This window comes from Budorcas taxicolor, chromosome 11 (genome assembly GCF_023091745.1).
Source record: "Budorcas taxicolor isolate Tak-1 chromosome 11, Takin1.1, whole genome shotgun sequence".
Taxonomy (NCBI): domain Eukaryota; kingdom Metazoa; phylum Chordata; class Mammalia; order Artiodactyla; family Bovidae; genus Budorcas; species Budorcas taxicolor.
In genome coordinates, this window is record NC_068920.1 from 160,795,689 (window position 1) to 161,081,734 (window position 286,046).

Sequence of the window (286,046 nt, forward strand, 5' to 3'; positions counted from 1 at the left end):
GAATTGGACATGACTGAGTGACTGAACTGAACTGAACTGGGGTCTTAGACATAGAGGCACTAGAAGGCAAGGGGGAGACTCTTGATCACAAGAGCATGTGTTTGCTGGTGAACAGGCTGCTATCTAGGGTGTGCGGGTGTGTGAAGGGGCTCGAGTCAATTTGAGGTCTCTCCAGGCAGTTGGCCACAGTGGATACCAGGCAGCAGAACGATGGAGTATGTTAGCGAACTCTCAACAGGGAAATCCCACAGTGAGGCTGCCTTGCTCAAGGCACACAGAGGGCCTGGCATAAGGCCCGGCTCTGAGGAGGTGCCTGTTCTGCCTGCGTCGCTGCATTTGCCTGTTTGGCATCTGCTCCTCCCAGGGCCAGTGATATTAACTAGATCGTTTGTATGTGCACACGTGCTCAGCCGTGTCCGACTCTTTGCGACCCCGTGGACTGTAGCCCACCAGGCTCCCCTGTCCGTGGCATTTTCCAGGCAAGAATACTGAAGTGGGTTGCCATTTCCTCCTGCAGGAGATCTTCCCTACCCAGGGATCAAACCCATGTCTCCTGCATTGGCAGGCGGATTTTGACTGCTAGTGCCACCTGGGAAGCCTATTTTGTGTGTGTATATTTATACATATTTAATACTGACACTTTTTGAGGGAGGGGGGCATGCTGTACATGTTGTAGGATCTTGGTTCCCTGACCAGGGATTGAACCCTGGCCCTTGGCTGTGAAAGTGCAGAATCCCAACCACTGGCCTGCCAGGGAATTTCCGTTATTTTTTTGTTTTATTCTTTTTTAAAAAAATTACTATTATTATCTTTTGGCCATGCTGCATGGCACGTGGGATCCTAGTTCCCCTACCAGGGGTCAAAGCTGCAACCCCTGTGTTGGCTGCTCAGAGTTGGAACCACTGGAAGTCCCTTCTTTTTTTAATATTTATTTATTTGGCTGTGCCAGTCTTAGTTGTGGCACTCAGGATCTTTGATCTTTTTTGTGGCATGTGGGATCTAGTTCCCTGACCAGGGATCGAACCTGGGCCCCCCTGCACTGAGAATTCAAGAGTCTTAGCCACTGGACCACCAGGAAGTCCTCCTTTTTGGTATTCTTGTTGCTCCAGCACAAGGCTAGCCACTAGTGAGGGACAGCAAAGGGAGCCCCTCTTTCACAAGCAAACCAGCCCACCCCCAACCACGTCTCATCTAACCCTACATGCTCCCACCAAGCCCCAGGCCCACATGCCCTCCCAGACCTCCCACCCCGCCCTCTGCTCGGCTGACTCTTCCCAGCATGCCCTGGTCCTCTCCCACAGCTGGACCAGGCCAGCTCCTCAATGCTCTCCGTGGAAAGCATGGACCACAACTACAACTATGGAGCAGGTTTTGCAATCACCTGCTTGGTGTTTGTCTCTAGAGCTGAGCCCCAAGCCCAGGGAGGGCAGGGCTGTGGCTGCTTGTTGGGCCGACTCTGCCATGTGCAGGAAGCATCTGTCGCTGCTGAATGAGTAGTGGGGCTGAGACTCAGCCTTGGTTTTCTCAGAACCAGGTGAGGCAGAACTCTGGGATTCTTGCCCCCATCTTCACCATTGCCCCACCGGGTCAAGTTCACAGGAACACAGGAAACCTAGCTTTCCAACATGGCCCTCCTCCCCGATCCCCTTAGCCAGCCCCACCGCCTGCAAAAGTTGTCAGTTCATCCCCCTCAGGTCTTTAAGCTTTTCTTGAACAGAAGTTGATGCTCAGCACTTGGGCTGACCAGGTGCCTGACATTTTAAGAGTATTGCTAGTTTCCCAACCCCAGGTGTAACTCATGCTCATTGCAGAAAATACATACACACAAACCTGCACACAAACTAAAATCAACCCTGACCCCTCACCCGAGAAAACCCATGGTGTTGTGTTCTGGTGTTTGCTCTTCCGGTCTGATACGGCTGTGGCTAGACAGTGCAAAGATAAAGTTCTGGTTATATATCTTGAATAGGGGTAAAGCCTTACACAACCTGTCAAAACTGCAGAAATAGCAGGAATAAACCCACGAATCATTACACGTGTATGTGTGTGTGTGCACGCGCTCAGTGTGTCCAACTCTTCACGACCCCATGGACTGTAGCCCTCCAGGCTCCTCTGTCCATGGGATTTCCCAGGCAAGAATACTGGAGTGGGTTGCCATTTCCTGCTCCAGGGAATCTTCCTGACCCAGGGATCAAACTTGTGTCTCTTGGGTCTCCTGCATTGGTAGGTGGATTCTTTACCATTGCGTCACCTGGGAGCCCATGAATAGTCGAAGTGGTAACTGTTAATAGTAAAAGTTGATTGTGCAAAAGACAGTTCTTGAACAGAGAGCTTTCAAAGCAAAACACAGAATAAGGCTCAGGGTACGTTATTATAAAGCAGCTCAGACAGTGAGAGGCTGTTGACTGTAATCTTCGCCGTGATTGGTTATGTTAATAATGCTGGGATTTTCTTAAGTGATAGAGAATTGGTTCCCTCACACCAATTCTGGGAAACAGTTTCAGCTGTGCTTGTGATTTCCAGAGGCAGAAGGAAGGAATGACCCCAGGCAAGTTACTCTTGCAAAATAAGCTACATTAAATTTTGTTTGTATGGCTGAACTGTCAGGAAACCAAACTTGAGTCTGTTTGTCTGAACGTAACAAAGCCAATCTACCCACACCAGGTTGTGGTGAAGGAAAATGGAGTGTTTATTGCAGGCACCAAGCAAGAAGTCCAGGACAAGCAGTGCTTAAAAGTCCTGACCTCCCGAAAGGCTTTCAGGGAAGGTTTTTAAAGACAGGGTGAGGGAGGGGGCCTTGTGATGCGTGATAGCACTCCGACATTCTTCTGATTGGTTGGTAGTGAGGTAATCAGGAATCAACATCATCAACCTGCTAGTTCTAACTGGCCTGGAGTCTGTGTGCTTGTGGGCAGCAGGCAGTTAACTTCTTCCACCTGGTGGGATTTGGGTATCTGCAGAACAGCTCAGAGGACACAGCTCAGAATATTAACTATAGGCCTGGAGGAGGAACTAAAGGTCCTTGACTTTAATAGCTAAACTATTATTATTTTGTCTTGCTTGACTGTTTTTCTTTCTGCATTTTCTCACTTCTCTGATTTAATGTACTCTTTAGAACTTGGGCTTTCCTGGTGGCTCAGATGGTAAAGAATCCGCCTGCAGTTGGGAGACCTGGGTTTGCTTCCTGGGTTGGGAAGATCCCCTGGAGAAGGGAAAGGCTACCTACTCCAGTATTCTGGCCTGGAGAATTCCATGGGTTTTACAGTCCATGGGGTAGCAAAGAGTCGGACACAACTGAGTGACTTTCACTCACACAGGACTTGGGGAAGGCCTAGGAAGCTAGTAGTTTTTCTACAGACAAGAGGCAGGTGGAGGATATGGCAGGGGTTGGAGTCTGTTCTAGGAAGGCCCCATAGGGTCCTGCTTGGTTACAAAACTGTTTTTGTGCACCCAGGGAATGTTCAAGGCTGGTCTTCGTTTGTTTTTATTTTAACAAACCCATTTTCCTGATGGGGAAATTGAGAAGCAGAGCGATTACGTGGTTCACCCAAGGCTTGTGGCTGCAAATGGACCTCCAGTCACGAGAGCCATGCCGGCACGCTAGCACACGTACATGCTCCAGACGTGGAGGAGGGCGTCGTCCGCCCAAGACGAGAAAGGGAAATACAGTATCCAGGCCTTGAGAGAAGGCTCGCGTTGCCAGTGGTTGAAGCCGAGTTGCCCATGATGGGGCCAGAACCCGACTGTGCCTTGGGGGCTGAGAGTCAGAGTCACAGTCCCATGCACAGTAGCAGGTTCTAGAACGGGCCCTCTGCATATGGCTGGAGACTGAAAGGGACTGTGCTTTTATGAGACTGAAGCAAGCCACTATCCCAGTGGCTCCGGGCAGAGTCCTCCCACAGAAAGTGGAATGGGCCCTCCACGTGGTGCAGAAATGCCAAGTGAGAAACACAAGATGGTTCACCAGAGGAGCCACCCAACTCGCGTTGCAGGCGCACATGTGGCTCACGCAGGGCACCTTTAGAAGTTTACTTCTGGCCGTGAACTCACGATGATGCCGAAGCCCGCCAAGACACCTGCCTTGTGTGCAACAGCAGGCGCAGCAAATGGGCAGATTCATATCTGAGAACCTGGACGCATTGCAGCAATTTGAAAGGAATTTAAAACCAGGTCTATACAAGTGTTTGCAAACATGGCAAGCAAATGCTACATGTAATCTTGGCCTAGATTCTGTCCTGGCCAAAAAAACACACTAGAGAAGACAAGGAAGTCTGGCGTGCTGCAGCCCATGGGGTCTCTGAGTTTGAAATTACTTTTCAATAAAAAGTTTTAAAGACCATTTGAAGAGAAAACACATGGACTAGAGTGGTGTTCAGTCGCTCAGTCGGGTCCAACTTCGCGACCCATGGACTGCAGCACACCAGGCTTCTCTGTCCTTCACTGTCTCCCAGAGTGTGCTCAAATTCATGTCCGCTGAGTCGTGGACATGGTGATACTAGCTAACCATCTCATCTTTTGCGGACCCCTTCTTTTGCCTTCAGTCTTTCCCTGCATCAGGGTCTTTCCCAGTGAGTCGACTCTTCACATCAGGTGGCCAAAGTATTGGAGCTTCAGCATCAACCCTTCCAATGTATATTCAGGGTTGATTTACTTTAGGATTGACTGGTTTGATTTTACAGTCCAAGGGACTCTCAAGAGTCTTCTCTAGCACCACAATTCGAAAGCATCAGTTCTTCAGTGCTCAGCCTTCTTTATGGTCCAACTCTCACATCCGTATATGACTGCTGGAAAAACCATAGCTTTAACTATAGGGACCTTTGTCAGCAAAGTGATGTCTCTATTTTTTTTTTTTTTTTGCATCACCACAGAAAAGACATTATGAAAAACATACAGATTTTAAAAGGACTAGATGAAAATTCTAACCACGAAAAGTAAAGACTGACACGTTTTGCAGGGACTGCCCTGGTGATCCTGCGGTGAAGACTCCACACTGCCAACGCAGGGAGTACATCTGTGTGTAAAACTCAAGCCCTAGACCACTTCCCCGGTAGTTCAGCTGGTAAAGAATCCGCCTGCAATGCAGGAGACCCCGGTTCAATTCCTGGGTTGGGAAGGTCCCCTGGAGGAGGGATAGGCTACCCACTCCAGTATTCTTGGGCTTCCCTTGTGGCTCAGCTGGTAAAGAATCTGCCTGTAATGCAGGAGACCTGGGTTTGAACCTGGGCTGGGAAGATCCCCTGGAGAAGGCAACGACTACCATTCCAGTATTCTGGCCTGGAGAATTCCATGGACTGTATAGTCCACGGGGTCACAAAGAGTCAGACACGACTGAGCGGCTTTCACTAATAATGCCAGACCACTGAGACCACTAGTCTACTACAGGGCACAGACAGAACCACCCCCCCCCCCCCAAAAAAAAAACCCCGAGTCCCCTCCTCCAGGGTTTGCCTCCTTTTCGTCGGTCCCAAGGATCTCTCTTCCCATCTTGGGAGCTCAGCTATGAATTGAAATTGCTGTCTGGCTTGTGGGTGTAGTTTATCTAGCATTTCTGGATGTTTGGAATAGACCTGCTTTGAGTTCTCCAATCTGGCAAGTCTCAGGGAACAAAAGTGTCACACACATTGTTTTAAACCCCAGGAGATTTCATATGAAAATCTGCACTGCTGGCTTCCCTTGCTGGGAGACACAGAAGGGAGACTGGGCGCTCTTCGGATCCGCAAGGCCCTTGTTGGCCACCAATGCATCCAGCTGGGCTCTCCGGCTGGCCGGTCTCCCGCACTCCTTCCCCGCCGCCCCCTCCGCCCGTTCCCCGCTGGGCCTGGGTTGCGCCCCTCCGACTCGGCCCCCTTCCTCGGGGCCGGCCGGGCGCGGGTCCTGCGGAGGCGGCCGGGCCGCACGGGTTCGGGCCCCAGCGGCCGGGGCGCGCGAGGAGCCACCTGTTGACCCAGCCGCGGGCAGTCCTGCGGTCAATGATTAACCGGCCGCGCTGCGCGCACCAGGAAACCCGAGCTGTCCGCGAGAGCGGAGCCCGGCCCGACGGCGGCGGGAGGCGTGCAGCCTGGCTGGTCGCGCCATGGACGCAGGTAAGGGCGGTGGGCCCGGTGCGCGCCCCCACCCCGGCCCGGCTCCCCGGGAAGGCAGGGGCGACCCCCACCCCGGGCCCCGAGGCTGGCTCCGCGGGGTCCCAACCTGGCCCTGCCCTGGGACGCCTCTCCCTGCCGCCCGGGACTGGGGGAACCGGCGGCTGCCGCAGGAAGTTTCGGGGACCTTGGCCGTGCCCCTCTCCGCAGGGCGGACGCCCCCGCCGGGAGAGCTGGCGAGGGGGGGCAACCCTCGGCTCGGCCCCCGGGCGGGCAGCAGGTGCCCCTGCAGTGGCGATCTGGGGGGCCGTGTCCCCCGCATCCCACGCCCCGTCCTTCCCCTAGTAACTTTCTTCGCCCCTCTGGTCAGGCTGAAGTCCTTGGAGCGGGGGAGGGGCGACCCTGGCGGGGTTGTGGGGCAGAGACGGGGAGAGATGGGGAGAGCCCTCGCGGACTGAAACAGGGACCGAAGGAAGTGGGACGCGGGCGCGAGCTAGAGAGCTGGACGGACTGGGTAGGGGGCGCGGGAAGGCCCCGCAACTTTGGCGTCCGCGGCGCAGCCAGCACTGGGGGCGCGGGCGCGCTGATCCGAGAATCCCCTGGCCCCGGTCCTAACCTCGGGAGTCGCAAGCAGGCGGGCCAGGGGCTGCTGGTGACGGCGCGGGGACCGGAGACGCGGACGGTGCGGTCTGCCTAACAACCCCCGCCTCCACCACCAACCTGGGGCCGGGGCGCCCCTAGGTCTCTTCTGCAAGGGGCTTCCAGGGGGTTGCTGCTGCCAAGAGGGACCGGGCCCCGCCTGGCTTTATCTGCCGCCGCCACCCCAGACCTCCAGGAAGCGCCCCCACTTCCCCACCCTCGAGCACCTCCCACCCGGCTCCTGGCCCCCCTTTTCCTGCTGGAATGTCCCGGCGAGGCTCGGGTGTCAAGAACTCGAGAACCCGAGGCCGCAGCGCGGCAGCCCCGCCAGCAAATGTATTTACTCTGCGGCCCTATCTCCGCGCCATCGGGCCAGGTATTTGTCCAGGCCGCCCGGGACAGCTGCGGTTTTTGTTATGATAACTGGGGCAGGGGCTGGCGTCTCCACGGGGCGCTCGGTGCCCGAATTGGGGGGTGGGTGGGGAGGTTCAGGTTACAGTTGTGAACCTCAGCAAATAAGGCCCACCTGGGGCTCTCCTGGGACACTCCTGTAGGAGGCTCTCAAAACAGAGCCTGGCGGTGTGTCCACTAGTGTTATCTTTAAACGATCCTTTTACTGTTCTTGTCCCCATTTACACGTGAGGGAAGGGAGGATGGGGAGTTTAAATCTCTTAAATTCGCACAGATGACAAAGCTGGCTCTGTTTTTTTTTTTTTAAAGATAACTGAGACACTCAACTTTAAAAGAATTTTTTGGCTGCGCTGGGTCTTCCTTGGGCTGGGGCTTTTCCTGGCAGGCGCCTGGGCTCTCTTGTTGTGGCTGGTGGAGGAGGGGGTCCTTCGCCTTTCTAGTTGTGGGGTGCCAGCTCTCTCTAGCTGTGGCAGGCTCAGTTAGTTGCCCTGCGGTGGCATGCGGGATCTAGTTCCCTGACCAGGGATTGAACGTGCAAGCCCTGCATTGCAAGGCAGATTCTTAACCCCTGGGTCACCCTGGCTCAGGGTCACTGCAGACATAATTATTCCCACAGCCTGGCACCTGATAAATGCTTCAAAACAGTAGCTGCTCACTTGAACATCTTCGTGGCAAAGCTTCATCCACTTAGCAGCCGTACAGGCACCTAACCTTGCTGAAATGATGGTATTTTGGTAGGATTTCTTGTACAGAATTGTATTTTTTGTGAAGTATGGTGGATTTCCTGTGTTGTGTTAGTTTCAGGCGTGATTCAGGTATATATCCGCTCTTTTTCAGATTCTTTTCCATTATGGGTTATTACAAGATACTGACTTTAGTTCCCTGTACTATAGGTCCTTGTTGTTTATCTGTTCTATATATTGGTAGTTTGTATGTTAATCCCAAGCTCCTAATTTATCCCTCCCCCCAGTTCCCCTTTGGGAACCGTAAGTTTGTTTTCTAAGTCTGTGAGTCCATTTCTGTTTGTTGTCTGTTTTTGTAAACAAGTCCATTGTATCATTTCTTAGATTCCACATGTAACTGATATGTGATATTTGTCTCTGTCTGACTTACCCACTGAGCGTGATCATCTCTCCATCCATCCTGAATTGTATTTCTGAGCCTAGAACACTAGTCTGTTGGAGTTACCCAATGTGTGGGACTGAATGGCTGGCTGGCTGCGTGCCTCCACCTGGTTGCATATTCAGAGGGTGATTTGGGGGCTTTGTGTATCAGGGGAGGTGGATTTTGGCTGAGAGCTTCATGAATCAGCCAGCCAGTGACCCCTCTGGCATAGATAGTGAAGGCAGCTTCTCATCTTCCGCACAGTGGCCCTTTTGTTGTTGTTGCCTTGAATATTTAAAACCTCCAGCCCTTGGCTGGGTGTGTGAGGTTGGTAGCTGCCTTGGTGCCTCCCCCAGGAATAATTAGGCCAGCCTATGCCTCCAATAGATCAACAACCCTGAAGCACCTCCCCTCACCCCCAGATCCTTCTGGAAGAGCCCAGCTCTCTGGGTCAAGCTTAGAAGTCACAGGTCTTGCTAATGTTGCTACTGCTAAGTCACTTCAGTCGTGTCCGACTCTGTGTGACCCCATAGATGGCAGCCCACCAGGCTCCCCCGTCCCTGGGATTCTCCAGGCAGGAACACTGGAGTGGGTTGCCAATTCCTTCTCCAATGCATGAAAGTGAAAGTCAAGTTGTTCAGTTGTGTCCGATTCCTAGCGACCCCATGGACTGCAGCCTACCAGGCTCCTCCATCCACGGGATTTTCCAGGCAAGAGTACTGGAGTGGGGTGCCATTTCCTTCTCCGTTGCTAACGCTGTGTGACCTCATTCCTCAATGGTTTTCATTTCCCCTGCCTCTTGCAGATTCCTCAGACTGGCCAGAACACCCTTCCAGTTTCTTCCAGCCGCTTCCTGACCTCAGATCACGGAGCCCGTCTTAGCTGAGGGTCCAAGCACTGCACAGCCACACAGTCCTCTCCTTCCCACGATGAACCCGAGAGGTGGTGGTGTCCCCATTTTAAGGACGAGGAAACCGAGGAGGCGCTGGGAGGGTGCCCAGGAGACTGCCCAGGCAGTCTGGCCGCTGGGCCCGAGCTCCTGGTTGTGACCCAGACCCTCATCCCGGGGACCTCCCTGACAGTCCAGTGGTTAGGACTGAGCACTTTCACGGCTGGGGCCCGGGTTCAGTCCCCGGCCAGGGAACTGAAATCCTGTAAGTTGAGTGCACTGTTGGGAGAGGAAAAAAAAAGACCCTCTTCCCATACCCCCCAGCCCAGCTCTGCCCCGGGCACTGAGGGAGGAGGAAAAGCGTATGTGGTTCGCCCTGTCGCTCTTGCCCGCTCATTTCCCCTCCTCCCCTCTGGATGCGGTTGGGCTGGGTGCACCCCACTGCACCCACCAGTCCCCCCACTTGTCTGTATCCATCTGGCGCTCGGCCTCCCTTCTGGCCCTGCCACTGCGGCCTCTCCCTTTATTCAGCCTCTGCCTGCTCCCCACTCTCCTGCCCCCGTCCCGGTTCTTCCTGCTCCCAGAGGAAACCTTCTGTATCAGTGACCAGTTGACTTTTGTTGCGGAACAAACCAGCTCAGAACTTAGTGGTCTAATACACCAGGCATGTGTTGTCAGCATCGTGTGGGTCTGCAGCGTGGGGCTGGCTCCCTGGGGCTGAGTGGTCTGGGGACTGGCAAGGCATTGCCTGTGGGCGCCCCCATTCTCCTCCTTGGGGCCAGTCCAGTGGGTGGCAGAAGGATTCCCAGTGGTGAGAGAGAGCAAGCCCCAGTGTGCAAGTGTTCAAAAGCATGTTTTTTTCTTTAAAGAAGGTCATCACTTTATTTGGAGTATAGTTTAAGTACACCAAGCTGCATCTATTTAAAATGTGTGTTTTGATCAGTTTTGACATATTGTGCATCTCTTCAGCAGTCAGTACATCAAAATAACAATCTTCTTTTTTTAAAAAATATTTATTTATTTAACTGCGCCAAGTCTTCACTGTGGCATGTGGGGTCTAGTTCCCTGACCAGGGATCGAACCAGCACCCTCTGCATTGGGAATTCAGAGTCTTAACCACTAGACCATAAGGGAAGTCCCCAAATAACAGTCTTTACCCCCAAACGTTTCCTTGTGCCCCTGGTAATCCCTTCCTGCAGCTATGGGTGGCTTTCTGTCCATCTCAATGGCACATTATTCTAGGATTTTATATACATGGGATCATAGATCCTGGACACTGTTCAACTGGCTGCCTGTCCGTGGCTTAATGATTTAGCGATCCATCCATGCGGGCTTCTGTGCATATCCAGAGTTCATTCCTTTTCACTGCTGAGGAATTGTAACTGTTAAACAGATTACAGGTGGTCCCCAACTACAAACTACAGATGGTTCAATGGTCTGGTTTCCGACTTGGCAGTCGTGTGAAGGTGATGTGCATTTGGTAGAAACCGGACTTTGCGTTTTGAGTTCCGGTCGCCGCCGCCCTGGCAGCCTGCAGTCTGCTCCTCTGCACAACGCTGGGCGGTGGCAGGGCCGTGGCCCCCCGACACCCACTGAACCACGAGGGTACATTGCGGCCATTCTGTACCCACTCAGCCATTCTATTTTTCTATCCAGTGTTCAGTCAGTGGCAGGAGGTGCTCACGTGCTTGATGGTCAAATAGGCTTTGTGTTGGACAGTTTTGCCCAACTGTCGGCTGTTGTAAGTGTTCTGAGCAGATTTAAAGCGGGCTGGTCTAAGACTGTGATGTTCTGCAGGTCAGTGAACTAAGTACATTTTTTTTCCCCCCAAACTGCGTGGCTTGTGGGATCTTAGTTCCTCGACCAGGGATAGAACCCATGTCCTTGGGAGTGAAAGTGCAGAATCCGAATCACTGGACCACCGGGGAATTTCCCTAAATGCATTTTTGACTTTAACAATATTTTCAACTTTTGATGGGTTTATCAGGATACAAACCGCATTGTGAGTCGAGGAAGATCTGTACTCTCAACACTTGGGTGTTTTTTTTTTTTAATATAATTTTATTTTTGTGTTTGTTTATGTCTTGGCCTCACGGGGTCGTCTTGCTAGGAGGGCTTTTCCCTCGCTGCAGAGAGCAAGGGCTGCTCTTCATTGCGGTGCACAGGCTTCTCACAGCAGTGCCTTCTATTGCCGAGCAGCGGCTCTAGGGTGTGTGGGCTCCAATAGCTGTGGTTCCCGGCTCAGGAGTTACGGTGCACGGGCGGCATGTGGGATCTTCCCAGACAAGGGATTGAACCTGTGTCCAGTGCATTGGCAGGTGGATCCCTATCCACTGTGCCACCAGGGAAATCCCCAGCACTTAAAGAAGCCACATTTTAAAGAACCCATACTTATTACCATGCAGTCTGGGGTGGCTGGGTGGGGTGCCTGTGTCTTGAGTGTCTCCTGAGGTTGTAGTCATCAGCCAGGATACAGTCACCCCAAGACTCAGCAGAGGCTGAAGGGCTGCCTGCAAACTCACTGACCTGGTTGTCCTCAGGTTTTGGCGCCTCATGGGTGCCTGGCTGTTGGACAAGGGCCTCAGCATCCTGCCATGTCATGCGGGCCTCTCCTATCATGTCCTCTGGAGTCACCAGAGACACACAGCAACTGACAAGAAGGCAGGAACTTCTTAAAACTACTCTCAGAAGCAGCCGCATTCCTGGTGCCTTATCTCTTCACTGGAAGTCATGCAGAGGCTTCCCAGGCGGCGCTAGTGGTGGAGAACCCACCTGCCACTGCAGGCGATGGAAGAGAGGGCAGGTTCTGTCCCTGGGTCAGGAAGATCCCTGGAGAAGGAAACGGCAGCCCGCTCCAGGATTCCTGCCTGGAGAATCCCCATGGACAGAGGAGCCTGTGGCTGCAGTCCATGGGATCGAAAAGAGTCGGACACGAATGAAGGGACTGAGCATGCATTGGGAAACTTCCGTGATGGTCCAGTGGTTAAGAGTCTGCCTTGCAATGTGGGAGACATGGGTTTGATCCCTGGTGGGAAAACTAAGATCTCACGTGCAGCTACTGAGCCTGCGTGCTCTGGAGCCAGTGTGCCACAGAGTTTGTGAGCCACAACGAAAGAACGCCCATGAGGCAGCTGTGACCCAATGCACCAGATAAATAAATCAGTGTATGTATATGTATATATGTATTTTTAAGTCACTCAGTGTGATGGACACTCAAGGGGAGAGAATTATGTGTTGGGGGTCAGGGGTCACAGAGGGTGCCTCCTGCAGACATAGTCCAGTGTATGGACACAGCACAATTGCTTTATCCATTCATCGGTTGTGAGCTCTTGGTTGTTTCCAGTTTGGGTCTATTGCAAACAGTTTTCTGTAAACATTTGTCTGGTCATAGGTTGTTTGTATTTGTCTTGAGTAAATACCTAGGAGTGGAATAGCTGAATCTTAATGGTGTATGTAGGTTTAACTTTTTAAGAAATTGTCAAACTGTTTCCCAAAGTGGTTGTTACTGTTTTATTTTCCTATTTGCAGCCTTTGAAAGTTTCCATTCAGTTCAGTTCAGTCGCTCAGTCGTGTCTGACTTTGCGACCCCATGAATCGCAGCACGCCAAGCCTCCCTGTCCATCACCAACTCCCGGAGTTCACTCAGACTCACGTCCATCAAGTCTGATGCCATCCTACATATTTGCTACAGCTTGCTAAGGTCAAGTTGGTTGGTTCTGTTTTTTTAATTTTAGCTATCCTAATGGGTGGTGATAGCTCGTGGCTTTAACTGGCATTTCTAATTTTTAAAATAATTTTACTCATTTGGCTGTGCTGGGTCTTGGCTGCTGCGGGGGCGTTCCCCTAGTTGCGACGAGCGGGGGCGACTCTCTAGCGGCGTGCAGGCTCCTCGTTGCGGTGGCTTCAGGCTCCAGGGCGCTTGGACTTGAGTATCTGTGGGCTCGTGGGCTCAGTAGTTGCAGCTCCCAGCCTTGGAAGCACAGACTCAGTAGTTGTAGCTTAGTTGCCCCATGGCATTTGGGATCTTCCCAGATCAGGGACTGAACCTTTGTCTCCCGCACTCTTAACCAGTGAGCCACCAGGGAAAGCCGGCATTTCTCATTTTGATCGCATTTCTGATGACTAAGGACACGGAGCATCTTTTTATGTACTTATCGGGCATTTGAATGTCTGCTTGGAAGTGTTTACAAGTATTTTGTCCACTTTCTTATCGGGATATTTGCCTTATTATTGAGTTTGAGTTCTTTATACAGTGTTGATACAACCCTTTGTCTGATAGATGTGTTGAATTTTCTTCCACTCAGTGACTTGCCTTTGTAATTCTTCAGTTCAGTCATTCAGTTGTGTCCAACTCTCTGTGACCCCATGGACTGCAGCACGCCAGGCCTCCCTGTCCATCACCAACTCCTGGAGTTTACTCAAACTCATGTCGATTGAGTTGGTGATGCCATCCAACCATCTCATCCATGTTGTCCCCTTCTCCTCCTGCCTTCAATCTTTCCCAGCATCAGGGTCTTTTCAAATGAGTCAGCTCTCCGCATCAGGTGGCCAAAGGATTGTAGTTCTTAGTGATGTCTTTTAAAGAAATATGTATTTGGCTGCGTGTGGTCTTGGTTGGGGCCTGCGGGGTCTTGCTCTGTGGCACACGGACTTTCTAGTTATGGCGCGTGGGATCTTAGTTTCCCCCACCACGGATGGAGTCTGTATCCCTCGCACTGCAGGGTGGATTCTTAACCACTGGACGCCCAGGGACGTCTCTGCATCTCACGCCTTGATGTGTTCTTTCTTCGCGGTCACCCCGTTCAGAATCACTTTTCTGTGTGCCTCGTGACTGTATTTTTGGTCCATGAATTCTTTAAGGTGTATTATTTAATTTTCAGATAGTTGATGTTTTCCTGGACACTTCATTAGTACTGGTTTCTAATTCTCTTGTGGTCAGTGAATGCAGTTGGGACGATTTCAGTTCCTTTAACGTTGCTTTGCTTTATGGCCCAGTACGTGGTCTGTCTCGGTAAATACACGTTGTGTTCTGAGAATGGTATCTGCAATTGCTGGGTAGAGTATTCTATAAACATCTGCTGGATCAAGAGGCTTCACAGTGTTGTTCGGATTGTCCGCGTGCTGACTGATTCTGTCTGGTTCTGTCAGCTGGTGGATGAAGGTATTAACGTCTTCTATAACTGTGCCTCTTGCGTGTTTCTCTCTAACTCTGCCAACTTCTGTTTCGTGTAATTGGAGCTCTGCTATTAGATAGAGGTGCATTTATAATTGTCAATGTCCTCCTGGTAAATTATTCCTAATAATAAGTGTTTCTCTTTATTGCTGGTAATACATTTTTTGTTTGTTTGTTTTGGCCACACCTTGCAGCTTGTGAGATTTTAGCTCCCCAACCAGGGATTGAACCCAGGCCCATGGCAGTGAAAACACCAAGTCCTAACCACGGGACCACCAGAGAGCCACCTGGTGGTATTCTCGGTCTGTTTAATCTGATCACAAGAGCCCGTTGCAGCCTTTTTTGCTTACTTTGTATGGCCTATCTTTCCCATTTATCACTTCTGTGTATTCTAAGTGTTGTCTATTGTCACTTGCTTGTAGGTCTTGGTTTTTATTTGTTATGTCAATCTCCGATTTTTAATTGGAAAGTTGAGATCAGCATTTATTGTAATTATTGATATGTTTTTAAATTATTGATATGATGTGTGTTGGTTGCTCGATTGTGCCCAACTCTTTGAGACCCCCTGGACTGTAGCCCCCAGGCTCCTCTGTCCATGGAGGGAATTCTTCAGGCCAAACTACTGGCGTGGGTTGCCATTCCCTTCTCCAGGGATCTTCCTGACCCAGGGATCAAACTCAGGTCCCCCACATCGCAGGCGGAGCCTTTACCTTCTGAGCCACCAGGGAAGCCCATTGATATGATGTTTAAGGCTAGTTTTATTGTTTTGGCTTTGTTGCCTCTGTCGTGCCCCCTGGTTTCTACCCCCTTCACCCCTGTGCTGTGCCCACTCCCCAGCTTTGTTGGGTATTAATTTGAATATTTTTTTAGCATTCCCTTTTAATTTGTCTCGGTGTTTTTGCTGCATAGTTCCTGGTTATTTTTCTTAGTGGTTGTACTGTTCCAACCAGGGTTCTTGGCCTCCTTGGTCAGTGAAATTGATCAGAGGTCAGACACAAAATTCAGGCGAGGCTTTATTGAGGGCCCTGCTGCGGCGGGGGTGGGGGAGTGAGAGCAAGTAACAGGTTCCCTTGCTTGCTCACTTGCTGAAGAGGCGGAGCAAGCTGGTTCCTTATATGGGGTGAGGGTAGGGGTGTCCGGGGGTCCGGCTGGAGGGGTGGCTCAGGTGGCTTGCCCACTCCTTAGGTGGTCGTGTGTGCAGAGGGCGTGCACAGGACCATGCTTCTGCTCCCAACCCTGCTCCCCAGGCTCTTTGAAACTGGCAGTTGGGTTATTTGTTTGTTTTTAATCTCTTTGTATCTTTTTGTCCAGAATTTGCCCTAACTGCACATGCATGCAGTTATTTTTAGTCCCTTATGGACTCTTGTTATTTTGTTGGAGGAGAGGTGTGTCCAGGTACAAGCATTGAAGCAAAGGGTTCCAGGTTCCAAGCCTGTCTCAGGTCTAAGGATTAAAATACATCGCTAACTTCTTACAGTCTCCTTAGAATTAGTATTGTATCACTTTCAGTAAGGTGTAGAAGCTTGTTAATTTATAGATCTCTTTACCTTCATCCCCATGCATTAAGCTTTTATAACTTTTCCAGGCAAGAGTACTGGAGTGGGTTGCCATCTCCTTCTCCAGAGGATCTTCCCAACCCAGGGATCGAACCTGGGTCTCCCGCATTGTAGGCAGATGCTTTATCATCTGAGCCACCAGGGAAGACTTTATAACTTTAATAAGTGTTATAGTTTTCATGTGTACACATTGCAAACTCATCATAATATGTTATAATTTTGGCTTTCAACAGTCATACATTAGAGGAAAAAATTATTATCTTTTCTATTCATCCCAATTATTATACGACAGAGGATGAGATGGCTGGATGGTATCACTGACTCGATGGATGTGAGTCTGAGTGAACTCTGGGAGATGGTGATGGACAGGGACGCCTGGCGTGCTGTGATTCATGGGGTCACAAAGAGTCGGACACGACTGAGCGACTGAACTGAACTCATAGTTCTTCCTTTATTTCTCAAGTTCAGGTTCACCTCTGGTATTCTTTTCAACCCAAAGAATTTTTTTTAACCTCTCTGTTACGGAAGGTCTCTGATAAGGAATCCTCTGAGTTTTCTTCCATCTGAGAATGCCTTACTTGCGGTAGGCAGAACTCTAAGGGTGGTGCCCGTGTTTCCCTTCCCTAGTTATTCTGCCAAACACGAGTATAGGTACTGCTGTGAAGGGATTTTTGCAGATGGAATTAAAGTCCCAAGTCAGTTGATCTTAAAATACAGATTTTTCTGGATGGGTCTGACCCAATCAAATGAGCCCTTTAAATGCAGAGATCTCTCTCTACCTGGTAGCAGAAGGGAAGACAGGGAGTTCTGAAGCATGAGAAGGCTCTGATGTGCATTCCTGGCTTTAAAGATTGAGATGGTCGTCTGGGAAGGGTGGCGAGCAGCCTCCAGGAACAGAGCCTCAGAGCCGCGGAGCTAGAATTTCCAACAACCAGAATGAACTTGGACATAGATTCTTCCTTCCAGGCCCATTCCACTTAACACCTTGATGAAGACCCTGAGTTGAGTCAGCCTGCACTTCTGACCTACAGAGTGTGAGCCAGGACATGAGTGTTTGGTCGTTTTTCTCCATTTGAAAAAGCTATAAAATGCACATATCATAAAATGTATCATCTTAACAATTTTTCAGTGTACAGTTCAGTGGTACTAAATGCCTTTACATTATTGTGTAACCGTTACCACCATCCACCTTCGTATTTTCTTTCATCTTTCCAAACTGAAACTCTGTCCCCATTAAATAGTAACTCTCCTCCTCACCCATCTTCCCCAGTTCCTGGTAACCACCATCCCCCTTTCTGAGTCTGGTCAGAAAACGAAGATCATGGCATCTGGCCCCATTACTTCATGGGAAATAGATGGAGAAACAGTGTCAGACTTTATTTTCTGGGGCTCCAAAATCACTGCAGATAGTGACTGCAACCATGAAATTAAAAGACACTTACTCCTTGGAAAGAAGGTTATGACCAACCTAGACAGCATATTCAAAAGCAGAGACATTACTTTGCCAACAAAGGTCTGTCTAATCAAGGCTATGATTTTTCCAGTGGTCATGTATGGATGTGAGAGTTGGACTGTGAAGAAAGCTGAGCACAGAAGAATTGATGCTTTTGAACTGTGGTGTTGGAGAAGGCTCTTGAGAGTCCCTTGGACTGCAAGGAGATCCAACCAGTCCATTCTAAAGGAGATCAACCCTGGGATTTCTTTGGAAGGAATGATGCTAAAGCTGAAACTCTAGTACTTTGGCCACCTCATGCGAAGAGTTGACTCATTGGAAAAGACTCTGATGCTGGGAGGGATTGGGGGCAGGAGGAGAAGGGGATGACAGAGGATGAGATGGCTGGATGGCATCACGGACTCGATGGACGTGAGTCTGAGTGAACTCCGGGGGTTGGTGATGGACAGGGAGGCCTGGCGTGCTGCGATTCACGGGGTCGCAAAGAGTCAGACATGACTGAGCAATTGAGCTGGACTGAAGGACCTCAGACAGTGGAGTCTTTTTGTGACTGGCTTATTTTACTTAGAATAATGTCCTTAAGTCTCTTCCATGTTGTCAGAATTTCCTTCCTTTTAAAGGCTGAGTGACGCTCCATTGTGGGGATAAGCCGCACTTTGCCCATTCATTGGTCGGTAGACCCTTGGGCTCCGCCTTTCAGTCTTGTGACCGGTGCTGCTGTGAACGTGGGTGCATAAACATCTCTCCCCTGCTCTCAGTTCTTCTGGGTGTGTCCCCGGAAGTGGAATTATTGGCTCCTGTGGAAATTGCTTATTTTCTTTTTGGTTGCTGTTAGGACCTAGCCAGCACCATGACAGGCTTCAGGGGCCACGGTAGGCCTAAGCCTCCTTCACAGAAGGGATGAGTCACTGCCCAGGGAGGAACTGAGATCGTCTCCTGCCGACACCAAAGACTTGGCCAATCAGTATGCTCCTGGTAGCCTGGTTCAAGCCTATCAGGGTGAGGATGAACCTCCCCCAAGAAAGGCCACGCCTCCAAAAATCTAGCCAATTAGTAAAGACCAGGAAACTCCTGCAGCCAATAAGCCCTTGCCGACTCTCTGTCTTTGTCCTAAACCTATAAATACTGCTGTAATGCAGGTTCCGGGCTCTTGTTCTACTCCACTGTGTTGGATGTGACGGGAGCCCTGGCTCGAGCTAGCAATAAATCCCTTTATGCTTTTGCTTTGCTGTGGACGTCTTATCCTCTCAGCTTTGGGGACTCGGACACCGGGCATAACAGTTGCATTGCACAGCTTGTGGGATCTTAGTTTCCCAACCAGGGATTGGACCAGGGTCACAGCAGTGAAAAATGCCAAGTCCCAACGACTGGACCACCAGGAAGTTCTCTGGAAATATGTACTTTTTTGAGGAATTGGTGTGTTTTCCACAGTGGCTGCACCGTCTTACATTCCCACTAACAGTGCACAAGGGTTCCAATTTCTCTGCATCCCCACCTCCGGGTTTCTGCTTTTACGAATGCAGTCATTATCACGGCTGTGAGGTGGCCGGGCGTTGTGTGCCGCTGCGTTTATGGTGATTTGCTGTCAGCAATAGAAGAGGCGCACGTGCCTCGATCCTGAAGGACATTTCCTTTCGATGTTGATTCCTGGGTTGTAGGTTTTTTCCATCAGCTGTTTAACATATTGATCCTCAGCTGTCTCTTGACTATCTGTGGAATTCAAACTGTTGTTCCCCTGTATATAATGTAATGGGTCATTTTTTGCCGCCAGCTTTCCAGGCTTTGATGTTAAATCTTTTGGTTTTGAGAATTTGTTGCTGTTGTTTTGGGTGCGCTGTGTGGCATACGGGGATCTTTAGTTCCCTGACCAGGGATCAAACCCTCGGCTCCTGTAGTGGAAGCTCAGAGTCCTAACCACTAGACCTCCAGGGAGGTCCCTGAGAAGTTTTATGATGCTGTGTCTAGGGAGTTTTCTCCCACGAAGTGCCTGTTGTGGATATTTAGAGTTTTATGAATTTGTCTTTTATCACATGTCGTGTAGGTAATTAGCCATTATTACTGCAAATGTATTTTTCCCAAAATCTGTCCTGGGACTTGACATGGAGTTAAGACCTTTTCCTGTAACCATAGGCCCGTGAAGCTCTATTCTCTTTTTCCTTAATCTCTGTTTGTCAGATTGGTGCTTCTTCAAAGTCACTATTTTTTTCCCCATCACCTCCATTTTAATATTGACATCAGTGAATTAAAAAAAAATTCAGATATTATGTGTTGAAAATTTCTTGTGCCTTTTTAAAAAATCCATGTCAAACTTTCTAATTCTTCATTGAGAACTTTTTTCAAGTGTGTTTATCTTTGCTCATGGGGTTTGTTATAACAGTTACTTTCTCTGATAATTTCAGCATCTCGGGTAGACATATGTTGACTGTCTTTTCCCTTGAGGACTGGTCACATTCGCCTCATTCTTTGAATGGCGAATGCTTTTTGGGTTGGGTCCTGCACATCGCATATATTATGTTGTATAAATTCTCAGTCCTAAAGGAAATCAACCCTGAGTATTCATTGGAAGAACTGATGCTGAAGCTCCAATACTTTGGTCACCTGATGGGAAGAGCCGACTCAGTGGAAGAGACCCTTCAATCTGGGAAAGATTGACAACAGAGGGCGAAATGGTTGGAGGGCGTCACCGACTCAGTGGACATGAGTTTGAGCAAACTCTGGGAGACGGTGAAGGACACGGAAGCCGGGAGTGTTGCAGCCCACGGGGTTGCAAAGAGTCAGACGTGACTCAGCAACTGGACAGCAATAAACCCTAAGTCCTGTTATGCCCTGGAAAGTTTATGAAGTTTATGAAGCACTCAACCTAGGTAGTTTCAGATCACTAGTTGATGTACCTTCTATGAGTAGCATTTCCAATCTTGGTCCAGTTTCCTGTTTTTTATTTTTGAGGTCTGATTGACATTACATTACAGTAGTATCAGGCATACAATGTAATGATTCAATATCTGTATACACTGTATAATGATCACTGTATGAAGAAAATTGTTTTCTTGTGATGAGAACTTTTAAGAATCAGTCCCCTAACTACTTTCAGATATGTTGTTGGTTCAGTTGCTAAGTCATGTCTGACTGTGATCCCATGGACTGCAGTACCCCAGGCTTCCCTGTCCTTCACTGTCTCCCGGAGTTTGCTAAAACTCGGGTTCATTGAGTCCATGATGCCATTCAACCACCTCATTCTCTGTCGCCCCTTTCTCCTTCTGCCCTCAATCTTTTCCAGCATCAGGGTCTTTTCCAATGAAAGAGACAGCTCTTTGTATCAGGTGGCCAAAGTATTGGCATTTCAGCTTGAGCATCAGTCCTTTCAATGAATATTCAGAGTTGATTTCCTTTAGGACTGACTGGTTTGATCTTCTTGCTATCCCAGGGATTCTCAAGAGTCTTCTCTAGCATCATATTTCGAAAGCATCAATTCTTTGGTGCTCTGCCTTCTTTATGGTCCAGCTCTCACATTCATACATGACTACTGGAAACACCATAGCTTTGACTACACAGACCTTTGTGGGCAAAGCAACATCTCTGCTTTTTAATATGCTAAGTTTGTCATAGCTTCTTTTCCAAGGATTGATGTCTTTTAATTTCATGGCTGCAGTCACCGTCCACTGTGATTTTGAAGCCCAAGAAAGTAAAGTCTGTCACTGTTTCCGTTTTTTCCTCATCTATTTGCCATGAGCTGATGGGACCGGATGGTATGATCTTAGTTTTCTGAATGTAGATTTTTAAGCCAGCTTTTCCACTCTTTTCTTTCACCCTCCTCGAGAGGCTCTTTAGTTCTTCTTTGCTTTTAGCCATAAGGGTGGTATCATCTGCATATTTGAGGTTGTTGATATTTCTCCCGGCAATCTTGATTCCAGCTTGTGCTTCATCCTGCCTGGCATTTCTCATGATATACTCTGCATATAGGTTAAATTAGCAGGTGACAGTATATAGCCTTGACATACACCTTTCCCAATTTTGAACCAGTCTATTATTCCATGTCTGGTTCCAACTATTGCTTCTTGACCTGCATACAGGTTTCTCAGGAAGCAGGTAAGGTGGTCTGGTATTCCCATCTCTTTAAGAATTTTCCACAGTTTATTGTGATCCACACAGTCAAAGGCTTTAGCCTAGTCAATGAAGCAGAAGTAGATGTTTTTCTGGAATTCCCTTGCTTTCTCTATGATCGAGTGGATGTTGACAATTTGATCTCTGGTTCCTCTGCCTTTTCCAAATCCACATTATACATCTGGAAGTTCTCGGTTCACGTACTGTTGAAGCCTAGCTTGAAGGATTTTGAGCATTACCTTGCTAGATGTGAAATGCGCTCAGTTGTGTGGTAGTTTGAATATTCTTTGGCATTGCGCTTCTTTGGGGTTGGAATGAAAACTGACTCTTTGCAGTCTTGTGGCCATTGCTGAGTTCCAAATTTGCTGGCATATTGAGTGCAGCACTTTAACAGCATCATCTTTTATGATTTGAAATAGCTCAGCTAGAATTTCATCACCCTCACTAAAGCTTCTGAGGCCCACTTGACTTCGCATTCCAGGATGTCTGGCTGTAGGTGAGTGGCCACACCATGGTGGTTATCTGGGTCATGAAGATGTTTTTTGTATAGTTCTTCTGTGTATTCTTGCCACCTCTTCTTTATCTCTTCTGCTTCTGTTAGATCCTTGCCATTTCTGTGCTCTATTGAGCCAATCTTTGTATGAAATGTGTTCCCTTGGTATCTCCAATTTCCTTGCGAAGATCTCTAGTCTTTCCCATTCTGTCGTTTTTCTCTATTTTCTTTGCATTGTTCACTTAAGAAGGCTTTCTTATCTCTCCCTGCTATTCTCTGGAACCCTGCATTCAGCTGTGTGTATCTTTCCCTTTCTCCTTTACAGTATCATTAGAGATTCACCATGCTATACACTACATCTCCAGGACTTATTTGTTTTATAACTGAGTTTATACCTTTTGACCCCCTCCACTGATTTTGCCCACCCCCATCCCCATTTCAGACAACCACCGATCTGTTCTCTGTATCCATGAACTCGGGTTTGTTTTTTTCCGATTCCACATGTGAATGAGGTCGTGCACTATTTCTCTTTCTCTGTCTGACTTATTTCACTTGACATAATACTCTCAAGGTCCATCCACATTATTGCACATGGAAACTCCAGTACTTTGGCCACCTCATGCGAAGAGTTGACTCATTGGAAAAGACTCTGATGCTGGGAGGGAGTGGGGGCAGGAGGAGAAGGGGACGACGACCGAGGATGAGATGGCTGGATGGCATCATGGACTCGATGGACGTGAGTCTAAGTGAACTCCGGGAGTTGGTGATGGACAGGGAGGCCTGGCGTGCTGCGATTCACGGGGTCGCAAAGAGTCAGACACGACTGAGCGACTGAACTGAACTGAACTGAACTGAATATTTCATTCTTTTTTAGTGGCTGAATAATATTGTAAGTGTGTATAACATATTTCAAGGCAAGATTTTTGTTAATATGTTTACACACACACACCATTTTCTTTCTCTGTTCATCCATCAGTGAACACTTGGCTGGTCTTAACTACTGAAAATAACGCTGCAGTGAACATGGTGAATGCATATAGCTTTTTGAGTTAGTGGATTTTTTTTCCTTTAAAGACCCAGGTTGGAATTGCTGAGTCATACCGTAGTTCTTGACTTCCCTGGTGCCTCAGTCGGTACAGAGTCTGCCTGCAATGTGGGAGACCTGGGTTTGACCCCTGGGTTGCGAAGATCCCCTGGAGAAGAGAAAGGCTACCCACTCCAGTATTCTTGCCTGAAGAATCCCATGGACAGAGGAGCCTGGGGTGCTACAGTCCATGGGGTCACAAAGAGTCGGACACGACTGCGTGACTTTTTTTTTTTTTTTTTTTACAGTAGTTCTATTTGTAATGTTTTTCAGGACCCTCTATACTGTTTCCCATAGTGGTCACACCAGTTTACACTCCCACCAATAGCATGTGCACAAGGCTTTTCTTTTTTCCACCTCCTCACCAACACTCGTTCTTTCTTTGCTTTTTGGTGACAGCCATTCTAACAGGTGTGAGGTGATAGCACATTGTGGTTTTGATTTGCATTTCCCTGATTGAGCATCTTTTCAAGGTACCTTTTTGGCCCTCTGTATGTCTTTGGAAAATGTCTGCTCAGATCTTCTGCCCGATTTTTAATTGTAGGTTTATTTTTTGCTATTGAATTATATGAGTTTTTAAAAATATACTTTGAGTATCAACCCATGTAAAATACATGATTTGCAAATACTTTCTCCTATTCAGTAGGTTGCCAGTTCATTTTGTTGACGGTTTTCCCTGATGTGCGGAAACTTGTTTGATGTTGTTCCAACTTGTGTTGTGGCTTTAGTTGGCTTTGCTTTTGGCTTCAAGGGGACTTCCCTGGTGGCTCAGATGGTGAAGCGTCTGCCTACAATGCGGGAGACCCACGTTCAATCCCTGGGTCAGGAAGATCTGGAGAAGAAAATGGCACCCCACTCCAGTATTCTTGCCTGGAAAATCCCATGGACAGAGGAGTCTGAGGCTATAGTCCATGGGGTCACAAAGAGTCAGACATTACTGAGTGACCTCACTCACTTGGCTTCAAATCTAAAATGAAAGTCATTGTCAAGACTAATATCAAGACGCTTACTGCCTATGTTTTCTTTGGGGAATGTTATGGTTTCAGGTCTTACATTCAAGTCTTTAATCCATTTTGAGTTAAATTTGGGGTATTGTGTTCGTTTATGGGTGTGGTGTAGTGGGCAGAATGCGTTGTTGAATCTTGTTTGTTAATATTTCCTTGTTGAGGATTCTTACATCTGCGTTTATCAGGGGCACTGGTTTGTATTTTTCTTGTGGCATCCTTTTCTGATTTTGGTATCAAGGTAATGTTGGCTTCATAAAATGAGTTTGGAAATATTTTCTCCTCTCTTTTAGTTGTTCGTATAGTTTGAGGGTTGGTATTAATTCTTTGGGTGTTTGGTAGCCATCTGGTCTTAGAGTCCTATTTGTTGCAAGGGTTTTGATTACTGATTCCCTTTAGTAATCAGTCTGCTCAGGTTTTTTTTCTTCATGATTCAGGGTGGAGCACTGTGTGTCTAGGAATTTAATTTGGCTTCTAGGTTCTCAGATTTGTTGGCATGTAATTGTTCATGGTAGTCTGTCAGGAGCCACTGTATTTCTGTGGTATTGGTGGTAAACGTGTCCTCTTTCATTTTTAATTTTGTTTGAATCTTTTTTCCTTAGTCTAGCTAAATATTTGTCCATTTGGTTCATCTTTTCAAAGAAGCAGCTTTTCGTTTTATTAATATTTTCTATTTTTAGTCTCTGCTTCTACTCTGATCTTTGTTATTCCCTAACTTCTACTAGCCTTGGGCTTCATTTGTTCTTGTTCCTTGAGGTGTAAATGTAGAATATTTATGAGATTTCTGATGTTGTATAGGCATTTATTTTTATGAGCTTTGCTGCAGCTCAAGTTTTGGTCTGTTCTATCCATTTTCATTTGTCTGAAGGTATTAAAAAATTTTTTTTTCTTTTGATTTCTTCTTTGACCCATTGGTTGCTCAATAGCATGTTGTTGTTGATTTTCCAGTTTTCTTCCCATAATTGGTTTCTTGTTGGCAAAGGTGCTTGAAGTGATTTCAATCACCTAAAGTTTAGAAAGGCTTACTTTGTAGCCTACTAGGCAATGGCAACCCACTCCAGTACTCTTGCCTGGAAAATCCCAGGGACGGAGGAGCCTGGTGGGCTGCAGTCCATGGGGTCTCTAAGAGTCCGGCACGACTGAGCGACTTCACTTTCACTTTTCACTTTCCTGCATTGGAGAAGAAAATGGCAACCCACTCCAGTGTTCTTGCCTGGAGAATCCCAGGGACGGCGGAGCCTGATGGGCTGCCGTCTATGGGGTCGCAGAGTCAGACATGACTGAAGCGACTTAGCAGCAGCAGCGTGAACTATTCTGAAGGATGTTCCATATACACTTGATAAGAATATGTATTCTGTTTATTTTGGATATATATTCTGTATGTATGTGTTTGAGTTTATCTGGTCTAACATGTCCTTTAAGGTTGCTGTTTCCTTATTTTTTTTTAATCTGGGTGATTTATCCATTGATGTAAGGTGGATATCAAAGTTCCCTATTGTGTTGCTATCAATTTCTTTCTTTAGGTCTGTTATTATTTGCTTTTATACTTAGGCACTCCTATGTTGTGTTCAAGGCAAATTGGAAGTGGTCAAACAGGAGATGGCAAGAGTGAACGTCGACATTCTAGGAATCAGCGAACTAAACTGGACTGGAATGGGTGAATTTAACTCAGATGACATTACATCTACTACTGCGGGCAGGAATCCCTTAGAAGAAATGGAGTAGCCATCATGGTCAACAAAAGAGTCCGAAATGCAGTACTTGGATGCAATCTCAAAAACGACAGAATGATCTCTGTTCGTTTCCAAGGCAAACCGTTCAATATCACAGTAATGCAAGTCTATGCCCCAACCAGTGATGCTGAAGAAGCTGAAGTTGAACGGTTCTATGAAGACCTACAAGACACTTTAGAACTAACACCCAAAAAAGATGTCCTTTTTATTACAGGGGACTGGAATGCAAAAGTAGGAAGTCAAGAAACACCTGGAGTAACAGGCAAATTTGGCCTTGGAATATGGAGTGAAGCAGGGCAAAGGCTAATAGAGTTTTGCCAAGAGAATGCACTGGTTATAGCAAACACCCTCTTCCAACAACACAAGAGAAGACTACACATGGACATCACCAGATGGTCAACACCGTAATCAGACTGATTATATTCTTTGCAGCCAAAGATGGAGAAGCTCTATACAGTCAGCAAAAACAAGACCAGGAGCTGACTGTGGCTCAGATCATGAACTCCTTATTGCCAAATTCAGACTTAAATTGAAGAAAGTAGAGAAAACCACTAGACCATTCATGTATGACCTAAATCAAATCCCTTATGATTATACAGTGGAAGTGAGAAATAGATTTAAGGGACTAGATCTGATAGAGTACCTGAAGAACTATGGATGGAGGTTTGTGACATTATATAGGAGACAGAGATCAAGACCATCCTCATGGAAAAGAAATGCGAAAAAGCAAAATGGCTGTCTGGGGAGGCCTTACAAATAGCTGTGAAAAGAAGAGAAGTGAAAAGAAAAGGAGAAAAGGAAAGATATAAGCATCTGAATGCAGAGTTCCAAAGAATAGCAAGAAGAAATAAAGCCTTCCTAACAACAGAATGGGGAAGACTAGAGATCTCTTCAAGAAAATTAGAGATACCAAGGGAACATTTCATGCAAAGATGGGCTCAACAAAGGACAGAAATGATATGGACCTAACAGAAGCAGAAGATATGAAGAAGAGGTGGCAAGAATACACGGAAGAACTGTACAAAAAGGATCTTCACGACCCAGATAATCACTATGGTGTGATCACTCACCTAGAGTCAGATATCTTGGAATGTGGAAGTCAAGTGGGCCTTAGGAAGCATCACTATGAACAAAGCTAGTGGAGGTGATGGAATTCCAGTTGAGCTGTTTCAAATTCTGAAAGATGATGCTGTGAAAGTGCTGCACTCAATATGCCAGCAAATCTGGAAAACTCAGCAGTGGCCACAGGACTGGAAAAGGTCAATTTTCATTCCAATCCCAACAAAAGGCAATGCCAAAGAATGTTCAAACTACCACACACTTGCACTCATCTCACATGCTAGTAAAGTAATGCTCAAAATTCTCCAAGCCAGGCTTCAGCAATACGTGAACCGTGAATTTCCAGATGTTCAAGCTGGTTTTCAAAAAGGCAGAGGAACCAGAGATCAAATTGCCAACATCCGCTGGGTCATGGAGAAAGCAAGAGAGTTCCAGCAAAACATCTATTTCTGCTGTATTGACTATGCCAAAGCCTTTGACTGTGTAGATCACAATAAACTTGGAAAATTCTTCCAGAGATGGGAATACCAGACCACCTGACCTGCCCCTTGAGAAACTTATATGCAGGTCAGGAAGCAACGGTTAGAACTGGACATGGAACAACAGACTGGTTCCAAATAGGAAAGGGAGTGCGTCAGGGCTGTATATTGTCACCCTGCTTATTTAACTTCTATGCAGAGTACATCATGAGAAACGCTGGACTGGAAGAAGCACAAGCTGGAATCAAGATTGCTGGGAGAAATATCAATAACCTCAGATATGCAGATGACACTACCCTTATGGCAGAAAGTGAAGAGGAACTAAAAAGCCTCTTGATGAAAGTGAAAGAGGAGAGTGAAAAAGTTGGCTTAAAGTTCAACATTCAGAAAACGAAGATCATGGCATCTGGTCCCATCACTTCATGGGAAATAGATGGGGAAACAGTGGAAACAGTGTCAGACTTTATTTTTGGGGGCTCCCAAATCACTGCAGATGGTGACTGCAGCCATGAAATTAAAAGATGCTTACTCCTTGGAAGGAAAGTTATGACCAACCTAGATAGCATATTGAAAAGCAGAGACATTACTTTGCCAACAAAGGTCCATCTAGTCAAGGCTATGGTTTTTCCAGTGGTCACGTATAGATGTGAGAGTTGGACTCTGAAGAAAGCTGAGCGCCGAAAAATTAATGCTTTTGAACTGTGGTGTTGGAGAAGACTCTTGAGAGTCCCTTGGACTGCAAGGAGATCCAACCAGTCCATTCTGAAGGAGATCAACCCTGGGATTTCTTTGGAAGGAATGATGCTAAAGCTGAAACTCCAGTAGTTTGGCCACCTCATGCGAAGAGTTGACTCATTGGCAAAGAGTCTCTCTGATGCTGGGGGGGATTGGGGGCAGGAGGAGAAGGGGACAACAGAGGATGAGATGGCTGGATGGCATCACTGACTCGATGGACGTGAGTCTGAGTGAACGCCGGGAGTTGGTGATGGACAGGGAGGCCTGGCGTGCTGCGATTCATGGGGTTGCAAAGAGTAAAACACGACTGAGCAAGTGAACTGAACTGATGTTCACTGATATATACTCACAAATGTTGTATCTTCTTGTTGGATTTGAGCCCTTTGTCATTTTGTAATACCTTCTCTGTCTCTTATTGCAGTTTTTGTTTCATAGTCTCTCTCTGTTGTATAAGCATAGCTGCCTCAGTCTTTGAGGTTTCCTTTTGTGTTGAATGTTTTTCTGTTCTTTTCTGGTCTATGTGTGTGGTCTGCAGACTCACACTGCAGTGAGTCTTTTATAGACAGAATATCTTGTCTCTTTATCCATTCAGCCGCTCCATGTCTTTTGGAAAAGTTAGTCTATTTAAAGTAATTGCTAGGTATGCACTAATTTGCAATTTTGTTCATTGTTTTCTGGCTGTTTTTCTGGTCCAGGTTTTAAGGTCTTCCTTATGCAGGCCTGGATCTGTCCCCTACACATGCATCTTGAGGGCGAGTCTAGGGCTGGTGTGGATCCATTCTAAGATGACTCACCGTTCCTAGATGTGAGATTCTCAGGAGTAAACCCAAGAACGTCCTGGGCAAGCTGGTATACATTGGTCACCCCAGTTCACACACAGAACTAGGGGACTCAGAACCCCTCTGAAGGTACTTCTCTAGGATTTCCCTACCCTCTCCCTTCTGCAGGGGGCCCTCTCCTGGTTCCTCTGGCCAGAATGACAGAGTTTATCGTGGAGTTTTAGCTGCCCGGTCATGTGGTTCTGGGGCTGGAGCTTTGAGCTTCGAAGGAAATGAGAAGGGAAAACAGGCAGCTCACCCCTTTACAGTCACTTCTGTGTTTTGACTACACTCTGCTTTTGTCCACTTTTCAGGGTCTTCTTTGGTATTTTGTCTAGCATTTTTAGATCAGCAGGAGAGAGAGGCTTTTTAAAACTGGTAATAAGATTTACCGTCTGAACCATTTCTAAGTGTACAGTTCAGGGGCATTCACGTTATTGTGCAGCCACAATTATCACCTCCCTCCAGAACGCTTTCATCCTCCCAGATGGAACTGTCCCCACTGATACCCGAACTTCTCATCCCCCCCAGCCCCTGGTAATGTTGAAAGATGCAGGTTTTTAAAGCCAGTGTTTGCAAGATGTTTATTAATGTTCTGTTGGCCAAAGCAAGTCACATGGCCAAGTCCAGCCTGAAGGGGATAGAGAAACAGGAGGCGCGGCCCGGGTGGCCGTGTGGTGTGGAAGCAAGAGCAGCTGCGTGGGTCTCAGGAGAAGCCGTGAGTGAGACCCTGGCTGCTGGGAGCAGGTGGGTGGGAGCCCTCAGGGGCTCAGTAGTCCTGTCGTTGGGATCCCTCCCCTAGGGGAACCTGACCTCTGATTTCACCCACCTGCTGTATGGGCGGTGGGAGTGGGAGGGATGGGGGCAAGGCTAGGGGTGGGAGGGGGATTTCAGCAAGGCTCCCCCACCCTCAGCAGCGCTGTGCAGTTATATGTTTTCTTTTTCTCTCTGCCTTCTATAACCCCTAAAGACAGTCAGGAAATGCACTTCAAAGCCACACCCTGGGATGCCCACCCAGGTCCGGACTGGGAGTGGTGGGGGAGGTCCTGCCCCAGCCCCCTTCCAGCCTGTTCCTCCGGACCGGAGGCTTGGAGGGGCTCAGCTGGTCAGGACACTCTCAGTGGGTGCAGGGCGGACCTTCAGGACTTGTTGGGACCGGCTGGGGCGCCCACGGTTTATTGAGTGGATGCTGGCGGGCAGGGCCAGACCTGGAAGGCAGCTGAGAGCCCCCTTCGGGCTTCTGGGTGGGCTACTCTTCACCCACTGCTGCTTGGGTGCTCTGTTCCCTCCCCCACCCCGTTCACGTCTCTGTTCCTTCTCCACCTCAGCAGGCTTTTGGCCCTTAATGACCTCCTGGCTCTCCCTGGTCCTCGGGTAGCCAGGGTCCAGTGACTCCAGAGTGGAGAATCTGATTGGCTCAGCCCATCCTCGCAGACCAGCCCCCATTGGACGGTGTCTCAGCCTATGAGGGGGCTGCCCTGCGCTGAAGCATCTGCCTTGGTTCCATCTGCTGGGGCATCAGGGCCCTGGGGGCAGGACCACGTCCCCGCAGGTGCAATCAAGGCGGGCACGGCCTGCCTTCCATCCCGCTGGCCATCTGTACTGGCTGTGTGGCCGCCAGGAAGGCATGTCCCCTCTCTGAGCCCTGGTTTTCGCGTCCCCTTGTTGCACTCTGGATAGAGCTTCAAGAGTGCAGGCTTGGGGAGGCCTGAGTGTGGGGTTCAGGGCGGGTCAGGGTCGGCACGGTCACTGTGACTCTCCTTGGAGGGGCTTTGTTCTGAGGTCTGTGAGGAGGACTCCCTCCTGGCCCGGCAGCCTTTTGGGGGCTCACTGCCTCTGCCGTTTCTTCCTAGGAGCGGACGCGAAAGGGGGCGGCGGCCCCGCAGTCCCTGAGGACCCTGCGTGCCCCGGGCTCCCGCAGCTCCCGCGCCGCCCGCAGCTCCGGGAGGAGGACCGAGCGCCCACCGAGGAAGTGGCCGCCGCAGACGGAGGGGACGCCGCGGCGCCAGAGGGACCCCCGGGCGAGCCCCCAGCCGAGGCCTCCGCGGCGCCTCCAGCCCAGGCCCAGGCCATGGCCGCGGGCGAGGCCCTGCAAATGCCCAAGGCGGCGGCCGGTGGGGTCCCCAACATCGGCTTCGTGGGCGAGCCCCCGCCCTACGCGCCGCCGGACCCCAAGGCCGCGCACCTGCTCTACCCGGCGCCCTTCTCACCGCCGGTGCTCTTCCCGCCCGCGCCGGCCGCCCCGGCCCTGTACCCGCCGCCGGCACCGCTCTTCCCCGCGCCTGCTGCGCAGCCGCTCTTCGCGACCTTCCCGGTGGTGAGTCAGCCCGCGGGGACCCCCGTCTCCCCCCAGCCACCCTTGCAGAGGACACAGCTGTGCCCTGGGGGCGCAACAGAAAGGGGCTTCCTCCGTCTGGGGAGTGGGCGAGACTGAGCGGCCTCGCAGGAGCCGGGGGTCATTTGAGCTGGGTTCTGCAGAATGAACAGGAGTGTTCAGGGAGAGGCGAGGAGGAGAGCCCAGCACAGGCGTTGCAGGGTGGCCAGGGCTGGTGCATCCTGGGAGTGAGGGTGGTTGGTCCAACTTATTGAGGAGCGGATAGGAAGAGGTGGGGGTTCCATTGTGAGGGACCCCAGGGCCTTTATTAGGGGATGAGTTGATACAGATTTTTAGAAAAACCCTGGCTGCCTGTGGAGGACAGCTTTGAGGTCTCCCCCACCTCTCCCCGCCTCGGTGCGGAACACTGGAGGAAGTGGAGACCCTGGTCGCTGCAGCCTGGACTGAGCAATCTGTAGGGGCAGAACCTGGAGGATTCCAGGGGGCTGCATGACAGGGCAGGGTGCTGAGCGGGCAGGAATGGGGCCTTGCTCCCCGGGCAGCCTGCAGCCTGGCTGGGTGAGGCTGGGAGGTGGCTGGAGTGACAGCGCCATGGTGGTTGCTGACCATGTCCTCATCCTGGTGTCTGGAGGCTACGGCCCGCTCTCTGACCACGCCATGGCCTCTTCCCCTGCAGTACAATAGCCCCGTGGCAGGCGTGCCAGCCCCGGCCCTGGCAGAACACAGGCCCCTGCCCAAGGACTACATGATGGAGTCTGTGCTGGTGACCCTCTTCTGCTGTCTGCTCACCGGGCTCATCGCCATCGTCTACTCCCACGAGGTAGGAGGGCGTGGGGGGGTACCCTGGTGCAGCCTCCAGGCCTGCCATGCCCAGGTCCCCAGTGTTCCCCCCCACCCCCGAGAAGGCTGGCAGAATTGGGAGATCGGTGCCCAGTTGTCTGGGATCCTGGCCGCCGCCTCTGCTGTCTCTGCCCTTTACCACTCAAGTTCTGCTCTAGAAGATCCCACTGAAACAGTTCACACTGGTGGTGTGAATGATTCAGGTCCAGGGGACTGCCCATCCCGTGGGGCTTGTGTTTCAACTTAGATTTAAAAAAAAATAATTTTATTTGATTTGGGCTCTGGTGGGTCTTTGCTGTTGCTTGGACTTTCCGGAGTTGCAGGGAGCAGGGGCTCCTCTTGGTTGTGGTGCGCGGGCTTCTCTTGTTATGGAGCGTGGGCTCCAGGGCACGCGGTCTTCAGTAGGTGCAGCCGGGGGCTCACTAGTTGTGGTTCCCAGGCTCTGGAGCACAGGCCAGTAGTTGTGGCACGGGGGGCCTGCTTGCTCCATGGCGTGCGGGATCTTCCCAGATCCGGGACCGAACCCACGTCTCCTGCATTGGAAGGCGGATTCTATACCGTGGAGCCACCAGGGAGGCAGCAGGGCCTTGTGTGTAATCTGTCCATCTGCTCGTTTATTCTACCCACCCACCTCTGTCTGTCCTTCCCAGCTACCGATCTCTCCGTTCACCCGCTACCCACTTTTCCATCCACCATCTGTCTGGTCTCCATCTATTCATCCACCCACCCCATTCATCTGTTAATGCACCTGTCTGTCCACTCAGCCATCCGCCTGTCTGTCCATCCACCATCCACCCACCTGGCATCTCGGTTACACCCTTTCTTCTTCCTCCCTCCCCGCCATTCCTGACCTTGGCTCAGCATGAGGCTGTCCTAATAGTAGGAAGGCCCTGGGGCTTCTGTTCAAGGCTGACCCGATGAGAGCCCTGATGTCCCCCGGAGGTCAGGCTCCCCAGTTGTAAGCAAGACGGGACCGGGGCGGGGGGGCTGAGTGAGGACCGGGCCCCTCAGAGGTGCGACTCTGCAGGCTGCTGCCTGCTTGCCAGTTCTGGCTCTGCCACCAGCTGCGAGGCCCTGGGGCAGGTCACTTCACCTCTCTGAGCCTTTGTTTGCTCATCTTCAAAGAGGGGCCAACGATGATATCGAACTCGGGGGTGGTGTGCAGATGGTGAGGGACGGGCCTGGAGTGCGGATGTGGGCCAGGCCTGCGGCCAGTGCCCGGGAGCTGGCCGCCACCGCCTCGATCGCTGCTGCCCCCGCGTGAGCCGTGGCCTGGACAAGCCCCCGACCGCCTCGCGGAGTCAGCTGTCCAGTCTGTGCGCTGGGGCCGGGCGGGCTCCGGGGTGTCGCCGGGAGGGAGCGCGGGATCTGGGTCCACTCACTGCTCCCCTGGTCTTGTTGCAGGCCCGCGCAGCCCTGGCCCGGGGGGACCTGGCCCAGGCTCAGGAGGCCTCTCGCAAGGCCCGCTCGCTGGTGCTCTTCAGCCTGCTCTTCGGGGTCTTCGTGTCCACCAGCTGGGTTATCTACGTGGTGGTCGCGCTCTACCTGCCTTGAGGGCTGCTGGCTCCCCTGGGGACTCCGGGTCCTTGGCCAGGCTCCTTCTGTGGACTTGAATTCCCGCCGGTGGCCACCTGTCACCTAGAGGGGACCCGGGCGGGAGGCCGGAAGACGGTGGGCTCTGCAGTCCACGGCACCCCTGTGGCCGGGCCTCGGCATCCTGGCCTGAGGGGGCCCCAGTGCCCCGGTGGCTCCAGCTGGGGGACGGGGGCCAGTGCCTCCATGCCCAGGCCTTCTCCTGACCCTGAGGGACCAGCGCCCTCCTCTCCTCAGAGTCGCTGGCAAGGACGTTGCCACCTCCGGCCACCCGTGCCTGCAGGGCCTAGCTGCCCGGCTCTCGCCCTCCCTGTGGGAGCCGAGAGGAGCAGCCTCCCCTCTCCTGGGTCGCTCCTGCCCCACCCGGGAGGCAGCCTCTCTCTCTCCTGCTGACCCCTCGCCCCAAAGCCCAGGCCATGGTGGCCAGTCAGTGGACGCACAGCAACACGCCAGGCGGAGGGTCTCATGGCTGCTTCGGGAGTGTTGCTGGCCCTGGTCCCTTCAGGGGCTCTGGGGTTCCCCCTCCTGTCCCTCCGGGATGCTGCTCTCTGCCCACACTGCCGTGGTGTCTGACTCGTGCACATGGGCTGGAGCAGGGCCGGAATTTCTGTCGGGTCTTTCCTGGCCAAAGGTGACAGCAGAGCAGGGACGTCTACCCACACGGAGAAGAGGAGGGGACCTCGGCAGAGTCACGAAGGTGGACAGCTCCGGGGGGCTCTCTGAGCGCCCACTGGGTGCTGGTCACCGCCCTGGCACTCGCCAGGATCGGGAGCTGAAGCAGGAGCACATCCTGTCTTGACCCTTGGGATGCTCCTGGAGCCCGGGAGATGCGGATGCAGAAGAAGAGAGACAGGACGCTGCGTGGAGCTTGAGAGGTGGCCTCGTGGTCCAGGCCGCGGGGCTGGCCCAGATTAAGGCTCTCAAACCCTAAAATGCATGATCGTCACGAAAGAGGGGGAGTAAACGGGATTTAGGGGTCCATAGATGCCAGACGGCCATAGCAACTCCTGTCACTAAACTCTTCTAAGTAAAATCAAAATAGAAATCACGTAGACCAGTGTGCCACTGGCCCGAAAGCCTATAGGAAACACCTGGGATCCTTGTTAAAGTGCGGATCCTCATTCTGTAAGTAGGGCCCGAGATCCTGCCGTTCTCATTTCTGCTCCCAGGTGCCACTGAGGCTGGTAAATTGGACCAACTTTATGTGGTTAAAACCATTAAATCAGAACCAAGCCAAGGACGCCCCCTAGAGTCTCTGCTCACACTGTTGTGAGGTTCTAGCTAATGAAACAGCAAAAAATGAAATTTGTAGAATGAAAACTAGAAGAGAAAAAATGATGCTCTGGCTAGAATATGCAAGCGCCCATGAAAAATTAGAATAAGAGGACTCAGAAAAGTGATTGTAGTAGTCAGTAGCAATACTCAGGTAAAAGTGGAAAAAATGTAAAATTCCACTCAATAGGGATTAAAAAACAGTAAAATTTAGGCATAAATTTAACAGGAAAAAAGAGAACAATTTTTTTAGAAGGAAAGTACATGTGTTATAAGATGCCATACAAGGAGTCTGGGACAGCTAGTGTTTGAAAAAAACAAAACCCCGTGCCTCTAAAAAGATCAAAGAACAAAGTATCTGCATATAAAGATGTAATATCACAAAATATCTAGCTTTCTTAAACAGACAATGAAATTCCAACAAGAAAGCTAAGCTTTTAAAACTGACAAAGATGTTTAAAAAATTAATATGGAAGGAAAATGTGCAAAAATTGCTAATTTTTTCAGTTTAATTAGGGAAAACTGTCTTCACCAGATTTTGAAACTTATGATAAAGCTACAGTAAATGCAGAGTGCAGCATGGCTTTGCCACAGAACTGGAATGATGAAACACAGAAAGCCCAGAAAACATTCCAAGTGTATGTGGGACAATAATTTCTGGCCCAGAGAGCATTTTAGTTGAGTCAGGGTGGACAGTAAGCAGAGTTGGCTAACTGGTTGGAAAAAAAATGATTCTCCTATTGTATAAATAAATTCCAGATGGGTTACAGAGCTAAGTAGTATGAAATAAAAGTGTACTAATCTTATATGAAGCTTAGGGGAGTATTTTTATAATTTCAGGGTGTTAGGCAGTATGGAAGGGGTGGCCTCCCGCAATCTGGAATACTTTTGAGGAAAAGACTGGTAGCTTTTGAGTTCTGTGTGTTAGGGAAGAACTTACTTAAACCATCGGATGATTTTTACTTATCAGATTGGAAAACGTTAGAAAGATTGATTCCGGAGTTGGTGAAACCTTGACCCTCTCATTTGTTGCTAGGGAGGTGTGCATTGCTACCCTCTTTGTAGAAAACAGACTATGGTATGTGTTAGCGATATGTGTTCAGTTCAGTCGCTCAGTCGTGTCCGACTCTTTGCGACCCCATGAATCGCAGCACGCCAGGCCTCCCTGTCCATTACCATCTCCCAGAGTTCACTCAGACTCACATCCATCGAGTCCGTGATGCCATCCAGCCATCTCATCCTCGGTCGTCCCCTTCTTCTGCCCCAATCCCTCCCAGCATCAGAGTCATCACATACACGGAGTGACATGTGTACTAGGTATTAATGTGCATGTGCATGCAAAGACCAGAGTCTGGGAGGGTGTGTTCCAAGCTGTGGAGAGTGACTGCCTTTGGGGAGGGACTGGCACTTGTGCCACACGTCGCTGAAATTTAAAATGCGGGTGTATTCATGGGTTGTGCAATTAAAAAACAACTGGAAAAAATGTGTGTGCCTTTTGACCCAGTCATTCCAGTTTTGGGATCCTCCAGGGTCGAAGAAGCCATCCATCTGGACAGACATTTGTCAGCGTTGTTACTGAAGGGCCCTGAAGGAGAGCTGGTTGGGGCAACTCTGGAATGAAAGCTCTGATGACATTGGGGCACGTCCTATTTTGGGGATGTTAAAATACACGTCTTGGCGTTGCGGCGGGGTGGCGTTGAGATGTTTGACCTCGGAGAGTGGTGGAGAAAGGCCTTCCTGAGAAGGCTGAGTGTGGATGCGGCCGTCCCCAGGTGGTCCCATCATTTTGCGTTCCCACCAGCACCTGTTGGGGGTCCCAGCTGCTCCACAAACTCATCAGTCCCTGGTTTTTGTCGATCTTTTACATTTTAGGGCTTCTGGTTATTAAAACTACGGTGATATTTCAGTGTGGCTTTAATTTGCATTTTGCTGACTAATGGGTGATACTGGGCTTTTAATCATGCCCATCAGCTACGATGGTGATCTGATGATGTCTTCAGATATGATGATCGCTTTTAAAATACTATCTGTTTTTGGCTGCTCCGGGTCTTCGCTGCTCTTGAGCGGGTGTTCTCTAGTTGCGGCGAGCGGGGGCTCCTCACTGAGGGGCACAGCCTTTGGTAGTTGCAGCTTGTGGGCTCAGCTGTTGCAGTGCCTGGGGCTAGGTGCTCTGCGGCATGTGGGATCTTCCCAGATCAGGGATGGAACCCGCGTCTCCTGAGTTGGCAGGCGGATTCTTCCCCACTCTGCCACCAGGGAAGTTCTGGATCACTTGTGCTTGTTCAAGTCTTGAGCCTGTTTCTGGGCTGGATTGTCTTTCTCTTATCAGTTCAGAGGAGTTCTTTGGTGCTTTCTAGGTATGAGTCCGGTATGAGTCCGGTGTGAGATTCAGGGATTGCAAATACCTTCTACTTTTGTAGCTTCCCTCTTTACTCCCTTAATGGTGTTGTCGGATGAAAAGTTCTCAACTGTAATTATGCAGATTTATCTTTTCCTTTACGGATTACGTTCTTTCGGCTTTAGAAAAATTTCCCTGCTCCTGGGTCATGATCAGATATTCTCTTTTGTTGTTTCGAGGTCTGGAAGCATTATTGGTCTCTTTTTATATTGTTTTCAGATTTCCACCCAGCTGGACTAGATCCTAGAGGTCCATTTGTCTGTTTTGGTTACCACAATCATACTTCATGTCTGAGACTTGATAGTAAGTCTTGCCATTGAGTGGGTCAGGTCCTCACACCGTCTTTGAGGGTCTGGATCATTTAAAATCATTTGTATGTACAGTGAATTTTAGAATTAACAGTTCACCTCCTAGAAGCACTGGGATGCTGACTATGACCGCTTTAAGTCTAGAGAGTCACACGGGGACAGCAGACATCTTCATAGCATTGTTTTTCCAGCAAACATGGTGACTCTCCTTATGTATAAGAGGTTGTTGAAATAGTTCCCTTGATTTTTTTTGTCTGTGTATATGCACAAAATCTGCACATCTTTTGTTAGTATCCATAGGGTATTTGATTTTTTTGAGACTATTATAAATACGATCACTTTTATTTTTGTTACTTGCTAATGTACAAAAATGCAATTGATTCTTGGCTTTGAATCCAGCACCTTTTTCTAAATTCACTTATTCTGGTAACTTATCTGGAAATTCTGTTGGATTTTCAATTTGCACAGTCTCTTCTATGCATAGTATTATAATCTATATATATATATAATGAGTTTTTTGTTTTCCTTTCCAGTCCTTACTCTCCTTACACTGGTTGGGACCCCAAGTACAATGCCAGGTAGCAGAGCTGACAGGGGCAACCTTCTTTTTCCTTGTTTCAAAAGGAAGGCTTCCACATATCCTGTTAAGGAAGAACTCTTCTATTCCTATTTTGCTAAGAGTTTGTGTGTGTGTGTGTGTTTAATTACACTTTCTAATCATGCACGGGGGAATTCCCTTGGTATTGTGGTTGGGACGTAAGCCTTCATTGCAGGCAGGATCCCTGGTCAGGAACTAAGATCCTGCGAGCCGCTCAGCTTAGTGCAAAAAAAAAAAAAATCCATGCACAGATACTGAATTTTATTACTTTTACGAATCTGCTGAGAAAGTTATCTCACTTACTTTGTTAATATGGCAACTTCATGTTGATTTTCAAATGTTAAGGTAACTTTTCACTCCTGGAACAAACCATCCTGATCATGACGTATTATCCTTTTCAATACAGGATGGACTGCTTCTGGATATTTTGTTTAGGATTTTTGGTACCTGTGTTCAAAAGTGAAGTTGATCTGTAATTTCATTCTTATTTGTGGCTTTGATAGCAGGGCTGTTACGCGAGTTGGGGAGGGATTTTCCTTTTGGAAGTGTTGTGTAAGATCAGTCATTTCTTAGTGCTCTTCAGAGGGACATGTAAAGCTCCTCTCTAGCATCACAGATTTGTTCATTTCTCCACATCGGCTCTTGCCTTAGATATTTTGAGGCTATGTAGTCAGATGCAATGCCAAAGCCTTTGACTGTCTGGATCACAATAAACTGTGGAAAATTCTGAAAGAGATGGGAATATCAGACCACCTGACCTGCCTCTTGAGAAACCTATATGCAGGTCAGGAAGCAACAGTTAGAACTGGACATGGAAAAACAGACTAGTTCCAAATAGGAAAAGGAGTACGTCAAGGCTATGTATTGTCACCCTGCTTATTTAACTTCTATGCAGAGTACATCATGAGAAACGCTGGGCTGGAAGAAGCACAAGCTGGAATCAAGATTGCTGGGAGAAATATCAATAACCTCAGATATGCAGATGACACTACCCTTATGGCAGAAAGTGAAGAGGAACTAAAAAGCCTCTTGATGAAAGTGAAAGAGGGGAGTGAAAAGTTGGCTTAAAGCTCAACATTCAGAAAATGAAGATCATGGCATCTGGTCCCATCACTTCATGGGAAATAGATGGGGAAACAGTGGAAACAGGGTCAGACTTTATTTTGGGGGGCTCTCAAATCACTGCAGATGGTGACTGCAGCCATGAAATTAAAAGACGCTTACTCCTTGGAAGAAAAGTTATGACCAACCTAGATAGCATATTCAAAAGCAGAGACATTACTTTGCCAACAAAGGTCCATCTAGTCAAGGCTATGGTTTTTCCAGTGGTCATGTATAGATGTGAGAGTTGGACTGTGAAGAAAGCTGAGTGCCGAAGAACTGATGCTTTTGAACTGTGGTGTTGGTAAAGACTCTTGAGAGTCCCTTGGACTGCAAGGAGATCCAACCAGTCCATTCTGAAGGAGATCGGCCCTGGGATTTCTTTGGAAGGAATGATGCTAAAGCTGAAACTCCAGTACTCTGGCCACCTCATGCAAAGAGCTGACTCATTGGAAAAGACTCTGATGCTGGAAGAGATTGGGGGCAGGAGGAAAAGGGGACGACAGAGGATGAGATGGCTGGATGGCATCACGGACTCGATGGACGTGAGTCTGAGTGAACTCCGGGAGATGGTGATGGACAGGGAGGCCTGGCATGCTGCAATTCATGGGGTCGCAAAGAGTCAGACACGACTGAGCCACTGAACTGAACCGAACTGAATCAGATGCAGTGCGAAGAGGCATATATATTTAGAAATAGTTAAATCTTTCTGTTGCGTGTACCTTATAGCTTTCCAGGGATCACTTTAACTCCAGTAGTGTCTTTTCCCTTTTTTTTATATTAATATAGCTATGCTAATTTTGGGGCGGCTGTATTTGAAAATAAAAGTATGGAAAAAGACATGCTCTGCTTTCTGTCTGAACCTTTATATTTTAGGTAGATACATCTTGTTAACAGTACACAGACTTTTGTCTGACAGTCTGCCTTCCAACTAGAGAATGTAGTCCATTTATTTATTGTAGTTTGCTTTCTACTGCTTTGCTGCTCCCGCCAGTGCTATGCTTCTCCTTCCTTGCCTTTTATTTTTCAGTTCAGTTCAGTCTCTCAGTCGTGTCCGACTCTTTGCGACCCCATGGACTACAGCACACCATGCTCCTCTGTCCATCACCAATTCCCAGAGCTTGCTCAAACTCCTGTCCATCGAGTCGGTGATGCCATCCAACCATCTCATCCTCTGTCGTCCCCTTCTCCTCCTGCCTTCAATCTTTCCCAGCATCAGGGTCTTTTCCAGTGAGTCAATTCTTTGCATCAGGTGGCCGAAGTATTGGAGTTTCAGCTTCAGCATCAGTCCTTCCAATGAATATTCAGGACTGATTTCCTTTAGGATGGACTGGTTGGATCTCCTTGCAGTCCAAGGGACTCTCAAGAGTTCTGCAACACCACAGTTCAAAAGCATCAGTTCTTCAGGGCTCATTTTTCTTTACAGTCCAGCTCTCACATCCATACATGACTACTGGGAAAACCATAGCTTTGATTAGACAGACCTTTGTTGGAAAAGTAATGTCTCTGCATTTTAATATGCTGTCTAGGTTGGTCATAACTTTTTTCCAAGGATCAAGCATCTTTTAATTTCATGACTGTAGTCACCATCTGCAGTGATTTTGGAGCCCCAAAATAGTCTGTCACTGTTTACACCGTTTCCCCATTGATTTACCATGAAGTGATGGGACCAGATGCCAGATCTAGTTTTCTGAATGTTGAGTTTTAAGCCAACTTTTTCACTCTCCTCTTTCACTTTCATCAAGAGGCTCTTTAGTTCTTCTTCGCTTTCTGCCATAACAGTGGTGTCATCTGCATATCTAAGGTTCTTGATATTTCTCTCGGCAATCTTGATTCCAGCTTATGCTTCATGAGTCCAGCATTTCTCATGATGTACTCTGCATATAAGTTAAGTAAGCAGGGTGACAATATACAGCCTTGACATACTCCTTTCCCAATTTGGAACTGGTCTGTTCCATGTCCAGTTCTAACTGTTGCTTCTTGACCTGCGTATAGATTTCCCAGGAGGCAGGTCAGGTAGTCTGGTATTCCCATCTCTTTAAGAGTTTTCCACAGTTTATGTGATCCACACAGTCAAAGGCTTTGGCCTAGTCAATAAAGCAGAAGTAGATGTTTTTCTGGAACTTTCTTGCTTTTTCAATGATCCAGTGGATGTTGGCAATTTGATCTCTGGTTCCTCTGCCTTTTCTAAATCCACCTTGAACATCTGAAAGTTCACAGTTCATGTATTGCTGAAGCCTGGCTTGGAGAATTTTGAGCATTACTTTGCTAGCATGTGAGATGAGTGCAATTGTGTGGTAGTTAGAGCATTCTTTGGCATTGCCTTTTGTTGAGATTGGAATGAATACTGACCGTTTCCAGTCCTGTAGCCACTGCTGAGTTTTCCAGATTTGCTGACATATTGAACGCAGCACTTTCACAGCATCATCTGTCAGGATTTGAAATAGCTCAACTGGAATTCCATCACTTTCACTAGCTTTGTTCATAGTGATGCTTCTTGAGGCCCACTTGACTTCACATTCCAGGATGTCTGGCTCTAGGTGAGTGATCACACCATCATGATTATCTGGGTCGTGAAGATCTTTTTTGTATAGTTCTGTGTATTCTTGCCACCTCTTCTTAATATCTTCTGCCTCTGATAGGTCCATACCGTTTCTGTCCTTTATTGTGCCCATCTTTAAGTTGCCATCTGAAAAGTTCCCTTGGTATCTCTAATTTTCTTGAAGAGATCTCTAGTCTTTCCCATTCTATTATTTTCCTGTTTCTTTGCGTTGATCACTAAGGAAGGCTTTCTCTCTCCTTGCTATTCTTTGGAACTCTGCATTCAGATGGGTATATCTTTCCTTTTCTCCTTTGCCTTTTGCTTCTCTTCTTTTCATAGCTATTTGTAAGGCCTCCTCAGATAGCCATTGTGCTGTTTTGCATTTCTTTTTCTTGGGGATGGTCTTGATCACTGCCTTCTGTACAATGTCACGAACCTCCGTCCATAGTTCTTCAGGCACTCCCTGGAATCTGTTTGTCCACTTCCACTGTATAGTCATAAGGGATTTGATTTAGGTCATACATGAATGGTCTAGTAGTTTTCCCTACTTTCTTCAATTTAAGTCTGAATTTGGTAATAAGGAGTTCAAATTTAAGTCTGAATTTGGTAATAAGGAGTTCATGATCTGAGCCATAGTCAGCTCCCAGTCTTGTTTTTGTTGACTGTATAGAGCTTCTCCATCTTTGGCTGCAAAGAATATAATCAGTCTGATCTCGGTGTTGACCATGTGGTGATGTCCATGTGTAGAGTCTTGTGTTGTGTGAGGGTGTTTGCTATGATCAGTCTGTTCTCTTGGGAAAACTCTATTAGCCTTTGCCCTGCTTCATTCTGTGTTCCAAGGCCAAATTTACCCATTACTCCAGGTATCTCCTGATTTCCTACTTTTGCATTCCAGTCCCCTATGATAAAAAGGACATCTTTTTTGAGTGTTAGTTCTAGAAAGTCTTGTAGGTCTTCCTAGAACCATTCAACTTCAGCTTCTTCAGCATTACTGGTTGGGGCATAGACTTGGATTACTGTGATACTGAATGGTTTGCCTTGGAAATGAACAGAGATCATTCTGTCATTTTTGAGAATGCTTCCAAGTACTGCATTTCAGACTGTTTTGTTGACTGTGATGGCTACTCCATTTCTTCTAAGGGATTCTTGCCCACAGTAGTAGATGTAATGGTCATCTGACTTAAATTCACCCATTCCTGTCTATTTTAGTTCACTGATTTCTAAAATGTCGACATTCACTCTTGCCATCTCCTGTTTGACCACTTCCAATTTACCTTGATTCATGGACCTAACATTCCAGGTTCCTATGCAATACTGTTCACCAGTCACATCCACAACTGGGTGTTGTTTTTGCTTTGACTCCATCTTTTCATTCTTTCTGGAGTTATTTTTAAACATTATTTATAGCTATTTATTTTTATACTTTATTTTAAACATTATGTTTGGCTGTGCTGGGTCTTCATCGCTGTACAGGCTTTTCTCCAGTTGCAGTGAGCCGGGGCTCCTCTCGTTGCATGTGTGTCCTTCTCATTGTGGTGTCTTCTCTTGTTGTGGAGTGTGGGCCCCGGGGTGAGCGGGCTCAGGTGTTGTGGCTCCTGGGCTCTACTGCAGAGGCTCAGGAGTTGTGGAACACGGGCTTTATGGCTCTGGCACGTGGGATCTTCCTGGAGCAAGGATTGAACCCATGTCTCCTGCGTTGTCAGGCAGATTCTTCACCACTGAGCCACCAGAAGTGCCCCCTTTGCCCTCTTTTAAATCAGTTTTTTTTCCCTTAACTCCATTTCATCCTCTCTGCTGGCTTGGCAGTAATGCACTCTTTCCCTCTATAGTGGTTCCCAAGAGAGAACACACTTGTGTTCTTCCGAAAGCGTGGTACTTTTTTTCCCTTTCTAAACAATTGAAGAGTCAACTCGAGAATCCTCTGCTTGTGTCTTCTTCCACTGTTGATATGGATTTTAGTTTTCCCTATTTGAAACCGCATGAGACAGTTGTTTGATACAGTTCATGCTCATTTAGGTTTACCACATGTTGACTGTTTTTGCGGCTCTGTCCTCCTCCCCTGCATGTCTGATTTTCCATTTGGGATGATTTCTGTTCGGCCTGAAAACATTGCTCCTTCTTGTCTTGATGTAGGTCTGCTGGCGATGAACTGGTTTTGTTCTTCTGACAGTATCCTGATTGTTTGCCTTCATCCTTGAAAGGTATTTAGAGTGAATACAGAAGTATGACTGGTGATTTTCTTTTCAGCACTGAAGATACACCATTGGCGTCTATCCCCAGGCACTTCTGTTGGGGAGTCTCACTTACTGTGCCTTTGATGGTAATGTGTTTTCCCCTCCCTTGTCTACCTGTTCTGTCCGTTTTTGTCTTTCAGAAGGTTAGGACCATGCCGTGCTTAGACGTGTACTCTTGCCCTCCCTGTCCGTGGGTCCAGCCAGCCTCGGGTCACGTACTGTGTTTCAGATTTGGGGTGCTGACCCCCGGGGGCAGGGGGCTGACTCTGGGACTGGAGTTTGGTATCCACAGCGGGTCTTGAATCCAGTCCCCTGTAGGTACTAAGGGACCTTAGTATTTTAAGGTATTTCTTTTTAATTATCCCACTTGGCATTCATAAGGCTTCTTGAATTTAGGGCTTGATGTTTTCCAGTCAAGACTAATCAGAAGGCACAAACTATGGAGTAATTTGAACAGAGAAAGACTTTAATGGAAAGAATTATTAACTGTAAAGGGAAGGCTAAAGTTCCGCTGGGGTGAAGATGAATACCCCAGGAAAGCGGATAGGCCCTCAGGTAGGCACTTAGGAGGGCCACGAACCCAGGGCCAGGATTCAGAGCTTGTTGTTGGAGAAGCTGTGGTCACAGCCGTCCGCAGGGCGGAGAAACACTGGCTCATGCCGGCCAGAGCTGGTTCAGCGCTGAGGCTGAGGCTGGGCACAGAGGGTGGCACCCGGCCTGGGGACCACAGCGAGGTGACCAGGTCGGGACCGCAGGCTTGCCAAGAGATGGCCAGGTTGAGGGGGGAGCGTGGCTGGGGAACAAGGTGCTGGACGTCTGCAGACACGTGCCTCTAGTCGCCCTGAGGTCACAGAAGAAAGAAGTGGTCTCCACTCCAGGGGCCGCCACCACCTACAGTCTCCCAGCAGCGACAAAACCCTGCACTTCTCTGCACACGAGAAGTGCTCACGGCCGAGTCGCAAGCGTGAGGAACAAGAAATTGACCACCGGCACAGTCGATTTTGGAAAACCTTTTGAAAAAACAGCTTTATTGAGGTATGATCTGCATGTCCTTTTGAGTACAATGATACATGGAGGACGTTTGCAGAGCTGTGTAACCACCATCACTCATCAGTTTTAAACAGTCCCATCACCCCGAAAGTGCCCCCGTCGTGTGCTGCAGTCCGTGCCTACTTCCAGGCGCTGCCGGGCTGCCCTGTCTCCAGGCTTGCTGTTTGTGCACATTTCGTTTAAACAGAAGCAGGAAGCGTTTCTGAGGTTCATGTGTGTTGCAGATCAGTTCTTTTTTTTTTTTTTGAATTGCTGAATGGCGTCCTGTTGTACGGAAGCACATTGGCTTGTCCTTTTACCAGCCGATGGCCGTCTGCACTCCTTCCACTTTGGGTCTGCTGTGAACCACACTGCTGTGAACATCGCTTCCGCTCTGCAGCTTCCCCTTTTGCCGTTGGTACTGCAGTTACATAGACAACCTCTCAACCCCACGTCTCTTCCCACCTTGGCTTTTGTCCTTGTGTCTCTTCACGCTTCATCCAGCCCGAAGCCCCTGAACTACCTCCGGTTCACTAATGCTGTCCAACATGTTCATTGAGTTCCTTGCATCAGCTGATGGCAGAGTTTTTTGGTTTTAGAATTTCCATTTGTCCTCTGTTTCTGTGTTCCGACTATTTGCCTCAACTCTCAATTCTGGCTTACACCGAGATCAGAGTAAGCATCGTGCTTTTGCGTCCATCCCTGCTAACTGCGGAATCCCTGCCCCTGCAGATCTGACTCTGTCCGTTGTTTCTGGCCTGGATCTGTCCGTGTCTCTTGCCTTCTGTGTTCCTGGTTATTGTTGTATCAGTTCAGTTCAGTCACTCTTTGTGACCCCACGGACTGCAATATGCCAGGCCTCCCTGTCCATTACCAACTCCCGAAGCTTGCTCGTTCATTGTTGTTGTATATGACACATGGAATAACTGGAGGCCGAGGATGACATCTGCCTCCTCCAGTGAGGCCCTGCATTTACTCCGGCAGGTACAGAGGTGCTAGCATTCCACTTGCAGGGACCGAGATGGTCTGAAGCCGGCTTGGCCCCACGAGGGCTGGGGTACTCATCGTCATGGTCATGCTTTTATACCTGGAAGGTTCCCTTGAGGGGTCTCAAAGTGTAGTCAGCTCTGGACTGTCTTCTGCTGTTTTATATCTTCCTCTTGTCAGAAGTGCTGCTGAGCCTCTTAAGACACCTCTTTTGGAATTGGCAGGAATGTGACCCCAACTGTCAGCTTCATGGATTTCTGCCCAGTAATTCTTCTCTTGCTAGCTCTCAGATGGATTCAGGCCTGGATTTTAAAATACTTGGTTCAGCTTTCCTAGCAGGGGAGCTGGTCTGAATTACCTAGCATGCCATTCCCAGAAGTGGAAATTCCTTCTTAAATATTTTTAGAATAAGCTTGTCAAGAACCATATAAAATCCTGGCAACTAGTAAAGTCTTTATTATTTTTAAAAATAATTTGTCTGCTTCCTTTTGGCTGTGCCGGGTTTCACTGCTTCATGGGCTTGCTTCTCTAGCTGCAGGGAACAGGGGCTGCTCTCTGGCTGTGGTCCATGGGCTTCTCACTGTGGTGGCTTCTCTTGTGGAGCACGAACTCCAGAGTACAGGCTCAATAGTTGTGGCGCTGGGCTTAGCTGCTCTGCGGCATGTGGGATTATCCAGGACCAGGGATCGAACCCATGTCTCCTGCATTGGCAGGTGGATTCTTTACCAGTGAGCCACCAGGGAAGCCCCAACTATTAAGGTCTTCATTATTTTTATTTTTAAAACTTATTTTTTCATTTTATAAAATATATAATTTTATTGAAGCCTAGTTGACATATAGCATTAGTTCCAGGTGTACAAGGCGATGCTTGATGTTTGTATATATTGTAAAATCCAGTTAACATGTATCACCACACAGGTAAACTTTTTTTTTTTCTTGTGATGACAACTTTTAAGATCTACTCTATTGGCAACTTTCAAATATGCAATATGGTATTACTAACCACGGTCACCAGGCTGTACATGACACCCCCATGACTTACTATGTAACTGCCAATCTATTACCTTTTGACCCTCTTCGCCCATTTCACTCACCTCTCCTGCCTCCGGCGACCACCAGTCTGCTCTACCTGTGAACTAGGTGGGTTTTGTTGTTGTTTTCCCCAAATCCTCACCTATAAGTGAGGTCCTATGATAATTGTCTTTCTTTGGCTTATTTCACTTAGCGTAATGCCCTCAAGATCACCTATGTTGTTGCAGATGGCTAGATTTCTAGATTTCTTTTTGGCTGCAATGGGTATTCACTTCTGCACACAGGCTCTTTCTAGTTGTAGCAAGTGGGGGCTCCTCTTTGTTGCTATGTGGGGGCCTCTTGGTGCAGTGGCTTTCCTTGTTGTAGGGCACAGGCGTACGGGCTTCCGTAGTTGTGGCTCACAGGCACAGTTGCCTGCGGCATCTGGAGTCTTCCTAGACCAAGGATCAAACCTGTGTCCCCAGCCTTGGCAGACAGATTCTCAACCACTGGACCACCAGGGAATTCTGCACTCTCATTTTTTATGGCTGACTAATATTCTACCGTGTGTATATACACCACAGCTTCTTTACCCATTCACCCACTGGTAGACACTTAGGTTGCTTCCCTGTCTTGACCGTTGTAAATAATGCTGCAGTGAACACTGAGGGTGCTTACAGGTTTGTTTTTTTTAACAGATAAAGATTTATCCATTCTCATAACTCCTGCACCCACATACAGCTTTTGGAGTTTGTGTTTTTATTTGCTTTGGATAAATACCTAGAAATAGAATTTCCAGGTCATACAGGAGTTCTGTCTTTAATTTTTTCAGGAGTCTCCATACTGTATGTCTTCCATAGTAGTTGTACCAATTTACATTCCCACCAACAGCGCCTTTGTTATGGTTGTTCAGTTGCTAAGTCGTGTCTGGCTCTGCGATCCCTTGGACTGCAGCACTCCAGGCTTCCCTGTCCTTCATTGTCTCCTGGAGTTTGCTCAGATTCGTGTCCCTTAAGTCGGTGATGCCATCCAACCATCTCATCCTCTGTTGCCCCCTTCTCCTCCTGCCTTCAATCTTTCCTGGCATCAGGATCTTCCCCAGTGACGGCTTTCCTTTTCTCTACCTCCTCACTGATGCTGCTTTTTCATTTTGATAATAGCCATTTTAACAGGTGTGGGGTGGTATCTCATTGTGGTTTTGATTTGTATTTCCCTGCTGGTGAGTGGTGTATCTTTTCAGGCATTTGGTGGCCATCTGTGTGTCTTCATTAGAAAAGTGTTCAGGTCTTCTGCCCATTTTTAAAAAGTATGTTTTGCTGTTGAGTTGTATGAGTTCTTTCATATATTTTGGATATCAACCCCAATTAGATATATTTCTTGTAGATATTTTCTCCCATTCAATAGGTTACCAATTTGTTTTGTTGATGGTTTCCAGGGTAGAAACAGTAATTTGATGTAGTCCCCCAACTTGTATGTTTTTGCTTTTGTTTTCTTTGCTTTTGGTTTCAGATTTACAAAATCATTGTCATGTGATGTCAAGAGGCTTATTGCCAACGTTTTCTTTTGGGAATTCTGCAGTTTCAGGTCTTACATTCTTTAACCCATTTTGAGTTAGTTTTTGGGTGTGGTGTAACATGTTTCCCAACACCGCTTATTGAAGATACTGTCCTTTCCTCATTGTGTATTTCGGCTCCTTTGTCATAAATTGACAGTATATGTGCTGGTCTACTTCTGGGCTCTCTCTTCTGGTGATCTATGTGTCTGTTTATATGTCAGTTCCATACTGTTTTGATTACTATAGCTTTGTAATATCGTTTGATGTTGGAAAGCATGATGCCTCCAGCTTTTTTCTTTCTCAAGGCTGCTTTGGCTGTTCAAGGCCTTTTATGATTCCACACAGATCTTAGGATTATTTCTATGAAAAATGCCATTGGAATTTTGATAGCAATTGCATTGAATCTGTGCATTGGTTTGGGCAGTATGGATATTTTAACATTAATTCTTCTAATCCATGGGCACAGATTTTCTTTCCATTTATTTGTCTTCTTTGATTTCTTTCATTAATATCTTAGAGGTTTCAGTGTACAGGTCTTTCACCTCCTTGGTTAAATTTATCCCTAGATACTTTCTGTGTGTGTGTGTGTGTGTGTTTTTTTTTTGATGCAGTCATGAATCATATTGTACATGAGATTGTTTTCTTAATTTCTTTCTGAAAATTCACTATTAGTCTACAGAAACAATACATTGATTTTGGTACATTGATTTTGCCTTCTGTAACTTTATTGAATTTATTAGTACTGAATTTATTTATTAGTTCTAACAGTTTTTTGGTGGAGTCAGAGGTTGTCCATAAATCATTCATCTGTAAGTAGTTTTATATCTTCCTTTTCAGTTTGAATGCCTTTTTTTCTTGCCGAATTGCTCTGGCTGGAACTTCTAATACTTACATTGAATAAACATGGTGAGAGTGGGCATCCTTATCCTGATCTTTTTTCTGGCTGTGCTGCATGACTTGAAGGGTCTTAGTTTCCTAACCAGGGACTGATCCGCCACCTTGGCAGTGAAAGGACCAAGTCCTAACCACTGGATCTCCACGGAGACTTTGCTTCTGCGTATGTGAGTGTGTGTTTTGTCCTGATCTTTTATCTCTTCGCCACTGTGATGTTAGCTATGGGCCAGTGAAAAAGCTGGCTTAAAGCTCAACATTCAGAAAACGAAGATCATGGCATCTGGTCCCATCACTTCAGGGCAAATAGATGGGGAAACAGTGGAAACAGTGTCACACTTTTTTTTTTTGGGGCTCCCAAATCACTGCAGATGGTGACTGCAGCCATGAAATTAAAAGACGCTTACTCCTTGGAAGAAAAGTTATGACCAACCTAGATAGCATATTCAAAAGCAGAGACATTACTTTGCCAACAAAGGTCCCTCTAGTCAAGGCTATGGTTTTTCCTGTGGTCACGTATGGCTGTGAGAGTTGGACTGTGAAGAAAGCTGAGTGCCGAAGAACTGATGCTTTTGAACTGTGGTGGTGGAGAAGACTCTTGAAGGTCCCTTGGACTGCAAGGAGATCCAACCAGTCCATTCTGAAGGAGATCGGCCCTGGGATTTCTTTGGAAGGACCGATGCTAAAGCTGAAACTCCAGTACTTTGGCCACTTCATGCGAAGAGCTGACTCATTGGAAAAGACTCTGATGCTGGGAGGGATTGAGGGCAGGAGAAGAAGGGGACGACAGAGGATGAGATGGCTGGATGGCATCACAGACTCAATGGACGTGAGTCTGAGTGAACTCCAGGAGTTAGTGATGGACAGGGAGGCCTGGCGTGCTGTGATTCATGGGGTCGCAAACAGTTGGACACGACTGAGCAACTGAACTGAACTGATGGGCCTGTCACATGTGACTTTATGTTGAGGTATGTTCCTGTACCTTTTGTTGAGAGATTTAATCATAAATGATGTTGAATTCTGTCAAATACTTTTTCAATATCTGCTGAGATGGTCTTTTGGGTTTTATCCTTCATTTTGTTAATCTGGTGAATCACATTGATTTACAGATGTTGAACCATCTTGTGTCTGGAATAAATCCAACTTGATGTATGATCCTTTTCCTGCATTGTTGAATTTTGTTTCTGATATTTTTTGTTGAGGATTTTTGCATTTATGTTCCTTAGGGATATTGGCCTGTAATTTTCTTGTGGCAGTCTCATCTGGTTTTCATGTCAAGGTAATGCTGGCTTTGTTAAACAAACAAACAAACAAAAAAACAATTTGGAAGTGTTTCTTCCTCTAGTTTTTGGAAAAGTTTGAGAACTCATTATTCTTTGAATGTTTGGTAGAATTCATCAATGAGGCCACCTGGTCTCAGACTTTCATTGAAAAGTTTTTGATTATTGATTCAATTTCTTTACTAGTAATCAGTTCAGATTTTCTTTGATTCAGCATTGAGAGGTTGCATGTGTCTAGAAATGTGTCTTCTAGGTTGTCTAGTTTGTTAATTTGTTGGCATATAATTGTTCACAGTGGTCTCTCTTGAGCCTTTGTATTTCTGTGATATCAGCGGTAATAGCTCCTCTTTCATTTGATTTTGTGTCCTCCGTTTTTTTCTTGGTGAGTTTAGCTGAAGGTTCATCCGTTTGATCTTTTCAAAGAGCCAGTTCTTAGTTTCATTAATCTTTCCCATTGTCTTTGTGTGTGCGTGCTAGATTGGCTTCAACTAAAGTGTCCAACTCTCTGTGACCCTATGGACTGTATCCTGCCAGGCTCTGTCTGTCCATGGGATTTTCCTGGCAAGAACACTGCAGTGGGTTGCCATGCCCTCCTCCAGGGGATCTTCCTGACCCAGGGATCAAACTGGCATCTCTTACATCTCCTGCATTGGCAGGCTAGTTCTTTACCACTAGTGCCACATTAATTTGATTATTTCCACTCTGATCTTTATTTCCTCCCTTCCACTAACTTTAGGTTTCATTTGTTCTGGTTCCTTGAAATTTAGTTAGTGTTTGAGCTTTATGTTTCCTGATTTATGTGTTTCTTATTACGAATTTTCCTTTTAAAGCTGTTCTTGCTGCGTCCTGTAAATTTTGATGTCGTATTTTCATTCCCCTCAATGCTGTCTTTTACTTTCTTTGACCTCATAGTTGTTCAGCAGTATACGATTTGATTTCCATGTACTTTTGGATTTTCCCATTTTCTTGTAATCTTTAGTTTCATACCCTTGCAGTTGGCAAAAATGCTTGATATGATTTCCATCTTCGTTCATTTAAGAAGATTGTGGCCTAACGTGTTATTTATTCTGGAGAATGTCCCACGTGCCCTTAGAGCAGTGTATTCTGTTTTTGGGTGGAATGCACTGTATGGATCTCTAAGTCCATCTGATCGAATATGTTTAAGGCCAGTGTTTTTCCTCATTTGTCCGGATGATCTATCCATTGATGTAAGTGTGGGTTGTTAAAGTTCCCTACTATTATTGTTTAGTCTATCTTTAGGTCTAGGAATATTTACTTTGTATATTTAGGTGTTATTTGGGTGAGTAAATACTTACAAGTCTCTTTTCCCTATAAGGTCTTGCACATCTTTTATTGGGTTTGTTCCTAGTATTTTAAGAATTGTGATGTTAGTGTAAATTGCATATTTTTAGGGTGTTTTCTAGTGTGTGTGTGCATGCTCAGTTGCTGCAGTGGTGTCTGACTCTGCGACCTTATGGACCGTTGCCCACCAGGCTCCTTAGTCCATGCAGTGCACTATATATAGGGACATGTTTAGTTTTTTGACTGTATAGTTAACTGCCTTGATTTTCTTAGTAATCTCTTAAATTAGCTAGGATCTGCAGTATTAACAATGAAAGACAAGGTGATGGTGGGGTCCTTACCTTCTTCTATTTTAAAGGAACTTGATGGAATATTTCATCATTAAGTATAATGTTTGCTTAGGATTTTAGAAAGTAATCTTTATCAGACTAAGGAGGTTTCTGATTTCTACTTAAGTAAAAATTATGAACGGGTGTTTTAAACAGGTCTTTCTGAGTCCTGAAGTGATTATGTGATGTTCATTTAATCTGTTAATGTATTTATTCAGGAGAGGCTAGGCCATGTTGTGAAAATTTATAAACCCTAAAATCTCAGCAGCTTAATTATTAGCACAGTTCATTTTCTGATTCACGTGAAGCCCGGTATGGAATAGCGGAAGTGGTTCCTGCCTGGGCTGCCTCCAATCAGGGTCCTGCCATCTCCACACTGGGAATTTTCAGGTATGCCACGGTAGAGAAAGTACACATGGAGACGGCATCCCTGGTCTTAATTCCCCAGAAGGAAAGGTGTCCTAGGTGGGACTGCCCGGATAAGGGGTCAAGCACATTAACCAATTTCCGATCACTCCGTCCTTGCATTTGCGATGAGCCCAATAGGGAGTACTGATTTGAACATACTGCTGGTTTGGGTTGCTTCTGCATCAGTAACTTCACCTGTAGCTTTCCAGCCCTCGTCTGGATTTGGTGTCCAGGTTGTTTTCCCTTCTGTTCTCAAGGGCATTTGCTTAAGATTGAAACTACCTGTTTAGTATAAATTACCTGTTAAGCCTGTCTGGACCTGATGTTTGTGAGTGGATTTCCAACTCAACTCAATTTCTTTACTGTCAAGCACCTCTCTCTCCTTTGTAGTGCTTCTCTGGGTTGTAGTATTTTACTTGTATGATTTCCACATTGAGAGGCTCTATGAGGTAAAGCTGACTGCAGAGTGCTTGGTATGTGATACAGGCTAAGGAGTAACAGATACCATTCCAGGTGTAACTTGCTGAACACTCACAGACCTTGTAAGGTAGGGCTGTCCTTGCTGCCACTTCCAGGTGGAGAAACTGAACAGTGAGAAGGGACCACAGTGACGGGGACAGAAGGCCCCTCACCTCTCCTGCCCTCAGGGTGATCAAAGAAAGGAGACAGCTCAGATGGTTGCTTTGACACGCGGCATGCGGTGCACACACAGGCGGCCGCGGCTTTCATCTGTGTTTATTTTCCTTTCATATAAAAGTTACAGGTTTGAAATGTCCTTAGGAAGATGCCACGATCAGCCCAGTTAGTCTAGTCGGGGATATATTACAATGTAATAACACTGGGAGGCGGTGGGGGGAAGCGCTGCTTAGAATTGGGGTTTAATTCGGACCTGGTGCATGCCTGCCTTCACCCTGACCCACACACACCCGCAGGGAACCGAATCCTCCCGAGGGTGTCTTTGTCATACAGGCTGGCTCGTACACCTGACTTGGCCCCTAAGCCAGACAAACCACACAGCCAGGCTGGCAGCGCCCAGAGCCAGGGAAGGGTCTCCAGGAGGTGGAGGTGGGGAACCCTGAGCCCAATAAGTTAAAACGCACACTGCACCTGCTGGCCCACCTGCACGGCGTGCCCGGTCTGCTCTGAAGTGAGGGGTGGCAAAGCTCCCCCCGCCCCAGCTCACCACTGTGGGAACCACAGTCCACACGGTTCCTCGGCCCTGAGCCATGGAGGCCCGGCTCCGCACACGTGGCAGCATCAGCAGAGCTGGCCAGGCCGGGAGGGAGGTGGGAGGGAGACTGAAATGAGAGGACTCAAAAAAGCGAGAACAAACCAAAACCCAACCCCACACACAGTACTGTTCATAAACAGCGACTCTACACACACACTCCTTAAATAATAAAGTGACGCGTTCCGCCCAAGGATTGCTGCTGAGGGGTCGTAGCTGACATTTCAGACTCCTCCCCTCTGTGTACAGGACAGATGGCTTCTCAGTAAAAACTGTTCAGAAGCCCACGAAGGACTCAGAGTGACAGGGCTGTTTCTTTAAATAGTCAACAGAGATTGCTTCCACTCTTTTCGTTCTGTTGAAACTGGGCTAAGCCTGGATCTAGCCTGCCGTTTGCCCGAGTCCCAAACCCAGGAACAGTGGGCACTCAGTGATGTGAGACTAATCAGGAGGGGGGTGGCCTGCCCACACACCTGGGCCTGGCTGGCTCAGAGTCCGGTGGGCGCCTCTGTGTGGAGCCCCCACTGACCTTGCCTCGGATTGTCAGCCTCAGCAGCGAGAGTGGCTTAGGGGGAAGCGCAGGGTAAAAGAGCACCTGCCCCTGAAGACGCTGTGCCTGGCAGGTGGGTCTCTGCAGCCGGGACCCTGTCCTCCCATGGGAGAGCCAGCAGAAAGAGCCTCCCACATGGCAGAAAGGGCTGAAGAGCAGCCTGTCTGGCCCCAGCAGGCTGGGGACAAGGCGGGAGGGGAGCCCGCAGGAGCTGGAGTTTAAGGCACACGGCAATCGACAGAGGCGGGGCCGCTGGCCCACCCTCCCCTCTCTGAAGGGACTCACCAACAGCGCCGCCCCGCTTAGCTGGAGTGATCCTTGTGGGGTCACGGCCTGCCTGCCCAGCTCCCGCAGTGCCCGGGTTAGGGGGTGAGGGCAGGGGGAGACGAAGGGGCGAAACAGGAGGACTGACATGGCTGCTGCTCGGGCCCGGTGAGGGCGGGCTGGTACCGTGAGCAGAGCCCCAGCTCCGGGCTGCTGAGGGGGCCCCTGTCGTACCTTTCCAGGCCAGGTGAGCAGCACCCCCTCTTCCGCTGAAAAAGCAGCGCGTGGGAAGTGAGAGGAGTCTGCCCGGTCTCCCCGCTCGCCTGCAGGTCCCGTCATCCAGTCACCGGGCGGGCAGCCCCAGCCCGCGGGCCCCTGCCCTTGCGTCACAACAGCAGACTCAGACAGCGCCCCTGTCCCTCAGTCTGCTGACCGCGTGCTCTGCAGCTCCCGGGCTTGGGGAGGGGACACAGGCAGAGCGGAAGACGGTGCGAAAGGAGAACCCCAACCAAACCCACACCGCCGGGTCACGGCTCGGGCGTGAGAGCTGCCTGTGGCTCCGCCATGGCGGGGGGTCTGCTGCTGTGCAGGATGGAGCTGGCCACGGGCTCCGGACGCCTGCCTGGCACGGCAGGGGCCCGCCCGGGCCGCCACCGCCACACCGGTCCGAGCCCCTCCAGCCTCGGAGCGGCCCTGCGCCTCCCGGGCGCTCTCCTCACCCGCGGCAGCTGCCCCTAGGTCTTCTCTTCTCTGTCTGTCTTCCTCCTCGCGATGTTCCTGGGCTTGATTTTCAGAGAGAGTTCCCATAGGGCCTCCTCAGCCAGGTGGTCACTGAAGTCGTTGAAGAAGTTGATGATGTCGTCGTTTCTCCGGATGTCATAATGCCTGGGGGAGGAGGGGGCGGCCATGAGAGCCACACAGCCCTAGGACCCCCACCGCCCCAGCGAACGCATGGGGCAGGCGTGCCCCCGCTGGCCCTCAGAGCTCGGGGCTCCCCCTGCCCCCTGGGACGGCCATACTCACGCCTGCTGGAAGCACCGCATGCTGTCCAGGATGTTGAACTGCTGCCAGCGTTTGGAGAAGTTCACCTTCCCGTCGATGTAGTCTGGGTTCCCCAGGTGGACGAAGGTGAGGTCCTGCAGGATGAGCCCCCTGGGAGACAGACAAGCTGGTGAGCACCCTGGGGGCGGCTCAGAAGGCAGCAGGTCTATGGGCTGGCGCTCCACGAGCGTGTCTGGGTGCTTGTGCTGCTTCTGGCAGGAACTCCTGACTCCCAGGCTCTGTGGCTCCGGAAAGGTGGGCTCAGGCCTGCCTGCTACATAGGGAGCCCCGCAACCCCTGTGCTGGCCCAGCAGAGCCACAGTCCACCACGTGCAAGTAACAGGGACGGGAGAACAGAACCCCAAACTTGGTGGTGGGGGGGTGTTAATCCCCTGGGTTATCAGGCACGGTCACGTGCTTTCACACAGAGGGCGTGAAGCCACCTGATGAGGGGCGGGGCAGTTCCCCCAGCGGGGAAGGCACAGCCTGCAGCTGCCCACAGAGCTGGGGTGGGACGGAGGCAAGGAGGGGGCTGTGAGCTATAAGAGCCACGTTTCTGAGGGTGCAGGCCTGAGGGACGTGCCCCTGGATACTCGGCCTCAGGTCACTGCGGAGTCTCCTGTCCCTCTCCTGGAAGTCCCCGCTGTCCGCTACCATACTAAGGGATCTGACATGCACAAGAAACCCACTTAGCTCTGATTTTTCCTGCTGTTTCCCAAGCACACGTGCCATGGATTCTTTTTGGTGAAAACGCCTACCCTCGTCCCGGCCCACAGGGGGACCTGTCCAGAGCTGCCTCAGCCAGGTACTCCCAGGGTCCCTGGGGAGACTGGAGGGACCTCGGGCTGCTGTGAGGTGCAGCCAGGCCCGGGGCAGCTGAGCAGAGCACGGTGCCACAGGCCTGTCCACACGAGCACCCGCACATGCTCAGGGACGGGGTGGAGGAGCAGCGGGACGGGGCGGGTGGGCAGAGCGAGCCCTTGCCACTGGACCCTCGCTCATCTCCACCGTCTAACAAGGAGCACGTTTTAAGTTAGGTACAAGCACAGCGCCCAGGTTGGAAACCTTTCCCCGCGGGTTTGTCCGTGGGGCAGCGAGCGAAGGGACCCCGAGGGAGGCTGTACTCACAGGTATGGGATGCAGGGCGGCTCCACCTCCGAGAGGGCAGCCCGGTAGGCGCGGAAGGACGATGAGCTGTCGATCAGCGTGCAATACTCAGCCAAGCCCTGGCGGGAGAAGGCGCCATCCGTGAGCGTGGCGACAACGCCGAGCGCTGACCCAGAGCCAGGCCCCCCTGCCTGGCCGCAGGCAGGCCAGGCCTGCTATGGACACAGGGCTGCTGCTTGGCTGTGCTCGGCGCCGCAGGCCGGGATGTGCTGCTCCCCCCCACCCCCCGAGCCTGCCTTCCCACCTCTCTACACTCAAGGCAGAGCCCACCGGGGAGGGCGGTGACCTCGCTGCTCTGCACGCTGGGCGGGCTGTGCCCCCTCACCTGTCACGTGCCTCTCACCTTGACGTGTCACCTCTTCCAGGAAGCCTTCCCTGCCTTCTCAGGCCCTCTTATGTGTTTCTGGAGCAGCTGGGGGGAATGTCCCACTTCTCCAGACACCACTGTTTCATAACTGTCCCTTTATATTGTTGGGAGACGACTCCCAGGGAGCCTGGCCAACACCCAGCCCTGTGGGCCTTGCCTCCCTTCCCCCGGAACAGCTCTCACGCCAGGATGAGGGTGCCCCAGGACTCTCGTGATGTGGCCACACTGGCCTCTGTCCCCTCTGATGGGAACTCCCCTCCCTTCCCAGGACGCGCCTACTCCAGTCTCAGGGTGACCAGCACCTCCTCGGGGCCTCCCGGATCCCAGGGTGGGCTGGGCCACTTGGTCACGTTTGCTCAGCAGCTCGTCCTTCTCCCTGGAGCACTCCACCCGACAGCAGGTCTGGCCTGGTCACGGGGCCCCGCGCCTCACACGCCCGCCCGCAGCAGCCCCTGGGGAGTGGGGCCTGGGCACAGCTCTGTGGGGCGGGCGACCCGGGCACTGCCTCCCGCGCCCACCGGACCCAGTGACTGGAGACTAGGCAGCAGCCACCCACCTCTGAGGTCTGCTTCTGCCACTCCAGCCTGCGGATGGGGGCCGAGTCCAGTGCCGAGAGGATGGCCAGGTAGGAGTTGAAGTTGTTCAGCTTCCGTAAGTGCTGCAGGCAGGGGGAGGCGGCTGTGAGGGAGGGCGGGGATGGGCGGGGGGTCGCCTCTTTGGATGAGGCCCCAAGTTACCTTCATGATCTTGATGAACTTCAAGAGCAGCCGTTCCCTGTCTTGGGCCTTTTCCTGCAACATGATTATCGATCGGACCCTGCGCAGACCGAGGGGAGAAGGACAGCTGAGTGACTGGTCTCCCTCTGGGCCCCTGGCTGGTCCTAAGAGTTGGGCATGGGAGGTGGGTGCCTGCACCCACTGGCCACGAGCCTCTGCCAACCAGGGGGCCCGTGCTGAACTCCAGGATGGGGACCTCTGACCCCACGGATGTGGGCGTTCCTGGTGAGCCTGACCCCGAGCACCAGGGCAGCTGGAAACACCCTGTGACCAGCCTCAGGATCAGCTTGGGGTGGGGGTGGGGGGCGGTTAATGGGCCACCGTGCAGGCCACGAGGGAGGCCACCTCTCAGAACCTCAGCTGCAGCCTAAGGCCAGGCTTGCAGGAGGACCTCACGGTGGCCTCGACCCGTGCCACCCAGAGGATGTGCCCCCCTCGGGGCACTGGCACTGAGTCTGCCTTGAGGAGCGTGGCAGACTCCTAGGTAGGACCTGGGGTGTGTCTGGAGCCCCCAGTGCCCAGAGAGGGGCAGCTGGTGGCGGCACTCAGGGCTGTGTGGACCAGAAACCGCCTGGGTCTCTGTGAGGCAGCTATACCAAGTGCATGCTGAGGAGCGAGAGGCTTCCAGGGGAACGGAGGGGAGCAGGCCGAGGGGGAGAGGCCCCACTTTCCCCAGCATGCTGTCTTCAGAGCGCTTGAAAAGTCCCAGACGCTCCCTGGTGCTGGCGATGGGCTGTGTGTGGGTCGGGAGGAGCCTGCCTGGCCACCACGCCCCGACCATCCTCTGTCGGGGCCGAGAGGCTGTGGGCACCCCGAGTCCCACTGTGGATGCAGTGGCTCTGCTGCATTACATCGTAAGCGCTCTGTGGCGTTTCACTCTGCTCTAAGAAGTGAAGGCTGAATAAAGTATTAACACAGCCACTCCTTCACTGTTCTTCAGGCAGTCAGTGTGCAGTGCAGGATGGCAAAGCTAAGACAATCCCCTGCCGCCATGGATGGCAGACATTACTAATCAGTCCTGGTCGAGTCCTCAACTGGTCCCCAGGGGGCCCTTCTCGATGTGTAGAACACGCTCTGTCCTGCCCTGCCTCTGGGTCACAGTGAACGCTCACAGGTGTCCAGAAGGAGTGGGGAGGGATGAAAGGGCAGCCCTTTCCCCCTAGCCACAGGCGCTCTGCAAAGGCACCACGGGCCCGGCAGGAGGGTTCGCGCCGAGGCCCGTCTCACCAGTAGGACATGTTGTTGAAGTGCTCCGTGAACTGGGTCAGGTTCGGGCTCTTCTCCTCGTTCTGCTCTTTGGCCCAAAGCAAAACCTCAGGAATCTGAAAAAGCAGAGGGACCAGCTAGAACCCGGGCCCTCCGGCTCTGCCGGGAGCGGCGGCTCGTCTCACTTGGGGACGAGCAGCGGCGCTCACCCGGGCCAGGGACGCCCCCCACCCCCCGGAACGGCTGTACCTCTATTTTATAAAAGAGCTCGGCGTCTAGCAGAGTCAGCTGCTCGGCTATTTCGTGGCTGTGGAAGTCGTGCAAGGTCCCGGGCCTGGAAGACAGAGGCACTAGATGAGCGGTCTGGACAGCATGGTGGGGGCCTCCCTGCAGGCCTCAGGAACTCGACCTGTTCCACAGCCACAGAGACCGAGACGCCGCCGAGGAGGTGACACACCAGCAGACCCCCACGGCGCGGGGGAGGGGTGGGCGACAGGCTGGAACCTGTACAGATTCTCAGAATGGTCAGGGCGGCACGGGGGCTTTTGAGAATTACTGGTAACAGTTGCTGTATTAGCACCAGAAAGAACAGAGTGCTGCCCACAGCCTGAAAGGCACTCCTGCCCCCTGTCCTGGGATACCCACACATGCCCTACCACCCCACTTCCTGTTAAAATGGGATGGCCCACACATCACCACCCTGGAAGAGAGGCCCAGCCTGGGGGACCCCCGTGGCTGGCCCTAAGGCACCCTGTCACAGGCCCGGTCAGAACTGCATGTGGGGCCATGGGGCCAGGAAAGGGGGGCGCTGAGTGAAACGGGAGTGGTGGCTGCTAGCACCTCTCCGCTGGGGGCGCCCAGAGCAGCCGGGCACACCGTGGGGGCTCACCTGGCTGCCACGCCCCGGGCCGCCAGGGGCTGGTCAGAGTTGGTGCACCGGAGCAGCTTCTTCTGGTCGACCTTGTCCAGAATGTTCTTGCGGAGCACGCGCGCCAGGCTGAGCTCCCCGCTGCGCACCAGGCGGAAGACCAGCTCCATCAGCAGCTTCAGGATCTCTTCTGTCAGCTCCACCAGGCTAGAGCCCCAAGGGCCACGCGGGGCGGCGCAGGAGGCAAACGTAAGGAGAGGGCTGCCGGCACCAGTCCCGAAGCCCCCAAGACCCCGAGGGCCGCGGGACACCCCGCAGCAGAGCTAGGAAACTGCTGGTGGGAAGGGAGCAACAGAGGGTCTCGGGGTGGCTGCCTGTACCCTGCACCCTGCCGGCAGAGCCCCCATGGTGGCAGGTAACTGCCGTCCTCTCGGGGGATGCTCAGAGGCACTGGACAAGCATGAGGGGCCATGCAGGGCCTGGGCTTGGAGAGCTCCAGGCCCCATGGGGGTGATAGGTCAGGAAGCCGTCTGGGCTCTGCAGACCCCCCACCCCAGGACCCCCCTGTGCTTCCTCCTCACACAGTGTGTCCCAGCCCCACCCCGCGGTCACTGAGGTGACTCCCCAGCAGAAGGTCACCTTCCTGAGGGCAGGGCTGGGGGTGCTCTCTGGACCCAGGAAAGGAACCTTGTGCTCTGTGATTGTTAAACGAAGGGAAATGGCCAAGCGCCACTCAGCGGAGCAGGGACAGCTGTGGAGGGCGGGAGACGGTCCACCCCAATGCTGGTGGCCGAGGGCACTGCCCCCACGAGGAAGTCAGGGCCGACTAGGTCTGAGGGGCCAGGTCATCCTCCCGGGGCTCGTGCTGAAGCTGGCAGGAGCGAGCCATCCGGGACCCCAGGCGGGGCGGTGGGCAGGTGCTCCAGGAGACGCAGGCAGAAACGTGACGGGAAGCTCGGGTCTCTGGGGAAGCCTACACCCCGACACCCGCGGCCTGCCCTCCCGCAAACAAGACTCACCAGAGCTCGTCCACCACCCGCACCAGCACGAAGAATGTGTTCTTGCTCACACGCTTCTTGAATGTGTCGGCAAATGGAGAGAACTTCTCGTACTTGGAGCCTGAGTTAAAGAAACAGCCGTCCTCGCGGGCAGGGGTGGGGATGTGAGGGGAGGGCCGCCCTACTCCGGACCCCTTCCTGAGCGAACCCTGGGAACATGGGGAGGGCAGAGGCCTGTGCGGGGCGGCAGGCCTGTGACGGGGGTCAGCCCACACCTATTTGACCCTGAGGACTGCTCTTGACCACCAGCCTCTCCTGCCTGCAGAGCCGTCCCCTGCATGCCCAGGCCTGCCTCTCTGCCGGGGTGGACCCAAGGTCCCTGTGACGCACTGACATGTGGCGCCTCCTGGGCTCAGGCAGAGGAAAGCAGTTCCCTGGGGGAGGTGCACAGCCCGGCGGGGCAGGTCACTCTGTCATCCATCCCCAGGCCTTTCCCCAGCTCCGGAGACCCACCGCCCTGGGGCGTCACGGCTTCTCGCTGCCTTCCTGGGTTCGCTGTCTTCGGGCCCTTCTCGGCTCCCCCCCACCTGCTCTCTGGAAATGCGCTCGGGAGGGAGTCACAGACCAGGGGCCGTGCCGGTGCCTGCCATGCCAGGGCTCACCAGCCAGCTGCGCCCAGGGTCTTGGTGCTGTGACTTGTCCACTGAGACGCCTGAAGTGGCCATGCAGGATATATGCTGAGAAGCCGGGTCTGGGAGGCCTGGGCATGGGTGCATTCCCTCCACACTGCCATACGGGTCCCATGACCCTCTCTGAACCTCGCTTTCCCTAATTAGACACGGTGTGAAATAGTATCAGGGCACTGCCTTACAGTGACAATAAGTACATAAAACACTATCAGAGCTGAGTGAGGTCACCCGTGCAGCGCTCTGCACAACAGCCGACACCAGGGGGGTCTCAGCAGGTGTGAGTCACTCTTATCACTAAGCCAGGACTGTGGCCACTGCAGGTGTGAGGCTGGAGGGCAGGAAGTCTGTGCATGGGCCGTCCAGTTCTGAGGGCCCGGGGCCCCGAGGTGGGTCACAGAGGAGACGGAGGCCGGGTGGGGGACGCCTGGGCACGGGAGGGCGGGGAGAGCTGAAAGGACTCAGGCCTGCCCGCCCAGGGCTGGGCTGTCCAGCAGGTGGCAGCCACGGGCTGTGATGCAGGACGAGGCCAGGAGGGGACCCACTCCTGGGATAGGAGCTGCAGGTCAGCCTCAGCAGGAGGGGCAAGACTGGATCCGAGAAAGAGAAAACCGAGCAGGTCCCTGGCGGCCTCGGGTCTTCCTTGGCCACTGCCGGGGGCGTCATCTCTGAAAGGGCAAGCCCGCGGGGTGGGCACTGGCTGCGGCATGGACGCCGAGCTTCTGTCCACTGCTGGGCCTGCCGGCAGGTGGAGAAACTGGACCTGCCCTGGGGTTGTTCCCTGGAGTCCTAATGCGCTTGCGGAGAGACTGGACCTGCCCCGGGGTTGTTCCCTGGAGTCCTAATGCCCTCGCATCCCGGGCACGTTGTACCTGTCACGCCCGGGGCTCAGTGACCTGGATCCCCCGGGGCCGACACACTCCCTCCCCCAGGGTGCATCGTGCTCAGTCATGTCCAACTGTGTGACCCCACGGACTGCAGCCCTCCAGGCTCCTCTGTCCATGGGATTCTCCAGGCCAGAACACTGGAGTGGGTTGCCATTCCCTTCTCCAGGGGATCTTCCGGACCCAGGGATAGAACCCTTGTTTCCTGCATTGGCAGGTGGGTTCTTTACCGCTAGCACCGCCTGGGAAACCCCTCAGGGTCTATCAGGTCCTTTTGGCTCAGAATCACCCAGTGATCACAATGGCCACCAGGCAGCACCCTCTGTTTCAAGCACATCACGTAACGTCACTTGGCCCTCTCAAGACAGAATGAGCCTCAAAGGAGCCTGGCCTGAGGCCCCAAGCTGGGACATGCAGAGCTGGGCTGGGCACTGCCCCCGCCGCCGTGGAGGGCTCTGTGAAGGAGGTGGGCGCGCAAGGATATCTGTACTGCAGCTTCTTGATGAGCTCCTCGGGCGTGATGAAGGTCCTGTAGGTGGTCAGGAAGGCCTCGCAGTACAGCACCAGATCTGGAGGAGGAACGAGGAGTGGGTCAGCCGGCCTGCTGCTGGTGTGGGCGCCAACCGGCAGCACGCCTGCTACAGGACGTGCTCCCCTCTGACCGGACGCTGAGGGCCTCTCGTTTGCCCAAAAACTTGATGATTCGAGTCTTAACCATCACGGGCAGAGAACACAATTCAGACCCATCATCAGGGTTCTAGAGCTCAGTGACAGGTAACGCTGAGGGGTGGCAGGGCCCAGGAGTCTCCACACAGTGAGAGGCTGAGGCAAAGGCCTGGGGCTCTGCCTGGCACCCCGCTGGACACTCCCGAGTGCAGGCTCTGGTGCCAGGGGAGGGAGGGGACCACTAGGAGGAGCTTGGCCTGGCGGCCCAGGCTCCCACCCAACACCTCTCCTTCCCTAAAGTTTAGAGGGGATGGTTCTCATCGGGGATTCCCAGACTTCCAGATTCACAACAGCCCCTTTATTCACAGCTGTGACACACCCTAACTAGGCAGTCTCTGACACTGAGGAAAAAATCGGGGAGTTTTAAATGAAGGTCACTCCTGGAGACAAAGGACCTGGTCAAGCTGGTGAACTTCAGGTTATCCTGTGTTGGAGCTAAGGTTTGAGTCCGGATTTGGCTCCCAAGTCTGTGGTCCTCGCCATGAGGCTATGGCCCTCCCCGTGAGGCTGACCTGTAATCCTCCCCATGAAGCTATGGCCTTCCCTGTGAGGCTCACCTGCGGTCCTCCCCAGGAGGCTGATCGGTGGTCCTCCCTGTGAGGCTGAGTGTGGTCCTCCCTGTGAGGCTGAGTGTGCACTTGCTGGACACAGACCACTGTCTGCTGTCTTCTCTCATCCCTCCCCCAACTCGCTGGGTGGAGGCCCCAAGGACCCCTTCTCCAGCTGAGCAGCCCCACCTGGTCAAGCCTTGGCTCCTGTCCCCTGCCCTCCCTGATCACCCCCAGGACGAGGGGAGAAGCCCCCCCTGCACCCATGTCTGGGGCATGCTAGGGAGGCCCGGCCGGTGGAGCAGCGACCTGAGCGGGGCTCAGGGCGGGGGCCACAGTGGGGTCAGTGGCACTGGGCTTGGGCTCCCTCCTGGGCTCCAAGCACCACCCCCCCACCGCCGACACTACCCGACTCCTGTTAAGACTGGGCTTCTGTTCAGAGAGGGATGAGGAAGCAGAGGTGGGCCGAGCACCAGCCAAGAACTCCTTCTGAAAGCAGGGGTCTGCGGCTGCGCCAAGCCCGGGACCTCCAGCTGGCCCCTGCCTGAGGAGTTTGCCACGGCCCAGGGCCGTTAACTCAGCGTCCACACCGGGGACAAATGCCTGGAGCCTCAAAACCCCTCCAAGGAGAAGAGCGCACGAAGCCCCCGGGGGCAGCAGGGCCGCCTCCCCAGGCAGAGTCAGCACCGGCTGGAAGGTCTCGCGCCGCCCTGCCCGCTGGACTCCCTCTGGCCTGGGCCACAGCCCCCGGCACCTGGCAGGTCAGCAGCTTCCTGCTAAAAGCCGAGGTCTGAAGCTGGCCCCTGTCCAGCCTCTCTCTGCAGGCTGGGGTGGAGCTCTGGCCAGTGCAGCAGGCGTGGGGGAGGGGGCACTGCAGGGGCTGTCCCAGGGATGCACAGACCCGCCCCCCCCCCCAAGCACTTCCTATGTGCCAGGCGTGTTTCATCTCAGCTCATGCAACCTTCACACCCACAGGGCACCTAACTGCTTCACGAAGCCGAGTCAGCTGAGGTCGGGCAGGGGCTAGCGGCCGCCTGCCAGGGTTCAAACCCAGGGTCTCCAGGACTGTGCAGTGCTCGGGTCAGAAAAAACCCACAGGGCAACAGCGTGGCTGCGGAGAGTCTGCAGGAGCCATTTCTTCTTTTTCTCTATTTTTCAAATTTTCAGCAGTGCAAACAATTACTCTGGTACTGATTTCCTAATTTAAAATTTTCCATCTGGGCGACATACCTGGGGAAACCTGCTGTCAAGATGCGAGGACCAGGTCGAGTACAGACATGAAATTGGGGGGTTAGGGTTTCAAGACCGAGGTTTTTAAATTCCTCCACTCCCTACTTTAACACTGCTGTTCCATCATCTTTCTGACAATTTAAAAAACATAAAAAGGAAATGGATGTGCGGGGAGGCGGGCCTAGCTGTGGGCCTGTGTGCATGGCCCCTCCTGCCCGACCAAGGTCATGGGCGCTGGCCTCACAGCTCCCCTCCCCACCCCCCCAACACAACCTGGAAAGACTGAGCCTTCGCCAGCAGACAGACAGGGCCTGCTTCTCCAGCCCTCCCAAAGGACCAGGGCGGGAATGGGGTGTCTCTGTGCTGAGGGCGGGGAGCCCCGCTCGGTGCTGGTACCGCTGCAGTGGGACTGGACAGAGTGTCTGCCCACAAAGCTCCCAGAGGAAAAGAGATGCAGCCCAGTGCGGCCGTCAGGGCCAAACATCAGGAAAATTAGAAAACGCTCCCCCGTCCGTCAGCATGGCTTCACTGCCGTGGCAGGCATGTTGTTGCTCAGGCCCTGTCTGTGCAGTGCCCGCAGGTGCTGAGCTCTGCCCTGGAAACTCGCCCCCTGACAAGGCCGGGGGCCCACTACCTGCACACAAAGCACCCACTCAGAGAAAGAGTTGGGGCATACAGGCGCTGGCTTTGCATGTGGGTCACCTGTCCCCCAGTGGCACTCACTGCAGGACCGCAGCTCCGACCCGCTCAGTGCTGGAGGAGCGGGGAGGGGAGGGGGCAGAGCCGTGGCTTAGCAGGACCCCTCGCCCCCACCATTGGCGAGCTCTGCACGGGGGAGCCGTACCTTTCCTGTCCGTTTCCGTGGCGTGGACGAGGAGGATGTCGCCTGACCCTCCACGGACATCTGGCCCGTCGTCGCCCTGCAGGAGCACAGCAGAGGAGGGCGTGGGGCAGAATACAGCCGTGAGAGTCGGTTTAGGGATGAGCTGACAAACCCCTCAGGTCCTCGCGGCACCCCCATGCTCCGGGAGCGGCCCAGCCCAGCTGCAGAGGCCGGGGTGCTCATCCGACCCGCACGCTCCACAGACGGCACCGGGCACTGAGGACACTGATGGGTCGGGGACCTGGCTCCCAACGGGTCTCCAGCCCACGGGTCAGAGAGGGGAGGAGGGGGCAGGGGAGCCCATGGGGAGGCAGCCAGGACCGGAGGGTGCGGGACGAGGGTCCAGACGGCAGGCTGCTTCCGCGAGAGCTGCAGCAAGCTGCTGAACCCACACCTGCTCTCTGGGGGAGGGACACACGCTCTTCCCGGGAGCCCTCAGAGGAGTGAGATATGTCACAAAGATGCTGAGTTATAGCCAGTGTGGCTTATACTGACCGCAGCCTGTCTATTAAGGGAAAAGTCTTGTTTTCCTAAGAGCAAATGGAGGCGTTCACCCATAAACCTGGTCTGGAGCCAAAAAAGAGCTGTCACAGGACCAGGAGGCCCAGGCTGCGCCCTGTAATTCTGAAGGAGACTGCCCGGTGCACGCCTCCGCGTGTCTCCAGCAGTCGCTCTCAGAGACGCAGCTTCCTCTCTAGGGCAGGCTTTAACCCTGGAGCCCAGAGTCCCAGGAGCATCCTGGATATCTAGCTAAGGCAGGGCAGCGACGCCCAGGACCTGCCTTTTCTGAAGAGACTTCTGGCAAGAGTCACATCATTCTCTCTGCAGAGGAGAAAGGCTCAGCCCCCGCCTTTTGGCTCCTCCGGGCCATGACTGGGCCGTGTCTGTCACGTAGAACACGTTGCAGAACATGGCTACCTCCTCGGGGAGGGCTCAAGGCCGTCACTGGGCGCTGCTCCCCTGAGTCCCCAGGGTTGCTGGGCAGCAGGGAGAGGAAGGCCCTCTCAGCTCAGCTCCTCGGGCAGTGACGGCTTTGGGCGCCATGTTCACCAGTAAGGCTCTTCTGATAAGACACGGGCTGAAGGCAGCCGTGTGGCCAGGCCTGAAATCCCTTCATTGGTGTGCGCCTCCCCCACAGAGAGAATGTGGACGGTTCTGTCACTAACAACATGAAAACACCCTGCACTAAGGAAGGCCCAGCACACAGGGCTCTGTGCCAAGCACCCACGTGGGCTTCGTTCTCACCAGAGCCTCCAGAGTCCTGTCATCTGGGGCTTATGGAGGACAGGCCACTTGCCCAAGCTCACTCTCCAAGTGTTGGAGCAGGGGACAGCACACTTCCTCCAGGCAGTCGCCCATGTGCCCAGAGTCCTGGAGCACCTGCAGTGGCCCAGGCATGGGGCCAGGACAAGAGGGTGCAGAGGGGGCCCTGCAGAGGGTGCAAGAGGGTGCCCCCCAGGACAAGAGGGCCACCGGGGGTCAGCACTTGGCTGTGGCCTTTCTGTGTGGGTCACTTCCAGGTTCCCTTCTCCACACCCCTTCCCCCTCTCTCTGGGCCAAGACGCTGCACGTACAGCCTGTGAGGAACCCACCTCTTGCTTGAGGGTCAGCCTCGCCATGATCTCGTTGTGGTCGATGAGGGACAGCTCATCCACCTCCTCCTCCGACTGAGCCTCTAGAGCGTCTGGTGACTTCCGGGCCCTGGAAAGAGGTGTGGTTTGTGTTGTGCCAACAGGCCTGGGGCTCCCCGTGCCTGCGGCCAAGGCCACGTAACACCGTGCGTGGGGCCTGGGTGGCACTGATGCTCCCTGACCGAGCCTTCCCCAGACTGCAGCTCCACGTGAAGGCCAGACCCGCTTCCACCCCGTCACAGGAGGCCGGGGGCGGCTGGACGCTGGGATGCAGACTGGGTTTCTAACTGCTCCTGATGAGCTGTGTGACCTCAGGACAGCCCTGCTCTCTGGGTGCTCCATTGGGTAAGTGGAGGGGATTAAGCACACAGATCAAGAAGGTGCCACTGAGAGCTTTGATGAAGTAACGGTCTCAGTCATCTGCGTCAAGGCCCACCGCACGGACAGTCAGTACTCCAGGAGAGGACGGCACAGGGCCAGCGGGGCAGGGGACGGGCCAGCGGGGCAGAGGACGGGCCAGCACCCATCTCAGTGCCATTCCAGGTCTTTGCCCGGGGCTACTTCTCTGGGGGACTGAAGAGGAGCGGGAACCAGGCCCTTGTCCTTGGAGTGCTGGCGGGGACAAGGGCCAGGACGGCCTGCGGGCAGGACGGGCAAGCTGGGACTGAAGCACTGAGCAGGAGTTTGGGGAGGGGAGAACCCCCAGAGGAAGCACATGGGGAGTGGGTGGGGACGCAGTAGGCAGACAGCCGCGGGGTCTGTAGGCACCTTGCTTTCCCCCAGCGTTTTCTCCAGGATTCCCATCATTCTCATGAAGGACCTCATGAGCCACTGACTGGCCTTATGGTCAGAGGCCTCATTTTTAATACTCAGTATCTAAGACATAAAATCTGACCACCTGGAGGGGCCAAGCAAAACCACGCTCAGGCCTGTCCTCTGGCCTTCACGGAAAAAGGACAGTGTCGCAGAACAGCTTCCAGCCCGACAACATGTTCATCCCTCTGCTTCTCGTACAAGGGCCACCTGAACTCTGAAAAATGGCATCCCACCCCACCCTCTACTTGGCAGTGGAGCTGCCGAGCTGCTGTTGCTTGGCAAGACACCTCTGCCGCTGGGTGTTGGAGTAGAACACTCACCACCCCTTAACACTCGGGGAGACCTGAGCGCCACGTCACATAGACGGACCCCACGGGCACAACTCAGGAGCAGCCAGAGCAGGCTGGGTGGGCAGCCCTCGTCAATGGGCCCCTGGGGAAAGCTTTCCACTTTTTCCCGTCTCTTGCTGTTTTCACCATATCTTTAACTATTTATGTTTAGGCTTGACAAAAACAATGCATATTGCTTAGCTCTGCACCCAGGACCCCCAGCCAAATGCTAGCCAAAAGAGGGAGGAAAAATTGAATGTGTGGAACATCTCACAAAGAAGGGGACGTCAGCATGAAGTCACAGGGGGCAGAGCTGGTTGGCGGGTCCTGCAATTACCCTTTCTACGTGCAGGTTGGAGAGTTGCTACGCATCTCCACACCTGGTCAGGCTTGACTCGGGCCAACGCTGAGAATGTCACCAAAGATTACAGAGACATATGGCCAAATGCAGACATGAATCCTGACTGACCTGGTTCCAAAAAATCGGTCTTATGAGATACCTGCTATCTAGGTTTCTCACAGCTTTTCTTTCAAGGAGCAAGTGTATTTTTAATTTCATGGCTGCGGTCACTGCCTGCAGTGATTTTGGAGCCTGGGAAGATAAAATCTGCTGCTGCTTCTGCTTTTCTCCTGTCTATTTGCCATGAAGTGATGGGACCAGATGCCACGATCTTAGCTTTTTAATGTTGAGTTTCAAGCCAGCTTTTCACTCTCTTCTTTCACCCTCGTCAGGAGGATCTTTACTTCCTCTTCACTTTCTATCATTTGTGTATCAGAAGGAATTTATTATTACTCTTCTCGGGTGTGACAGTCATACTGTGATCAGGTTGGCACTTTTGAGGCAGGCTGAAATATTTAGGGACTGAGGGGCATGTTCATAACAGTTTCGAATATACACGACATACAACAGACACACTACCTCTAGAAAGTCACAATAAAAAGTTTGTGGGTAGGAATCTTTTATACTCCTTCATCACACTTGAATTCGTAAGAGGCGGAGGAGAGGTTGGCTTAGGATTTGAAGAAGAAAACACTGTTATGGGTAGTTGTAAGGTGAACAGTACATGTGCAGATACTCAAGAAGCAGTGGCCGTCTGTGGGCTGGCATGAAGGCCTTTGAGGGGTGGGATTCTGTTACGTCAGTAAGCACAGAAACAACGCTGATTTCATCACACATCAAACCTCACCATCAGAGCTCGTGGGGGACCGGGTACATTTTCTATGGGCAGCACTACTTTGAAAGGCATCTTTTCTTCGGAGCAGCAGACCTCAACAGTGGGCTTAAAATATTCAACAGACCATGCTGTGGACAGATGTTCTGTCGCCCAGGCCTTGCTGTTCCCCGTACAGAGCACAGGCAGAATAGAGTGAGCCTCACTCTTAAGGGCCCTGGGATTTTCAGATGGTGATGAGCACTGGCTTCAGCTTCAAGCCACCAGCTGTGTTCGCCCCCAACAAGAGAGTCAGTCTGGCCTTTGAAGTTTTGAAGCCAGGCATTGACTTCTCCTCTCTGGCTATGAAGGGCCTGGATGGCATCTTCTTCCAGTGGAGGCTCTTTCCTCTACACTGACCGTCTGCTGTCTCCTGCAGCCACCTCCATGGATGATCTGAGCTGGGTCTTCTCGATGACTCGCTGCAGCTCCTACATCAGCATTTCCTGCTTCACCTGCACTCACATGTTATGAGACGGCTTCTCTCCCGAACCCTCATGAGCCCCTCCTGCCAGGTTCACAATTTTCTTCTGCAGCCTCCTCACCTCACTCAGCCTTCACAGAATTGAAGAGATTAGGGTCTTGCTCTGGATGGGCTTAAGGGAGTGTTGGGCTGGTTTGTTTGTTCTATCCAGACCACCCAAACATTCTCCGTACCAGCAGGAAGGCTGTTTCTCTGTCTTACCATTCGTGTGATCTCCGGAGCAGCCCTTTTAATGTCTTTCAAGGACTTTCTTTGCCTTCACAACATGCCTAACTGTTTGGTTGGTGCAAGAGGCCTAGCTCTAGGCCTGTCCTGGCTTTCAAAACGCCTTCCTTGCTGAACCCCATCATTTCTAGCTTTTGATTTAAAGTGACACAGGAGTGATTCTTCCTTTCACTTGAACACTTAGGGGCCAATGTGCGGTTATTAACTAGCCTCACTTCGCTACTATGTGTCTGGGAACAGGGAGGCCTGAGAGGGAGGGAGACCTGGGCGGGTGCGGCGGACAGCTACCTGCAGAGTGTGGAGCAGTCCGAACGCACACCGTGTTTATTGATTCAGTCTGCCATCTTACACGGGCACAGTCTGTGATGCCCCAAAGCAATTACCATAGTAACCTCAAAGATCACAGACTGTCATAATGAATACAGTACTAGTGAGAAAGTTTGAAATCCTGGGAGAATTAGCAAACTGTGATGCAAACACTAAGCGAGCAGATGCTGTTAGACGGTGCCCACAGACTGGCTTGATGCAGGGCTGCTTACAAACTTTCTATTTGTAAAAAGCACAGCATTTGCACAGCCCAGGTGTGAACCCAAAGCCCCGCAGGCCTTGCGGGTGGGGGCAGTGGTCACCAGACGGCTGACACGGTATTCTCAGGGTGCCTGCCCCATGGGGGGCTTTTCCTACCTGTCTCCACCGTCCCTGCCCTCCTTCCCGGGCACGCAGCCAGCCGACGTGGCATCTCTGGAGTGTCCGTCCTTTGCTGCGGGTGACTCCTGGAAAGAGAAGGCAGAGCTGGGTGTGTGACAGCTGCCCCTACTGGGCCGCTCTCCGCAGAGCACCTGCCTGCATGCGGCTTCGGAGCGCGAGTTCCCAGGGAGCAGCCTGAGACATAAACGCGTCCACCGTGACCGGCACACAGGAAGCACGGCTTCTTCCGACTAGTACCCGGCCTTCAGGGAGAGTGAAGGTTCTGCTACTCACAGCCTCCGTCAGCGGCCGGCCTAGACAGGGCCATCCCATCACCTCCCGGCAGAAAGGGCTGCCCCGGGGGCTACCTACCACACAGCCAAGCTCAGCCAGTGCATGCCCTTCCCCTGTGGCCCTGACCAACACCCTGCCTGCTAGCGGGCATCCCCGTGCCCGGGCACACGGAGAAACAGAGGCTGTGGGGAGGGTTGGGGCCTGCCCCGACCCCAGTGCTGAAAGCTGCAGCCCTACCCGCTGTGCCCCGGGGTGTGCAGCACACCTCTGCTGGCCTCCTCGTCACAGACGCCCTCAGCACCACAGTGCTCGCCTGACCCTGTCACGGGCTCAGGCGCACAAGACAGCCCCTTCCCTCCTCCAGCGCCCTGGCTTCTTCCTGGGAACCGGGCCCACCCCTCTCAGTGACCACATGGCCCTGGCACCCCTGGTCTGCCGCCCAGGCCACAACAGAGAAGGCGGGACCCGGGGGGCAGGACACAAAGATGCAGAAACGTCCTCATGGAGGGTCACAGGGGAAGGGGAGCCCTGGAAGGTCAGCCTGGGACGGGCTCCGTGTACAGAAGCTGACCTGGAAGATGCAAGGGACACCCGGGGAAAAACAGCTCCCGAGGACCAGGCTGGATTCCACCAGAGTGGGAACTCCACCTCATTCTACAGCTTGCTAACACCTGAAGTGGGGCCTGCTTATGTGGATATCTGAGGTGCTTCGGGGTCATCATAATGAGAGTGACCATGCTTTCAACGACTGGGCCCTTTGAGCTGACCCCAGAGAAGGACGGAGTACCCTCAGGGTACCCCCTTTAGGGACTGGGACTGGCTCAGAGTGGGGAGAGTTACTCTGGAAGGTTCTGCACTTGCTCATGTTTTGCTGCAGCAAAACCTGGACAGCTGACTGCTCAGCAGAATCGCGGCCCCTCAACTACCCGGCACTGGGACAGCAGAAGACCAGGGCGACCACGACGGTGTGAGGCCTGGGGGTCTCACCAGCTGCCCTGGGAGCAGGGGCGCGGACATGGAGCATGCTGGGGAGGGGTGTTGGTTTGGAGAGCTGGGTACAGGAGAGAGAATTCCCTGCCTCAGAGGACAGACAGGAGACAGGCCTCAACACCAGAAGATGGGGCAGGGAGAAATCCCTGAGAGTAGCCAGCCAGGGCCGAGCCGGCTGCTCTGTGATTCCCAGCAGGCCCGCTGGCCAGGCTGCAGGGGACCTACACGCGGAAGCGAAAGCAAAGAAGGCTCCGCTGGAAGCACCGTCCTCTCCTTGCAGAGCCAGGTCGGCCCCGGGCCAGGCAGCTCTTGAGCAGGAGGCTCAGGCCGATGGGAGCAGGGCCGAGCCGCAGGCCTGGCCGCATGCACGAGGCAGCCCGAGGTTACTTACTCCTCGAGGGCGGGCCAGCTCCTCGCTGCTCTGGCCAGAGCAGTACAGACTGACGTAGTCCCCCTCACAGGTGTGCTCGCTCTGGGGGAGACAGGATGAGAGATACCCACCTGTGATGGCCCCGCCAGGCTGGCCCTGACTGGGATGCTCTTTCTCAAGGAGGGGAAGACAGTGCCCTCCATTCCCTGGGGACCTTCCCAGGGTCAGGGGACAAAGCTGTTTTTGCCACTGCCTGTCTCTGTCAGAGGGGACCCAGGTTTCCCTCTGGAGCTTCTCCAAAGACGTCACGGGCACTCTGGCCCTCAAAGTGCCCTGGAAGAGGCATACTCCTCCGTGCTCTGCTATAGCAGGGACAGCAGGGGCTGCAGCATGGCACAGGGGGCAGTCACGGAGGGCAGGAGGATGTGGGACGGGGGGCAGTCATGGGGGACAGGGGGCAATCACGGAGGGTGGGGGATAGGGGATGGGGGTCAATCACAGGGGATGGGGGTGCAATCATGGAGGGTGGGGGCAATCACGGACGGCGGGGAATGGGGAATGGGAGGCAATCATGGAGGGTGGGGGATAGGGGATGGGGGCAATTACAGAGGGTGGGGCATGGGGGACGGGGGCAAGGGGCAGTCACGGAGGGCAGAAGGACGTGGGATGGGGGCAGTCACAGAGGGTGGGGCATGGGGGGCAGTCACGGAGGACAGGGGCAATCACGGAGGGTGGGGGGGCAATCATGGAGGGTGGGCAATCACGGAGGGTGGGGGATGGGAGGCAATCATGGAGGGTGGGGGATAGGAGATGGGGGCAATCATGGAGGGCGGGGGCAATCACGGAGGGTGGGGGACAGGGGAGGGGGAGCAGTCACAGAGGATGGGGGGTAGTCACGGAGGATGGGAGGCAATCACGGGGGGCGGGGGGCAATCACGGAGGACGGGGGCAATCACAGGGGGTGGGAGGCAATCAGGGAGGACGGGGGGCAGTCACAGAGGGAAGGAGAACATCCCCACGCTGGAGGGCCGGCTGCAGGCGCCTGCACTTGTCCTGCCCCGTCCCCCTATCCCCAGGCACAGCAGCCTTGTCCTGAGCCCGGAGGAGGCACTGCGGGCCGCCTGGCCGCACGGCAAGCAGGCCCCCACCCCCAGTGCCACACAACTCTACACACAATTGCCCCTGGGCCGTCAGAGGCCTCTGTGCCCTTCTCTAGAATCCCCACAACCGCACGGAAGACCAGCAGGATTTACACCTCACGATTAGGACAACAGATTGTCTCTAAGTAGCCACTGACCCATCCGTGGAACATCAGATCCTAGTTTGCTGGGAATCCACACGGAAGGTTTCATTTCTGTTCTGGAAGCTGATGGGCTACCATCTCACCAGGGGAACCTGTGCACCCCTCAGCCCAGCCACACTGTGACGGGGCCCACGCCAGCAACGGCCTCGACAGCGAGGGTGGGCGGAGGCTTTCTCGGGACGTGCAGCCCCGCGTGGAGGTGTGTGTGTTGAGTTCTCACCGAAGGCGTCTGGGGCGAGTCAGTGAAAGAGGTTTCGGAAGGAAGGCAGACAGTGTTCCCGTGAAAGCTGCTCTCCTGAGATGAGAGAGGCCCGTCCAGGGTGCTGGGAGGCAGACTGGCCACGGGCGGCACGGCTAAGTCAGAGCTCTGAGACTGGTGGACAGGTGGGAAGTGTGGAGAGGAAGAGGAGGTAGACGGAAGGAAAGGCTGGACGGAAGCTTGGCTGTGAGGCACGAAATCCTGCGAGTAGGACCTAAACACGGACTTGTACTACAGAGTCAGAGTGGAACACAGACACGAACATGAGAGGAGGGAAGAAGAAAACAGACAAGAGAAAAAGTCGTTAGATTAACTCGGCTGAGCCGTGACGGGCCGATCACGGTCTTTCGAACGAGGACACCACTCAGGCCAAACCACCCCTGTGGCCCTCTGGTTGGAGGTCCCCCCCCACCCTGGCTCAGCAGCCCCTTGAGAAGAGCCTGAAGACCACCTAGAGCCGTCCTCAGTGTCTACAGGGCGGGACGCGGTGCCCCTCCAAGGAGAGCAAGCCCCTACCCCACACTGTGGGGGGGGGGGGGGTCCCATCCTCTGTTTGTCAGAAAATTGAACCTATGCAGGCCCGTCTACACAGACTGTCCTTCCAGGAACCTCATGACTCAACCGAGCGTGTGCAGATACCTGGTCACATTTACTCATTTTGACTTTCTTTTTGATGAATCTCTCTGATTTTAGTTCTTGAAAGTCAAATACTGCAAGCCTTTTCAATATTGTAGTCACTTCAAATCCTTTTGGAAGGGAAGTGATAAGCCTTAAACATGGTTGAAAGAATCGTGCTCCCAAAACACTAAAAATTTCTGAGTTTCCCTTTCTGCCCATCTTTTTTCTTTCTTTAACAGACGAAGTGCAATGCCTCTGATGCCCCCTTAGGACCGCAAGGCTCCACTCTCCGAGGGTCCCATCATGAAAGAAAAGTCTGAGGTCAGGCTGGGCAGAGACCAGAGCCTGTGAGCGCAGACTCGGGCCCGGGCTGCGCTATAGAAGGAGAGTTGGAGACCACCAGTTAACAGTCCCCTGGGGTGGCCAGGCCTGCCCACCGTTCTGGAGAAACGGGGATGAATGTGTAGCAGGGGCTGAGTTTGGAGCCCCCGCCAGGCTCACTTCCCACCACGAGGGGCTGGAACTTGACAAAAGCCTGCCCCCAAAAACAGGCACACCGCTCGCTCAGCTGTCCTCTCTACATTTTGGCATAGGATTTTTTTTTGTGAGGCGTGTGGGATCTTAGTTCCCTGATCAGGGGTTAAACCTGGACCCCTGGCAGTGGAAGCAAGGAGTCCTGACCACTGGACTGCCAGGGAATACCCGGCACAGGATTTTTGAAATCCATGAAGCAAGAGGAAATGAAGACTTAAACTAACGAGAGGCTAAAGCCACTCATCCCTTTAGCATTTCTCTAAAGCTACACTTCAACCTGAGGGGAGAGCTGCTGTCACACAAGGAACAGGCATACTCCCCTTTGCCCCCCACCAGCCTCCTCAGGCTGTGGATCAGAGTTCAAAGCTCCCCCTCTCCTTGGTGAGGCCATGAGCCTCATGGCTGTTGGTTTATATCCGACCCAGGGCACCTGTCTAGAAGCTGACTGTCCCCACACATCTTACTCCCATCTAACTCAGAAGCTCAAGGCCAACCCAGACACACAGGGGAACAAGTGAAGAAGCACAGCACGACAGTGAAGCCTGGGTTCCTGTTGGTCCCATCTGTCCACGTGCCTTCTTTGGGGAGAAGCCCGTGGCGGCGGAGCCCTGGCTCAGCTGTCCTCCCCCTGGGGCCGTGGGGCCTGAGCGTCCATGGGGCACCCTACTCAGGGCCAGTAGCCGCCGCCTTCCATCTGACCTCTCGAGCAGCAGTCCAAGCCAGGCCCTTGCTGGGGGTGGCGCGTCTGGCTTTGGGGGCTGTTTCACCTCTGGAGTGTGCCCCCCCCCACAGCCACAGGGAGGCGCTCTCACTGGCCGAGAAGGTGCCCGGAGGAGACTGCGAGTGAAGTGCATCAGCCGAGGGAGGCGACGGCCCGGCTGGTCCCGGGAGACCATCTGAGGGACCCCTGCGCCGGCCGCGCTGAGGCAGTGGCTGCAGACTCCCGCAGGAGTCCAGCCCCCAGGCCTGCCGGACACTCACTCCCGCACACAGGCGCCTCTCCCTTGGCCACGACTGCCTCGCTCACAACTCACCTTCAGCGCTGCTATGGTCAGAACGTCGGTGCCCCCCCAAATCTGTATGTTGAAATCCTCACCCCCCCAGATGCTAGGGTCTGTGCTACAGAAAAGAGGCTCTACCCTCTGCCATGTGAGGACGAAGAAAAGTCCGTGACCAGGGAGAGGGCCTCGCCCAACCATGCTGGCCTCTGGAGCTGTGAGAAACACACTTGCTGTTATAAGCCACCCAGGCTGCAGTAATCTGTTACAGCAGCCAGAACGAACCAGGCCAAATCCTGGCTCTGGGGTCCTGATGTGTGCTCACTGACACCCCTCCATCCCTGAAGCATGAAAACGCATAGAGCACTGGAGTGGGCCCTGCAGTAACCAAGCCCTAATTTACACACGTGCGTGCGCGCACACACACACACATTTCAGTTCAGTCGCTCAGTCGTGTCCGACTCTTTGCAACCCCATGAATCGCAGCACGCCAGGCCTCTTGTCCATCACCAACTCCCGGAGTTCATCCAAGGTAAGGAGCAGCGGCTGCGCTTTGCTGGAGTAGCCATGAAGAGATACCCCACGCCCAAGGTAAGGGAAACCCAAGTAAGATGGTAGGTGTTGCAAGAGGGCATCAGAGGGCAGACACACTGAAACCATACTCACAGAAAACTAGTCAATCTAATCACACTAGGACCATAGCCTTGTCTAACTCAGTGAAACTAAGCCATGCCCATGGGGCAACCCAAGATGGGTGGGTCACGGTGGAGAAGTCTGACAGAATGTGGTCCACTGGAGAAGGGAATGGCAAGCCACTTCAGTATTCTTGCCTTCAGTATTCTTCCCATGAACAATATGAAAAGGCAAAATGATAGGATTCTGAAAGAGGAACTCCCCAGGTCAGTAGGTGCCCAATATGCTACTGGAGACCAGTGGAGAAATAACTCTAGAAAGAATGAAGGGATGGAGCCAAAGCAAAAACAATACCCAGCTGTGGATATGACTGGTGATAGAAGCAAGGTCCGATGCTGTAAAGAGCAATATTGCATAGGAACCTGGAATGTCAGGTCCATGAATCAAGGCAAATTGGAAGTGGTCAAACAAGAGATAGCAAGAGTGAACGTCGACATTCTAGGAATCAGCGAACTAAAATGGACTGGCATGGGTGAATTTAACTCAGATGACCATTATATCTACTACCGCGGGCAGGAATCCCTCAGAAGAAATGGAGTAGCCATCATGGTCAACAAAAGAGTCCGAAATGCAGTACGTGGATGCAACCTCAAAAACGACAGAATGATCTCTGTTCATCTCCAAGCAAACCATTCAATATCACGGTAATCCAAGTCTATGCCCCAACCAGTAACGCTGAAGAAGCTGAAGTTGAACAGTTCTGTGAAGACCTACAAGACCTTTTAGAACTAACACACACACACAGCAGGTGCCTTTTCTGGGAGCTGAGACAACTGCTGAGGGCACGTGCACAAGTCATACAGTGTGACCTCGGGCAGGGGGTGTGAGTTCTGAAGCCTCAGTCTCCTCCTCTCTAAAGCAGGGATGGAAACAGCAGTTCTTCCCTCCCAGGGGCTCTATGTGCGTTTACTGAGACGCCCTGTAAGTTTGGCTGGGTGACAAGCAATCAGCGTCAGCTCTCCTCTCCTGCCCTCCAAAATACCCTCAGGAGCGCCTTGAGAAACAGAACCAAGGAGTTTAATTAACTCAGTACATACTTACTGAATGAGGGAATGCTTAGGAATGGATCCTAACGCTGTTATTAACCAAGGTGCCCAGAATGTCGCCTGACTCAGCAGTGTCTTGACGGCGGGCGCGGGGGGTCGTGGACAAACTGCCTGGGCTGTGCAGGTACGGGTCTGCAGAGGAGGCCACTGAGGGTGAGGATGGCAGAGGAGAGGGGCAGCCACTAGGGAGAAGGGAAGGAGGGTGCGCGTCTCTGGGACAGAGTGGCTGGCTGCCCTGCCCTCCTTCCCTCAGCAACAACCAGGCTGCCTGGGCTCAGCTCTGGTATTCTAGCTATGCGGTCCTGCTGGGACAGCAGCCAGGCCTGAACATCACCTTCAGGGGGCAGCAGTGGTGGTAGGGGGCGCGGGGGAGACACAGGGCTGCTCTCTAATCACCACCAGGCCGGTCCCTCCCTGGCCCTGCAAGCTCATGCTTGTACCGCAGTCAACAAATCCAGTATCCATCGCCTCCCCCGAGCAGTGTTTCCAGGCCCTTTAAGAACACATTTATTTCACAAGGGCAGGCAGAACGCAGGGCTGGGCATGGAACAGAACACACGCCTTCACCACAGCCTGGAATCTATTTTAGGATCTGGCTGGTGCCGGGCTTCACTGCTGCGCTCCGCGGCAGGAATTTTTATTTATAGCTGGAGTAAGACTGTCTGGGCCCAAGAGTCTATAATGGGACGGGCTGCCTGTTGGGAGGCGGCATGTTTCTGCGGAAGATCTATATGTGCTCGAGTGACTTCTGGGGAGGAGGAGGGGCACCTGGCCCCCCACGTCAGCCCTGATCTCACAGTCAAAGTGCCAGCAAGAGCCATCTCATGATGGTGGGGATGGCAGCTATTCTCACTGAAGGTGTCCTGCTGGGCAGATGAGGTGCTGAAGGTTTTATGTGAATCACCTCATTTACTCTGCACCAAGTTACAATCCTCCTTATGAAGATGCAGAGACAGGCCGGAAGGGCAGCCGTGGACCTAGTAAGCCACAGCTGGGCTCAGCTCGACAGAGATGGTGCTGGGTCAGCCCCCTCACACTCAGGGAGCACTCTGGGCACGCGACAGGCCCTAAGCTTGCGATCCTGCAGCTCTGCAGGGTCTGGTCTGCTCGCTCCGCTCAGAGGCCACCCAAGCGATGACCAGCCTGCAAGAGGCAAAGGCCTGACATACACGTCAGACACGTAGAGCAAAGATCTACCCTCGTGAGAGACACAGGAGCCACCAACCCACTCTTTGAAGTACACACCTGAAAGAACCACTGAGTCTCCTGGGTGTGCAGGAGGAGGGAGACTGCCTTGATGGGTGGCCAGTCACGTGCTAGGCAGCAGAGCTTCCTGCAGCTGGCCAGGCCTCAGTTTTCAGTGCCACTTCCTTTCCATTATATCCTGGCATGAAAGATGACTAGGGACAGGCCCTGCACTGCTGGCAAGAAAGCAGGAAAATAGATCTTCGTAAGAAAACCTCTGATTCCTCAACATGACAGACATTCCATCTAATCCCTGTGATTATCAGAGGGCCGGGGCCCAGAGGAGGCGGTCAGCGTGCCAACAGCCGAGGGCTGGAGCTGCAGGCCAGAGGACCTTGACCGTTATGGCTACTCCACGGTGGCTCGGGCAGGCCCCAAGCTCTGGAGAGCGCCCAGCCCTGCCAATCATCACAGTGACTCCATGGTGACGCAGGCCCCACGCTCTGGAGAGCGCCCAGCCCTGCCAATCACGGGAAATGCACTCGTCTGAGTGAGTGGACTGACCGTGGCCCCAAGTGTTCAGGGGTGAAGAAGCCGCCAGAGATCCGTCATTACTGTACACTCTTGGCTCCAGCGAGGCTTGTGACTTCAGGGGTTTGAACACTACTTGGCGAAAACAGATACACTCTTGGACAGCTTGTTTGGGGGCTTAAAGTTTTATCCATCATTTGGGAGAAAACATATTCAAAAGAGCTGTAATTTGAGGGTGGTTTGGGCTTTCTTCTCCTATAGTGAGCTGGGGGCTCAGCGGAAGCGTCCTTCAAACAGGGCCTGCGAGTGTCCACACAATATGGGCCTCAGTTATTTCTCTTGGAAGGAAGTAAAGCTTTGAGCCGATGCAAAACACACAGCCTCGATCTCCTGGGGAGGGATCTCCTGGAAACAACCACATCTTATTTGGTTCTCAGATGGGACATGACCATTCTGAGATCACCAGGAAGGACTCTTGATAACGGTTCTTCTCACTCCGTGGGGCAAACTGGCCACAAGACTGCCTGTCTCCTATCTCCTTCCTGAGCCCAGTCAACTACGTGTTTACAAAAGCCGTCTTAGGCCCGGAGGAAACTTCCTTCTTTGAGGTGCCTGTGTTCGTTTATAACTACTACATGTTAGATAATGTCAGAAGCAGAGTTTCTGAAGCCAAGTGGCAGGGTCAGAGGCCGATGCTGAGAGCTCCTGTGCTCAAGGCGAGGAGAGACACTGCTGTGGGTCCCATCGTGGGAACAAGGAGCCAGCACTCAGCTCACCCAAGGAAGGCGGCATCGACGTCCCATGTGTCCAAAAAAGGCCTTCTCTCTTTTTAAATTCATTTAAAATTCTAATTTGTAATTCTACAACAAAGGATACAGAAGAACAAAAATGTCCGCTCGGGAGAATCTTAGGGCAGGTGAAAGCAGAACCCTACTACGTTTCCTCTCGTGCTTCATACTCCTGCATTTGAATCACAAGATCTTCCTTGAAAAACACTACATTTTTGGCCAATGGTTTCATGGCTAATTATATTTTTGTGAGAACCTCCAATACATCTTTGGAGGTTCTGTATATTCCTTAAATATTAACCTCAGGGCTTCCCTGGTGGCTCAGTGAGAAAGAATCTGCCTGCCAGTGCAGAAGACACAGGCTCTATCCCTGCTCCAGGAAGACCCCACACGCTGCAGAGCAACTAAGCCCGAGCTCTAGAGCCCGGGGACCACAACCAGGGAGCCCACGCGGCACGGCTGCTGAAGCCCGTGCGTCCTAGAGCCAGTGCGACGAGAGGGGCCAGTGCAGTGAGAAGCGCGAGTGCCAGAGGGGACCCCGCTCACTGCAATCAGAGAGAAGCCTGCACAGCCACAGAGACCCAGTGCTGTCAAAAGTACATAAGGAAATGACTTCATTTTAAGAAATGCTTCTCTGCACTAAAGAAACAAACATTGACCTCGATAACGTCAACTCTTCATAGGAAGATTTAGTACAGATTCCACAGTGATCTGAATTCAGTTCTAGAAACACAACTCCACTATTTCTCACTCAGTGTGGCTTTACCCAGCACGACAGGGGCTCTCACTCACACCTACCCTTAGCGCCCTACGGAGAGCCTGCGGCTACACTCTGTCCTGCGTCAGAACACTGTCAGGACGAAGAAAGCGTGTCTCTCGACGTCCAGCCCGCGCACAGGCTTTTCTTTCTCCTGAGCCTTCTCGGGTCTCAACGCTAACTGGCCATTGAACAATTCATAGACGTCAACCTGACACTGTACTTTTCATGATGGGGGTCTGATTCTAACCTCAGCTCTAACTTAACACTCTTAGCTAGTGGTCCAGCTTCTCTAGTCTGGTGTCTCTGTCTCTAGAACGTGGGTGAACGTTCCATCACAGAACAGGAAGAAGAGCCCCTGGCAAGCTGACAAGCAGCCTGAAATCTCAAGAGTAAAGGCAGCCATCAGCGCACACAGGACCTTCCTAAGGGCCTGGGGGCCTTGTGGTCCCTGACCAGTAAGACTGTCACAGACTACATTAGGTCAGCGTCGTCATCAGCGAGGGGAGGCAGGGAAGTTCCTGTCTGAAGCTAGTCTGCGAGAGCTGTCCACAATGATATGAGCACCAACAAGAGTCAGGGAGTCTTTAGGAGGGACAGAAACAGCGGGGGCAGAGCAGCTGCTTTGGCGAGCCCCCAGGACAAGATCCCTAAGCCCCGGTCCTTGGCCCTTGGGTGTCCACCACAGGCGAGGCAGGCTCACCCTGGGCTCAGGGTGGGGGCCTGACACACAGCCAGGCTTCTACCTCTACCTGAGGGGATTAGGATCCCACAGGAGTGCTGGCCCGCCCATGCCTCCTTCTCACAAGGCCGTGTCTGGGCTCGGATCGGCAGTGAACTTGGAGGTCACACTTCAGGGATGCGCTGGCCACATGGGCACCTGGTTGTTGAGGAAGGGCAGAAAGGCACAGGAGGAACATTCTGGAGGAGCCACATCGCATTTCAAGGACCCAGCAGACCGGAAGAGCCTGCGAAGATCTCAGGCCAGACTCAGAGGGGCCTGCAAAGACTCCTGTGTGGCTGGCAAAACAGCCCTGCTTTCCTCGCTGCTGATGGTGCTGGGGGCCGCTCTCTAGCAAACCCTGGGAGGTCGGGCAGGCGACAGAACAAAGAGCCGAAGAGAGGTCAGCTCAGAGATGAACCTGCCTGCCCTGGGCCCTTGGTACTGCCCATGGACCCTCCCTCTTCCCTCAGAGTAAGTTTGCTCTGAGCAGGCGGGAAGCCAGTGAGGAAAAGACGATGTCAGGAAGACGCAGGGGAGAGAGTCAGGGAGGCGGGGGGGCTACTTAACCAGCAGGAGGGCACACCTGCTGCGGTCCACAATCTTCCTTCCTGCCTCCCTCTCCTTCCCTGCTTGGCCTTTCCACCTGTCAGATGCCTTTGTCTCGGTGATGGCTGGTGACTGGAGACTGAGGAGGGGGCAGACAGGGTGAGCCACCCCCGGGCAGGTCCTAGGAGGGCCCGTGTGCTGCAGCGTGGAAGCCCGGCCCGGCTCTCAGAGGGTCACAGCCAGCAGCTCCACCCACCGTCCCCATTTAAACTGAAGTCCTCAACAGGACACACACGACTTTCTTACCCGAGAGACTTTTTAAAAACAGAGGACAGTCATTATGGGTATTTCTGAAGTTCCTCTTTTGGGTCTTCTAGAAGTTTTGATTCTCCAGAATCATTTTGGAAGCCAAGATAGTAAAGAAAATATTTCAACAGAGTCCTAGCATCCAGCTTTATCTCTTGGTGACAGTTAATATTGGTGAGCCAAGAAAGAATAGGCCTAGAGGGAGGTGGCTTTTGTAACATCAGTGTTGTAATGTCCAGAGGACTGGAAACCCTAATGGTTATTAACAGGTTCCCAATAATAGGTTGGTCAAGGGTAAAGTGAATATGGACCCAACTCAGAGCTTCCAAGATTTCTCACCACTAGGGTTCAGAATAGAGAAAATGCAAGCCCAAGAAGGGCCACAGTGGGAACAGCAGTGGGAATCCAGGGTGGCGGGGGAAGGACTGGGGCTGGAGGGACAGGAGTTTGGGGGGAGGTGGGAGTCGGGCAGTTAGCACAGGCAAGGCCGCACCAAGGACAAGGCAGATGGCCAGGGGTACAAGTGACGGAGGAGAATCCAGGGGTGGGAGGAGGACGCCGGCGCCACATCTGAGAGGTGTACCTCAGTGGGCCCATCACTCAAACACTCACCCGTGCCGTCAAGGGGCAGGCATACTACAAGGCCTGGTGGAATTGGAACAGGCACGAGGGGGCCAGCTGCCCATGCCCGGGGGTGGCTGCACCTAGCTCTCCACATCGTTCTGGCCTCATAGTAGCTCATCATTTCCCTGAACACCTTCTTCTACCCAATTGGTCTTAATGTCCTAGACACCACACGTCTGAGCAGCTGTCCAAGTCTCCTAGAATCACAGTGCATGCCAGGAAGGAAAGGGGGTCTGTGGACTGGGGCCTAAGCAGACCCAGACAAAGACTGTGAAGAGGAGGGTGGGCACCTCCCAGGAATGCGAGCAGGAACACGTCTGGGGACAAGCGGGAAAGAGCGGTCAAGGCTGGGCCCAAGCCCAGAGGGCAGCACCCAGGAGGAAGCAGCAGGTTTCGACCGCAGGGCAGGATGCGCGAACGGTGGGCTGTTGTCACCCCCTGCAGCCGCTCTCCCTGGGCCTCAGTCCTGAGAGTTTATACTTGAGACAAGCTTCTACTCCCCATCTTCAGGCAGGTCGCTCACTGACCTTCATCTCCCTGAACCTTAACTGGCCTTCAGACCACAACTCCGGTGCCCCCTCCTGACACCGTCCTGCCCCCACTGCCCACAGCCTTCCCCAGACGTCTGGACCCTCACCCTGCTGCCCACGCCCTGCCCGAGCCGGAGTCCCCTTTCCACTTGGCCCGCTCTGCCTACTCCCTAGCACGGGCTTCTCAAGGACAACGGGCCGTCCTGCTTGCGCTGGATCCTCCTGGCTGCCTGGCCCACACCGGGAGCGGCTCTGCTCTCACCAAATCACATCTTCCGCGGGATCCTGGAAAAGTGACTAGGCATGCCTCTGCAGCACCTCCTTCATGTTAAGCTGATCAGCGCAGGTTCACTGCTCTACAGTCCCCTGGGCAAAGAACTTCAGATCTGGCACCTGCTATTTTCCTATGAGGCAGCTCTTGGGAATTCCATGCTGGACTGATGACCCAAGTCCAGGGATGAAGGAACAAAGACATTTGGCAATGAAGCACTGCTCCAAGAGCACATCAAAGCCCTCTGTCTGGGGCTCATCTCCAAATGTAAGCAGAGAATATACATGAAAAACGTACTGGTATTACTGCTAAATCATTTCTCTGGGGTTTCTGCATTTCAGATGTCAAGTATTCCATATATCTAGGCCATTACTAACATTCCTGGAGGCCTGGAGGGGCTTTGCTTCAAGTGAAATAAAGCACCCTTCTTAGCTCACTCCTCTCAGGCTCCTTTGTGGAGCTGGTGCTGAGATGCAGGATGTTGTAAGACTCCTCTGTGTGCTGAGGGGAAAACTGTGACACACTCATACCCCAGCTTAAATTAAAATGCCCTCGAATTCTCTCTAATTCTATAGTATACAGTCCAGTCCATTCAGTCTTCTCCCCAAACTATTCAAAAGGGATGTTGTAGACATTCTTAGGAAAACTCACACTTACTTTCTGTTTGTAGAGGGGAGGGGAAAAAAAATGTCAAGACCTAGGATTGTCTCAAGGCCAAGTTTTGCAAGATTTGTGAAAAGAGCTGCCAGAGGTGGCTGCTGAGGAAACAGAGGGCGTCTGTGCACCAGCGCCAGGGAGGGTGGGGAGTGGTCCTGCCTTGCCCGGCGAGGTCTGGGAGCTGAAGGGAAGACTGCATCCCGAGGTCCCCTCAATGGGGAGGACCAGCTTCACTTGGGCACTGGGTAGCTCCAAATATGGAGAACAGACAAGACCACACTGGGAACCCAAGCTTGGAGAGGGCTCTGACATCACCAGGTCAACCTGGTCATTCAAGAGGGCAAAGGCAGTCCAAGCAAGTGAAGACATCTGCCCAGGCACTCATGCACAGGTTCAGAACAAGCCAAGGCTAGAACCCAGAACTCTAAGACAAGAGCAGTAACGACAGACGTTCCAAGCTTACTACGTGCCCAGCAGTTTCTTGTGATTTTACTTAATCCTCCCATTCACAGAAGAGGAGGCAAGGAAAAGTGCTACCCCAGAGGACTGAACTTGAGGCCTGGGAGGATGTGAGTCACCTCGGGACGGGTCCACCGAGCTCCCTTGGAGAGTCCTTTCCTGAGCCCTGACACCCAGGGTGTCACCAGACAGAATCAGCAGGAGGTGGGGGCGGTCAGGTTCTTGAACAGATGCAGATCCCAGAGGAAGACAGCAGACCTGCACGGCCTCTGAGGCGTCAGTGCCGTGTGTCTGCAGATAGCACGCCAGCCCTCCTCCTGCCGCCCCACCTCCACAGGGTGGCCTGCGGAAGGGCCCGCCCAGTGGAGGTCGAGTCCACTCTCCTTCCCAGGCTGCACTGCCTGGGGCCTGGCCCAGAGGACGCATGCCAGCCCTACACTGAGGCCTTATGATGCCTGCAGGTTTCCATCTGTATTCCTGGAGCCCAGCCGACTGCCCTGTGAACAAGCCCAGGCTGGCCTGATGCGGCGGACAGGTCAGGAGGGTCACTGCCAGACCATCCCCTGCTGGGGTGCCAGGGATGTGGGCGAGTCCAGCCCTTGGCAGCCAGGCCTGTCCCGATCAGCACAACTGTGCTGCTAAGCTGTGTCCTAGGCAAGGCTTCCCTGGTGGCTCAGCTGGTAAAGAATCTGCCTGCAGTGCGGGAGACCAGGGTTTGATCCCTGGGTTGGGAAGATCCCCTGGAGAAGGGAAAGGCTACCCATCCCAGTACTCTGGCCTGGATAATTCCACGGACTGTATAGTCCATGGGGTCACAAAGAGTCGGACATGACTGAGCAACTTTCACTTTCCGGCAAGGACAAATGGTTACTGCTCTTTAGGCCACAGGTTTTGGGGTGATTTGTTACATTAGCAAGAGGTAGTGAAAGCTAACTGATGCAGCTCTCTTAACTTCAGCTCCATCATACTGGATACAGGCTGCTCTGCTTTCTATGTGAGGAATATTCCTTTTTAAACACAGAACACTACAGGGCTGACCCAATGCCCAGTGGGAGAACAGAATAAAAAGGCCAAAACATCTCTGCCAGTTTACGTCTGAGTGATGATGCTCTGAGCGTGGCCGCTAAGAGTCCCACCCCAACCCGCCCCAGCCACTCACACCGACCTTCGGGCCACCCTTCCTGTCTGGGGTCTGTGGAGGGCTAGAGCCAGCGACAGGCAGCAGCATGCATGTCGGGAGGCATCGGCCACGAGGGAAAGGTCCTGCTCTCCGGGTTCCCGGTAGCGAGTGCAGGGAGCGACTCACCGAGGGCACAGGTAAGCTGCCGTGCCGGCTGAGAAAGGAGTTAGAGACGGACACACTGATGCCCGGAGCGGCACTGCCGTCCTCGGGGGTGAAGGCCACTTTAGTTTGCTGGACACAGTAGGAGACAGAGGAGAAGGGAGGAGCTGCACAGGAGGCCTGCTGGACAGAGGAGCGAGGGCGGAGACGGGGTGGGCGGGAGAGAAGCAGAGAGCGGTCAGGCACGCGCACATGGAGGGGGCGGGCTGCCCCCTGCCCGGCCGGCGCCTTCTGCAGAGGGATGGCTTCCGGGCCCAGCTAGGGGTCTAGGACGACCGTCGAAGGCGAGCTGGGGAGCGGATGCCCTCTTCCCTCCTGTGAAGAAGCGGCGGTAAGAGGGAAAGAGCCACGTGGACCTGTATGTGCACCCCAGCTCCTCCGCTTCCTGAGGGCCCCAGCACTCCTCTGTGGGAGCGACCGTGCTTCAGGGTGTGGAGCAGGAGCCAGGCGGCCTGGGCCCTAAGCTTGGCCTTGCCATGTGGGGCCAGCTTGGCATCAGGCGTCACATGACACTCTCTGCACCTCAGGTTTCCGGCAGATGGCTGTGTGCACGTGAAGCACCTAGAACCAGGCCGCCCTCAGGGCACGTGGGCCCACAGGTGTACCTGTCATGCTCACTTCTGTCTGGAAAACAGGGTCACACTTCTTGCACTGGCACTGAAGAAGGGGCGCCCAGCAGTCACACACGGGGTGTCTCACGTGTCTGGGCTTCCGCTTCTGCTGTGGGCTTTGAGCCCGTCTCTCCAGCTCTCTCAGCCTCACTTTAAAGTGGGGGTGACAGGGGCCAAGGGGAGGGGATGTTCATAGGATGTTTGCCCACCCTCCAGGGCTCCCTGGCAGCCTCTCCCTAGAGAGCCCCTTGGACCGCCACCCTGCCTCGAGGTGAGGTGATGTGACTCTCACAGGGCTGGGATTCAAGCGCGTCCCTCAGGGTTCTCTCCCCAGGGCTCAGCTCCTGTGGGCACCACGGGACACAGAGGACACCCAGGGCATGGCAACGGGCACCTGTGCACCCAGCAGGAGGGACTGAGAAAACCAGATCTCAATGAAACTGGCCCAGCTGTTTAACTAAACATATTAGGTCAGGGGTCCCTGAGGCAGGCATCTATGTGTCTGCGGTGAACAACAGAGACTCACGTTCGGGCATATCCAGCTGTCTGTGGGGAGAGCAGGGGAGGTGAAGAGCTGAGACCTGAGCACAGCTGGGGAGACACAGCTGGTTAGTGCAGGACTGGAACCCAGACCCCAGCCTGAGCCTGGCCTGCCTTCCACAAGACAGGTTGCCCGTGCCCCAGAGCCCCCTGTGCGGGGGCAGGCTCAGGGACTCTGGGACCGGGCATGGGCTCAAGGCCCAGTTGCAGGACTGCTGAGGCCCAGGCAGCTTCCAGGAGTGACCTCAGGACCTTCACCGCCTGGCCATCTACCTCCCAGATCAGCCAGGGCAGCGTCCCCTCGCAGGGGATGAAGCGGCCCTCTCTGGTTGAGATGAGCGGACCAGCCAACACGAGGGCAAGAGCAGGTGCAGCTCTGATGGACTGCCCTCCCAGGGGCACCCTTCCTCGAGAGCTTGGCTGGATGGGGCGCTTCGCTTCTAGAGCCTGACCACAGCCCCTGTGGTTAGGAGGCTGGTGGCGGGGAGAAGAGGGTTGAGAGGTGCACCCGAGTGACCCCCGCTGGTCCCAGCATCTCTCCAGCCTGCCCACAGCCTGACGGCCCCTCTGTGCTGCCTACATGGAGTCCTACGCAGGACAGGTTTTAAAGGAGGAAGGGTGTGCCGGCCTAAAACACAAAGCGGCTCTGTGTCAGCCACCCTGCTTATACAGAGCTGGTCCTCACTGGGCCAGCCCCGGCTGGGGGGTGCAAGTGGTTGGGCAGTGAGGCCCACTATGTAAATCGAGGCCACAGATGGCCCCGCACAGACCCTGCCCTGTGCTCTGATTGACTCCCTCCTTTCGGGGAAGTCTATAGTGCAGCCACAAAAGAGAGAGAGAGAAAAAAAAAGTGTCTACAGAGAAAGCAAACATTCTGAGTACAAGCCAGTGCCAGCTGCAGGGGCCTGCTCTGGAGGAGCAGCCAGTCCTGCAGGAAGAGATGTGAGCAGGAGAGCGGGCCCAGCGGCCCAGGCCACTCGTGGGGGGGCCCCCACTTACCAGCTGCCGCTGCTTTGGGGGCAGGGCGGGGGGCGGGGCGAGCTCGTGCGGGGCGTCGCCGGCGCTGAAGGAGTCGTTGAAGCCGTACACCTCCATAAGCAGTTTGTTCTTCTGCTGGTACACGTGCTCCTTCTGTGGCGTCTGGTAGAACATGGAGGGCTGTGGCTCCGAGTAGTCCTCGAGCAGCTGCATGTAGGCCAGCACTGCGGGCACAGAGGGACCGGGCTGGGCAGGCGGCGCACAGACTGCAGCCCGCCCTGCAGCGGCCCAGGAGAGGGCCCGGGGCAGTCTGCGTGACCGCCATGCGGACCTGGGTGCTGCCCGCATGTCACGAGGCCTCTAGAGGAGAGGGTGGCATGGGGGTGGGGCGGGGGGCAGGCTCTGCGGGAACTCCCTTCCTTTCCCCTCCGTCCCGTGAACCTGGAATCACGCTAGGAAACAGCCTGTGTTTAGAGAAGTGCAGGGGCGCACCCACTCCTGGCCGAGAAGCCCTCGGGGTTTTCCAGCCTGTCGAGGGCAGGGCTGTGGCTGGAGTGCAGGCTGCTGGGCCCCCTGCCCATGCCTCCGGCTCTCAGCTCCTGAACCGTCCCTGGGACTTTCCGCACGTCTGTTGCGGCTGCTCTTGCTGCAGCCCTGAGAGCCCGACGCTCCCGCCTGAGCAACTCAGGCCCCGATGAACTGGCGTTCACCGAGGCCCCTCACCCGTGTCCCTGCCCCAGGAGCCCCTCTCAGCCCCGCGCTCCGTCCCTTCTGGGCCCTTCTCATGGCTCCTCATGAGCTAGCTGGGTTTCTCACATTCATCTGATCGTCACTGAGCATCTGCGACGTGCCAGGAGCTGACCGAGGTGCTGGCACTCCGCAGGGGCCAGCAATGGCTCTTTCACACGTGGGGGCTGACCCCCTCCCCAGAGAGACAGAAAACAGGCCGAGGTGGGGGTGTCCCACAGAGAACGGCGAAATAGGAAGGCGAGGGGGCTTCTCCAGAACATGGTGAGGATGGGCGGAAGAGTCTTCCAGGAGGGGCAGAGCCCTGGGCGGGGACCAGGGTCTGCAGGGCAGTGCTCCGCGGACAGTGGGGGCCTGCACGGGCGGGGCTGTGTTAACTGGGCAAGGAAGGGGCCTGAAGCACGGGAGGGCCCCACCCCAGGAGCTGCCTGTCTTGAGAAGCCTGTCTCGAGAAGCCGAGAGAAGACAGTTTGGGGGGTGCTAAGGCTGTTCAGGTGAAAGACTCCATGGGGGTGGGGACTGCTTCTCGCTTGAGGGCGGAAGCTGCTGCCCGAGGACAGGGACCCTGTGCCTCCCGGCGGCTGCTCTATCACCGGAGCCTCGCACACTGCTTCACAGAACCAGCGAGCGAATAGAAGCCATGGCCCGGCACCCACCCTGTCGCGCTGAAGCGGGCTGCAGCCCCCATGGGTCTTGAGGAGGCCCTGAGGGTAGGCAAGACGCTCCGGCCACCGAACGCTGCTCTTCCTCCCAACAGAGGCTGTCGGGAAGCTCCTCTGGAAGAGGGATGGACCCTAAGGCAGAAGTGCTCAGGCGGGGCGGACAGACCCTCTCCTCTCTAGAAGCCCCTCAGGCAGCGAGGCCTGGCCCTGCACTCACCGCGCAGCCTCACAGCAGAGCCGCTGGCTCCTTCCTGCTGGACCCACGTGGTGCCACCGCCGGAGCCCTCTCCTCACGTGGGACATCCGTGTGGCCCACACTCCCTCTGTCTCACGCGGGGCGTCCGTGTGGCCAGCACTCCATCTCCTCACGTGGGGCGTCCGTGTGGACCACACTCCCTCAGTCTGACGCGGGGCGTCCGTGTGGACCACACTCCCTCAGTCTGACATGGGGCGTCCGTGTGGCCCGCACTCCGTCTCCTCATGTGGGGCGTCCGTGTGGCCCGCACTCCCTCTCCTCACGTGGGGCATCCGTATGGACCGCATCCCTCTCCTCAAGCGGGGCATCCGTGTGGCCCGCATTCCCTCTTCTCAAGCGGTGCGTCCATGTGGACCACACTCCCTCAATCTCGTGCGGGGACGTCCATGTGGAGTGTACTCCCTCACCTCACGTGGGGGCATCAGAATAGACTTTACTTCTCATTTCCGGCGGTGAGGGACCAGCCCCATCTTCAGAGCCAGACCTTCCTGAAGACCCTAGAGGGTTCTGACGAAGTGACTGCTGGAGCTGACTGAACTTGGGGGCCTTACGAAGCAGGGAGGGGTGGCCCGGAGTAGAAGCCCTCTTGCTAACACCAATCTACTGGTGTGGACCCGGCCCCCGCACTCCTCTCCTCCAGAGGGTGGTGGGAGCTCTGGGGTGTCAGCGGCCTCTGTACACACGTGTGCTCAGTGGGTAAGGTGCTTTCGTCAGGAGTAAGTACTGGCCTACTCAGTGTGACCGTGCATGCCCCAGGAGGGAGCGAAGGGGTGACGGGGCCAGAGAGGAAAGGAGGCCGGCTCGGAAGCTGAGGAGCCCAGGGGCGGGGGCGCGGCGGACACAGCCGTGCCAGTCTGGAGCGGGAGCATCCCCCTTGGTCACAGCTCGGCGCCACAAGCACCCTGGGTTCCAACATTAAGACCGAGGCAAAGACAAGTTTGCAGGACAGTCTTAGTGCTTTCAAATGACCAGAAAGTTGCCTTAACTGGAGAGCTAAACCAGTCAGACTTTCAGGCTAGCTGGAGGGGCGCAGAAGGAAACGCCCCTGGCACCTCTGTCTGCAGCTTCCTCCATGCCCTGGCTTCCTGTGAGGGAACTTCCATGACAGACAGGAATGACACCCTCAGCCCCGCGGAGCTACCTTTCCCTTCACACTGAGGCCACTACCCGAGCTGGGGGCATCCAGGGCGGTCACTAGGCGGGCACCCTTCTGGGCATGGGCCAAGCACATACGCTCGTCTAGGGTTGGAGCGTGGGCTCCACGTCCAGGTCACAGCAGTCTCCTGCCGGACGCTCCCACCAAGGCCAGGGCATCCTGGGTGGTGGGCTGACGAGGCCGCACACAGAGAGATTGTGGCAGCCAGTCTGCCCATGGAAAACAAGGCAGAACCCTGCAGGTGACATGGGGACAGGGTGGGCAGAGAGCCAGGCCACGTGCAGCAGTCAGGGAGCGAGCAGAAAAGCAAATTCCACACAACGCATCTTGGGAACTGGATGGCCAACTCACACTTAGGAAACACTCAGAATACAAAGCCCCCTAAGTTCGGCTCTACCCCCAGGCCCTGATCACATCAGGTATCAGGGCCTCTGGTCCAAGCAGCAACCCTAGACTCGAGTCATCCCGTGATACTTCAGGGTCTGTGAGCAGAAGACAGAGTGGGACCAGGGGCTTCTCTCTAACGACTCCTGTGTACTGCCAGGAGCCTCAGAAAGGCCCTGGGATGGTGTCTGCCCTGCTTTGCCGTGACGCTGCCCTGAGGCTGCGGTCCATTTTTCTCGGTCACCACATGTTCAGGCCAGGTCAGCTGACTACCATACGAGAGGCCAAACACTCTGTGGAGACCAGGCCTGAGGTTCTGCTGAGACCATGAGGAGAGGTCAGCTCACCAGGCTTTAAGAACAACCCCCAGGACTGACAACACAAGGCTCCCGGAGGCGCCCCTGTACGTGTGGGTCTGCTTTTCAGAAACGATGAGGCCATTGGTTTGACTCTGAATTACCGTTTCAATAAACGTAACACCACTTTAGGGCACAAAAGGTATGACCCCACAACAGCTTAACAAAAGCTTACTGTGTTTGTTTTTCTTCTCGGGGAGAGGCGGCGGTTTTTCTGGGTCACCCGTTGATTCAGAAACAGTGAAATCACCCACGAAGTCGACAGAGGCTGAGGAACCTCCTTGCTGAAAGGGAAGAATAGCAGCAAAGGGCGTGAAGGGGATGGACTGGATGGAGGCTGGGTTCTGCAGCTCGTCCTCGGAGATGTTGTCGTACTGCGAGGGGTGTCGCTCGTAGGACGCCCGGCAGCCAGAGCTGTCCAAGGTCTGGGAGGCCGCACTCCTGCGCTTCTTCTCGGGCAGGGCTGGCGGCACGTCTGTCTGCTGCCCGGGGGCTGAGGACCCATCTGGCTGGGGACAGCTGCCCAGAGGCAACTGGAGAGGATGGCCAAGAAATGGAGACCCAGACTCCCCCAGGGACTCTGGCAGCGGGCTGAGGTTACAGGCCACTTGCTGAGGTATCTGGTCTGCGTTGGAGAGGTCTTGCTGAAGGAACTCGTAGTCAGGATCGTAATGATCTGCATCCACACAACAGGGGAAGCACACCGTGAGCCCCGGCCCCCACAGAAAGGAAAGACCCCCTCCTCTTCCCTGACCTGTCCTGCTCAGGGGACACATCCCCGTCTCATCCACAAAGACTCCCGCTTTACTTTATAGGATACACTTTTCCACTGCTTATAAAAGTAAAACCGGATGGGAGTATGACTGGTACGTAGCCTATTCTTCACACTTTCCCAGGTTTTTAAAAGTTTTACCTAAAAGAGAAAAACATGCATGGCCACTGTAGAAAATGGCCAAAAACACTATGCCTAAAGCAAAAATCACCCACAGCCCCATAACCTAACTATCATCTCTGCTGACCACTAGATGTATTACCTGCAAAGTTTTTCCCCCCGGATACTTTTTTTTGAACTCTGAGAAAACACCATATAAGCAGTCTTGGCTTGGTCCACTGGTCGCTAACTCAGACTGGTTTCTAGCACAGCTGCATACTATTTCTCCAAGGGGGTGTGTCATGAGTCTGCTGATTCCCTACACTGAGTGGTCAGGGTGTTCCCAGGCTACCAAGGCTCTTCATGATGCTGAGATTAATGTCTCTACACGGAAATCCTCCCGTAAACCTCTGACGGTGTTCCTAAGATAAAAACTCTCAGAAGTGAAATGTCTAGCTCACAGGACGTGAAGAGCTCAGTGCCCTGCGTGCCTTCTGCCACGCTGCCGCAGAGCCCTCTCTGGCCCCACCACCCGAGGCCAGCACGTGCTGCGCACCCGCCTTCGTCCTCTGGCAGAAGCTTCCCGGGCCCTCCCCTCCGTTTACAGCTCTGAGCACGTGGGCTCCCCTTGGGCAAAGGGAGTCGAGTGACACACTGGTGGACCAACTGGAACAACAGTGACCGTTGCCATGTCTCTGCGGTCTCACAGTTACTGCAATAAACTTTCAACCCCCTTCGGAGACAGACTCTGGCATCCTCATTCTGTAGAAGAGGACACCGTGGCTCAGATCCTGATGGACTTAAAGTCAACAGAGCCAGTGACTGGCCTCACCATCTGACCTCACAGGAGCCACCAGGAAGTGTGAAGCTGGCGGTGGTGATACGCATGCCCACGGCTCACCTAGCGTTTCACAGCTTGTGTTCCGGGAGCACTGCCCACTGTCCCTGTCCAGAGAGGACAGCTGCTCGTCCGACTTGCTGAGCTTGCCGATGCTGCTGCAGGGCGACAGGCGGGCAGACTCACCGCTGTACGAGCGGCTGCCTCCCGACAGCCGTCTCTGTGCGTAACAGTCCACGTCAAAGTCCTCGTGTGCAAAGTGAGAACAGGCCCAAGTCACTGCTGAGGGGTGGCGGCTGAGCCCAGGGGAGGGAGCAGGTGCGTGTACGTGGCGAAGGAAATACTGGGACGTGCACAAACTGGCTGCAGGCAGTGAACACCACGTACGCAGCGCCTCCGAGACAAGGGGCCTCTACAGGCGCTCGGAGTGAGTGCTCTGATCGAGGGAGGCCCTGGGCTGGGCCCCGTCTCCCCACCCTGGGAGGGAACCCCACCACGGCCTGCAGAGGGAAGGACCACTCAGGAACGGGGGCTGCCCAGGGAGAGAGCTCCTCCCTGTGACCAAAGACAGGGACTTAAGACCACTGGGCTTCTTTCAGTTTAGGAACCGATGCACCAGACCCGAAGTCAACCTCTGCCTTTCTGGATGGGGCTAATTACCTGCCTATTGATTCCAACAGGCAAACTGGAGCCACTGGTGGCTCGACTCATGGGGGCCACGACGGCCACGCGGGTGGGGGATGGAGCCGACTGTCTCTTCTTCGGGGGCAGTGCTGGCGGAGGACTGAAACAGAGCAAGGAGCCCATCAAACCAGACAACCCGAACAAAAGCCTTTATACAGACGCCAGGGTGTGGGGTGGGAGGCTCTTCATTGTTAGATACTGGTCCTACTTTCCACCCTTTCAGCTCCCACCCCACTCCCCTTCTGCAAAAAGCCTAGCGTCTGAAAGTCCCTGCTCTTTCCTTTCATGACAAACGGTACCAGGTTCTGCTTGGCTAGGACTAAAAGCCAGCGGCTGGGAGTTCTCAGGGCGAGGGGGCAGGGGAGGGCGAGGGGCCAGCACCAGGCCAGACTCCTGTCCTCTGGAGGCAGCGTCCCGAGGAAGGTCAAACCACCAACGTGCCTAAAGAGTAAGTTCTTCCCCTAATGGCACCATCTTCTTTTTGGCTGGCACCATCCGTTTGTGAAATTACAACAGAAATAGATGAGAGAGCTAGGAAAATAGAAAGTACCTGTTATCAACCACCCTAATGCCAGGTAAAGGGGGCTTGGGGGGTGCAACCTCTTCATCCATAGAGTCTGGGAGCCCCTCGGTTGACTGTGACAGGCCGGTCGTCTTGTTTAGTATCTCCATCTCTCGATCCGTCAGGGGAAGCTCAGACTGGCTGGAGGGTTGAGGAGAACTCGGGGTTACAGAAGGCCCCAGGGTAAGCACAGACCCTGAGAGTGTCAGGATGTGACCGGGGCAGGGAAGTGTCCAAGGGGCCCAGGACACAGAGCTAACACTATGACCTGGGCTCCATGGCAAAGATGGGGTTTCAAGTCCAGTTCGATCACCCATGGAAGCTTGGCCATGGCCCCTGAGTCTGCACCTTCGTCTCCTCATCTGTGAGAGGGATCTCTGGACTGCATGATGCTTGAAAATGGCCCCAAATGAAGGTGTTATTTTTTTCACTAGGGGCTGCGAGTAGAAATTATTGCAAGGCCTTAAACTGTCCACATCACCCTCAGTAATGCTCTCAAGCCAAACCCCTAAAAACCCAATCTGTCAAAGTTGTTTCTCATTATGGGAGGAAGCAGGCCAAGAAGAGTGTAGGTGGGGTCACTCTGCATATCACACAGTGTCCTGAGAGAAGACCATGTTGAGACCAGGCAATCATTCAAGATAGGTGTGAGCTACACACACTTCACGGTAATCTGGGCTCTTACCCAGAGGTCATTGAAAAGGGACCACAGGCCTCACAGGACACAGTCTGCCTGGCAGGGGCTCCCTTCTTTCTCAAGTGTCCACGGACCAAGACCGCAACCCCTGGAGGGCTCAGTCAGCACTCACCTGTCAGGTTTGCAGGCTGGGGAGCTGGGTTTCACAGGACTTGTTGGAGACGGATGCCCCTGCTTCTCGATGGTGAGTCTGACCAGCTCCTACCCCCACACAAGAGAAACGAGGTGAGACACGAGGAGCGCTCCTCACGCTGAATATTCTGACAAGGTGGCCAGCTGTCTGCCCTCCACCACCCGGAGTCCCCACTCACCCTATGGGCGAGTATTGTTTGACTCAGGTAACCTTCATGACTTCCCAAAACATGCCCTACCCGCCCAAAACACCTCCACAGCGTGCAAAGAGGTTTCGCATGCATAAAGATACTTCCTCTTGGGAGGGAGAAATGACCAGCCCACTGTCTCAGAATGACTAACTTCATCACACAAACTCCTGGCAGTGACTCCCAGTTGGTTTGTGGAGGAGGACCTGCTCTGAATTCTCTGAAGCCAGGACGCTGCCTACTAACAATCAAGCTTGAGGTCTGGGGTAAGGTGGTTTCCCAGAGTGAGCTGTCTGTGGGTGCAGCATCAGTGGGTACCCAGAGATGATGGGTGGGGATCTTTGTCACCAGACAGAAAGTTCAAGGCTTATCACCTAGCAGAGAAATGACTTAAAAAAAAAAAAATTTTTTTTAATAGGAGAAAAAAAAAAATTAGGGTTTACTTGGTTTTCTTTCAATGCTAATGCATTTCCCCTGACTTTGAAGAGTTTTGATAGCTGCATATACCATATAAGACCTAAAAAATACAGAATGAGAGACTTCCCTGGTGGTCTAGTGGCTAAGACTCTGTGCTCCCAATGCAGGGGATCAGGGTCTGATCCCTGGTCAGGGAACTGGATCCCACATGCCGCAACTAAGACCCAGCACAGCCAAATAAATAATTAAAAAAAAAACAAAATGTTTCCAGCACTCTCTCTAGTCTATCTGCCCCACCCCCACTGACTGCTTTCCCACTTCTGTTTCTTGGATCACTTCTGCCCAGGACTTGATACAAGTGGAACCACACCATATGTGCTCTTTTGTGTCTATCTTCTTTTTCTGAACAGCTTTATGCCATAGAATCCAGCCATTCAAAGCGTGCAATCCAGTGGTCTTCAGTCTGTCCACAGTGTTGGGCACCATCAACACAGTCAACTTCGGGGCTCATTGTTACTTCCAAAAGAAGCTTTGCGCCTCTAGGGGCCCCTCACAGCCACTAGTCCACTCTCTGTCTCTGTTCGTCTGTCTTCTTTTGCTCAGTGTGAATGGCTGTGTCTCTCTGTGATCCTTGCTGTTGCTGAGTTATATTCCAGTGTATGGATAAACCAAGTCCTTCATCCATTCTCCTGCTGATGCACTCCTGGGTAGGACCTTCTTGTGTCTCATGAGAAGGTCAGGCTTTCATCATGAACAACTACCTCTGAAATTACAGAGGAGGCAGCAGTGGAAGAAAGCGGGCCACCATGGCAGTGTGCCCCCAGATCAGACTGCAAAGCTTCTCCAGCTAAAAACACCCTGCCCAGCAACCTCAACAAGTATGCTAAGGCAAAGACTTAATACCTTTCATGGTATTAATTTCCTTCATGGGACAAGCGTTCTTTGAAAAAACACAAAAACTAGAAAAAAGGTGAACACACCAAAAAAAATACCAAAGAAATTCACAAATGTAAAAACCAATGGTCAATAATCATTAGAAGTTCTCTAGTTCTGATGGTAATAAAAGCAGAAACTTCCAGACTTCCATGATAGAGGGAAGCAATGATTTGGGGAGTCTTTCTAAAAGATGACTACTTGTCAGTTCACATCAAAAGCCTTAAATATCTGCATATATTTTATAACAATTTAACCCAAGGAAAATAACATGGATATGTAAAAAAATTAAGCCACAAAGAATGGTCACTGTAGCATTCTATGTCACAGATAAAATCAGACTAGTCAATATTCCAGAATTAAATATTCACTACTAGGTACTGATACAGGTCAGGAAGCAACAGTTAGAACTGGACATGGAACAACAGACTGGTTCCAAATAGGAAAAGGAGTACGTCAAGGCTGTATATTGTCACTCTGCTTATTTAACTTACATGCAGAGTACATCAAGAGAAACGCTGGACTAGAAGAAGCACAAGCTAGAATCAAGATTGCTGGGAGAAATATCAATAATCTCAGATATGCAGATGACACCACCCTTATGGCAGAAAGTGAAGAACAATTAAAGAGCCTCTTGATGAAAGTGAAAGAGGAGAGTGAAAAAGTTGGCTTAAAGCTCAACATTCAGAAAACGAAGATCATGGCATCCGGTCCCATCACTTCAAGGCAAATAGATGGGGAAACGGTGGAAACAGTGGCTGACTTTATTTTTGGGGGCTCCAAAATCACTGCAGATGGTGACTGCAGCCATGAAATTAAAAGACGCTTACTCCTTGGAAGGACAGTTATGACCAACCTAGACAGCATATTAAAAGGCAGAGACATTACTTTGTCAACAAAGGTCCGTCTAGACAAGGCTATGGTTTTTCCAGTAGTCATGTATAGATATGAGAGTTGGACTATAAAGAAAGCTGAGCGCAGAAGGATTGATGTTTTTGAACTGTGGTGTTGAAGACTCTTGACAGTCCCTTGGAGTGCAAGGAGATCCAACCAGTCCATCGTAAGGGAGATCAGTCCTGGGTGTCCATTGGAAGGACTGATGTTGAAGCTGAAGCTCCAATACTCTGGCCACCTGATGCGAAGAGCTGACTCATTTGAAAAGACCCTGATGATGGGAAAGATTGAGGGCAGGAGGAGAAGGGGACGACTGAGGATGAGATGGTTGGGTGGCATCACCGACTCAATGGACATGGGTTTGGGTGAACTCCGGGAGTTGGTGATGGACAGGGAGGCCTGGCGTGCTGCGGTTCATGGGGTCGCAAAGAGTTGGATACGACTGAGTGACTGAACTGAGCTAGGTACTGATTACATAAATTATGATAGAATCAAACAATGGACCATTATACTACTATTAAGAAAACTCAGAACAAGAATATATGATAGTGTGAAAAGACAATACAATGTTAAATGGAAAAGAACTCACCAGATGGCACACTGGTGTATACACAGTATGTTTTGGAAACAAAACACAACCAAGAACACATGTATAGAAGAAAAGATGGCTATGAAACACCCCTTATTTTCTTGCTTTTGCCTCTCTGCTTTTTCTTGATTTGCTACAGTGAACATATAGTAATTCTGAAATACCAATTAAAAGAGAAAACAGGCATACTCCACATAATCGGAGTCAGTCACAGTCGATGCCTGTTCCTGGAGAGATGAGAAGGGTGGCGGTCACCCACAATCAAGGACTGGGAGAAGAGAGGAGAAGGTCAGCCTTGGCCGTTTACCACCATCTACAAGTTAAACATGACCCCCCACACGCTGAAGGAACAGCTACCTGGCTGGTGATTACAGACGAGGTGCAGAGCCAAGAGCTGATGCAATCAGAAGAGGGAGCAGCCCCCCGCATCCTGTCACCTGCAGAGGGATGGGGGAGGCAGTTTACCCTGGGGGTGCAGCATCAGGGGGGGTCCTTGGAAACCCCACACTCACGCTCATGCTCTTTACGAGCAGGGCAAGGGAAGACAGAGAAGTGTGTACACTCGCATCTGCCGAGGCAGGAGAACATTCCACTAATTCTTGAGCGACTATAATTAGAACGCCATCTTTCTGGAGAAGCAGCTGTGCAAAGCCAACTAGTGAACGACGGCAACAGAATCACCGAAGACAGCACACGTGTGCAAGTGTGCACCCGCATTCCAGACCAAGGCAGAGCCCGGCGCCCCCGGCCCCCACCCCGCCGGGCCCAGGCCCAGAGCCGCAGGCGAGGGGCATGGTGACCATGCCCTCCAGCCCAGACAGCCTGGCCAGTAGGCCTTCACGCTCACAGGTAGTAAGAGCGCTCTTAGAATGGGTGCGTCCTTGGCAACCGGGCCAACGCCCTCAACCCCACTGAAAGCCCTGTGCCCTCCACTGAAGCCAGATTTCTGGGAGGACGTCACACTTTCTGGTCCTCCTATACACAGGTTAGGAAAGATTGAGAGACGACTGAGACTGGGTCCAGAGCTGGTGGCTGTGCATCAGACAACTGTCGGTTCATGGAAAAGCAATTTCCAAAAGCCAGAAAGGTATTTGGAAAAGTCTCTTTCTAAATACATAATGCTTCATTTCTATGTTCATTTTATTCATACTGAGTGATCACAGAGACCCTTCCATCTGAAATGACCCTCGTCCAGTCAAAGCACAGTTCGGGGCTCAGGTAAGACACACTCCTGTCTGTTCTCACCTTCTTGGTCCCTGCCCGGCAGAGGGCACGCGGGCTGTGCGTGGGGAGGCCAAGCCCTCCAGGCTCACATGGGGAGAAAACACGCTGTAGCTGGCAAGCGCCCTCCTCTGCAGCTGGGGGCCTGCTGCTCTGCTCAGGCAGTGTCCCAACCTGTCAACGTCTATCCTCTGTCTCCGCCGGGCCCTGAGCTTACGGCCACAACACAGCCCCTCTACTGGCGAGCTGTCCGCTGGACGCCGGCCACTGGGGAGCTTCCTGTATCTAGAGGTACAATGCCATCACAGGCTGGTGCAGCCCCTGTGTGACTTTCATGGTGACAAAAAGGGACTTTCCTTCCCCCCTCCTAAGTGGTGGCGAGGCAGCAACAGAACAGAGGAAGTGTCTTCCTTCCCGTCCATGCTCAGGACGAGGCAGGGTGCTGAGCAGGCAAGGTGCTTGCGGGCAGTGGGCTGGTGGGGGACTCCTGAAGGCTGCTTCTGGAGTTCACAGCAGCTTCAACACAAGGCAGCCAGAGGAGAGCTCAGCTTCCATCAGCCCAGAGGCGGGGCCAGGCCGGCATGGGGAAGGAGCGTAACTGAGAAACTGAGCGCTTGTGTCTTCAATAAAGCTTTCAGGAGTCACCCCACAAAGGCCCTGAGCAAGCTTACTCTATCCCTGAGAGCCCTTCCCCTGACTCTGTAACTAAGCAGAACATGTCACGGCCCCAAAGGAGCTGCTGCTGCTGCAACTTCTAGCTGGGTAGGAAGTCCTTCTACACCCAACACCCGTGAGAAGGAAAAAGCAGTCAATGTTCAGTGCAGTGCTTCATGTCAGCAGGTCTACTAGAAAAAACACTTGGTGAACTGCTCAGAAAGTGGACTGGCGAGGGCTTATCTTACTTTAAGACACCCTGTAATTTAAAAAACATACCAACAGAACACCCCCAATCCCAGAATGTATGAACCTGAAATAGCATGATGCCTTTCCTGACTTATGAAAGTACATCCAACACAGTTCCTACGCAGCAGTTTCCTTCTGTACATACCCTGTTGTCTTCCTCTTTCCCCTTCCCTCTCTTTCTCCGCTTCTGTAAAGCAATGAATACTAAGAATACTGCACACAGGAAGTACGCAAATAGAAGGTACATAGGATGGACCATGTAGCCATGTGGCCACACAAAGAAGAACTATTTCAAATAACTGCAAAATGATGGATAACCTGAAGGTCAAAAATAACTCTGACATATCTTTAATAATTTCTAATACTCATGCTGATGGAGGAGGTTGCTGTTACTCTGAGTCTACTTACTGTGTTTGCATTCTGAAAAAGACAAATGAGTCATTATGTTGATATTTTTGAAAACTCAGATTTTTCAGGGTGGGAGGAAGGAAATTAAGATATAAGCTTGATGAGGCTAAGTTAAAACTCCAGTGGTCTAGTGAACTGGAACTTCCAGAATAAACTCAGAGCATGTTTTCTCTTAAAGAAACTAGCACGTGGCCAGTTAGGAGCAACCAGCAACTGTGGAGTGAGGTCTCTGAACACCATTCCCCGAGAAAAGGGACCAGAGCTCCCTAAAGGAATCTGGCTGATGCCAGGTCAGTGGGAAGAAATGTACTAGGTGATTACAACTCAATAATAATGATAATTAAAAAAGATGAATAACACAATTTAAAAATAAACAAAAGAACTGAATAAATGTTTTTCTAACGGCCAGTAAGCACAGGAAAAGATGTTCAGCATCATCAGCCATCAGGGAAATGAAAATCAAAGGCACAGTGAGGCACTGCTGCAAACCCACTAGGCAGCTGTATCGAAGAAGCCAATGGTGACACGTGTCGGTGAGGACACGGAGAAACTGGAACCCTCGTGTATCGCTGGTGGTGATGCACAGACGTAGGTCTGCTTTAGAGGTCAGTATGGTGGTCTGTTACGAGATCACACACAGAGTCACTACATGGCCCAGCACCTGCAGTCTTAGGCGTATACCCAAGAGAGATGAAAACATACATCCAGACAGAGAGTCAGACACGACGGAGCAACAACAACCCACAGAGAAACTTATAGCTGAGTGTTTGCAGCAGCAGCATTACCCCAAACTGCCAAAAGGTAGAAACAGCTGAGATGTCCATATGTCCATGAATAAATAATATGTGGTATATCCATGCAATGGAGTATAGTTTGGCAATAAAGAGATAAAGTACTGACACACGCCATAGCATGGATGAACTTCAAAAATATGATGTTAAGTGACAGGACCAATCACAAAAGGCCAGACGGTATAGTACATGAGTCCATTTACACGTGTAGAGTGTTCAGAAGAGGCAAATGTACAGAGACAGAAAGCAGACTAACAGTTACCAAAGGGCTGGGGGGATGGAGAGAACAAGGGCAGGGTCTGGGGACAGTACAAAGCGTATGGGGTTCCTTTCTGAAGCTATGAAAATGGTCTAAAATCAACTGTGGAGCTGGCTGCACGATGCAGAGAAGATGCTAAAGATCACTACACTGTCCATTCTAAATGGGTGAAGTGAACAGTGGAGGCATTGTCTCAATAGTTATTACCACACTTACACACAAGTAACTACAAGATGAACCCGGAACATCTTTTCATACCCCAAAGTGAGAAAGCCATCAAAGACATCTGGGGTCACGTCAAAATGAACTCAGCAAACAATCTGAAGAAGCTGTCACTGCTCAAAGACGGGACGGGAACATCACTACAGGTCCTATGTGCAATGGACTGGACACTGTGTGTTTATACACCTGCATTCAGAATGTTCCAGAAAAATCTCAATCCACAGGTCATGTTAGAGGAAGCTAAGAAACACTCATTCTGATAACCCGTAAGTAAAGAAGGAAATGGAGCATTGATCCTGCCTCTTCCCTGGGAATTATAACACAGGGTAACCATGACTGACAAGGGGAGGTCTCTCTCAGAGTAATCCTGCTAAGGAATGAGGAAGGGAAGGCAGGAAGAATTAGAATGCTGCCATTTAGCAACCCCAAGGAATGAACCATCTAAGCAATCATAATCAACGGCTATTAGCATCAAAAAGGGAAAGATGCTTCTAGAAGGAAGTGCAGGGCAGCACCCAAGAAACATTCTTCTAAATACACAAATTTGAATCTGATTCAGCCTAGTTTTCCAGGAAATTCAAGGGACAGAAAGAAAAGTGAAAGTGTTAGTCGCCCAATCGTGTCTGACTCTGCGACCCTATGGACTGTAGCTCGTCAGGCTCCCCTGTCCATGGGATTTTCCAGGCAAGAATACTGGAGTGGGTAGCCATTCCCTTCTCCAGGGATCTGTCCAATCCAGGGATCGAACCCAAGTCTCCTGCACTGCAGGCAGGTTCTTTACCATCTGAGCCCTCAGGGAAGCCCTCAAGAGGCAGAGGAACATGTTGAATAATACTGCAAAGATGTGATCAGCAAAAGCAGAATGTGGGAGACTTTCAGGAGAAACAACCCTTCCTTAAACACACACACAGAAAAGTTGCAAGGATAAAACTACAGAGAAGGGAGAACTTTAGACACCTATTAATGAATAACAGTGTGTGGAATTTATTTGGATATGAAATTGAAAAACAAACTGTTTAGAAACAGCAAGTTACTCCCTGCAGGCCAAATCCAGCCAAAGGCTTGCTTCTGTTAGGTAGTTAGCATAGGACAACGGAGTCCAGAACAGTGGTGGCTAAAAGACAAGCAAGGGAAAAGCCCGTGAAAATAGAAAAAGGAAGGTCAGTCCGAGGACTGGAGTGAGGACCTCAGGTAGAACAGTGCTCCTGGTTGGCCCAATTTACATAGGGCAGGCCCAGGGGAGGGAAAAAACATATAAAAAGAAGATCCAAAGGGCAGGAGCGGGGGTTGTCTTTCTCCTCTACGTGCACGCCCTTTTTCTCTCTCTTTTCTCTTTTGGGTCCGCATGCCCTCACTCCTCGAGGATGTATTTTCCTTTGTTTTCTAAATAAAACGGAGCTGTAACACGGAGCTGTAACACTGTCCAAGAGCTGTGATGCACCGAGGGCTTTAACGTCCATCGCTTCAAATGTTTGTTGTGATGAGACAGAACCGAGGAAATTACACACTCCCCTGACACTTCTGTAAGGCTCTCAAGGTAAAAATGCTTTGTTTCAAAAAATGAAATTAAAACAAAAAACAAAGACTGTGCAACAGGCCAATATGCAGCAGAAGCCAACCACAGCCACAGAAACCTAAAACATCTCTCTGGCCCTTCGCAGAAAGTGTACCTTGCCCTGAAGCTATGTGTTAAGGTATTTACAGATGAACGGATGTTAGGATGTCTCAAATTCGCTTCCAAATAAACCAGAGGAGCAGGAAGAGGTCTGGAAGGAACAAGACTGGCCAACCGTGGAAGCTCTGTGATGAGGCTTCATTACACTGTTCTCTTTTTGCAACTGTCTAAACTTTGTCATAATAAAAAATTTTAAAATAGGCTGAACAGGGAATAAAAGTGATGGCTGATCTTAAATGTCAGTGTGGCAGAGACAGCCAGGTGCCCCACAGTATCTGCTCTTCTTTGTTAACAGAATTTCACTCGGGCATGTGACTAAGCTCTGGCCAATGAAAGGTGAGAGTCTGTGAGGCCTTGGAGTGAGGGCCAGCAAATGGAGAAGGCACAGCTGCCTATCCTCTTCTCCTCCTTGCTAGTAGCTGCGATCGATGGAGACTGAACAGCCATTCTGCACCAGGAAGTGGAGTCCGTGTGTTATGATGGTGAGAGAGCAGGGCAGGAGACCACATCCTGGCCAGTCTGTGAAAATGCCACCCTGGCCTTGGAGTGCCTATCGCTAGGCTTCTTACGCGTGAAGGAGAAATAAAGTTCTACCTCTTGAAGCCAGGATTATTTTGGATTTATTTGTAGTCAAATCTACCCCTGGCTCATACAGTCAGGAAAATATTTCTTTCAAAATATTCACCTTATTCAAGGTGAGTCTGGTACACAAGCACAGGTTTGGTTGGTAACTATCAAAGGTCACCAGAACTGTGGGTATTCCAAAGTTTTCCCCCCAGGTCAGTGCAAGAAGGCTTTTTTCTTTCCCTCAGTCAAAAAACTGAGTGAGTGAGTGAGTGAGTGAGTGAGTGAGTGAGTGTGTGTGTGTGTGTGTGTGTGTGTGTGTGTCTGTGTCTGTGTGTCTGTGTGTGCTGTTGGAGAAAAAGCTGGAGGGCTCAGCAGGGAGATCCAAGAGGATCTGAAGAGGTAAAGCAGACTCCAGAGAGACACGAGAGGAGAAGGAACGCTGGAAAGGCGAAACGAGGAAGAGCTGGGGTCTTGGTTTTGAAAGGACAAACTTGCGTTATCTGTTTGACCTAGAGAAACTCAGTCCTCCAACAGCCAAGTCCTGGGCTGGAGGTGGTTCCTACAGCAAATGGGGAGAGAGGGCCTTTGAGTTAAGTGGGGAGTCAATGGTCAGTGTTATGACAACTTAGACCTTAACAAGAAATGCCAACACCACAGGTTCTGGATCATCCCTGCTGTCCTGACTGACTCCAACCACAGACATCCCTTCGTGACGCAGGCCAGCTCCTGCTTATCCTACAGGCTTCAGCCTGCCCGTGGGGGCATCCCTGGGGAAGCATCTCTGATCACCCTGAAACATGAAGGTTCCCCAAGACCCAAGTAAGACCTCACGCCTGTTCTCCTCTACAGCCCCAGTCCTACTGTAACTAATTACACAATTGCGGGTCTTTGGCCGGTGCCCTTCCCACCTTTAGGCTGTGACCTCCAGCAGGTCAGGGACTGCCAGTTTCACCTTCCTAATTCCACCACACTGCCCAGCACACAGGGGATTCTCACTGATGGCTTCTTGAATAAAAGAAACAAATCTAAATTTCCCGAGCTCCTCACCGAGAGAATCTCTGTTCTGCTTAAAATATTTCAGGGACAATTGTGGAAAAGTTCAGACACTGACAGGTTCATAATCAACAGGTGTCTCTTTCTTGCTCCCTCCCCCTCTTCTCATCCTGGTCAATCTGAAAAAACCTGATAAATTTTCTTTTAGACAACTTTTCAACTGACAGTGGCATGTTCATGATCCCATAAAGAAAATCCACCTGGGAATGTCACAAAGCTTCATGCCTGGAAACTCTTCTATTTGTGACGTTCTGACTGGTTTTAAACATATCATTATGATCATGAGTAGAAGGAAACCTTAACAGTGTCACCTGAGAAATAACACTTGTCAGTAACAGCATTTCCAGGAGCCTGAACAGGAAGAGGCGAGGCAGAGGCGCACACACCCGATGGTGACTCGTGGCCCCGGTCACGTCTCACTTGTCCTGCTGACCTCAGAGAGTGACCAGGAGGCTCGCATGGGAGAATGTGTGACCAGCTGCCAGGTCTAGAAAGCGACACCAGGCCCTACACAGCAGCGACCACAGGCTGCCTCTGTCCGTTTCATGGCCAAAGCTGGTGGTGTAGGGCCTAACTGTTCTGGGGAGGAAGAGACCGGGAACTCTCAGAGGATGCTGTGATGGCGTCCAGTCCCGCCCGCCTCCGAGTGAGCTCCAGGAAGGCCCCGAAGACAGAGCAGCCCTGCTCACACAGAGCAGGGAGCCACCCAGGTCCACACGGTTCATTCCAGAGCAGGTGGAGTGTTAAGCAACACTTTCTCAGCCTTCCGTTTGTAATTTCTACCCACCAGGGCGTCCTTACTCTACTCTCCAGAGCTTCTGGGGAATATCTGTGCAAGGAGGCAGCTTTTAGGAGGCTAGTAGCATGGCTGAATGGGGAAGGAAGTCTTTGGACCTAGGGTACCCGGCTGCCATTTTGGACAGGAGGGTCTAGAGAGGAGAAGAACACAGTTTTTCAAGCCAAGAGGTCTATTTGCAAAGCGCACCTCTAGCACCACATAATTAATAATAAACAGCAGCGAAGATCTGAGTGCTTCATATGCCAGACATAGTTCTAAAAGCTTTACATGCATTAAATAATTGAATCCTTCCTACAGCCCCATGATATAGGGTGCCATAACTACATGTGTTTTATAGATGAGTTAACTAAGGTTCAGAGCACTTGAGGAAATTGCTCCAGTTCACAGACTGGTAAGTTGAGGTGAACACGGGTGTGAAATCTAACTGGGCTCCAGCCTAGCCCTCCTTCCACGATATCACACAGCCTCGTCTAACAGCAGGGTCCACACCTACTCACTGCTCACAGCCCTCGTCCTGACCTGCAGGCTCCCACCTGGTTCCTGCCCTACATTCTGCCTTGCTCCTTATTCACTGGGACTTATTTTCTCAATTAGGGTTTGTCCCTTGGACCCCAATTTCAGAACCATAGAACCTTCCTTAGAAGGACTTTGCTTCCCACCTTAACCATGATTCATAATTTTCTATTATGCCATTTCTGACTTCCCTGGGTAGTAAATTCACAAATTACATCATAGATTTCAGCTTTACTTCTAACTCATCTCAATCCTGCTTTTCTACTAAGAAGTTCTTAGAATATGAAAAGGTAGCAGTTGACATGCTGGGAGTTTTGCTAAGAGTCAACGCAAAAACAGCTCCCACTGGCCTTTGTCGAGCTGACAGGTGCGCACAGCCAGGGCCGCAGTGGAAGGGCTCAGTGCAGATCCAACCCAAGGCCCAGCACAGGCTGCCTGCTTCTGGCAGCTTTTCTACCTACGGGCCCAGTCCGGCGCAGGTGATGCGGCTGTAAGAGCACGTGTACCCGAGAGAGACAGAAGCAGCTGTGAGAGAGAGTGGCACCCAACAGCAGAGACGCTGGAAGACGTTCACTGCGGCGCTCAGGAGTTTAGGAACGCGTTCTTGTGACACAAACAGCCGGCAGCGGGGCAGCTCCCAGTCCTTGCTGAGGACCACCGGGAACCCGCACATACCTTCACTCCATCCAGCACGGCCTTGATGACCCCTTTCACAGTTGTCACCATCTCTTTATCTTCTGAGTTCACGCCTTCCAGCATCACTTGGTCAGACCAACGGATGAGGTTGGCGAGACTTTGGTACACTCGGCTGTAGCAGGAGGACAGGGCTGAGCTGGAGGCAGGAGGAGATTTTCAAGAGAATATTAAAACTCCACAGTACGGCCATCCCTTTAAGTCTTCTGTTTAGCACAGACCTAGTTTCTCAGTGACTCGGGTTTCTCAGTCCTTTCTATAAAATTTGCACCTCCTTTTAATAAATACACTTTTCCTCCCTGAACCTATTTCCTTATATCCGATGAAGATTTTGTGGAGCTTTATATTCTGGTCTAAGCTTTTTTTTTCATTTCTCAACTATAACGTATAAAAATTCCACAACGAGAGTTTACGTGCTTTTTCAAACTGCACATCCTCCACGAGATTCTGATAACATCTCTCAAGGAATGGTCCACCTTCCTCTCCTCCGAGTAGGTCAGAGTGTTGTACACTTATTCTGAATTAGATAAAAACTCACAGGCTGCTCTCACCTTCCGAGACGGCCCATACTCTATGGAGTGTATTTCTCTCTAAATAAACCCACTTCTTACCTATCACTTGGGCTTCCCTGGTAGCTCAGACGGTAAAGTGTCTGCCTGGAATGTGGGAGACCTGGGTTGATCCCTGAGTCGGGAAGAACCCCTGGAGAAGGAAATGGCAACCCACTCCTGTACTCTTGCCTGGAAAATTCCATGGACGGAGGAGCCTGGTAGCCTACAGTCCATGGGATCACAAAGAGTCGGACACGACTGAGCAACTTCACTTTTCACCTATCACTTTGTCTCTCACTGAATTCTTTCTGTAATGACACACTGAGAACCTAAGCTTCAGCCTGGATGGGAGGAGGGTTTGGGGAGGAATGCATACATGTATACGTATGGCTGAGTCCTTTCCTTCTTCACCTGAAACTATCACAAATAATTAGGTCTACTCCAATACAAAACGTTTTGGTGTTAAGAAAGTAAAAACCCATATGTGTCATGAGGAGCCAACAGGTTTGTGGGATTTTAGCAGGCAGGATCTTTTAGAGAACAGTTTTACTTTGATTAAAAAAATTTTTTTTTGTATCTTAGTTCCAAGACCAGGGATAGAACCTGTGCCCCCTGCAGTAGAAGAGTGAAGTCTTAACCACTGGAACACCATTTCCAACAAGGGAAGTCTCAAGGAATAACCTTTAAATATGAGACCTGAAATTTACTAGAATTCCTCCTAACATTGGCTTGGCTTTGTCATCCCCTGCAATAAACCATGGCTGCGAAGTCAGAGGAATGCACTAATGAAGGGTATTTTAAGAAGGATAAGTCAGAGGCGAGGTGGCCTGTGGTGGTGGGAGAGGTATCAACTTCACAACAACACAAAACAAGCTGCAAGTACTTTTGGAGGTCCTAACAGTTGTAGAGTAGGGGCCAAAATGAAGATGTTTTATACCTTACACATATTTCTAAAATAACTAAAGATGATTATCCCGAGGATTTATGGAAGGAATTATTTTTCTATTTTGAATATTATGTATTATAATAGAAGAAGAGCAAAAGTAGAAAATTTGTGGACTGCTACCTCTTCCATTAAAAAAAAAAAAGAAGCTGATATTTAGCAGCCAAAGGTACGCTTTTTCTCCACAGATATAATTGTAAGAAAAATACATAATATTGTAAGGTGATTAAAACAGCTTCTAAAAATAAAAGCCATAAAAAAAACCCAAAAACACCTGAACCAAACAAGGCTTGAACAAGAAGCTCTTCAGAATCAGATGAGGAGGAAGAGAATTTCCAGGAGACTGGTCTCCTATTCTGCCGCTCACTCTACCCTGTGCGTGTTCCAACGGGGGGAAAAGCAGAGTCAGAAAGACTGAAAGCGAACTCCCCAAGTCCCATTACAAAAAAGAAAAATGTGAAAAGGCAGCCACAAGAAAGCCAGGGTCTGGCTGCTTTAGAGGATGATACAAATGCAGAGTATCCAATGTCACACCTATCCTCTTAGGAAGGACGACCAGGAGAATAAAACAACACTTCTAGGCTTTCCTGGGGCCTGGATCATAGGTGACGTGGTCTTGAAAGGGAAGGTGCTCCTAGCCGTCTGCCTCTCCTCCCAGGCAAGGCCAGATGAGGCCTTTTTAAACAAAGACTGGCCTCCCACCCCCCGCCTAAGCAGATGCCACCACAGCACCTGGCAATAATTAGAGGAAAGAGGTGGGCGGGGTCACTTTTATGTGATGCTCAATTCCTACCTGCACTGGATGTTAACATTTTCCTGACAGCACCTAAAAATATCAGTAATTGGGTCCACCCTTCACATCGTTAGCTTGGAGGAAGAATAGTCCTGTGTCTAAACGTAACAGGAAGGACATTAAAAAAGGAAGGAGGGTCCTGTACCATAAAAATGTCCAGAGGACCAGTTCATCTGCTTCCAAAACGGAGCAAAGCCATCTACACGGAGGGCGAGCAGGGATCCTGCTCTCACACCTCCGTTCACTGCCCACAAGAAGCAGCCAGCTGCTTGTTCATAGGCCCGTCACCACTGCCCTGGGAACAGGGGAGAAGGGTAGCCAACAGCCTGCCTGCTGGAACCCCACCCACAGAGCAGGCAGGATAACACCCTCCCAGTCAACAAACAGGCTTCCCGGGGGGCTCAGCAGTCAAGAATACACTTGCCAATGCAGGAAACACAGGTTCGATTCCTGGGTCAGGAAGATCCCCTGGAGGAGGGCATGGCAACCCACTCCAGTATTCTTGCCTGGAGAATCCCACGGACAGAGGAGCCTGGCGGGCTCAGTCCACAGGGTTGCAAAGAATTGGACATGACTGAGCAACTAACACACACGTAACCAACAAACGTGCCAGGAGGAATGAGATTGTGGAAGGAAGCTGACAGAAACATTTGAGGGAGTATTTTCGATCATGTCAGGGAGAGCAATAAAAATATCATCAGTTGGCTTTTGAAAAATTTCAGGAGGAAAAATATCCCTTAAACGGTATTAACCGAAGGACTACCAGGAAAAAAAGAAAGGGAAAAAACCATTGTTCCTTACGGCCACACCCAGGCATTTCTCTTTTCCCCTTAAGGAAATGGTTATAGATGTTAAGTAATTATGAAACCTCCCCACAGACAGAAACACACCCCAGACCACTGTCATATCACTTGATCAAGTCTCCCAGAGCTTGCGTGTCTAGAAAGTAGCGTCCCCAGCAGAGCTGTTGGCCGACACTTGGGGTCGCGAGGCTGGGCAGCAGCGCGGGGCCAGCGCTCCCATAGGACTTGGCGAAGGTAACCATGCTGACTCTCCGGAGGGGGGCACACGAGGTGGTGGGTGCGGGGCTCCAGCAGTCGGCGCCCATGTGGTCACATTCCACTCACATGCCTGCGAGTCTCTTCCCTCCTGGGACACACCTGCCTGCTGCCCTGGTTCCTCTGGTCGTCTTCTCCTGCCCCCAGTGCCCATCCAGCACTTGCCTTGACTTCAGGTCTGGCCCCAGCGTCTCCTCCCCCAGGAAGTTTAGTTACTCTCTTGTAACTCGCCCTCCATAAAACTGGCACCTGGTCAGACAGTGGGGGAGTTGGTGTTTTCAACCAGATCTGAACTTTCCCATGGCGGGCCCAGCCCATGAGAAGTCTATCAGAGCATTTCATAGAAAGCTGTCTATGCGCCTGAAACCAGCTTACTGTTAGGCACATTCCCTCCAAGGAGAGCCGCACCGGGCCCGTCCACAAGCTGGGCACTGGGGACCTACTGGGAAAGCACAGCACTTGTCTCACAGAGGCCTCCATGGGCCTCTGAACAAGGCACCAAAGCTACTGGCTGCCCCAGAGGCTTGGGTACATGACGGCAGCCTGCTGTGGAAAGTGAAGACAGAACCGGGCAAAGCCCTAACAACACTGTATCCTTCCCCACCAACTGGGTCCAGTGAGCTTCCAGCCAGAAGACCACCAGCAGCAGCCAGAAGACAGGGGTCAGCACAATCTACAGGGGTCAGCAGAAACCCCAGAGCAGGTAGCTTCTTGGAAATGAAGATACTGCTTGCTTTATCTCCCAAAAGAAGAAAACTATGCCCTTCATTGCCAAGTTCTGAAAGCGGTTCATGAACGCTTAGCCCCGTGGGGCTACAAGGACACTAACCCATCCTGAGGAACTGAAACAGAGAGATGTTTATTCCGGACAGGCACCAGGGAAGGAAAACAAAGCCAGCAGGCATCTGACAGCCTCTCGTGAGAAGGCTTCACTGAAGGTTACATTCAATATTGCTTTTCATTCTGTGGTTAACAACAAACAGAGGGGCAAGCCGCTGACTAACCTTTCAGAGGAAAATGAACTCTAGCAAAAAAAAAAGCATTACCCAACAAAAGCTGACACCATCCCTGTACCTGGCTTCCAATGAATCCAGCTGCTGTCTGGGAGGACCTGGCTTGATACAACTCAATGTTTCACTAGTCCATGCTCTACTGGGACTCCTCTCTACCTCTTTTGACTTAATAATGTAAGCGGTCAAGATCTCTAAGCAGCTAAATACTGGCAGGATTTGGTGTCACAATAAACTATGGTTAACACAGGGAACTGGGGAAAATGTGTCCAAATCAATGGGATGATTGCCAATGAGCCAGCTAGTATGAAAAAAAACCATAGGCTTACCCAGCGGCTACCCCCCAGCAGTGGTGGTGAGCTTCACTCAGTGTCAAGGCCTCATGAGTAACAGTGACCTCAACCTTGGGGAAAAACCAGGCGGAGACCATGGGGCAAGGCTGGGGGCAGGGACTGGAGGGCTCCTTTTCCTCCTGGCACTCCTCGCTGTTCGTAGAAATGTTGGGTGTGAATGGCCCCCAAACCAAGGTGCCACTATGCCTCCACAGCTCTAACACGGCCCAGAGCAACTCACCTGTGCTGAATTCGAGGGTCGCTCTGCACCAGGGGTAAGATGGCCTCCAGCACCTTGCTGGCGGACCCCGGGAGCATCTCCAGGACCTTCTTATCAATAGCCATTTTGTCCACAATGGTCTTAAAGTAGCGCAAGGCACTGACAACTTCCTTCTCTTTCTCCTCCAGCCAGCTCAGGTTCTGAAAGGAAATGTTAAGCATAAGGAGGGAGGAGAGAGATTAAAGGGAGTGATTTTAAAAGAAATGAATAAAATTTCCTGTAGACCACTTTGAGATTGATGCCACTGGAAGGGGCTTCTTGCTGCAGAAACTAAGTCAAATTGTTTCCCTAAGGACTGCAATCAGGATACAGAGGCCAGACTTGGGGCAGAAGAAGGGGCTGGATGGAGAAAAGTAGTTTAGGTATTCCTAAGTCCCTTCCTAGACAGAGACAGACTCGCCCAGGGTCTCCTCCACCACTACACGGAACTATCACCGCTAATCTCACCAAGTACAGTGAGGACTGATTTGCTGATGGCTGTAGGATGCTTGGGTACTGTGCATGTCTATCCAGGAAATCAAACTGAGAAACCCCAGGCCTTTCAAGGTCCTGAGGGCTATGTGAGATTGGTCAGAGGCATTGGTGCTCAAAGCCCATTCTCCAGGACTCCTTGTTAGATTCCCACATTTGACCTGCAGATGCAGTGCCCTCTCAATGAGATGAGATGGCACTCCCAAAGGACCTGGAAGCCCTGGGGTGAAAGGGTGAGGAAGCTGGACAGACAGCAGAAATTCAGGCACTGCTCCTGCCGCAACTGCTAACAGCATCCAGAGTATCTCTGCTCCCGAGGAAAGTTCACCAAGGAAGAAAATAAAAACACAGAGCCCTGGACCTGCCGGCATTCACATTCCCACACCCAAGTCTTTCCTCTTTGACTGTGGAGTACCTTGAATCCACGGTCAGTGGGTAAACACACTCCTTACACTGACCCTGAGGTCAACAACCCAGGTCTCAGCTGGCTGGCAGGGAAAGGGAAACCAAGAATAACTGTTAAAATAGATAAATCCAAAAATGGATAATCCATTCGAGTAGAATCGATTACTTGCCCAGGGCAAATTAAGGATAGTACAAGTGAGGAAAACTTCCACCTATGGGCTCTTTGAGCTCCAGAGACTACATAAACAAAACCCACCAAGAACAAGAAGATAATTTCTTAAAAAAGGAGATTTAAAACTATACAAATACATAAAAAAGTGATACATAATAAAGTGATTATGATTCTGAACACTAGTTCTTTTAAAATAATGAGGAACGTCATTTTAAATTAAATTTTTAAATAGTGGATTTCATGGGAATATCAAAGAAAAACCATATAAATGGAATTAAGAAGTCATTAGTTCCTTTGTGGGACGACTTTCAGAGCCTTGATTTAGCTCCTCTCAGCTCCTCTCAGAACACCTTTCCCAAAGGTGTTCTGTAGAGCACTAGGGTATCATGCTCCCATTCCCAGCATGGGTCTCTCTGCCCTCACTTTATTTTTCTCTTTTTACCAACTGACACCTTTATTTACTGTCTGTTTCCAAGGGCCAGGCACTTACTTCTCTAGCTCAAGGCAAGAGCACTCTGCTTTGGCTAGGCCTACCCGGAGCTCAGAGGAACCTCAGTCTGAAGGAATCATGGCGCCGTGCAGACATCAAACATGACTAAAACCACACTGGCTGGTTGGGCAAGAGGATGATGACCACAACACTGCCATCTCAGCACCTCAGGACTCCTCAGGCGCCAGCATGACGAAACAGGGGGAGGAGGCCGGAAATGTTTTACAAAAATGTGTCCCCAGGTTCGCTAGGGAGAAAGGGGCTGACCTGAAGATGGGAGGCCTCCAAAGCAGCAGGTGTTTCACAACAGAGAATTCTCCTGTCATTTGCAGAGAGATCAAACCGGGCTGCCCTGGGCTCCTAACAGAGGCGTGATACCTCGCAGAGTCAGGTTTCATCCATTAACGCTCCAGCAGATTCCACTCCCTGACTCAGTGGCCTCTGAATGCTATGCATTCCCCCTGCCCTCCAGCTGTTAAAACTATGGCTTCTCACAAAACGCAGCCAACAGTCAAGAGTTTACAACGAGACACCCAGAAGAAGCACCCCCAGGAACCAGGAACCTGAGGCCAGGGCCTTGGAGAGGCAGGGGCATCCACCTGCACATGGCCTCGTGCGTCAGGGGGTTAGGGGCCACCGTGGCACAGACAGACCTGGAAACCACCCGAGGCCAGTGGTGCTGGGGGAGGGTGTGATCCAAAGGCACCACTGGGCTTCAGGCTCCTCGTGTGCAAAATGGGAAGACTAATGCCTGCTCTGGGTAGGCTAAGGAGGCTTGTGGGGGTGCTCGGGGAGAATATTTGTGGAAGCATTTCATAAAATTAAGGGAATAGCAGATTCTGATTAAGCAACCTTGGCCCAGAGCCCACACTTTCTGTATACCAGGAACAGTGAAAGCTTGTGTGTACAGTCAAGGTGAGAAGGAAGACAGCGTGTGATGCCACTCAGGACAGGGCCCAGCACAGGAGACCCACGGGAAGTTGTGGGTGAATCCGAATCTCTTCCTGTCTACCTGAGCTGCAGCTTCCCAGGTAACATCCCGGGAACAATGAGACTATACACAGAAACACTAAGTTGTAAGAGAGTTAGTAAGTCATAGTTAAGGATGACGGCAGATGACAGGCTATGGTAAGATATCTCCGACAGAGTCAGCTACGCTCACACCCTGGCAGGCAGACCCCCAACACCTCCAGTCCTGACTGTGGGCCTCCATGTTTGAGCTCACTCTGGATCATGCAGGTGACAGGGCACGGAAACTCCACCCTTCTTAAAGGGTGATGACCAAGAACCAGGCTGATGCTCTTCCTTGGGGGAGGATCTATACAGCTCCTTCCTAGAGAACAGTTTCTCAGCCACGGCATGGGCATTTTAGGACAGATGATGCTTTGTTGTGGGGGTTGGGGGAGGTGCTGTTCTGTGCATTGCACAATGCCTACCAGCATCCCTGGCCTCTACCTACCAGACGCCAGGAGCACCTGCTTCAGCCTCCTGGTTGTGACAACAAAAACTGTCTCCAGACATTGCCAGCTGTGCCCTGGAGTCTGCAGGAACCCCCACTAAGGATAGGGTACTTGAACGTCAAGTTTCCTCTATCATTTCTCTTGGAATAAAGAAGAAAGAGGGGGTGGAAATGCCAAGAAGTGAGCGGCTGGAACAGTCTCCTATCAGAGATCACTAGCAAAACAGTGTTTAGTGTGTCATTTTGCTCTGGGCTCCCTGGACGGTGTCAGATGACAACTAACACTCTTGTTGGTGTTCCATATAAAACCCAGCTCCAAGGGGTTGCTAAACAGATTGTAATTAAAAAAAATAATAATTGTGGCACAGACCAAATCCTGCACTTTACTCCTCTCTTCAATCTGGAATTCAGGTCAGGCTGGTAAACAGCGTACATTTCATTCTTGCTCTCTAGGTTCTTTTTGTTAACAGATGGGGCAGGGAAAATGATTCAGTGAAAGACTCTGGACTGAAAACCTTGATTTTCCCTACTTTTAACTAGTATTTTAAGATATTCTGCTGGTCAACACAAAAACAAGAGGAAGCACACTGCAAAATTCAACAACTATGTGTTTATGTAACAGGGCAGTCAGTGTTCGCTAGTGGTGTTAAACTGACAGCTGAGCTGTGACAACAGTTCTATAAACTACACTGTGGACAGCTACTAAAGAATTGAGAATCTACTTATCTGACAGGCTTGTCTTTATTTTATCTCACTGAGTTTAATTTTGTTTTTATGTTCAGTTATGTGTGGGGATTAGCATTAGGTTTTTTAGGTATTAAAAAATAAATTTTCATAAAAAGGAGACGTAACATCATCAGAGTTTCGACTTGATGTCTGGTGGCCTGTGTTTCAATCTCTGGGTCACTGCTTTTTGTATGGCTTTGCTCCATAGCCCTAGTTTCCTTGTCTGCAAAATTTAAGTTTCCACCTCCCAGGGTTATAATGAGAATTAAGTAAGGGAATGAGTGAAAGCACTGAGCATGGGGCTAAGAAAAGGCTTGGTAAATGTTAGCAGGACAAAAGGAATCCCTGGCTATGAGACACTGGTTCTGTGCTATCTCATCACGCTCAGGAGTCTCGCGAGACATTTAAAGAGACCATACACTTTACATGCCCTTCCTCTTCTCAACTGTCCAGAGCATCTTAGCAGCTCAAGGAAAGAACAGCTGGTCTTAAGAGATGAGACTCACCCGTTCCCCCCAAACCCGTTGGACCCAAGCAGCACACCCAAACCAGTCCCCGAATCCCCAAGCTTTCACCGTGGAGCACTGGGCTTGCTTTGCTCCAAAGACCACGAAGGCCTGGATAAACTTTGACTTTTATCCACGGCTCCTTGGACTGTTTCCTGAACAATTAAGCCCACAGTTGCCACCCAACTGAACACAATGATATTGCAACAGAATTTTTTTTTTCCATCCCCAAAACCATGGGCCAGGATTCTGCAGTAGAAGGCAAGGCAAACCCAATTGTTCTTAGCATCACACTGACCTTCTGCCTTTGAGACCTGGAAGCCACAGCACTGGTGGACATAAACTCAACTGCCTGCTGCTCCAGATCCAAGGGGATAGGGTAGCCCTCTGGTAGAAATCTGTCTGTTGCCTCCTGGAAGAGAGGAAACCTGGATTCCTACAGAGCTTGAAATGGCCGTTTTAAGCTGAAGGGAAGGGGTTGATGAAAATCAACAGCTGTTGCAACACATCTGGCTTGACTGGCCCTGTCGAGGTTCCTGGTGTTTGAGGGCATCTTCAGCTGGGTTTCAAGGGTTTAGCAAGTTTCAGAGCGTGGACCCTGGAACCAAATGATGGATGTTCTGGACATCACAAATCTACGTGTGTGTGTCGGGGGGCAACATGGGCCTCTCTAGGGGCATGGAGGCTGCGTCCTGGGATGTGAATGTGATGCTCTGAGCTGTGTTAAATGCCCAGAGGGTGACATCTGGAAAAGAACTGTTCTAGCCAACCGATCTGGACTCTTATTAATGGGAGAAACACTCACCCATCCTAAAGGTTTCTATTTCACAAGGACATGGCAGGCCCCAGCTGGAACCGTGGAGCGCTACAGGAAAGGCGCTCTGTACTGAAAGCTCAGTCCCCAGGGCATGAACTCAGAAACAGCACAAACACATTGCTCAAAGCAGGTGAAGGCCAGGAGAAACACCTGGAGTCAGCTTACTTTGTTCATGGGCTTCTCTGAAATCTTCACAGACACCTCGGCTGGTTTTCCCTTCTTTGATGGTGTCCTCTTGATTTTGGGCGAGTGGAATTTGTCCTTCAGCTTCATGGTGAAGGAGGAGAGATGAGAACGCTGAGAGTCTGAAAACAGAGGAGGTACGGACTGTTAGAGGCAGAGTGGGAAGAAGCCGTGGTTCATTCGCCTCCTGTGGAAATGAGTGTTGTCCTCTGGCAAATCTTTCCCTTTCACTGTTTGAGGTTACAGAGAAAAGGAAACATGGATCCATTCAAATTCTTTTGCTTGTACCTTTCAATTTTTGCAATTGCCTTCTAAGTTAGAGTGAAAGCGGTCAAAATGGGTGTGGAAAACAAACACGCAAATACTTCCATGAGCCCCTATGGAGTTCATCTGATGATCCGACCAACGTCCAAGGGAACTGGCTAAGATGAAAGGACACCACGGTGGAATTGCAGAAGGGCTGGACATGAGAACTGGGAATGAAGGACCTTTTGAGTGGACCTTCTCATTGTCTGGTTAGGGAACTGCAACAAGTGACATGCGTCAGGCCTCAGAGCCATCAGTGGAGACTGAAGTAGAACTAAGGTGTTCAAAACCCTCAGGGACACAGTGAAAGACAACTTGGTTTCTCAATAAAATCAGGAAGATAAGGGTGTCCATTTTGGTCCCTGTTACTCAATTTTGTACTCCAACACAAGCCATCCAGATTGGAAAGAAAAATTCTCTATAGATGACATAATTTTGTATATGAAAAAATCCGAAGCAATCCACTAAGAAACTAGTACTAACAAATTTAGTAGGCTCACAGGATACAAGCTGATATACAAAATAAACAAGGTCACAGACAAGAATCAATTCTATTTCTACACGATAGCAAGGAACATTCAAAACAAATGTAAGAAGCGTCCATTCACAATCATCAAAATGAATAAAACACACAGGCATAAAACTACATTTAAGTGATGTACTGATATGCTACACCATGGATGAATCTCAGAAACATGATGCTAAGTGAAAGAAGCCAGTCATGAAAGGCCACATATTGTATAATTCCTTTTATCTGCAACGTCCAGAACTGGCAAATCTCTAGAGACAGAAAGTATTAATAGATGAGAGGTTGCCTAAGACTAAAGGGAGCAGAGAGGGATGGAGAGCGGCTGCTGGTGACTAAGAGGTTTCTTTTGGTGGGGGAGAAGTGTTTTAAAATTAGAATCTGGTGATTGTTACACAACCCAGTGAATTACTATAAAAAAAAAACTTTGAATTCTACACTTTAAAGGAGTCATGTAGTCAGATATGTGAATTCTATCTCAATGAAGCTGTTGGGAAAAAAAAAAAAAACCAACGAGCAGCCTTCCTTTATTTACCACAGCACTTTCCAGGGTTTGAAACCATCTTATTATTTATGTGTTTATCTCCTAACAAGAACACACTTGCTGAAGACTGTACCTGCCCTGCTCAAGCCTGCGTCTCCAGTGCTAACACTGTACGTAGCCCAGAGAAGATGCTCAGGAAACATTAATTCAACAAATGAACAAATCAACCAAAGAAAAAATACCCCACAAAAATCACTCCTTCTTAGGCTAATGTCAGAAATTTATAGAAAATACTTGAAAATGGTTGACAATTAGGGAGAACATGAGTCTATGCAATGGAAAAAGAAGTACGTGTATTAAAAAAAAAAAAAATACAGTCCCTTTCAATTTTCTCAGCAATTTAGTGCTAAAAAGACCAGAAAACCCTTCCAAATAAATGACACAGCACCTCTATTACAGGCGTGTCACTGTGTCTCCTAGCGCTGGGCTTATCAGGGGCCAAGGCTCGATCCTCTCGTCAAAGACCTTCAGGCTGCAGGCAGGATCAGATTCAGGATTCGCCCTTGCAGTTATCTAGGAGCCCCCTGCACCCTGGACTAGAGAGAGGAGCCAGGCCTGACCTTCGTTCACGAGGGCAGTCAAACCAAACCCGGCCTCGCAGCTGTCTGTCCACCAGCCAGAGCTGCAGGAAGCCCTTCTTAGGGACCAGAGTGGCCACAAATCCACAGAGGGCTGGTGCGCCTCTCTCCTCAGCTGGAGCTGCTCGACGCGGAGCTCCGGGGCTCTGGGTACCAGTCCTCGTGGGCAGTGCCAGCCCTGGGATTCACAGCAGCCCAGCAGATGGTGTGACTGCTCCAGCTCCCCTCCTCTTCCCCACCCAAGCAGGGGGGCCCACACACAGTGTATACGTGCTTCTTTACAACTTCGGTAATTCACAGGGTAGTTAAAAGACTGGGCAGTTGTAGTCAGACTGTTTTGAGTCAACAGACTTCAGCAGCACCTCTGAAGTCTCCAGTTTTGTCTGATAACATTGTTCTACCTGAGACATCTGATGTGGCGTAGGTTAAATGAGATGCTGGCTGTAGTAACACAGGAAGGTGCTCGTGCACGCGCGGGGCACATGGCACCTGCTCAGTGCCGGGAGCTTAACCTAACTGTGTGATGTGGACTGGCTGCAGGTCGGCCTGGGACTCTCTGCAGCACTGAACGTGTGACTCAGGATCCCGGGGAATGGCGGGCCTCACACACGCCCCTCTCTTCTCCCTGTAGTGCTGAGCGGAAGTCTCAACCCGGCCGGAGCCCGCTGGTCTCTGCCCCTCTTTCAGGCTGCTCTTCTTGCTGCCCCCACCTGCTCCTTAGAACGCTGGCCTCAGCATCCCCAATATCACAGCATATCTTTCTCCAGACAGGTTCCCAAGTCAGATGCTAGGGTGTGACTTCTACCCTGGTGAGTAAGACCGAAAGCAGGGCAAGAGAAGCAGACACAAATGGGGAAGTATAGGCAGGATGCGTGGTTTCTTTGGTGGTCAAAGATCTTCAGAGACACAGACTGGGCAAGCCAGCTTCCGCCTCCTCCAGTCTGCTGCCCTGAGTAGCTATTACACATGGGTAGGCATGGGGCTGAGGAATGGCCAGTTTCACTCTCTGCCATCAGGACCAGGGCAGAACCAGGGTAGGCAAACGGTGTGGAGGCCCCTCCAGCCCCCGATTATGACCAAGTGGCCAGGTAAGGACACCTTCGCCAGAGAGCAGCCATAGCCGCCTAGGAAGTACACGGCGACAGGCTCTGGCTGTCCCAGGGCAGCTGGGAATCCACATCAGCACATAAAGAAAGTGCGTATCTACCAATAAGCCTCCCTCTGCGGAGTACTTAACAGCCGCAGACAGCCACCTCTAGCACAAGATGCGATAAATCAAGTGGAAAGAGCAGGTTCTTTGTCATGACAACCAACCTCCTCAAGTTTGGAAATCAAGGGCAGAACAAACTAGGACAGGCTTCGACTTGGAGGCTGCTTGTCGTCTCTTCCTTGAAACAACAGCTTAGCAACAAAGCCTTTAGCACAGGTTTCAGGAGATTTGGAAGGTCACTCAAACTACGCCCCTGAGAGCAGATAAAGCACCGTGCCGACCAGTGACGGCAGAGGGGGCACAGAGGTGGCGGCTACGTTAGGGTAATCCTACCAGCCTGCTACACACAGGCGTGTGCGTGCATGCACACCTGCACACACACTTCCCGACCCCTTCTCACGTCCCTCGTGTGGGTCGCTCATCTCGGGTGGGGGGCAGTGCCAAAGAGACGGTCACGTGACTGCAGAGCTTCAGGGAGCTTCACTGACCATTCTTCCACTTCTCACTCGGGAAGTTACACTTCGGGTTTGGTGAATGTGTGTGCTTAGAGATTTTCTAGCATTGAAATTAAAACAGAATTTTGAAAGATTTCATACATGAGTCTGTACACCTTACAGAGAAGGAATGAAATCTATGCATCCAGTGACCTCACCCACCAAACGGAACTTCTGGCAATGACGGACATGTTCCCTGTCCACACCGTCCAACATGACAGCCACCTGAGGTTACCAAGCACTTGGAATGTGCCTCGTGTGACCAAGAAACTGAGTTTTTATTGGAATGTGGAGAAACAGCCACGAGAGGCTGGCGGCTGCCCCACCAGACAGCGGGGCTCAAGAAGCAGAACGCTGGCAACCCCAGCACCCCCTCCACACGCCCGTTGTGATGGTGTCTTCCTGCCCGATGACGGGTAGCTGTGATCCTGAATTGTGTGCTCATCACACGTTACTTTTTATGCTAGTTTAGATCTGTAAGTAGAGTTTAATGAGTAGGTTTGTGAAGCTAACTTCAGTGACATTATACTGTGACTACTCCTCTGTTCTTGCTGTCTCACTCGGTGGCAGGTCTGACATTTGACCAGGTGGCGTGTACGGAAGTGCTCTCGCTTTCGGTCCTGTGCAGTCCCTCTCTTCTGCCATGCCGCTTTTGCTGGTCCACTCTCCTGTCAGTGAACGCTGGGTCATTTCTGGTGTGTTTGCTTCTATAAACAGCACTGCTCTGACCTTTCTCGTACATGCCTCCTGGAACACCCGCGAGAGCCTCTGTGGCAAGAGCTGCTGGACTAGAGTACACACCACACCTCACTTGAGGGCTGTGGCCAAGCGACCTCCGGGGGGTCTGGGCCTCTCTGCGGCCCCACAAGCACAGCCAAGCGCCCGCCTCCCCCCCTGCAGCGCCACACCCACCAGGACCTGGGCTTGCCAGACCTGTACACCTTGCGAGAGGGCCACACCTAACCAAGGAACCGAACGCCCCCCTGCACGTGGAAGCGCCACAGCTGGAGTGTCTTACTGTGGTCTATGAAATTTGCTGGAACAACCTTGAAGGTCGCGGACAGAACTTAAGAAAACACACCCTCAGCCACCGCTCGTGTATGTGTGTGCTTGGTTGTGTCCGACTCTTGCGACCCTGTGGACTGTAGCCCGCCAGGCTCCTCTCCATGGGATTTTCCCGGCAAGAAAACCCCAAGGAGGGGGTTGCCATTCCCTCCTCCAGGGGATCTTCCTGACCCAGGGATCAAACCTGCCTCTCCTGCATTGCAGGCAGGTTCTTGACTGCTGAGCTACTAGGGAAGCCCAACCACTGCTCAGTACGGCATTTACACCAAGGAGGGTCAAGAACTCCCAATGACAAACCTGTGAGTCATTTCTTCCGGAGGAAGAACGCTTACATGATCTCACAGTCAATTTCCGCAGAGACGGCGTGATGTGACGGAGAGCAGCGCTGCCCTGAGGGGCCGCCACGAGCTGCAGGTGGGCTGCGAGACGGACGCCCTTCTCCATCCAGAGGGAGGCTGAAGGAGAGGCACGCAACCTGTTCCCGGAATCACATCTCAACCCAAACCAAAAGCACACCAGGGCCAAACCAGCTTCTTCCAAGCAGTCTGCCAGGCGTCACTGTATCATCCTTGAGCTTTCAATGTACCCCTTGGCCATACTGAACGGCTGTCTCCTTGCTGCTGACAAATGCACTTGCCTAGTGGCCTTTCAGACGTCATCTGTAGCAGCTGGGACCCCAACTTAGCAGCGTCCCTGTCAGGGCTTAAGTCTGCCTTGGATGGGGGAGTCTACATAGCAACCAGAGGACCACACAAGGTCTAATCTGCACCGTGGGAGGTCCACCCAGGACCACAAAGTCAGGGTCAGTGTGGATGACACTTTGAGGTGGCTCCAAGATCATACAGCCAACCCTGAGAGACATGGCGGCAGCTCCCCCTCACGTGATGGCGCAGGGCGCAGAGCTGGGCACCAGGGAGCACCCCCGCTCGTCCCACACACAAGCCCGGGCAGCGCATGTGTGCTCCCAGCACCCATACCCCTGGTTCCCAGATGGGTTGAAAGGACAACCAGAGGGGAGAAGTACACGAGGACATTAGGAAGAACCATTTTAAACGTGAGGATTTCACATTTTTAAGAGGTCTGCCTGCTTATCTAGAATCGTACAGACTGACTGCACAGGCAAAGACGCACGTGAGAGTGAGCGGGTCATGGGCACGGCCGGCAGGACAGGGGCTCTGGAGTCAGGCAGCTGGTGCTTTAACTCGCGCTCGGCCTCTGCGCTGAGGGCTCCTCGCCTGTAGAGCCAGCATAACCACAGGACCCACCTGCCCGGGTTGCTGTGAGGGTTAAACGTGATCCTGCATGTCAAGCATTTAGCAGAGGACCTGATACACAGCAGACGCTCAGTCCACAGCACCCGCTGGCTGTTATGTGATAACACCGCCAATGCTCTGCCAACGTGCAGCATGGCAAAGGCTAAAAATAATCTCAGCCTGGCAGAGCGCAAAGTAACCTGATGTTTTATTTTTTCCAACAATTTCATAGTAAAAGATCCTCTTTCTTACGTAACATAGGATTATTCATGTTCAAACACTGGGAAAATAATTGCTGGAGTGCCGCACCGCCACAGGCTCTTATGACATGAGAATCTGTTCACATGACCCTCTGGGTTAGGAAGCCAACAGACAGCTGTGACGTTGCTTGGGGTACTAATGGAAATAGCAAGCATCTCCTTTTTCCTTTTATCAGTGACAAAACTAAGACAACCTCATTATAAAAATCTGAGCACTGCAAAAATATATAACACAGAAGGTGAAAATCCCTCATAACTCCCCGTCTCTGTCATACAGAGCTGAAGTATTTTTGTGACTGGCTTTTTTAGCTGGGTGATATGCTGTGGGCATTTTTCCACATGAGCACAGTTAATGCATGAATAATGTCCTGATGGAAGGCAAACCACAACACGGTCAGACGGTCTCCTGACCGAAGGTTCCCAACTCCTGCTCTTCCAACAACAGCACAGGAATAAACACCCTCCCGCTGAGCACCTGCCTGAGACCGGCTCCTAGAAAAGGCGCTGCCAGGCCAGAGGGCATAAGCACTGGACACCTGCCAGGATGCTGCCCAGCTGCCCTGAGCTGGGTGCAGGCCCGCGGGGGCTATGCCGAGGAGCGAGACCAGGGGTGCAGGCAGGAGATCGGGCCTGGGCAGCCCCCTGCAGGCCTCACTGCAGATCTGACAGAGCTACCGGTTCTGCTTTACTTGTGTAACTGTCAGGATTAAAAACCGATTTGGAAATGAACAGACACTTCGCAAGAGATGAAATCCAAATGGCCAACAAACAGACGATAAGGTGCTCAGTTCCACTGGTCATCAGGAAACAATAAATTAAAACCATATAGCAATGCTACGACATACACACTAGGATGGATACAAAGAAAAAGGCGCAAACACTCCGCGCTGGGGAGGGTGAAGAGCACGGGGCCCCCCTTCCCTCCACGGCTGCAGGGACGAGGCAGGACGGGCACCGGGCGCTCGCTTCCCTGAGGCCGAAGGCTAAGTCTTCCTCACTTTGGAGCCTGGCACTTAGCCCCAAGACTGGCACACAGTGAAAGTGAATAAACGATTGTTCAGTTCAGTTGCTCAGTCGTGTCCGACTCTTTGCGACCCCGTGAATCGCAGCACGCCAGGCCTCCCTGTCCATCTCCAACACAAAGACAGGAGAATCAAGGACTGAACTCTGCGACAGCTGGCACCTACTGCACTCCACCAACACCAGACAGTAGTATCTGCTTAGCAGTGTCGACGGGATGGTCTATGCCGATGTTCAACGGAATTGTCTGAGGAACACCGACACACGAGTCAGACACAACTGACTCGTGTCAGCTGAGTCAGAGACAACCAAGAACTTTCTCTGCTGTGCTGGTTCGGTGTGGGTGACCCGGGCTGAGAGAATCCTGTTCAAGCTACTTCCAGGGAAAAGATGAGAGAAAAACCAGACGTTTCGCTCGCCCCCTCGAGGTCTCCAGAGGACAACAGATTCTCCAACAGAAACACAAGAGCCACATGTGGTTTCAAATTAAATTATCCACAATGTTATAATTTCAATATACAACTAAATAAAAATTATCAGGCAAGACATTCTATCCTTCTCTTTCTTTCATACTGAGTCTTCAGAACGTGGTCTCTTGCTGGACCAGACACTTTTCCAGCACCCTCTGCAGCTGGAGGCCCTGGGAATGGCCAGCCCTCCCCGTCCCTATGAGGAGGGCTGGTCCACTGGCCTCCTGACAGGAGGCACCTTGGGCAGGCTGGATTCAAGGAAAGTGCCCTGAGGTGCACTTGCTGAAGGACTGACTGTGGGGGGCCCTCTCACCCCAAGGCTTGGGTGTTCCAGACTCTGAGGCCCTCTGCCCACATGGAGGGACTGCAGGATCTCACTGAAGCCCCCATCTGGCACAGGGCCAGAGAGCCTGCGGAAACTCACTGTGCAAGTTAAGAGGAGCAGGGCAGAGGAGGAAGACTTTCAACAGAAGACATTTCTGACAATCGCAGCTTCCCAGCAACACAGGCTGGTTATCTCTGGCAGCAGGGAGCAAGGACAGACATACATGGTGGCAGTGACATCATGTCCTCTGCTTTGAAATGTGGGCAACAGGAGAGACACGGACCACCACACGGCCAAGGGCAGCCCTGTGAACTTACTCCCACACTACCCGCAGCTCTGACATAAGTGAAACCCCCTCAATGTGTGCAGCTGTGAGTTAGCTAGCTGCCCACTGGGGCCTCACTGTTCTCATCTGTAAAATGAGAATAATGGTCCTTGTCTCACCTCTTCAGGCTGTTATGAGGATGTGATAAGTACTCCATGTAAGGTCCCTTAGCACAGTACTGACACCTAGTAAACATCAGATAAACGTCATCTGCTGTTCCCAAATGTTCTGAGATAAATTTCACCACTCTGAATGGGCAATTACTATTTTTCCAACACAGCAGATTTTACAAAATTAATTAATGCCCATACCGCTGTGGCATGTGGAACCACCCCAACCAGGGAAACCCATTCCCCCTGTGGTGAAAGTGTGAAGTCTTAACCACTGGCCCACTAGGGAAGTCTGTTCTAACACAGCAGAATTTTTAAATGGAGGAGATAACTCACTGAGTTATCTTATGACTGAGTATTTTTCTACATGTGTGTTTTACTTTAATTTTAAAAAGCTGTATTCAAAGAAAAAAAGTAGAGCATAGATGAGAAGAGGAGCTGGATTCTTGGCGACATCGTCTGAGCTGTTAGATAGTTTTATTTGGCTGAGGCTCAACTTCCAGCAACTTGGGGGTGGGGTGGGGAAAGAGGCGAATTCAGTAACTAAGTGTCCTTCAGGACTTAAACAGAAACCACAGCCCCCACCAGGTAAACTTGTGCGTGTGAAACAGCCTGGAGAGGACATTCTGAGGTGGGGGGCCTCCTGCCAGCGATCTGTCAGAGAGGGAGCTGAACAGTTTCCCCCATACCTACCCCGATTATTAAAAAAAGGTCAAATAATGGATGATATCCCACGAGATGAGAGATTTAGAGCTGCTTCCCTCCCCGGAGCCCAACATCAGCAGCTGGTGCATTTAAACACCCTCCTGGAAGCTGGGTGATCATCACGTTAACTCAGGGAGGAACAAGTTCTCAGCACTATTTGGCAGACGCGGAGACCAGGTCCCAGGGGCCTGACCCCCTGCCCCCTACCCCCAGAACATGCACACACACATCACAGACAAGGCGACTGCAGCCCTAACTCGTACTGAGAACCACTCAAGGTCAGCCTGCCCCCAGGGTCGCCAAGTACCAAGGAAGAATTTCTTTTCTATGACTGACTATTTATTTGGAATTGACTCTGAGATCCTTAAAGCCACAGGCTTCAGAGACTTCCAGAGACGTAAATGAGTCATTTCTCCAGAGTATGTGACTTCTAGAGAAGACAGAAGGGAGAGGGAGAGCAAACATGTCAGCACGCCAGGCCGAGAGCAGGCTGGCCAAAGCCCATCACACCATTGGGATTCCGGCTGCACCCGGACGTGGGTCCACCCTCACCTCTGTCCTTTAGGTGGAGCTGTTTGGAGCAGCCTCTGTCCCTCAGAGGAACTTGCGTATTAGGACTGGAGCCAGTTCAGGATTCAACAAGGCTCCTCAAGGGCCGCAGAGCCTACCGTGCGGCTCTGTGTGGCCTGCCCGGCAGCCCGAGCAGGGGTCAGCAGTGGGGGCACGGGCCCATTGCGAGGACGGGAGCACCTGCAGGCGCCCGGGCCGTGGCAGACAGCGGCTCTCCTCCCACCCCCTGCTGCTCCAGGCCCTGCTCAGGAACCCCCCAGGAACGCACGACATGTCAGGCCACCCTCTGGACTTCCATAGGAAACACATTTTCACTTGTCAGTGAGCACATGTTCCTTTTTTTTTTTCAACTTCGCAGACAACAAGAGAAGGAGCTGGGAGACACAAGTGCCTGTGGTTTGGGACGCTGCAGGAATCGCTTGCTGGCAAATACAGAAGAAAGCACAGGGACAGGGTCCCCTGGAATGCCGCCTTCCATCCCCATCACTGCAGAGAGACAGGGTGCCATCAGAGGGTGTGAGGCAGGCCCACAGGCCTCCTCCTTCAGCTGCTCACCCACTTGTTCACACACATTTACACGCTGAGGAGCAGGACCCCCTCCGCCCCTCCAGAGAGCCCCCAGCCTCAGGCTCAGTGCAGCCAGTGAGCAGCCCTGGGATGGAGACACACCCAGTACAGGCAAGGCCCTTCGGGCCGCTCAGAGCCCGCTCAGGAGTGGGGGGCAGCTCCCGGTGCCAGCAGGAGTGCCTCGGCACCCGGGGCCCCTGTGTAACCACCCAGCGGGCTCCTCAGGTGCACCTTTCTCCTACAGGCTTCGGACATTTCACATGGGAACTGACGGAAGACATCAGAGGCAGCAAACAGGGGGCTGGTTTGGAAGAGGCCTCAGAGACCTCTGAGGGGTGCCGAGGGACCTGAACACGCGCACGTCTCCGAAGGCGCACTTCCAGCTGCCCGGGCGCGAAGCAGAGGAGAAGGTCGTCACCCTCACCCCCCGGGGGCAGTGCCTTTTCTCTGGAACCTAAGGGGCACTGGGACGAGCACCTCGTGACAGACCTGGCCCCTGCTCCCGTCCCCCAGGCTGCATCCAGGGCTCTGTTCCCACAAGAAGGTCGATCGTGTCCGTTCATATACACATGGGGAAAAAAGCCAGACCCTACTCTGCTCCACACGTTCCAAATCAAGCTCAGATCAACCCCAGCCTCTGGGGGTGGGGACCAAGGTGGTCCCGGCTACCCCGTCTCAGAGGCCCCGCTGCCAAGTGAGGGATGGGAAGCGTGGGCGCCAGCGAGGATCCCGGTCCTGACAGACGCCACCGAGGCCTGGGAACTGCTCTCCCGCCAGCCTAGAGCCCAGGCTTCCCGAACAAAGGCGGTCCAGGGTCCCTCCTCAGCAGCGGCTGGAAAAGTATTAACTGCTTCCAGTCATTTCTCTTCCTCAGGGGACAACTTAAGCACAGCAGGTAAAAATGCGAAGAAGCCTAGAACGGAAGACAGTTCCAGTGCTTGGGACACGCCCCTTACCCTCTGCTCGTGAGCCACGGCAGCTGCAGATGGTCTCACCGCCCACTGGAGGCTCCGAGTGGCCTTGATAATCTGAAGTCAGGCTGGTCTAGTCAAAGCCAGAATTTCATCAGCTCAGAGCCTGAAATCCAACCCAGTCTGTGTCTGGTCTAATGTACGGGTGCCCGTGTGCAGGGACTGTAAACTCCAGGGAGGGTGGCAGCAGCCGCCGGGTCCATTTCCTGCAGTCGGAGTGTGTGCGTGGCGCAGGCACTCCACGGAGGATCCTCCAGGGTGGGAGACGGAGGCTGAGGAACAAGGGACAGACTAGATGTGGTCCTAGAGCAGCTTCATGGCCTCCAAACTCAGAGAGAGAGAAGTAAGACCCCTCAGGACAGCCCGGATGAAGCAGAGCCTGGGTTCAGAGGCAGGTGGGCGCGTGTGCCCGTGAGGAACAAGCCGGTGCCCATGGGTGCAGGGCCCCATGCTCGCCAGTGCACACCGCTCTCCACCACACCCTCCCCACCCTCGTCCCCCCGCCCCCCGCCCGGCTTCCGACTCAGCATGGGCTCCTCTTCCTCTTTTTTTAAGCCAGAGCCTAGCAAATAACGCTGTTTATTAGATGTATTCACAGCTTTGATCACCAGGGAAGCAAGTCACCACAAGAGCAGCAGCAAAGACTTTCAGGCCAGCCAGTTCCGCTTGAAAAAGTGATTCACACCCTCTGGAAGAGACCAGGACTCAGGCAGCTCACTTGGAGCATCGCATCAAAGGGCCCCTGGCCATGCCAGCTCTTGAGTAAGATGCCCTTGGTGAGGGTCCTGGGCATGGTTTCTTAGCCCAAGTCATACACACTGACTCTTTCCTCTTGGGAGGTAGGATTATGGGTGGAAGTGACACACTGTTTTTAACCAACAGCTACTGATGAACTCGTATTTCAGTGATTGCTGGAGTTGCCAACATTTGGCTAGAAAGTGCTGCAAGGGGATTTTCTGAAATCAAGAAGGCTTCCCAGTTCTCACGGAAGTGATACCTTTACGGTCTGTGATAAATAACAGATGGCCTCACAATATGTACTTTTAAAGACAGCTCTTCAGTGGCGCCGGCCCCTTCCCTGGATCTTGGACGTAGCCAAACGACATTCCTCTCTCCCCAAATTCTCTCTCTCACTCAGAACTCTACCAACCCTACCCCACCCTAGTGAGTGCCTTTAGGGAAACTCCAGTTGTCTCATTCTAGAATCCTCAAGGCAGGAGACAGTGTGCATTCTTTGAGACGGACTCTCATCTTCCCCTGTCCTCCCTCAGCAGCCGTATCCTTGAAGTCTCCTAGAATTGAAGCTCTTTTTAAAGGACCAAATCTTTGCACAGGAGGCAGCTTCCTGCCAATTGTCTGCAGGCCTCTATCTTGGCAGCCTGGGAGGAAGAGCACACACAGGCCGTATGGGGAGGAGAAGGCAGAGACCTGTGGTCTCAAAGTCAGCTGTTCGCAAGCAAAACTCACTTTTCCACCGAAACCAGGCTGAGCACCGAGTCCAGGCCCGGGCCCTGTGCACAGCGCACTCCTCCCACAGCCAGATGCTGGGCATTTGGTCCCACAGCGGGTCTGTGGTTTAACAGGAACGGAGGCCCTGCCCTTGAGTAGTTTACAAGTGAACAAGGAAGTACAGCCATACACGCAGGGCTCCAACACACAGCAGACACAACTGCTGAAGAAACCAGGGGTTTACTTCCTAAGAGACCCACGCAGCTCTGAGGAAGGAAGCCCTGGAGTTGTAAGCCTAGAAGACATGCACACTTCAGCGTGAAAAGTGCAAAGGGATGAGGGCTGATCTGGGTGTGAGAGGAACTGAGTAAGCCCTGGCCACACGGGGTGGGAGGGCAGACACGTGGCCAATCCCTCCTGCTGACGATTACTCAGGTCACAACCCATTGGGAGGTCCCCAAACCAATTTCCTGGATGAAAGCATAAAATGTGATACAAACCATCTGAGGCCACTGCAGACAGTAAGGCTAAATGCTTCTTGAGACTTATTTCAGTTATGACCAACTTGAGATGCTGAAGATCCCACTCCCTGGGGAGCCCGGGGCGGGAAAACTCTCTAACTAAGACAGAGAGGAGCTACGGCTCGGGGTCCTGTATGGGCCATCGAGACCACAAAGCTAGTCTGGACCAGACGTAGCCAGGACTGTGGCTGAGCTCCCCGACTGAGGTCTGGAACTAAGAACCAGGCACCGGGGCAGCGCCAACAGGTGCGTCGCTTCTGACGCGGAGGGGTCAGCAGTGCGCAGGCTTTCTGACCACCTGGCACAGTAAGAAGCGTCTTACTTTGTGATCAAGTACACAGAGTATATAAAAAACCCGAATGTGTTCAATTCTCTCTCACTTTTCAATCCCCTGAGGTGATTCTCAGTCTCCCGAGAGTGAAGAATTGGGGGGAGGACAGTGGGGCAGACGGTGGCACTTCCCTGGCCTGAAGCTGCTCAGAAGGTGGGCTCTGTACCCAGCCCTGACCTCGTGGGGGCAGGCCCTCTAGGGAAGGGACCCAGGGGCTAGGGCTCAACCAGTCCTCCAGGTAACGCTGCAGCATGCTCAAGTTTGAGAAGCACGGCGTTTGAGGATGAAGGTCTGGGGGAAAACAGTGAAGCTGTTAAGAAACTCCAAATCGTGGGCCAAAGAATGCGAGGGGTGGACAGCAAGCCCAGCAGGGCCAAGTGCACACAGGAAGTGACACAGGCAGGTGGACCCCTGACTCTGACAGAAGGGGAGGGTCTCATCTCACAACATGCCTCAGGACAAGCCCCTCCGGATGGGGACAAAGATTGATAAATGCTGTATCAACGTTGGCACAGCCTCGAAGCCTAGCGGAGGGGCCCGACCACCAGCCTCAGCTGACGAATCCCAACCAGCTCTCCCAAGCAAGAAGCTCGGGCTGAGCCAGGTCTCCTTGGCTGCACGGCGAGTCAGAGCACGAGCAAGCCAATGAACACAACGGGAGCAGCCACACGCAGAGCTCTTGGGAAAGCATATTCCACCCAGAACTGGTGGACCACAGCGATCCTTCGTTGCTCTTCCTTCTGTTAATAATGCCGTGGTTCCTGACAGGGGGCATCTACTTTGGCAGATGTCTCTCTGCCCTCAAGTAAACTGTTCTAAGACACTGATTCTCAAGAGGGTAGAGAGGTGGGCCGAAGACAGGGTACTGGTCTAAAAAGGTATAAACGAGACACCTACACACATCTGCACTTGCAGTTAGAAGCAAGCTGAAAGGAGACAGGCTGGGGTGTCTGAGTGACAGTTAGGGCTGGGGTGACAGGCCCCCACGCTGCTCGGCCCTTGAGGCTGGAGGTCAGGTCTTCACTCCACACTGCCCCTGCCCGTGAATGCATTGTTTCTCTCATGGAAAGTGAAGGATCTTTAGTCTCTTTAAAGTGCAGGCACATTTTAAGTCGAAAGCCGCATTTTACATTTAAGATGGGAAACCTCCTATTTCCCGGAGAGCTAGGAAAGGGACGTGCCCAGGACCAGCCTCCCCAAACACAGATCATCCCAATGTGACACCGAGCGGGGTGCTCCTGTCACCCAGGCTCTGTGTCTCCAAAAACCCACGCCGTGGAGTGAAGGGGACGGGAGAAAGTCTGGTGGTGTTCAACCAAAGCTCCTGAGAGCCACCAAGTGACTGCAGAGGAACACACGTCGCTTCATTTCCTGCAGGACGTGTGGGTCCATCATTTAGCCATCATGACTTAAATCTCCTAAAAGACAGCTTTAGTTCTGCAACTGGTGTCTGCCAGCCACGACGTCCTCAGAACTAAGCACTGTAGTACAAATACACAGCTTCCAAAAAACTCGTGGAATATGTTTGTAAACTGTGCAAAAATCAGTGGACTGAATCTGTAAATGGGTCTACACGCTGCAGAAGGTTTGGCACATTTTTAAGGCCACCTTTTCAAATGTTTTTGGTTCCAACTTTCTTTACAAACAAACACCACCACAGAGAAGGGGTCAAAATAGATTTAGTTTCTTTGCAATAACAGTATTTTTGTACTCTTTGTGGTAGAGGCTGAGAATAGTGTTTTTAAATTTCTCATCAAAACAAAAATACTAGCATGGAACTGTGTGTCCTGAACTGCTCAGCCTTCAGCCGAGCAGTACGGGGCTCCGATGTTATCTCCAACATTCATTTCTGAGGTGGTGAGCCAAAACCAACCATGCAGAGGCCAGTTCTGGAATGCTGAACCAGGCAGTCTCTTCCATCCAATCTCACGGCGCACTGCTCAGCTTTAAAACTGATGTACTTAGAGAAGCCTGCCACATAGAGCTCAGCTCACACCTCTGCACAGTACAGCTGGCCCTGGGCCAGCTCTCCACAGCCCGAGAAGCCGCCCTCTGGGCCTCTGCCCAGGGACGAAGACTCTGGAGCTCCACACGTGGGTCAGGAAACACTTCTCTCCTGCGTCATGTCCCCCTTCTAGGGCCTGAGCCATGTGGGGCCCGTGGCACTAATGCGGCTCTGCTGGCTCGGGCATGGCCGGAGCTTGGAGAGGTGCAAACTGACAGCAGCCGTCGGGTCAACGTCCCCCAACACGGCCCCAGCTGCTCCCGCCGTAAGGCCCCAAGCCAAAGACAGTGCCCTCAAAGTGAGGTCCAGCCTGAGCTGGCTGCCGGCAGACCCTCAGCCCACCCCCTCGCTCCTCTTCAGAGGGAGAGGAGCCCCATGGAGACGATGACTGCGCGAGGGGAACATGGCACAAAGAGCTTTTCAAACCCTGACTCCTCGAGGCCGGGGGTGCAGCAGTGTCAAACAGGGCACGAGTGCCGGAGCGGAACGGGGACGGGCAATCCGAGACACCGCTACAAGGGTGACAAGCGCTACAAAAGCCGGGCCCAAACCCCGAGCCACTCAGCGGAAGGCAGAGAATGAGGGCACCTCGGCCTGGGTCTCCCAGAGGGGGACTGAGGCAGGGTTCAGGTGCGAGCGGTTTCTGTGGGAGGTGCAGGGGACAAGGGTGGAAGACGGAGAAGCAGAGGGCGTCATGGAAAGGTGCGCATCAAAGCCCGCTCTCACGGTAGGCAGCCACGCGCAATGGACATGAACTCCAGCACGCTCCAGGAGGAAGTGGAGGACAGCGGAGCGAGGCGCACTGCAGTCCACGGGGTGGCAAAGCGTCGGGACTTAGTGACCGAACAACAATCACAGCCACGTTCAGTCCTGCAAGGAATGCGCTTTACACCGAAGCCTGAAAGATTCACTGCAGTTGGCCAGGTTTTCCTTTTCTTTCTGGGGAGAAGTGCTCCTGGGAGAGGGCAGGGCATGTTTAGAAGGCCAGGGTCGGCAGGGTCAAGGTGAATCAGGAGACCCGACAGAAGGTCAGTACGGAGAGATGGGTCCTGCCGGATCAGGGAGCCTGAAGCCCCTGAGGCTGCTGGGAAATGCGTTTCCCAGCAGGTGACGCAGCAGAGGGCTCAGCGCGTGCTTTCTTCACTTGCTACAGAAGCTAAAGATGGTCCCCAACAGGGTGAGATACCAGCCACCCTGAGGCCACCTTCCTTTCCACGAAGAGATTCATTACCAAGGGACGGGCGGTCTTGCTGTCTAGACAAAGTGAATTCCCCCAACCCCCAACCCTGTCTTAACACAAATTGCCACCGGGCAAAATCCAACCGACCTGTCCGTAGGCCGCGGAGACCACAGGACGTGGGAGCAAACAGGAACTGAAGGCAGCTGTTAACCCAACCCGTTTCACACCACATTCGCTTAAAATAGCCCAGAGTTTACTGAGTACTCACTATGCCAGAAATTAATGTAAAAACCACTTTATAGATGAAGAAACTAAGGCTCAGAGAAAATAACTAGGCCCAAAGTCACTCAGTGACTGGGGAAGTGGCCTGAACTCAGACTCTGCTCACTTTGCGGCCAGCTGACTCAACCATGACACCAAAGTGTCCTCCTTAAGCATTATCAGTGACTGAGTCTTTCTGAGTGGGAAGCTACTAGGAAGAAGGTGGCAGGGTGATGGAAAACGAAAAAGTGTGCACAGGAAACACCTTCCATAACCTCTTTCTGCCCAAACTGAATAGCTTCTGCTCCAAGCCTGGCTGCCTGTCAGACATCATTACCTATCCCAGCCAGAGGAGGCAGAGAAGGGCTGTGCGTCAAGAGAGCCCTGGAGCTCCGAGGTCCATCCAGAGTGCTCCTCCAGAAAAGGGAGCCTTCCCACACTGTTGATGGGAATGTAAGTCGGCATAGCCACTGTGGAAAACAGTCTGGAGGGTCCTCAAAAAACTGAAAAGGAGAGTTGTTGTATGATCCAGGAATACCACTCCAGGACACAGGTCCGAACAAAACGGTTTGAGAGATACATGCGCTCCTATGTTCACAGCAGCAACATGTAATATCCTATCAAACCCTGTACATGACTTATTCACAACAGCCAAGACCCGGAAACAACCTAAACGCCCATCGACAGGTGAACGGACAAAAAGATGCGGTGCCCGCGCAATAGAACATTACCCGGCCACAAAAAGAGTAAAGTGACGCCATCTGCAGCAACGAAGATGGTTCCGCAGATGATCACACTGCGTCCAGAAACAGAAAGACAAATACCATCTCTGTCTACGTATCTGTGGAATCTAAAATATGACCCCAGTGAACTTACCTATGAAACAGAAACAGATTCCCAGGCGTAGAGAAGAGAAAGAGACCTGTGGTTGCCAAGGAGGAGGGGGTGGGGGAGGGATGGACTGAGAGCTTGGCGTTGACAGATGCAAACTACCATACATAGGATGGTAAACAACAAGCTCCTACTGTACAGCACAGAGGACGATACTCAACATCCTGTGATAAACCATAATAGCAAAGAATATGAAAAAGACTGTACAGAAAAAGATATGTGTGTAACTGAATCACTTCAGCAGAAATCAACACAACACCGTAAGTCAACTTTAGTTTATAATTTAAAATTTACAAAATTATTCTTAAAATAATTCAAATTTTTGTAATTTAATAAATTACAAAAAAAAGTGCCCCACTATTCCAACTTCAGTACCAACCACACAGTGTGGAAATCACCTGTGTGGGTGGCCAACTTTCCTGGAGGCAGGGTCCCATCCACAGCTGACCGGGCACCAGGGCTGTGCTAACATCTCTCAGACACTCAAGAGACATTAAGGACACACCCGGCAATGACGCGAGGCCTCTCCTCAGCTCCCAAACAAACCGCCCCTTTGATGGGCAGCAGACACCGTCACAAACGGGCACCTGCCACAGGCACTTTTGCAAGAGTAACTAACAAATATCTGGAACAACATCTCTTGGCCTCTGGTTCTGCCCAGAGTTGTCCTTCTTCCTAAGAAAGACACTGGGGAATGTGGTCGCCAGAGCGGTCCGCCGATTCAGAGGCGCCGGAGTGCGTCTCTCTCTCCTGGGCGTCAGAAGCGGGGAGAAGGGCTTGGCTTTCATGCCAGCTCTGCCGCTAATTAGTTTTCTCAGTGGGGTAAAAGGCGCAGCTTCTTCAAATCTCTTGTCTCCTCTGGAAAACAAGGGCAATCCGCCTAGATAATGGTTCTCAAAAGCGGGCCCTGACCCACCAGGCACAGCAGCCGCGCCCACGGAGTGGGGGCTCTGGGGGTGGGCTCAGCAGTGCGCTTTAGCTGCCTTCCACGGGATCCTGATGCTCACCGAGTCTGAGAACCACAGGCCCAGCTGATTCCCCTTCTTTCTTCATTGTTTTATAAGACCACTCTTCTTTACCCTTTTCCCACCTGCCAAGCTACGGACTTCATGGATCCAAAAAACGCTCACAGAGCATCTACTGTGTGCTATGGCCGCCTGGGGAGCAAGACCAAGTGCACTCTGGGGCGGGCAAGCAGGCAGGTGAGCAGGCTCTATGGCGTGCATGGTGGATGTGCACAGGGCTTCTTCCCGGTACTGTGCTGGATCAGCAGCACAACCCTATTTTCCAGCAACTTTCCTCTTTAACCACAATCTTCCTCCAAAACTGACTACGCTTTAAAAAATGAAGTGTTGTGCATACAAGCAGAGATGCAAGGTGCCAGCAAATAAAATGTTACTGTATGGCTACTGAGGAAAGAACTGGATTATGTAATGTCCAACTACAAAATAAGCACAGGAAATTCAGGGGAAAATTTCTTGAAGGATAGAAAAGAGTAACAGAGATAACATTTCTTCCCTCCTAAAACTCTTTTAGTGACTCACAGTGTTTACAAGTCTTTATTTTATTTTAGGCACAAATAAACACCAAGTGACATTTTTAGCAGTCCATTTTGCTTCAGGAGGTATACGCAGGAAATGCAAAAACAAAAACAAAAGCTGACATGCTCTACCCTAAGGGGAAAGACGAAACCCAACTACCATAACATTAAAAACAACTAAAATAAGCTTCTTCCCTTACGCCTAGTCGAAGTCGCTCAGTCGTGTCTGACTCTTTGTGACCCCATGGACTCTACAGTTCATGGAATTCTCGAGGCCAGGATGCTGGAGTGGGTAGCTGTTCCCTTCTCCAGGGGATCTTCCCAACCAAGGGATCGAACCCAGGTCTCCCACATTGCAGACGGATTCTTTACCAGCTAGGCCACAAGGGAAGCCCCCACCTTAAGCCTAAGGGTCCTGCTAAAAGCACGTGCCAGGAGCTCTTTTTCCTTTCCGCTTGGTCCAAGGGAACAGGGAGGTGGAAGGAAACCTGGTCAGAAGGCAGACAAACAGCCCAGATGCTGCAGAGCTCGTCTTCAACACTGGCTGCACCAAGCCCACAGACGCGCTCCAGGAGGCCTCCTCCATCGAATTACATCACAGGATTTGGCCCCAGAGCAGAAGCAGAAGTCAGAGATCTTACGCAGGGTGTGCCACGGGCCTACAAGCTCTCCTCTCCATTAGTTAAAACCTGTACCTAATAATTAACACCCACTGCTGCTTCTACGCAGAAGTAGGAACAAAGCAACTCTTCCCAGGCAGGTATTTATTTAGGCAACACTAAACACGTAACTAATAAGACAGTTTAAAAGAGAACATACTCAAAAGCTTGGAACACAGTATTTTCTGTGACTGAGCCAAGATCATCTGGTTCTTAAATCTCCTAGCAGCCAAGGTAAAAAGGCAAAAAAGCTGGGTTAGCTTTGGACCATCCAGAGAAAATCAACCAGCTCAACAGACGAGGGGTTCTTTTCCTGGTACAACATTCTAGAAAGAATTTTAAAGGGGATGTAAAGGAACACCGTGAATTGAGTCTTCAGTCTTGGATTTACAAGATCTACAATGCTCTTCATACTACCACTTAATATCTGCTGTCTATTAAAAAATCAATAACCCAATAACTTTCTATTGGTGAAGACACTTCTGAGGAATGTAAGCTACTAACACAGCCTGGTGTGTTGCTTCCAGGAGCTCCAGCTTAATACAGAAATAACCTTAAAAAACTTAATGGAAATGGGCTCTTTCCTCACCTATTTTTGGCAGAAACGAGATGGCAGTCCGAGGCCTACCCTCAGCGCGGTCCCAGGCCTGATGACTAAGGCCTGCCCCAGGACTCTCAGCACTCCCAGGGCGAGCTGGGACTCTGGGTGAAAAGAAACCCAATCAGAAGGTGCCATCTGCAGGCCGGCCCCCACGGAGGCTGGGGGAGGAGAACCTGCACCCACTTCCTCCTCCGAGCAGCTCTCTTCAAAGCGCCCCACATTCAGGCAGGCGGCCAAGATGACACAGTGGGGCTGGACGTTTGGCTTTACCATTGTCCCCCATTTTTGGTAGGTGAAGTGGACAGGTCTGGAAGGGCAGAAGCAGGGCAAAGAGGGCAGCAGGCATAAGATGGGTCCAGACGTCGGGGGTCCTTCAGATGGGGGAACAGCACTGATAGAAAAGGGTGGACACGAACACGGCCCAAGTGTGGGGAGTGGGAACCCCACTGAGGCTCAAGGGGAAGTCGGGCCCAAACCTCACCCCTGGACAAGAAGGGGGCACGCAGGCAGCGGTATGAAGGATGGATGGATTGTGGCGCCCTGGAAGCTGAGGCGGACTCCAGGGAGGACATGCCCGAGGTCAGCCCGTGCGAAGTGTCCATCCCTTCCACCGTGACCACAGCAATATGCTGAGCAGGACGTCTCTTATTGGGGTCCTGCCAGAAATACCTTGTTAGACCACATAAATGACTGCAGGACCACTTCTGGATTTGCCGAGTGAGGCAAGAAGAGGATTGGAGACAAAGCTCACTGGGCTGAGCCCAGACATGCCCTCAGGAGGCGAACTGCTTCTGGGGTCCTGTGATCGGCCCACTTTTCCGGACCACCTGAGGAGGAGAGCAGCAGGAGGAGCCCTCGGGCTTAAGTCTGGTGGTAACCAGGCAGGGACAAGGCTGCGGTCAAGCCTGGCTCCACCACTAAGTAGCTCTGAAAACCTGGACGTTAGTTTAACATCCTTGCTAGCAAAAGGGAGACAAGCAATAGCACCCCCTGCAAAAGGTTACTGTTATAAAGGAAAGAATATGTATTCATGTATGAGAGAATTAAACTCTCTTACACAAGTAACCACATCCCTAGGGGGTCCCACAACTTCTGGCCTCTTTGGCTTGGGCAAAACAATAGCAAACACCAAGTGAGATTTTAGCGTCTATTTTGCCTCAGGAGGTATTACACACAGGAAATGCAAAAGCTAAAACAAACGGCAAAATGCTGTACCCTAAGAGGGAAGGCCTTCTAGAGCTCCTCTGACTTTCTATTTAAAAACAGGGGGGAGGGGCTTCCCTGGTGACTCAGCGGTTAAGAATCTGCCTGCCAACGCAGGGGACACCAGTTTGATCCCTGAGCCAGGAAGATCCCACGTGCTGCATGGCAACTGACCCCCTTGCACCGCAACTACTGAGCCTGCGCTCCGGAGCCCGGGAGCTGTGACTACCGGGCGCTCGAGCCCGTGCTCCACAAAGAGAGAAGTCGCCACACCACAGTGGAGAGCAGCTGTGCTCTCCGTAACTAAAGCAAGCCTGCACGGCGGTGAAGACTCAGCACAGCCATAAACAAGCCTTAAAAAAAACAGCAAGCAAGCAAGCAGGGGGAAATACTACACAAACACATCTATTTACTTGACACACATGCAAATCTTTCTGAACCCCCTGAGTGTCACACATCAGTGGGTCCCTTAAATACTCCAGTGAGCAGTTCTTGAGAACAGGGATATACTCCACATCACTGCAGCGCAGGGACCAGCTTCATATAATTTAACACAGATACAACACTGTTATCTAGGTCACTATTCCCAATTCTGTCAAGTGACCCAGTAACTTAAGGACAACTTCTGAGAAGGAAAAAACCCGCTGCAGATTCCCAGGATTCGCCTGGATTTTTATAATGCTAAGTATGAACCAATAAAAAGTGGTGTAAACGCCTATGTTCTGTAGTATAATGGCTTTCTATTGCTGTATAACCAAAGGCATGCACATATATTAGTGTGCAGTTTCTGCTGGTCGGGGTCCAGGCACCGCTCAGATGGGCCCTCTGCCAAGGCTGCAGTCGAGGTGCGGGCAGGGTTGATGTCTCGTCTGGAGGCCTGACCAGGGAAGGGTCTGTGTCCGGTCTCCCTCAGGCAGCGGGCAGAAGTAGTTTCCCTGCAGCCACGGACTAAGGGCCGCAGCTCCGGCTGAGTGCAGGCTGGAGGCCACCCTCAGCTCCTTGACACACACGGCCTCTGACTTCTCCAAAGCTCGCGAGGGAAGATGTCTCTAGTCTGCCTTAGAAAGACAGTCTCCTGTAACAGAGGGACACCCCACACCTCTGCTACATTCTCTCGGTTAGAAGTGAGTTGCAGGGCCATTCACACTTAAGGATTAGACAAAACGTGTGAGCACCAGGAGACAATCATGAGGGCCACCTGAGGGTCTGTCTGCCACATGCTTATAGCCCCTATACAATTATAAAATCAAATTAAATTTATAATTCAAAACATTTATGTTAACAACACTGGTTTAACACCTGGGCAATGGTTTCTTAGCAATGGTTTCTTAACGCGTCACCAGCTACAATGTGAACACGGTATGGAAAGGCGGGGTGGTGTTCTGGGTTCAAGACGCTTAACCAGGTCAAGACGCCGCCGCCTGCTTAACACTGTTCTCCACTGAAATCAAGCTGACATCATTTTAGGGCTTCCCCGGGGGCTCAGTGGTAAAGAATCCGCCTGCTAAGGCAGGAGACACAGGTTCGATCCCAGGAGACGCAGCCGCTGAGCCTGTGTGCCGTGACTGCTAAGGCCCGTGAGCCCTAGAGCCTGCGCTCTGCACCAGGAGGTGCCACAGCAATGAGAAGCCAGCACGCCACGAGAGGGGAGCCCCTGCTCTCTGCAGCTAGAGAGAAGCCTGCACAGCAACGGAGACCCAACACACCAAAAAGAAACAGACAGATAGAGAGCTCTGAAAAAGACGACATCGTTTCGGCTTTTCAGGTAGTAGCAGTGCATCGTCTGCGCATCAAGTCGACCTGTTCTCTAATCGGCCCACCACAGCTGAAGCACAAAGAGCAAACGAGGGGCCCCATTAAGCTCAGATGGATTCACTTACTTGCACTTAAGAAACAGAGAGGGGAGGGAGGAGGGAAAAGGAGAGGGTTAGTGTTTTAGGCAACCACTCTCCATTTCTGCCACGAGCTAAAGACCCCAGGGGCAAGCAAGACCCGAGAGGCCAAACAACGGTCTCCGAAGCTCCTCCACGCCTTCCGCAGTGTGAACGCCTCACCTCACCGACGGGGTCCTGGTATTTAAGGGTGACAGTGCTCTCTTTGCTGACCACGGTGCCCAGACGCAAAATGAGCCTCTCCGTTTGCTCTAAAGCAGGGCCAGCAAACTTCTTTAACGGGCAAGAGAGTTGAGTAGTTCCCATTTTGTGGGGCACACAGTCTGTTACACTACTAGACTCTGCCATCCTCACGGGAAAGCAGCACAGATGACGTGAAAAAGAACGGGCGTGGCTGTGCCCACGAAACTGTTCACACAAACAGGGAGCCACGAGGACTGGACCCCAGAGGTTTGCACACCTCTGGTCTAAAGCGACAGACAGCGTTCTGGATCCATGTGGAAAGTTCAGCTCACTTTGCTGGCCTCCTACAGGGATTCTCAAGGGTAACTTGGCTATGCACGATTGCTGTTTTCTGTTCTTTTGTTCAGATGCAACTCCTCTGTCTGTGTAAGATGCAAGCCCACTACATAGCAGCACCAGCGCCCAGAACCGCCACAGCGGCCCTGAAATCAAAGCCAAGCCACCGCCCAGACTGTCTACACACAGCAGCTCGGCTCCTGTGGTAAAGCAATGGCTGCTTCCTGACCTCCCTAGACCTCCAGAACAGGTGGCTGAGTCAGAGCTCCTCTGCACTGCAGGGCGAGTCGACCTCCCCTCTCCTCCTCTAGGCAGCAAGAGGGGCCTCTGCTCAGTGCTGGACACACTCGAAGTTCTCAGTAACATTCGCTGAATGAAGTAAAACGCCAGAGCCCACGATATGCCTCCTCAGCCCCAGATACTTCTCATTCATGGCACTTGAACGTAATGACACAGTTGTACTAGAATTTAGTCGAATTATGAATGGGGTATGAATGGGGGTGAAAAGGAAGATATAAAATAAAAACATTTCGACTGCTGAGATTCAAAACTGTACCAAGATAATAAAATTACCAATAGTATCAGTTATGTTAAAACAAACTGCTAGCCTCTGGCTTCTTAAAAATACTGGAAAATTTGAGAACGATCAATTAATAACCAATTATTTTTGAGTGGCCAACTGAATGTCTTGCAGAGGGAATTCTATTCACCTCCTCCCCACCCCCAACCGCCAAAACACTGTTCTCAACTATGTTCCCTTTAGAATTCATGTTTTGAAACGTTGTAAGTGAAGTGATACTCAGATTTTTCTTTTCTTTTTACAGTTTTTTTAGCTGTGTTGTGTGGCATACAGTATCTGAATTTCCTGACCAGAGATGGAACCCGTACCTCCTGCAGTGGAAGCATGGTGTCTTAACCACTGGACTGCCAGGGAAGTTCTGGCTGCTGCTTAACTGAGAGGAAAGACGACACACACAGGGACTTCAAGTGGCTATACTCCAGTATAAAACAAAAAAGTTACAAAAAAAAAAAAAAAAAAGACGCATTTTAGCCATTTGTACAACCACCTTCCTACTTAGAACTCAGAGCTTGCCCAGCCCCCAGGTTGGTGCCAAGGACAACCAGCTTAAACGTAGATGGTAAACACTTAATGCCAAGTAGGAGACCCTGTTTCCTCTCCCTCCGTGCCATCCATCCCAGGACCGCTCCACCCCAAGCCTTAAAAGCAGGTGTTGTTTTTTAATATTTATTTGGCGGTGCCAGGTTTTAGTTGTGGCATGTGGGCTCTACGGGTTTCCCTAGCAGCTCAGCGGGTAAAGAATCCGCCTGCAATGCAGGGGACCCCGGTTTGATTCCAGTTCCCTGAGCAGGTATTGAAGCGGGGCCCCCTGCACTGGAGTGCAGAGTCTTAGCCACTGGCCCGCAGCACCCTTCCAGCTGCCTGTACCAGTGTCAGCCACCCACATGAGCACACGCGACACAGCAGTTCCCCAAGAAAGCACGCGAGGCCCTCGCGGAGGGAGGCTTCCTAGGACCTCCGAATGGAAAATACTCTCACTAGGAGCCCAAGTGCCCATGAAAAGAAGTGAAAATGACCCACAGCCAGGTCTCTTCTCCCCTCTGAAGGTCAAGACGTGTGCGGTTACATCCCGGGGCAGAGCTACCTTAAGGAGATGGTGCTGGCAACACTGTGCCAGGCAAAAGGCAGGCCCTTCAAGATGGACTTGGAACACTGTCTCTCCAAGTCAGTCCCTTTAAAAGCTCCCAAATCCCATAAATCAAGAACTTTGGGGAGAACTGAGTCAATTAGTCTGAGTTTGCAAACACCTGCAATCAGTGGTTTTGACTCCTATGGTAATAAAAATAGAGAAAGCCACAGTTCACTGTTTCCATGTAAACCAAGTAAACAACAGTGGGTTTCCTCCTGTGCTCAGCTCAGTGAATGGCGACCACTCATGAACATGAGCCCTAAACCTGGCTGTCCTCCAACTGCTTCCACCCTGTTATCCCCAGACCCGCCACCGCCAAGGCCTGCGTATTTCCCTTTCCGAGTAGCCAGGGGCTCTGTCCCACTGCCACCGCCCTCGTCCAGCAGCCACCGCCTGCGGGGACAACTGACTCAGCCTCCGAGTCCACTCCTGCCTGTTCCAGTACTTTCTTGCACCAAAGTCAGGGTCGTCTTCAAGCACGAATCCAATCTCTCACTATCTCTTTCACAGATAGACACACACACACCACTTGACACAATGAATGTCTCTCCCGCTTGTCAGTGCTCTTCAACTCAAGGCTTTGGCTGAAGAGGGACATGTGAGTGGCCCCTTGCCACCCCCAGACCGTGGCCTCGGGGCCTTTTCATGGTGCTTCCTCATCCACAGGGTCGTGTCCCCACCTAGCCCCACCCACAGGCCCTGCTTGTTTCAGCTGGCTAACTCTGACTTAACCTTCCAGACCTCAGCTCTGCTCCTTCATAGCATCTGTCAGCCTGCCATTTGAATTCTGCCAAATCAGAATTCAGGTTGGGAAGCATTTGTGCATCACAGCATCTCACATAGCAGGTGCTCAAACATATGATAGAAAGTGAAAAGAGAAATTAATCAACAAACTATCCACTCAATGCTTCAATTCCTTTCACCGCATTGGGACTCCTGAGATTTAAAACTCAAGCCAATTTCAGTCTCATCCCAGGGTGGGGGTGGGGGGATTCACCCCACCTCCTGATTTGCAAGAGACAATTTACATCATTCAAATCACACCAATCAATGCCCACAGCGCAGTAGCCATCAGCAGTAGCCCAGGAACGACAAGGGGACCCCACACACTTTGCACACGTTGCAGCCAAAGGGATGTAGACATGAATCCCAGTTAGGTCACTGGGTAAAGCCTGCGGTAAGTTTAACTTCTGGGTCTGCTTCCTTCCTCTAAAGGGGGCTGACACCGCCTTCAGCCCTGGCTCTTTTGGTAGCAAGGGACAGAAAGTACACGAAACACACTCATGTAAAAAGAAAGGTTTAAGGGAAATAAAAGCTTCCCAGGTGGTGCTAGCGGTAAAGAACCCACCTGCCAACGCAGCTGAGACTTAAGAGCCAAGGCTTCCATCCCTGTGTCAGGAAGATCCCCTGGAGGAGGGCGCAGCAACCCACTCAAGTATTCTTGCCTGGAGAATCCCCATGAACAGGAGCCTGGCAAGCTGCAGTCCATAGGGTCGCACAGAGTCAGAAGCAACTGAAGCAACTTAGCACGCAAGGTAAATAAGAGTAAGGAGTCTCCTGGGAATCCAAGGCAAGCTCACCCAACTGTCAGGAAGGGTGAGAACCAAGAAGGCGGCCCTGAGGACCAGCGTCCTCCACCTCTGCCTCTGCCCTGGTTCCACGTCCCATCAAGGCTCACTCCCTTAGGGAGCTCGCCCAGCGGCTTTAAATGCCATCTTTATGTCAAAACTCCAAGTTCATACCTCTAATCCAGCCCTCTCTCCTTTGGAGACTTGCATACTTAACTCTCCACTCAGTATCTCCATTTGGAGATCTAAAATGTACTTCTGCCTGAACTCCTGACCACCCCCCACAGCAGCTCCATTCTCAGAGTTAGGGGTTCAGGCCAGAAACCGTGAAGCCCCTCTTGGCTCCCCCTTCTCTCTTACAACTCTTATCCAAGCGGTCAGGAAACCCTGTTAGTCCCAATCTTCGAAATCCCTCAGGCCCACCAGCCCTGCATCGTCGCCAGCAGCTCTCCGGACCCCACTCCAGCTTCTAGCAGCGCTTCTCTACTCCCCTATGTGCACAATGGACTGATCCTGTGTGTGCGCGCTCAGCCGCGTCCGACTCTTCTGCGACCCCATGGGCTGGAGCCCGCCAGGCTCCTCTGTCCATGGGTTGCCATTTCCTCCTCCAGGGGATCTTCCCAACCCAGTGATTGAACCCACATCTGTGTGTCCTGCGTTGCAGGTGGATTCTTTACCTGCTGAGCCATCGGGAAAGCCTAGGAAAACTGAAGTCAGATGGTTTCACTGCTCAGCTCAGAACTGCAACACCTGCTGTTGCCCTCAGGATGACAGTCAAAGTCCTCACAATGGTCCTCAAAGCCCGAGAGGATCTTCCCTCTCTGGCCAGTCATCCCAGCCTCTCACACCTCCATGAACACACCTACCTACCATTCTGCCTCCTGGAATGTCTGTCCCCCAGGTACGCACTGAGCCAACCCCCTTTGTCCAAGTCCTGATGCAAACCTCACCGTCCCAACAAGGCCACCCTGTCCGCCCGCTTTAACTCTGCAACCTGACCCTTCGGAGCTGGAACTCCTGGTCCCCCTCCTCTGCTTCCCACAGCACTTCTCACACACTCGGTAATTCACTAGTGTGTGCATGCTTCCTCTGAGCCACTACTCATAAAACGGGAGCACATCATGGCTGCCTACCTCCAATTCTTGAGGACTCTTTAGCTCAAATGCCCACCAGTGATTAGACTCTCTGAGTCCTGGTTCAAATTCCTGACCCAGAACATCCTTCCAAGGCAGGTCACAAGACACAGGTCAACGGTCAGCTGCTTGCGGAAGAGCCGTTAAGGGCAGAAGGTCCTCTGGGCAAAGCTGAAACCGAGCAGAGCCATCTGGAGCTGTCTGGTGGGGAGCACAAGGTCCCACAGACTACAACCACAGCGCTGTGTGATAGCAGAGCGCCGGCGCGAACGCTAGAGGACGCCGAGAAGAGGCCTTCTAGAGGCCGAGAAGAGGCCTAGGTTAGCGAAGGCGTCAGATCTGAGGAGACGTCTGGCTCCCAGTACTCACCTCAGGGAGAGCTGTTGTGGATTAAATGGTCCCTTCAGGGTCTGGTCCACCGGGAAGAGCTTCATCATACTCTCAAGTAACTTAGGCATCCTAGCCATAAACAGATTTTGTTGACAATGGATAATTGGTAAAAACACTAAATATTAAAAGGAATGGATTAAACTCTGCAGGCAAGCAGCCTTTCTTTTTTATTTAAACCTCTCATTGTTCCCTCTTTCACTGCTGAGGATTTTATAATCATCAAAAGACAGAACGATCTGAGCGAGCCGGGTGGTTCTGGTTCACGGTCTCGGGTGCGGCCAGGGCTGCGCCACCTGGGGTTTGATCAGGGCCGTCTCCGAGCTCACCCCCGTGCTGTGAGCAGGAGGGGGCCTCAGCTCCTCGCCCAGGAGCCTCTCCTCACGACAGGGCAGCTCGTCTCTCCCAGAGCAGCAGATCCGAGACAGAGAACACATGGACCTTCAGCAGTGACAACCATCCATCGCTTGTGCCATAGTCTACTGGTCACGTGACCAACCCTGATGCAAGATGGGATGGACTGCACCTGGGCCTGTGAGTGCCAAGAGACAGGGTCTCTGGGGCTGCCTTGGAGGCTGCTAACCACAGGTGACTCCTGCAGACCAAGGCCTGTTTTCAAAGGGCCCAGAGCTGAGATGGATTTTTACATTACTGTTGTTGTTCAGTTACTAAGTCGTGTCCACCTCTTTGTGACCCTGTGGACTGCAGTACGCCAGGCTTCCCTATCCTTCACTATTTCCCAGAGTTTTGTGCTTTAAAAAAAAAAACACAACAACACTATAAAGGACTGTTAAAAAAAATGAATATGTGACAGAGACCGTACACAGCCTTCAAAGCCCACATTATTTATTATACGGCTCTTTACAGAAAACATCTGATGACTCCCCTAATGCAGACTGCTTATTATAGATGACTGAAGGGGTTTCCAAGGCTGATTTTGACTACAGGCAATGCTTCCCTTATGACCTGACTTCAGAAACTAGCCCCCAGGTAAGCAACTTCACTGAAATACAAACTCAGCAAACTGCAGCTCTGAATATGGTGATGCCAACCACTGGGCAATGAACAGGTCATCATAACCCGAACAGAGAGAAAACAGCATGCTGTGCCCCTAGGTAGGAAGTAGAGAAATACCAACTCAGTGAATGAACGAGTAGGAAGTATTGCAAGCACACATCTTGGAAGCACAGAGTGACCATAAAGTGTGAAAAATCCCCACTCAGTGATTTATAACGTAAGACAAAGGGGAATTTTACACAGTCATCATCGTAGCTAACTCCATCCTCTGTTCACGCCTCCTTGTGCTCTATATAGAGGGAGGGGTTATTAGCTGTCTTCATTTTTACAGATGAGCAAATTGAGGCTGACAGAAATTACATAATTTCCCCAAGGTTTCACGATGAGTAGCAGGATGATTTCTCTTACAGCAAAGCACGTGAGGGTACAGAGCAGCTCTGCGTCGGGAACCTCGGGACTGACAGGCGGGCCCTCCCCGCTGCCCCAGGGCCCCCTCCAGGAAGGCTCTCCCTCTCGCTCGGCTGGAGGAACCCCAGCCCAGGGCCTTCACAGGAGAGCGAAGCTCCTGGGCTCCCTATAAGCAAGGTTACTGAGACCTGCAGTGCTTGGTTTAACCTAATTACTCATTGAGGTGCTTCCTTTATCCAAAGAGAGCTTTAAAAAAGTATCTTTCCCGTGGTCTTTGCTTTCCAACCAAGTATCTTCTGAGACTGTGGAACCAGCACCCAGACCGACTCCAGCTGTCTCCCCAGTGAGCTAAGTGAAGGGCAGCTGCCGGAGCCCCGGGGCCCACAGAGTCTGGGCACTGGAGTGATGGCAGGGCCGAGAGAAGGCTGCTGCCCTTGGAGCAGACAGAGGGCTGTCATACACAGGACCCAGGACGCCCTGGCAGCCACTGGGCCGGGAGCGGAGCCCTAGGCCAAGGGCTTCCCCCGTGAATGCAAGCAGCCCTCACTCTGCCCGAGAGGTCTCTGAGATGCCTCAGCTTGTCCACTCGGGTCTCAGGTTCAGGAACCTCACAGGAAATGACTTGCTGGAGGCTACCCAACCAGCGGCAGAGCCCAAGTTCCCTGATGCTAAGGCTAATTTTCTACCTTCTGGAAAGCGTGAAGTCCAGCTGGGTGAGGAGACAAATGTTGACCACAACAGGTTCTGGAGGGAGGCAGACTTTGGCAGAGGCAGTTGACCTTGGACCAGAAGCAGGGTGTCTGTGTCAGGGACAGAGGGGAGAGGCAGGGATAATGGTACACATGGGAGGCCAGAAGGCCTGGAGGCACAGGGGCTGTGAAGCGGGTCCTGAGGACCGGGGCAACTATGTGGACCAGTGCTATGAGAAGCAGGACAGCCAGCTGAGAAACGGCACGCACAGTCTGTCAAAGCGCACTGAGGGTCCAGCTGACAGTGGACACATACGTTTTGTGTCAATCAAGGTCCTAATTACATACGCCACTGTGACCTCAATGGGATTCTAATAAACACAGCTGGCCAATCCCCACAGTAGACATGCAAACCATAACAATATAACTGCCTCCCTCAGTCCATCTTAATTATGAGCTAATCATCATCTTCAAAAGCGTTATTCCCTTGCCCAACAAAGAGAAGCAGCAGCACTCCAGTCTGCGTGTGCACCCATACTCTCAGGACGGGGGGCAGAGAGAAGATCGGAGAAAGCAAGGTTTGGGCCCCAACTCTGCCCCCGACCAGCTGTGTGATCCTGAGCAAGTCACCAGACACTCACTGACCCTGTTTCCCCATCTGTGAAATGAAGATAAAATATTATACCCATCACACAAAACTCTTGGGAGGCTCAAATGCAATACTCTTGGCTCCCAGACCTGTTTGCAAAGATGGCCACAGTAATCCCCTTTGACTTCAGAGGCCTTCCATCCAGAGGTGGGTCTCTCTCTCACCTTGAATCTGGGCTGTCCTGGGACATGCTTTTACCAACAAGATGGAGCGGAGGCAACACCGTGCCAGTTCTGACCCTGGGCCTCAGGAGGCCATGTGCACCTTGCTCTCCAGGAAGCTTCCAGCTGCCAGGTGAGTGACCTCGGGCCCTGGCTAGGGCAGAGGTGAGCCTCCCAGCAGCTGACCACAGATATAAGAGGGACCCCAGCTGACACTAGGACTCCAGCCTAAATCACCCCTTTCAGAAGCATGAACTAAATTAAGGCATCACTGGGTCACTAAACACTGGGGTCATTTGTTAGCACTGACTGAGTGCTAGAGTGGTACTCAAAACACACAGCTGCTATAGCATCTATCTCTGCCAGGAATTCCCCCAGTCCTCAATTCTTCCTTCTCTACTGGATTATCCTCAAAGACGGTGGAGTAGAAGGAGGTGCACTCATCTTCTCCTGCGAGAACTCCAAAATTACAACTCGCTGCTGAACAACCATCGGCAAGAGAATGTTGGATCCCACTAGAAAAAGATACCCCACGTCCGAGGGCAAAGGAGAAGCCCCAGCAAAACAGTAGGAGGGGTGAGATCATGTTTAGACTCAAACCCCACACCTGCCAGAGACGCTTGGAGGGCCCAAACAAAACCTGGTGCCCACCGGAACCCAGAGACCCCACAGAGACTGAGCCAGACCTGTGTTTGGGTCTCCTGTGAGGTCGGGATCAGCAGTGGCCTGCCACTGGGGCGTGGGCTCTGGGTGCAGCTACCTGGGTTAAACAGGCTGTGGCTTAAGTCCTCTTGGAGGAGGTCACCATTAACCCCACCATGGAGCCACTGAGCAGATGACCCACAAACTGCAGAACAATTATACCAAAGGAATTCTCACACTGTTGAGAAATTTCTAGGACCCACAACAGATTTCCCAACCTGGGGATCTGGCAAAAGGACTGAGAACCCCCACAGAATTTGACTTTGGAGGCCAGTGGGATTTGATTACAGAACTTACCCAGGACTGGGAAACAGACTCTGGGAGGGCACAGACAGAACCCTGTGCACCAGGACCCAGGAGAAAGGAGCCGTGACCCCACAGGAGACTGACCCAGACGTGTCTGTGAGTGTCCAGGAGTCTCTGGGGGAGGTGTGGGTCGACGGCGGCCCACTGTAGGGTCGGGGGCACTGAGTGTGGCAGCGTGTGCACGGGACCTTTGGAAGGAGGTCTCCATCATCTTCGGCAGCTCCACCATAGTTTGGCCTCAGGTCAAACAACAGGGAGGGAACACAGCCCTGCCCATCAACAGAAAACTGGACTAAAGATTTACTGAGCATGGGCCCACCCATCAGAACAAGACCCAGTCTCCTCCACAGTGAGTCTCTCCTATCAGGAAGTTTCCGTAAGCCTCTTATCCTTCTCCAACAGAGGGCAGATAGAATGAAAATCACAATCACAGAAAACTAATCAAGCTTATCACATGGACCACGGCCTTGTCTAACCCTGTGAAACAATGAGCCATGCCATGTAGGGCCACCCGAGACGGATGGGTCATGGTGGAGGTCTGACAAAATGCGGTCCACTGGAGAAGGGAATGGCAAAACCACTTCAGTATTCTTGCCTTGAGAACCCCACGAACAGGATGAAAAGGCAAAAAGACAAGACACTGAAAGATGAACTCCCCAGGTCAGTAGGTGCCCAATATGCTACTGGAGAAAAGTGGAGAAGTAACTCCAGAAAGAATGAAGAGACAGAGCTAAAGCAAAAACAGCGCCCAGCTGTGGATGTGACGGTGACAGACGTGAAGTCTGATGCTGTGAACAGCAGTGCTGCGCAGGCACCTGGAATGTCAGGTCCATGAATCAGGGCAAATTAGAAGTGGCCAAACAGGAGATGGCAAGAGTGAACACTGACATTTTAGAAATCAGTGAACTAAAATGGACTGGAATGGGTTAATTTAATTCAGATGACCATTATATCTACTACTGTGGGCAAGAATCCCTTAGAAGAAATGGAGTAGCCATCATGGTCAACAAGAGAGTCCAAAATGCAACCTGGACTTGGGTTCAATCTCAAAAATGACAGAATGAGCTCTGTTCATTTCCAAGGCAAACCCTTCAATATCACGGTAATCCAAGTCTATGCCCCGACCAGGAATGCTGAAGACGCTGGAACTGAATGGCTCTATAAGACCTACAAGACCTTCTAGAGCTAACAGCCCCCAGAACGTCCTTTTCGTCATAGGGGACTGGAATGCAAAAGGAGGAAATCAAGAGATACTTGGATTAACAAGGAAATCTGGGCTTGGCAAAATGAAGTACAAAATGAAGCAGGGCAAAGGCTAACAGAGTTTTGCCAAGAGAACGCACTGGCCATAGCAAACACCCTCTTCCAACAACACAAGAGAAGACTCTACACATGGACATCACCAGATGGTCAACACTGAAATCAGATTGATTATATTCTTTGCAGCCAAAGATGGAGAAGCTCTATACAGTCAGCAAAAACAAGACCAGGAGCTGACTGTGGCTCAGATCATGACCTCCTTATAGCCAAATTCAGACTTAAATTGAAGAAAGTAGATAAAATCACTAGAGCATTCAGGTATGACCTAAATCAAATCCCTTACAATTATACAGTAGAACTGACAAATAGATTCAAGGGATTAGATCTGATAGACAGAGTGCCTGAAGAACTATGGATGGAGGTTGGTGACATTGTACAGAAGGCAGTGATCAAGATCATCCCCAAGAAAAAGAAATGCAAAAAAGGCAAAATGGTTGTCTGAGGAAGCCTTAAAAATAGCTGGGAAGAAAAGAGAAGCTAAAGGCAAAGGAGAAAAGGAAAGATATATCCATTTGAATGCACAGTTTCAAAGAATAACAAGGAGAGATAAGAAAGCCTTCCTCAGCGATCAATCCAAAGAAACAGAGGAAAACAACAGAATGGGAAAGACTAGAGATCTCTTCAAGAAAATCAGAGATACCAAGGGAATATTTCATGCAAAGATGGGCTCGATAAAGGACAGAAATGGCATGGACCTAACAGAAGCAGAAGAGGTGGCAAGAATACACAGAAGAACTGTACAAAAAAAGATCTTCATGACCCGGATAATCATGATGGTGTGATCACTAATCTAGAGCCAGACATCCTGGAATGAGAAGTCAAGTGGACCTTAAGGAGCATCACTATGAACAAAGCTAGTGGAGGTGATAGAATTCCAGTGGAGCTATTTCAAATCCTGAAAGATGATGCTGTGCAAGTGCTGCACTCAACATGCCAGCAAATTTTGAAAACTCAGCAGTGGCCACAGGACTGGAAAAGGTCAGTTTTCATTCCAATCCCAAAGAAGGGCAATGCCAAAGAATGTTCAAACTATTGCACAGTTGCACTCATCTCACATACTAGCAAAGTAATGCTCAAAATTCTCCAAGCCAGGCTTCAACAGTATGTGAACCATGAACTTCCAGATGTTCAAGCTGGATTTAGAAAAGGCAGAGGAACCAGAGATCGAATTGCCAACATCTGCTGGATCATGGAAAAAGCAATAGAATACATATGAAAACAATAGAAAAGCATCTACTTCTGCTTTACTGACTAAGCCAAAGCCTTTGACTGTGTGGATCAGAACAAACTGTGGAAAATTCTTAAAGAGTTGGGAATACCAGACCACCTGACCTGCCTCCTGAGAAATCTGTATGCAGGTCAAGAAGCAACAGTTAGAACCGGACATGGAACAACAAAGTGGTTCCAAATTGGGAAAGGAGTACGTCAAGGCTGTATATTATCACTCTGCTTATTTAACTTATATGAAGAGTACATCATGCAAAATGCTGGGCTGGATAAAGCACAAGTTGGAATCAAGATTGCTGGGAGAAATATCAATAATCCCAGATATGCAGATGACACCACTCTTACAGTAGAAAGTGAAGAGGAACTAAAGAGGAACGTGAAAGAGCAGAGTGAAAAAGCTGGCTTAAAGCTCAACATTCAGAAAACTAAGCTCATGGCATCTGGTCCCATCACTTCATGGCAAATAGATGTGGAAACAGTGACAGACTTTATTTTCTTGGGCTCCAAAGTCACTGCAGATGGTGACTGCAACCATGAAATGAAAAGACACTTACTCCTTGGAAGAAAATCTATGACCAACCTAGACAGCATATTAAAAGCAGGGACATCACTTTGCCAACAAAAGTCCATCTAGTCAAAGCCATGGTTTTTCCAGTAGTCATGTATGGATGTGAGAGTTGGACTATAAAGAAAGCTGAGCGCAGAAGAGTTGATGCTTTTAAACTGTAGTGTTGGAGAAGACTTTTGAGAGTCCCTTGGACTGCAAGGAGATCCAACCAGTCAATCCTAAAGGAAAGCAGTCCTGAATATTCACTGGAAGGACTGATGCTGAAGCTGAAACTCCAATACTTTGGCCACCTGATGCGAAGACCTGACTCATTGGAAAAGACCCTGATGCTGGGAAAGATTGAGGGCAGAAGAAGAAGGGGACAACAGAGGATGAGATGGTTGGATGGCATCACCGACTCAATGGACATGAGTCTGAGCAAGCGCTGGGAGTTGGTGATGGACAGGGAAGCCTGGCGTGCTGCAGTCCACAGGGTCGCAAAGAGTCGGACAAGACTGAGCGACTGAACTGAACTGGATTACTCACATCTGCATTCAATCACGCCTTTATTTCTCCCTTTAAAAAAGCTCTCCCTTGGGACTTCCCTGGTGGTCCCATAGATAAGGACCTGCCTGCCAATTCAGGGGACACAGGGTCAATCCCTGGTCTAGGAAGATCCCAACTGACGCAGAGCTAAGCCTAGGCACCACAACTATTGAGCCCATGCTCCTCAGCAAGAGAAGCCTCCACAATGAGCAGCTCCACACATCGCAGCTATAGAGTAGCTCCCACTCTCTAACTCGAGCCTTTTCACAGCAACCAAAGATAAAATAATGAAAAAAAAAGCTCTCCCTCAACCCCGCTACCTCCACAACTATCAACCTGTCTTTGCTCTGCGTTGCAGCAAAAGTCATGCCCACTGTGTCTACTTCCTCTCTGGCCCTTCTCTCTCACACCCCCTTTCACCTCCAGCACGGCCCTGAAACTGGTCCAGGTCTCCAGCGAATGCCATGGCCCTAAGGCCGGTGCTCAAGTCTCCGTCCTTACGTGACTTGCCCCAATCAGCATCGTCTGTCAGCTCTCGTCCTCTGCCCCTGACCCTGTCTGCACCCGGTTCCCAGGACAACACAGTCTCCAAGCCTCCTCCTGCCTCACTGCAGGGCCTTGCTCATCACCCCAAACTCCTGATTCTGAGGGGCCTCGGGGCTCAGTCTCTGGTTTCTTCTGTAACTCACTTCATCAGTAAGCTCTCTCATCCAGTCTCAAAAGTCAAAGACCCCAAAAGGCCCAGATTTCTTCTCTGAGATCCAGACCCCAACACCCAACCTGCCTAGTGACCACCTCTTTTAGGTCTCTCATAGGCACCCCAAGCTCAACCTGTGCCAAATGCAACTCCTGACCCCCCCCCCCCCCACCAACCCCCGGGTCCCCATGTGCTCCTCTGGCACTCTTCCGTTTATAAGACAAAATGCTCAGACCAAAACACCTCTTCTTCTCTCACACCCCACACGTCACCCTGAGCAAATCCCACCGGCCCTCCCTTCAAACCCTGTCTCCCACAAGGCTCTGCGGCTTCCTGACCTCCATCTCGCTGATCCCTCCCAAGTCCGCTCCAGCCACGCGGGCCTCGCGCTGTCCTGTCGGCCCAGGCCTCTGCACCAGCTTCCTGTTCTCCAGAGCGCACGTGCCCACATGGCATGGCCCTCCAACTCGACTCCTCACAGCTGAGCCCTCTACCCTCTCCAGCCTCTGCAATGCTATCAGCCCCTCTCCCAATCCAACATCCCCTCCCTCTCTTCTTTCTGTGATGCCTGTCATCTAACAGATTATATACTTAACTGTTCATATTAAACTATACACTTCCGAAGCCAATGATGTCTTAATTTTTCATTAGCTATCTCTTGTGCCTAGAACAGTGCCTGACACAGGAGCCATTGAATGAATGTTTGTTGAATGGATGAAAGTCTGTCAATCAATGAATGAGTATAGAAACGGTGGAATGTTTTTACTATAGTGCCCCATTTAATAGTAAAGGAAAACTGTTTAAGGCCTCCATATTCAAAGTACCAGGTTCTTCAAACCTTCCACAATCTCCTTCTCATTGTATTTTTATAGATAAAGACCTGAATGGTGTGATAGGCTAGAAAACAGAAGGTTCAGCTTAAGTAATCTCAGTTTTAAAAATGAGGCTGTTGGAGGGTGATATTTGAGACCTTTCTCTGGCTTGAAATGTGAATAGTTCTGGTGACTGACGAGTGACCTGCTTCTGAGTTCCCCAGTAATAATGACAGCTGCTGCTGCTGCTAAGTCACTTCAGTCGTGTCCAACTCTGTGCGACCCCACAGACGGCAGCCCGTCAGGCTCCCCCGCCCCTGGGATTCTCCAGGCGAGGGCACTGGAGTGGGGTGCCATCGCCTTCTCCGATGATGACAGCAGGGAGCACCAAACCAAAAGGGCCCCGCAGACCAGGGGTCAGTACACGCCTGCCGGTAGCCTGAATCCTGTCAGCCTCTCCGTTGCATGTTCCTCGTATATAGCCTGCAAGGAAAGAATGGTTTTCCCATCTGCCATAACATGGTTTCACCTTAGCTGGTCATATAAGTACCTATGTAACAGTCTTGATTTTGCCTCTTGCTCTGCAAAGCCCACAATATTCACTACCTGGCTCTTTAAATTTACCCACTCCTGACAAAGACGAGCCACCGTAAGGCCAATTCCTCAGCTGCAGACCACAAGGTCCCCAGACACAGGCACCTAGGAATTTCAGCAAGATGTGACTTCCAAAGCTAAGTGCCTTAATGTAACTGCCGAAAGGCAATCAGAGATAAAGTGGCCAGTGGCCACTGCTATTATCTTAAATACTGGTAACACCCTCCATGTGGCTGGAAAGAAACAGCCAAGCACGGAAATGTATCTTAGGCATGTTCCCAGGGTAAAGCATATCCTAAAACCAATGGCTAGGGGTAGATATTGTTCTAAATTTGGAAATATCTGGTGACAAAGCGAAGTTTCCTTCCCTTTTCTTATCCACACCCAAAACAACACCCCATGTTTCTCATGAGAAAAATTCCATCACACTTAACGGCTTCCATTTCCTACATTTGATCTTTCACTTAACAACAACAACAAAAGATTAATGGAAGCCCATAAAGTATCCAGATCTCTCAGTACCAAATCTGGCATACAAGAAGCTACCAGCATTATTGTAATATTGTACCCAATGTATTACTGCTGTATTTTTATTACATCTATTATTGTATCACATTATATACTTTGTATATGGTAGATACAATATATAACGTATTATAAACACAATGTTTTGAACATATACTCTGTAACATGTAAACACATTTTATAAATAGAAAATATATAATCATCATATATACAATATGCTGTATCATTCTATACCTTTATTACATACATTATATCACTGTTATATTACCATCCTAACACTAAGCCACTAAGTAGCTGGAGATACTAAGCCACAAAGTAGTTGAGTCCCACTTCACTTCTAAGCCTCGATTTTTTCACTGGCAAAATCAGGGAATCATTTTAGAGTTTTGCCACTCTTTTCTAGCCCAAGACTAATTCCAAAACCATGCTACGTAACCTTTGCTTTGAAAGCTTCTCCTGCCCGGAAGCCTGTGCATGGCCACACCCAATCACGACTTGGAGCCCCACAATGAACGGGCGTGGGCATCATCTTTGTTCATCACAGTAATATCCTGATGTTCTGCACTTGTTGACCCAAACTGCCCTTGCAGCAAGGTTTGAAGCAAGCAGTCTAACAGCGTATCTATTTTAATAACAATTGGGTTGGTGCCCAATCACGTAGGAGCATTTGGGGAAATGGTAACGAATGGTCCCCCAACAGGAACAGGAAGGAGGAAGAGTCGGTCCCTCATCACCCTGCTGAACAGCAAGTGTTACGCTAATGATGCTACGGTATCACTTCTGGGCTCACTCTGTCCTTTTCACGTAAGGAAATCAAAAGTGTTTAAAAAATCACTGCTCCCTGGGAGGCAAAAGACAGAAAGTTGTGATGGTAAATGAGAATCCCTGAAATCTTATTATGCCTTTTCTCTGTGAAACTCAACAGTTGAATGAGACTGAGCCAAGTCCAATGCAAAAGTCCATGGGAAACAGAAATTTGAAACAAAAATAGATTCTATGGCTCCTGAACTTCCCATCCCCTTCTCTGAACCCCATGCCTGCATCAAGGTGGCATTAATAAAACCAGTTTAAGTTTTACAAGGAAAACAATTTCAAAATGACAACACTCAACGCGGATGTGCTTGTGGCTATCTGATAAATCTATGCATCGCTCATGAAAATGTTAACACATACGCGCCTTTTGGAAAACAGCGCAGCGCTAGCCCACGGCAGGTTCCTGGACTGGGAACTTTACCTTGAGAGCTCTCGCTAAGGACATCATCTAGCAAATCACAAGCTTGTGAATACAGCTGCTCGCTGTTACCTTATCTCTTACAGCAAAAAGAGGGAAACCGCGTCGAAGTCCAGCAGCGGCTGCACGATCTAATAAGTTATGGAAGAGCACCGTGACGGAATGTCACGGTCCTTACGGTAGCTCTAAAGACCACAGATGAAAAATATGCCTGTGAGTGCAGCAGCTCTGGAAAAGATGACCAGTAAACAGCTCATCCTTCGGCTCGCCTACCAGGTTTCAGGCCCTTTAGATCCAGACATGCAAGATGCATTCTCCTCTTGGCATTTTGTCAATTTTTTTTTCCAGTTCCTTCTTTAGTAACATCTTTTCACCTAAGATAAAATGTAAGTTCCCTGTACTTAACCTAAAAATAACAATAATAAACTCTTACTGAATGTATACTACTTATCTGGTACTGTTCTAAGTATTTCACATGCATAAACCCCTTGATCCTCCCGTCACCCCATGAGGTAGGCACTATCTACAAATGACAAAACTGAGGCCCAAGAGTTAAGGAACTTGCCAATCATCAGCCAGCTCAAAGTGGGAGACCAGGGCATCAACCCTGGCACCTGGGCTCCGGTGTACAGGCTCTTAACCACTTTGCCATTAGGAAAGAGACATTTCAACATTATTCAGGATGGGAAAATGGATTCTCCTGGTTAGTAACATATTCCAGTGAACTAGGAACAGCTCAACTATGCCCAGTCCTGCAGTAACTACTTTCAAAGAAATTCAGCACCATACAAAGCACCCCGGGGACCACGGTGCCCAGCAGCATCCATGCCTCCTGCAGGTACTGAACTCCAGGGGAGCTCGCACATGCAAACAGGCGTGATCGGCGTGGACGGTCACTGATTCACAGCTCACCAGGCACCTCTGAGATCATCTGGCATGTGATCCCTTCAACTGAGGGAAGGAAGTGGGTAGTTAGCCAAGCTCCCACTGCTAGCTGGCCTGTGTAAAACCAGGGTTCGTTCTATTACGCAACGTGTGATAACGTGAATGACTATGATTCACTAAGTGCCTGAGTATGCTAAGGGCTATGACCCCTTTACATATTCTCATTTAACTGTGCACAACAGTCCTTCGAGGTATGCGTTATTATTAATGTCACACAGAAATTAGGAAACAGGTTGGGATGTGTAAAGTCGTGTGGCTGGCCTCTCAGCGGGAAGGCCCTGAGTGGGGTGCCGCACGTTCTGGAGCACATTCTGGAGCATGGCAGCCCCCCAAAGCGATGGAGTGAGGGCAGACAACGGATTGGGGTGGTGGGGGGGTAGAAAGGAGGCCGGCTCCAGCTGCAGCCAGAAAAGCATCAATGGTAATGATCCGGCACACTAGCCAGCTTGGGACAAGCTTGTAGAGGCAAGTCTAAACACTGCTGCTTACTGGAATCTAGACAACTATAAATCTGCCCCTGTGGCAGAGGACCCAGAGAGCTGCTGAATTTATGCAAATCCGTGACTCCCCACCCCCACCCCGGCCAGGCACCTCCTTCTTGGGGCTGCAAAGCCCATACGCACCCCAGCCTGGGAAGGACAGTTTTTGCAGTCAGCGCTTCCACTGAGGGTGTTTGTTTCACTCGCTCACACCCAGCTGTGTACAAATATGCAAATCATTAATATTTCCATTTGCCATGCCACTGTGGCCTCATGCTGGGGGGCTTCCTGAGGGAGATAATTCAGTGTGCAACTACAGCCACAATGTTTAATTCCCAAGGAAACGTCTGCTCATGTTGTATTCCCCAAAGCCAGAAAAACCACCGTCAGCCACCCTTCAGGTTATTCCTGGGGGGGAAAAAAGGACCAGAAGAAACAAGGAAGTCTTCTGAGAGCAGGTGATAGCAGGTATATTTCAGAGAAGTTCAGGGCAGCTCTAGGTTGAAGGTTTCCCCAGGTGTCGGGGTCAAGCATCAACAACCAAACGCTGACTAAATGATTTCAGTACCTTTAGTGAAGCGATTTTTTGCAGTGTGAACAACTGTTGATAAATTTAGTCTCTGTGAATTCAGAACTGCTGTGGGACACAGGAGGTTGAGCCTGTTTTCATCCCCCGATGACTCTACTTTGGGCAGAGAACTGCAAAGCCGGAAGGCCAGCACCAGTAGCATCTGCCCGCACCAGGAGCCACACAGTGCCTTTCACACCCCAGGTACACCTGGTGCTAGAGCCGGGAGCCAGCCAGCACTCAGCTCGGCCACCGAGTGCCATACGCTGGGTGGGAGTCGAGGGCAGGACCGCAACCCTGACAGACAGCCCTCAGGTTTCTGACCAGGTCACGCAGTAACCAGAATTCACTTGTTCAAAGTCAGACAGCAAGACAGGGCAGAGCTCTGGCTGGCTGGACCATGGAGGATCATAGAAGCTACTGCCTTATCCCGTCTCCCGTGCTATATTTCTGGGCAGGGACCTGCTAGAACTCACCATGGTAATACAAATGATTCCAATTTATCAACTATGGCAAGTATTCATTAGTGTAAAACCCAAAAAAAGGCTGTACTGTCTCTTTCTTAAGTCTTGGGTTGAGAGCTGTAAGAAAAACTAGTTTTAAGGGTCAGAGAGCATACTGTTGGTCCCTTCAGAGGGGTTACGCCTCACACTGTCTAAGATCATGAGAGAGACACTACTGCGTGTAAAATGCTCTCTGAGGGGGGCAGCAAGCAGAGACAGTGAGGCTCGCGTTTCTCAAACTAGTATTCCGTCACCTCAGGTTTTAACCTCCCAGATGTACACAACATGGGAGCAGAAACACAGATGGTCTAAAAGGTAGCTAATGATTTCCTTTCAATGTCCCTTCAGAATTTATTCTGGATCTGACCTTCCTAACCGCGACCGTCTGGCTCAGGTTAAAGTCTGCCATGGCAGGCCAACAGACAGGCTGGACAGCAGTCAGAGGGAGCCGGGCCGTGGCAGCTGCCTGCAGCAACCACACGTGAGGCCAAGACCCAGCTTCACTTGCCCCTAAAGCAAGGCACTGATTCCACGCCGCATGCCCTCCAGCCTGGAGCCATCCAGTCAGTCCCTGTGATTTCATGTTCGTGCTGAGCCTGGACTTCACATCAGGCTCAGGGTGGTCCTGGGGATTCACGAAATCACTCCTGAACACTGTTCTGAAATTACTGTTTCAAAACATCAACAGCCTTTACTGACAAACTGTGAAGAACAGATAAACTCCACACCCCTGTTACTGTGGGTCCTTGGCAGAGCATCCACAGATGTTGGATCGGAGAATAAACTAGGTACGGGGTCTCTTGTGCACAAACCAAATCCCTACACTGGCAGAGACGTGCCCCTGGTCTAAAGGATCTGTGAAGACCAAGAAATCAGCGGCAGTTAATTGCTCTTTTTACCCCCAATTCACTGTGGATTCTGAAATCCCTGCCATCAGCCCCTCTCGTTTACATTTCTGAACACAAGTAAATAACACAACACAACAGCTTTCATTTTTGTCTGTAAACCCAGCTGCTACCACTGGAAATATCAGGAAGCTTTCATTCATACATTTTCCTAAGGAAAACCAGAGACAACTTGAAAGTAAGTAAAATGTTGAATTCCTGTTATAACATAGGTGATTTGTGTCGTTGGATCAGGCGGCTTTTCTTCTCAGTAACTGGAGATACCAGCCCACACGTCAGTGAGAGACAGTGTTGCATCCCAGCCCACATGCAAACACCCGTGTCTGCGAGAGTCATTCTTTTGAAGGACAAAGTATTATGACATAAAAAGCAACTGCTTTTTTTTTTTTAATGTTTCTCTCCCCCAATTGAGTAAAATACATTAAAGAAAATATAACAAATCTCACATATTCATTACCTGGATTCTAAGGTTGTTAAAATGATCCCGTTTTTCTTACCTATATGCAAGTGTTCACTCACTCACCTAAACCATTTTAGAGTAAAATTATAGTCAGTACAACCCTTTCCTCCTAAATACTTCAGCATGATGATACCAAAATGGACATTCTCCTACATGACTCATTACCACCATCACACAATGGTTTTAGCAACAGTTTCCAAACACCATCTACCACCCAGTTCATATTCAAATTTCCTGGTCTGTCCCTCAAATGTCTTTCATCGTTTTTTAATTCAAAGCAGGATTTGATAAAGGAGCAGAAAGGAGCACCTTTTCCAAACTAGCTCATTGACTGATGGAAACTTAGAGGGGTAATGGTTAAGTTAGCATCCCACTGACTTTTCTCAAGAAGAAAAAAAAAACAACTGTCTATAACCCGACCACAAAAGACAACTCTTACTGACATTTCCATGTGGTTTCTCCAAGTTTATTTTTTCTGTTCATAAACGCACACCTGTGCACACACTTGTGATCAAACTGTCTTGCTACAGGCCAGGTGCTACCTCCCTTCTTTTTTGGCAAGTGGAGATAAAAGAGTCCACACTATCCAGGGCACTATCTTTGGTATTTGGGTGCCTGCTGGGTCTGCGAACTGCTAGTCTGCTAGGTTAATAACAGTGGAAAAGGGCAGCAAGTGCCCTGGGACCCTGCTCAAGGGTCCTCCAGTTTCAGGCACACCACAGCACGCTGCTGGGTGGTCCCTCTGACTTCCTCCTTCTCAGAGCTAACGCTAACAAAAGCCCGAGTGACACGGAGGAGGTGGTAACAGGCGCTGCTGTCCTGTCTCATGGACATCGAGGATAGACAAATACAAGGTTGTTCTTTTTTTTTAATAGGAGGTACTTTGAACTCTTAGGAAGAAAGGGGCTATATAATTAAAAGCTATTATTAACATTCTCTAAACCAAACTGTCACTAAAAATGCAAACTCCTGGATATCAAAATTTTTCTTTGGGATATTTTTTAAAACTGAAAAATTTCAACCCAGCGACATGTGCTGCACTAAATAAAAAAATCTCAAACTGAACTAAAGTTCTCAGCCAAGTCAGGCCATCACAGAGCTGCGAATCATTTCATTCCTTAGCAGAACTGTCTGTTCACTGTCTTCAGACCATGCTGAACTAGAAGCATGGTCTGGCCCGCAGGCTCAGGTCTGGTCTTACACCGTAGTGTCCCAACAGACAGCGGCTGAAGCCCTTCTTCCTGGGGACGAAGTGCAGGGTCTTCTTACCTGGTTTCCAGGGACACAGGTGGCTTCGTTTCAGGGGCTTCTGTTTTTCAATAGCATTGCCCATTCTAAATTAAGCCAGAGAATCACAGAGCCCTTCCAAGCCCAAGTGTCTTTGCTGAAGAGCAAACACAGACCAAGTCACCAGCTGGACGGGATTCATCTCTCAGACATCCCCATCACTCAGTGGCAAGCCCGTGCAAGAAAAACTTGAACTCTGCTCTGAAAGGTCTTTGCCTCCTGCCTGTCCAACTCTCTTCACTTCCAGGGAGGAAATCAGAATACAAGGCTTGTTACCGCCCCAGCGGTGGGTCCCCGGACCCATCTATTCTAGGAGCTCCTCCTCGGCTTTCCTGACACTCCAATCCTCATCGGCACAGCAGCAGCCTCAGAGATTGAACTTCATTTCCAAACCCCATCAACGCTGCTTTTCCTTGGGGGAGGAGTGGGAAATCACATGATCAAGAAGCTGAAAGCTAAAAATAGACCCGTTTGGGGGCGTGCCACAGGAAACACTGTCACAGAGACCCCAGGGTCACACCTTCTTTTTAAGGTTCTAGCCCCTTAGACCAGTGTGCATCACGGGACAAGTTCCATGCATCACGGGACAAGTTCCATCGGTGAAAACAAACTGACTTCATTAAGACTGTTGTTTCCAAGGGGAAAAGTAAGCAAACATCAAAATGCAAGCTGCACTTCAGTTTCCCAAGAAGGGCTCGGAGGGCAAACGGGAATGTGCAGCCTCAAGCTCCAGTCACACAGTCTACGTTGGAATTAACATTTCTGGAGACAATGCTGCACCACCTAAATTCTGAACAACAGATTTCCTGGAAGAAAGGGCATGAAATCATACACTTTTTTTGTGGGGGAAAAAATTAAAGAAAAGAAAATGTCAAGGTACACAGAAAGATTTCACTGACTGAGATCCTAGAACCTGAGGGTAGAAAAGCTCTTCAGGAATCTCTGGAGTGCAGGCAGTGGGGAGACTGAGGCCCCACACCCGGGGCCAGATTCTGGCCTGCCCACCCAGCACAGCAGTGTCAGTTTCCCCATCCATCAGCTGTGCAGAATGCCGTAGTCCCACCTCCTCGGCTGCGATGAGGACCAAATAAGACAGACACTTAGGAGTCCCCTCGGGAAATCGTTACCACCATCAAGTTTGAAACCACAGTAGCTCGGAAAGCAGACACCTGGCTTCAGCCAATTTGGCCAAAGGCACACAATCAAAGGGACTGGAGGATAGGATGGGGGAGCCAGAGTAAAATTTAAAGACAAAAAAGCCCACGGAGCCGAAGAGACGGGGTCTAAAAGGCACTCGGCAAGCCGGGGCTTCCACCGCTCAGCGTGCTGCACCACGGCCAGGGCGCCACACCGGCCACGGCCCCCTCCAAGGGGGCAAGAGAATCCTGCCGGCGTACACAGAACCGAAGAAGCCACATCCCGATCTCCACAGGAGCCTGAGGTTTCTGATTCCCATCTACCGACACAGAAGTCATTTTCACACAATCGCGGCCCGCGAGTCCAGACTTCTCAAAGCCAGCCAACAGCATGTGTCTGTTCCACTTTCCCGCCACCCCAACACTGCGCATGGAGCGCTCCTTCCAGTCAAACCGCAGCCACGAACCGGGAAAGAGCGCAGACCCGAGCTCCAGCCACCCGGAGGGGCCGCCGACACCCAGCGCGGCTCAAACACCCACAGCACACCCAGCACTCCATCCCCGTCACCATCAGTGACCGCCCCACCCTTCTGACACACCCTGAAGGGCCCTCAGTTTCCTTCCCCAAACTGTAATAATTTTCCTTAGGCAAGTGTTCAGTGCCAGACATGTCTGGCCTCATTTCTTCCACGAGAAATTTAGTTCAATTCATCTACAGAAAGATCAAAGAAGTTCTACTTTTGAACCTGCATCCTAATGTCTCTTTTCACCTAAAGACAGTTTTAACGTATCAAATGCTCTGCACACAAAGCCGCCCAGCACCAGCAGAGTACCCGGACACGCAGATGCCTAACGACCGATGAACAGATGGGCAGACAGGAGGACGAAACAGATGAAGACTTCTCCACCTGCCCCAACAAATACTGCCCACAGTGGGTGAACCAGAGCTTCCAGTCCGCAAACAAACTCTCCTTGCGGCAAGAGCCAGGGCACGGGCCACCAGAGCACTGTTCGTCCACCTTCCCCACTCCTCAGCCCAGGCCAACCCCCGACGGGGAGCGTCGCTCGCATCTTTCTCATCCTGTTGGTCTGCAGAGCCCCTGACGTCAGGGACTGACCGGGCCTGGGTCAGCTCCTCACGGGCCGGAGCGCACGCGATAGCAGGTCACCCCTGGAGCCGGGCTTGAGGCCGACTCCGCCGCTGCCGAGCCAGGGGCTGCCACGTTCGAACCCTGAGGAAGATCCCCAGCTCCAGACAGCTGGGTTACTGCCGAACCTTCCAACCACCTGGAGACGTCCCTGAGAGCAGCTCTGAAGGGAGGACCCTGTGGGTCAGCTCTGTCTCAGGGGACCGCGGCCTCCCAGAAGGATTCCCTGTGAACTGCCGGGGGCTGGGGACGGGGACAGACGGATCCGACAGCCTTTTCTTAGACAGCGTCTCCGGGACTCGTCCCCGGCGGGGCAAGCGACCATCTAACCCACAGCTCCGGGGGACACGGGGCTCTCGGGTGAGAGCGGTCAAAGGGAAGCGCCGCCCGAATGGGAGCGCACGGCCAGCGTCCCGGCCTCCGTGTCCTGCGCGGTCACCCCGAGGACGCCGCGGAGGTAAGGCTGCTGTCAGCCAGAGCTCCTGGGAGCGGAGCACGACTACCACAGGCCCCAAGCCGCCGACTCACAGAACGGCAGGGCCTAACAGACACAGACTGACAAAACCGTCTCCCCTCAGAGCTTGGGGGTGGGGGGGCAGAGCTGGGGTCAAGGCGCCACCCTCAGTGACACAGCCAGATCCAGACCCCAGAAGCTTAACTCTTGGCTGGGCAACGTGCCACCTCTCCCTCCTGACCAGAGTGCGGAAGGAGCGGGAAACGCTGGCTTTGGAGGAGAGCTGGCCCAATCTGGACCTCTAGATGGGCACCTCCCAGCTGGGTGACTTTGAGAAAGGAACTTGACCTCCCTGGACCTGATTTTTTCATATGGAAAATGTGTACTAGCAAGTTGCCTACTTCATAGGGCAGTCTAAAGCTTCAGCATGATATTTTAAAGGTGCCTGGCACCTTAAATAGTTACTGGGTTTCTTTAATATTCTTTTATCATCTATGAATATCCAACTTTAGAGACAATACATTACAGAAAAATTATTCGCCATCATGAGGGATACTTTCTTTCTGTATCAGTAAGATTCGCTGCAACATTCTGGTAAACAACCTACTCCCTTAGTGCAAATAAAGTTTCACTTACAAACGTTTGTATCATCAGAATAATATAAGCGACATAAGCTGGGGAGGTAACACCGCGTCTACTGGCGTCTGAAGTGTTTTGCAGAGTCCTATCCTCAATGCAGGGGTTCCCTGGTGACTCGGTGCTAAAGAACCTGTCTGCCAAGCAGGAGGCGTGGCTTCGATCCCTGGGTTTATAAGATCCCCTGGAGAAGGGAATGGCAACCAGCTCCAGGATTCTTGTCTGGGAGACTGCATGGACAGAGTAGCCTGGCTACAGCCCATGGGGTAGCAAAAAGAGCTGGACATGACTTAAGGACTAAACAACAACAATAACAACATCCTCGATGCAAGACGCACTGGATTCAGAAGAAACCTCCGTCGGGGAGTCCTGCAAGGCACTGCCCACTGCTCAGAAGAGAAAGGTCTGTGATGGCTATCGTGCACAACTTCAACCCCCACCCCGCGGGCAGGAGACGGAAGCCGGGCTCTCCAGCGGGCGCCCAGAAGCTGACGTGTAGCTTTGTGCATGGAATTTGTCTGCTGGGAGGAAAGGCTGATGTTGGTCACTTCCCTTCCAGAGGAAAATACAACAATACAAGGAAGCACCAAGCACTGTGGGAATGTTCCAAAGTGGGAGCTGCAGCTCCGTCCAGAGCACAAACAAAGGGGAGGGCCAGCCTGGAGGCCAGACCGGCAGAGCACCGAGGCAGAAAGTCTGGGAGCCAGTCTTCTGGGTGCCCTCGTCCCTGCTTTGAAGTGATGTTTCTGCCCAGCGCCACGGAAATCGCTGATGGCGAAGGCATGTCTCGACCAGTGCGTCACAGGAAACGCAGACCGGGGCTCTCTTACGACACACGCATGCACACTCACAGGTCAGTCTCAGACGGTTATGGCCTGAGTGGCCTGAGACTCACCCCACAAATGGGGAGACTCAGACAAGGCAAGCAAAGAATCACTTAATTACCACTGTAATCAGCGCTGAGAAGCTCAGGGCAGGGGAAGCAAGTCTAGCAGGGTCACCTAATCTAATCTGGGCGGTCAGGGAAGGGTGAGACTTGGAGGAGGAGCTGCCCAAACACACGGGGAAGCACGTCCTGGGCCAGAACAGCATGTGCAAAGGGCCTGTGCAGCTGGAGGTGTGAGAACGGGGGAGGCGGATGGGGGTCAGGTGGGGCAGGGCCTTCGAGGTCCAGGGTTTCATCTCAGGGGCTTCAGGGGATGTCCAAAGGGCTGACCAATGCACGTGCATTCATTTTCCCGGGAAGAGAAGTCCTTGGCATTCATTAAAGTCCCAAAGACTTCCAAAAGGTTGAAATCCACAGAGCTAGTCCAATCCTCTCATTCCAAAACAAGGAAACGCACGTCCTCATTTTGAAGGAAAGACATCTTCCCAAGGGTTCACAGACAACTGGAGAACCCTCCTCACTGGATCTCAGACTGGTGTTTGTCCACAGCTAGCCAGCTGCCTTCCTCCGGCAGGGAAACGTCAACAACAACGAAGTGCTAATCCTCACTGAATACGGATACTGCGTCCCGCGCAAGACGGCTTTGTTTCCGTCCAGGCAGGCCCAAAAGCAACACTCGACAGAACGACCCATGAAGCCCTCCAGTCCATCGCTCTTGGGGACTGACCCAACCTGCAAAATACCAAGGGCAGGACCTCCGATTCCAAGGCACCCCGCAGCAGACTCTGGCAGATGGTGCTGGCTCATGATGGAAGGGCAATAGCGGCAGAGTCTCACTGCTCAGTCAGCATCTAGCCCTTTAAAGAAGCAGCTGCTTGTTCGCTGTTCTTTCTGAAGTCATGACGGGGCAGGAACAAAACAGCAGGACATGGAAGGGAGGAAGCCCACACCCTCAAATTTATCAAATCCACCTGAAACCGAGAGAAATGAACTATTTTTTCAAGTGAACAAAAACAGTAATTTTCTCCTTGTGATTTATTTCACAATTACATGGACTACTCAAGAGAAAGTCTAAGTATGTGTGGAGAACACCTCCTGAGCTTTGATGCTTCCTGGAAGACCCAAAAGAGGAAGTCACCTCCTGGAGTGACCGGCATTTGAGACCTTTGGGAGTCCAGTCCCCCAACTTCCTCTCTCACCTTCCTCTCCCACATCCCCTCTCAGGAGCCTTTTCTTTAGTCACAGGGGCAGTGCCTGGTGAGAACCTGCTCCGTGAGCCTGCCTGCGCTGAGTCCCACCTCCTTCCTCTCCAGTAAAGCAGATGAAACAGAATGGTCAACATCTGGCAGACGGTCAGTGGGTATCCATCAAGGGGACCCACAATCTCTGCTTCAGTTGGAATGTGACAGGGTCAGAAGAGGCAACACCCTCACTGGGGAAAGGCTCCCATCACCTTCCTCCCACCCTCGAAGCCCCCAGGATCTGTGGGCTCCTACCCTTTACGGCGGAGAAGGCAATGGCACCCCACTCCAGTACTCTTGCCTGGAAAATCCCATGGACAGAGGAGCCTGGTAAGCTGCAGTCCATGGGGTTGCAAAGAGTCGGACACAACTGAGTGACTTCACTTTCACTTTTCATTTTCACGCATTGGAAAAGGAAATGGCAACCCACTCCAGTGTTCTCGCCTGGAGAATCCCAGGGATGGGGAGCCTGGTGGGCTGCCATCTATGGGGGTGCACAGAGTCGGACACGATTGAGGCGACTTAGGAGCAACAGCCCTTTACAGCGACCCACTCGGAGATGTCACCCATCGTGACCAGGCAGCCTCAGCATGGGCGGGGCTGGTGGGGGCCGCAGCAGCACCCTCCAGGGAATGCCCTCCTCGGTTTAAAGACGCACAACCTTCCGCACTCTGAGGCTGAGCCCACGCCCAACACGTGCTCCTGTCCTCTCACTCAGCGAGAACTCGCGAGCTTCCCCTGTGTGCCTCCTGAACTCCAGTGACAAAGCAGCCGGCAAGGAGCTCACCTCCTTACAGGAGGGGAGAGCACACCGCAGCAGCCAAGGACCACCACATCAGACAGCAACGGCAAACCAGAGGCAGGGTTAGGGGGCCGCAAGGAGGCAGCCTGACGGGGTGCTGCTTCGGGCCCCGGGGGCCTGGAAGCAGAGGCCTGCGGAGCGGGAGGGGGCACCCGTCACAGCCACCCAGGGCAGCTCTGACTCAGGAGCCGTGCGAAGCTCACCACCCCCATCCCAGGGCCATGTGCTCCCTGCGCGCGAGGGTCAGCAACCCCCCAGGCCAGGGGACGGCACACGGCGGAGGCAGCGCCTGAAGCCAGGCTCCTGAGCCCCGCTCTTGGCTCCCTCTGGGGGCGGCAGGCGTGCGCCAGGCAGAGGGAGGAGCAAGGGCAGGGCCTGAGGCAAGAGTGTACGTAGGATCCTCCAAAAACACCCAGGGAAGCAGCTCAGGCGGCCGAGCCGCAGGGCAGAACGGCCAGGGACAGGGGTGCGGGTGGGCCAGGCAGGGCTCTGGCTTTCGGCCACGGTGTCGGGGGGAGCCACGGACGGCCTGGATCGGCCCGGTATGGTCTCATTCACGCTCTGGCTGCTGAACGAAGACTGGACAGCTGTGAGGGGAGTGGGGACCCAGGAGCCAGTCGGGAGGGCACCCGAGCAGCACAGGGAGGGCAGCGCCTGCTGGAGCACAAGTCAGCAGAGACGGGTCAGAGACGGGAGGCCGGGCACAGCCGGGGTAAGCCCAGGGGCCCTGCGGGCGGTCAGCTGTAGGCGACGAGAGGAGAGTCCCAGAGGACTCCCAGATTTTATGGGCCTGATCAGTTAGGCCGAAAATGTCATTATTTAGTGACTTCCCTGGTAGCCCAGCGGCTAAGACTCCATGCTCCCAATGCAGGGGGCCCGAGTTCCACCCCTGGTCAGGGAACTAGATCCTGCATGCCAGAACTAAAGCTCCCGCCTACTGTGATGAAGACTCAAGATCCCATGTGCGGCGACTAAGACCTGGCAAAGCCAGATAAATATTTAAACAAACAAAAAAAAACCTCTTTTAAAAAATGGCACTATTCACTGCCATGGACACCCTGGGAGAAGCCAGTGAGGCGGGAAGTGAGGTGGTGAGGCAGGAGCCCTGGCTTAGTTTAGACACATCAAGTCTGATGCTGACAAGACAGCTAAGTGGAGATGTGAGTGGGCGGTCTGCAGTTCAGGGGACAGTCGGAGGCTGGACATGCACATTTGGGGATGCCCAGTATTTAGATGGCATTTAAAGGCACGGAACTAGCACAGACGTAGAGAGCAAACTCATGGTTACCAAGAAGGGGAGAGGAGATAGGACGAATTGGGATGTAAGGAGCGACATACACACAATACTGTGTGTGAGCAGGTAACTAACGGTGAACTGCTGTATATACAGCTCAGGGAACTCTACTCCACGATCTGTGGTGACCTAAAAGAGAATAAATCTAAAAAAAGGGAGTGGGTACATGTATACATATGCCTGATTCGGGCTTCCCTGGTGGCTCAGCTGGTGAAGAATCTGCCTGCAAAGCAGGGAGGCTTGGGTTCGATCCCTGGATTGGGAAGATCCCCTGGAGAAGGGAAAGGCTACCCACTCCATACTCTGGCCTGGAGAATTCCATGGACTATATAATCCATGGGGTCGAAAAGAGTCAGACATGACTGAGCGACTTTCACTTTCATGAATGATTCATTCTTCTGTCAGCAATAAACTAACATCATTATAGATTATACTTCAGTAAAAATTGAAAAAAGAAAAAAAAAAAAGACATGGGACTGATTGCTGAGGAAGAGACTGGAGGACTCAGCCCTAGGATATTCCAAAACTGAGAGTCTGGAAGAGCAGAGAATCCAGAAAAGGAGGGCTGAGACGGATGTGTCTATGTGTAACCACAACACTTACACATTAAGACAAGTCAGAAGCTCGTTTAAGAAAAAAAAAATTACCATGATGTTTTTAAAGTAGTAAAGTTGACTACTGTGTGACTTTAAACAAAATTTCAGTTTTAGAGTCTGGTTCTCAAGTCCAAGACGCTTAAACTGTCTTGCTAATCATGGTGACAAGTAAACTAATCCATTAGCTAATATCCCAGGGCACAATATACACTGAGTGTGAGATTCATCAGAGTTTTCCTCATAGCGGCCAACCTTCTGGGCATCTTCTTGTCAGAGCTAATTAGAGCACTGCTTTTCATCTCGCGAGCTGCTGACAAAAACACGCTGGAAGAGGAAGAACCGTGAGCATCGTCCTTCCCCTGCTGTTCTCCTGCGCGAATCTCCTTCACTCTGAGGTGTCTGTGCTGCTCATCCATTTAAAAAGGATTCGATTCAGTACCAGGCAATGGCGTACCCTCGTGCCTCCACATGCCAACCGGCTAGGTCACGTAAACCTCAGTTTTCTCATCTGTAAAATGCAGTCTGTCTCAGCTCCCAGCGGTGCTGCTAATGGGATTAAACGCACACAGCACAGCTCCTGGCATGGGCACCTGTGAACTGCTCTCTACATCCCTCCTCACCCTCCAGGAGCCACCCTTCAGGTCAGATCCCGAGGAGCCTTTTCACTCCTCTCCGTACTTACCTCTAAGCACTGACACCCAAGCGCCCCCATCCCGACACCCACCCCCCAGCAGCGCCCGGGCTGCTGCTCGGGCGCGTCTGACTCTTTGCAGCCCATAGACTGGAGCACACCAGGCTTCCCTGTCCCTCACCATCTCCTGGACTTTGCTCAAACTCAGGTCCACTGAATCGGTGATCCCATCCAACCATCTCATCCTCTACCGTCCCCTTCTCCTCCTGCCTTCAATCTTGCCCAGCATCAGGGTCTTTTCCAATGAGTCAGCTCTTTGTATCAGGTGCCCAAAGGACTGGAGCTTCAGTGCCAGCCCTTCTGATGAATATTTAGGGTTGATTACCTTTAGGATTCACTGGTTTAATCTCCTTGCTGTCCAAGAGACTTTCAAGAGTTTTCTCCAACACCACAGTTCTAAAGCATCAATCCTTCAGCGCTCAGCCTTCTTTATGGTCCAACTCTCACATCCGTACATGACTACCAGAAAAACCATAGCTTTGACTATATTGACCTTTGTCGGCAAAGTAATATCTGCTTTGTAATACATTTGTCTTGTTAGAAATGCCAGCTCTCAGCTCAACTCCAGAACTGCTGAAGCAGAAACCAGGGGCTGGAGCGAGCACAGCAACCCCAGGTGCTAAAACCTGAGACATACTGGAGAAGGTGGGTCGCATTCTGGGGAACCCAGCAGGTCCTCAGAACAGGGACCCCCAGCGTGTCCTGTCATCAACACCTGCTAACATAACAGGCTGTAAACTGCCAATCTGTCGTAAACACAAACTTCCTACCTTTCTGGTTGTTTTCTTTAAACATCAACTGTAGCACTTGAACAAAAATTCTTACAAAAATTCAACCTCCATCCTCCTTTCTACAGCAACAGGGAAAAGAAAATCTCTAACTTAACCCGAGATTACTGTCCCCATATAATTATTTTTCCAATTCTCTCTGTAAGACTTGACACAAACAGTAAGATCCTTCCCATCCGTTCCAAAGAATATGAATTTAAAATCTGGTTAATCTAACTTTTCTCACAAGGAAAATACATTCTGGTTGTTGTATGTACATGTTTACTGTTGCTGTTGTTTAAGAACCAAATTGTCCCAGGTTTTAATGCTTCCATGAGTTGAGCGACTGGAATGTAAGAAGTGGCAGATGCCCACAGGGAGAATGGGACCAAAACCGAACTCAGCTGAGCCTCTAGGGACTCTACAGCCCTTATCCCGCCCTGGAACAGGCTGCATTTCTGAAACAGCTGTCTCACTGCAAAAACAAGACCCTCTCCAGCACAAACGTGTGGCACTCAGGAGCTGTAAATGATTCCTCCCCCGATGTCTCAGATCAGGACACTTCTGAGAGTGACAGGGAGGGTGCTATTAATAATCCTGCCAGGACAGCAGGTGGAGCCGGGATGTGAGATCGTCACCCCATCTGTCGCGTCTGCCTGAGCCCAGTGATCTTCAAGCTCCTTTTCCTGAGGTGTCCAGACGTCTAACTGCGAGGCGAGGCAAGAGTGATGTTTATAAGCAGAACTCTAGAGTCTGATTCTTTAATCAAAGGCTAGACCTCGCACGGACGGGAGCCCTGGACAGGCTCAGTGCGGACCAGGAGAGCAGGTGCCTGGCTCGGTTGTCACTGTGCCCCAGCATCTCTCGTCAGAACTAAAGACAGTAGGTGCTCAAGAAAGCAGCTCAGAGACTGAATCAAGGCTTCCTGCTGTATTCCCTGACTCTAAAAGGTAAACGCCTTCACAGTTTCACATTTGAAATCAGAGTGTGTTTTATAATCAACCCTGCTAATGTAATTTTATTTCCTGAGAAGCGTCTTACATGTGTTGGTGCCACAGGACCGAAAGACGCAGTGACTGCCTATCACCCCAGATTCACAGACGTGTTCACGATACTCGTGGGATAGAGACTTGTGACAATCTCGAGGCAACAACTCCCGAAGGGAGGCACTGTTTCATCTAACACTACCAGCGCTTCCCTGGCCTTAAAACTCTTAAGAGAAAGACTGGACCTTGCTTCCGCGGGGCATCCTCTCTTGGCCCCTCCCCCAAGTCAATGACACCTTCTTATGAATGCGGCCCAGAGCCTGGAATCCGATCAAGCAGAGCGAGTGCAAATCCCATCGTGCGGTCAACTCAGTGGGTGCCGACGAGGACGCTCCCGGGCAGAAGACTGGACGGAAGCCCCCGACGGGCTTGTGAGGATCTTACTAAGAGCCCTCAGCGCGTGCCAGACTACTGCACCCGACCTCTACACCTCACCTCAACCTCTGCACCTCCGGGACTTCTCTCCCATTCACAGCACTGCCCTCCTCAGGCCAATGAAGGACGGAGGACAGGAGCCAAAGGCTACCACAGGGCAGCAGTGGGTAATCCCCTCTAGGACGGCCCTTAAGGAGCCCAGCACAGCTGAGGAGAGTCGTGTAAGGCGGGTGGGGCGGTCCATCCTGGCTGAGAAGCTTCTGGCTCCACGGAAGCCCACGTCTCATGATCACACAGGCTCGCCCAGTTATAAAAGGGGCTGCTCTCAGGGAACCCAGAGTATCATGTCGCACGGGGGCCTGTAGTTCACCTAGAGGTCCTGCCAGCCCAGATATAGTTCATTAAACCAGAGGTCATTTTTAACATGAGCACTGCTCCCTAGTAATATATCTGGCATATTCTACCATTTAAAAAATGTTTTAATATAACTTACCATATTTAAGACTGAATAATTATAATACAAATAAATACTACAAAATAATTGGCATCCACAGTACTTTTTAAGCATATTGTCATAAAACTTACTGCCTTCACTATCTTTAAGTGTACAGGTCAGTGGTCAGAAGCACATTCACACTGCTGGGCTACTATCACTACCATCCACTCACAGGACTCTCTTTGTCCTGTAAAACTGGACTTAAACACTAATTACATGTTAAACAGTAATTCCCCACCCTCCCTTCTCCGAGCCACTGGCAACCGCTATTCCACTCACTTTCTGTCTCAACGATCTGATTACTCCAGGTACGTCACACGAGTGGGACTGTACAGTCGTTGCCCCGTGTCTGCCATTTCACTTGGCGCAAAGTCCTCAAGGCTCATCCATGCTGACAGGACACCACCGCGTGTCAGGATACCCCCCCTTTTAAGGTTGGATAGTGCCTCACTGTGTGCCCAGGTATCACACTTTGCTTGTCCATCATCTGATGACGGGCGCCTCTTGGCTACCGTTGTGAATAATACTGCTATGAAACCAAGTATACAAATACCTTTTTGAGTCTCTTCCTTCATTTCTTTTGGGTCTATTACTCAGAAGCAGAATTCTTGAGTCATACGGTTACTCTGTTTTTAATTTTTTGAGAAACTGCCACTGTTTTCCATAATGGGTACACCATTTTACGTTCTCACCAAGAGTGCATAAGGGTTCTGATTTCTACATATCCTGCCCAACACTTGTTATTTTCCCGTGTTTTAAAGCAGACATCCTGACGGGCGTGAGGTGGTGTCTCACTGTGGTTGTGGTACACGTCACTAATGGTGAGCGATGCTGAGTATTTTTTCACGCGTTTATTGGCCATCTGCATATCTTTTCTGGAGATGTCTACTCAAGTTTTTTAATTAGGTTGTTTGATATTTTCTGTTTGTCAAATGCCAGGAAACAGAGCTAGTTAACCAAAGTCAAACTCTATGCAGATAAACAATGATGCTGTCCATACAATGGAATACTACTCAGCTATAAAAAGGAATAAACTAAATAAAAGCAGTCACTTCGTACCTCAAAGGCAGTATGCTAAGTAAAAGAAGCCAATTTCCAAAATTACATGCTGCATGACATTCCGGAAAAGACAAAACTACAAGGATAGAAGACAGACCAATGGCTACCAGCAGCTGGAAGTGGAGAAAGGGTCTGACATCAAAAGGACAGCAAAAAGTCTGTGTTTTTCCCTCCTGGGGCGAGGGAACTGTTCTCAGTCTTGATTGTGGCATGTGTGTGTAATCAGTCACTCAGGTGTGTCCTCCTCATCACGACCCCATGGACTATAGCCCACCAGGCTCCTCTGTCCATGGGATTTCCCAGGTAAGATTACAGGAATGGGATGCCATTTCCTCCCCAGGGGATCTTCCAGACCCAGGGATCAGACCTGTGTTTCCTGTGTCTCTTGCACTGCAGGTGGATTCTTTACCGCTGACTCACCGAGGTTACACAAATTTACAGATAAGTTAAAACCCAAAGAACCAGAAACTCAAAAAAGGGTCAGTTTTACTATAGGTGAAATTTTAAGAAATTCACATGCAGAAGGGGAAAGGGGTCTCCTTTTATCCACAGAGGCACTGTGCTAACTAGTTTACAAGCATCATCTCATGGAATCCTTACAAAACTTTAGGAATGTATAAATACTGTCACTTGAGCCCAGGTCTAACTAGGAGAAACTAAGTCCTGATTATTCAGACACCCAAGATTCCATTTGACCGTTCCAAGATCCGGAGTGTTTGCAAATTATTATTTATCATTTAATAGCAGGAATTCAGGGTTGGCAGGACCATGTCCACACATCATCTTTCTCTCCAGGGACTGGGTCCACAGGGCGCCTATCAGATCCTTAGCAGCACTTAATGACCTTAAAAAGCCCAAGAACCACCGCTCCCTATCGAGGTCCAGGGAGGGTCTGAGGCCTCCCCCGGAGGCCATGGCTCTGGGCGAGGGCTGGCTCTCTCTCTGTGGTCCCCAAATGCCACAGCTCCAAGCAGCGCTGGTGACAGTGACTCATGTTCCCATGATGATCTGAGTCTACAGGACTCTCCCGGTGGGAGAGAGTGCAGTCTCTCTCTGCACGACCAGGCTGGGACCAGGCTACACAGGCCTGAAATGGAGCCCAGGTTCCTAGTCCAAGTCCCAGCTTGGTCAAATACAAAAACTTCATTCTACAAGCCAGCACATTTAGGGTAATTAATAGACAGATCCCCTGAAACAGATGAGGGAAAAAAAAAAAGCAAGGATAGCTCATACTGGAAAGCGTGCTTCTGATCTGTGCCTCTGGGTTTCTGATGAGCTCAGAGAATTAGTATTTATAAGGTACCCTCTGACAAGTTGAGGCAGAAGCACAAATTAGTGTGGTGATAGCAATTAAATGAGAGGCTCTTTAGCTCCTGGACCGAACGGTTGGAGAAAGTGAGATGGGTTGACTGGGCTTTGATCTCTCTGCAAACAGCCCTGTGCTCTGCGCGAGCTGGACTGACACACAGTCACCCTCACTTATCAGAAAGGACTGGGAGAGCACGGTTAAGAAGCCAAGCCTCAGAGCAATACATCCGAATTTCTAAACCTATTTGAATTTCTAAACCTATTTTAAACTGTGAAAGTTAATCAAGGGGGAGAAATAAGGGGTATGAAGCCAACCCACTTGCCGATTCAAAGTAACTTGTGAGTTACCTGCACACAAGGCCCGTGGAGGGCTTGTGGGGTTTCAGCTATCACAAAACGAAGGCAACACCTTGTGATCATTTCACGTTCGGAGTTGAACAAAGACGGCCAAGTTAACCCTGAGAGTCTCCCCGACAAGGAGAGACTGAGGTGGTTGTCTCTGGGATGGAGCAAAAACGTACCTGCGGGTGACCAGCCCTGCTCTGGCTCTGAGATGAGCTGCTGCCCAGAAGCACAGGCCCACCGTTTTTAGACAGACCTGCAGACAGAAGCAGGACTCCCCTCCCCACGCTGCACGTGACAGGGCACTTGTGTAGCTGAAATGACACGCCTCTGCCCATACATCATCGCTTTGGAGGTCTATTACTTAGTTGTAAAAACCTATTTCCTGGAATTCAACTTTGACAGAGACAGACACAGACACACCCTGCAAGGAAATACCTGGAGAGCCAGAGACCTTCCCTGCTGTGAGTGCTGAGGGCTGCGCTTCACTTACCGCATGGCCATACTAAGGGAGACGGTCGTTTTCGAGCAGAAGGGGACACGCGGTAGGGACAAGAGCTAATGTTTACTGTGTCGGGACCCTGCTGCACGCTCCATGGGCATCAACTTCTTTAATCTTCTCTCAACACCACAAGGTAGGCCCTATTAGAATCTTCTTTCCCTTTCACAGATAGAGCACTGAGGCTTAGACAGGCAAAGCCACCTGCCCACAATCCCACTGTTCCGTGGAGAGCCGGGACGCGGAACTGCAGCGGGAGGACTCTGCCAAAGGCCACGCCTCCCCGCTCCGGGAGTCCATCCTCTCATCTTCTGAGGGGGAGACCGAGGGCTCAGAGGGCACTGGTCCAGGCCACGGTGCAGACCCAAGGGCCACGAAGTAGGTCTGCTGAGCTCTAGCCCCAGGCTCACGCTGCCTCTAACATGCATGAGTGTTAGGAGAAGTATGAAAGCCTAGATCAAAAGTCTCCAGCATAGAGTGCAGGCCAGATCATCAGCTTCCCGAGGGTGCAGATGCCCCCAAACTTCTCAGTACCCCCAGTGCCGTGGCAGGCAGCTGGATGCTGGGCGAACAGTCGGCCGGTGCTGTATGGATGGAGGTGTGCTGAACAGACGGAGGGGTGGGTGTGGGGGTGGACGGACGGGTGAGTGAGCGGGGTGGCTGAGTCTGTAGGTGGGTGGATAGAGCTACGCTGACTAAGGCCCACTTCCTACTGTTTACATCCAAAGTAGATTCCCCTGCAATATTTTTGGCAAACCAAACCGCCTCTATACCCCAGAGACCAGAAGCTGCTTCATAAATCTGTAGGCAGATGTGACGCCACCTCGACAGTCCTGCAGAGGAGCTGGAAAGCCCCAGGGGGAATCCCAGAGCAGGTTCCAACCAAAGACGACAGCGCCCTTGAGCCAGCCACCCTGCAGCCTGCCACCCTGCAGCCTGCCACCCTGCAGCCCTGCGGAGGAGGAGCAGAGAGCGCAGCTCCAGGCTCTCGGTGGGGGGGCCAGGGGAGTACACGCCCCACAGCGAAGGGAAGGATGACGAACCCACGTTCCCCAGCGCGCCCACCTCTCCCTCGGCTCGCGACCCGCCTCCCTCTCCTCAACTGTCACGTGGCACAATGCTTGCCACTTCTCTTTTTATAACAACAGACCCAATTAAATCATATAAGGATCGTAAAGTAAAACTCCAGAGCACACAGGAAGTACTCAACAACTGTCACCCTTCTCGTCTGGGAGAAAGGCTGTTACTCTGACACCATTTAATAAAAAAACAGACAAACAAAACCTAAAACAACAGCCAAAAAACCCACTAATGCCTATCAAAGGGTTCTGAAAGCTGTAACGGAGTATGTTTTATTGTGATGATGAATGGCTACAGTGCCCTGCAACACCAGTATCATTAAAAACCAACAACCCTAATTCACACCCCCTTTGATACTGCAGGCTAGACTCAGAGACTCAGCGTAAGAAAGGGTGTGGAGATGGGTCTGTCCTCCCCATCAGGTGACAACAGAGGCACAAGAGGCTCAGAAAGATGAAGCCATCTGCCCAAGGTCGCTCAGCAAGGAGGAGGGATTCCTGCCCGCCCCGAGCTGGAGCAGGAGAGCCAGTGGGGCAGTGCCATCTCCAGCGCCCCAGAACTGTCCGGTGGCCCTCGGATGCGGCAGCCTCCTCACTGGTGGAAAAGTCCCTGGAAATGTGGATGTTCATTTTGACCCAAGTCTCAACAGCCGAGAGAACAATGCTGCCACAGCCAATGGAAATATGGGAAAAATAAGATGTAGTCAACTGAACTTCAGTCCTGTCTTGGCCCCAGTGCAGTACGACCACAGGCGAATCTGAGCTCTTCTGGGACCTCAGGACCCCACACACAAAGAGAAGCTCCGCGTGGAGTTTCGTCCTCAACAGTGCCTCGCGGCTGCTGTGAGGACTAGCGGAGACCACGTGTGTACGGTGCACAGAACGGAGACTGGTCCCGGCACGTGGGGAGAGCTCAAATGCCAGCTACTACCGCTACTTGTATTTACCACTGAAAGGAGGGCTTGAGAGCAGCCAGTTCCAAGACCATGCACAATCACCCATCTATTTATCCACAGTCACTCAAAGAAAGAGGGCACACGTGACCATCCACAACCAGAAAATAAATACAACCTCTGTCTCCAAGCCAGAGGTTTTGTTTGTTTTTCTGTTTGCTTGTTTGGGGCCAATTAAGTGGCCACTCGGCGCCATCTCATCCTCCTGTTCCCTCGTCCCACGTCCATGCTTTCCTTCTCTCAAGGGCTGCAAGCACCGCACTTCTGCTCGGGGGGCTGGGGGCTGGCTCCCAGCGTAACAGTCAGTGTGTTGCTGGGAGCACCCCTGTCGAGTCCACAGCAGCGCCTGCACCCTGCCCACTGTCCCCAGCCCAGGAAGCACCACACACCGTCCTGGGCCTTGCAGCTCCATTTCTTCTAGGCTTGAAAGGAGGGCAGAGGGTCCTGATCACGGAAGTTAACCCGCAGTACAATGACTGTCTGAAGCCAGCCAGCCAACGGAAAGCAAGCAAGGAGAAAGGGCATCTCTAAGGGACCACCAGGAACCAGGGCTCTGAGCTGCTATGACACAGGAACTGTATTTCAGGAAGACGGGATCCAGACTGTAGCCCAGGACAGAGTCAGAGAACCATCATCTATCTTCCAAACCGCAGCCTGGAAGAAACAAGTGGGAGAAGAGGAACTGAGACCATCTGAGGCCACTGCATCTTTGCTCACAAAAGAAGAAGTGGCAGGAGAGACTCTGCTTAAACCCCTGACCCAGAAGAAAGGGGAGCCGCCAGAAGACCAGCAGCCCAGCTCTCCAGCCCCTCACAGACGGCAGGAGCTGTACAACCACTCCACACAGAGTCAGCAGAGCACGCAGCGAGTCCAAAATCCTGCTTAGAGGCCAAAGGAAAGAAATGACAAGCGCAGACAGGGCCTCCCATCATGGCGCTCGCCATGGAGGCGGGCTGGGCAGAGCAGCATGTGCTGGCTGCGGGTTGCAAATGAAAGGCGAAACCCTAACTGCCTGACACGAAGGAGCACGGCCACGGTCGCCAGCGGCCCCAGAGTCTCAGGCTGCACAAGCCTCAGCCTCCACCATGCCCTCGTGCTCTCCCAACAGGGCCTCCGGGCACCTGAGCTCAGTCTCCTCACCCATTTCTGGAAGGACACACTGAAACACTGATCCATGCATGTGGTTAACCCAGAACCCCAACTAACTGCACACCCTTATCAGAGTACTGGTCCAACTAATACACCAAGGAACATCCTAACTGGCGATTCAAAGGCCAGAAAGAGCTCCTTTAAAGAGGATTTTGAGACTTGGAATCAGAAACCTGAGTTCATCCTTTGACAACATTAAACGAGATTCCCAGTGAAGAGTTCTTGAGTGCCTACTGTCTTCTAGACACAGTGATGCCAACACCATGGGGGACCCGGCAGACACTCTGCCTCAAGAGGCTAACAGTCTACTTAGGACTGTATCTGCTGACTTTTAACTTGAGGAAAGGAAACTGGGGCTTTGGTTTCTGAATGAGCTAAACAGTATCCTTCTATCCAGAAGGTTCCTCCGGGGCCCTCCCAGGGAATGCACTGTCTCTACTAGAGGAAGAGGGGGCACAGAGAGCCTACAGGCAGTTGGCTCTGGCAGAGGCGGCTGAGCGCGCCCAGGAAGCAGGTTTCCACACCAAGCTGGCAGAGGACCCACGGGGGCGCCTCGCGGCGCCCAACGGTCAGCAAGCAGCCTTCCTAGGAACTAAAGAGGGCCTGCTGCTCGGAGAAGCCTGCTCAACGTTACGTGGCAGCCTGGATGGGAGGGGAGTGGGGGCAGAAAGGACGCGCGCATGGAGTATGTGCGGCCGAGTCCCTGTGCTGTCACCTGAAGCCATCGTGACACTGTTAATCAACTGGACTCCAATATCAAATAAAAAGCTAAAAAAAAAACCTCATAAATAAACTTGAAAAAAAAATACAGGCCTTCTGCTTTAAAACAAAACAAGGACACACTAATTTTAGACTCCCCCTTCATGGCACAGATGGAGAAAATGAGACCCAAAAAGACAGAAAGACTCTCCCAAGGTCACAATGGTCCAAACGGTCAAACGGCCTAAGACAGATGACCACAAACTCAGATGACAGATCCCTCAGTAATTCACAAACTGGTTTTTTGTTTCTCTGGTTTTAAATCCTAAAGCAGCCTCCGGGCAAGGTGGGAGCCGAGTCAGAGGAACACCTGTTGGGCGGCAGGGTGCTGGGGGGCCGCGGGGGTGCGGAGCGGAGGCCCTGCCAGGCCGCTCTTCCGTCCAGTGCGTCATCTTGTTATGGCAACGGGAACATGTTCAGCTGGCCGGAGGTAAGACCCAGCCCTGTGCTCAAGGCGTGCGCCAATCCGGGCCGGCCTGGGACATGATTTTTCTGCAAGCTCATACATGACTCATCTTTACAGGCCTCCTATCAGGTCTGCTGGCTGCAAGGAATCCCATTCAAACCACCTCTGCCAACAGCTGCTCAGGAGACCAGGCAACAGGGGGTTGCTGCAGTTGAGTTTGTAAAACATGGTTAGCCTGCGTCTGTGCTATCTCTTGTCTCCTTACGATACAGCTGCCACAATTAATGTTATTAGTATCTAGGCAGCCTAAAGACTGCACTGTGTGCTGTGTGCTCAGAAATGCCTGACTCCTTGCTTCCCCATGGACTGCGGCCTGCCAGGCACTTCTGTCCACGGGGATTCTCCAGGCAAGAATACTGGAGTGGGTTGCCATGCCTTCCAGGGAATTTTCCCAACCCAGGGATCGAACCCGGGGTCTCCTGCATTGCAGGTGGATTCATGGCAGGTGGATTCTTTACTGACTCAGCCACCAGGGAAGCCCAAAACTGCACTGGGCCTACCCTAATGTAACAGGATTTTAAAAAAACAGAAAAGAAACTTAGAAACATGAACAATCAGATTAAGCTACTGTGTCTCCAGCGAGTTAGGAAGCTCTAAGCAATGCTCCCTAAAGGGGCCGGTGGAGCCCGGGTGCAGGCGCACCACGACCCTGGGCAAATCATCAGCCTTCCCAGGCCTCAGCCTCCCTCAGGGGAGAGGCGGGCTCACTGGCCCTGCTCTGGCCCCCAGGATCGCTGAAATGAGGTCGTCAGTCGATGCACTCTGGACAGAGACTATAAAAACTGTACGCCTGTTCAAGACCGTTTTGATGTTATCCCTGGTCTGGGAACCGGGAAGGCCAGGCCCAGTGGGGTCTGGGCGGCTGAAAGGGGCACACAGTGTCTCCCATCAGGAGGGCAGCAGCAGCTGCCAGGGGCACACAGTGTCTCCCATCAGGAGGGCCGCAGGAAGGAGGGAGTCAATGACCCAACGTGCCCTGAAAGTGTTGCTATTTATCGACTGGATACATTTTGAGTACATTGATACTTGCGGGGTAAAGGAAGTATTAAGATTTGAGAGTTTTAAAACTGATCTAGGAGGACTCTCTCTGGGCCAAAAGTGTGCAGCCTCCTCTGAGAGCCTGGGCTTGTACTTTTCAACTGTTCTGAGAAAATACAGTGACAAAAAGTTACTATGACTGCAAATAAGATAAGTTTTTCTTTTTAAGGAAAGCATCTTCACACATCTGAAAAACACAACACTAGAGTCTGAGACACTATTTATTCCGCCCTGAGGCAGGGTGCTGGCCAAGTCCACAGCCGCCTCAGTCAGGGAACTACAGAGCAGCCTGAGGCCACAAGGAGCCGAGAGAGTGGCCAGAGGGTTTGGTGATGGATGAAGGTCCTGGACAGAACCCCGTCGTTTGCTAGGAGTACCCGGCAGGGAAAGAACCACTCCTCTCAACAAAAAAAGAAAAAAAAAAGAGAGAAACCCCTGCATAACTTACACCTCCTCCAGACAGACTGTGTGGCTCTGGAGACAAGATCCTTCTTGCATCACGAACACCAGAACAACGCCAGGCCCCTAGGAGGCTCTGGATAAACTACCGACCTAGAACTGAGGAATGAGCCCGGAGATTCTGAGGAGTCCAGTCGGTGACACTGAGGCCTCTTCTTCCCGCCCCTCAGCTGGGCCCACTTAACTGCCCACCCCTCACAGTTCCACCAAAAGTCTAATGGGGATAACCCATTACTAATGCTGGTAACCCCCAGCACCCCCAACCCTGCCAGGGCTAAGGCCTGTGTGACCGAAACGCGCCCCCTGAGATCACCGCCACTCCCCAGAGCCCAGCACAGCATCAGACCCCAGGCGCCGACGCCTCAATCAGTGCCAAGCGAAGGGATGGAGGAACGGATCCATGAAGGAATGGAGCAAAGATTTCAAAGTCCAGATAAAAAGCAACAAACACAAGTGGCGGCTTCTGCGAGGAAAGGGACGCACACTGGAATGCTGCCAGTCTGAGTGGGGAGCGGGCGTGGGCGTTGGGGTGGCAGCGAGGGTGGGTGGCCCCGCCAGAGTGGCTCGCATCAGCAGGGCTCAGGGTTACCAGGGCTGCCTGCTTTTCAAAAGAACCAGAAACCCAAGACTGGGGAGTGATCTCCTGATTTTTAAATGCAGACCATCAAGAACACACGTGGCTCACGCACAACACATCTATGGCCTGAATCCAGCCCACGGCCGCTGGTCTGTCGCCTCCGCTCATCAGGTGAGAGGGGTGTCCGGCTTCAGAAAGGTCAAGGCTTCAGTTCCCTGCACGCAGTGTATCTGCCGGGAGGAAGCATGAGCGCACTGGCCCCAGAGCTGCAGACACGACCAGAATCAGGCTCACCGGCCCCCCAAGTGGCCCCAGCACTGCGCACACCTCCCATGGTGCAAGTCCTCAGAACAGACCCCTCTCAGTTTCCCTGGAAAACCTCTTCTCCGAGCCTGCCCTGCCCACAAGCTCACCCCGGGAGCTCCCTAAGCCATCTGGCTCCGCTTGCTCCCTGACTTCTCATTACATCTGGAAGACACCAGGGAGCCTCCCCCCTCCCACGCCAGCAGCCTTCCTGGCCTTCCAGGTTCAACCCTTCTCCACCGAGCCTAAGTAGACAGGCCCCAACCAGCCAGCAAGCTGACCCTGCGCCCCCTGTGGAACCCAGACTGTGTTGACCCCTCACTGGGCCCAGAGCAGATGACTGCAGACAGCCTGATCTGGTCCCTACGGAAGGGTCTACCCTCAGAGGAGGTGGGTACCTATGACCCCAACGCCAGGCAGGCACTGCTGAGGAAGTAAACAGGTTGAAAGGCAGCACGACAGACTCTGAAAGATCTCCCTGGCGGCTGAAGGAGCTGCGGCTCCCAATGGGGATTGGGTGGGAAGGGCAGCAGGGGTCCTGGGCTGCATCAAGCTTCTCTCACACTCAGAAAACCCCGGCTGCCTTAAGTCCCGAGAAATCAGAGCACTGGTCCTATTTTCTGAGTCGAGATTACAAACACGCGGAAGCAACTCTCCCGCTCAAGTCAACAGAAAACAGCAAAACCTGACAATGACCGCTGGCTGGGCGCCAGGCTCTGTAATCCACCAGAGCCTGTTCCCCTGCTAAGACGAAGCGCCCCTTCACCTGAGGACCTCTCCTTTACACAGAACACCTGCTGGTGACCTCACGGTAGGTCCATTTAGAAAAAGAACGCCAACAGAAACCCGAACGGGAAATCTCGCTGAAATGCAAGTTGACGGCCACCTACGATGACCAGCAGAAAGCACCCGGAAGGCGTACCCTTCATTCCGGAGCGTCCCAGTCTGCCTCGACAGCTGTGCGGGAATCACAGCAAAGGACCCACTTCCCTCCAGCTCCACGTGAGGGGCCAACCTCAGCATTTCCTGTTCAGCCACCTCCCACCACAGGCACCTTCCTCCGGAGCTTTCCACACCCCCGGTCAGCCTCACCCCCCCCCCCATCTCCACGGGGGGCACCCTCGCCCTCTTTTCAGAGCCTTCCATCTGGTGGCCCGGGGTAATGCAGGGGCCGGCCTGCCCACCCTCAGATGAGCTTCTCTGAAGGCAGACACCGCTTGCTTCTGCATCTACTACAGCTCCTGGCAGAGGGGAAGGCCCAGGGGTAATCTGTGCAGAGAAGACCTGGCCTCGGGCCCCCTTTCTCCCGGGAGCAGTGCACTGCGAGATGGCTAAGCCTGGAAAGCAGCCTGTGGGGCTGGAGGGCAGGGGAGGAGGGGAGGTGCTTTTCATTGTGTTCTTTTTGACTTTTCCATGACTTTCAAATTTTTCAATTATTCTTATAATGAGAGAAAACCCTGTTGATGCTGTTTTTTAAAATAAAGCAGCCAAGTTTTCCCCAACACTGTCCAAGAGGCATGGCGCATCCTAAGAAACGCTGCACAGATTAATCAGAGGTGCTTCTGAAACAGCATGCGTGCTGGCAGGGAACTCGTGGTCAGCAGACTCAGCCCTGGGGCTGGAGAACAATGAGGACACCCAAGAAACAGCACCTGAGGCCAAGGGCGCTGCCTGGAAGGAAAGCACTGGGGCCTCGGCTCCCAGAGCAGGGCATGGGGGCGGGGGACAGCGCCGGCCTGCAAGAAACCACTGAGCCTGTCACAGCGGGACCACATTTGCTCTTACAGACAACCGGTAAGGATTTAATAAGCCCGATGTTTAAGGTGCTCGGCACAGAGCCGGATACATAGAAAACCCTCAAGAAAGGCGGTGAAAACGTCCTTCCTGTACTCAAGCCACAGCCTGCAAGTTACACGGCCTTCTGGGTCCACTTCCGAGCCGCTTCTCAGCAAAGTATCCCGGTTCAACCTGGGAAACCAGCAACGTCCAAAATCAGTGTAACCTGCCCTATTTCCAGTCCCCGAAGAGCCCACCTTCCAGAGCTCAGCTGCAAAGGGGATGACAGGGTATCCGGTTATGACGACCAGTGGTGTCCCCGCTCCGGGAGCCCTGGACCCAGAAATGTGTCCTGCAAGGTGTCGCCGGCTTAATTAAGCCCTGCGCCCCAGGTGCACCGCCCCCGAGTTGCGTCTTTGGAGACTACTATTTCCCAGCCCGGGGAAAACCCAGGTAACCGGAAGGCGAGGCTCTGAGAGCTCTAGGAAGACACAAAGAGATGAGGCTGGCAACGAGATTTCTAACCGAACCCCAGACCCAACCGGCTCCCCGTACGCCCCCTCTTCCAAGGGCTCAGCCTGAAACCGGAGGAAAGCTCGCCCGCGCCCTGAAAACGCCCAGGGACACATCCTGCCCCGCTGCCTTTGAAGCCTCCGAAGTGGAGACGTCTGGTTCAATTTAAACTCGAGGCTCCTCAGAAATGACACACAGACTGTGGCTCGGCTCCGTCACCGCCTGAAGGACGACCGCCCGCCGCCCGGCCACTGGGACACGCGGTCCCTGCCCGGGTCCCCGGCCCCTTGTCTCAAAGTTCACGCCGCGGGCCGAGCGGCGCGCACCGGCCCGGCCCGGCCTCCGGGCCCCCGGCCCCCGCCCCGGCCGCGCCGGCCTGTGGCCCCGGGAGCGCCGCGCGGCGCGGCCCCGCCGCCCGAGACGCGCCCCGCAGGCCCAGGGGCGCTTTCGCCCCCGGAGCCCGGCCGCGCGCCTCACCTGCTTTCTCGATCTTGCCGGACATTTCCGGGCTGCGCCGGAGGCCGAGGCCGCCGCTCATCGGGCCCGGGCCGGGCCGCTGCGGGCGCCACAGGCCGGCGCGGCCGCCGCTCGCCTCGGCCCTGGCTCGCCGCGCCTCAGGCCCGCGCCGGCATGGTGGGCTCCGCGGGCCGCGGCCTGTGCGCTCGGCCAGCGGCGCCCCAGCCCGCCCGGGGGTGCCCGCCGCCGCTCCGCCTCTTCTGCTCCCGCCGCCGCCGCCGCCGCTTCCCCGGGCCCGCGAGCCGGCCGCAGCGCCGCGCCGCCGCCCGCCCGCCGGCCTCGGCCGCGGCCAGAGCGCCACCTGCCGGGCGCGGCCTCCGCGCCGCCGAGGACGCAGCGCCCCCTGCCGACCCGGAGCCGGCCGGAACTTCCCGCCCGGGACGCAGCGCCCCCTGCCGACCCGGAGTCTCCACGCCAGGGCGAAGGAGCGGCCCCTGGCCACCAACGCACACCTGGGCCTCCGCGTTCGCTGCCCGCACGCACGCACCCTCGACGCCAGGGCGAGGGGTGGCATGGACCACCCGGGACTCAGCCTCCTCTGCTGTAGAATCAGACTCTCCAGCTCAAGGCTTGAGTCTGATCCCAACCAGGCTCAGCTTGCCCTGCTGACTTGCTCCCGCTCGCTTGGAACACAGGGCTCCCACCCAAACTCTTGTCTCCACGCCAGGGGCTGTGACTGACCCCACCCGCATCCAGAGGCCCCTGCTGGCCCATAGTCCATAGGGACACAGTGACCCGCTGCCTGCTCTATTCACTTGACCCCCAAATGTGGACCAGGGTCCCTTCCAGCCTGGACTTCTGCTGGGCCTTTTCTAAGCACAGTGGTTAGTTCAGTAAAAGTGAGTAAGAATCAAAGAAACTACTAGGCCTACAAAAGTGTGCACAATCACTTATTCCCTCCAAAGAGTTTATAACTTGGAGAAGCAAAGTTAAATCGGATAATGCAAGTATAGAAGATTTTAGTAACACAAAGGGTGTTCACATGTGACAACATCTCCAGCACCTCGCTCACTGTCCTTAGCCCAAGATGAAAGAAGTACAAAGAAGGATGAATTCAGCTTTCCCCCATTTCCCTCAGGTACAGTGAATAATCTGGAGATGGGAACAGAGTCTGGAAGGGGAGCACAGAGAAGAAATGATATTAATAATAGACATTGCCAAGAGTCTTGTTCACCGCTCCCTGCACCCTCTGGCAGGCTTGCTGATTCTGTAACTGAGAGCCGGCCTTAGGTAGCAGCCAGATTTCCAGAGTCATCAGTGCCAGTTCTCTAGGGGTCAAAGGCAAAGCCAAAGATTAACACATTCATCTCTCTTTTCCAGCTGATGAACGGCTGCTCTGAGCCAGGGTGGGACGGCTCTACTCTCTTGGCAGCTGCAACACCAAGCAGAACTGACCCTTGGCCCCAGACCCCCTCCCCCATGCTCCCAAAGCTGTCCCCAATCCTTCTAGGTTTCTGAGTCAGTCTTTTAGGTCCAAAAGTCTGTGTGCAAAGCAGAAAATTAGTCTGAATAGCTGGCCTGGTCAGGGTTCATGAGAATGGAACCAAATATTAATATATTTAATAAATTGACACGTCAAACAACAAAAGGTTTTCAAACAATAAAGTGCTTTATAAATGGACATGACTGTAAATAAGGGTCATGGAGTTTATTTAATAAAGGTTATTCATCAAAGGTGTTTATAGGGACTTCCCTGCTGGTCCAGGGCTAAGGCTCTGTGCTCCCAATGCAGCTCTCCCAGGTTCCATTCCTGGTCAGGGAACTAGATCTCACATGTTGCAACTAAGAGTTTGCATGCCTCAACCTAAAAGATTCCACATGCTGCAACTGGTCAGGGAGCTAGATCCCACACGCTGCAGCAAAGATCCAGGATTCTGTGTGCCACAATTATGACCTGTCGCAGCCAAATGAATAAAACAAATTTACAGCTGAGCCACCAAGGAAGCCCCCCAAAATTTAAAAAGGTGTTTATAATAGAACATATGCAAGGTGATGAAGCAAACACATTCCTACAGCTTTGTTCTTCCCACCCTAAGGCTTTCTCTCCTGCCGCTCTTTCTGCCTAGAATAGTCCCTCTTCCTCTTCTCCGCCCGGCTGACCCCTAGTCATCTTTCACGTCTTGATTTAACTGCCACTTCTACAGGAAATCCTCCCAGATGCCCCCAGTGGGGGCAGCAGCTCCCTGTACTGGTCAGGATACTTGATTTCACTGTCAGAAACCCAGCTCAGCTTGGTTAGGGCAAAAAAGGAATTTGTCGGACATCGCCAACTAGCAAACCGAGGATGCAGCCAGAGCCAACAGCTACCTCTAGGCTCTGAACCTGCAACATCGCTCCTCTGCGGCTGCTGCTGAGTTGCGTCAGTCGTGTCCGACTCTGTGCGACCCCACAGACGGCAGCCCACCAGGCTTCTCTGCCTCTGGGATTCTCCAGGCAAGAACACTGGAGTGGGTTGCCATTTCCTTCTCCAATGCATGAAAGTGAGAAGCGAAAGTGAAGTCACTCAGTCGTGCCCGACTCTTAGCGACCCCATGGACTGCAGCCCACCAGGCTCCTCCGTCCGTGGGATTTTCCAGGCAGGAGTACTGGAGTGGGGTGCCATCACCTTCTCCCATCACTCCTCTAGGTTGGCTCTATTTCTAAGTGATCTCTCTTTACCCAGTGGCTGTGTTGGGTACCAGCTGACTCTCTTTAGCCTAGTTTAAGTCACACACCTGCCCCCAAGCCAATGACTTGCAGGTGGGGGGGTGGGGGGGAGAAGGATGCATAAACTGGCCAGGCTTGAGAATCGCACTGATCACAAGAAAGCTTGGGAGTAGATGCCATAGAACCAGCAACTGGGAACAGGGAAGGGTGATGCTCAAACAGTACCTGGGTGGGCATTGGGGAGACTTCCCTGGGGGTCCAGTGGCTAAACTCCATGCTCCCAATGCAGGGGGCCTGGGTTTGATCCCTGGTCAGGGAACTAGATCCCACATGCTGCAACTAAAAAAGACCCCACATGCCACAAGAAAGATCAAAAATCCCATGTCCTGTAAGACCCAGTGCGGCCAAATTAATTATTTTAAAAAGCAGTGTCTTGGGAACACATGCTAATGAAGCAAAATGCATGGACATCCATCTCAGCATCTCAGAGGGTTAAGACCCGTGCAGCTTCCTATATGTCTCCTTGATAGCACACACCTCCACATATTCAATTTCTCGTTATCTGTTTAATGTCTGTCCCCTTCAGGACACTGTAAGCTCCTACAGGCATTTTGTAGGATTGTCTTGTCTGTACCCTTGGGATTTTAAGTTATGGAGGTGACTGAGTGACATGGAGAGGCCAATGCCACTGAGAGAAGGATTTCTTACTTAGATTTCTTGAGAGAAGGAGGCACGCGTGCCATGCAGAGCCATGCAGGAGCGTCAGGGTGGTCAGGAGGCAGAAGTGGGGGTGAGAGGAACACTCAGGATAGGGACTTTTTTTTTTTTTTTCAGGAAAGGCTAGGAAGCGTAGGGTAAACAGTTGAGGAGTGACTAGTGGGAGCAATTCTGATGGGCTCTTGGTGGAAGGGGCGGGCTCTAGTTGCCTCGCGTGTGCGCTCACTCATGTCCGACTCTTTACCACCTCACAGACTGTAGCCTGCCAGGCTCCTCTGTCCATGAAACGGTCCAGGCAAGAACACTGGAGTGGGTTGCCATTTCCTACTCTACAGAATCTTCTCGGCCCAGGGATCGAACCTGAGTCTCTTGCGTCTCCTGCACTGGCAGGTAGGTTCTTCCACCACTGTGCTGCCTACGTAGCGCAGGTGCCTAAGGGCAGAGGAAACATCGGCGTGCTGTGTGAGAGGTATGTAACAGATAAGAGGAATTAGAGAACCATGTGGAAGCAGGTGTGTCTTCTTATAAAGTGGTTGGGGCTGAAGATTCAGATGGGGCGGTTTGTGCACGAAAGGTGCTCACACCCTTCTACATCTGTAAGAATTGGCTAGCCTCTCCCAGGTCAGCAACACTTGGAAGATGTTGAAATATCATGAGATAGACATGGAAAACAATCTTATGTTTACCAAAAGGGATGGGGGGGCGGTGGGGGTGGGGAGGGATAAATCAGGAGTTTGGGATTAACATATACACATGACTACATATAAAATAATCAATGAAGACCTACCATATAGCACAGGGAACTATACTCAATAACCTATAATAATCTATAAGGAATCTGAAAAGGAATATATGTGTGTATGTGTGTGGGTGGGTGGGTGGGTGCGGGTGCGTATAACTGAATCACTTTGCTGTATGCCCGAAACTAACACACCATTATAGTATGGATGTGACAGTTGGACTATAAAGAAAACTGAGTGCTAAAGAATTGATGCTTTTGAACTGTGGTGTTGGAGAAGACTCTTGAAAGTGGAGATCCAACCAGTCCATTCTAAAGGAAATCAGTCCTGGGTGTTCATTGGAAGGTCTGATGTTGAAGCTGAAACTCCAATCCTTTGGCCACCTGATGCAAAGAGCTGACTCATTTGAAAAGACCCTGATGCTGGGGAAGATTGAGGGCAGGAGGAGAAGGGGACGACAAAGGATGAGATGGCTGGATGGCATCACTGACTCAACGAACATGAGTCTGAGTGACCTCCGGGAGTTAGTGATGGACAGGGAGGCCTGGCGTGCTGCGGTTCATGGGGTCGCAAAGAGTTGGACATGACTGAGTGACTGAACTGAACTGATACTTCAATTAGAAAATATAAAAATAAAATGTCAATGTAAAAAAACAACATGGGATACAGAAAATGAAAATCGTTATTGATGCTGAGCCCACGTCTGGCTTGTACTCGTGGCAGCAGCCCAGGGAAGGGGCTCAGTCAGTACCTGCATGGGTGCGGCTGGGCCCTCTCCCAAAAATCCAGGGAGGGGTGGACCGATGACCACTACACAGCTCTGCAGACTCCACCGTGGAAGGGACAGCGAGGTGGCCAGGAGCTTCCTGAGAGAGCCTTTTTAAGACTGGGGCCTTTTCCAAAAGGGTAACACCCCCTTCTTGGCACTTGCAGACAACAGTCACCTACTGGAACAGCAGAAGTTCATGAGACCAGGGTAGAAAACAACCGAAGAGAGTCTGGTGCCTCCGGAGCTTGTGCCATCTTGGCTTGTTGGCAGTCACTTCACAGGAGCCTGCCTGAACTCCCAACTGCATCGTCAGTTCAGGGATGATCTCACCGCTGTATCTGATTGCAGATCAGAGGGGAGGTGGATTCCATACTAGTTAATAGTACTCAACAGTATGAGGGCTGCCTCGGGCTTGCGTGAGTTCAGTCACTGCCTCAGCCCTCACGGTAACCCTAGGAGGATGGGGTCTAGATCAGGAAGTATTTATTTGATCACGTGTTGTGTTGCTTTTGTTCAGTCGCTAAGTCCTGTTTGACTGTTTGTGACCCCATGGACTGCAACACCCCAGTTTTCTCTGTCTTCCACTATCGTCCAGAGTGTGCTCAGATTCATGTCCATTGAGTCAGTGATGCAATCTAACCATCTATCTCATCCTCTGTCCTCCCCTTCTCCTCCTGCCCTCAATCTTTCCCAGCATCAGGGTCTTTTTCAGTCAGTCGGCTCTTCCCATCAGGTGGCCAAAGTATTGGAGCTTCAGCTTCAGCAACAGTCCTTTCAATGAATATTCAGGGATGGCTTCCTTTAGGATTGACAGGTTTGTGGTCCAATAGATACCAGTTTCATAAAGGCTTGGCAAAAAGAATTCATTAGAAAGCATGGGGGGTGTGTCTCATGGATAGACCTGAAGGGCAGGAAGTGCAATGCTTCCCTGGCACCTGACCTGCACATGTGGCCCCTTATCCACCCACCACCAGGTCCCCTCCTCTCCCACCTCAGCAGGCAGGCGGGACCCCTGAAGCATGCTTATTCCCAAACCTGAGTTCCAAGACAGATGATCTGATTGGCCCAGCTCCAGTCAGAGGCCGGTCTCTGGTCCAATTGGCCAAGTGGGCGGGGTTACACCTTCCAAACATCAGCTAGGGTTCAACCTTGCTGGTTGGGTAAAGGTAGGCACACGCATCTTCTACAGTGAAAGTTAACCCCCTTGGCTGAGTGGGGGTTATACTAGACACATTTCTAGTATATGGTCAGCCTGCTCCAGGCTCATGTCTTAACCTCTGCTACTATAACAAGAAAGAGCCTTTGTATTCCATTACAAGTTAATCACTAAAGGGATATTGGCTATAAGCTTAAATTACACATAATGGCTCATCTCGGGGAACTCTGCCTCCCAGGTAATGAGCACTGAGCTAAAATACCCCCTCGCCTTTTTTTTTTTTAGTTCACAGGAAACCTCCTGACCAGACCCAGTTGGTAAATGACTGCAGAAAGGGAGAAATGAGCACATCCCCTTGGGAGGCTGACTGGCAGAAGCCAGGCAATGTTTTTCACTCTCTCCCCTTCTAACATAAAAGAAGCCTGAATTCTAATACAGGCAAGATGGTTCTCTGGGGCACACATCCATCATCTTCTCGGTTTGCTGGCTTTCCAAATAAAATTGCTATTCCTTGCCCCAACAACTTGTGTCTCGGTTTATTGGCCTGTCCTGTGGCAAGCAGCATGAGCGTGGACTCGGTAACCCTTGAATTTCCCTAACCCAGACTTCTCCTCCAGCGTCTCACAGTACATTCCATGACGCTCCAACGGTGTTCAGTTCAATTCAGCTCAGTTCCATTCTATTCACAGAGACCGCATGTCCTTGGTGTACCAGCCTCATGAGAAAAACAAAGACGAACAAGTCCTGGGTCCAGGTCTCCGGGAGCTCTAAGGGAGTTGGGGGTGGGACTCTCAGTCCCTCCAAAACTCCTCTATGAGACTGGCTGCGATGGACGTTCCAGAGGGGAGCGGGGGGTGGGGTGTGTGAACCCACCATGCTGTCTGGCTTTGAGGGTATTTATCTCAACTCAGAGCATCAGGGCAGTCCGAATAGAGGAGACAAATGCTTTCATGACTTTGAAGGGCACTGGGGATCCGTTTTCACTGAGATTTTACTCATCATTCATGACTATGAGTGTGAGTCCCCCACAGCCCCCTTCCCTCCAGGTGGCTTCATTCCCCATCTGGTTGCAGGGCTCAGGAAACTGGGGAAATGTCCGCAGACATCCTCCAAAAGGTGGGGACAGATGTCAGGGTCAACTCTGCCCTATCTAAATGTGGCATTGCTCAGAGACTTCCCTGGTGGTCCAAGGGATAAGAATCCGCCTGCCAATGCAGGGGACATGTGTTCGATCCCTGGTCTAGGAAGATTCTACATGCTGAGTAGAAACTAAGCCCGTGTAGAGCTTGCGCTCCACAACAAGAGAAGCCACCACAATGAGAAATCTGTGCACTGCAATGAAGAATAGCCCCTGTTTTTGCCTCAACTAGAGACAGCCCATGCAAAAGCAATGAAGACCCAGCACAGCCATATAAAAAAAAAAAAAAAGTGGCATCTTCCAGACTGACCCCAGCAGAGCAGGAAGGACACTGACTTCATGGTACTTTGGCTTTTTCTCAGCCAAGTTGGGGCTTCCCTGATATCTCAGTTGGTGAAGAATCTGCCTGCAATGCAGGAGACCCTGGTTTGATTCCTGGGCTGGGAAGATGCCCTGGAGAAGGGAATGGCTACCTACTCAGTATTCTTGGGCTTCCCTTGTGGCTCAGCTGGTAAAGAATCCACCTGCAATGCAGGAGACCTGAGTTCAATCCCTGGGTTGGGAAGATGCCCTGGAGAAGGGAATGGCTACCCACTCAGTATTCTTGGGCTTCCCTTGTGGCTCAGCTGGTAAAGAATCCACCTGCAGTGCAGGAGACCTGGGTTCAATCCCTGGGTTGGGAAGATCCCCTGGAGAAGGGAATGGCTATCCACCCACAGTATTCTGGCCTGGAGATTTCCACGGACTATAGTCCATGGGTCACAAAGGGTTGGACATGACTGAGCAACTGTCACTTTCAGGTAAGTTACCAGACTTCTTGTTCTGGGTACTCGAAAGCTGGTATGAAACACGGGATTTCCCTAGTGGTTCAGTGCTTAAGACTTCATGCTCCTGATGCAGGGGGCCTGGGTTTGATCCCTGGTCAGGGAACTAGAGCCTGAATGCTGTAATTAAGACCCAGCACAGCCCCCCCACCCCCCCAAAAAAAGCTGGGTATGAAACAGACACATTTTTCAGTCCTGACACATAAGGTGACTACAGCCTTGACAACTGATTAAAATGGGATGGTTGAGCATGCAGCCGAAGCCCGCCAGCGTGAGAGGCCTGGGTGCCATCTTCTCCTCAAGCAGCTCAGTGAATCTGACAGATGGCCTGCTGAAGGAGGAAGTTATGCAAGAGGTGCAGTAAATGGTGATCACCAAATAGCAGAAGCACAGAAACGCACATCTCTCCTGCCCCCTAGTGAACATTTAGAATTCTTTTTTTTTATAGTTATTATTTTTTTTAATTTTTATTTTTACTTTATTTAATTTACAATACTGTATTGGTTTAGAATTCTAAACTCCGTTGGCTCAAAGCCGTTTTCAGAAAAGCACTGTACTATCATTCTGCAAATCTTTAAGAAAAATATGTGCCATCATTGTGCAAAATAACAGACATCCAAAAGTGACAGTCTCCCTTTCACTCACGAGAGGGAACAACCTCATGTATATCTTTCCAGATTTCTCTATAGTAAAAATATTGGGTTGGCCAAAAAGTTCGTTCAGGTTTTTCCATACCATTCCATCTTATGGAAAATCCTGAATGAACTTTTTGGCTAACCCAATATATTTGTTCCATCACCTGGAACTCCCATCACCTGGTCCCGTCACTTTATGGTAAATAGATGGGTAAACAATGGAAATAGTGACAGACTATTTGGGGGGGCTCCAAAATCACTGCAGCCATGAAATTAAAAGACGCTTGCTCCTTAGAAGAAAAGTTATGACCAACCTAAACAGCATATTAAAAATCAGAGACATTAGTTTGCCAACAAAGGTCCGTCTAGTCAAAGCTACAGTTTTCCAGTAGTCATGTATGGATGTGAGAGTTGGACTATAAAGAAAGCTGAGCGTCTAAGAATTGATGCTTTTGAACTGTGGTGTCGGAGAAGACACTTGAGAGTCCCTTGGACAGCAAGGAGGTCCAACCAGTCCATCCTAAAGGAAATAAGTCATGAATATTCATTGGAAGGACTGATGCTGAAGCTGAAACTCCAATACTTTGGCCACATGATGCGAAGAACTGATTCATTGGAAAAGACCCTGATGCTGGAAAAGATTGAGGGCAAGAGGAGAAGGGGATGACAGAGGATGAGACGGTTAGATGGCATCACCGACTTGATGGACATGAGTTTGAGTAAACTCTGAGAGTTGGTGATGGACAGGGAGGCCTGGCGTGCTGCCGTCCATGGGGTCTCACAGGGTCGGACACGACTGAGCGACTGAACTGAACTGGACTGAATATACCCATGCACACACTTAAGGGTTTCTTTTTTTAATGAATTGGTTTAAAAGCTACAAATCATTTGGCGTGACCAAAGCTGGCTAGATGCTCACCAAGACCACTGCTGCCACATGGCCAGCCTCCTCTTGCTGTGAGGAGTGGCCATATATGTTCAAGGTCAGATAATGACATGTGGTTAAAGTAATGATTGTCATTTCCATGCCCAGCCCATAAACACCTCCCACACCTGATTCTGTGCTCTCTCTCTCTTCTCTTTCTGCGGTGGTGAAGGTGGAAGACGGAAGAAGGCTGTCCTTGAATGGTTGCCTGGAGCAGAGCATTGCTCCTTCTCACTGACCTGCATGGGACTGAGGATATCGATAGATAGATAGATAGATATTTTAAAGCAATGTACGATCATTTACATACATATGTATGTATAATACAGACATATGGGCTTCACAGGTGGCTCAGAGATAAAGAAACTGCTTGCGAATGCAGAACACACAGGAGATGGGAGTTCTATCCCTGGGTTGGGAAGATTCCCCCGGCAGAGGGAATGGCAATCCACTCCAGTAATCTTGCCTGGGAAATCCCACGGACAGAGAAGCCTTGTGGGCTACAGTCCAAAAGGTCCCAGAGAGCCACACCTGCACAATAAAAAAAAAAAGCTAGAAATAGCTTTTCTCGACTAGGAGGCTAGAGGACGCACATATACCATCAAGTAAATCACTAATGAAAATAAAGATGTACATTAAGTCCCCCGTGAAGTCCATGGGATTGCAAAGAGTTGGACAGGACTGAGCGATTGAGTATGCACGCATACATACTTAGGAAGACTGAACATCTTTCTTGCTAATACATACAAATCTTCCTGATACTTTGTAAAAGCTGTGTAGCATTCCACTGTATGAATGTATGAGAATGTATTTAAGCATCTTCTTCTTGATGAACACTTACGTTTCCAATATTTTAAAATCATAAACAAAGCTGCAGTAAATACCAAGGTCAGTGTGTCTCGTGTGTGTGCGTGCTGTCGCTTCGGTCACGTCCGACTCTTTGTGGCCCGATGGACCGCAGCCTTGGAGTGGAAGACGTACATCGTTGAGTCCAATGTGTCCCTGAGCAGATGGGGAAACTGAGGCCTGGGGCGGGGCAGGGTTGGCCCTGCCTCCTTGAAGGTGGGAGGGGTTTGAGGATGAGCCCCCTTCTGTCCTGAACCATGCCAGGGGTGTCCTGGAGCTCTGGCGACCTCACACACAACACAGCAGGGAGGGGGGCCCGGCTTGGCTCACAGGGTCCGAGCTTCCTCACATTCCAGTCGGTGATCCTGCAATGTTGCCCTGAATGGGGAGGGGCTGAGAGCCCCACGGGGATGGCTCAGGGCCCCGCAGCGGCCAGGCCTGGTGATGAGAGAGGGGCAGGCCGCTGGGGCTTGAGGACGCAGCCCTGTCTGGGGGGACAGACCCTGCCCAGGCCCCGGGCCGCCCACAGCAGAATGGGCTCTGGTTGTGACACGTGGGGTAGGGAGTGGTGGGCAGATGCTCCCAAGCTCACAGCTGGACACTGGGGACTGGAGGACACAGTCTGCACCTGGGGCGGGCGGGGGGGGGGGCTGTTCCTCCCTTCCCCCCAACCCAGCCGTCACCCTCTTTCCACAGCTCCCCCTGGCACCTTGTTGTGGACTCAGCTGTGTCTCCCCTCAAATTCACATGTTGAAGCCTTAGCCCCCAGGACCTCCACATTTGTATTTTGGGCTGTAATTAATTGACTGTATTAATTTGACTGTATTTGGAGACACAGGGCCTTGAAAGTTGATGACATCAAAATGAGGCCGTTAGGGTGGCCCCTAGTCCAATTCTGTCGCTGTTTAGCTGCTAAGTCGTGTCCGACTCTTTGTGACACTGTGGACTACAGCCCGCCAGACTCCTGTCCCTGGGGATTCTCCAGGCAAGAATACTGGAGTGGGTTGCCATGCCCTCCTCCCAACCTAGGGCTCGAACTCAGATCTCTTCCATCTCCCGCATTGGCGGGCGAGTCCTTCACCACTGGCGCCACCTGGGAAGCCCATATCTTGCACGTTCATGTTATTGTTTCTGCAGGCAGGTTCTTATTCCCTATTGTTTTAGATAAGGGCACAGACACACAAGAACCTGGGCAGTGGAGAACAACATGGAATAGTTATCCTTGGTTATGGAATGTACTTGGAGAGGCAGTAGAATGCAATGTTTAAGATCCTTGAAGAAAGAAAGAACTGGGTCCCATTTCTGGTCCTGCTCCTTGCTAAGCAACCCTGTATAAGTGACTGAACCTCTTTAAGCCCCAGTTGACTCATCTGTGACATGAGGGTACTGCTCGTGCCTGCCTCATATTGGCGCATCTGTAAAATGGGAATAACAAATTGGGGTCATGAGTGTCTATCTCATAAACTGACCAAGGTTGAGTAATGAAGAAAGGAAGGAGGGACAGTCATCCCTGAAGGATGGAAACAAGCAAGGTAGCCTTATGATTGTCCTAGCTTAATGCCTGGAGAGTTTCCAGGCCATAGAGCAGGGAGAGGGACCCAGGCAGAGCCGCAGGGACCCCTGAGGTGAGGTGACAATGCTGAGAGTCTGTGGAGAGCAAGGCAGACAGTTCACAAGACAGAGGGGAGATGAACAGGGAGCTGCGGGGCAACCTTATGAAACTGGGCATGGGGGAGACAGGGCAGACTGTGTTTCCTGCTCCGGGGGAGGACAGAGGAAGGGGCTGAGTCTCATGGGTCCGTTTTCTCCTTCTAAACTCACCAACCAGGGGGCTTCCCTGGTGGGCCAACGGTTGAGTCTGCCTTGCAATACAGGGAACGCTGGTTCCATCTCTGGTCCAGGAGGACCCCACGTGCCTCGAGGCAACTGAGCTGGAGCCTCACAACTACTGAATCTGAGCACCCTAGAGCCTGTGCTTTGCAGCAAGAGACGACACCACAGTTAGAAGCCGGGGCATCACAGAGAGGAGCCCGGATTGGCCGGAACTAGAGAAAGCCCGTAGGCCAATGAAGACCCAGGGCAGCCTAAATAAGCAAATGAATGAACAAACAAAAAACTCACCAACCAGATTGAGCAACTCCTCTCCAGGGGTGGGGACGAAGGGAGTGCAGGCAGGGGCAGAGAGGTGCTAGGAGTTTACGCAATCCCAGCTCTATCTAGAAGGAAGAGTGTGGAAGAAGACAGGAGAAGCAGAGGTACTGTAGACCACTGATCCCGCAACACGCTCTCCTCCCGGCTCTGGGATTATTCTGAGAGCTGGGTCTGGATCCTCGGTTCCTGTACCCATCTGCCTGTCACAGGATCTGCTCAGTGGACCCATTTGCCGTTGTCTTGGTTGATTATTTATCTTACTGGATAACAAACTGTCTCTGCATTTCGTGGCTTAAACCAGTGCAGCTCCTGGGTACCAGTAAGAGTTCACCTGGGTGGCCAGCATCTGATCTTGATGGTATCTGCCAGGGGCTGGATTTGGAGGATTCATTTTCCAAGGGGCTTCTCCAGGAACCTGCTGGGCCTCACTCTCTGTCTCCACAAGGCTTGGGTTTTCTCACAGAACAGGGGGCTAGAGGAAGATGCACTTGGAACATGGTGGCTGACCCCAGAAAGGCTGGAAGCAGAAGCTCCTAGGACAATTAAAGGCCACTCGGGGACCTGACTGGGCATGGCTTCCACCCCTGCGATTCTATTGGTCAAGACTTCCATCCCTGTGTTTTATTGGTCAAGCCTTCTATCCTTGTCATCTATTGGTCAAGCCTTCCATCCCTGACATTCTATTGGTCAAGTCTCCTATCTGCCATTCTACTGGTCATTTTCCATCCCTATGTCCCATTGGTCAAAGCTGTCCCAGGATCTGCCCAGATTCAAGTGGGTGGAGGAACGGACTGCACCTCCTGATGGGGGTTGGCAAGGTCACTAAAAATGACCATGTGGGACAGAAGATGATGTCCTGATCATCTTGGGGAGGTTCATCTGCCACAGCCCCTGCTTCCAACCCCGAGTGGACTCCACTTCCAGCTCAGATTTCCTCCTGAGCCCCCCATGGCCTGCTGAACATCTGCCCGAGGCAGTCTTGTAGGCAGCTCAGACTCAAAATGTCCAAACCTGGACCCAGCCTTTCAGCCCCTGAACCTGCTTCTCCTCCAGGGGTTTCCTATTCAGAAAGTGCCATCTTGCTCCATGGGTTGCCAAATTCAGAAGCCTGGGCATCCATCTCACCTCTGCCTTCTTTCAGCGCCCCACCCCACAATTACAAATGCTCAGAGGCTCTCCTTTCCCCTGTCATCCCACCTCGCCACTCTCCTTGCTCCTCACTTGGGCCTCCATCTCACACCAGTGTTATTCCAACAGCGCCCTAATGCTCCCCCTTCATTCTTGTCCTTTTCACAATTTTTCTCTATGGTGAGGCCAGAAAAATCTTCCTGCTAAAGCTGATGGTGTCAACCTCCCCATTAAAAAGCCTCAGCCCATCACCCTTAGCAGAAAGTACCAATGCCCTCTCTCATCTTCAGTCTCAACTCTCCTTCATCAGGCCCACCAGACACACCCGGGACCCCTGGCCACCCTCAACCACTTGAGCTTTCTGAGTGTGCTGGGCTCTCCTGCTGTCTCTGGACCTTGGCCGCTTCTGTCCCTTTCACCGAGGACTCTGCCCCCACCCCTCCCTCCATCCTTGTAGAGATGGCTCCATCTCTTCCTTCCAGTCCCACTTGAAATGTGACCTTTGAGAAATCCACTACTTTGGAGCTTATCAACTCAACTAAAACAATATTTTACCAGGCAAGATAGGATGTATGCACAGTAAACAGTATGCATTTAAAGTGTATGAGTTTTGAGAGATGTACACACCTGTGAAATCACCATCAATAATCAAGGTACAGAACATTGCCACCACTCCCAGAGCTTTCCTCATGCCCTTGGCATTGACCTCCTTCATCCACCACCGGCCCCAGGCAATCACTGACCTGCTTCCCATCACTCTAGATTCTTCTCCATTTTCTAGAATGTGATCTAATGGAATCATACGCGTGTGTCCTTTCTGGTCATATTTCAGTTTTATACTTTCTTGTTTGCTTTGGGGGCATCTCCCCCTAAAAGAGTGCAAGATACACAAGGACAGGGTTTGTGCCATGTGTGTTTACACTGTGCACAAGGCCTGACACACAGTAGGTGCCCATGAATATTTGCTAATTTAATCAACAGACACCAAGACCTTAGATAGCCTCTCTGGGGCAGGAGCTATTTTGCCAGGGAGATCTTGAGTCTAGCCAACCAAGAGAGCAGGGAGCATGTTAACACAAAATTGTCTTCTTGGGGGCTTCCCTGGTGGCACAGTGGAGAAGAATCTGCCTGCCAATGCAGGGGAGGTGGGTTCGATCTCTGGTTCAGGAAGATTCCACACGCCGTGGAGCAACTAAGCCTGTGGGCCACAACTAACGAGCCTGAGCTCTAGAGCCTGCGAGCTGCAGCTACCAAAGCCAGAGTGGCTTAGGGCCCGTGCTGTGCAACGAAAGAAGATAGCACAATGAGAAGCGCTCGCACCGTGGTGAAGAGGAGCACCCGCTCGCCACGACTAGAGGAAGCCCAGGCAACGGTGAAGACCCAGTGCAACCGAATACATACATACATTTAAAACACAGTCCTAGCTCTCTGTTGTAAAAACAGAGAATTGTCTTCTTGGAAATCCCCAGCCTGTTCTGGCAACCCACACCCCCCACACCCCCAAAACCCCCAACGTGACATCTGGTACACCCATAGTTCCCAGCTCACAGCTTCCTTTTGGAAGTCACCTTCTTTTAACTGTTTTTTTTTTTTTTGGTAAAATATACAGAACATGACATTTACCCCCAAGACCATTTTCAAGTGCACAGTTCAGGGCCATGAAGTCCATTCACGTTGCTCTGCGACCATCCCCACCGCCCATTTCCAGGACTCTTTCATCTCGCCAAACTGAAACTCTGTCCCCATTAACGCTAACTCTCCATTTTACCTGTCACCCCTACCCCCAGCCCCTGGCAAACACCATTCTACTTCCTGTCTCCATGAACTTGACTACTCCACATATCTAAGTAGACTCGTACACTATTTGTCCTTTTGTGTCTGGCTTCTTTCACTTAGCATGATATCCTCAAGGTTAGTTCATCCATTTTGTGGCATGCGTAACACCTCACGAATTTCCTTTTTAGGGTTGAATAATAATAATATAGTTATTTATTATATAATTAAATGTATAATTGTATATTAAATTATATAATAATGAATATAATATAATCAACAGAAAATAATATGCAATAAATAAATGTAACATAATTAATATATAGTTGTATGATAATAAATATAATTAACAAATACAATATCTTATAGAATGTAATTGCAATATTATAGATAACTTAATACTTATATATTATATACAATGGGCTTCCCTGGTGGCTCAGATGATAGTTTGCCTGCAATGCAGGAGACCCAGGTTCGACCCCTGAGTCGGGAAGATGCTCTGGAGAAGTGAATGGCTACCTACTGGAGTATTTTTGACTGGAGAACTCCATGGACAGAGGAGCCTGGCATTAATATATAATTATATAATAAATAGATGTTATACTTAATATTAATTTGGGCTTCCCTGGTGGCTTAGAGGGTAAAGCATCTGCCCACAATGTGGGAGGCCCGGGTTCGATCCCTGGGTAGGGAAGATCCCCTGGAGAAGGAAATGGCAACCCACTCCAGTACTCTTGCCTGGAAAATCCCATGGACGGAGGAGCTTGGTAGGCTATAGTCCATGGGGTTGCAAAGAGTCGGACACGACTGAGTGACTTCACTTCTTAATATTAAGTATATTTATTATGTATTATATTTATAATTATTTATTATAATATATCACACTTAATAGCATTATATTTAACATGATATTTAATGTATGTGCTATGTTAATGTCTAATATATTTAATTATATAATAATTATATATGTATTATTATGATTATATATTTTTATTCCTTTGTTTTTTGTTTATCCATTCATCCCCTGATGGACTCTTGGGTTGCTTCCATCTTTTGGCTATTGGGCATAATGCTTCTGTGAACACAAGTACACAAATATGTCTCGGTCTCTCTGCTTTCAACTATTTTGGATATAACCCAGAAGGAGAGTTGCCAGATCATATCGTAATTCTATTTTTAATTTTCTGAGGAAGCACTGTACTGTTTTCCATAGGGCTGGACCGTTTGACATTCTCACCTTCAGTGCACAGGGGTTCCAATTCCTTCGCATCTTCACCAACACCTGTTATTTTCTGTTTTGTTGTGTGTGTGTGTTTTTTTTTTTTTTTTTCTTTTCATAATGGCTGTGAGGGAAAGTCAGCTTCTGAGAGCTGCCTTGTTCCTTGTCAAGGTCTTCTCCCAAGAGAACCCTGATCTCTGAGCCACACAGATCTCAGTCCTGAGAAATCCCAGCTCTGTTCCAACAGTGATCCCACAACTTGAGAGTCACCAGTGGAAACCTGAGGCAGTTTTGACTTTTCGGTGTCAAATGGGTCTTCACTCAACAAACATGTATGACGAGTGTAACTCAGACAGGGCCTGGGCCCATGGCGGGACCTGGCACCCCAGCTCAGGTTGGCCCTCCCCTGCCTGCACCATAAGGAATTCCATGGAGACATCTTGTTCACCTGGACGATGAGGACTGGACCAAGAATAAACCTCCTTGCTGGCTCCTCTTGGCACCCATCCTTGTTCTCCTCTCTGCTTCCATCTGCTTTTCACTCTACACTATCTTGTCTTATTTTATGAACCCTGTAAGCCAGTTTTAATTAGGTTTTCCTCCCAGCACAAGGCAGAACATAAATATAAATAAATGAGAAATTGAAACATGAGTGGCCTGTGGAGATAATTAGCAGGAGTCTAATTTTAAGCTGACTTAATCAAAATACCCTGTTAGGAAGTCTTGGAGATATAATAGTCCCAAGCATTACATCTACCTTCATGCTCATGACCCCCATGAGTGGCGCCAGGACCAGCTCTTCCCAGCGGCCCCCTGCAAGGTCTTCCCACAGGCATGGGATTGTCCATGGATGACGACACTGTTCCCCATCACCATGTGGCCTGCTGCCGTCTGTGCAGATCCTGGCTCCCATCTTGCCCTCCTTCCGCCTGTAGGTGAACTGGCAGTGTGGTCTGTGTTTCCTGCTTCTCCCATCCTCCCAGGGACCCTTGCCAGCCAGGCTTTCCTGCTTCTGCCAACCAGCTCTTGTCTGCCTCCCTGTTCCAGGCCTCTGGCACCTGGTTGCTCCCCCAGGACCCCCAAACATCTTTATTACTTTCCCGGTTTATAGAATGAACACATGTTTGTTGTACTATTTTTCAGTAACAGAACTCAGGAGAGTGGAAAAAGGAGAAAATCATCCTAAACTCCACAATTCTGTGACCATCACTATTAACATTTTGGCAGGGAACCTTTCAGACCTGTTTCCCAAAGTGTGTTCCTTTGAACAATAGCCGTGAGAAATGCTCCTTAGGGAATAAAAGGGAGTCCATAGTCAAAAGTACCTAGGAAAGGGACTTCTGTGGTGGCCCAGTGGTTAAGACTTCACCTTCCAGTCAGGGGGTGTGGGTTCGACCCCACTGGGAGCCGAGATCCCACATGCCTCTGGGCTGAAAAACCGAAACATAGGACGGAAACAGTATTGCAGCAAATTCAATAAAGACTTAAAAACTGATAGATTAAAAAAAAAAGAAACTTCCCAGGAAGAGCTACATTGTACTCACAGAGCATCACAGATCATAAGCAAGGCAAAGACACTGAATTCAGCTTCCTTAAAATCCTGCAGAATAACCCCAGGAGCCCAGATTGGAAAACATTATTTCAAGGTCTTTCCTAAGAGCTGACTCCATATACAGGCATCAAAGCACTCTTTTTAAGAAAGCTTTACAAAAACTCAGAATATACTAAATAGCCCTTTTGTAAGATTTTATCATTCATTTTCCTATGTTAATAAGGATATATCATCAGTGCAATTTTAAAATGAAATTTGATAGATAATAAATGCACATGAATTGAGAACCCAGACATAGATCCCACAAGTATGCCCACCCGAGTTTAGACACCACCCGAGTTTAGACAAAGGTGCAAAAAAGAATTCAGTGGAAGAAATATAGCTTTTTAAACAAATGGTCCTGGAGCAAGCAACCATTCGTATGCAAAAATATGAACATCAACTTAAATCTCATACGTGGTACAATATTAGCTCAAAATGGATCAAAGACTTAAACAAAAAATGTGGGACTATAGAACTTTTAGAGGAAATAAAGGGAAAACCATTTGGATCTAAAGGCCATTTTAAGGGAGTGAAAATACTAGCCATAAACGGAGAGAAAACATTTGCAAACCTTGTATCTGCTGAGGGACTAGTGTGCAGAATACGTAACACTCTAAAATCAACTTTAAAAATGAACAATCCAGTTAGAAAAATGGGCAAAAGACAGGAAAAGAGGCTATACTAATGACAAGAAAGCAAATGAAAAGATGTTCAACATCATTAGCCATTAGGGGAATGCAAATTGAAGCTACAATTCAGGATCACTACATGCCTATCAGAATGGCAAAAATGAAAAAAACGGAGAGCCCCCAATTCTGGTGAGCATGCAGAGAAACTGGCTCACTTACACATTGCCGGTGGAAATGGAGCGTGGCACAGCCCTCTAGAAAACAGCTGGGCAGTTTCTTACAGACCTAAACGTGCAACCAGCATATCACTGGGCAGTTACACCCCTGGGCACATATCCCAGAAAAATGAAAACGAGTGTCGACACAGAGACCTGTGCGCCATGGAAAGGAGTCAGCAATAAAAAGGAATGAACTTGATACGCACAACAGCTGGATGGACCTCCGGAGAACTCCACTGAATTTTAAAGGGCCAGTCTCCCAGAGCTCTATATTGTATGATTCCCTGTATATGAAGTTTGTGGAATACAGTTCTTGTAAGGGTGAAGAACAGATGAGTGGTTGCCAGCAGTTAAAGAGGGGGCGGGAGGGAAGTGGGAGTAACTGAAAGGAAAGCAGGTTGGGCCGTTGCGGGATGAGAACGCCGTGCATCTTGTCTGCGTGGACGTCAGCATCGCGGTCCGCATGCTGCACTAGAGTTGACCTGCTGTGCAAGACATTAGCCATTTGGTAAGGGATACTTGGGCTCTTTGTGTGTCATTTCTTATAATTACAGGTGAATCTAGTTATTTCTAAATAAAATATTAAAAAGAAACCAACGTATTTAGACAATGAAAAGTAGGTTCCCCCCTTCCTCAGGAGCAGCCACTGATCAATTTTTGCGCCTCTGTGTTTCACTGACTGGATGTGCCATATTGTATTGCAGTGGTCCCCAACCTTTTTGGCACCAGGAACCAATTTCATGGAAGACAATTTTTCCATGGACTTCCCGGGGGATGGTTTCAGGATGATTCAAGCGCTTTATGTTTATTGTGTCCTTTATTTCTAAAGGGTTTCCCTGGTGGCTTAGATGGTGAAGAATCTGCCTGGAATGCAGGCGACCCGGGTTTGATCCCTGGGTCAGGAAGATCCCCTGGAGAAGGAAATGGCTACCCACTCTGGTATTCTTGCCTGGAGAATTCCATGGACAGAGGAGCCTGGCGGGCTATAGTCCATGGGTCAGCAGAGTCAGACATGACTGAGCGACTATCACTTTCACGTCACTCATTTACAACCTAATGCTGCCACTGATTGGACAGGAGATACCAGTCCGTGGCCCAGAGGTTGGGGACCCCTGCTTTATTGGGCCAATTCCATGCTGTTAGAGCTTACATTGTTTCTAAATTTACCATTACAAGCCATGTTATTATGAGCATTCTTGTGTATATGTCTTTGCTAGAAGTGACATTTCTGGGTCAGGAAATACCCATATGTGAAATGTTGATACACGTTGCCATATTGTCCTCTAGAAAGATTGTATCAATTTACACTTTCCCTTGATGGGTTCATCCTCTGACTGCACAATCCCTCTCTCTCCTCATTAAGCCACACTTTAAGAAAGGGCATAGCCAATAAAAATTCCAGATAAACTTTATTTCTACATTACATACAATCCAGGATGTCAGAATGAAAAACAAAGGCACATCTTCCTTATTTACAAATTCCTACACGGCAAATGCATCAACTCATCACTTGGGCTGTTCTTTTTTCTTTTTTTTTTTATGAAAAGACAATGCTCTAGATTTTAGAAAGATAAACCATTCCTAGCTTTGATATGACATTTCCTTTGGTCTTCACCTGAGAAGTCTTTTTGAAATCCTGCCTACCCTCACTTTCGCTGCTCTGAAAAGCAAACCATGAAGCCTCTCGTTTGCTAGAGGGGGAACAATTAGTTGTCCAGGCCCAGAAAGTGTGAATAAGACAACCCAAAGGTCAGTGCTAAAAGGAACATCCTTTTGGCTTGACAAAGTCGGTCCTGGGCCAGAGAGAGTTCACCGGCGGCTCCCTGTGCTGTTCCTCATCGACTGGGAGGGCTTGGTCAAGTTACTTATCAATAAATGTGTCCTTGAGAGTGAAATAGGTGCAATAATAGTGATCAGGCTTGTAAGGCAGGGAGTGATGCCTTCACAGGAAGGATGGAGAAAGGAAGTCTCCAAGTAAGAGAGATGATTCATAGAACATCAGCTGATCAAGGGAGAGGGCAGGGCCGGAAGACAGTGCTCCTGACTCCCACCCAGCTGTCGGGACTTCCCTGCTGGTGTAGTGGTTAAAGAATCCACCTTGCGATGCAAGGGATGTGGGTTCGATCCCTGGTGGGGGAGCTAAGGTTCCACGTGCCGAGAGCAACTAAGCCTGAGCGCTGTGACCACTGAAACGCACGCATCCCCAAGCCCGTGAGCCGCAACTAGAACCCGTGTGCCGCAACGAGTGATCCTGCATGACACAATCAAGACCTGACACAGGAAAAAAAAAAAAGCCAACTGTCCCTAAAGCAACGCTGATCCCACTTGTAAAGTTAAGGGAGGGAAAGTAAGTTGCTGAGTAAGCGCTCAAGAAACCACACAGCATGGTGATCCACAGGCGTGCCATGCTTTCACCTTTGTATCCATAAGCAGCCTGCTGTGTTGTAGACAGAAGGCTCAAACCCCCGCATTCTTTTCCCAACCCATGGGACTTTGGTGCTGGCAGTGTCTGACCCCGCTACCAAATGTGCCTTCGTGCAAAATCTGCAAACCAGAATCTGCACTCACAGCTTTTTTTCTTTAATTAAAATAGCTTTTATTGCCTTTTTTTTTCATATTGAAAAAACTATAACACTTTTATTATAGAAGAAAATGATGAAAATTACAGAGAAGCAAAAAGAAAGGGGCAAAAAGCCACCATCCTATTCTGCAGCTTTGAACTAGGAAATCAATTAAGTATATTTCAGGAAAGGAAGCCATCTAGGAGGATCCTTTGGGGTTTTCAAAACAGTGAATAATGGCCAGCCTCCCCAGGATCCTGTCTGTGCTTCACACAAGTGGTCCCTGCGGGGCCCTACAGCCGTCCCCAGGCCCCTCTGGCCTCAGAGTCCCACCCACCACTGCCCTGCACTGCCCACCACTCCTCCCCTCCCTCCATGTCTCTTGGCTTTCATTAATGAAGCAGGATAATCTTAAGTGTACACCTTGATGACTTTTTACAAGTGTGTGCACCAGTATAGCCATCATCCAGAACAAAATCTAGAGTACACACAGCCCCCCCTCGCACAGGCTCCCCCAACTTCTTGGAGACAACTCCTATTCTGACCCCCACCATCACAGATTCACTTAGCCTGGTTTTGAATTTCATGTAAATGGGAAGTCTGGGTCTTTCCATTGCTCAACATTATGCCTATGAGATTCACTTATGCTATACATGTAGCCCCTTTTCATTGCTGCCTAATATTCCATCACAGGAACGGTATAAGACTGCCACAACGTCACTCATCCATTTTACTGCTGATGGACATCTGAGTTGTTTCCAGGGTTGAGCTATTACAGCTAAAGCAGCTGTGGACATGGTGCTTGTCTGTCTGTGGACAGAGGGTGTGTGTTTCCTGAGTCCAGGTGCTGACACAGGAATGGACATGCTGGGTGTGTGCATGTGTTCCGAGCTTCGGCAGGCACTGTCAAACACTGCCGCCAGGCGGTGCCTCAGTTGACACTCCTGCCTGTCTGTCCGCTTTCAGAATGTGCCGTGGTGACGCAGGTGATCATGAAGCTTACACTGTAGAGTTCCACTGCCACTCTAAACTCCATTTAAGGGACAGAGACACCGTATGCCTTGCAATTCTATTTTCCTTCTTCCCTATTTATGCCACCTCCACAGGGTCCATACACACACGCGCACGCACACACACACCCCTGAGCCAGGCACCTGAGCAAGGATTCCCCGGTGCCCGTGATCCAGCCTGATTTCTAGCCACGCCCTCTCTCCAGCGCCTGCGAGGTCTTGCAGGCTTCTCCCACTTATGTCCTGGATGGGGGGGGGGGGGTGGTGGTCACTGTGTGCTCCCGCCCCCATAGCACCGGGCAACGGAACGTCTCTGCAGCTCTAGGATGTGAAGGGCAAGGGCGAGCGACCCTCTGGACAAGCAGGGCTTTGGTCGGGATCCCGCATGGAGCCACTGGAGGGCGACACAGCCCCGCAGAAGCACCACACGCCCGGCTCCACTCTGAACGGGGAGAGGGGCTGGGCGGGCAGGGACTGACCTGCCTTCTCATACTCCTCAGGGACCCATCTGTCTCCCTCCTTCGCACCGTGAGGTGGAGCGCTGGGGCCCTCGGATGGGCGGTGGCGGGTGGGCGGGGATCCAGGGCCCACTTGCCTCTTGTTCCTCCCCAGTTTTGGTTTTTGGGAGAATCACTGAATCCCTCTGTGCCTTCGTTTCCACACCTGTAAAATGACAACAATAGTACCACGGGTGTGTTGTGAGGCTTCGTGCAGGTAATAATTGTTAGTGACAATCGTAATAACAGTTGTCGCGGGCGTACTCTCTGCTGGAGTCTGTGTGGCTCTCGGGGCTGGTGCTTTAAAGCATTCTCTCCTAGAATCCTCACCTCTGCGCTCTGAGGCCCGGGGAGGGGAGGGAGGGGAGGGAGGGGAGGGAGGAGGAGCCGCGTCTGCGCCCTCCGCACCCCCACCCCGGCAGGTGCCCTGCTCCCGGCTGGACTGCACACTTGGCTCCTTCCTTTCTGCCACAACCCACCCCGATCGGTGCTGCAATTATTCCTGCTGCGTGCAAGACTGAGGGGCCAGCTGACCCGGCCGAGTCGCAGGAGCCAGGTTGCAGGACTCCACGACGCAGTGAGAGTCGCAGGTCGACACTGGGCGGTGTCTGCGAGCCCTGGGGCATCGTGTGCGCATGTGGCTGTCAGCTCCCCCGGTGACATCTGTACTGCTGTTATCTGAGGATACAAACCCACAGGTGGCTCCCCGGGGCTCACTGTACCCACCCCCCCCCAACCTTGCCTCTCTCCCCATAGTGTGAGGAGGCAGAGGGAAATCTGTGCCCCTGGTAGGCGCCCCAAAAGTCCTGAGGATCTAGGGACAGTGGGGTGGGGAGTCCTGTGGTGTCAAACCCTCCTCCCTACTTCCTGCCAGAGCCGCTCTTACAATCTTTGTGTATTTTATTCTGGAAAAAGAGTTCTGATGCTAAATTTAACCGCCCCCCCCCCCAAATGTTCAAAACCACTAGACTAGGTTATTCTGGAGGTCCCTCAGAGTTCTAAATATTTTATGAAAACCTTTCTTGAACCTATTTCTATTTTTAGCTGAAAGTTCAATTTACCTTTGCCCTACTGAGTGCAGGCTTCTTTGTCTTTTTATTATTTTTTTTTAATCTTAAAATTTGCCATCTTGCGTTGCAGGCATTCCCTACCCCCATATCTAGTCCTGGCGGCCCCAGCCCTATGCCTCCTGTTTTCTCATTCTGAGTTGGCAGCCTAACCTTACTCTCTAGGGTTCGTCACAAAACCACCATTTAACATTATCGATCTGGCCCTTTCCTAGCCCGAACTTGCAGCATTTCTCACAGAACAGCAACCAGAAGCCCACACAGCGTTCCAGGCATGGGGCACCAAGGTCCAGTGGAAGAGAATGAGGCCGGAAAGAGGAAAAAGAGGCTCACATATACGTGCGCATTTGTTTCATCAACATTTTCTGATCGATGCTTCCTACCTTCGCTTTTGAATGCAGAGGTGAATCCATTCTACTTGAATAAATTCCACAATTGAGTAGATTTCATATCCCACCAGGGAATCAAGTCATGTGGCAAGAACGCCCACTTGCCCTGTAAATAAACTCTATTCCAGTCTCATCCGCAGCCCAGCTCTGAACGAGCACCTCACTCTTTCAGCGGGGACTCCTTCAGATGTCGCTGTCCTCTGAAGGACACAGTGTCCTTCACCTAGAGCCCCCACCCCCCCCACTCAGCCAGCATAAGAATGAGATGATCAATTGCATCAGCCAGTGATCAATCCAGAAGTGCCCATCGTCTGCCTCATGAGGACCTCGTAGTGTTAGAAGCACTGTGGGTGGAGAGGCAGAAGAAACCAGAGTCTCCACACGCAGAGCGGAACTGCGCTTGAAGCTGACATGGCTTTGGCCTTGGGCGCTGCTGGGAAACGCAGCATGGGTGCTAAGGGAGGGGGCGGCTTAGAACAGCATCCGCATCTTTGCCCTGACCCTCACAGCCTTGCCCGAACTCCTGTCCTCCCTGGGGGTCCCTTGCCTGTGCTCACTCGCCACTGTTGACATTGTCCAGTCACTCAGTCGCATCCATCCGACTCTTTGCGACCCCATGGACTACAGCACTCCACTCTTCCCTGTCCTTCACTGGCTCCCAGTTTGCTCAAACTCATGTCCATTGAGTCTGTGATGCCATCCAACCCTCTCATCCTCTGGCCATATGGACCCTTCTTTAGCGGCAGCACTGGGCCAACCTCTTCCCCATCCCCAACCCTGCACACATCCTTCTCTTCATGCGAGGACCCCATACCCTCTCTCCCCTCAGCCCTTGTTGGCTTGACCGTCACACAACAGACAGCCCCCTAAAGGAGATTAAGCTCCTCCATCACCATTCCTCCCCCCAAGACTGTCACCCTTCCTGGCACAAGACAGCAGATCTAAGAGGATGATTATATGTTATTCATGAATCTTGGCTTCCAGACTGGACTGTGAGCTCGGTGCCTACCTGCCCTGGCCTCCAGCCCATTCGGGTGCCCCCTGAATGTTTGTTGAATAAAGGAGCACATCAGCTGATGCTCACTGAGCAGCTGGACCACAGAGGCAGAGAATGTGTCACGGGGCATCCTCGTGGGCAGGAGCTGATGGGAAAGCATCCCAGGGGATATACCCTGGGTATACCCCAGGACTGGGCTCCTGGGGGTGGGGGGGTGGTGGTGGGCAGGCAGGAGATGAGATGAACCTGCCATCTAGGGCATGTGGACATGGGCAAGAGATGGAGCAAGGCAACCAGAGATGGCTCAGACAGGTGAGCTGGTGGGGATCCAGGGAGAGGGGTCAGCCCGGCTGCAGGGCTGGGGTCAGGGCATGTCTCTCCATGGCAACAAGCCTTTAAGTAATTAATGTAATTGCTACTTATTGAGGGCCTACTATGTGCCAGCATGGGTTCCTGGGTGCTGTGGGTATGTTGTTGTTCAGTCGCTCAGTGTGTCCTACTCTTTGTGACCCCATGAACCGCAGCACCCCAGGGTTCCCTGTCCATCACTGTCTCCCAGAGTTTGCTCAAACTCATGTCCATTAAGTTGGTGATGCCATCCAACCATCTTATCCTTTGTCGTCCCCTTCTCCTCCTGCCTTCAATCTTTCCCAGCATCAGGGTCTTTCCAATGAGTCAGCTCTTTGAATCAGATGGCCAAAGTATTGGAGCTTCAGCATCAGTCCTTCCAATGAATATTCAGGGTATAGCCATAAACAAAGTCCCTGATGTTATGGAGGGTCCACTCCAAGCAGAGAAAGAGATTAAAGCAAATACACGTCCATTCATCTGTTAATGGACATTTGGATTCCTTCCCGTTTTTGGCTATCACAAATTTAAAAGCAGTGGCAAAAAAATAAATAAATAAATAAATAAAATAAAATAAAATAAAAGCAGTGGCATATCAGAACTTCCCCAGAGGTCCAGTGGCTAAGACTCTGCACTCCCAGTGTGGGGGGCCCAGGTTCGATTCCTGCTCAGGGAACTAGATCCCACAACCGCAACTAAGACAAGAGCAGCCAAATAAATAAATCAGTTCAGTTCAGTTCAGTCGCTCAGTCACATCCGACTCTTTGCAGCCCCATGGACTGCAGCATGCCAGGCTTCCCTGTCCATCACCAACTCCTGGAGCCTAAATAAAATAAATAAATAAATAAATAAATATAAACTCACTGGACCAGTGCTCAGCCAATAAAGAGAAGAAACTACCAATACAGAAAACCACATGACACTGCTGAATGAAAGAAGCTAGATTTCAAAACAAGAGTATGTGTTAGAGGATGTCATTATATACAAACTCTAGAAAATGCAAACTAATCAACAGTGGCAGAAAGCAGGTCAGTGGTTGTTGGGGGCGGGTTGCAGGGGCCTGGGAGGGAGCACACAGGGGCACAAGAGCACTTTTGGGGGGTAAGGGGGACATCATAGGAGCTTGCTGGGCTGCTATAGTAAAGCACCATGGACCGGGTGGCTAAAACAACAGCAGTCTATTTTCTGCCTTTGGGGAAGAATCTGACATCAAGGCGTCGGCAGGGCCGGCTCCTTCTGAGGCCTCGCTCCGCGGCCCGCAGGCGGCCCTCCTCTCCCTGTGTCTTCATGTGCTCTTTCCTCTGCGCATGTCTGTGTCCTGATCTCGTCTTCTTAGAAGGACACCAGTCAAGGACTTCCCCTGCGGTCCGGGGTTAAGACTCCAAGCTTCCACTACAGGGTCGTGGGTTTGATCCCTGGCCAGGGAACTAAGATCCCGCATGCTGTGTGGTGCTGCCAAAACATTTGAAAAAAATAAATTTAAAAAAAAGGGGGAGGGGGAAGGGGTAAGCCGCAGGGCATCCTGGCAGGGGTGTAGATTTCCCCAAATGCCAGGAGACTTCGGTAATTAGTCAGATGGAGCAAGTGTTCTCACTGTCATTCCAATTTTGGCTAGAAAACAAGAATAAGAACTGAAGTTTTAAAAAAATAGACTTTTTTTTTAGAGCTATTTTAGGTTCACAGTAAAACTGAGCAGAAAGTACAGAGATTTCCTGTATAACTCCTCCCCACCATCAAATTCTCTGCCATCAACACCCCCACCATCAACACCCCTACTAGACTGTATCTTGCTACGGTCAGTGAACCTACACTGACATGTCATTATCACCCAGAGTCCACACATGGTTCACGTGAGGGTTCACTCTTGGTGTGTACATTCTGTGGTTTGGACACATGTGTGACAACATCCATGTCTTACAAAGTCATAGAGTATTTTCACTGCCCTAAAAATCCTTTGTCTTCCTGTTCGTTCCTTCCACTGCACAACCCCTGGCAAACACTGATCTTTTTACTGTCTGTATAGTTTTGCCTTTTCCAGAATATCATATAGTTGGAGTCATGTACTATGCAGCCTTTTCAGATTGTTTTCTTTCACTTAGTGATATGCATCTCATTTTCCTGGCTGGACAGGTCAGCGTAATATTCCACTGTGTGGATGTACCACAGTTTATTCATCCATTCATCTACTGAATGACATCTTGGTGACTAAGGATTTTTGCAAACATCAGGTTTCATGAATAAATTCAAATGTACACGTAGGAGAACGCAAAATGAAGAAATACAGAATTTATTGGAGGTAATGATGATTTTCTTAAGGTAACTTTTATTTTTAAAATTTATTTACTTTGGCTTCACTGGGTCTTCACTGTGGCTCTCGAGCTTTCTCTCTGGTTGCACCACATGGGGTTAGTTGCCCCACAGCATGTGGGATCTCAGTTTCCTGACCAGGGATTGAACTGGGGTCCCCAGCATTGGAAAGTGGAGTCTTAACCACTGGACCACCAGGGAGGTCCCAGGTAATGATGATTTTAAAGCAGAAGCCACCACTGGTTGCAGCAGGCTTGGCAAAGGGCTTCATCTTACTAACCTTGATTTGGTCGTTTATTCCACATGCGTTTACTGAGCACTGACTGTCGAAGGGCTTCCCAGGTGCTCAGTGATAAAGAATCTCCTGCCAACGCAGGAGACGCAGGTTCGATCCCTGGGTTGGAAAGATCCCCTGGAGGAGGAGGAAACATTTCCTCCTCCAGTATCCTTGCCTGGGTAATTCCATGGACAGAGGAGCCTGGCGGGCTACAGTCCATGTGTTGAGAAGAGTTGACCACGCATAAGCACGCCTTCATACTGTTCCAGGTCACGTTATGGGGATACGCTTTGAGCAAAGTGGACATAAATGCTGACTACATGGAGCATCCACTCTGCCGCTTTGGAAGGTGGATTGAGACAGGCAGCCAGGCTGGGAGGGGATCCTGAGGCTGCTGGGGACTCCCTGGGGAGGAGGCTGTGACTCCTTAGTGATGACAGCTGTCAGGAGGGGGACCTGAGCTCTCTGTTTGCCACAGCTGTCCTGGCTCATGACTGTCATCGCAGTGTAAGCACTAATATCCCTTGTCCTGGCTGGGCTTTCTGGTCATGAGGTTGGGTTGCGGGGGAAGGGGCCAGGGAGGAGGCAGGTTGCCCATCCTCCTTAACCCGGGAGAATCACAGAAGATACGCAGAGCTGGAAGATCCCCAAATCTTCTCATTAGTTCACACCCCTGAGATCAGTCACTAAATTTAGATTTTCCTAGATTTAAATATTAATTTCGTTGATTGTATTCTTTAGATCAAAACTTGAAGACGCCCGTCTTGGTGGGTGGGTTGGGGGGAAGCCAATACATTATAAATTGAAAACATTTTGAAGACGATGTCAGGGGGAAGGAGTTATGAACTGGGGATTGGAGATTGGAGGGAAAAACGTCAGAGGGAGAAGATGTAAAACACGCTTTTGATTTATGGCGTCTTTTAAAAAATTCACATTTGTTGCTTTTAAAAAATTGATCACCTGCTCCACACGAGACTCTGCACTAGGTGATCCGACATCACATTCAATTCTCTCCAAGTCCTCTTTGGTGTGTGCTTTTCACCAAAGGGGAGCCTGACGGCTTCGGAGGAGGACGTGGGAGAGGGGATTGGAAGCCGGGTCTCGTCTTCCCTGAGTGCAAGGCGGCTCTTGAGCTTCGTGGGGGAATGACCCTGTTTCCTAGGAAGTATCTCATCTAAAGCTGGGTAAGAAGAGCAGGAGCAGAGTGTCCCACACACACAAGCCAGGAGGAGTGAGACCGCACAGAAGCTTCCAGAAGCGAAGAGCAGAGCAGTCTGGCTAGAGGGTGGACTAGAGGAGCAAGAGAAGAGCCAGAGGCTTTATTGTCATGGGAATGACTGGTACCTGGGCCCTCACGTCTTCATTTCGTTCCTTCCTCCTGCAGCCTGGGAGGAAGCACTGGGATTATCCCCATTTTACAGAAACGGTAAACAACAGACCCTGATGCTGGGAAAGAGTCAAGACAGGAGGAGGAGGGGGCGACCGAGAAGGAGACGGCTGGATGGCATCACCCGCTCAATGGACATGAGTTTGAGCAAACTCCGGGAGATGGTGAAGGACAGGAAGGCCTGGCGTGCTTCAGTCCATGGGGTCGCCAAGAGTCGGACACGACTGAGCGCCTGAACATCAGAAGTGGTATCTGAGACTCAGGGGTGGAGTAGCTTGCCCAGGGACCTAGCCTAGGCCTGCCTGGCTCCAGAGCAGACTTAATCCAGAGGCTGCACACCCAGCCTTCAGATCCCTGGCCCGGACTTGTTACCCACTCCAGCTTGGCCTGCGTTGAACTTCTGTGGGCCTGGGAGCCCCGCCCAGACTCTCGACGACGGCCCAGTCCCTCTGCAGGGTCCAGCCCTCCTCCTCCGTGAGCAGAGCCAGAGCTGTACACAGGCAACCTGGACGCTGGGCACTGCCGGGCCGCCGCTGCGCTGGAAGAAAAACTCCCATCGATTGGGGTGTCCCCAGGGTCTCCCCTTTCTTCCCTGCCTTTCTCCATGTCCAGGAGCCCCTCTGGTGGGGGCTGGCAGGATGTGAAGGTGACCCCGGGCTGCCTCCAGGAGGCTGCGCCTGAACAAAAGCCCAACTGACAAGCGGGGGAGCCAGCAGGGAGTGAGTCAATATTTCAAAGTCAGAGCACAGAAACGGGGTTTGGAAGGCAGGACGGCCACGGGGCCAGCATGAGCGCTGGTGGAAGGCCCTGCCCAAACCTTCTCTGGCGCCAGGACCCAGCCGTGGCCCCAGGCGCTGGCGGACAAGGCTGGTGTCCCTTTTGGCGGGTGAAGCTCGGAGGCTGGCGCCACCGCTGGGGATCCTGGCACAGGAAACCTGCTCCCCAGGATTCAGGGCACAAGAGAGCTCTTCAGCCTTGGCTGGCCTCTGCTTCTCTTGGCTGCAAAGAGGAGGAGAGTGGAAAGGTTGGATCAAATGTCCTTTATAGCTTTGAACTCTAATTCTTGGCCCATCCAGTCCGGCCAAGGAGAAAAAGCCCGCTTCTCCCCTGTCTACCTCTGACTCTACTCATCCCAGCACCAAGTGTTTACTGAGCACCAACAATGTGCCAGGCTCTATGATAAGAAGCACTGGCAGTCCAGTGGTGAACTAGGCATGAGTTCCGTTGAAAAAAAAATGGCCCCCAAAGATATAGTCACTTCTCAGTCTCCGGGATCTGTGAGTATTGCCTTACATGGCGAAAGAGCAAACGTTATTTTGGTGGGAGGGGAGGGTCTTTGTAGACGTGATTAAGGATAGGAAATAAGGAGACCATCCTGGACTCCCTGGTGGGCCCTAAATAGATCACGTGTCCCATTTTCTTCTGTTTTGTTTATATTCGTTTGTTTTATTTTTTTGGATTCCACATATAAGTGATGATATACAGTATTTGTCTTTCTGTGCCTGATTTATGTCACTAATCATAATACCCTCCAGGCCCGTTCATGTTGTTGCAAATGGCAATATTCCATCCTTTTTTATGGCTGAGTAGTGTTCTGTTTTCTTTATGCACTCATCTGTTGATGGACACTTATTTGCTTTCCTGTCTTTCCTATTGTAGATGCTGCTGCGAACATTGAGTTGCATGTATGTTTATGAGTTAGTGTTTTTATTTTCTTTGGATATTTGGTCAGGACTGTGGAACTGTTGGATCATATGATAGTTGTATTTTTAGTTTTTTTTTTTTTAGGAAACTCCATACTGTTTTCCATAGCGGCTACACCAATTTATATCCCCACCAACAGTCCAGTGTGAGGAGGTTGCCTTTCCTGCACATGCTCACCAACATTTGTTATTTGTGGTCTTTCTGATGATAACCATTTTGACAAGTGTGAGGTGATAGCTTAATGTGGTTTTGATTTGCATTTCTCTAACGATTCGTGATATTATGCCACCTTTTCATGTGCCTGTTGGTCATCTCTGGTATGCCTTTGGAAAAAATCTGTTCAGTTTCTCTGCCCCGTCTTTGATATTTAGTTGAATGAACTGTTTATATAGCTATTAACCCCTTGTCAGTCATAACATTTGCAAATACATTCTCCCATTCAGTAAGTTGGGTTTTTGTTTTATTTGGTTATATCAATGATTACCTTTGCTGTACAAAAGCTTTTAAGTTTAATTAGATCTCATTCATTTTTGCTTTCATTTCCTTTTAGAAGACAGATCCAAAAAAATATTGCTATGATTTATGTTAAAGAGTGTTTTGCCTACAGTTTCTTCAAGGAGTTTTATACTTCCATAGTTGTAAGTTTAAAGACCTTGCGTTCAGGTCTTTAATCCATTTTGAGTTTATTTTCGTATGTGGTGTGAAAAACTGTTTCAATTTCCCTCTTTTGCATTAGCTGTCTGGTTTTCCCACCACTCTTTACTGGAGATACTGTCTTCTCCCCGCGGTATATTCCTGCCTCCTTTGTTGTGGATTCATTGACTGTAAGTGCATGGATTTACTTCTGGTTTCTCTAATCTGTTTCATTGATTTATGTGTCTGTTTTTTTCGGCCTGTGCTATATGGTTTTATTTACTGCAGCTTTGTGGTATAGTCTGACGTTAGAGAGAATGATACCACAGTTCTGCTATTCTTTCTCAAATTGTTTGGCTTTGTTTTTATGCAAATTTTAGAATTGTCTGTTCTAGTTCTATGAAAAATGCCATTGGATTCAATTTTGATAAGGATTGCATTGAGTCTGTAGACTGTCTTGGATGGTATGGGCATGGAAACTGTACTAATTATTCCAATCCATGAGCATGGTATTGCTTCTCATCTGGTTTTGCCATCTTCCATATCTTTCATCAGTGTCTCATAGTTTTCTCAATACAGGTCTTTGATCTCCTTCGGTAGGTTTATTCTGAGGACTTTCATCCCTTTTGATGTGATAGTAAGTGGGATTGCTTTCTTAATTACTCCCTTTTTAAAGATGTATTTATTTGTTTTTGGCTGTGCTGGGTCTTCGTGGGTGCGTGGGCTTTTCTCTAGTTGAAAGCAAGCAGGGGCCCCTCTCAGGCTGTGGTGTGCGGGCTTCTCATTGCATGGGTTTGTCTTGATGGGGCTCCCGGGCTCTAGAGCACAGCCTCACTGGTTGCGGTGTTTGCGACTTAGTGGCTCTGCAGCGTGTAGGATCTTACCCGATCAGGGATGGAACCCGTGTCTCCTCCACTGGCAGGTGGATTCTTTACCACTGAGCCACCAGGGAAGCCTGAATTTCTCTTATTGATACTTTGCTGTGAGTGTACAGAAATGCAACAGCCATATATATTAATTCTGTATCCTTCAACTTTACCAAATTCATAGACAAGTTGTAGTAACGTTTTGGTGGCATCTTTGGATTTTCTATGTACTGTATCATATCTGCAAACAGTGACCATTTTACTTCTTCTTTTCCGATATGGATTAATTTTATTCATTTTTTGTCTGATTGCTGAGGCTAGGACTTCCAATACTGTGTTGAATAAAAGTGGCTAACGTGGGCATCCTTGTCTTGTTCCTGATCTTAGAGAAGATGCTTTCAGCTGTGCCAACATCCAATGTGCCCGAGGGTTCCTGCTCTTCCCATATGATGTCCTCCCAGTACTCTGGGCCTCACTGCCTCTTGCTGTGGCCCCATGAAAGTCCCCCTTTTACAGATGACTCCATCCCAAGACACAGAGAGGTCTAATAACCCATCCTGGGGTTTGGGGGCTCCAGCACAGCCACAGTAGCTGTGGGGAAGGGGGCTGCAAAGGAGGAGTCAGGCGGGGGCTGCAGTAAGTCAGGGCCTAGCTGAGCCAGCACTCTGGCATGGCTGAGGGAAGCTGGGGCCATCCGTGAGGCCTCGGGAGACTCCGCACAGGAGAAAGCTCGCTGCCCCGGGACCCAGACGGCTCTGCCACTGCGGCCACCCCCCAGCTCCTCCTGGGGACAGAGGGCAGACAGAATGGCCTCCAGGAGAAGACAAGTGGGCTGGCCAGGCCCTGGGGGGTGGTGGGGATGTTTCCAGCCCTCTCTGAACCTGGAGCCGTCTATTCGGGAGGCAGACCCCTCCCGGACAGCCAGCCTGGGCAGAGGGAGCCAGGCCTCTTGCCCATGCCGGTCACGCAGCCACCCTTCCCTCCCCTCGCCTTCACCTCCCCTGACGCTCTGTTGGAGCCAACACCTTTCAAAAGAGGATCAATGCAGGCAGAGGGATTTTTTCCAAAGTAACAATGAGGTTCTCTAATTAAACTTCTCATAAGCTCTTAAATCCAGGGAGCTTTTCTGGCTCATCTGAAAGTTGGGCTCTGACATTTAGAGAGGAATGACCTCTGACCGGGGAAAGGATGACCTCTGTTCTGGGGCTGGGGGGTGGCCTCCCAGCTGCCCCCTCCCTTCACTGTGGGTGGCCTTGCCAGCCTCTCCCACCCCAGCTAACCCGCTGCCCATTCCCAGGTGGCTCTGCCAGCTTCTGCCCACCAGTCCTTACTGGGCACTTACTGTTCACCGGGCAGTCAGGGGCAGGGGCTCCTGGCCTGCTGGAAGACCACAGTCGAGTTCCAGAGAGGAAGGACAGGGGCATGGCAGCTGGTACAGGTCACAGAATGTGAGCTTGAAAGGGACTGAGAGGGACGTCCCTGGGGGGCCAGGGGCTAAGATGCACACCCAAGGCAAGGACCCTGGTTTCCTTCCTGGTCGGGGAACTAGATCCCGCCTGCCACAGCTAGATCTTGCTTGCCGCAATGATGCTGAAGATCCCAAGGGTCCAAACTAAGACCCAGTGCCCCCTAAATAAATAAATATTAAAAGTAAAAAGGGACTGAGAGACACTTAGGACTGCTGCCCACCCCATGCCTCAAGGGGAGGCACTTCCCCACATCAGCCAGGGAGTTGGGAGCAGCCTGGTCTTGAAACCAGTAGATGGTTCAGGTCAATGGTTTTAATCGGCAATGTTTGCTTACTTGCGTGTGTGTGTTCAGTCGTTTCTGTCGTGCCCGACTCCTTGCAACCCTGTGAACTAGCCCGCCAGGCGCCTCTGTCCATAGGCGTCTCCAGGCAAGATACTGGAGTGGGTTACCATGCCCTCCTCCAGGGGATCTTTCTGACCTAGGAATCGAACCTGTGTCTCCTGCATCGCAGATGGATTCTTTACCAATGAGCCACTGAGGAAACCCACTGGGCACCCACTGCATGCTTGCAGGATCATCGAGAAAGCAAGAGAGTTGCAGGAAAACAGGCACTTCTGCTTTACTGACTACACCAAAGCCTTTGACTGTGTGGATCACAACAAACTGCGGAAAATTCTGAAAGAGATGGGAATACCAGACCACCTGATCCGCCTCCTGAGAAATCTGTATGCAGGTCAGGAAGCAACAGTTAGAACCAGACATGAAACAATGGACTGGTTCACAATTGGGAAGGGCCTATGTCAAGGCTGGATATTGTCACCCTGCTTATTTAACTTCTATGCAGAGTACATCATGCAAAATGCTGGGCTGGATGAAGCACAAGCTGGAATCAAGACTGCTGGGAGAAATATCAATAACCTCAGATATGCAGATGACACCACTCTTATGGAAGAAAGTGAAGAGGAACAAAAGAACCTTTTGATGAAAGTGAAAGAGGAGAGTGAAAAAGCTGGCTTAAAACTCAACATTCAAAAACCTAAGATCATCGCATCTGGTCCCATCAACTCATGGCAAATAGACGGGGAAACAATGAGTGAGAGAGATTTTATTTTCTTGGGCTCCAAAGTCACTGCAGATGGTGACTGCAGCCATGAAATTAAAAGATGCTTACTCCCTGGAAGAAAAGTTATGACCAACCTAGACAGCATATTAAAAAGCAGAGACATTACTTCGCCAACAAAGGTCTGTCTAGTCAAAGCTATGGTTTTTCCGGTAGTCATATATGGATGTGAGAGTTGGACTGTGAAGAAAGCTGAGTGCAGAAGAATTGATGCTTTTGAACTGTGGTGCTGGAGAAGACTCTTGAGAGTCCCTTGGACTGCAAGGAGATCCAAGCAGTCCATCCTACAGGATATCAGTCCTGAGAGTCCATTGGAAGGACTGATGCTGAAACTGAAGCTCCAATACTTTGGCTACCTGATGTGAAGAACTGACTCATTGGAAAAGACCCTGATGTGGGAAAGAATGAAGGCAGGAGGAGAAGGGGACGACGGAGGATGAGATGGTTGGATGGCATCACTGACTCAATGGACATGAGTTTGGGTGGACTCCAGGAGGTGGTGAGGGACAGGAGGCCTGATGTGCTGTGGTCCATGGGGTCGCAAAGAGTCGGACATGACTGAGCGACTGAACTGAAGTGAAACACTCTATTGCATGGCATCTCACGTAGCCCCGTTACAACCCTGCGAGGTGGTGGCCCCTTTTTGCAGATGAGAAGACGGAGGCTGTAAAAGGCTATGCCATTTCCTGGGTTGCTCATCAGCAGGAGAGAGAGCAGGACTTGAACCCAGGGCCATCAGGTTCCCAGGGGTGAGCTTTGAAGGCTGCCCCACGCGGCCCGCTCTCCTCCTGATGAGAGGGATGAGAACATGCGCCCGAGTGGGGAAGTGTTTAGAAATTCAGGGAAGGTGCCAGCCCCGGAGTCCTAGGTTGGCCCCAGCTCCCCCCCAGCCCCGGACAAGGACACGGTGTCCGCAGCTCCCTGTGGAGTGGCAGGCTGGCACATCCCTGCGGGGCACCCGCAGCCTTGGGCCATAGCCACGGGGTCGGTGCCAGCCCCACAGGGTCATCTGAGGACGTCGGGAGGCTGTGCTTCCTGCAGCAGCTGGCAGGCTGTTCACAATAGTGCCCCCGTGGGGTTTCTGCTCTGTGCCGGGAGAGCTTGCAGTCCAGTCCAGGGAGACAGCCCGAGCCCCGGAGGCCCCATTTACAATAAATGAAAGGGCACTACAAGGCGGGCCAGCAGGGGGCCTAGGCATTCTGCCCACTTTCCAGATGGGGACCCTGGGGCTTGGAGATGGGGTGGGACTGCCCAGGGCTGCGGTCCACCACCAGGCAGACTTGGGACCCGGGCCTCGGGCTGCAAGTGATATGGGGTCTTTGTGAGTTCCTGGGGCCGTGGGTGCCTGGAGAAGCTTGGGCCTGCTGTACCCTGGCCAGGGACCCTTGGACGCAGGTCCCCCTCCTGGCCCCCCCAGCACCAGCAGCAAAGCATAGAAGGCGATGCTTCAAGAGCCAGGCCTCTTCCCCTCGTAGAAGGGAGGGCAACCGTCAGGGTAGAGATGTGGAACCCCAAACTGCAGAGGCCCACAGGAGCCAGGAGTTAGCACCTCACAGCCCGGAACAAGAGTGAACCAGAGGAACTGCCTGGGCGGCCCAGTTGGCTAAGGCTCTACAGTCCATGCAGGGGGCCCCGGTTCAATCCCTGGTCAGGGAACTAGACCCCACATGTTACAACTAAGGTCCTGTACACTGCAACGCAGGTCCAAGATCCTGAGCACTGCCTCTAAGACCCGGCTCAGCCAAATAAGTTTTTTTTTTTTTTTAAGAAAAAGAGTGAATCAGGGCTTCCCTGGTGGCTCGGTGGTGAAGAGTCTGCCTGCCAGTGAGGGAGACACGGGTTTGATCACTGATTCGGGAAGATCCCAGATACTGCAGAGCAACTAGGCCCGTGGGCCACAACTGCTGAGTCCACGTGTCGCAGCTACTGAAGCCTGAGCACCCTAGAGCCCGTGCTCCGCAACGAGAAGCCCCCACAAGGAGAAGCCTCTGCAGTAAAACTAGAGTGGCCCCCGCGCTCCGCAACTAGAGAAAAGCACGCCCCCCCGCCCCCGCCACACAGCAACGAAGACCCAGCACAGCCAAAAGTAAACAAGTAAATAAAATTACATACATATGAAAAGAGTGAATCAGAGGTCAAAAGCCAGCCCACGATGCTGACAACCACACTGGGCGGGGTGGGAGCTGTGGGGGGGGCGCATTACGGAGAGATTTCACCTCTTTGCCTTCTCCTTCTCCTTCTCCTAGAATCATTCCTTCAAGGAGGGGCCTCCAGTTCTCCATAAAATGCATGAGGCCTCTCATTTCTCAAGTATTCCACGTTCCCGAAGCACCTTTTTATATCTACAGTTAAACGACTGCAGGCTTAATCCCCATCTCTCTGGCCAAGCCGACAGCTCTCCGCAAGCCTGGGCCCCACCTGCTTCTCTCCAGCTGCCTCCCTGGGTGAAATGACTCGGTGACCTATGCCCACCGTGGGGTCCCGGAGCTCCCCAGGACAGGGAAGCCGAATTCGGATGAGTTGAGCCCAGGGAGGCGATTGGAACAGAGAATGTGGGACTCAGGTGCTGACCCTTCTCCCCAGGGAGTGACCCATCAAAGCTGACGGGGGGAAAAGGCGATCAGGGTTTCACCCAGACGCTGGGTCACGCTCTGACCCGGCGAGTGTGGTCGGAGGACTGGAGGTAACAGCCCCTCTCCCCCAGTTTTCCCTGAGCTGCTCCCGGTGAGGGGTTCACTGGGGATTGGCCCCCCTGCACAGGTTCCCCGTGGCCTCTCAGGGGGATCTGCCTGCTCTTGACCTGAAGCCTGAGCTTTCTAAAGGAACCCTCCGCTGCGGGTCTCCTCCCCCACCCTCCACTGTGCAAGGGAGACAACGGTGGGGGACAGAACGATGCTCCCCCAAGACGGCCACATGCTAGTCTCCAAACCTGGGAGTATGGAGCCTGACTCGGCAAGGGGACATTGCATATGGGGTTAAGTTATGGATTACCCTGGATTGTGTGGGTGGGCCCGATGTAATCACGTCCTTATAAGAGGGAGGCGTGAGGGTCAGAGAAGGAAACTGTGATGATAGAGGCACAGGTCAGAGACAGAGGTTGACTCTGAACGTGGAGGAAGGGGCTGAGAGCTGAGGAAGTCTCTAGAAGCTGAAAGGGGCAAGGGACAGAGTTTCTCCTGCAGTCTCCAAGAGGAGCCAGCCCTGCTGACACCTTCTTATGGGGACTTCTGAGCCCAGAACTGGAGGACGGCAAACAGGTGGTGTTTGTTCCAAGCCACGGAGGTCGTGGGAATTGGTTAGAGCAGCTCCAGGCAACCAATAGAGCAACTCTGCCATTTGGTATTTGTCCCTCCCCACCCTGTTTTAAAAAATCATTCCTTGATGATGAAATGTATACTTGCACTCTCCTTTCTAAAAATATTATTTACTTCATCATAATGATATTATTATCATTACTGTATCAGGTCCTAGTTGCATCACCTGGGATCTTTCGCTGCAGCACATAGTCGTGGCTTGTGGACTCTCTACCTGTGGCACGCAGGGTCAGTAGCTGCAGTGTATGGGCCTAGCTGCCCTGCTGCATGTGGGATCTTAGTTCCCCAACCAGAGACTGAACCCATGTCCTCTGTGTCGAAAGGTGGATTCTTAACCACTGGACTGCCAGAGAAGTACCCCCTCCTCACCCTGATTTCCATTTGATAGTGAAGTGGTTATCTGTACCTGTGTGACCTCAGGAAGCCGCTTGACCCCTCTGGGCCTGTCTTTCCTTATCGGTAAAAAGAGAAGAACATTCCCTACTCCTCACAGCTTTTGTGGAGGTTTAGATCTTCATGACCCAGATAATCGCAATGGTGTGATCACTCATCTAGAGCCAGACATCCTGGAATGTGAAGTCAAGTGGGCCTTAGGAAGCATCACTACGAAAAAAGCTAGCGGAGGTGATGGAATTCCAGCTGAGCTATTTCAAATGCTAAAAGATGATGCTGTGAAAGTGCTGCACTCAATATGCCAGCAAATGTGGAAAACTCAGCAGTGGCCACAGGACTGGAAAAGGTCAGTGTTCATTCCAATCTCAAAAAAAGGCAATGCCAAAGAATGCTCAAACTACCGCACAATTGCACTCATCTCACACGCTAGTAAAGTAATGCTCAAAATTTTCCAAGCCAGGCTTCGACAGTATGTGAACCATGAAATTCCAGATGTTCAAGCTGGATTTAGAAAAGGCAGAGGAACCAGAGACCAAATTGCCACCATCTGCTGGATCACTGAAAGAGCAAGAGAGTTCCAGAAAAACATCTACTTCTGTTTTATTGACTATGCGAAAGCCTTTGACTGTGTGGATCACAACAAACTGGAAAATTCTTAAAAAGATGGGAATACCAGACCACCTTACCTGCCTCTTGAGAAACCTATATGCAGGTCAAGAAGCAACAGCTAGAACTGGACATGGAACAACAGACTGGTTCCAAATTGGGAAAGGAGTACGTCAAGGCTGGATATTGTCACCCTGCTTATTTAACTTCTATGCAGAGTACCTCATATGAAATGCTGGGCTGGATGAAGCACAAGCTGGAATCAAGATTGCCGGGAGAAACATCAATAACCTCAGATATGCAGATAACACCACTCTTATGGCAGAAACTGAAGAAGAACTAAAGAACTTTTTGATGGAAGTGAAAGAGGAGAGTGAAAAAGCTGGCTTAACACTCAACATTCAGAAAACTAAGATCATGGTATCTGTTCCCATCACTTCATTTAAAATAGATGGAGAAACAATGGAAACAGTGAGAGACTTTATTTTGGGGGCTCCAAAATCACTGCAGATGGTGACTGCAGCCATGAAATGAAAAGACACTTGCTCAGTGGAAGAAAAGCTATGATGAACCTAGACAGCATACTAAAAAGCAGACACATTACTTTGCCAGCAAAAGTCCATCTAGTCAAAGCTATGGTTTTTCCAGTAGTCACGTATGGATGTGAAAATTGGACCATAAAGCAAGCTGAGCACTGAAGAATGGATGCTTTTGAAGGGTGTTGGAGAAGACTCTTCAGAGTCCTTTGGACTGCAAGGAGATTCAACCAGTCCATCCTAAAAGAAATCAGTCCTGAATATTCATTGGAAGGACTGATGCTGAAACTGAAGCTCCAATACTTTGGCCACCTGATGTGAAGAACTGACTCATTGGAAAAGACCCTAATGCTAGGAAAGATTTAAGGTGGGAGGAGAAGGGGATGACAGAGGATGAGATGGTTGGATGGCATCACTGACTCAATGGACATGAGTCTGAGTAAGCTTTAGGAGTTGGTGATGGACAGGGAGGCCTGGCGTGCTACCATCCATGGGGTAACAAAGAGTCGGACACGACTGAGAGACTGAACTGCACTGAACACAAGAATACATGGACTGCAGCCCACCCTGATGCTGATGTTAGTGTGAGATGCCCAGGCCCACATTCCTCTCGTTTGATTTGAAAAGGTGCCTAACTGTTGGAACGTCACCAAGGCATGCAGCTGGTCACGGACGTGTGTTATCAACCCTCTCCAGGCCTCACTTTACCTGTCTGTGAAGACGGAACACTGGCAGTCCCGGCTGTCAGGCTGGCCCAGCCTGCAGACAAGCTTTGTGAAGCCTGCTCACTGTTTAAAGAAAGAAAGTGAAGTCGCCCAGTCATGTCCGACTCTTTGCGACCCCATGGACTGTAGCTTACCAGGCTCCTCTGTCCATGGGATTTTCCAGGCAAGAGTACTGGAGTGGAGTGGGTTGCCATTTCCTTCTCCAGATGATCTTCCCGACCCAGGTCTCCTGCATTGCAGGCAGACGCTTTACCATCTGAGCCACCAGGGATCTCCAATAGCTCAGCTGGTGAAGAATCCTCCCGAAATGCGGGAGACCCAGGTTCGATCCCTGGGTCAGGAAGATCCGCTGGAGAAGGGACAGGCTACCCACTATTCTTGGGCTTCTCTTGTGACTCAGCTGGTAAAGAATCTGCCTGCAATATGAGAGACCTGGGTTTGATACCTGGGTTGGGAAGATGCCCTGGAGAAGGGAAAGGCTACTCACTCCAGTATTCTGGCCTGGAGAATTCCATGGACTATACAGTCCATGGGGTCACAAAGAGCCGGACACAACTGAGCGACTTTCACTTTTGCTCACTGTTTAGAAAATTGAGATAAGCTGTCCAGGTTTAAAAATTGTGAATTGCATCTTAAAATTCGACTTTGACCTTCTTTTGAAAAAAGGGGCCCGGTTCCTCCTCCGCAGGGGTGACCCGGGAGAGCTGCCTTTCTGAGACCCGGCCTGTGGTCAGGGGGCTTGTGACAGCCCCCGTCACTGCCCGCGACCACGCCCTGCCTTTCCTTTCACTCGTGTGACCTGGCTGCTCCCACAAAGGCGTTCGAGTCTGTGAGTCTTGGATGATACGCTCTCAAGTTCTCTGCCTTTGCCCCCTGTGATCCTCTGTTTCGAAACAGCTATGAGTCTGTGAGCTCTCATTTCTGAGATGCTGCGTCTCTGGAGCCCTTCTTAGACCTGCTTTAAATTCAAGCCAGTCAGGCTTGCTTAATATTTAACACCTCTGTGAAGCCAGAGCCCTCGCAAGGGCGCTCGCCCTGTAAACGGCCCCAGGTGGCTGTGTGTCTTCCCCTCTCACCCCGTCGCGCGCCCTTTCCCCTCCTTCTGGTCTGGCTGCCTCGGTCAGGTTGTGCTATTCACCATGTCTGATCCTCACAAGGGCCCCCTTCTCCCTTTTCAAGTCTCACCACCTCAGACCTGCCAGAAGAGACGAGAAGAAAAAGCCCCTGTTTTCGGAAATGAGTCTGAAATGAGTGATGGCGCCTGAGAAACTCTCGTGGGTCAAGGGCATGAACTTGAATTCTTGGGTGTGGCAACCTTGAGATGGCCCCTCCGTGGGATTTTTCAGCTTCCTTTCTGCGTTCTCTTCAATATTCTAGACGATTTGAGTTGCTCGTCCAGTGATTTCTGGATGATGAAGATATTTCTACTATTAAATTGAAGATCACCAGCTGTGGACTGACTCCATTTCGCAGAGTGGACCTTAGGGTCCTTGGTCCTTCGAGGGAGATGCTGGTTCAATGCTGATAGTCCTCTGCCTCGGGGATGTCTGTCCTCTGATGCCCAAGGCAGGAGTCGGAGCTCTCTGACTTCATCTCCTGTCCCCCTGCAGCTTGCCCTCCTCAGCACCGCCCCACCACTGTCCCCAGGCCAGGACATGAATTGCTGACCCTGTACAATGCACAAAAAGGAGACTGAGGCACAGACGAGGGCAAGTTGGTGAGAGGACAGAGCCTCTTCCTATCTGTTGCTCTCTCCAGATGCTCACCCCTTTCCTCCTTCCTGCCTGGCTGGGAGGGACACAGGGGCTGCCGCGGCCTTGGGGAGGGGGAGAGGAGACGTTCTCCCTTTAAACATGGATCAGCAGCTCTCTCCGCAGCTTGCCTTCCTTAAAAAGAAAACTTGTCAAGGTTTACATCAATAATAGATAATGGTGCATCGCTGTGGCAGGTTCCAGCCAGAGGCTGTTTTGATATTTCCTAGAGAATTTGTCAGCAATCGCACAGTCAAGGAGTGGGGGCTGGGGGTTGGTGGGAGGGGAGGCAGCACCTTCATTAATTTCTCCTCATTTGCATTCTCACCGTTAAATAATGTATTGATCATTCTCTGTGTCTGCAGTCCTCTCCCACCCCCGAGCCATGCTGGGGTCCTCCCTGCTATGAGCGATGAGATGAGCGCTGCCCTTTGACAGCTAGGGCAGTGTGGGGGGCAGGGCAGGGTGTTTTGGGGACACCCCACAGCCCCTCTGAGCCTGCCCCCAGGATCCTCACAGACAGGAACTCCCGATGTCCCGGGTATCCTTATCTACCATTCATTAAATCCTTACAGGAGCTGGTCCTGGACCAAGTGGTTTACAAGGGCAAGGCTGTGAAATCCTTGCCACATGCCCCGTGAGGATGGCACTGCTGTTAAGCCCATTGTACAAATGAGATAAGTGAGGCTCAGGCAGGTGACAGAGCCAGGAAGCGGTGGAGCTGGGTTTGAACTCTGCTCTGCCTGGCTCTAAAGTCAGGGCTCTGGATCTCTCAACCTGCAGACCTCACACCCTCCTGGGAAGCTTCCCAAGGGCAGTGGGGAAGCCACCCTCCCCTGGAGTCGAGTGAGAGAAAAGGGCAGATGTGTGATGAGCTAGGAAAATGGCGGTCAGCTCTGGGGTGGGGAGGAGAAAAGCAAGGCTAAGTGGTGGGCAGTCCGAGTCACCCCAGTGCAGAGCTGACACTGGCTTGCAGAAGTTCTTGGGAGACAGATTTGAGGTTCCTGGGACCCCTGATAACAGAACGAGGCTGCTTTGGGAGGGTGTTTCAGAGAAGGACATCTACCTGTCAGGGGCGCCTGCTTCCAGTGCTTATATCTGAAAACAAAAGAACACCACTGAAGGATCTCTATCCCAACTGGGGATTTACTGACTAAACGAGGCTCTGTCTACACAACAGAGTATTATACAGCTAGTAAAAATGACACCAGTGGCATTTTTATAAAGAGATGTGCACAATATCTTTGTATGAACAACGCTGGGCCTGAAGCCGGGGTGGAGCTTGACCCCGTGTATGGAAAATCATGTCCACCAGGGCGTACCTGGACACGTGTGTGGAAGGGCAAGAAGGCACACTGCGGTCTCAGCCACCTGGCTCGGGGTGGTGGGATTTGGGCAATTTTTCTTTTCTTTGTATTTTCTTATATTTGCTAATTGCTCCTGGACATGTATTTCTTGCACAATCATCAAGCAGGTAGATAGACAGCTGTGAGGGTACCCAGAAGAGGGAAGACGCAACTGTAGGGACTTCGCCTTCAGCGTCTAGGGTGACATCTGACATTGCACCTCTGTGCTCCCCTGAAGTCACCCTGAGCAACCTCTCCACGCACCAGTTTCCTCCACACTCAGAATGTCCTTCATTCTCTACAGAGTCTGTATCAAGCATCCCGCTTATGTCCGGCCCTGCAGAGGGACCTGGGATCAAAACAGACAGACCCTTCAGAGAGATTCAGTGACTTACTCAAGGTCACAGCTTTGAGGAAGGGGCAGAGCCTGGGTAGAAACCCAGGCAACGCAGGTCGCAACCCAGGTCTCTGCATTCTGAGCTGATTACTCCGCCCGCCTCTCTGTCCTTCCCCAGGTAACTGACCAGGTGTGCCGGGGGCCAGGCTGGGGGCTGATGACATAACAATGGCCTCCCCAGGAAAGAGAGCTGAGCTTTGCCATATTCAGGAAGGGTTCCCCTTTCTGCCCAGAGTTTCACATCGGCACTTCAGCACTATTTTTCAGAGTTTCATTTCTGCCTTATCTCTTGTGGTCAGATGGGCCTGGGGGAGTTTATAGTCTCTAATCTGCTTCTTCTTCTTTTTTTTTTTGGCGCTCCTTGTGGCTCGAAGGATCTTAGTTCCCCGACCGGGGATCAAACCCACGCCCCCTACAGTGGAAGCACAGAGTCTTAACCACCAGACCAACAGGGAAGTCCCGATTTTTTTTTTTTAAATATATACATCACTTGGTTAATTTTCTTTCAATTTAAATGCCAGACATTTTAAACCTTTGTCCTTCTAATATTTTGGTACTTAAATGTTTTTCCTCAGCTTTATTGAGGTGTAACTGACATATAACACTGTGTAAGTTTAAGATGAACCATGTGTTGATTCGATACACTTACATATTACAGACTGATTATTACCATGGCGTTAGCTAACACCTCCATCATGTCTCATGATTACCATTTCTTTTTGTGATGAGAATATTGAAGGTTTTTTCTCTTAGCAACCTTCCAGGATATAACACAGTATTATTAGCTATAGTCACGGAGAGAGCCTTATTTTCAAATTAGCTTAGGGCTACTTGGCCTGAGTGGAAAATACTCTCTGTGCTGAGAATGCCACCAGAGTCTGCTGGGGTGTGGAGTAGGGGGTGGGCGGGAAATTACTCTGTCTCTGGAGACTCCCTCAACTCTCACAACCCCTGGGGAGCACCCAGCCTGGCTGGTCAGTTGCCCTCACGCACCCAGCTCTCAGCGCTTTGTAAGCGGAACCTCACCTGGCCCCCCGACATCCCTATGAGACTGGTGCTGATAATGTCTTATTTCACAAATCAACAGACTGAGGCCTGGAGAATAAGTGACACGCTCAAGGTCACATTGCAGAGCCAGAAATCAGAACCCAGATCTGCTCAGCTCAGAGCCTGACTCTGGAATCCCTGCTTGTTGCTGTTCAGTCACTCAGATGTGTCTGACTCTCTGCAGCCTCTGGACTGCAGCATGCCAGACTTCCCTGTTCTTTTCTATCTCCCAGAGTTTGCTCAGACTCATGTCCATCCAGTCGGCGATGCCATCCAACCATCTCATCCTCTGTCGTCCCCTTCTCCTCCTGCCTTCAATTTTTCCTAGCATTAGGGTCTTTTTCAGTGAGTCGGCTCTTCACATCAAGTGGCTAAAGTACTGGAGCTTCAGCTTCAGCATTGGTCCTTCCAACGAATATTCGGGACTGATTTCCTTTAGGATTGACTGGTTTGGTTTTCTTGCTGTCGAAGGGACCCTCAAGAGTCTTCTCCAGCACCACAGTTCAAAAGCATCAATTCTTCAGCGCCCAGCCTTCTTTATGGTCCAACTCTCACATCCGCACATGACTACTGGAAAAACCATAGCTTTGACTAGATGGACTTTTGTCAGCCAAGTGATATCTCTGCTTTTTAATACACTGTCTAGATTTGTTATAGCTTTCCTTCCAAGCAGCAAGCATCTTTTAATTTCATGGCTGCAGTCACTTTCCACAGTGATTTTGGAGCCCAAGAAAATAAAATCTGTCGCTGTTTCCAGTTTTCCCCTTCTATTTGCCATGAAGTGATGGGACCGGATGCAATGATCTTAGTTTTTTGAATGTTGAGTTTTAAGTCAGCTTTTAGAATCCCTGAGCTCTGTGCAATATTATACAGCAGAGTTCAGCCACTCACAGTGGCGGGGGGCAAGAGACGTGAGGATGGGGAAGTGGCAGAGGGTCTCTGGAAAAGGGCAAGCTTAGGTGGGGGGTGGCAGAGCCTGCTGGTTTGCCTGCCCGTGGGGACCCTGAGGACCTGTGGGCTGACTGGTGCCTGTACCTTCCCAGGAACTTAGTTTGGTTCGTGGAGAGAGCTAGCGGCACAGAGGCACTGGAAACTGAGTTTATGGATCTATACAGACTTAATAGAGATCAATATAAACAGGAGGTGGGAGTGGAGGTTATGGATATAAACATGTATCTAGACTGCAGCTAAACCAGAAGTATAAAGACACAGCAATCATTTCCTCATTTTTGTGTTCAGTAAACACCTGCTGAGCCCCCACGAGCCGCAGCCGGGATGCTGGGCTCAGGGCCACACGCAGGTGAAAAGGGTGCAGTACCAACTGTGTCCACAAGGGGCGCCCTGAGAGCTGGCGCTGCTGAGCCGCAGGGCCCGCGGTTACTTCCCTGACCCACTGGGACCACCTCTGCGAGGATGCTGGGGACCCGAGACCGGGGAGCCAGTGGGGGAAGCTCCGAGTCATGGATGGGGCTCCAGCCACAGGTCTCCAGGCTCCTTCCTGCACGGCCTTGGCTCTCATGAGCGTGGGGGCTGGCCTGCCTTTCACTGGGTCCCCAGTGCCCAACCAGCACAACCCGCTCAGGGCTGCCGTGTTGAACAACCCCGGGGGCGGGGGGCATCAGCTCAGGTTCTGTGGGAATGGTGCCCCTTGGGCTTGTGCATCTCGGCAGCCCTGGTCTCTGCACTGACCAGAAGCTCAATAAATGCGCCACGGAGGGGGGTTGCTCAGGAGGCCACACTCAGACTCACCGACCACCCCCTTGGCTGATCCGTGAACCCAGAACACAAACCCTTCTCACCTCGGGGAATGTTCAGGTCCCCTCAGGCTCAGCTCAAGTGCTGGTGAGCACGCCACCCTCCTCGTCCCTGTCCACACTCTACCCCCATCCACGCCCACCTCTGTGATGATGGGAAACCTTAGCAAGGGGTTTACTGTGTACTGCGCAGTGAGCCGCGGTCCCGAACAAGCCACCTACCTCATCTCATTCTTACAACAACGCAGGGGGTTGTTGCTACCTCCCCATTTTACAAATGACAAAACTGAGGTGCTGAGAGGTGAAGCAACTTGCCCAAGGTCACACAGCCTGAAAATGGCAGAGGTGAAGCGATAATGCCAGCCTCTCTGACCCAGAGCCCCCCCCTTCCATTGTGTTAAGCTCCACGTGCAGCGTGGGCCCTGTAGCAGATATGTGGGGACCCGTGTGTCTGCCTTGAGCTCCTTGAGGAAAAGCAGGGGAGCCAGGATCCTCTCCGCAAACTCTGAACGCTCCCCCCACCCAACACCCAGCCAGCGGGCATTTCGGATTCACTACCGGAGACAGTGCTGGTTCAGGATGTCCCAGGGCTCAGGTCTGCAGTGGATGGGGGTCAGGAGGGGAAGGGGAAGAGAGACAGGGAGGGCGAAGGGGGGGTCGCCACTCAGGGGCACCCCGGGCTAATGAGCGGAGAGGCAGAGAACCACCGGTGACAGGGCAGAGCGGGAAGAGAGGCAGAGATGAAACGTGTGGAAGCACCGAGTTAATGGAACTACTAAGTGCTTCATATTTCCTAGCTAATGAGGCCCCTTTGCAGGAAGGAGGGGCCGGGACAAAAAGGCACTGTGGCTCGGTGGTGACTCCAGGCACTGGCGCTAATGAAGTCACCGGAGGCTCGGAATTCCTTGGGCTCATCTGACTCAGCTCCGGGGCAATGCTATTTTCATTCACCAAAGGACTTGACCAGAGAGGGCAAGTCCCCTGTTAAAACGATGTGCGTGGGGGGCAGGAATTTGGAGTGGGGACAGGGACATGGTGAGGGGCCTAACACGGACGGAGGACCCGGGATGGATCCAGGGACTGGGAGGGCGCTCCCAGGAAACACGTCTGAAAGGGTGGAAGGAAGCCAGAGTCTGCCAGGTGGGGCCAGGGCTCAGGGGGCAGGCGCGACACACTCTCCTGGGAGGCGGCACAGCACGCTCGCTGCAGACACACTCGGACACTCGACGAAGCCCATGAACTGATAGTTATCCAGCACCTCGTGCGTGCAAAGGGCAGAGACCAGCAAGGCTGGGATCCCAGGGGAGCCGAGGTCTGTCAGCCTCCCAGCTGGGAGCAACATCCTGCCTGCTCCCTGCATACACCGCGCGTTTCCTCCTCCCTCCCCGGTGCCCCCGCCCTGGTCCTTCCTGCAGCTCCTCCTCCCTGGCACCGGGTCTTTGCACCTGTTCCTCCTCATGCCTGGTGTGCTCCCCGCTGTCGACTCCCTCACAGCCTCAGGTCTCTGCTCAGACGTCCCCTCCTCCAGGGACTGCCCCTGCCTCCCTAGATGAGGACGGGGCCTTGGATGTTATCTTGGTCCGCTGGAGTTGCTGTAACACATTGAGCGGCTTAACAACAGAAATGTGTTCTCTCACAGTTCTGGGGCCAGAAGTCCAAAGTCAAGGTGTGGACAGGGCTGGTTCCCGCTGGGGGCTCTGACTTCATCTGTTCCACGCGTCTCTGTCAGCTTCCAGGGGCTTCTGGTAATCACTGGCGGTCCTTGGGTTTTGAGACTTCCCTGGTGGCTCAGACGGTAAAGTGTCTGCCTACCATGCAGGAGAGCTGGGTTCAGTCCTTGGGTCAGGAAGATCCCCTGGAGAAGGAAGTGGCCACCCACTCCAGTACTCTTGCCTGGAAAATCCTATGGATGGAGGAGCCTGGTAAACTATAATCCATGGGGTCACAGAGTCGGACGCCACTGAACGACTTCACTTTCACTTTTCTTTCACTGCACTCTCTGCTTCCATCCTCACGTCGCCCTTTCCTCTGTGTGACTGAGTCTTCTTTTCAGTCTCCTGTAGGGACACGATCATTGGATTTCAGTTCAGTTCAGTTCAGTCGCTCAATTGTGTCCGACTCTTTGCGACCCCATGAGTCGCAGCATGCCAGGCCTCCCTGTCCATCACCAACTCCTGGAGTTCACTCAGACTCACATCCACTGAGTCAGTGATGCCATCCAGCCATCTCATCCTCTGTCATCCCCTTCTCCTCCTGCCCCCAATCCCTCCTAGCATCAGAGTCTTTTCCAATGAGTCAACTTTTCACATGAGGTGGCCAAAGTACTGGAGTTTCAGCAATCGAGGGTGATCTCAGTTCAAGATTTTTACCCTAATTACATCTGCAAAGACCCTTATTCCAAATAAGGAAACACATTCTGAGGTTCCAGGTGGGCATGAATTTTGGGGTGATCCCACTGAACCCACAGTCCGGCTGTACAAATCCACCACAATGGGAAATAGTCCATTATTGGTGTAATTACCTATTGGATGCTTGTCTTTCCAGCTGGAATTTCAGGTTTATGAGAACAACGACCCGAGTGCTTCTGCGGTGCCCAGCCAGGGCAAGCACATTGTGACTGTTTGCAGAATGAATGATGAGGCTGGCAGGCTCTTGGAAAGGAGGTAAGAAGGGGTACACCCAGGGCCACCCCTGCCTGGAGGTGTATCTTTTAATCCCAGAGTGAAGAAGAGCGTCCTCCAGACAGTAAGAGAGAAAGGCTCCTATAGACCGGCTGACTGTTGGCAAGTGCTCAGGACAGGACGGGAGGACATGAGTGGGGGACCCAGAGATACTCTCTGATGGGGGGTTGCCAAGGAGACTGTACCAGGGGCCAGAGTCAGTCCCACTTGCTTAGTCATCAGAGGTCTGCACTGAGTGTCTTCAAAGAACTTCAGTTTTCCTTTAAATCTTTTCATTTTGCTTCCCTGTCGTCCAGGCTAACAGTAAGTGAGGGGACACGGAGGATTAAAGAGGGCCAAGAGGAATCTGCAAGGGGGCTGTGAGCTGAAATGAGGATGCGGGGGTGCAGAGGCCAAGAAACACGGAGAGTCTGGACATATCACCAAACGTCTTGCTTCCTGTGCGAGGCAGCATGTCAGTGTGGCTAAGAGAGTAGGCTCTGGACTCAGGCTGGCCTGGGTTTGAAACCCAGATCAGTACTTGCTCACTGGGGGAATGTGGGTGAACTCCTTGTCCTCTTGGAGCCTTGTTCTCCCATCTGTAATATCTGTTTCCAAAATGCATAGACAGGACTTCCCCGGTGGTCCAGTGGTTAAGACTGCGCTCCCAGTGCAGGGGGCATGCATTCAATCCCTGGTCGGGAAACTAGCTCTCACATGCCTCAGTGAAGATCGAAGGTCCCACGTGCTGCAACTAAGACTTGGCACAGCCGAACAAATAAATATTAAAAAAAAAGAGAGAGACAAAGCAGCGTCAGGATGTACTGAGAGCACAGCACTGTGCTTGGCACACAGTAGGAGCTCGTAATATGTGTCAAGGTCAGAGGAAACAGCGGGTGGGGGAACTCAGGGAACTGCAAACAGGTTCAAAATCTCTAAGCTGAATTCCTCGAGGCTTTTCAATTCACTCTTGAAGTCCAGGCCTTGTCCGGTCAGGCACCACTGTAACCATCCCAGCAACCACCCAGGCTCCAGCTGCCAAGCACCTCCATCAATACTGACTGGCTGAACAGAAGTTGAATGAATGAATGAGTGAAGGCATGCTGGTAACCCCTCTGTTCTCCGCACGCAGAGGTTATTCCCCACTTGCCTGGTCTTTCCTTCTTTCTGGTGTCCTCGACCAGCCTCCAGACTGCACTGGGACCACGGATCTTTACAGAATCCTTGCCAGTGTTCATTGCTGAGATGGACAGCACCCTAGCCTTGCCACCTTGCTCGCCCCTCCCCACCACTGGTGACTCCAGTGAATTTGATGATTAACTCCCCTCCAGAAATGTTCTGATGAAGCCGCACGCTTGTGCCAGGCAGCTTCCCACATCAAGGACTGTTTCACACAGCTGCTTCCTCTGAGACTTGTGTCCATTAACTTCTGCAAGGGTCATGCAGTTCGGCTGGTTCCAAGGGGCCACCTCTGAGCAGACAGGCCCCCTAGAGGGAAGCTGTCCTCAGCCTGCCCACAGTGGGGACGGTCACCACTGGCCAAACCCAGTGACCTGGAATCTGTAGGAGGAAGCAGATACCTGGCGGGGTGGGGTGTTTTCAAAGGAGAAGAGATTAAGATGAATCACATGGTATTTCTGATGTTCAGCCATTTGTCCACCCAGGAAATTGGTGATTCAACCTAATGGGACCTTCTGAGATGCTCCTATAGAGAGGGAGGGGGGGAAGAGGAGAAAGGAGTCAGAAACAGGGCCGGCCCCGCTCTGCTCCCTGTCAGCTGTGCAGTTTGGGGAACGTGGCCTCATCTCTGTGAGTGAGTGCATGAGTGATCACAGCATTGCTTCACAGGGAGGTGTGCAGGGTGCCTGCCTCACTGCCTGCCCAGGTGGCTGCTACGAAACTCAGCGGCACGCTGGACTGCAGCTGTCTTAGCACTAATCAGCAAGCTGTGGAGGCAAGGGGAGGGTTTGGGGTTCTCCAGCTCACTTTCCCAGCGTTCACTTCTTTAGAGTTGCTTCTCTGGCGAAGGCACTCAGGGGGCTCCAGAGACTTTGGGGAAAATGCACAGTAGCTGATACCAGAGAGGTGGGTCCTCTGGGGCCCACCCCCACTGGTGGGTAAGCCAAGGCCTCATGTCAGGACGCTGCCTGACACGGACAGGATGCTGGGCAAATACTTGCAGAATGAATGAGGTAGATGTTCGGGTGACCTCTTGGGAGACTGAGAACGAGGCTTTGTGAGTATGAGACACACGCGCGCGCGCACGCCAGGATGGAGGTCTGAGAGTGGGCACAGAAGGAGAGCTGTAGCCAGCAATCTGGGGTGGGGCAGGGAAATCACTGGCACTTTGAGCCCAATGTCCCGGCGGGGCTGCCCTGGGCGCTCTCCATGGTGCTGAACCATCATCTCGGCCGGCGGGCCCACCTGCCTCACCTCTGTCTGGGCTCAGCTGAAGCCTCTCCACCTTCTTTTAGAAATTCCAAGCCAGGGGAGACAAGTGGCAGGGTGTGGAAGGGAGGGTAGAAAGTGAGAGGTGACTCCAGATAAAGGCTGCTGGTCAGATACCACCAATGCCAGACCACTGGAGGGGCGACTTTTGTTTCCACACCACCGTAGTCCCTAAGCAGTAACTCCCCACTGTGTGAAACCTGGGCACCCCTCCCCCACTGACTGCTTTTCGACGCCACGTTTATGGTGAAAAGCAAACCCATCCCATGTCTCCAGACCTAGGATCTGTGCTCACACCCCTTCCTCTTGGCCACCAGCTCTCTCAAAGCATTCACTCTGTTCCTTTTGGCCCAGGCCTTTTGCTCACCTTCCCCTTGTCTAATCTACCCATCCTTTGCATCCTTCCAGGTCCATCCTCAGTGTCTCCTCCTCCAGAAAGCCCCTCTTGACCACCTCAGCCCACTTTGCCCTCTTGTACTTCTGACCTCCTGCCGAACTTAAAGAGCCAGGTTTAGCAAGCAATGCTTCTCAAGCTGTCCCCTGTGAGCTTTCTCTCTCTCACCACCTAGTCGAGGGCCCTCAGAGACTCAGATTCTTGTCCAGAATCGTCGAGCCTGGACTGTGTGTGATCGTCGTCGTCACTGTCATCAGTAGCAGAAGCCCACCAACTGCCGGGAATGAGCACTAACACTGGGCTACAGCGGTGTTGGCTCTTCTCTCACTTCATCTCACTGAAAACTCACAAGAACTCCTTGAAGCAGGTCCAGTTATTGTCACCATTGTAACGGAAGTCTCAGAGGGATTGAGTAACTTGCCTGAAGCCATACACGCACCAGAGCCAGGGCTCAAGAGAAGGTCTGTCTGACCTCAGAGTCCAGCTCTTAACTGCCAGTCCATCAGACTCACAGCAATAACCCATAACTGAAACACGCGGAAACCAGCTCTGCTCCGCTCTTTACTTGCGGCAAAATGCTAACACCCAGAAAACCAGTGCTGGAAGGAACAGACATAGTAAGGTTTTTCTACCTGGATGGAGCAGAGCACTGCAACCTTGCCCAGCCGCTAAGAGTTGCACTAATTTCTACAAACATTTATTGAGCACCAACTGTATGCCATGCCTTAGGCATTAGGATGAGCACTGAGTTACATGGTCATAAATACAATGCATGCTGACCCTTCCGGCTTTCAGAGAATCAGAAGAGGAGTCAGTGGCCAGGCCTCATCTTTCTCCTGGAGGCCCAACCAATAGGTGGCACCAGTTTCTCTGGTTTCAGAAAGACCTTGGCATATTCTGAAAATTGCCTAGACTCCCGGAGAGATAGAGGGACATTTGGGACCGGGGTTCTGGAGTTTTCAGGAGACGGCGAACCATAGATGCTACTTGTCTTGATGGCTGCTCTGCTTTTGCAGGCTCTTGGATAACATCAAGCCACGCAGGGAAGCCAGGGCAGGCCATCAGGATGGGGTTCTGCCCGTGCGTGTGGCGCTTGTGCGGTGAGGGGTGCACGCATACACCTGTGCCCTTCTGCATTTCTTTTCAATTAGAAACGTATCAGTGCTGACAAGAAACGGGAGCAGGAACATGATGAAATCATAAGGTTATTGGAGCATGGGTGCACGACGGGGGAAATAAGATAAGTGAAAATCAATTTTCCCCTGTGTGTGTTTATGTGTGTGTGTGTAGAACTCCAGCCAATGAGAAAACACTGCTTCTTCTGCTCTCAGAGCTGGTGCTGAGCAGAGCTAGGGCTCTCAGGGAGCTCCTGGAGTTGCAAGGTTGGGGTGAGCAGGGGCCCATGGGATGCTGGTGCAGGGCCCGGTCACACTTCTCTCGCTCCACACACCCCACCCCCCCATCAAGCCCCTCTGGTCAGTTCCGTCCTGCTCAAAGCCTCCCCTGCCCCCACACCCTCCTCTCTGCCTCTCCCCCAAAGCGGCTGTCATCATGTCTAAAAGCCCAGAGCTTTAAAAAGAGCCTTCCTCTCCTCATCCTTTGATTCTGCCCCCGTTTCCCCCGGGTCTGCTGGAGAACAAAGCGCATGCGTGAGTGGGAACGTGTCCCTCATGTTGGCCTTCATTTCAGGCTCCGTCGACCAGGGGGGAGTTCCGATCACTGGCTCAGTGGCTTCCTCCTCTCCCTGCTGTAGGAGAGTCAATGCCTCCATGTGCTTCCTGAGTGAGAGAAGGGCTTCTAGTTGCTACCACTCAAGAGGAGAACTCAACAAATATTAGCATCTACTCTATGCCAGACACCAATACAGTTCATGGGATCAAGCGGATGTCAAATCTTTAGACAGCAGCTTTGGCTCTCATGGAGTGGCTTTGCCATCAACCAGATGTCAGCTCTTGAGCAAACAACCTCCCTTTTTCCATCTTCAAAATGGAGAGAACAAGAGTATATCGTGGGCTTCCCTGGACTGGTGCAGTGGATAAGTGCTAGTGCAGGGGACACAAGTTCAATCCCTGGTCTGGAAAGATTCCACATGCCACGGGACAACTAAACTTGCACACCACAACTAAGTCCATGAGCCCAGAGCCTGTGGCCCACAACAAGAGAGCCCACTGCAATGAGAAGTCTGGGCATCACAATGAATAGGCTTGGCTCACCTCAACTAGAGAAAGCCTGTTCATAGCAATGCAGACCCAACACAGCCAATAAGTAAATAAGCAAAAGAGTGTATCATGTATCCATTACCACAATAATGCTGCATAACAAACAACCCCCAAGTCACAGTGGCATGCAACAATTAGCATTCATTTCTGCGGGTGGAAGCAATGTATGCCCCTTCCAGGCCTGGCCCCCAAAGCCTCCTGCATGGTCTCTCATAGATTTCTCTTTCCTCACCTCTTCATCAGACACAGAGGGTCCAGTGAAGGACTTCAAGGCTCTAGGGCAAGGGTGGCAAAGCTGTGGCCCTCCACTTGTTTTTTTAAATAAAGCTTTATTGGAACATGGTCACGCCCATTCCTGAGTTGTCAGTGTCTACATTCACACCACAATGGCAATATTGAGTGGTTGCCCCTGTACAGCCGGCAAAGCCTAAAATATATTTTCTGTCTGGCCCTTTACAGCAAAAGCCTGCTGGCTCCTGCTCTGGGGGTTGGTGAAGCCACTAGTTGGAAGGAGCCTGGGTCGCTGGGCGACAGCACGGAGCACAGTCTCCCAGTCTCCCCTCCTGCTGTAAGCCTCGTGGGACTGTGACACAGATGAGAAAGAAACATCACTGTGATGAGGCACTGAGATTGGGAGCTGTTTGCTACAGTGGCAGGTCAGCCCTGCATACACACTGGCCCAGGAGCTGTGATTCTGGCAGCAGCAGAAACACGGCTGCCCGTCTGTCCACTCACTCCGTGCCCCCACACGCCCGAGGAAGCTGGCTTGTCTCCAGGCTGGTGCTCCTGCAGGACCACAGTCCCTCAGACGTGGTGACCTTGATCTGGGGGAGGTCACTTTTACAGAGTGGTGGGCACCCTTCTCTCCTCATGGGAGATAAAACAATGAGACTAAAAAGACTGGAGAATGGGCAGAGGGAAGCCCCCAGGCAGCCCACACTGGCGCCAGCCCGTTGGTCTTGGAGAGGCAGGATAGTCATCTCAGGGAACGTGACCTTGAGGGTCTGTCCATTACTGGCTCTGTGATGCTGGATACATTAGTTAACTCTCCTCCCCCGAGCTTCAGTTTTCTTATCTGTACAACGTGATCAACAGCCTGTCTATGCTAGCGTTGCTGCTAACCTGGGATCTTCAGCCGCGGGGCACCCCTTCCTGGAGAGGCATTACATTACATTACACTTCTCGGTCACTCTCATTCTCCACACTCTTACTCCTGGAGCCATACCCCTTCTGAGGAAACCCTGCGCCCAGTCCTGGCTTCCCAGACACGCTGGGCACCGCTGCCTGCCCCAGGGAGTCCGTGTTCATCGGACGGGGCCAAGCTACCCCTTTCTCTCCTGGGATTCTGACCTAAGGGAACTGGGGTCAGTGGAGAGGGCGTGATGAAATGCTGCTGGGGGCCACGTCGGGCCACGTACCAGAGGAGCCAACAGAGGAATCCAACGAGAGAGAAGCGTGCACCCCCATGAAGGGGAAAGCCCACGTCTCTAGGAGACAGTCTGCCTGTAGAACCTTGGGATGTTCTGTATCTGCACGGGACGGCTGGGGCGGGCGGCGGCTAACAGGCTCAGTCTTAACTACAACCTGGCTCCTGACCACCTGAAGTGTAGCCGGCGAGGCTGAGGAGATGGGCAGTGAACCTCAGTTAACTGAGATAAACGTAAACTTGGCTCATGGTGATTCTGGTAAATTCCTTTTAATTCAGGTGTGGCCAGTGGCTGTCATCTCAGACAGGGAAATCCTAGCGCCTCCTTGCCATCCTCCGGCTCCTGCCCCCTGATTAAGCAGCACTGGGTGGGGTGTGTTCCCCTCCCTGGGTGTGGCTTTGAACCTCCGTTTTTACAGCATTTCCCTGCAGAGAGCACTTCATAGCAGAGCCTCCGAAGTGAGCTGCTCTGGGAATATGTCTCCCAGGCCATGAATCCCTTAACCAGCATCACTGACCCCGTGCCCTCTCTGCCCAGCTCTCGGTCTTGCTCCTCCCTCTGACAGCTCTGGGGGCAGCGAAGGGGAGAGGCGGGAGCAGGGTCTCAGGTTTCTGGGCACAGACACTTGCTCAGCGCCTGTGCTGCCTGGGTTTGCTGGGCAATCCTGGGCAAGCTAGTTAACCTCTCTGGGTCTCAGCTGACTCTGTTGAGAAGGGGAGGGGAGGCACAGGGAAGGCCTTACAGGGGGCCAGGGGCTGGTTGCTGGGTCGCACTACACGGTGCCTGCTGAGCCCAGAGACAGCCAACAACTTGCTTCTAATCACATAGCCTGTAGTAGTGTTAGGTAGGTAGAACAGGGAAGAGGAGTCCAAAATGGCGATGGCTACAAGACAAGGAAGGGAAAAGCCCGCGAAAATGGAACAAAAGAAGGTCTGAGGACCGGAGTGAGGACCTCAGGTAAAACAAACAACACTCCTGGCTGGCCCAATTTACACAGGACAGGCCCAGGGAGAGATAAATATATAAATAGAGAAGCCAAAGCCAGCTCTCTCTCTCTCCCCCGCACTCTGGGGTGCTCTTCTCCTCGTGTCTTTAGATCGACGTGCCCTCATGCCTCAAAGATGGATTTTCCTGCTCTCTTCTAAATAAAATAGAGCTGTAACACTGATTTGTCTAAGAGCTATAACGTGGTCCATTCGAGACCTGAGAGCTATAACACGGTCTATCCAAGACCTGAGAGCTGTGACTCGCCGAGGGGGCTTTAATGCCCGTCACTCCCAATCTTTGTTGTGACGAGACAAAGAACCGAGGAACATACTCTCGCGTGACAGTAGGAACAAAGCCTGAGTCCCAGCTGCTGTGGGTGGGAGCCTTTGTGCTTCAGGAATGAAGGCGCTCCACAGACAATGTGATCTCAGCCCCAGGCTAACCTGTGAAAGGGGGAAAGCTGCAGCAAGCAGGTGGTGCGGGCTGAGGAGCTGCAGAGGATCGGGGTGCACGGCAGAGAGCCGTGGCCCTAACGAGGACCTTGGAGCTGGAGCAACTGGGGCGCTCCCGGGAAGAGAATTTGGAGGCCAAGGGGGCTGTGTCCCCACCCTCCTACCTTGGCTAATTCCATGCCGGCAGATTCCATGATCCTGACTGATCCTTGGTTTTCTCATCTGCAAAACGGGATAACCTTAGCAACAGGGCTTCATGATGTGAGAATTTGTGAGAATTCAGGATGTTGTAGTATTTAAAGCTGGTATGTAGTAGGTACACAATCCAGCGGGTGCTGAGAAAGAGCTGGGAAACAGTCTCTTGGTACCTCTATGCTCCTAAAACAAGGCTGGGAGGGACCGCCCTGGGGGAGCGGGTAGGAGGGGAATGGTGCTGACCTTGGGTGACCTTCCAACTCAGAAAGGCAGGAGGATCTGGGAAGCTTCCCATTCTCCAGTCAAAGGTTTAAACACTTACCGCCCCCACCCACTGAAGGAGCGCAGGGAGGAGGAGGAAGTCTCTTGGCTTCTCTCCACCCAGACTTGCCCTGGGGTTCCCGAGAACCTTGAATTCACTAGTGGCTGCAGCTCTGAGCCTTGATTAAAAAGATGCCGTCTTTCCCCCCCTCTTTCCTCCTCAGTTCTCTCCTGAGCAGTGATTTCAATGTGCAGCCGGCTCTCTCTGGGGTGGAGAGGAGGGCGGGGCTGGGATCGAGCCCCCCACCCCAAGCCTCCTCTCCCCTGCCCGCCCCTCAGCCCCAGCTGCAGGCGGGATCGGACACACCTGCGGTGCACATTGATTGCCTGATTAAGGGGGAGATTGATTGGTCCCTGCTGTCATTAGCATATAGTTAGCGGTGACCTCTCTGCTTGCCCTCCGGCTGGTGGCTCTGACCTGAACGGATCAGTGAGCCTGATGGGAAACAGAGCTTGGTGAGAGGAGGGGCAGGGCGAGGGGGGCAGAGCTGAGGCTTCCCAAGGCCCAGGGGTGAGTGGAGGGGGAGGCCCCTCACCTGGCCCGGCCCAGGACCTTCCACTGTGACCAGTGGACCTCAGTTTTCTTCACTTCTTTAACATGAATCTTTCAAAAAATTTTAATTTGTTTTTGGCCGCGCCGCACAGCATGCAGATCTTAGTATCTCCATCAGAGACTGAACTCGAGCCCCCTTGCGTTGAAAGCGGGGAATCTTAACCACTGGACCGCCAGGGAAGCCCCTTTGCTGGCTTCTTAGTGGGGAGACTGAATGCAGCACTTCCTAAGAAAGCTTCGTCAGAATCAGCGAAGAGCGGAGCCCCTCCTCCCAAACTCCCCGCCACCCCCCACCTCCCCAGCCCCTCTGCCCATCTGGACTGCAGGTCCCTTCAGCAGAGCTCTCCTTCCTCTTGAAAAAGTCCTCCTTTGCCCGTTGTCCTGCAGAGAGAAGCCAGCTGCTGGGGCGGGGGTGGTGCAGAGAAGCCTGGTGTCTCCGGTCGGTCGGAAGGTCCCTGGCGGCACCCACAGACCTTGATGTGCACCCACACAGCACTTGGGATCTTTGTTTAAGGGCGGGGTCCCTGGTTGACCTACATCTGTGGTCTAGCACAAACACCGAGGTGGGGGGTACATACCGTGCCCCCACCGCCACTGCCGCCAACCACCAGAAGAGAGGGTTTGAAGCTGTCAATCTTATTCGCAAAACAGAAACAGAGAAACAGACGTAGAGAACAAGCATATGGACACCAAGGGGGGAGATGGGAATAGGACGAGCTGGGAGATCAAGATTGGCACGTATACACCACTGACACCATATATGAAGCATAACTAACGAGAGCCTGCTGGGGAGCACACGGACCCTCCCCAGTGCGCTGCGGTGCCCTAAATGGGAGAGAAATCCAAAAAAGCGGGGATATGCGTACACGTGTGGCTGATTCCCTTTACCATACAGCAGAAACTAACACAACGTTGTAAAGCAGCTATAAAGCGAAAGTTGCTCAGTGGCGTCCGCGGGGGACTCTTTGCAACCCCGGGGAATTCTCCAGGCCAGAATACTGGAGTGGGTAGCTGTTCCCTTCTCCATGGGATCTTCCCAACTCAGGGATCGAATCCAGGTCTCCCGCATTGCAGGTGGATTCTTTACGAGCTGAGCTTCCAGGGAAAAATGCAGTTATACTCCAATAAAAATGTATATATTAAAAAAAAAAAAAGGGCACAGAAAACTAGCTCCCTACAGTGTGAAATCAAGCCACTGTTCTACCTGCTCAGTGGCTGTGGAATTTGAAACTTTTTCACGAGGCAAAAATTGTAAACACCATGGGCTCTGGGAGAGGTTGGGGGTGGGGGCGACCCCAGTGCCCCAACCCCACCTAGTGGAATTGCCCAGCCTCGGTGGGTCACTCCCCCTGCTGGTCCTCAGAACGGCACCCTGGGTGGGGCCTGGACAGGAAGCCCACGGTGCAGTCTCAGTACAAACTCTGGGCTCAAGTGTGAACCCCAGTGCGTCACTTAGAGACTCTGCCACCGTGGCCTTCCCCATGCATGACACGGGGTGATGATGTCAGTACCCTGTAAAGATCTCTGAGGCACTTAAGGGAGGTCACTGACGCGCAGTGTGGAGTGAGTGCTCATGAACGACGGGCCGTGGAAGAGGACTCACCTGGCGATCGCGCATTCAGCACCATGTGACATGCTTTGCTTATTGGCCCCTGCAAGCACACACTTCAGAAGCAAGTTTAAAGGGCAGCATGAGCCCTGTAACTGCGCACAGTGTGTCTCATCTGTCCTGGGGCCGGACGCTGCTGCCAGTGCCCAGGGCCCTGCGGACTGAGGCACCTGGGACTCAGGAGCTCCGGGGCTCTGTCCCTGGGGGCCTGGCTCAGCTCTGTGGGTTGGGACACCTCTTCCAGGGCTCTCAGAGGCGACAGTGGGGGAATTCCCCGGTGGTCCAGGGGTTAGGACTCTGCTTTTTCACTGCAGAGGGCCCAGGTTCAATCCCTGGTCAGGGAACTAAGATCCCACAAACCACGCAGGGGGGTGGTTGCGGGGGAAGCAAAAAAAGAAAGTGAGGGCTTCCCTGGTGGCTCAGTGGTAAAGAGTCTGCCTGCCAATGCCGGAGACATAGGTTCGATCCCCGGTCTGGGAAGGACCCGCGTGCTGCAGAGCAACTAAGCCCGCACGCCGCAACGACTGCGCCTGTGCTGTAGAGCCCGGGAGCCGCAACTACCGAAGCCCGTGCACCCTGAAGCCCGTGCTCTGCAGCAAGAGAAGCCTCCGCAACGAGAAGCCCGCGTCACAGCTGGAGAGTAGCCCCGGCCTGCTGCAACTAGAGAGAAAGCCCACGCAGCAGTGAAGACCCAGCACAGCCCCAAATGAATAAACCAGCACACATTTATTAAAGAAAAGCGGTGGGGAGGAGACAGTGATGACGATGAAGTCAGGCCCAGACACTCCTCCAGCTCCTCAGAAGGGAGATTTCCACCTGGCCCTGGGGAGGGGAGTCCCGGACCTGCGGATGGCAGTGGGGGGTGCTGGGGGGCCTGACAGGACAGCAGGCCTGGGCTGGGCAGAAGCCCATGGCCTGGCCACACACTGGCATCCCTGGGGGATGGAGCCTGTGAGACTGGTGGCCTCATGCCTCCCTTTGCCAGGTCTGCTGTGACACAGCACTGCAGGCTGGGTGGCCCAAACAACAGACCTGATGTGCAGAGCCGACTCCCTGGGAAAGACCCTGACGCTGGGAAAGACTGAGTGCAGGCAACTGAGGATGAGACAGCTGGATGGCATCACCGACTCAACGGACACGAACTTGAGCAAGCTCCAGGAGAGAGTGAAGGACCGGGAAGCCTGGTGTGCCGCAGTCCATGGGGTGTCAGAGTCAGACTCAAGTTAGTGACAAAACAACAGAAGCGCAGACATCCGTTGTCTCTCAGCGCTGGGGGTCAGAAGCTTGAGATCTGGGTGTTGGCAGCCTGGCTCCCGCCGAGGGCCCTAGGAAAGCACCTGTCCCAGGCCTCGCTCCTCGGCCTGTGGATGGTCACCTGCCTTCTGCCTGTGTCTGTGCGCACACGTCCCTTTTGTATGGACGTCAAGTTGGAGCACAGCCCACCCTAACGACCTCACTCTAACTCTGATCTCTACAAAGACCTTGTCTCCAAACAAGGTCATATTCCCAGGTATGTGGGGTTAGGACTTCACTATATCAACTGGGGGTGGGGGAATGTTTCAACCTAGAACAGGTCACTTTGAGCGAAGAGCGAGGGGACAGTGGGGGGTGGCTGTGGAACGCCTCCAGCCTGGTCCAGCCCGCCGGGAGCAGACAGAAACCCCTGGGACTCAGGAAGCAGCAGCTCGTGGGGGCAAGATCGGGCCCAGCTGTTGGCCGTTGGCCCCCCGGCTGCGGTGCTGGGAGCTGGGAGCCTCCAGGGGGGCCTGGCAGAGCTGGGCGGTGCCAGCCAGGGGGGCGGCCCCAGCTGGCCGGGCTGGAGAAGGCTTCCTGTGAAGCTGCAGTCTTTGAAACCTTGACTAATAAGGTTTTCTTCTCTTTCTAAGTTGAATGAGTCAGTAGCTTCATATAGGACCCCATCTGTCCACCCCATCGCTGCCAGTCGGATTCTGGGCCCTCGGCCAATTCAAAAACCAAACCAGCTTAGGAGGAATCTGCTCGACAACCCGTTTTGTGAGTGTTCTGTTTTCCCTGGTGGAAGGGAGGCCTCTTGACTGCCCTTCTGGGTCCTGCCTCCAGAATGAATCTAGAATCCCGCAGCCAAGCAGCCGGGGTGGCGTGTGAATTAGCACCAGGCGGTGGAGAGCGATCAGCAGACGTGCGTCAGCCAGGGAGAAGGGAGGCGCTTTCCACCATGTCGTTCAAGGTTGGCAGGGAGGTCCACAGCGACCTGGGCCCGTCTCAGGTTTGCCGCTTGGCCCCTCGTCCCGTGAGCCTTTCTTTTCTGGGATGTCTCTCCCCCAGGACTTCGGGCCCCCGGGGAACAGTGCCCGACACGCGTCACTAAGAATTGTGGGACGGCGAACAAGTGTCCAGGGAAGGAGCCAGGGCGCCACCAGGACTGGTCACAGGTGGGTCTGCAGTGTCCTGGTGGGGCCCTGCCTCCACGCTGCAGCTGGCTGGCGACAATGCCCTGGGATTCGCCAAAGCCAGATACACTGCTGGAGGGGCGTGTGTGTGAAGGTAGGAGGCCCGTGAGGGTATGTGCCACCCAGAGGCCAGGCTCCAGCAAAGAGTAAGCAAAATCTCTTGTGTGGGGTTTGGTGGGAGGAGGGAGGGGGAGTCATAAGAATGGAACAGCAGGAACCATATGTGCAAAGGCCCAGTGGCGAGGGGTCCCAGACACGCAGGGTTCAGGGGGCCACAGGTCAGGTGGCTGGAGGCAGGGCAGGACCAGGGGAGACGCCCGCAGGACAGTCTCATGAACCGTCAGATCTTGAATGAACGCCACTGTTTTTAGGACCATCACCGCGTTCGGTCAGAGCCAGAGCTCTCTCCTCCTCTCCTCCAGCTGCCGACCTCTGTCTTTTGGTGCTGATGTGATCAGATCTCATCTGAGCCTTCCTTTCCTGTCTCCCCTGACTCCCGGCCGGCTCAAGGCCCGTCGTCCTGGGTGCTCATCAGACCTCACCAGCTTCCCTCGGAGCCTGACTCCCGGTTGATGCCACAGTCACTTCTGGGCGTGTCTGAACCAGTGCCGTGTGCCCGCCTGGCTGTGGGACTCCCTGGACGGCGACTTTGTCTTACCCGGTCACTGTTTTTGCGGCTTGGCTCACGGAGATGCTCACAAACCCCTCCTCAGAGGAAAGGGTGATGCCACCAGAGGGGGAACTGGTGCTCCTTGGAGGGCTGGAACTCCTGACGGGGGCGGTTGACGGTCAGAGAGTGTTTCTAGGTTCAGCTCTGCGTTCAGATTTCTATCCTGCCTCCGACTGGTTTAGTGGCGGCCTCGAAAGTCCTGCAACCTTTCTGGGAGGTGTTGTCACCTGTTTCCTGTGCAGGGCAGTGGGACGAGTCAGTCAGAAAATATGGACAAGGAACCCTGGGCACAGAGCCTGGCACAGGGCAGGGCTTGGTAGGCAGTGGCAGTCCAGCCATCTGGAGAAACACTGCCCGAAACCACCAGCCCTGGCCAGGCAAGACCAGGCCTCCTGCGTGAGTGATTTGACAACAGGAGGCCCTGGTAAGGAACGTGGAGCTAATCAGCTGCCCCCGACCGGAAGAATTCGGGAAAGGTCACAGGGGGAGAGGAGACACCAGTCCACGTGTCCTGCCGACCTCCCAGAATCCTCCTCGCTGGCCTCCTCTTGGCTGAGTGATGTATGCGGCACCAGGAAGGACGCTGAGTCGGAATGATCGGCCAGAGACAGCCCGCAAGCTCACCCGTTACTGCAAACCCCGAGACTGTGAGCCACAGGGAGAGCAGTGCCCCTGGGCCCCTCACCCTCACCCCCACGCCCCGCGCCCCACGCCCCTTCCCAGTAAAGCCTGTCACTCTGTCAGCACGTGTGTCTCCTCGGACAAGTCATTTCCCGGTGTTAGACAAGAGCCCGCTCTCGGGCTCTGGAAGGGGACCCCCTTCCTGCAACACAGCGATTCCGCCAGGCCCCCCTACCCTACTCAGGCCTGGCTGCCGCTCCCTCTAGCCCCAGGGAGGGAGGCGGGGACCTCTGATGGTGCCCCAGAGCCTTGCAAAGCAGCAGTGGCCCCGAGCTGGTGGGCCCCGTGGAGACCTGGAAGGCTCCAGGCTGCAGGCTCAGCTGGCGGCAATGGCTCCAGTCCAGCGCAATGACCCTCTGGGTTCAGGGCCAGCGGAGCCTTCGGAAGAGCCGCAGGGCGGGGTGGGGTGGGGGGTGCCCTGCAGGAAGCGGGCTGCCCAGGCCTGCCTGGACCCTGTGCTGGAGCCGCTCAGACCCCAGGAGATGCCCAGCTGCCATGTACACCAGTTACACCGTCTCAAAGGGCTGACTTCACCTCTGGAGGCTCCGTCTCCTCATCTGTGTGCTGGGGGCAGAAACCCCTACTGTGCACGATGAGCGGATGCTCACGACGGCCGGGCACCAAATAGGCCCTCAGAAGTCCTGGTTCCCAGCTCCGCCCACAGCCTCCCTGCACCGTCCTCCTTCCCCTGGGGTATTTGTCCCCATCACCTCCGACCTAGAAGTAAGAGCCTTCTCCCCATCTTAGGAGAGGACCCCAAGTGCCTTCTGATGGCAGAGTCCAGGCACAGACCAGCTTCTGCGGAGCAGGAAGCAGTATTGACAAGAGACACTTTGCTATTAGCCACAGGGCTATAGTAGTAGTATTTATTTTCAGTCACGTCTGACTCTTTGCGAGAGAGTCGGACAGACTCTCCAGGCCAGAATACTGGAGTGGGGAGCCTTTCCATTCTCCAGGGGATCTTCCCCACCCAGGGATCGAACCCAGGTCTCCCCCACTGCAGGCGGATTCTTTACCAGCTGAGCCACAAGGGAAGCCCTGGGAACTGGCTAATAATTTTGACATTTCAGGACTGGGCTTGGGGCAAGAGATTTTCAGGCTGAATGTGAAGAAGGAGGTGGTGGGAGGAGGGAGAGCAAGGAGGGGGCAGTTGTCCCCCAAAGATAAGGTGTTAAATGCCAGCTTTTCCATTTCCTGGCTGTGTGACCTTGGATAAGCCTCTCTGAGCTTCCCCTTCTGTGTGATGTGGACGGTAACCAGTGCTGACTCCTATCCCCAGGCCTGCACTGAGGACCATGCCACACGCCCCGCCCTTCTAAGCCGCTGCTGCTGCGCTAAACCAGGAGTTGGCAGAGTGTTCAAAAAATCCATCAGCCCCAAACTCTCATCTCCCCAAAGGAAGCAAGACTGTGGGAACTCAGCTCAAGGCCTGGGGAAGGGCAGACATTCCCAGACTCCTACCAACCTGGCTGCTTTGAGAAAACACCTCTTTCTGCCCTGGGACTGGCTGACCATGCTCACGGCTGCACCGGCTTCACGGGAGGCCCTGGCGAGGCCGCGGGACTTGGCCAAGGTCACCGTGTCCCGGAACCTCTGCTTCTGCATAAGCCAGGCTGCCTTCCTCCAGGGCTGCCAGTGTTCCTGAGGGCCTGGCCGGGGAGAGTGCTGGGGAGCAGGCCAGGTGAGGTGGAGCATGGGGGCAGGGGCCTCTGGACAGCCAGCCTCTTGAGGCCACAGGACGGCTGGAATTTTCCAGGACTGCCTGCAGGAGCAGCGACCCTGGACAGGCTGCCAGTGTGTGCGGAGCTCCTGGCTCTGACCCAGCGGCAGCTTCCAAATGCCCCGAGGTGGAGGGCTCTGGGAGGCAGCCCAGGCTCCCTGGCACCCAGGGGGCAGGGAGCTGCCTGCCTCTCCCAGAAGGTGGAGCCGACTGAGGGGCATCTCTGCCACCACCTCCCCATCCGGGGACAGGCAGAAAGGCAGGATGAGGCAAGATCCAGAGGGATGGAGAGGGGAGGGGGAAAGAGAGACGGGGTATGGGGGCCGCCTTGGCCGTTAAGCAGGAGGGAGGGAGGTGGCCTGGCTATATCCCCATGGATGTCATCACACTCTGTTATGGTCAGATCACAGCACTTTCCCCATGAAATGGCCAGGGTTTCCACACTCCACCCACCTACCCCCAACACCATTTCCCTGTAGGGGTTGCCACCATCCTGGTAGAAGGATTAGGTGACCAAGTGACCACTGTCACACTGCTATGACCATGTCCCAGGCAGGGCTCACCCCTCCTCCTCCAGGAAGCCTTCCTGGATCGCCCTCCACGCCACTGAGCACCTTTACCCCTCTGGGCCCTGCCACACTCCAAGCTGTTGCCATGAGACATATGGAGGAGTCACTTCACATCCACGGAATAGGAGACCCTTCCCAGTGAACCATCCAGTTTTGAGGTCCTGACGGGGTCCATGCAGCTTAAGCCAGCATCCTGAGATGGACCACCTTTCCTCCACGTGTATCCGACACGCTGGGGGCAGGGAAGGAGGGACAGGGGAGGAAGAGGCGTTGACTCTTAGGCTGACTGAGTGACATGAACGATACAGGATCGCTCTTCAGTACATTAAGTAAGAAAACAGCACAGGTGCCCACCAGTTTTGAGTGCTTCTCATTGCAGGGATCAAGCTCAGTGCCCTCTAGGTATGTACCTCTGAGACGGGCCCAACACTGTCCCCACCGTACAGAGGCCTGGAAGCGCCCAGGGTCTCACCACCATGGCAGGCGCTGGTGCTCAGTCCACGGGGGTGGTGGGGGCAGGGATTTGAAGTCAAACGAGTGACCAGCCCCTCCCCTGCATCCACCCCCATTTTAGAGATTGGAAAACAGTGGCCAGTGAATTCAGTGACCGCCTGGAGGTACCACGGGTCATCAGGCAGATCTAGAGCCTGGGTTCTTCCTTTCAACTGGGGATGGCAGATGCTTCACCGGCCAGTTCCCATGAGTCCATCTGGCTGCCTGGAGCCCTGGGCTAAGAAGAATTCAGACAAGGTTGGGCTCAGTGGGAAAGGGCTCTGGGATTGATTAGCAATGTCTGTCAAGGGTGCAGGCAGGAGAGCAGTAGCCTGCCTGCTGGTTTACACACCCCACTGGCCCTGAGCTGATGGACGCCCTCCCCTTCCCCCCACCCCCCCGCCACCTAGTAGCCGAAAAGTCGATTTGTTGTTCCTGGGGGCCTCATAGGCCCATCAGTCCTAGAGCTACAGGCTGGGGGCTTCATGGAGGACTCAGGGAACCGTGACAGCCTCTGAGGACCCAAGCTGGTGCATCTCCAGGCATTAGTGGTGATGCTCTGGTGCCCGAGGCTTTCTGCACTTTGGGCTTCAGCCTGAGCCACAGCAGGGGGCAGGCTGGGGGTTTTAATAAACCTTGCCGGAGAACATCATTAGGAGCTGGTCTACATTATCACAGAAGAACTCCCCCGGGACATGAAGACAAGGAGGGCCACTCAGAATCTACTGCGCCGTTTTCATCAGAGCCAAATGAAACGCAAGCTCCAGCTGCCTCTGGCGGCTCAACCACGACCTCGGGCTGCTCCTGCATCTCAGAGCTGCAATCATAAATCTTTCTCTGTGAAGCCTGCGGACCTCCTTCTCCCCGACCCGCTGTGGGTGCTGGGAGGCCGCCCAGGTCCTAGTGACAGCAAGTGTATATCATGTGTGTGTTGCAGAAAGACATGAATGAGTGTGCAAACATGGCACGGGACCTGCTCCACTGTGTGGACCACGTTGACTAAAAAGCATTCATCTCAGAAGCCGGTTTTCTGCCCTTGTCCTACCTTACAAGTCGCAGGCAAGGGAGCTCACAGTCCTCCTCCATAGCAGTGGGATCTGGAAATGGAAAGGAACAGGAGGCTAAGAAAGGCAGTGATGATGGCCATCACAGGCACGGTGACCTCCCGCCAGGCTCTCTGCTGAGTGATTCCGGTAAATTTCTGCAACAACCCCCATCTGTCGGTGGTGTTACTAGTCACGGATGGGGCAGTGGGGGTCCAGAGAGGGTACGTAACTTGCTGGAGGTCACACAGTAAGAGACAGAGCTGGGATTGGTGCCGCCGGCTCCTAAAGCTTCTGCTTCTGAAGCCTCTCTGCTGGGACTGGGCTGCCCAGCTTTGGTGTCTGTGGCTACAGTGCCAGCCCGGGGTCAGGAGAGGAGGCCACGGGGGTGGGGCCTTCCCAGTTCCTTCCCATGGTCCCTCTTGGACTTCTGGTCTTGGAACTGGACACTGAGCCAGGGATGGTTCTCAGATTTTCTGAACCACCAGAACCTCTGTAATGGAGCAAAGACTTGGCGACGCTCTGCTCCACTGGCTTGTTGGCAGGAGTCTGGATGGCTGTTGGGAACAAATACGTTCTACGGGGGGCCTCATGGGACAAGGTGAAGAAGGTGCCTCACTTCACTGGGGCCAGGGGTCACAATGTCAAATAAGGAGGAAGGCCCCTGCAGGGTACGTCTAAATCAGAGCATGCCCCTTCTTTCTCCCTCTAGTTTTTGTTTGTTTTTAAGTATAACACATATAGAAAAGCACGCAGAGTGTACATGAATATGTGAATGAGTGCCCACGAGCGCATGAGTTTTTACACACTGGACATCCACGTAGCCAGCACTTCAGAAGGCCCCTCCCATCTATGTGCACTTCAGAATTTTTTTACTTTTTTGGCTTTACTGGGTCTTGTTGAGGCATGCAGAATCTTTCATTGTGGTGCACAGGCTTACTTGCCCCGCAGCAAGTGGGATCTTAGTTCCCTTGACCAGGGATCGAACTGGCGTCCCCTGCATTGGAAGGTGAACTCCCCACCATTGGGCCGCCAGGGAAGCCCCTGTGTGTGCTCTTCTTGGAAGTGGAATCGTGCAGCGTGTCCTCTCTGTGTCTGGCTCGTATCACACAATACCACGATCACATCTGGGAGAGTCACCCCTGTTGCTGCCTGTCGGGGTAGGTGATTCCTTTTTCTTGCTGTGTAGTATTTCTTTGGGTGGGAATACAATGATTTATCCATGCTGCGGTTGCTGGGCTTCTGGGTAATTAGAAACACAGTGCCCCTATGGATGCTCTGATGCGTGTCTTTTCCTGAACACACTTAGGCATTTCTGGTTGGAGTGAAACTGCTGGGTCATTGGGTACACACACGTTCCATTTTATTAGACTGGCTGCATGACTTTCCCAAGTGTTGTTCCAACCTACCTCCCACCAGTGCATGAGCACTGTGGCTGCTCCACGTCCAGCTCCTGGTGTTCTCCGCCTTCTCATTTTAACTCTTCTCAGGGGTATGTGCTGGGATCACACCATGGCTGGCTGTTGGATTTCCCCGATGGCCCACGAGCCTCATGTTACATGGATATCTTCTCCTGGGATGTTTGTCTTTTTCTTACTGGTTTCCAGCAATGTTTAAATCAAGTCCTTTTAATGCAAATACCTTTTGTGGATTACCTTTTCCTTCTCTCAGTAGGTTCTTCTAATGAATACTCTTACAACAGTTCAATCTATTAACTTTTCTTGCTTATGGTTAGTGCTTTTTGTGCCCTGTTCAAGACAACTTTCGATCCCTGGATGGGGAAGATCCCCTGGAGAAGGGAAAGGCTGCCCACTCCAGTCTTCTGGCCTGGAGAATTCCATGGATTATACAGTCCATGGGGTTGCAAAGAGTTGGACACGACTGAGAGACTTTCACTTTCAAGACAACTTTGCCTGCTCTGAGGTCACCAAGATGCATTCACTAAATGCTTTACTGCTTTGCTTTTCACATGAAGAGCTGTGATCCATATGGAGTGTGTTTTTGTAATTTGCCCTGCAAGTGTTTGAGATAACTTCCTTTCCCAACCATACTGCAAGGTTGCCCCTGTTGACCGTTTTGGGCAGGGCCGGGGGTGGGGGACCTGTTTTTGGAATCTCTCTGTTCCATGGTTCAGAATATCTTATCCCTGCGCCAATCCTGTGCTGTTCTGATTACTATGGCCTCATAGTAGGTCTGATATCAGTATTTGTTTTCAAGATCTTCCTGTCTATCCTTGGCTCCTTGCTTTTCCATAAAAAAACTGTACATCAGCTTGTCAATTTCTACCAAAAAGAAACCCACTTGGAATTTTGGTTAGCCTTGCATTGATTTAAGATATTAATTGGGGAAAATAATATGTTTACAGTACTGTAGTTTTCCAAACCATTAATGTGATGTATTTCTCTGTTGGTTGTTGAGTTGTTAAATCATGTCTGTTTGGAATACCATGGACTGTAGCATGTATTCCTCTGTCCTCTGCCATCTCCCAGAGTTGGCCCAAATTCGTGTCCATTGAGTTGGTGATGCTATCTAACCATCTCATCTTCTGTCACCCTTCTCTTTCGCCTTTAATCTTTCCCAGCATCAGATTCTTTTCCAAAGAGTCAGCTCTTCGTACCATGTGGCCAAAGTACTGGAGCTTCAGCTTCAGCATCAGTCCTTCCAATGAATATACAGGACTGATTTCCTTTAGGATTGACTGGTTTGATCTCCCTGCAGCCCAAGGGACTCTCAAGAGTCTTCTCCAGCATCACAGTTCGAAAGCATCAATTCTTCGGTGCTCTGCCTTCTTCATGGTCCACCTCCCACATCCATACATAGTGAAAGTGAAAGTGAAGTCGCTCAGTCGTGTCTGACTCTTTGCGACCCCATGGACAATAGCCCACCAGGCTCCTCCATCCATGGGATTCTCCAGACAAGAGTACTGGAGTGGGTTGCCATTTCCTTCTCCAGGGGATCTTCCCGACCCAGGGATCGAACCCAGGTCTCCCGCATTGGAGGCAGACGCTTTAACCTCTGAGCCACCACTGTCCCCCATCCATACATAACTACTGGAAAAATTATAGCTTTGACTGTACGGTCCTTTGTTGGCAAAGTAACGTCTCTGCTTTTTAATATGCTGTCTAGGTTTGTCATAGCTTTCCCTTTAAGGAATAAGAATCTTTTAATTTCATGGCTACAGTCACTGTTCACAGTGATTTTGGAACCCAAGAAAATAAAGTCAGCCACTGTTTCCATATCTATTTGCCATGAAGTGATGGGATCAGATGCCATGATCTTAGTTTTTTTTTAATATTGACTTTCAAGCCAGCTTTTTTTCACTCTCCTCTTTCACCCTTATCAAGAGGCTCTTTCGTTTCTCTTCATTTTCTTCCATTAGCGTTGTTATCATCTGCATATCTGAGGTTGTTGATATTTCTCCTGGAAGTCTTGATTCCAGCTTGTGCTTCATCTACCCCAGGCATTTCGCATGATGTGCTCTGCAAAGAAGTTAAAGAAGAGGGTGACGATGTACAGCCCTGTTGTCCTCCTTTCCCAGTTCGGAACCAGTCAGTTATTCCATGTCCAGTTCTAATGGTTGCTTCTTGACCTGCATATTGACTCTTTGTATTAATAGTTTTCAGTGTAGAAGTCCTGTGTGTCTCCATTAGACTTCCAACTTTCAAACTGATAATTAATTTACAAGAACAGAATAATGACCAATCCCAGACCTTGCCCATCTGCCCTAAAGATAGAGCTGTTCCACCCCAGCTAGCAGGCTTGTGGGAGAGGGCCCCATCACGACCAGATGTTCTTCGTTTACTTACTTGTTTTTGGCCCAGCGGGGTCTTTGCAGCCGCATGGGCTTTCCCCAGTTGCAGTGAGCAGGGGCCACGCTCAGTTTGCAGTGAGCGTGCCATCGCAGTGGCCTCTCCTGCTGGGGAGCACAGGCTCTCGGGTGCACAGGCTCAGTAGCTGTGGCGCGTGGATTTAGCTGCTCCGAGGCATGTGGGATCTTCCTGCACCAGGGATGGCACTCATGTCTCCTGTGTTGGCAGGTGGGTTCCTTACTACTGAGCCACCAGGGAAGCCTGATGGTCTTCCCTTCTGTTTTGAAACTTCGACTTTAACAATCGTAGACTTTGATGTGTGTGCAGATAAGAGGTAGTGGTGTCCCAGCAGGTCTGAGGCAGCTGGTGTTTGACCTGCCTGCAAGGGGTGCCTTGCAGTGGCTTCTGGGAGCCTGGATTTGGGGGGCGTGCCCACCACTCCTTCATGTAAAAGTGGCTCACTGAGCCCAGACTGTTGGTGCAAACCGTGTGCTTTATGCCCAACACCTGCTCTCCTTCTGGGAGTCTGGCTTTCTGGCACATGCTGGGCAGAAGGTGGCTATGTGACCAGCCTCCAATAAAATCCCTGGGCGCTGAGTCTCTAAGGAGCTTCCCTGGTGAACGACATCTCGGGAGTGTCCCACAGGACTCCACTGCTGAAGATTCTTGGGAGCGCACCCCAGCTTCCTCTGGGCTTTGCCCCATCCACCCTCCCCTTTGCTGGTTTTGCTCCGTGTCCTTTGGCTGTAGTAAGTCATAACTGAGACACAGCTCTATGCTGAGTCCTGCCAGGCTTTCAGTGAATCAGCCCGAGGGACTGATGTCTTGGGGGTGGTCTTGGGGCCCCTCTGACACAGAGGACCAGAGCTTCCTGCTCCGGGGCCGAGAATGCTTCCAAGAGGGTGTAACAGGTGGGAGAAGAAGCGGAAGGAAGCCCGTTGCATTTCACTGTCTGATGGGAGGACGGTTTGGATCTAACGTTGTACGAAAAAGAAGTGGGTATGGAGCAGTCGGTGCCACACGATATAATTTCACTTCCTAAATAGGATGTCTCTCCCAGCACTGAAAATAAGGAAACTCTGACTCATGCTGCAACTTGAATGAACCGGGAGGGTACTATGCTAAGTGAAACAAGTCAGACACAAAAGGACACATAGTGTATGAGTCCACGTGTGTGACGTCCCTGGAGAAGCCAAATCCACAGCGACGGAAAGTAGAATGGTAGCTGTCAGGGGCTGGAGGAGGGAAATGAAGAGTTAGTCTTGAATGGGGACAGAGTTTCAGTTTGGGAAGATGGACAAGTTCTGGAAATGAAGGGTACTGATGCTGCTCAATGCCACTGAACTGTACACTTATTAATAAAAATGGTTAGAAATTTTGTGTCATATATATTTTACCACAGGCTTTCCAGGTGGCGCTAGTGGTAAAGAACCCACCTGCCAATGCAGGAGACATAAGAGATGCGGGTTCCATTCCTGGGTTGGGCAGATCCTCTGGAGGAGGGCACGGCAACCCACTCTAGCATTCTTACCTGGAGAACCCCATGGACAGAGGAGCCTGGTGGGCTACAGTCCATGCGGTCACAAAGACTCAGACATGACTGAAGTGACCAAACAACAACAACCCATATTTTACCACAATAAAAAATACAAAAAACAGGATCTCTCCGTGTTCACATGGCCACAGTTCTGGGAGGGGCACAGACCAACCCACTCCTTCGTGGCCGCCATCTCTGGGTGGAGGACTGTGGGGGACGGTCCTCTCTCTGCTTTTCTATTTCCTGCCTTTTTTTGGCATGGGATATATATTACTTTTTGAATGTGAAAAATTTCAAATACAGAAAGCATGCAGATAAAGGAAACAAACATGTATGTATGTATTACTTCTGTCATTTGAAAAATCTATTAATAATAAATACTATGAGGGGGGAAAAATCAATATCTTTCACTAAACAGAAAGACTGGAAAAACAAGGACCACCCCCTTGTTGAGCAAGCCACCAAGCCATACTCCAACTGGAAAATGCCCTGTGGAAGGGGCCCGGGCCTCTTTTGGAACCAGCTTCTGGCTGGGCAGTGGCCACCTGGGTGACGACTGAGAGGGTTGTGTGGATTCCTGGCCACTGAGACCTCCAGCTCGGAAGCCTGGGGGGCCTGGGGGCTGGACTGTCACGATCCCAGGTGGTTCTGACGGTTCACCGGGTTAGGGAACCCACCTCTCTCGGCTCCGTGACACCGTGTTTGCACAGGCCTTCTCCTCTGGCTGTGGTTCTGTTCCTGTTTGGTTTGGACCCTGATCTAAGTGTGATCCAGGTCCTTTGAGCCTGCCTGTGGCCAGACCCCAGGAAGTGGAGCCGCGCCCCCCGTCCGGGGAACAGAGTGGGAAAGATAGGCTGTGTGAGAAGCATCCATCACCTCCAGCAGCGATGGCCCGAGGCGCTTGCCCGACCCCCCGCGCTGTCGCTGTGATTCCACAGGGGAGGGCAGGGCTCGGGCAGCCAAGTGACCTGCCGAAGGTCACCCCCTGGTCAGTCTGCAGGGTCTCTGGGGAGCTGCAGTCCCCCCATTCCGTAAGCCCTCCAGAAGGGTGCGCTCAGGCTGACCACAGGGAGCGGCCCTTGTCTCTGACTCAAGTGGACCTGGGACCACTTTTCCAAGGGACCATGCTCTCCTGGCTCCGGAACCTCGCTTCAGCTCCTCTCTGCCTCCTGGGGAAATATCTGGGGGCTGGTTTCCAGCAGAGGGACAGGCAGAGGCCGGCCCCCATGGCCCCACCAACGCCCACTCCCCACACCCTTCGCTCCGGCCCCGTGTCGCCCCCACCACCCTGGAACAGGCCCGCTCCGAATTCACGGCTGCTCGGGGGCTCATGAATTATGCACGGGCCCCAGATCAATCCGTCAGCACCCTGTCAGGGAGGGATCAAAGGCCCCGGCGGCCAGCTGACAGCTCTCTCTGCGCGAGGAGGAGCGGAGACGTGGCTTTCAAGGCACGTGGTGGGCCGTGCGAAAAGAGCCCTTCACCGGTGCCGGGGGAGCCCTGGGCACTCTGCTCTCCACCCCTCCCCGGTGCCCTGGCTCTGTTTCTCTGCCAGGCGCGAATTTGACAAATGTCTTTAAAGGCAGGGGACGGGTTAACGTGTGTTTTGAGCGCGTTCCAAGATGCTCCTTGTGAATAATTGATGCCGGTGCCAGGTTCGTCATGAGAAGGTCACCTTGGGTGGGGACGGTTTTAGCCACATCACAGGCTTTCCGCAGAGTTGATAAGATGGCCTCTCCCAGCCCAGGGCTGGGGGTCTGGCTTCTGAACAGGAGATTCTGGGTTGTTCTGTCCAGTCCCCAACAGCTGGATGAGTAGAGGAGGGCAGGATGGAGCCAAAGCAAGAAAGTGGAGGCGGGTAGGTGGCCACTGGGCACTCCTACTTTTGGCAGAAGCTGGAGATGGACCTGGGAGGGCGATATATTCGTAGCAAATGACCACAGACCATGCGGCTCAAGACGACAGAAACGTGACCTCTCTCCGTTCAAGAGGCCAGTGTCTGCTGCCAGCAGAGCTGGTCCTTTCTGGAGGCCTCGGGGCAGAATTGGCCTCACCCAGCGCCCGGAGGCTCCAGCATGCTCCACCGTTCTCAGCTCGTGGCCATATCACTTGGGCCTCTGCCTTCATCTTCGCGTGGCTTGGTCTCCCATGTGTTTCTGTATCTGCATCTCTCCTCGCTGGACTTAGGGCCCACCCCAATGCAAGATGAGCTCAAGAGCCTTCTCTTAACTTCATCTGCAAAGACTCTTCTCTGAACAAGGTTGAGCTGAGGTTCTGGGCAGACACATCTCTTGGCGGCCACCATTCACCCCAGTTCAGCGGGAGACACACAGGCTCGAGCCCAACAGGGACGGAGCCACCTGGGCCTGATGGCTGCTGTGACTGCCTCCTCTTGGGGCATAGCTGGGCCCATACCCTCGTCTGGGATGGAGTCCCAGGACCCTGTAAAGGAAACCTCTGGGAGCTGCTGCTGACCTAACCCCCCACGGCAGCCCAGCGCACCCAGGTTCCAGCTGCTCTGCCTGGGACAGGATGCTGTGGTCCCTGGGTAGCAGATGAAGACTGGGAAACTCAGGCAGAGGAAGCTATTTGCCCAGAGAACCAGGCCAGGGAATGGCTGGCTGGGTCAAGGCTGGCGTCTGGGTGACTCGGGGGCCACCTTCTCTGGAGTTGCACTGCCCAGCTGTGCTCTGGCCTCTCTGCTCCATCCACCCTGTGGGACGTTGTTGGTGATGCTGCTTTTAGCCATGTCCACCCCCAGGCTCCTGGGCCCTCTCTCACCTGCCCCCTCCGGATCAGCCACAGCAGCAGAGCGTGGGCAGGAAGGGCTGGGCTTCAGGTTTTCCACTTCCTCTCCAACAGGAGAATGTGCAGGGATGGATTAGTAATGTCTGTTGTGGACACAGCATAGAGGAGGGAGCTCTGTGTGTCACTCACTTGCTACCTGGGGCTTATCCACCTCTCTGAGACACGTCTGGCCATGACTGGCAAATGCTGGGTGGGACTGAGGACTCCTGGGTGAGAACCTGTCCTCTGGGGAGAGGGCAACAGGTGACTAGCCTGATGGAGCAAACAGTTGCAGTGGCCCTGGGTGGAGATTCTGTTCTGAATGGGATAGTTGCTTGAGTTTATTTCAGGCCCATACCTTCAAAGATTCATACCCACACTCAGAGGACAGGGAGGAAACATTTGAAAACTGAAAAATTCCACTGGGATCTCTGTAACAGAACATAAAAAAAAGTGAAGGGATCCTGCTGAGTTTGGAGGATAGAAAACTCGGAAAAGTCCCACCAAGACGCTCACTGATGATGCGTCTCCACCAGGTTTCAGGACTGTCTCCCTTTTGTTGGGAAGACAAGGATCATGAGTTTCCACCTGTTCCTTCTGATGACTGCTCCAAGGATGCCGGTTTCAGCATTCTGGCTCCTCCAAGGGAGGACTAAGTAATGCTGGTTTCTAGACATGACGTTCACTCCTGCCAGCAAGACCATCCATCATCGTGTGCAAACGGCTTGCCTCCTAAAGGCCACATTATGAGACGATGCCAATAAGCGTATTCACATTTGCCGTTGCTCCATCAGGGCAGCCATGTAGGAGCATCTGCTGAATCCGGACTTTCGTCCACATCCCCATCTGCTCCTCTGTCCTGCTTCATCGATTGTAGATTGAGTCCGTCTTGGGTAACCAATGGCCAGTGGGTTGCTGGGCACTTTTTTTCTTTTAATTTTCTGTATCAGGTTTAATTAAACCAAGGTGTGCCCAACCCTGTCAAATCATATCAAACCAGGTCTCCCTGCGGCAGAAGGAAAAACATCAGCATAAATTATTGATTAATCTTCATTCAAACTAATCTATCAATGACTTCCTCTGGCTCGGTGGACCTGGGGAGCCCTTAGATATTTCAATGCAAACAACATTTGAAAGCTTCATTTCAAAGAGGTCTGAGATGCATTCAATAGCAGTCGATTGCTTCAGCAGCCAGTGGGGGGCTGCCCCTGAAATGCTGAAGTGCAATCATTCGCTTTGGCCCCAGTTCAGCAGTTGTCTATGGTATGTCCTGTCTTCCTGTCAAATCAGTGAATTGCATCAGGCCCCTGCTCCAGAAAGAGGGGGCAGCTAACAGCTCAGTGAGGGAAGGGGAGGGACAAAGACAGACACACCACAGAAAGCATGCAGATATAACTTGCCAAGTGCTGTGACAGAGGTATCACTGAGTAATGTCGATGATCACCGCCGAGTGCAGTGACAGAGGTATCCTGGGTAACGTTGATAGTCACCGCCGAGTGCCGTGACAGAGGTATCACTGAGTAACGTCGATAATCACTGCCGAGTGCAGTGACAGAGGTATCACTGAGTAATGTCAATGATCACCGCCGAGTGCAGTGACAGAGGTATCACTGAGTAACGTCGATAATCACTGCCGAGTGCAGTGACAGAGGTATCACTGAGTAATATCAATAATCACATGGAGGCCTACTGTGATCATATGAAGAGCTAATGTTTAAACTGTTTTGGAGAGGATATCAGAAGCAACTTCATGTAAATAAATTTGAAAGCTGGCTGAAATAGACAAATTATTTTAAAAGCACAACTGATCAAAATTCTCACAAGAAAAACACTTACCTATTAAAGAAATGAAATCTCAAATTATAACTATCTGACAAAGAAACTTCCACATGGCTTCACTGATGAATTCGACTAAATGTTTAAGGGAGAAATAACCCCAATTTTATACAGACTCTCCCAGAGAGTACGGAAAGAAGAGATACTGCCAAGTCATTTTACAAGGCTAGCATAACCTTAATCCTGAAAAGGATATGTCAGTGAAAGGATATTATAGATCAACTATTTTCATGAAAACAGATGGAAAAATACTCAGTGAAATATTATCAAATCAAACAAAGCAATATCACAACCAAGTGGTGTTTATTAATAGGAATTTAAGGTTGGCTTAACACTCAGAAATCAGTCATAATAAAGGAGAAAATATATGCTCATCTTCATTGATGGAATTCAATACCATCCATGAAAAGAAAGCTCTCAGCAAACTGGAAATAGAAGGGGACCATAAATGATACATGTTAAAAAATCTATGGCCAACATCATACTTAGTGGTAGATTACAGAAACTTCCACTTCCCCTAACCCTAATCCTGAGACTGGAAGTGAAACAAAGGTTTCTCACTACTATCTCTTTTATTCTACTTTCTACTGGTAATCCTAAACAACGCAGCAAAGCAAGGAAAAAAGTATAAGGATTGAAAGGGAAAAACCCTGCAAACCTGTCACTAGCCATAGATGATATCATCATAGACAGAGAAAGTCCAACAGAATCTTCAACAAACTACAGGCTTAATAAGTGAATGTAGCAAGATTCTGGAAGGAAGGTCAGAGTATTCTTTCCCTATTCCACATACAAACAGGAAATGAAATAGAAAATAACATTCACAGTAGAATAAAAAATAAAATGCTCAGGGTTCAATCTACACAAAGATATACAAGACCTACCACTATACTGAATAAAGCCGGCCATCCACTTAGCAGAGTGGTACTGATGCCCGTTGCCCAGTTTGGATACTGTAGTATAATTATGCAAGATGGCACCATTGTGGGACCCTCAGGGGAAGGGTAAAACAAGGCTCTCTCTACTGTTGGGCTGGCCAGAAAATTTGTTCTGTAACATCTTATGGGAAAACTAGAATGAACTTTTTGGCCAACTCAGTATTTCTGCCACTTCCTATGAGTCTGTCATGATTTCAAAACAAAAGGCTTTAAAAAGTACACACTCTTTGACTTCGGAGTCCTGTTTCAAGATTCCAGGCTAGGAACAAGTTAAAACGTACTCAAAGGGTTAGCTAAAAGGATGCTGTTATTGTGTGCTGGGACCGCCATAAGAAAGGACCACGGACTGGGTGGCTTTATAACACAAACTCATTGTCTCAGTGTTCTGGATGCCAGAGGTCCAAGATCACGGTGTGGGCAGGGTTGGTGCCTTCTGAGGCCTCTCAGCTTGGCTCGCAGATGGCCACCATCTCACTGCGTCCTCAAGGGAGCCTCCATCGGGCTGTGCTGTGTCCCAGCCTCCCCTTTGTAAGGACAACACTCACACTGGATTAGAGCCCAGCCACACGACTTCCTTTTACCTTAACGACCTCGTTAAAGGCCCTATCGCTAAACGACCACATTCTGAGATACTGAGATACTCCTGGGGAGGAGGGGCACAGCAGAGCTCATATTATTGTATCCAAGTGCTGTCTCTAGTACCAAAAACCCGAAAACCACCTCCATGTCCACTAACGGGGGCCTGGCAGGGTGACCAGGGCCGTGCACTGTGATGGGACGCTAGGCGTTTCTTTGAAGAGACAGACATGTACGCTTATTAATGTTTAAAGAAGTTCACGAGGTGCTGGTGAGCAAAAGAGCCGGTTGCAAGATGGCATTTCATAGTAGAACCTGATACTTGTTAAGGAAAAAAGAGTCCGTGTCTCTATGCGGAGGTTTGCGTCCCCACAGTAATTGTGCTTCTTTCTGAGTGCTGTGATTATGAGGAATTTTTATTTCTTTTTTTGTGATACTTTCTGTTTCTTGGCCTTTATATGAAATAATGAACATGTATTATTTATGTAATAACTTTTAAAAAACTTGTTAAAAAAAGAACTTTATAGCACATTTTATTGCCCTGGGAATTCACTAGAGAAAATCACAGAGAAAAATTCCAACAACTGACAGGGGGTTCTTATTTGTAAGCAATAGAAAGCATTTCTAGCTGATTTAAGCAGAACATGAATTCATTAGAAGGCTGTGGGGCTCACAGATTCTCCGGAGGAGGCTGAGGACCCAGCTCAGAGCCTGCGAGGCTGGGAGGGAAGAATCAAAGCCAACGGGGTCAGTTAAGACACTGCACTGACGCTGGGCAGGGGATGCTGCGGGTGCCCCGTCACCCCCGCTGGATGGTCACCACCCATCACCAAGATTGCTTCTGCAAGGACCTCACCACTGGTCTCCCGTCAAGGTCAGAGAGGTGCTGCGGATGGGCTGTCTGGAACACATCCGCCAGGTTCCTTCCTTTGACCCAGGAAGGCATTCCCGGTGTTAGGGACCAAACAAAACGGCACCCTCGGCCCTATGAACCAAGAACAGGGTCAGCAAACTGTGGCCTGTGGGCTGAATCCAGCCCCAAGTCTTTTTATACTGCGTATGAGCTGAGAATTGCTTTACATTTTAAAATACAGTCGTAAAAAAACAACTAAAAGAAAAAAAAATATCTCTGGACATGTTAAAATGTAGAGGAAGGATCATTCAATGTCTATAAAGTTTTATTGACACATAACCAAGTCATATTTCGATATTGTCCGTGGTTGCTTTCGCATGATGAGGCAGCTTCGACAGGGACGTGCAGAGCTGTCAGTATTCACGATCAGGCTCTTCGCAGGAAGTCTGCTGACCCCTGACCGAGGATGATGACTCTCTCCGGCCACAACCGTCCTCTGTTCATTGCTCTCGTCCGTAAGGACTGAGGGGTCCTGTGGGGCTCGCGACAGGGAGGGGTGTTGGGTCTCAGAGACACGAGCTGGTCTGCATGTTGAGCCGCTGTGAGTGGTGTCTGCTTCTCATCCTGCATCTCAGCAGAGCTCCGGCTACCCACCGGCTCCTTCACCTTCTTCTCCGGAGCTTGGCTCTGTGGTTCTCGGGTTCGGCTTTCTCGCAGCTTCTGAATCCTCCTTGCCCCAGACGGTTGGTGTCCATTCCCCAGCCCTTGCTTCACCTCCTGACTCTCTCTCTCTACATCTTCTCAGCTCGCGTCTCGGGTTGGTCCAGCCTATCCAGGCAAAGCGTCATACACCAGGTCCCCTTGCGGGCCAGTGACCAGCAAGGGCCTGGCCACTCTTGGTCCCCTCAGCTGTGGCTGGAGGGGGGCCCATGAGATACACGGAACAGGCACTTAGAGCTGCCCGCATGCAGGGAGATGTTCTCCTCTGAAGATGCTGGGGGGTTGGCAGATACCATTATGGGTATGGTTGGGTGGCATCATTGAGTCAATGGACATGAGTTTCAGCAAACTCCGGGAGACAGTGAAGGACAGAGGAGCCTGACATGCTGCAGTTCACGAGGTCAAAAAGTGCTGGACATGACTTAGTGATGGAACAAGAAGCAGCGCACCATGGAGTGATGCAGACCAGCGACGCAATCCTGCAAACGCTGCGCTGGATGCAGAGGTGCGGAGGAGGGCCGTGCAAGGCTGCTGCCGCGCACCCTCCCCAGGGACTGAGCCATCTGCTCATCATATAGCCGTGAGAGGACAGCAGGGGGCTGCCCGAGCCTGTCCCTTTTCCTCCCAGGCATGCAGCTGGATGACAGTTCCTCGCATCCCTTGCAGTTTGGTGGGACCATGTGCTGAGTTCAGGCCACTGAATTCAGCGTGGAAGTGAGAGAGGCCACTTCTAGGGCTGGCTCATAAAATCCTCCTGTGTGGACTCCCTGTTTTCTCCTTCCCAGCATCTGCCGCTTGGATGTTGAGACCAGGGTAACCTTGGAAAATGCTACATGTAGAAAATGAGAGTTCCTTTGACCCTGGGTCCCTGAGTCACTGTGTGGAGCAGAGCTCTTCCTGGCTGTTGACTGCACGTATGAGTGAAGTAGTGAAGTAAAAGTCGGTCAGTGGTGTCTGACTCTTTGTGACCCCATGGAATATACAGCCCATGGGATTCTCCAGGCCAGGATACTGGAGTGGGTGGCCTTTCCCTTCTCCAGGGGATCTTTCCAACCCGGGGATCGAACCCAGGTCTCCCGCATTGCAGGTGGAGTGTTTACCAGCCGAGCCACAAGGGAAGCACTTATGAGTGTGGGAGATTAAAGACGGTTACAAATTCTGTGAACTTTTCCCACTGAAAGGAGCAGTCTCTATTTTCTCCACTGAAATGAGCGGGCTTGCTAACTGTTTCAACCAATACAACATGGTGGAAATGACACCGTATCTAGTGCTTGCCCCACACCACTTCCTGTTTCGTGGAGCTGAGCTGCCATGTGAGGAGGGTCCACCCTGCTGGGGAGCCACACGGAGAGGCCCCAAGACCACAAGGAGAGGCCCAGAGACCACACGAAGAGGGAGGGGGCCAGCAGAGGCCCGCCTTCCAGCCATCTGTGCCAAGATGCCAGGCTGGCGGGTGAAGCCTTCTTGAGGCCTCCAGACAAGCTCAGCGACCAGCTGAAATGCCATGAGTGATCTCAGCCAATGCCATGTGGAACCCAAGACCGCCCAGCCAAGCTCTGCCCAAATCCCTGGCCCCCCAAATCATGAGATTTAATAAAATGGTTGCTGTCGTGAACCACTGTTTTCAGAGTAGTTTTTCTTTTTTTTTTTTAAATACAGCAGTAGATAACTAGAACCAGGAATGAGGAATGCATTTCTGTCATGTTACATCATTGATATTTTGGGGTTTGTGTGGGTGCTGGTGTTCCCTGAACTAACTTGGGAGATGCTATTATTAGGTCTACATTACAGGTGAGGCTTCCCTTGTGGCTCAGCTGGTAGAGAATCCACCTGCAGTGCGGAAGTCCTGGGTTCAATCCCTGGGTTGGGAAGATCCCCTGGAGAAGGGAAAGGCTGCCCACTGCAGTATTCTGGCCTGGAGAATTTCATGGACTGTGTAGAGTATGGGGTCACAAAGAGTTGGACATGACTGAGCGACTTTCACACACACACACACACACACACACACAGGTGAGGCAGGGATGTCTTGCCCAGGTTGATGGATGGGTGGCAAGTGGTGCAGTGAGGAAGCAGCTCAGGTAGGTGGTTGCGGCTGGCTCAGGTGGCTGACTCTGCGCCTGGCTGACCGTTCAACTGCTAGGGACATCCAGGTCTGCTCTGCCCATGTTCATCCCAGGGTAGCTCCTTTTTAAAGATTTTTTTCAATGTGGACTGTTTTTAAAGTCTTTATTGTACTTGTTATAAAGTTGCTGCTGGTTTTTTGAGTTTGTTTTCTGGCTTTCAGGCATGTGGGATCTAAGTTCCCTGACCAGGGATTGAACCTGCACCCCCTGCACTGGAAAGTGAAGTCTGAACCACTGGCCTGCCAGGGAAGACCCCAGGGGCAGCTCTTTGCCACTTGCATCGACCGCATCAGCTCCAGAGGCCAGCCCTGCTGCGCAAGCACAATTTAAGCCTGTGCTCCGGGCAAGTCCACTTAGCTCTGGGGGCCCAAGCCGGTCCCACGGCCACGCTCAAGGTCAAGAGGACGTCCACGCCACCCACCGGGAGGCCACGCCGAGGAGTGAGGGCATGTAGGGAGGGGAGGAATCGGGACCAACCATTCAAGGCATCCAGGAGGCTGAAGGCGAGCTGGACAGGAAGACAAGCAGGTGACTTCAGCCACACTGCCTGTGATGAGCGCCTGGTTTTAATGCCTCGGCCCTCCCTGGGCATTTTGTCCTCTGTCCACATTAAAAAAATATATATTTATTAATGGTTGCTGGGCTAGGCCGTCGTTGCGGCCTGTGGGCTCTTGTACCCTGACCAGGGATGGAACCTGGGCCCCTGATTTGGGAGTGTGAAGTCTCAGCCACTGGACCTCGAGGGAAGTCCCCTTTGTTTACATTTTGACATTGAGAGTTCTCATTGCACTGGGGGAGGTGGGCTGTGGGGCTTCTGTCTGGTCCCCTGAGACTCTGGACCACCCTTCTTCCTGAACCCCTGGGCCGGGAGCCCCTCTCGCAGGTCCCTGGGCTTGTTCTGTGCCCCTCCAGGCGTGAGTAGCCTTGGTCGCCTGAAGATCTTAGTCCTGCCAGACTGACCCTCCCCTCGCAGGCCTGTGGCCTGGGCACAGATGAATGGTGTCCCCTGCCCTCTCCCTGCACAGAGCAGGATCCATACGAACTTCCCAGGCTGTGGACACACGTGTCAGAAGAAGCCTGGAGAGGACCCCGGGCTCTGCCGGGAGAGGCGGGCCTTAAACACGGAGGTGTTTTTAGCTGGAAACGTTGAGAAGCAAGGCCGTGTGGGGCCTGAGAGGGCCTGTCATCCATCACGACTGAGGCTCCTCCATCCAGAAAGAGGGGGAAGCCTCAGGCAGGTGGAAAGAAGCCCCACCCCTGAGGCTGCGGGGCGCACCCCTCCCAGAGCTTCTGAAGATATTATGAAAGCGCCCGTGACTAATGGACTCGCAATTCCCGACCTTCAGCTTTCCGCAGTGGAAGAGTGGAGCTTTCTGTTTCAACAGCTGTATCTTCCCTTTAGTGAGAGATGCTCCAAGGTGTCTGGGCCCCTTCTCTCACCCCAGGGGTGTGGAGCCTGCCGGGTTCTTGTCCCCCTGAGGCTGCAGACCTTCCACCATCTCATGCAAGTTTGCCAGTGAGGACCACTCATCTGTCACGGGGCCTGAGAGCTGGGAGAGACCCCAGAGTCCATGGATCCCCGATTCACATGGCCTCTCTACTCTACGGGGCACTGGACGTGGGCTTCCCTGCTCCCCTCCCCCCCGCCCTTCTCGTGTATCCTGCCCTTTGGGAAAGCAGGGCTTTGTGAATACCAGCGGTGGGACTCAGTCTCTGGGAGGCGGGCTCTCCCAGTGATGGCAGCTCTCCTCCAAGCGTTCTGGACAGCCTGAGGTTTCCCCAGATGCTCAGAACTCCAGCTCCTTTCGCTCAAAATCTACCTGTCAGGATTTCCCTGGTGATCCTGTGGCTAAAACTCCAGACTGGCAATGCAGAGGCCTGGGTTTGATTCCTGGTCAGGGAACTAGATCCCGCATGCCACAACTAAATATCTGGTGTGTCCTAACTAGAAAACCCGCATGCCACAACCAAGATCACAGATGCCGTGTGCCACACGGCAAATGAGCAAATATTAAAAAGAACCCACCTGTCCTTCCAGGTTCATGGAAAATGCCACTGCCTCTGGGAAGCCCTCCGTGATTCCCAGGATTATTTTCTGAATTCCCTGTAGTCTTTGTTCTTTTCTGAGGCCCTCAGGACTCCCCTGGACTGCACGTGTCCTGAGAAAAGGGCCTGAGCCCCAGCAGTGGCAACACTTTGGTGCACACAGCTCTGGGTGAGCTCCCACCTCCTCTACGTGACAGTTTGTGGCCTGGGGCAAGTCCCTTATCTGTGGGCGGGCAGTGGGATTGTAGGCAGGGGAAGAGTCCCCTAGCGAGGGAAGGGGGAGCTGGCAGACAGTCGAGCCTGGCATCCTGTCCCGACCCAGGCTGGAGCCAAGCTTCGAGAGGAAAGTCAGGTACTGCTGTGGAATGCGCACCGCCCACCTCTAGTCTCCCATGGATGGTGCTTCCGCTGATGACGCCCCCCTGGAAGTTTTCAGGCCCCTGCGTCTCTGTGTCTCACTTCCTGCACAGCCTCGACCTGCGACCTCACGGAGGTCATGTCGCTGCCCTGCCCCTTGCCACCCCCTCCCCATAGGAATCAGCCAAGGAATAGGAGGTGGTTCTGTTATGAACGCTGGCCTCGGAAGAAGAAACACATTCATAGTACAAAAAAAAATACACCCATGAAAAACTCCGGCTTTATGACAACTAAATGATCTGGGGGCTAAAACAGATCTGGACTTCACTTCCTACTTCTCTCACTTTTTCTTCCTTAAGAAAACAAGACATCCACACGCCTCAGAAGCCCTGGTCCTCCGGAAGGGATGGAGCCAGCCTCAAACTCGCTGGGAGCATCGTCCCACCTCACCGTGTAAAATGAGGCTGATTCGGCCAAGGACAAACCCACCTTTTTCTTTCTCTCTGAAGGACATTCCATTTTCAGACTGGAAACCAAACATGGGGCTAGGCTAGAATGCAAGTGCTTTGCTTTAAACTGATACCAAATTCCTGTCACAGCCACGACCAACAGTAACAACGAAACAACACAAAAGCTGACTTTTTAAATTAACGTTTATTGGAGTACAGTTGCTTTACAATGCTGTGTTAATTTCTGCAGCAGTCGACTTTTATCTAACTTGTTTGTTGAATCCACACAAAATCTAGGCATCATTCCTATCAAGGAGCCCTCCAGCCGGCACTTGTCTGCCTCTCTCCACAGGGAACTTACTACCTCAGGCCACTGATTGAGAGAATTCCAGGCAGGTGCACCCAGTGTCTTCCAGGGGTGCTGGTAGATACTGTGCATTTTTTGCTTGCTGGCAACAGCCTAAATGAACTCTGGCATCTCATACAGGAGAAGACGGGGCTGGCGGGACTACAGAAACTCCCAGAATCGACAGGAGAAGCAGAGAATGGCAGTGGGCTGTGGTCAGCTCAGCGGTTGCCTGGGAGCCTGGCTCAGCCGGGGCAGCTGGAACCACAGCTGGCCACCCCAGGAACAGCTGGGCAGGCTGCTCCTGGTGGCACCGGGCTGGCGCTGCGACCATCGGATGTGCACTTAGCTCTCCCTGAATCTTCACTCTATTTCCTGGAATCCGAAGTCTCTGATTGGCTGAGCCAGGCCCATGTTTGGTCTGGCTATCAGGATGGCAGGAGGAGGGAGAGACGGGGAAGGGGTGACAGGAAAGGCCGGGGTCCCTCTAGGACCCACATCCTGGACTTGCTGGGCAGGGTGGGCGAACTCAGGCTCCCAGGCAACCCCTGAGCTGCCCACGGCCCAGGCCAGAGGGTCAAGTCGGTTCAGGTTTTACGCAACACCCTTCTCCCCAGGCACAGCCTTGTCCCTTCACTGTAAGGACGCACATCCCGAAAGAGCAGTGGGTTATCTGCAGGGGCAGGAAAGAGCTTATCCATGTGCTGCCTGCCCCGAAGGCCAGCTGGCTGCCCCCGAGGGTCTCGTCGCGGGACTGTGCCTTATGGTTTGGGCCTCATGTTTCCCAGTGGTCACAGGAGATCCAACATCTTGGCACCAAGGAGGTCCTGAACGACCTCCCCTTTCTCCTTCCCAAGGTCTGGAACCAACAGATGCGGCAAAGCCCCACGTGACATCTGTCCTAGACGTTGTCCAGCAGGGAGGAGCCAGGATCCCAGCTCCACTGTGGAGGGAAGATGGGATGCGGGAAGGAAGGCGGGTCACCAGCGGGCCACTCTGCTGGAAGGTGAACCCAGAACCTGACAACTCTCTCCCAGGAGGGAGTCGGGTGATCAGACAGCATCGTATCTGCTCCTCAGGATGAGGGAGGGCCAGTTACTTCAGTTCCACCTGTAAAATCCTACTCTTCAGCCTGACAGGCCGCACGATGGTGGGTATGAACTTGGGCCCTGCAATCAGGAAGATGTGCGTCAGCAGGCGAGCTGTGTGACCTTGGGTGAGTACCTTAACCTCTCTGAGCCTGCTGCCTCGTCTGCAAAAGCACCTCAGGGTTCTGCTCTGAGGGCAAAGCTGGATCACGCAGATAAACGGCTTACGGCAGACAGGGAGAGGCGTTGCCCATGTTGTCTTCCAGAACGCCCGGCCGCCAGCTGCTTCAGTGTGGCCACTGGGAGGGCCCCGGCTCCTTCAGAGGAGCTGGGCTGCAGAGACCCGCCTCTCCACCCCAGGCCGTGTCCTCAGAGACAGCTGGCATCCAAAGGCAGGCATCCAGGTGTGTGTGTGGGACCAGTGTGGGACCCTTGGGAAGACTGCTTGCCTGAGCTCCCCGCTGGGCTGGCTGAGGCCTCATGGGACATGGTGGGGGGCAGCGTCATCGTTCAGTCACTCCCTCTGCCCAGATCTGCTTCCGCCTCTCCCCTCTGTAGGTGCTGATCACACCAGACATTCTCCATTCCAGCTCAGATTCTCCTTCCAGAACCGAAGCTGCAGCAGGGCTTTGCTTCATGCCAGGCACACGGCAAGGCTTCCTTGAGAGTCCCATTAATCCTGTTACATCATCGTCAATGTCATCATCACCATCGTCTTCATCACCATCACCACCATCACCATGCCCACCGCAGCCCAAACATCAGGTTGGAAGACAAGTACAAAATTGGGTGGAAATGCACACACACAAAAAACTCAAAATGGATTAAAGATCTAAATGTAAGACCAGAAACTATAAAACTCCTAGAGGAGAACATAGGCAAAACACTCTCTGACATAAATCACAGCAGGATCCTCTATGATCCACCCCCCAGAATTCTGGAAATAAAAGCAAAAATGAACAAATGGGATCTAATTAAAATTAAAAGCTTCTGCACAACAAAGGAAAATATAAGCAAGGTGAAAAGACAGCCTTCTGAGTGGGAGAAAATAATAGCAAATGAAGCAACTGACAAACAACTAATCTCAAAAATATACAAGCAACTTATGCAGCTCAATTCCAGAAAAATAAATGACCCAGTCAAAAAATGGGCCAAAGAACTAAATAGACATTTCTCCAAAGAAGACATACGGATGGCTAACAAACACATGATAAGATGTTCAACATCACTCATTATTAGAGAAATGCAAATCAAAACCACAATGAGGTACCACTTCACACCAGTCAGAATGTCTGCAATCCAAAAGTCTGCAAGCAATAAATGCTGGAGAGGGTGTGGAGAAAAGGGAACCCTCCTACACTGTTGAGAATGCAAACTAGTACAGCAACTATGGAGAACAGTATGGAGATTCCTTAAAAAATTGCAAATAGAACTGCCTTATGATCCAGCAATCCCACTGCTGGGCATACACACTGAGGAAATCAGAATTGAAAGAGACACGTGTACCCCAATGTTCATCGCAGCACTGTTAATAATAGCCAGGACATGGAAGCAACCTAGATGTCCATCAGCAGATGAATGGATAAGAGAGCTGCGGTACATATACACAATGGAGTATTACTCAGCCATTAAAAAGAATACATTTGAGTCAGTTCTAATGAGGTGGATGAAACTGGAGCCAATTATACAGAGTGAGTAAGCCAGAAAGAAAAACACCAATACAGTATACTGACATATATATATGGAATTTAGAAAGATGGCAATGATGACCCTGTATGCAAGACAGCAAAAGAGACACAGATGTGTAGAGCAGACTTTTGGACTCAGAGGGAGAGGGAGAGGGTGGGATGATCTGGGAGAATGGCACTGAAACATGTATACTATCATGTAAGAATCGAATCGCCAGTCTGTGTCCGATGCAGGATACAGCATGCTTGGGGCTGGTGCAAGGGGATGACCCAGAGAGATGTTATGGGGAGGGAGGTGGGAGGGGGGTTCATGTTTGGGAACGCATGTACACCCGTGGTGGATTCATGTCAATGTATGGCAAAACCAATACAGTATTGTAAAGTAAAATAAAGTAAAAATAAAAATAATAATTAAAAAAACCCAAAATTGGGTGGAAATGAAAAGCCAGAGGCCAAGACGGGTGAAATGTCCAAAGAGCAGGTCTGGCAGGGGGTGCCTGGTCTCAAAGTGGCTGAGACTCTGGTGGCCCAGGAGCCAGAATTTGGAAATGTGTGTAAGTCGAGGCAAGAAAAAGAAACTCCAAGACGCGGTTGAAACAGGGGGTGCTGTCTGTGGTCACACGCATGGCTTCTGACGGTGTAACTTGGGGTGCTGGCCGTGTCTGCCGACTGAGTTGTTCTGAGCCCACGTTCCAGCCACTTGCTGGCACCCTCGCCAGTGTTACCGCCCATCAAAGTCCACGGGTGGCAGGTGACGATGTCTCACACTCCCCGGCATGCACAGCCGCGTGAATCAGGGCTTGGGGGAGTCGGAACTTGGACCAGAATATCGTGGTATTTAATAACAGAGCGAAAGGATGCGGCTGGGGAATCAAAGATGTTGCCGCTAAATGCCTGGAAGAGCTATTTTAAGTGGAGCTGATGTTTTAAGTAAATTCCACTCAGCTCTCCCATTAACCCCTTGAAATTGGTCGTGAAAGACTGTGCTCGGTGACGGTCAGAGAACCTCTCGTGGTTCCTTGGGGAGCTGGAGGGCTGGGGTGGCTCCGGGGGAGGGTTTTCTAGCTCTAGGCAGAGATGCTGGCCCCCTGGGCCCCTCCAGGGAGCTGGGGAGCACCCGCGAGGGTCCGCATGGACCACACCACTCGAGCCCACACTGAGGAACAAACTTCGTCCCTGTCCGAATCCCTCCATACCTGGCCCTTGTCCCCAAGCAGAGCAGTGAAGGGCCACGTGGGGGATTTCACTGGGTGGACGGTCAGGCTGCAGCAAGAGGTGAGCTCGGGCCCCTGAGTGAGTCGGCAAGTGCCCTGATGAGGTGCTGGGATGCACAGGACTCGAGCCCTCCCGCCTTTCACTCCAGGCGGGACACAGGACAACGCTTCAAGGTTCCGCAGGAGGCAGGTGGGGGGTGGGGTTCATATGCGTATCTTTTTCTGAACTACTTGAAGGTAAGCTGAAGACACCCTAACACTTCTCCCCTTGGTATATCAGCCCGTGTCTCCTAAGAACAGGGTCTGTTCCATCATCAGCCCCTAGAAACGGATGTCGATGCTGTGTAATCCGGCATCTGGACTCGGCGCCCTCCCCAGGCCCTGAGTATTGACATCTCCATTCCTTCACTCCGCAAACACTGAGCACTGCTCTTTTCTGGGCCCTGTTCTAGGTACAGAAGACGCAGAGCGAACCAAAGGACCCGGGGATCCTGCGCCTGGGGGCCCACCCGCTAGTGTGGGAGAGGCAGTCGGAAGGAAGCTCACCACCGTTTTGGAGATGGACATGGGCACGGCCGCATGTGCTGAGAGACAGCCCTGGAGGTGACTTGGGGCTGGGGCTGGGATGACCAGTAGGAACGGCCACGCCTCTCTGCTCCGGGCTCCCAGACTGGGCGTTCATTCACTCATTCGCTCGCCCACTGTCTGGGGGTGACGGCACCCGGGTGCCCAGGGTTGTGCTGGGAGCTGAGGATGCAGCAGGTGTTCCCTGGTTCTCTCACACCAGACACACACCACGGGGCTCTTGGTTCATGGTGGAGAGGAAGTGAACTCCCAGGGCTGCACGTAAGTAGCTCTCTATTGCACGGAGCTTCCTCCTACCTGGAGGACGAGATCAGGACTCGGAGCCGATGCTGTGATGGGTTGAGGCTTTTGGGAGGAAGGTGATGTTTTGCATGTCCGTTATTGTCCAGAGGGCAGAGTGTGATAATCTGAATATGTCCACGAAGTCTGCGGCATGCCCTCCAATGGAGGAGCCTTATTCCCCTTCCCTTGACTTACTGCCTCACTTCTGACAAAGAGGAAAAAGAATGGAAGAGATGGGACGGGACGCTGAATCATAGAAGGCGTGGCGGGGCTTCCCTGGTGGCCCGGTGGCACAGGCTCTACCTGCTCATGCAGGGGCCGTGGGTTTGATCCCTGGTCCAGGAAGATGCCACATGCCCCAGGACAACACGGCACAACTGCATGAGCCTGTGCTCTGGAGCCTGTGCCCTGGAGCCTGTGCCCTGCAACAAGAGAAGCCCCACAGTGAGAGGCCCACAGGCTGCAGCTAGAGAGCAGCCCCCACTTGTCGCAACGAGAGACAGCCTGCATGCAGAGTGAACACCCAGTGAGGCCAGCAATCAATCAATCAAAGCCCCGGGGAGGTGCCCCTCTGGTGAGGGACTGGGGCTGGCTCTCAAAAAGCCTCAAGGTTCTGTATTTAGATGACAGGTGGAGTGGCATCTAAATTGAGGATCTGGTTTCTTTTAAGTTCATCTTCTCGACTATCCAAAACACCCACAGACAACAGAAGGGCCACGGCAAGGTTAGTGATGGGCAGCGGAAAATCCTCTGCCGGTTGCTACACGTGAGTGAGGAACACAGTACCAGGCCAGGAAGAGAAGCGAGGGCCTGGAGTTAGAGAATTAAAGTTGTTTGCTGTGACTTGATGGCTTAATCAGCCGATCGATACTGTTACAGGGCGGAGGGAGTTGCAGGAGTAGTGAGTTGAGATGAAAAATGCATGAGGGGCTGTGGGGGGGCGTGGGCTGGGTGGAGGGAATGAAAGAGCCAGCCTGTTCTATTTGTCCAATGCGGACCAAGAAATCAAACCGGCGAGGAGGAGACGGGGAGCCAGAGGGCTGGCTGCAGCTTTGAACACGTGTGTGCAGCTACCTTCTCTTCATGAGGCCAAAACATGCTCATTAAATGGCTTTTCTTGACCAAAGATGGATTCAATAACCGTTAGAAGTGTTAAACGCCGGCAGAAACCAAGATCGTGCGGGTCTCCAAAGAGGCTGGTGGAACCGTGGTGTTAATGATCCTGGGGAAGGAAGCCACACGCCGCAGCAGGAGGAGGGCTCTCAGCACTGGGGGGGCTGGGGGTGCGCTACGGCAAGCACCACGCTCAGGAACAAACCATGACCATTAGCTGGGACTCTCAGTTAGCTCCTTAGTAAGGTGAGCGACAGAAAGAGGAAAACAGGCTCATACTGAGGTTGTTCTAAAAAGCCAGCTTCATCAGAGGTCCTTGTGTGGATCAGGATCAAATTCAGCTGTAAGTGAAAGTACACTTGTGGTGTACAATGGTGCATTAAATAAAGCATCTTGGTTTTCTTCCACATAAAAGAAGAGCAGGGATGGAAGTTGCCAGAGAGCCAGGCTCCTTCTGTCCTGCTGCTGTGCCATCCTCAGTGCATGGCTTCTACCTCGTGGTCCAGGTTGGCTGCCTGAGGCCAGCCATCACATCTACACTTCCACCAGGAGGAAGGAGGAGGGGGAAGCAAAGACCTCCTTCCTCTTACCACTCTCTTAAGAACCCCTTCCAGCGGGTGGACATAATCCGAGTCACATCTCAATGGCCATATAACTGTAAAGGAGGTGGGATATGAAGTCTTTATCCCAGGCTGAAGTTGGGAGCTCTATTTGGAAGGGAAGAATGGACGTGTGACTCTTGAGGAAGGCAAACAGATTCCAGCCATGTCTTGGAGCCAGAATACGTTCAGCTTGAATCAAAACGATGTCTCTCATCAAAATAAGACATTGACCTTGAGAGCAAATGGAGGGGAAGGGGAGATTGATGGAGGCGGAGCATAATCCCCCCTGGAAGGGGGAAAATGTAATGTGACAGAATGGTGAAAGTGCATGGACTTAGTCATGTAAGCTGCGACACTTAACTCACGATGCTATTCCTGCCATACAGTGCAAACACGGTAAGCTTCATCCAGGCGGAGACAAAACCTCCCTCGAGCTCGTGCACACCCTAAGCTCTCCAACTGGCCTGCAGCGCCCCAATATTTTAGTTTCCCTGTGCTAAGGCACGGCGAGATCCTCAGTCTGGGTCTTGGGCTCCATGTCCTGAGAGACACTTGCAGTTTATCTTCTCAATAGTCTGTTAACCGTGAAGCAAGCTATGAAAAAAACCCCTAGGTTTCTAACACAGACCTACTATGTGCTTAAAATATACTGGGTGTGATCAAACATTTCCATGAACAAACAGGATGTTTCTGATGCAGTCAGGGCCAAGGAACCCATTGCAGGTGTGTGTGTGTGGTAGGTGTGTGTGTTGTGTGTATGTGTGGTGTGCACTGTGTACGGTGTGTGGCATATGTGTGTGTGGTATGTGGTATGTATGTGTGTTATGTGTGTGTATGTTGTGTATGGTGTGTGTGTGGTGTGTGGTATGCATTGTGTGTGGTGTGTATGTGGTATGTGTGTGTCATGTGTGTTGTGTATGGTGTGTGTTTGTGTATGCATTGTGTGTGGTGTGTGTGTGTGGTATGTGTGTGTGTGGTATGTGTGTGTTGTGTGTGTGGTGTATGGTGTGTTGTGTGTGTGTGTGGTGTATGGTATGTGTATGTGGTGTGTGTTGTGTGTGAGTGTGTGTGTGGTATGTGTGTGTGTGGTGTATGGTGTGTTGTGTGTGTGTGTTGTGTGTGGTATGTGTGTGTCGGTTTGGTGTATGGTGTGTTGTGTGTGCGTGTGTGGTATGTGTGTGTGTTGTGTGTGCGTGTGTGTGTGGTATATGTGTGTGGTGTGTGTGGGGTGCAGGTATGTTGTGTGGTCTGAGTGTGTCATGTGTTGTATATGGTGTGTGTGCATTGTGTGTGCATGTGGTGTGTGTGGCATGTGTGTGTCATGTGTGTTGTATATGGTGTGTGTGCGTTGCGTGTGCATGTGTGCCATGTATGTGGTGTGCGTGTGTGTTGTGTGTGTATGGTGTATGGTGTGTGTTGTGTGTATGTGTGTGGTATGTGTGTTGCATGTTGTGTGTGCGTGTGTTGTGTGTCATGTGTGTCTGTGTTGTGTATGGTGTGTGCGTTGTGTGTGCGTTGTGTGGTGTGCATTGTGTGTGGTATGTTGTGTATGGTGTGTGTTGTGTCATGTGTGTTGTGTATGGTATGTGTGCATGTGGTGTGTGTCATGTGTCATGTGTGTTGTGTGTTGTGTATGGTGTGTGCGTTGTGTGTGCGTGTGGTGTGTGTGGCATGTGTGTCATATGTGGTGTGTGGTGTGTGTGTCTGGTATGTGTGTTGCATGTTGTGTGTATGGTGCATGTGTGTGTCATGTGTGTTGTGTATGGTATGTGTGCGTTTGTGTGTGTGGTATGCGTGTGTGTCATGTGTCGTGTGTGTTGTGTATGGTGTGTGTTGTGTGTGTGTGGTGTGTGTTTGTGTGGTATGTGTGTTGCACGTTGTGTGTGTATGGTGTGTGTGGTGTGTGTGTTGTGTATGATGTGTGTGTGTTGTGTGTGCGTGTGGGGGGTGTGTGTGTGTGTCAGGGGTGGATTAGGCTGGGAGGGGCCACAGACACGTGTAGCCAGGCCTGAAGCAGATGCTCACGCCTCTCACCCCGGGCCAGGAGGTGGCGGAGGGCTGGCCCGGAGCCCGGGGCAGCTAGTCTAACTTGTCTGCACGCGCCGCCCCCTCAGTCCCGGAGGGCGGCCCTCATCCCAGAGCATGAACAGGAAATAGAGGGAGGCCCCGTCCACACCTTCCTGACACACCTCCTATCTAGAGGGGCCTGCGGAGGCCACTGGGGAGGGCGCAGAGGGGAAGGGGAGGGAAGGGGGCCCGGGTCAGGGGGCGGTGGGAAGTCTGACAAGGTCGTCTCCACGGTCGAGTGGAAGCCGGGATCGCTGCCCGATGGACCCAACCATCCTCTTAAGGAGACTCCCTCTGGGAGAAGCGGCCTTGCCTCCTGAATGCTAAAAGGAAACTTCTCAGTTTTTCAGTAAATTTAAAGGAAATGTAAAGGAGCCATTACTTGCTAGGTTTGAAGATAAAGCTGCTTCTCATTCCTAGTCTCTCCAGATGGCAAAAAAAAAATCTCAAGTTAGAAAATGGCCTCTGGGACTTCCCTGGTGGTTAAGACTCCGCCTTCCAATGCAGAGGACACAGGTTCGATCCCTGGTCCGGGAACTAAGATCCCACATGCCTTGGGGCAACAGAACCAGCTGCAACTACGGAGTCTGTGTGCTCTGAGGCCTGCATGCCGCAACTAAGACCCAACGCAGCCAAATAAATAAGTATTTTAAGAAAACTCTTAAAAAACTTCCTCTGGGCAAAGATCAAACCAGAAAAGGACTGTAAGATCCTGTGTGATACCTCAGAGATGCTTAGCGCAGGGCCTCATGGGGCCAGTCACAAACTTACTGCTTCAAATTCACCCTTCACTGGCTGATCCATACAGTGGATCTGGGCCCTCTGAGCAGTTTTCTTTGCCTGCTGGTGCATGTTAAGCACTGAGCACACAGACTGCAGGGGAAGGGCTCTTCCCCTTGCCTACCCTGGCCCAAGCTGGACAGGAGTGAGCTTGGCTCCCAGGGGGATTCCACGTCCTGGTTCTAGCAGCTGCTCAGCCCGCTCTGTTCACACTCAATGGAAACTGGTAGTACTTGTCTCTAGCACCGAGCAGGACATAACTGCGTAACTTTGGGGGGGGGGGGTGTGACATCGTCTGCCCATCCCTGAACCAATCACAGGAGGGTGTGTGTGTGGGTGAGTCTGCCACTGAGACTGGCCAGGATCCCCTTCCTCTGGAGTGGGGGTGGGGGTGGGGATGGACTGATGAGAGACCCTCTAGTTGCAATGCAT

At 51.7% G+C, this 286,046-nt stretch overlaps 2 protein-coding genes and 1 non-coding gene across 9 annotated transcripts; 2 read left to right on the forward strand and 1 right to left on the reverse strand.

The window, feature by feature from the left end:
* Nucleotides 1–6,983: 6,983 nt before the first annotated feature.
* PRRT1B (proline rich transmembrane protein 1B) lies at nucleotides 6,984–33,540 on the forward strand. Its single transcript, XM_052648287.1, has 4 exons — nucleotides 6,984–7,095; nucleotides 30,665–31,128; nucleotides 31,823–31,966; nucleotides 33,391–33,540. The coding sequence occupies exons 1-4, from the start codon at nucleotides 6,984–6,986 to the stop codon at nucleotides 33,538–33,540; spliced, it is 870 nt and encodes a 289-aa protein (XP_052504247.1).
* A 19,962-nt stretch (nucleotides 33,541–53,502) lies between these two features.
* RAPGEF1 (Rap guanine nucleotide exchange factor 1) lies at nucleotides 53,503–189,402 on the reverse strand. 7 transcript variants are annotated; one of them, XM_052649656.1, is made up of 27 exons: nucleotides 189,301–189,402; nucleotides 119,232–119,371; nucleotides 118,548–118,661; nucleotides 113,982–114,160; nucleotides 109,036–109,192; nucleotides 96,909–96,997; nucleotides 96,088–96,240; nucleotides 95,514–95,637; nucleotides 94,917–95,100; nucleotides 93,320–93,820; nucleotides 89,605–89,807; nucleotides 87,419–87,574; nucleotides 74,807–75,076; nucleotides 73,305–73,385; nucleotides 71,627–71,715; nucleotides 67,839–67,947; nucleotides 66,208–66,283; nucleotides 63,334–63,428; nucleotides 61,311–61,402; nucleotides 60,313–60,498; nucleotides 59,673–59,757; nucleotides 59,445–59,539; nucleotides 58,179–58,257; nucleotides 57,998–58,099; nucleotides 57,036–57,133; nucleotides 55,890–56,018; nucleotides 53,503–55,751 (listed from the first exon to the last, which is right to left on the reverse strand). In XM_052649656.1, the coding sequence occupies exons 1-27, from the start codon at nucleotides 189,359–189,361 to the stop codon at nucleotides 55,601–55,603; spliced, it is 3,798 nt and encodes a 1,265-aa protein (XP_052505616.1). In that variant the 5' UTR covers nucleotides 189,362–189,402; the 3' UTR covers nucleotides 53,503–55,600. The 7 variants fall into 7 exon arrangements, with proteins under 7 accessions (XP_052505616.1, XP_052505614.1, XP_052505615.1 ...); XM_052649654.1 differs by lacking the exon at nucleotides 189,301–189,402 and adding an exon at nucleotides 164,958–165,260 and having other exon boundaries at nucleotides 61,311–61,403; nucleotides 63,344–63,428; nucleotides 87,419–87,577; XM_052649655.1 differs by lacking the exon at nucleotides 189,301–189,402 and adding an exon at nucleotides 164,958–165,259 and having other exon boundaries at nucleotides 61,311–61,403; nucleotides 63,344–63,428.
* Nucleotides 189,403–250,485: 61,083 nt separating this feature from the next.
* On the forward strand, nucleotides 250,486–250,558 carry TRNAE-UUC (transfer RNA glutamic acid (anticodon UUC)). The gene has a single exon. It is a non-coding gene; the product is annotated as a tRNA-Glu (tRNA).
* The last annotated feature ends 35,488 nt before the right edge of the window (nucleotides 250,559–286,046 follow it).

Excerpts from the sequence above, each read along its gene's own strand:
- PRRT1B (XM_052648287.1), top strand. The coding sequence starts at position 6,984 with ATGTCCCGGCGAGGCTCGGGTGTCAAGAACTCGAGAACCCGAGGCCGC. Across the intron at positions 7,096-30,664 it reads TCTCCGCGCCATCGGGCCAG|GAGCGGACGCGAAAGGGGGC; the intron begins GTATTTGTCCAG and ends GTTTCTTCCTAG. Across the intron at positions 31,967-33,390 it reads CCATCGTCTACTCCCACGAG|GCCCGCGCAGCCCTGGCCCG; the intron begins GTAGGAGGGCGT and ends GTCTTGTTGCAG.
- RAPGEF1 (XM_052649656.1), bottom strand. The coding sequence starts at position 189,361 with ATGAGCGGCGGCCTCGGCCTCCGGCGCAGCCCGGAAATGTCCGGCAAG. Across the intron at positions 73,386-74,806 it reads ACTCGCCCCAGACGCCTTCG|AGCGAGCACACCTGTGAGGG; the intron begins GTGAGAACTCAA and ends TGTCTCCCCCAG. Across the intron at positions 59,758-60,312 it reads GCCCGGGGCGTGGCAGCCAG|GCCCGGGACCTTGCACGACT; the intron begins GTGAGCCCCCAC and ends TCTGTCTTCCAG.